This window comes from Diabrotica undecimpunctata, chromosome 7 (genome assembly GCF_040954645.1).
Source record: "Diabrotica undecimpunctata isolate CICGRU chromosome 7, icDiaUnde3, whole genome shotgun sequence".
In the NCBI taxonomy this organism is placed as follows: domain Eukaryota; kingdom Metazoa; phylum Arthropoda; class Insecta; order Coleoptera; family Chrysomelidae; genus Diabrotica; species Diabrotica undecimpunctata.
In genome coordinates this window covers 21,807,450-22,070,393 of record NC_092809.1, presented here as the reverse complement: position 1 = coordinate 22,070,393, position 262,944 = coordinate 21,807,450, and the positions used below count along the sequence as shown (strand labels likewise).

General features: G+C 34.2%; 10 protein-coding genes, 1 long non-coding RNA gene and 1 other non-coding gene across 17 annotated transcripts; 7 read left to right on the top strand and 5 right to left on the bottom strand.

Moving 5' to 3' along the window:
* Window positions 1-4,106: 4,106 nt before the first annotated feature.
* CarT (Carcinine transporter) lies at window positions 4,107-35,393 on the top strand. Its single transcript, XM_072536844.1, has 9 exons — window positions 4,107-4,170; window positions 10,160-10,324; window positions 11,507-11,737; window positions 12,638-12,896; window positions 16,251-16,604; window positions 27,098-27,376; window positions 28,614-28,795; window positions 33,787-33,965; window positions 35,142-35,393. The coding sequence occupies exons 1-9, from the start codon at window positions 4,114-4,116 to the stop codon at window positions 35,335-35,337; spliced, it is 1,902 nt and encodes a 633-aa protein (XP_072392945.1). The 5' UTR covers window positions 4,107-4,113; the 3' UTR covers window positions 35,338-35,393.
* Window positions 35,394-44,418: 9,025 nt separating this feature from the next.
* Mps1 (dual specificity protein kinase monopolar spindle 1) lies at window positions 44,419-46,390 on the bottom strand. Of its 2 annotated transcripts, none has more exons than XM_072536840.1 (3): window positions 45,939-46,390; window positions 45,452-45,901; window positions 44,419-45,236 (listed from the first exon to the last, which is right to left on the bottom strand). In XM_072536840.1, the coding sequence occupies exons 1-3, from the start codon at window positions 46,279-46,281 to the stop codon at window positions 44,425-44,427; spliced, it is 1,605 nt and encodes a 534-aa protein (XP_072392941.1). In that variant the 5' UTR covers window positions 46,282-46,390; the 3' UTR covers window positions 44,419-44,424. The 2 variants fall into 2 exon arrangements, with proteins under 2 accessions (XP_072392941.1, XP_072392942.1); XM_072536841.1 differs by having other exon boundaries at window positions 45,452-45,880.
* A 249-nt stretch (window positions 46,391-46,639) lies between these two features.
* LOC140445052 (uncharacterized) lies at window positions 46,640-48,500 on the top strand. Its single transcript, XR_011951358.1, has 3 exons — window positions 46,640-47,175; window positions 47,271-47,548; window positions 47,626-48,500. It is a non-coding gene; the product is annotated as an uncharacterized lncRNA (long non-coding RNA).
* Window positions 48,501-48,563: 63 nt separating this feature from the next.
* LOC140445050 (uncharacterized) lies at window positions 48,564-50,806 on the bottom strand. 2 transcript variants are annotated; one of them, XM_072536843.1, is made up of 4 exons: window positions 50,680-50,806; window positions 49,879-50,178; window positions 49,702-49,806; window positions 48,564-49,547 (listed from the first exon to the last, which is right to left on the bottom strand). In XM_072536843.1, the coding sequence occupies exons 1-4, from the start codon at window positions 50,725-50,727 to the stop codon at window positions 49,236-49,238; spliced, it is 765 nt and encodes a 254-aa protein (XP_072392944.1). In that variant the 5' UTR covers window positions 50,728-50,806; the 3' UTR covers window positions 48,564-49,235. The 2 variants fall into 2 exon arrangements, with proteins under 2 accessions (XP_072392944.1, XP_072392943.1); XM_072536842.1 differs by lacking the exon at window positions 50,680-50,806 and having other exon boundaries at window positions 49,879-50,484.
* Window positions 50,807-51,709: 903 nt separating this feature from the next.
* Window positions 51,710-59,937, top strand: Tgt (tRNA-guanine transglycosylase). Its single transcript, XM_072536837.1, has 6 exons — window positions 51,710-51,924; window positions 51,992-52,081; window positions 53,017-53,309; window positions 53,425-53,586; window positions 54,448-54,616; window positions 55,552-59,937. The coding sequence occupies exons 1-6, from the start codon at window positions 51,793-51,795 to the stop codon at window positions 55,894-55,896; spliced, it is 1,191 nt and encodes a 396-aa protein (XP_072392938.1). The 5' UTR covers window positions 51,710-51,792; the 3' UTR covers window positions 55,897-59,937.
* Window positions 59,938-60,092: 155 nt separating this feature from the next.
* Window positions 60,093-68,477, bottom strand: LOC140445048 (coiled-coil domain-containing protein 25). The gene is made up of 4 exons (XM_072536839.1): window positions 68,300-68,477; window positions 68,134-68,225; window positions 65,097-65,355; window positions 60,093-60,465 (listed from the first exon to the last, which is right to left on the bottom strand). The coding sequence occupies exons 1-4, from the start codon at window positions 68,370-68,372 to the stop codon at window positions 60,266-60,268; spliced, it is 624 nt and encodes a 207-aa protein (XP_072392940.1). The 5' UTR covers window positions 68,373-68,477; the 3' UTR covers window positions 60,093-60,265.
* Window positions 62,094-62,200, top strand: LOC140447077 (U6 spliceosomal RNA). The gene has a single exon (XR_011951575.1). It is a non-coding gene; the product is annotated as a U6 spliceosomal RNA (small nuclear RNA).
* Window positions 68,478-68,561: 84 nt separating the features above from the next.
* On the top strand, window positions 68,562-93,723 carry LOC140445047 (E3 ubiquitin-protein ligase rnf146-like). The gene is made up of 4 exons (XM_072536838.1): window positions 68,562-68,984; window positions 70,428-70,670; window positions 90,420-90,611; window positions 93,306-93,723. The coding sequence occupies exons 1-4, from the start codon at window positions 68,933-68,935 to the stop codon at window positions 93,518-93,520; spliced, it is 702 nt and encodes a 233-aa protein (XP_072392939.1). The 5' UTR covers window positions 68,562-68,932; the 3' UTR covers window positions 93,521-93,723.
* A 17,573-nt stretch (window positions 93,724-111,296) lies between these two features.
* On the bottom strand, window positions 111,297-153,476 carry Naa60 (N-alpha-acetyltransferase 60). Its single transcript, XM_072536836.1, has 5 exons — window positions 153,305-153,476; window positions 153,055-153,249; window positions 141,586-141,894; window positions 134,120-134,230; window positions 111,297-127,542 (listed from the first exon to the last, which is right to left on the bottom strand). The coding sequence occupies exons 1-5, from the start codon at window positions 153,319-153,321 to the stop codon at window positions 127,410-127,412; spliced, it is 765 nt and encodes a 254-aa protein (XP_072392937.1). The 5' UTR covers window positions 153,322-153,476; the 3' UTR covers window positions 111,297-127,409.
* Window positions 153,477-156,541: 3,065 nt separating this feature from the next.
* On the top strand, window positions 156,542-158,941 carry Tcs3 (Probable tRNA N6-adenosine threonylcarbamoyltransferase Tcs3). Its single transcript, XM_072538746.1, has 3 exons — window positions 156,542-156,960; window positions 157,880-158,241; window positions 158,599-158,941. Exons 1-3 carry the CDS (start codon window positions 156,624-156,626, stop codon window positions 158,905-158,907), a joined length of 1,008 nt encoding a protein of 335 aa, XP_072394847.1. The 5' UTR covers window positions 156,542-156,623; the 3' UTR covers window positions 158,908-158,941.
* Window positions 158,942-160,919: 1,978 nt separating this feature from the next.
* On the bottom strand, window positions 160,920-188,260 carry LOC140445044 (uncharacterized). 3 transcript variants are annotated; one of them, XM_072536832.1, is made up of 13 exons: window positions 188,113-188,260; window positions 187,329-187,688; window positions 185,320-186,037; window positions 183,915-184,124; window positions 176,797-177,026; window positions 175,571-175,794; window positions 175,118-175,445; window positions 174,755-175,019; window positions 172,202-172,436; window positions 170,450-170,604; window positions 169,470-169,660; window positions 167,281-167,508; window positions 160,920-161,368 (listed from the first exon to the last, which is right to left on the bottom strand). In XM_072536832.1, the coding sequence occupies exons 2-13, from the start codon at window positions 187,681-187,683 to the stop codon at window positions 161,103-161,105; spliced, it is 3,405 nt and encodes a 1,134-aa protein (XP_072392933.1). In that variant the 5' UTR covers window positions 187,684-187,688; window positions 188,113-188,260; the 3' UTR covers window positions 160,920-161,102. The 3 variants fall into 3 exon arrangements, with proteins under 3 accessions (XP_072392933.1, XP_072392935.1, XP_072392934.1); XM_072536834.1 differs by having other exon boundaries at window positions 169,470-169,651; XM_072536833.1 differs by lacking the exon at window positions 188,113-188,260 and adding an exon at window positions 187,815-188,102.
* A 1,081-nt stretch (window positions 188,261-189,341) lies between these two features.
* Window positions 189,342-238,420, top strand: LOC140445042 (UBA-like domain-containing protein 2). 2 transcript variants are annotated; one of them, XM_072536830.1, is made up of 3 exons: window positions 189,342-189,564; window positions 208,392-208,466; window positions 232,458-238,420. In XM_072536830.1, exons 1-3 carry the CDS (start codon window positions 189,454-189,456, stop codon window positions 232,632-232,634), a joined length of 363 nt encoding a protein of 120 aa, XP_072392931.1. In that variant the 5' UTR covers window positions 189,342-189,453; the 3' UTR covers window positions 232,635-238,420. The 2 variants fall into 2 exon arrangements, with proteins under 2 accessions (XP_072392931.1, XP_072392932.1); XM_072536831.1 differs by lacking the exon at window positions 189,342-189,564 and adding an exon at window positions 190,154-190,292.
* The last annotated feature ends 24,524 nt before the right edge of the window (window positions 238,421-262,944 follow it).

Below are 262,944 nucleotides of genomic sequence, written 5' to 3'. Positions count from 1 at the left end.
CGTATTTCCTGTAATTCTTCTCAATATTCTTATCTATGTTTTTTCCAGTAACCTTTGTGTTGTGGCTGTGTGGGATCTTGTTTTTGAGGCATGTGTCATTATTGGTCTTACACTGACTTTATAAATTCTTTCTCAAAAAACTTGCAACCCAATGTCTAATAAAAGTACCACATTGCTTTAAAAACTTAGCATGAGTATGAGCATGAAATATTGGGAGGCTACTTGATTTAGAATTTGGATGAACACTTAGATGGAATGCTACTTTCTAATTTTTGCAGCAGCGACCAGACATGTCTACTTGATTTTTGAAAAGCTAGGTTTTCAACTGTCTCAATCCATTTTTTGCAACTTCCTCTCCGGGGCATTAATGCTCTGAAGAAATTTGTTTGGAATTTCCGTCTTCCATTTTCCGCCTGAAATTTTCGTAGCATCCATTGTGTGAAACAGTTTGTCCGGAATTTCCTGCTAATTCTCTTTATACAAATTTCCTGCATTTTTTCGTTTTCTGAACATCCAGGAATGAATTCTTATAACTGGAATCATCAACATCAGCTATTCCATCCACCATCGGATGTAAGCCCCTTTCAAATGTGTCCGTTTCTGCATTTGTTTTTTATATCTATTCGTGACTAGATATTCTTTTGTTGTCATCAGTCCATCTGATTTAAGGTATGGAATCTGGTTCTCTTGATCGCCATTAGCCAATTCGCTTCGTCCATCGATTGTCCATCTCCCTAGGAGACCAGTTTAATTCCATTTTAACGTAACCATTTTTTGGACTACATCTCTTATTTTTGATCTTCTTAGCTGATTCTACTTCTCGTAGCTCTTGTAGTTACTTGCAGTTTATGAACAATTGAATCAGTGAGAAGAGAAAGCGGATATGTCCATAAATAGGCATTTTTGACATTTTGACAGAAATCTATTATACTTAAGTATGAAGACGCGCCGTTTTGTATAGAAACCGGACATATATATCCTCATACTAATAATGCTTTTATGTGTATTAGAAATCATGGTATTGTGGGAAAACCGGATAAGTCCTGGACATGTCAACTCTTTCTACAAAAGCTACAACGCATGTCTATTCGTCCCAATATACACTTGTCATTCGTCATTATGGAAGGTGTACAAGATGATAATCTCGAATTAAAAATTAAAAAAAGGCGAAATCCAAAGTGTTGGAAGGCTGTTATCAATAAAAAAGCAAGACAATCTGGACCACAGTATACTGATTATAAAAGTCGTACTATTCCAAGCAAAACGATTGGAGAACCATGCAGGTATGTTGTTATAACCTCAATTTTTTTTAAATATTTAATTCTTACTAGACTTATTACATTGTAGATGTAAGAAGAAATGCTTTCTTGGGATTCCTCGTAAATATAGAGAAGAGATTTTTACAAAATTTTATAAATTAGAAAACAAAAATGTTCAAGACGCTTATCTTCAGTCCCTTATTAAAATATTGACAGTTGCTCGACGGCGTCCTAGATAAAACACTGAAGATAACAGGAGAAAATCACATGAACACTCATTTTCGTACAGAGTGACAAGTACAGTAGTTTATTCTGTTTGTAAATCTGCATTTTTAAGTCTGCATGTTATAACGAAACACAGAGTAGGTCGGTTGATAGAGCTTTTAGAAAAAGGACAAGTACCTGTTGACATGAGAGGTAAACAAAAACCAGCTAATGCAAAACCTGAAGAAATAGTCATTAGTATAAAAGCCCATATTGAGTCATTTCCTGTCAAACTAGCACACTACACGGGACGCGAAGTGAAATATTTGAACGAAAAACTAAATATAAAAATAATGCATTCGTTATTTTCGGAGAAATTTCCAGTTTAATCCAGATCCAGTTAAATATGGATTTTATAAAACTGTCTTCACCGACTTCTATCAGTTACGCTCTATCACTTACTACTACCTGCAGCAAATGCGAAGAACTAGATTTAAAAATAAAGACCTAATATTTGAATGATAATGCTAAGAGGGTAGCAATAGCTGAAAAGTTGGTGCATGTCCGTCGATCAAAAAAGTTTTTTGCTAAAATGAATGAGTTAAAGGCCCTTACCAAAGTTGGTCCATCGGTAGGAGGAATATGCATTGACTATATGCAAAATCTATTTCTAACAGTAACACCTATCCAAGATACATGATCATGATCCGTCTTTTGCACATCATCTGGTGGTCGAAGCGTTTGGTCCAGTCCTAGACATACCTATTGGGTTGGGCTGTCCGATTCGAGTCTCTTCCTACAGCACGGATTAGTGCATATTTGCAAAAACCAGCAGCTATTTGCTCGTGACACAGTGGCAATTTGATCTTTTCAGATGGCTGTGGATGAATTCTACGATGTAGAAGATAGGCATTGCTTATTGCCATGTCAATCAGGTGATAAAATATCCTAACATGGGATTTCGAGTCTTCAGTCGAATGTGATACCTGCCCATTAGACCGTGCATAGGATCAACACCACCCATACGATTGTTGTATTCTTTGATGATCTGTGGACAGTTCACGTCAATGTACCGTTTTTCTTCTGTCACAACGAAATGCTTTGTTTAGTTGTTGTTGATTCAGTGCTCGTTTCAATGGCTGCTGTCCTACATAAATGGAAGCTAGACGTATATTTTTTGTATCTTTCCAAAGCACAGTACTTAGTGAAAAGCCATATGCCATCCCTATATATTCCACAGTATATCCTTTTCTTCTATGGTCAGTTGCTTATTTTCATCAACTGGTAATTTACAGTTATTAATTCGACTGGATCGAATAGTTCCCATTGAATAAATACCCCGTGCGCGAAGAGGCACTAGCGGTGGCAACGAAGTGTAAATATATGGAAGTGGATAATGTAGTTTTTGAAGTCAGAGATAGCCTGAGACAAACTTTGAGATTAGGATTTCCTGGAATACGACGTTATCACGAACTCCATTGTAAATTTCAAATCTGTAGGAGTATCCGTACGAATCGCATAGGACAAATAATTTTATTCCCCATATACTATAGTTTATTAGACATGTATTGGCGTAAATGGTGTTGCATTTTTCGTGTTCTACCTCTGATATTGGTGAATGAGGTTTATTTATTTACTAATTTTTACGATAATTGTGTTGGAATAACTGTAGCAGTTTTAACAGGACATTTTTAAAATGAAAATTCTGCAAAATTCTCAGCAGAGTACATGTGGATGGCATGACCGCACCAGTCATAATAGGAGATGATGTTGATGGAGATGGAATAGCTTATTCATCAATACTGCTAAAATTCAGTGGTAAATTAGCATTTATAAAGTTATCCCTAGAATTTGCAGCATCCATTTCCTTCAGACATTAAAATACAGCGGACTGAGTAATCTCGTCATATCTGGGTTATAAGGAGTCTTAATGACGAAAATCGGAATTTCCGACACTATCATCACTCTCAAAATCACCATCAGTGTCAGATGAATAATCATTTTTTACTGAATCTAATATTTGAAATACTTTTTCCTCAGTCATTTTAGAAAGATCATGTACGTTAGGAATACTTTCTTTTATATAGGTACTGGAGATTAATATTTACGGTTCATATTCACCTGCAAAAACAAAATAAAAAATTATTTTGCTTCAAAAAATACGTTACAAAAAAAAACGAGTGAGAAGAAGAGGCAGGCTGATCCAAGAATAGGCTGTATACAATATGGATTGTAGAGCCAATGATGTTGATAAATAATATTCTATGTTTATATCTCTAATAATACTCTATCTATATATACAATGTTTCAACTGCTTGCTCTAACCAGATCCTCATGCTAATAGTAAGGATAATCGAGATAATGATGATGATCGCCAACCATCGAAAGAAGAAGGAAATAAGCCGACAAAACGAAATAAAGAATTTATCCCATCTTATTTAATTTCTAAATTCTGAGAATTTCAGAATTATTTTTATACTTGTCCTATATTTATCGAGAAGCCAGAATCAAATATATAACAAGGACAATTATAGACACTTGATACTTTTACAGTTGATAGTAATATGTACCATTAATAATCTTATAAAGAAAATATATGAGGCTTCACGTAATTCTTCATAATCCAGTTGTGCTCGAGCGGTTGCTCAATATGGAGTACAATGAATATGAAAATGATTATTGCGACGAAAATCATGATTCCAACAAGGTAATATATTTGTAAAATCCTAAAATAATAAATCAGTTTGTAGTGAATTTATAGTTTTACATTTTTTTTATTATTTAATCAATTATATCCAATTTTAGCAAGTTTTCATCCAACTCTGGCTCTTATTTCATAATCACACACCATTTCTGGTATTATAGATCTACGTAATTAATTTACAGAAAACTGTTTCAGCTTTTCGTATTGTATTTTTAATATTTGAATACTTTTTACTAATGATTTTTCCATTTTCCTATTGCAGTTTTACCAAATTCGATTTAAAAAATTTTTATGTCATTATATTTATCTTGATATGGTATTTGTCCTTCCTCAGACGAAGACTCAGAATCTTCACAAGCTTTCTTCTTATTTATCGGATGGTTAAAGTTGATTTACCAGATTTCTTTCTTTCTCTTTCTATAGCAAATCTTTCTGCCTTTACTTTCTTTGGTGTACTAGTTAAAATACGACTTCTGTCTCTCTTTCTTCCTCTTTGAGCTTCTTTACGTTGTACAGCTTTAGAAAATAGTCGGATTTGCTCAGATGTAATCAGGATTTTAATTGGCATTGTAGTTTTTTGAGTGACATTAGACTCGTTAGAAGATGTTTGTTTTTTAAAAGATGTAGAAGGAACTTTTGAGAAATGCTTGTGCAGATGGAGGAGGCCGGTCAGTTACTAAAGCTATTAGAAATTCTACTTCGGTGAATAGCTCACTGTTGAAAAGGCAGATGCCAGTCTTTCGAATACTAGAATAATGTTCTTTTGCTTAGAGCCAAAGGGTAAGTTTACCCCACAAGATCACCTATACAGTAGATGGATATGGTTTTGCCTGGGTGACTTACAAACTTTGTTATATGACTTTTAAATGTGACAAAGACCGATACATCGAGTGGATACAGTCTGTGGCTACAATGTGGTGGAAACGTTAACATTATGACTCCCTTTTCTTGTGCTGTCATTCTAACATCTAAACCCACATGGCTTTCGTGATTATCTAGAATCAACAATATCAGTTGGTTCTTAGTGCATTTTGTGTGATTCATTAGGTATTCTAGACTTAGATAAGATAAGATAAGATAACTTGACATCCAACCTGTCATGTTAGTTAGTACAAGGATTCCTGAATGTGCACCTTTCAAGAAAAACTCGTTATATCTGATTCTAAGAAAAACAATTAGCTTATTCCTCCTTGGGTGGAATATTGACTGTACTTATTCCTGTTTTTCACAATTGAACGTACGATCTGGGGTGAGATTATACTTCTCATAGACAGTTTTTAAGCTATTTAGGAACATATTAATAACATGTTGAAATAATTAAATTTTAAAATTGATGCGACACGAGGTCCATGTTATAAGATTACACTTTAAAGAAGCATACTGATCCCTACTCGAAACAAGGACGTGAGGTGTCCTGAGACACATACCAGTCAACTGATCAGGTATTTTCATTATATTTGTAGACCACTTGGTGGCCGCTTTAGAGTACAATACATTGCTTCCTTTTCGATGTACTTCTACCAGTTCTATGGCTGTCCACTTTATTTTCTTAATTTCTTTCTCTTGTACTAGCAGTTTTTTTCTGGACTTAGTCTCCGTATGTTAAATGTAGCTACAGACCAATAAACCACTAGGTTGTGTGATGTTTCTGTGAATATATAAAATCATTCTTTTTGAAAACTGTCCGGACTGGAAATCGAAACGTTAAATAAAAATTATTGTAAAATACTTATTTCGACGTTATAAATACTTATTTCACCATAGTTGTTAATTTTCTTCTTCTTCTTCTTTTTATGTAGACATGACTCTTTCTGTTTTTCAATATGCATCCAGTAAGTTGTTCCATCGTTTACGCAGCGGCGGCTCGTGGCCTAAAAAAGTAGTGAAGATGAAGAAAGCTTGCCGGAGCCAAAAGGAGTTTTGGTACCTAATTCGCGCCCAAATCTCATAAAAAATTCGTTAAAAAAATGTTTAGAGTTTATGGCCCTAATAACTTGAAAACAGTTTTTCTTGTTCAGTTCTGCTTGCCTGGGGTATTTTAGTTCTGAACCTCGACATTTCATTGAGGGTTTTTTGGCGATTAAAACACCACGCCTGAGGTTGGTGAGTTTCGATTCAGCCGCCCACTCTAAGTCAGATGCTGATTGCAGCCGACCACTCTGGATCAGACGCAGATGTTTAAAATACTGGTTGGTCGACAATGTAAAAGAACATCCCTTTTATCTTCATTTTTCCAATGCCTAAATGGAGTTTCTAATATATTACACACCAAGTCATTAATTTAGCCACCATTTAATATAGTCTTCTGCAGGTCATCATGCAGGGTAGAGTCGATGGCAAAAAGGGAATAGGTAGAAAGAGGAAATCATGGCTGCGAAATATTTGAGACTGGACAAACATGACTGTAGACGATTTATTCCACGTTGCAAAAGACAGAGAAATTTTTAGAAATGTGGTCGCCAACCTCCGTTAATGAAAACGGCATAGGACGAAGAAGAAGAAGTCATTAATTGGATTCATGTCTCTCTAAAATTATTTTTGTCCAAACGAAATCCACGAGAACACTTTATATCCGAAATCCGAAACAAACAACAGAGAAATGTATTAATAAAGTGCACTAAACCAATAAAATTAATATTGTGACTAAACTAAACTAATAAATACTATACTATACACTATACTATATAAAAATATCTATATAATGGACTAATTTTCAAAATATTGTCGCTTAGAGAAATTTCCGAAAAATAGGAATACCAAATACACATCCAACAGTGGGTGAAGACGAATAATATATTTTTAAGCGGAACTGCACGTACCAGTTTTCTCAGCTATCACTAAGGATAGGCTGACGTCACGTTGCCATGGCAACCGTGAACGCTGATGCAGATGGATTTTGCATTTCAAAAATTATATTCACCTCTTCCTGAATCCTATTATACACGGCTAGTGACACAGGTCAGGACTTGACCGTCAAGTACGTACCGCTAATAAAGCTAGTTGTCTTTTTTAATTTTTAGATTAATTAAAAGAGAATAAATAATTGATTTCAGAAATTAGATATAATAATGTTGTTTTCATTTTTTATTTATTTGTCTCAATTTAATTATATTTTTTTTTTTTTTTGGTTGACCTCACCTTCATTTACTTCACCTGGCCGGCCGCCGCTGCGTTTACGTGGTCTTCCTACTAATCGTATTCCTATTGGGGAACCGTGTCTTGCCGTCTTTACTATTCTATTTGATGTCATTCCACTTATATGATCGTTCCATTCTACTCCTCTATTTCTTACCCAGCACTTAATGTTCTCCACCTTGCATCTATGTTGTATATCTGTACTTCTAGCTCTGTCGCATAATGTTTTACTATCAATTTTTCTATTAAGTGTTTTCATCTCTGCTGTTTCTAACATCCAACTTTCTGTGTCAGGTCGTATTTTTGCCGCATATGTCATTATTGGTCTGATCACTGTATTGTAAATTCTGCCTTTTATTTCTTTTCCGATATTTATATTTCTCCATATTGTTACATTCAGGCAGCCTGCCGCTCTGTTTACTCTATTCACTTGGTCTTCCACTTCCGTTTCGAGCTTTCCGTAGCTAGATAATGTGATCATCATCATCATTTGGCTTTACAACTCTATGTGAGTCTTGGCCGCGTTTACTATTTTCCTCCATTGTTGCCGGTCCTGAGCAGCTATTTCCCATTGCTGTATTCCCATTTTGTGTAGATCACTGGCTACTGCGTCCTTCCATCTCTTTCTTGGGCGACCAACTGACCTTCTGCCATCGGGCTTTTCCCAGAATGTGGCGTTCAGGAGTCTTTCGTCACTCGATCTTAGTACGTGGCCCGCCCATCTTATTCGGTTTGCTTTAATGTAACTTACTATGTTTTCGAGACAAAAGATGCGAAATTCTAAATGAGATAAAAACTAGAAAGATGGAATACTTGGGGCACATTGTGAGAGGTGAAAAGTACGAACTTTTAAGAAATATCATGCAGGGCAAAATTAAGGGCAAAAGAAGTGTGGGAAGAAGAAAAATATCGTGGCTTCGTAATCTACGTGAATGGTTCGGGTGTAGTTCGATTGAACTTTTTAGGCGCGCTGCTAACAAAGTCGCAGTGGCCATGATGATTTCCAATCTCCGCTAGGAGTGGCACGAGAAGAAGAAGACTATGTTTTCATCTCCATATACTGTCTGGAATTCATCATTGTGTCTTCTTCTCCATTCCCCTGTTGTCTCTTCTCTGCAAGGCCCATAGATAGTCCGCAGTATCTGTCTTTCCAGTACCAGTAATTTCCCGTAATTGTCATTTCCCGCTGGTTCAGAGTTCAGTTGAGAGTATTTTTGATTTAAGTACGGTCATTAATGAATAATATGCCCTGTTTCCTGCATTGATCCTGGCTACCACGTCCTTTTTATATTTATTTTCAGATGTTATGATCGCTCCCAGGTACTTGAATTCTTTGACGACTTCAAAGTTGTATTTATTCATTGATTGTTACGTTTTGTCTAACCCTTGGTCTTGGGTTCTTCGTAAACACCATGTACTTGGTCTTGTCCTCGTTTACCTTCAGACCAACTTCCTTGGCTCCATTTTCGAATAGGGTGAAAACTTCTTTTGCATCTCTGGTGGATTGTGCAATTGTGTCCACGTCATCCGCAAACGCCAATAGTATTTTTGATCCTTGGGCGGCAAATCCGTTTGTCAGTTGTGGTTGAGCTTTCCTTACCGCATGTTCCAGTGCAAAATTAAATAGCAGAGGGGCGAGAGGATCTCCTTGTCTAAGCCCGGTGTCAATTAGGAATTCCTCCGATGTGGTGCTGCCAATTCTGATCCGTGCGGAAGCGTTCTCTGTGCTCACCTGTGCTAATCGTACCAGCTTTCCAAGTACTCCCATTTCTACCATGGTCTCCCACAATGCTTCTCTGCTAACAGAATCGTAAGCTTGTTTAAAGTCCACGAAGATTTGAATTCCCAGTTTTTTTCCAACACCTGGCGTAGGACGAATATCTGGTCTATAGTCGACCTTACCGGTCTGAATCCGCTTTGGTAGTCGCCTATTATTTCCTCTGCGTATGAAGTTAGCCTTCTAGACACAATTATGGATATAATTTGGTACGTTGTATTGATTAACGATATTCCTCTGTAGTTCCGACATATTTGTTTGTCTCCCTTCTTGTGGATAGGTACTATATGGCTTTCATGCCAGTGTTTCGGTATTTCTTCTCTTTCCCAGACTTCTTTTATAAGATGATATATCTCAAGGTGAAGCTTTTCTCCCCCTTTTTTTAGTAGTTCCGCCTGTATGCCGTCTGGGCCAGGGGCTTTATGGTTTTTTAGGAACGAAATTGTGGACTTTACTTCAGCTAGTGTGGGCCCTGGTATTTCAGGTTCGGCTAACTGGTACTGTCTTTGTTGCCCTGTCGTTGAGGGTTTTTCTGTATTTAGGAGTTGCTCAAAATACTTTCTCCATTGGCGACTTATCTCCTCGTCGTCTGTGAGCAATTGTCCTGCATTGTCTTTTATAAATCTTGGGCTGTTGGTCGTATTGCCCTTCATTGTTTTTAGGTCCTTATAAAACTGTCTAGATAATGTGATGCTTAGATATTTAAACTCAGTCACTTGTTCCATTATCTGACCTTCCAGCTCCAATTTACATCTTAGTAAATTTGCTGTTATACCATGCATTTTGTCTTTTTTTGGGGAAATTAATATGTTCAATTTTCTGCGATTATATTAAATTGGTGCAGTATATATTGTAAATTATCTTCACTCTGAGAGAGTAATATTGCGTTGTCTGGAAAGCAGATTATTTTGTTTTTCTCCCATTTGGTACTTTTTTAGTTCATACTTTTTTCATTATTTCATCCAATCAGATTGAACAATAGAGGACTCAAGGAACCTTCCTGTCTTTTTCTAATAAACAGTTATAACACAGATGACTTTTAAATTCATCATTTTTAAATATTGATTTTCTTGTTTATAGGATGATGATAACATGGACATGGATGATCTACTGCCTCAAGTGGGGGAATTCGGAACTTACCAGAAACTCATGTTATGGTTAGTTTGTTTACCAGCTTGTTTCCCCTGTGGTTTTGGAGCATTCAATCAACTATTTATGGCAGACGTTCCTGACCATTGGTGCAAGGTAATATTGCTAAGAACTTACTTAAATTTTTACAGTAACTTACCGAGAATCAACTGCTAAAACTGAATTTTTTTCTCTTCATAATCCTAAATCATGGCCCTGTTGATATTTAAGTTTTATGTCATCTACGTGATGCTTTTGTCCTTCTTCCTGTATAAGTAATATCTTCACTTGTATTTATATCTATTTATTGTTTACTAAAACACAGTTATTGAAGGTGTAGCATTTTTTACCAAAATTTTGAGTACCCTGGTATATATTCTCAAACCTAAATAATTAAATTTTGTAGCTTGAGTATCATTCATATCTTCATTCGAAGATCGATCTTTTGATCTTTTCGATCGAAATATTCTTTATTTATTCTAATTCCTTTTATATTGATAATTTAGTTTCATAAACACATCCTCTAGGGCTTGGTTTAATAGCTTAATATTGTGTCACGTTGCCTTATTCCACTGTTTAGTGCTTCTGGGTCCGTAAATTTATGCATCTTAATTCGTGTTTTTGCTTTCTGATATATGTTGTTAATAAATTCAATGATATGTAGTCTACCTTACTATTTTTAAGTGAGAATTTTATTACCCAGTGTTTCACACTGTAAAAAGCTTTCTTAAAGTCTACAAAAGCTGCATTTACTGGGATGTTATATTCATTTGTTTTTTTTTTATTACGTTTTTCACAGTTAACGAGTGGCCACTGACGCTAAATCCCTTTCTCAATTCTACCTGTTCTCGTGTCTGGAATCTAAGTTTATTGTCAACCTGTTAGGAAGAACTTTTGTTAGGATTTTATAAGTCATATTGATTAATGTTATTGGACCATATTTTTTTAAGTCGTTTTTTATGCGCTAACAGCATTACTGCTTCGTTCCAATCTTCGGTGATCTTCTTTTCTTGTAATATTTTATTTAGCAATTGTTGGTATGTTCTCCATTTTTTAAAAATTATGTTTTTTATGTGCTTAAATGCTTTTCTTGTTTCTGCTTTATCAATTTTTGGCTGGAACTCGGAGTTTACATTCTTAATTTTAGAGTTCACTAGCATATTTACTTCTTCAGGTGGTTTTCTGTAATGTTGTAAAGTCCTTGACAATATTCTTGTATGGCCATAAGGATATCTGTCATTGTATATCAATCTCATAAAATATGTAATTTTTCGTGTGACATATAATAAGTAACCAAAGGTTCCAGGTTTACTTGAGTTTACCGAAGAAGAACAAAGAAATTTATCTATACCATTTAATAACAGGTCATTTTCAAAATGTGAACGATATGCAGTAAACTGGACCCAATTATTGGAAGATTACGAAGGCAGTTTAGAAGGAATTTTTGTGAACACATCTTGGCCAATTGAAAAATGCTTGGATGGTTGGGTTTACGATCGAAGTGAAGTTTCTTCCAGCATCGTAATTGATGTGAGTACCTTTGATTATAATTAGTGCATAGATAGAGCATAGATGATCCTACAATAAAAATTAATTTGTATTCTATGATTTAAAATTACTGTTATCATAACTAGCATATTTAACAGAAATAAAGTAAATTCATTCAAAGATAAAAATATTTATATTACCCATTAAACTTTTTACTCACTGGGAGTTACTGGTTTAATAACATTTTCCATAATCCCATCCAACTTCCACATTTTCTTTTCTATGTTCAATACATGGGCAATAGCGTTCTTCCACTTTTTAGGATGTATACAACCTATCATCATCATCATAATCCAGCCTTCATTTATCACGTTCACTGCTGGACATAGGGTCCCTTAAATTCCTCCATTCTTTACGATTGTGTGCTCTTTGTTGTCAATTTTTGATGATATGCCTGATGTCAGTCCAACGTGTAGATGGTCTTCCTGTACTACGTTTGTCTGTTCTTGGCCTCTTATACTGGTTTGTAATAGGCACTGAACACCACCAATGTTCTCTCGGGCAATATATTCCTTCATTTGAGCCCAAATTAATTAAATTATTACCTGTAGGTACGTCTTTCTAAAACTTGTGTGTAAAATACTTTCTTTAGAACCAGTCTTCGTTAATTTTTAAAATGTTTTTATGTCTCCTGAAAAATTCTGTTTTTGCGACTTACGGGATTTTCTTATTAAGTTGTCCATATATTTGACTAGACGCCGAAATGTCAAAAATTACTAAAATACTCATATATATATATATATATATATATATATATATATATATATATATATATATATATACATATATATATATATATATATAAATAAATAAATTTGATTAGTATTAAGGGACTGAAACGTAATATAGTCTTGAAGTGGTTTTTAAAGACTTTATTTTTAGTTTGATCTGGTTTGCGACAAAGACATTTATCCTACATTAGGACTGGTCGCCTTAAACATAGGAGGTCCTATTGGTGTTTATACGTTTGGGCGTCTTACTGATATAATAGGAAGAAAGATAACCTTCTTTTTGTGCTTAACCACGCTACTTCTGGGAAGCGCCTTGACAATAACAGCTCGAAACTTTTGGTGGTGGGCAGGGAGTAGAATAGTTGTTGGATTAACAATACCAGCCATGTACCAAATACCTTTTATAATATGTAAGTATATATTTAAGTTATTTTTGTTTCCTCTTTCTTTTGCTTTAGATCTTTGAAGCAAAAGTAAGTCGAAAAACTCAAAATCAGTCAGTCTGTGAACCCAAGACGTTCACCTCTGGAGAGGGCGTGTGTCCTGAAGTAAAAAAAAGGTAAACACGATAATGAAGACGGCTACTAGTTGAAAGAATTGAATTGAAAGCGGCTAACTGCGGGGTATCTCCACAAAACTGTACTTAAAATACTAATTACCTAACGTCGCCAGCCATCGCAACACCAAACTAAAATGAATTAAATATTTTATAACCTAGAGCCAAACAGCTTGAACTGATTGCTAATATAAATATTTTTAATGGGTACTTCGAGAAGGGAAGTACATCTGTGTTTATAATACGCAATTGGCTTCATAACCGAAGTACTAGGTAATACTAACACGAAATTAATTATAGGGGAAACGGAAAATACGACATAGTTAGAGGCAATTAAAACAGTCTACGAAATAGTATACATAATATAGTGGTAGAGCAATCAGCATTCTAAAGGCCATTAATTCTAAAAAAATGAAAATGCTACATGATTAGTACATCATTTTACATGATTTTAAAAGATGAACATTTTACATAAGAAATATTCTAACAAGAACTTGCAGTTGTAATTCTTGCGTTTGTATGTATACTTTAGCCGGTCAGTCTGGATATGTCAATCTGGTAGCGGTTTTTTGTTGCTTCACTAAAATTTAATTACTATTTAAATTGGAATAAGCCACAATTATAGTGTATTTTTATGTATGAGAGAGTAATAAAACAATAAATTATGTATGCAAATCCCTAAACTGTTGATACGGGTGACTCAATGAAAAACAGATATTTGTCAACAAGTTTACAGAAGTATATAGGAAAACAATTTTAAATTGAGTATGACCACCAGGTATAAAGGATGAAGCAGAATAGAATACAATAGTTTTGAGGGTTACTAATCCCTAAATAAAGTTGCCAGTGTCGGAGTGATGGAGGTTAACAGGTACTAATGAATTTGCAAGAAATGTAAGATGTTTATTTTATTGGTTATATATAACCAATAAAAGTTTAATAAGTACCTACCTATTTGCAAAATAAAGTTTAATTCTTTAGATAAAATAAAACGTTTTATTTTATCTATTTGCAAAATAAAGTTTAATTCTTTGCCTATTTGCAAAATAAAGTTTAATTCTTTAAATAAAATAAAACGTTTTATTTTATCTGAAATGAGTGCATTCCACGAAGTAAGGGTTTCAACAATCAAACATTTAATTCTTTAATTCCAGGAATCTACGACAGTAATTGACTAGATAATTACCTTCTAAACTTATTCCACAGAAAATGTGATAGTGGGGTTTTCCATTTTGTATATAGGAAGGTCCAAGTGGCGTATTCAAAATTCTTAACAGTTCACTAAAAGTAGGTACTTCAGTTGCAAGGTGCAGTTTATTGTGTATACTAGTGTTATGGAAAATTTGGAAGTGCCGTGTAAACGCCGAAAAATTGGTCCTCTAACAGTTAATGAAAAAACATTAATATTTCATTGTTTTAAATCATTTACAGACAAACGTTTATGTGAAAGTGTTGATGAGACCGTTGAGTTAGTTAGCAGTACACTTGGTGTTGGGAAATCTACGATTTACAGAGTTATTAAAGAAGAGAAATGTGGTAGTTTTCAAATGCCACGTAATACTCCAGGGAAACCAAAATTTCAAATAGAATATCATTTTAAAGAAGGACTTCGACGGAAAGTGCATGAATTCTTCTTTAGACAAGAATTTCCAACATTGGATAAAGTTCTTGTCTCAGTTCGAGATGATAAGGATTACCCAGAAATGAGTCGAAGTACGTTATGGAAACTTTTAAAAGAAATAGGCTTCCGCTGGAAAAAGAATCCCATAAAGTCTATTTTATTAGAAAGAAGCGATATTGTCATATGGAGAAGACATTTTCTAAGAACCATAAAGGAAATGAGAAACCAAAAAAGAAAAATATTTTATCTTGATGAAACATGGATCAACGAGGGTCATACACCAAATAAATTTTGGCAGGATGAAACTGTTACAAGTCAAAGGCACGCTTTTGTAAATAACTTATCTACTGGTTTAAACCCACCATCAGGAAAGGGACGCAGGCTGATAATAGTACACATTGGCAGTTCAGACGGTTTTGTTGAAGGTGGTTTATTAACTTTTGAATCAACTCGTACCGGTGACTACCATGAAGACATGAACGCTGATGTCTTTCAAGAATGGTTCGAACAAATGATAGATCTTCTTCCTAAGAACTGTGTAATAGTAATGGATAATGCAAGTTATCACTCCAGACTTATAGAAGGACTGCCCACAACCAAGTAGTTAAAAAAAGACTTGCAGAATTGGTTGAGTTTAAAAAATATTACGTATCATCCCGGATCTATAAGAAAGGAACTTTATTCGTTGTGTGCCCTTCATAAAGAAAAATTTAAAAAATACGAAATTGATGAAATTGCCAAAAATCGTGGAATGACAGTACTTAGATCCCCACCATACCATTGTGAATTAAACCCGATTGAACTGGTATGGGCACAGATAAAGAGTGAAGTTTCAAGAAAAAATACCACTTTTAAAATTCATGATGTTAAACAATTGTTTTTGGAGGCCGTAAATAATGTAAAACCTGAAAACTGGGAAAAGGCAGTAAATCACACTATTAAAGAAGAGGAAAAAATGTGGAAGCTGGACAATATTACTGATAAAATGATCGAGCCAGTTATTATAAATCTTGGTTCATCTTCTGAATCTGATTTGGATTTGTAACAAGTAGCTGTAAGTTTTATATTAATATTTTTATTCATCTATTTAACATACCTTAGACGGTTTTAAAAACTCTTTTTCTCTTTTGTAATTTTTAAAAATTAAAAAAAATGTGAATTTTTTAAAACCCTTTTTAATGTAGGCCAGTCAGTTCTAATATAGTGTGTGATAAAAGAGGTCACTTTTGTTTACATACACATAACACTTTATAACACTGAAATAATTCATTTATTTTTTACAATTATTCGAAGTAATTTTTCAATTAATCTTGAGCACGCCCATGGAGTGGTCGGAGCTACCAGTTAAAATTATGCTAATTACTCTCTCGTTCATAAAAATAAACTATAAACGTCAATAAACGTACTTTAACCTTTAATTGTGGCTTATTCCCATTTAAATAGTAATTACTTTAAAATGCCACAAGAAAATAGCTTCAGAACAATACTAAAATTTTATTTTCAGAAATCATTTCGAAAAATGAATATACTATTTACTACTTATTTTTAACCTTTATATGTGAGTTTTTTGTAAACACACTGTTTTAGCTTTGGAACTCGTGGGTCCAAATTACAGATCATTCGTAACAGTTTTGACTTGCATGTTCTACACGGTAGGCCTGATGATGCTCGCTGGTATAACATATTTGGTCCGCGACTGGGTCCTCCTATGCCAAGTTACATCAATTCCATTCGTCCTCTACTACTTCTACTGGTTTTTCTTGCCGGAAAGTCCAAGATGGTTGCTACTTAAAGGAAGATTCGAAGAAGCTTCGAAGATATTGGAAACTTTGGCAGAAGTTAATAAAAAAGATCTACCAGCTACGTTTAGACAACAGCTAAAAAGGAAAATTATGCACAAAAGAACTCAAAGTGAGGAGGAGAGACTTAAGAGGAATCCAGGTAACATAAAAGAAACTTTATAATTGTGTAATTATAGTGTATTTTATTTTATAAATAAGATGATCTTTAATATATAACATAATATGTTTTTATAATCTAATATATAACATATGTTTTTAATAACCAGAGTATAATAGACCAGCATTTCTGTTTTTGATTGTCTTGAAGAAAGCATTTGACAAAGTAAGACTCAAAGATGTAATCCATCTTCTGAATAATAGAGAAGTTCCCCTAAACATTATAAAAACTATTGAAAACATCTACCAAAACAACAAAATAAAAGTCAGAATAGATGGACAACTTACAGAACCTATACACGTAGGCAACGAAATAAGACAGGAAAATTCATTGAGTCATATGTTCGTTAATTTAATCCAGGATGAAATTATCAAAAGCGTCAACAAAGAAAGACGATACAGAATGAGAAACAAAGAAGTAAAAATACTCTGTTAGGCAGACGACGCAATATTGATAGCCCAAGATGAAGATAGTCTGCAAAGACTAGTCCACAGAGTTAACATAGGAGCAAAAAAATTTAATATGACAATATCAACTTTGAAAACTAAAGCAATATAATCGACAAAGAACCAATCAGATATAAAATAGAAATTAATGACATCAGTATTAAACAAGTAATGGAAATAAAATACCTTGAAATTGCACTGTTCAGCTATGGAGACCTGGATAAAGAAGTGAGAGATCAAGTACAAAAAGCAAATAGACTGACAGGGTTCCTTAATAATATATGGCGAAACCGACATATTAACATTGAGATGAAGTCAAGAATTTATCAAATAAAATAATGACATATATCAGAAACAAGACCCGACGCAGCTACAACACAAAGATTACTGGAAACTACAGAGATCAGAGAAGTACAGGAAATATGCTGACAGATCGAAAGAGGAGTGAAGACATTAGAAGAAAATGTAACGTACAGTGTATAAACGAATTGACACTAAACAGAAAAAAATATGGAATCACCACATAGCCAGATTGGGGGAAGCCCATATGGCAAAATAAAGATCAGGGGCGTGCGGTGTATGGAAGCAAAGGAAACATTGCTCCCCTAGGTTTCCGTAGTAATAGCGTACTAGCACAGTAACTGAGAATAATTATTTAACAAAAAATAATTTAAACCAGCACATATATCTTCTTCTTTTGGTGCTATTTCGTTTCGAATATTAGCGATCATTCTGGCTATAATTATTTTATTAACTGATGCTTAATCTGAGTAATCTGTATTTAGTGCCGTTTCTCATTATGTGTCTGAGATATTCCAACTTTCTCCTTTTAATCGTATACATCACTTTTCTTTCTTAAACGAACAATGGGATCACTCACAAGAATTAAAATAGAATAGAGAGGGCTAGGAGTGTATCCAACAATATGGCCAAACTCTTTAAAAGCCACAACCTTAATCTGGAGATAAAAGTAAGGCTCCTACGAAGTAATACCTTCTCGATATTATACTATGGAGTTGAATCCTGGACACTCACTGAAGCGATGGGGAAAAAACTTGAAGCCTTCGAGATGTGGCTATACAGAAGAATCCTAAGGATATCATGGACGGACAAGATAACCAACGAGACTGTACTACGAAGAATGGGGAAAGAAATACATATATAAGCAGCCTTTTAAGCTGCATACGAGAATTATGTAAAACGAGCAGCGAGCTCGTTCCGACCCTGCAAATATCTTTCTTCTTCTTCATGTGCCTTGTCCGTTCCGAACGTTGGCAATCAACATGGCTATTCTGACTTTGTTTACGGCAGATCTGAATAGGTCAGCAGATGACAATCCGAACCATTGCCGCAAGTTTTGGAGCCACGAGTGTCTTCCCCTCCCTGGACCCCTTCTGCTGTCTATTTTCCCTTGAACGATCAGTTGTAGTACTCTATATTTATTATGTCTCATAACGTGACCCAAGTATTCCAACTTTCTTTTCTTTATACTTATTCCTACCTCTCTCTCTTTACCTATCCGGCGTAGTACCTCTTCGTTGGTCACGTGCTCAGTCCAGGATATACGTAATATACGTCGGTAAGCCCACATTTCGAGGGCCTCTACTTTTTTCATCAATGTTGCGGTCATTGTCCTCGCCTCCATTCCATATAACAAAACCGGGAATACATAACATTTCAGAAGTCGAATTTTGAGAGGTAGGGTGAGGCTTTTAGAGGTGAAAATTTGCTTCATGCTAGTGAACGATGCTCTTGCCTTTTCTACTCTTATACGTATTTCCTTCGCTTGATCCCAATTTGAGTTAACTGTTGTTCCCAAGTAGATGTACGAATCCACGTGTTCAATTCTTTCATTGTCTAATATCAGTTGCTGTGGTGGTTGTTGGGTTTTGCTTACTAACATCCATTTGGTTTTTGTGATATTTAGTCTGAGTTCGTATTGTGCACTTGTTTTTTGTATCTTACTCATTAGGTAACTCAGTTCCTCCATGAAACTTGCTAGAATCACAGTGTCATCAGCATACCTTATGTTATTAATTATTTCTCCATTTATCTTTATGCCTTCTGTGCTTTCCTCCAGCGCTGTCTTAAATACTTCTTCTGAGTATATATTAAAGAGAATAGGAGACAAGATACAGCCCTGTCGTACCCCTTTCTTGATCTCAATTTTATTGGTCAATGTAGATCCTACTTTCACTTTAGCTGTTTGGCCCCAATAGAGACTCGCTATTGTTCGAATGTCTCTGTAGTCGACTCCGATCTTATGGAGAACTGCAATTATCTTTTCGTGCTTTACGTTATCGAATGCTTTTGCGTAGTCTATAAAGTATATGTACACGTCTTTGTTCATATCTCTGCAGCGCTGGATGAGTACCTGTAGACTAAAAAGTGCTTCTCTTGTCCCAAGAGAATTCCGAAACCCAAACTGCGAATCTCCAATGTTATCCTCGCATTTTTTGCTTATTCTGTTGTAAATAACCTTGGTGTATGCCTTCAAAATGTGGTTAATTAGACTTATCATCCGATGTTGATCACAAGACTTTGCTTTTGGTTTTTTCGGTATGGCAACAAAAGTTGACTCTAGCCAGTCTTCAGGAAACTCCCCGCTGTTATAAATATTGTTAAAGAGTCTGACGAGTGAGTCTAGAAATTGACTGTTTGTTTCGCACAGCATTTTCAATACTTCCCCGTATACGTTATCGTTGCCTGGTCTTTTGTTATTTTTAAGACCCTTTATAGCATTCTCCACTTCTGATTTTAGAATAGAAGGGCCAGTATCATCATTGCTCAGTGTATACCCACTAGGACGGTCATCATTAAACAGTTGTTCCAAATAAGTTTCCCAGATTCTAACTATTTTGTCGGGGCAAATATCTTTAGCTTTCCTATTCGTAATTCTACATTGGTAGTCGGAGTTATTTCGGGATGATCTACGTTCAGAGTTGCTTCTCCTGCCTTATATAAAAATAACCCGGGTTATACACTGAGAAGCGAAGGTTAAGTTGACCGTATTTGTCGCTTTATAACCAACTGTGGCAATTGATTGCGAAGTTTTGGCAAATTTAAATTTGGAGATATACTACATCGTTTAACAGTGGCGACTTCGTCGACTGATTTTGTGGAATCAGCTGTAGTGTGTAAATGTGTAGTATGCTTGTTATTAGAGAAACGCTTTAGTTCGTTGAATTTTGGTGAAACATGGAACATAATTAATAAAGGTACTATATATTATATTTACATAGCACGAATAGGGAAAACGATACTATTACAGCTTTCTTCGATCAATCGTTTTAATATTTTTAAATCAACTGTTCTTATCTTTTATTTTGTTTTATTTTTAATATTAAAACAATCTGACCTGAAATAACAATAAAAATTACTATTATTATTAATAAAAACAATAAAATAATTGATAAAAGAAGCTGAGGTATTACTGTTTTTTTTTAATTAAAGGTAGGTCGAAGCCTGAAATGAAAAATCTCACTACCAAAATAAAAACTTGCATCAGACATTTTAATTCGGAAAAATCTTACGAACAATACGAGTCGCTAACTGGTTGTGAATTGAAGTTTAAACTCAGTTGGTCTGTGTCGTCTTAACTGACAAGAACCACGTGTTAAAAACCGAGCAGGGAGACATGTAGCTCCTCAAGTATTAAATTTTATCCAATGTCATCGACCTAGAGTCACCATATAATTTAATTTTGGAATGATGTAAACCCATATATGGATGTCATAGCCACAAATTCATTGTTAGCTTCAACAACATAAGGCACTGAGGATGATCTGATTAGATCGAAAACGTTATGCTACTGTATAAATTTTGACGACACTTTTAAAAGTTTTAACTATATGTTTTTATATACCTAAATACAATTGTGAAGTGTTTTAACTTCTGTATGTTTTTTTAAACGATGGTATACAGCCAACTACTGGGATTTTCCCATTAATTCTCATTTAAAACAGTCCAGTGTGTTTCAAGGCACCTCAAATCGAATTCAGAATAATTTGATTTCTGCTATTTCGACAGTAGTTTCAAACAAAATAATTGATGAAATTAAACAAACACGCTGCATTGTAATTATTTTAGATGAAACAACTGATGTTACCAATTTTAGCCAGCTCTCTGCAATAGTACGATACAGAATTATACAGGAAAGATTTTTAGGTTTTATAAATGTATCAGAAGATAGAACGGCAGAAGCATTATATAAAATCGTTTGTGAATTTTTAAAATCCATTAATGGTAATGACAAGCTAATTGCCCAAAGTTATGTCGGCGCTGCGGTTATGGCTGGGTATTTGGGGGGTCTACAATTAAAAGTGCGAGAAACATGTCCTAGTGCGATATTATACACTACAAAGAATGCAAAGTTTTTTTGCAACTTTAAGTGGAATGGCTGCTTTCTTTTCTAAATCCTCTAAACGAACTCAAGCTTTAGATACAATTGTAAAACGATAAAGTTGCAGTGACGCGATGGAATTACAACGGCAGACTAGTATTAACAGTCTTAGAACATCGCGATTCTTTAATTAAATAATTATTTGAGAGTGTTTTAGAGAATGATGAAAAGTGGGATACAGAAACCATAAATAGCTCGAGAGGATTTTTGGATAGTTTAAAAAATGATTTTAATTTTAATTTTTTAATCTTGCTTTTTTCTGAAATATTTCCATTCTCAGATAATTTATTTAATGTATTACAATGCACGATAAACGATAATGGCTTCTGTATAAAAAAATTGACGAATTTAAAGATGTTATTAACAAAAAGAGAGATGACTTTGAAAAATGCTTGAATAATATGATGGCAAGAAGTTTTGAGCCTATAAGGAAACGCATACGCACTGATAATGTTGGAGATGTTATACAAATAAAATCTTTGATACATCTTTATGGACAATAATTTGATTTGATTTCATTACGTTCGGCGCTAACTGTTTTATACGAAACTGAGGACATTAACACAAAAAATGATGCCAGTGTTGTAACAAAATTATTTTGCTTACCATAGGGTAAAAATATGGGGTAGAAAATTGGGGACAGAAACTATGGGGCGAAGATAAGGCAAGCAAAACAATCGTTACTTGTGCGAACGACACTCAGTTGGTTGTTGGAGAGCTGGGGTCGTGGATAAGTTGAAATAAATGGGTCGGATTGGGGTATCTACACAATGAATGAAATAAAAAGGTTACTTACATAAATCTCCTGGACAAATGGGCAAAAAAAGACAAGAAGAAATACCTCTAGCTATTTAAAAGGGACGCCGCTTCGAGAAAACTTCCTGCTGGAGGAAAGAAAGTTTCTTCCTTCCTAAAAAGTAAACATACAAAAAGTTTAGGAGATTTTCTAAAATAAAAACAAAAATGGATCAGAGAAACAAATCAAAACGTTTATTTTTGTCTCATACAAACAGTTATCAACACATAAATGGCATAAAAAATATACTATATAAATAGTTGCCAAATACAGAATAAAAAAACTTACATGTGTCCGTTTACAAACTTCGTTTACAAAGGGGTTGGAGATACTACAAAAACTTACAAACGTTATCGCACAGAGATTAACCTTTTTTTTTTTAAACAAACAAGACAAATAAATATCGAAACAAATGAAGCTAGCTGTCATATGTTAGCATTAAATTAAAAATAACAAATAAAATGACAGCTAAGTTAAACCATAAAATTTACAATTTATTAAATATTACAAATCCTTTTAAATTTTAATGAAAGCAATTATTAATAATTATCAAAAAAAATTGTCTGTCTTTACTTTAAAATTTAAAATGTTAATTGTTACCTTGATTTCACTGTTTAGCACTTAACTTTCAAAAAAAACTTGTTAACATCTATGGGACTCTATCTGGACATATTCTCCAACAGGGACAAAGCAAACCATTTCCATACTCAGGGACGAACAATCAATAGATGTAGAATTATTTTCTGTGGAGGAAGCAAGCTGACAACGGGGACATCCTATATAATAATTTTCCAAATTTCTTCAGTGCCGGTTCACAAATCTTATGGTGATAACTATGTTCTAAACTGCCATATTGCAGAGAGTATTATCACCTTAACCGATCTTAAGACATAACACAAAAAAAAATCTTTCTACTCTGGCATCTCTTGCTTCACTCCATTGTAGCACGGCTGCTCTGCTTAGGGCTTAAATGTCGACTCCCGAATGCCTTACATTTTACAAATTTCAACGCAAAATAAATTTCCCTTTACGTCTCACAGCTAGTTTTTGCCTACAAACTTAAAACAAACAATCTACCCTTTTTTGACCTCGTTCTTAGCAACGAACCAACAAAAAAACTTCTTGATTATTTACTTTGAAATTGGTTAACTGGAAATTTTTTACCTCACAATACATACAGAGAATAGGGGAATATTAATGTAAACAAAGCCAAAAAAAATATTCTCAGTTAATACGTCTTAGAAAAACCGTATACCTGACTTGCAATATTATATTAGGGGACTCGAAACAACTTTTAAATATTCCAGTTTATTGCGTATTAACGACGAAAGACAAAAACAGCTGAATACCAAAACTTGATATTTAGAATCTCAACTTAAAATGCCATAATATATTGATCGTTTTAAAATTCATTTGCAAACAGAAAAACGAAAATATTCCACCAAATTTAAAACGCTACAGTGTCACAATATCTAAGTTTTTACAATGAAGTTATAGACGAGTTTGCGAAAAATGGTAGAAAAATTGAATTACATTATAAATAGGTGAGTTTTTATAAATTGCTTCCCTTGTTTTAAATTTCACCGCACGCCCCTGATAAAGATACATAAAATATCGGAGAGAATCACAAAGAATCAAGTAATGGATATTAAAAGATAAGAAAGAACGTATTTTTGGGGCAAAAAGAATAGGAAAAATATGCTAAAACATAAAACGAAGTCCTAATACAGTTTGGAGAGAAACCGCCAGTACTATTAGAAATACGTCTATTGAAATACTTGGAAAAAGCTCACGAAAGAAGTTTGTGAATAAAGAGATTTGGTGTAGTCACACGAAGTTGAAGTAAAAATAAAGAAGAAAATAAAATTATATATACAGTGACAATAAAATAGGTCGGATACATATCTTCAAAATTATACATTGAAAATAAAGCTATTCGTTGAAAATAAATTGTGGTTGATTGAAGAAAATAGCTTCAGAACAATAAATATTAGTATTATATAGAACAGCGGTGCTCAAAGGGTCGGTCGCGATCGACCGGTCGATCGCCAAAGTTTTTGAAGTCGATCGCGATTCACGGAGAAAATACGGGGACTGTCCTGACTCACCACACGTGCATGATCGAAATAATTATGATGCTATCTCTTCACCCGAAAGTTGCGATAATGCCGATTCGGTATATCAGCATTCACAGATAAATTATGGTACATTCGTGCAGCAAATTCCCAACTGTAAAAAAACGCATGTGTTGATATTCGCCCTCTCATTCGTCAAGAGTCAAGAGGCTATTAAATATAATTTATTGCCTTAAGCCAGTCTGTTTAAATTCAAATTGTATTGTTATCGTGTTGGTTTTTAAGTTAATATATTGTGTGTTATATGTTCTAGTTATTGTTAAGTTATTAACTGGTCGTGTTATTTTTTAGAGTTTAGTTTAAATGTTTAGTATTAAGTTTTATAGTGTGTAGTGAACTTTTAGTATCCAAAACCAAAGTATTTGTTAATAAAAAGTAAAAGTAGCTTACGGTAATCATTTTAATAAAGGTAAGAGAAACCAATATTTTAATTTATTTATGTTTCGAACAGTTTATTTATTTCTTTATTCATTTATTCACGGTTTTTGCTGTAAACATTAAAGAACCGCTTGGATTTACATGAAATTTGGCATATACATAGCTAAATTATCCTGCAGGTAAATGTTTATGTGCTTTTTCACTTCAAGTAAATTTTAAAATAATAAAATTTTCAGGAAAAGGAAAAAGACTAATAATTTGTCACATTGGCAGTGAAGAAGGGTTTGTTCCAGAAGGTCTGTGGGTGTTTGAATCAAACAAAAAGTGGAGACTACCATGAAGAGATGGACGGGACATCTTTCGAAAATTGGTTCAAAAATATACTGCCCCGATTAGAACACAACTCCATCATCGTATTGGACAACGCGTCTTATCATTCCAGAAAATTGGAAAAAATTCCAACTACTGCTTCTAAAAAAGCTGACATCCAAGCGTGGCTGAAATAAAAAAATATAGGGTTTGAGGACTCCATGTTAAAAGTGCAACTGCTGGATATCGTTAAGGAACATAAGGGACAATATAATAAATATATCATTGATGAGATGAGAAAACAAAGTAGTGTTAAGGCTGCCCCATACCATTGTGAGCTCAATCTGATTGAGCTCATCTGGGCAGAAGTGCAGATGGTGCACCATCCATGAATGGCGTTAACAATGGATTTGTTGCATTATGTCGAGCTAACGATGACTTTCCATCGTTTTTTTCATGTCACTGCATCATTCACCAGCAAGTTTTGTGTTCCAAAATTTTAAATATGGACGACATCATGAAGATGACAACAAAAATGTGAATTCAATGAGAGCGCGAAGCTTGAAACCACGTCTTTTTAGAGTGCAATTGGAAGCTAGCGACTCTGCGGAACACACTGATTTACTTCTGCATTTCAGGAGCTACTTCCCGAAATAATTTCTTTTTTAGAAGAACGAGGGGACGACACTCATCTACTTCAAAACGAAAAATGGCTTAGTGATCTGGCTTTTCTAACAGATTTCACAAATCATTTGAACCTTCTTAATATTGAACTACAAGGTAAAAATAAAACAATTATCGATATGATGAGCGCAACACATTCTTTTGTCAACAAATTGAAATTATTGATTAAGTAAATAAGCAGAAAGGATTTAAGCAACTTTCCATCGTTGAAAAAAAAGAGTAGCAGCTCATTTGAATTATGTTTATTACGAAACGGAGCTGCAAGCACTTCATAGCGAGTTTGAAAGACGCGTCGCTGATTTTAAAAAAACTGACAGACATTGTAACATTCATGTCTAATCCATTTTCTTGTCAAGACGTGGAAAAAAATAGCCACTGAAATATCCGTTACGTTCAATATCGAGATCATTTCCGTCCAAAATAAGGTACTGAAAATAATTTCGGATATACACCTTAAATCCAGAGCGACCGATACGAAATTTTGATCTTTCATATCGTCTGAGAAATATCCGTCTTTGAGACAAGTAGCTTTGCAGCTCACAGCATTCTTTAGATCAACATACTTGTGTAAGTCTACATTTTCCCAAATGAAGATAATGAAATCAAAATATTGTAATCGGCTAACTGACGAACATCTCTCTTCATTCTTGCGTTTCTCCCTCGATAATTACGTACCATCATATGAAATACATGATATGCAGTGCCATGCATCAACATCCAAATAAAATTAATATGAAAACATGACTTTAATTACAACTCTCTGCAGTTACAACTTTTCTATCAACTAGAAATATGCAATAAAGTTTTTTATTTTCAAAACTCTTTTTTTTACTATGCTTTGTTTTTAAACCAGGAGGAGTAAACTAAAGAGACTGAGTCACACCCAAGAAAGTTACTAGAAAAGTTACTAAATACATCTTCTTTTTTGGTTGATCATATCGTCCTTCCACGGTAATCCAAAAATATTATATTATACTAATACGTCGCTAAAGAGTTTACGTCGCTACGTAAAAACAACTGTTTTTTATATAAAAGCAGACTAAAAATCTAAAAATTAAAAGAATAACGCAGAAACCGATATAACTTAATTAACCTATGAAATGCCATTAGTGTCAAAATTTCATAACAGTGGAGTAAACTTGCCTGAGGTTGGACCAATTACAAACAAACATTGCGGCGCGGTAAATTTGAATTACTCCTCCTGGTTTAAAAACAGGGTATAGCAGTCGATCTCTGGACGCTTGCAGTTTATGTGGTAGATCCCATGCAGTATAAGTCTGAGCACCACTGATATAGAATAATGTAACTTAGAAATGTACTTTTAGGATGCTCCGATCTTTGCGGTACACCAAATATGAGACTAAAAACTACTTTGATCACCATTAACTGGTTTGCAAATGAAACAGTTTACGTAGGTCTAAGTTATTATAGTCCATCTCTGGGAAACAATGAATACTTGAGCTTTTTCTTCGCCGCAGCTGTGGAAATACCGAGTTATCTGGGTTGTTTGTTAATCATGGACAGATGGGGTAGAAGATGGCCCATTTGTATGTGTATGTTAATATGTGGAACTTGCTGCTTAGCAACAGTCTTCTTACCTAGCGGTGAGTATTCGTTTATTTAAATAATGATATGTGTTCAAAAGCAACTGACTGACTGACTGACGTAACTCTCTACCTCTCACTAAAGTGAGATACAAATATAAATTACTTCTTCTTCTTCATCTTCTTCTCCCATTATGAGTTCGCAGTTTTCGTCATCCTCAGCACTCTATTCTCCCAGTTACTTTCTCTGAGGTTTCTATATATTATAGCATTTCCTATGTACTTTATCCATCTTATAGCAGGTCTTCCTTCCGGCGTGTTCCAGTCCAATATTCTTTTCGATCACCTATGCTCTGGCGTTCTTTGTATATGCCAGTACCACTGTTGGGCTCTGTTTTCCAACTTTTTTGTGATTGAGCATTCTACTTGCATTCTGTGAAATATTTCCTCTGTGCTTATTCTGTCATCTCAATCTTCATTAGCCCTTTTCCTACCCCCCAACTTCTCTTCTAGCATTTATTTGTTCTCCTCCTCCGATATCATCTTTGGAGCATTGAGCAATGAGTCACTAGAAAACTTTCAGTCAATTCGAGACAAGTCCTTACTTTAATGTATGCTGTCTCATACATATCCTTCACGAGCGTACTTCTAAGGAACCCATTTCTTTCTAATACATCTCCATTGCTCTTGACTAGAAACTACGCCTTCTCAAGATCTATAAATACCAAATGTAGCTCTCTTTTCTTCTATAAACTGGCTTAAAGCAAACAAAACATCCATTGTCCTCCTTCCTGGCAAAAACCCCAACTGTTCTTCTCCTATCGATGTCTTACTCCTTAACTTTCGGTCTACAGTTCTCTCCCAAATGTCTCCTTTATATTTATACGGTAATACCGTTACTGTATTCTTCTTCCATGCTTTCCCTTCTTCCTCATATATCCTAATCATCGTTTACCACATCAAATTTCCTTTCCTAGAGCCTTACAAACCTCCACAGGTATTATATGTGTGTACACATTTCCTCGTTCTCTCACGAGTTGTGGGTACACGATTGGCCTTAAAATTAACTTTTCCAAAACAAAGTACCTGACCAACCTTATACTGGCCAAAAACATTTCAACTCATGACACGCAAATATAAGTATCTGGGCCACGGGATTAAATTAGGAAGAGACAATCAAACAACAGGGTTAAACAGGAGAATAGGACTAATGTGGGCATTATTTACGGGAGACCTATGTTCGTCAGTGGGCTCAAAACAGCTAATGATGATGATCATGTATCTTTTATTTTTTCAGATGATGTACAAACAACGTTAATTTTATATTTAATAGCCAAATCGGCAATATCTGCATCATTTTTAATTATTTATCCATTCGCTGGAGAACTGTATCCAACCCAATTAAGAGGTCTTGGTATAGGAACATCAGCCTATATTGCTGGTCTCGGACTTATTATAATTCCCTTTATAACTTATTTGGTAAGTACTACTTTATTTCAATGATTTGTTCATTTCAAACAAATTTTAAATATATAACGTATGCTGGATTTCCAGGCCAACTATCTACCAAATTGTGGGTAGAGTTATTCCTGGTGTTTACTCAACTGATAATTCAACACTCAATAACTCTTCGTAGTAAATTATTGTCATAGTCCTACTACTCTTACACTTAATTTTTACCTCTTGTTTCAATGTTCAAAACAAACACTTATCATTTAACTGCTATTATTCCAGTTATCAGAGAGTTAACCCCTAAAAATCGTACGAACAAGGTGAATTTTGCCAAGAATAATAATTTTGAGACCCCAAAAAAGATGAAAAATAGTTTACCACTTTGCGTGAGCAACCAGAAGAACGCGATGAAGACTGCAGCGGGTCCAAAAACGACCGAAGACTGTTCTCAACAAGAATGAAGACGACCCAGAGACATTCCAGTTTCAATCAGCAGAAGAAGCCGTTTTAACTAAAAAATTTATGGAAAATTCGAGAATGTTTCCAAAAGATTCGATGAAACGTCTCAAATTATTAAAGAAGTAGCTAGACAAAACGACGAAAAACTCGAAAATGTTTCTAGAAGATTCGACGAGAAATTTGAAAATGTTTCTCAAATAATGGAAGAAACTTCTAGAAAGAACACTGAGAAATTTGAAGAAGTTTCTAAAAAATTCGATAAAGTAGAAGAGAAGATTAAACAGTTAGAGAGCATAATAACCAATACAAAAGTGCTACCACCAGTTAATGCAATAGTTTTAGATCCGGTACCTTATACCGTAGACAATTTGAAGCTATTGCGACAGCCAATCATTGGACAGAACAAGAAAAAGCTGTTTCCTTGACTGCTGCTTTACGAGGTGATGCTGTGGATATCCTAAGATCAATTCCTAAGGGCCAAGAAAAATGTTACCAGACTTTGTTCACTCGACTAGACAAACGTTACGGAGATACCCATCTACAAGAAGTCTAAAAAGTACAAATAAGAAGCAGAATTCAACGAGCAAGTGAGACTTTGCAAGAATTTGAAGCAGATGTTGCTCGTATAGCGCGGTTGGCTTATCCGGAGGTACCAGACAACATTTTGGAACACATTGCTGTAGATATCTTCGTCAATGGGTTGAGAGACAATGAACTACAAAACGCTTTACGACTAGCAAGACCGAAAGTTTAAGATGAAGGGCTCGCCATTGCCTTGGAACACAAAACAGCTAGACGAGCTTCACGGAGCTATAGAGTAGGAACCTCTGAAGAGAGCGACGAAAAAAACGAAAAACGTCTGGAGGAAATCGTACGGAAAGTAGTTCGTAACACGATATCGAACAGACGCTAAACCAGATGTTGGAATGGTGGCGACGTAGGTCACATTCCCCGTAAAATGCAAGAAAATAATACAACAGTCAGAAAGCTAGAACAGATTGAGCACCGGGCTGGAAAAAGTCATTCAAATGCTGATGCTCAGTCAAGACGGCCATGCAGTGCAAATGCTAATCCCTGTCTTAAATTAAAAGAACGACTTTGCCCCGTGAGACGAACCACCGACATTAATGATCAATGGCAGCCTTAATAGCTACAAGATGCTCAAGCAGGTGATCCATGTATAAAAAGAGTATTGGATTGGATGAGTCGAAGTAAAAGACCTTCTTGGCAAGACATTAGTGCATGTAGTCCAGAAGTCAAGTGTTACTGGAGCCAATGGAATTGCCTAGTGCTGAAAGATGATCTTCTGTATGGAACCTTTGAGAACGATGATGGTACACAATCTAGACTTCAGTTGATTGTACCTAAAAGTAAAGTGTCAGAAGTATTGCGTCAGTTGCATGACGGTGCATCAGGTGGACACTTTGGTATTACGAAGACTCTACAAAAGGTTAAGAACGATTCTATTGGGTGAACTGTAAAGATGATGTAAGAAGATGGTGCTGAAAATGTGAACTGTGTGCAACCAGTAATGGCCCAGTTGGTAAAAAGAGGGCACCCAGGAAACAGTACAATGTTGGTAGTCCTATGCAAAGAGTAGCAATCGACATTGCAGGTCCACTTCCAGAGACGAATGATGGAAATAAATATATCCTGGTACCCATGGACTATTTTACGAAATGGACTGAGGCCTATGCGATATGAAATCAAGAAGCTGCTACCGTTGTAGAGGTACTTGTTAAAGAATTCTTTAGCCGATATGGTGTTCCCTTGAAGATCCACTCCGACCAAGGGAGAAACTTCGAGTCAACCCTTTTCTAAAACGTTTGTAAATTGATTGGTGTCAATAAGACCAGAACGACACCCCTGCATCCTCAATTAGATGGAATGGTCGAGAGGATGAACCGAACGATGGGTAAACACCTGTCCAAAGTTGAATCAGAACATCAAAGAGACTGGGACCAGCACATTCATTTATTTTTAATGGCCTACCGCTCGGCCGTGAATAAAACTACAGGCCAGACTCCAACCTGCCTGATGTTAGGTCATGAAGTTCGTTTGCCCTGCGACCTAGAGTTTGGCTGTAGACCTTCCGAAGAACATGTAGCAAGCGAAGATTATGTCGACCGCCTGAAATTAAGAATGAACAACCTTCATGAACTTGCCCGACAACACATCCAGTTAGCCAGTGACAGAATGAAAGCTATGAAGTAGGTGATCTTATTTGGCTTTATAATCCACAACGTTGTCGAGGATTGTCTCCTAAACTGCAAAGACAATGGGAAGGTCCGTATGAAATTAAAAAGAGAATAAATGACGTAATATACCGCATTAAGAAATTTCCGAAAGGTAAACCAAAAGTAGTTCACATAAATCTTCTTGCACCATACGCTGGCTCAAATGAAATACAAGAAGCACCAACCCTTCAACATGAGATCAAAGATGGCCGGCGACCAAGCTTTAATGAATTTATGTCAAATTACGCAGAGAGAAAGAGTGCTAGATTCGGCGTGACCACAGAAGTTTAGCAGATCTTTTTAGTATTCCGCATAACGTCTCTCTAGCCCACTATGTTGCCCAAGATCATGAGATGACTAAAGAAATCTCATACGTATTTTATAAGAAGTTCGGTCGTTTGGACGAGTTGAAAAATCGGCAGCCTAAAGTTGGAAGAGTACTGAGATTAGAATATGGTCCTCGATCTTTGCTGTATATGGTAACCAGGAAGTCGTATACAGAGAGGGCAAGCTACGAGGATATATGGCGTGCTCTAACTAATTTGAAGAAAATCGTGTGCAATTATGACATCAAGAATTTGGAATTACCCAGGATAGACCATGCACTAGAAAATCTAGATTGGAAGGTTGTCAGAGGTATGCTTGAAGTGATCTTCCGAGAAACCGGCGTACGAATTAATGTGTTGCATTAATCCGAAGAAATCGTGTCCTTTAAAGACGGTAGACTGTTATTTCTTTCTAAGGGGTTCATGCAAAGCTGGAGAGTCCTGTAGATTCCACCATACTGGGCGTAACGAAATAGCCCATTTCCGATGCGGGGTACGTGTCAAAATTCTTAGAAGGATGCATCTCGAATATACAATCGATGGCATTTTCAATGGCGCCTGCCTTCGAGGCTCTTCCAACGGGAAGTCTAGAGATGGACTACTCCAGATGATTCTAGAATAATACTTTTGGTATATATATGAACGCTGTTATGAGTTGAGTTTAGTTGTTAAAATACTATCGTACTGTAAACTTATAAATAAATATATTTACATAAATTAGAACCGCTCGTTTTATTTACAAACGGTACAGCGTCCTTCATGGACAATCCCTCTTCCTTATACCGATGTCAGTCTAAAGAGCCTAAAGAAATCACAGATATCAGCAATCCACGTAAAACAAGAATTCTACAGACTAGGAAATACATACGGCAATGCTTACAACGTATACACCGATACGTCAAACACGAAGATGGAACTGGGGCAGCAATATATTTACTATCAACCACTACCCTATTTACCAATGAGTTGTTCACCATCGTAGCAGCGCTATCATTAAGTCAAAACTTAAATATAAACATATATATAGACATATAAATTAATCTCTGACTCCCGAAGTTCAATAACGACATTAAAGCAACACTGCCACTATACTATGTTCTTCTCATTAAAAAAGAACTGAAAAAAATGAAAATCAAGATAATCAGGTTAACTTTATGTAGGTAACTTCCCATAGCGCAATCAAGGGAAACGAAGCTGCATATGGACTAGCCACAGAAGAGCACTGGTTAATCCATTCTCTGAAGAAAACAACATCTTCACATACTGGTCTAAAATCATATTTCAAACAAAAAATTAAAAAATTACTGACATATATCATTGGAATAACAGTCCCAACACGCGGAACGACGTCAAGAAACACCATCGTACTTGGAAACCGGAAATAAAAATAGATAAGAACAATTGACATTCACTCGTCTCCGTATCGGTCACACGCGACATATCCATGACTATTTACTCCAACGTAAAAAGAAAGCTATTTGCGAAATGTGTAATCGTGAACTTATGATAAAACATGTGTTACTACAGTGCTCCAAACACACGAATGAACGACGAAAACACAACATATCCGAGACTGTACAAAGTGCTCTAAAAAACAGCTATTAACAAAAACTGCTTCCTTATCTTGATGTGATTTGTTAAAAAAAACTAACCACATAGATCTTACATCTCTCTCTGTTTCCCCATTACTGAGGATCGTGATTTCTTCCAATATTCCTAACAATTTTTCTCCATTGATCTCTATCTTCAGCTGCTCTTGCATCTTGAATCATATAACAAAATTATTTGTACTGTATGAATCCTCCTGTTAGGAAACAATAGTGGTTGGTGTGGGTTTTCTTTTAAATAAAAAAGGGTTTTAAAACCTCTTTGTAAGTGGCCATTTTTATGCGTTAAGTTACTCCCTGATGATAGTCTGCTAAGACCGAAAAAGTTGTGATGTTTCCAGGAATACGTTTCAAGTAATAATAAGATCTAATAAAAGTTAAATTTTTAGGGCTCGGAAATCCTTATTCTACCACTAATAATTATGGGTATAATATCGATGATTGGTGGTATATTAGGCCTACGGCTACCAGAAACATTACATTACAGATTACCACAAACAGTCGAAGAAGGTGAAGAATTTGGAAAAGATTTTGGAATGAAAGATTGTTTGCGATGTATACCAATAAAGTAAGTATATTCATAAAGTAATGGCTCAGGTTTATTTATATTTTCTCGCTGGTAGTATTATAGTGTTCTATCAACTATGATTTTTGTGTTTTGTTTATACTTTATTTCACGTTAAGAACAGAACGTTTGGCTTAGACAGATCAGTGTTGCCAAAACTCTCAGGCAGGTGTTACTACTAGACAGCCGATATAAGTCATTCTAATCAGAGCCGTATTCAGAACTGTGTAGATGTAGTTAACTTAATTTCACTAATAAGCGGATACGTATTGTTGAATCTAGAATAATGCATTATAAATACTTATAAATACAGGTATGTAATTATTATAGGTCTGATGTACATAGTTAACTTTTATTATTGTTTAACATTACATGTTTATTAACGCTTTAGATAAGATTTAACTAAGAGATAAAAAACAAGTTCAACTTTTATTTCATTTGCGTGTAAATAATAACAACAATGACTTACATAATAATTTTTCCTTGTATATAACATGCATTCCCCTTAATTTAACCACATACTTTTCGGATTTGGCACTTTGTGTGCGCCGATTTTTACACTATGACATAATTTACTCACTGCATATTAACATCATCCTCATCTTCTCTATAATTGCTATTACTGTCATAGCTATCACTGTCAAGCGTCACATTTATTACGATATAACTTACGAAGATAATTAGTTTGTAATGACCATGATTCTAATGGCATGTTGTATTCTCACCGAAAAACAGTTAATATAGTTTAAATAACATAAAATAAAATTATCTTTTGTAAATAATGTTCATTTAATTAAAATAATTTTCTCTACTTTTCATCTCTTGTGTCCGATGGCCACTTCTGGTCAGTTGCGTTAGAAAACATTCATTTTAATTCATTTCTGTGGAAAGGAAAACACAAATACAACCCTGAATCGTGCTTGTGCTCGTCGTGGCATCGGCGCGCTTTTATCGTCCATGAGAAATACGTTTCCCTAACTGCGCAACGTTCCGTTCTTAACGTGAAACGCTCCTATAGATGTATATGTATGTGTTATATACACCATTTTTTATTAGTTACAATACTTTTTAAATGTTCGAAATAAAGACATCCAAATGATTTGTCGTTTACTTATTACTTCTTCGTTACACTTTACATTTATTATATTTTATTCACTAACGGTATTATTGATATTTTAGACCAGTACCTTCGGTTATTAACTCTTATGAAAACTTAGAGCTTGCGCAAGCTTCAAGTACCCTAGCCTCTGAAAAAACACCTCTTGAATCAACTCTACAACCCAGAAGATCTATGAAAAAGCTGTTGCGACAACAAAGTGTTATGGATACACAGAAGACAGCAGATGGAACGATGCAGATGACATATTGGTTTTAGTTTATTACATGTATAGTATAAAATTATGTATGTACCTAGATATCAGTTATATTTTTGTTAATAAAGAAAAATGGAAAATTTTAATTTTCTTCTAATTTTGTCTTATTCTAGCACTGGAGGCCAGGTGTAGCACACGGAGGATAACATGGTAGTAAAACCAACAATTACATTATTATACATCAGTAGTATGGTGCAAAAGATACTAAATATGCCTAAAACACAACGCATCACGACTGAAAAAAACCTGAAAGAAGGCTTCGCAAAGAACCCAAAATAATTTCTCATATTAATAATTTAGTGAACTATAATGCTCAGAACAAGTATAAGACAGGCCTTGTAACGATTGTTAGACAACGAAACGGAAACACTATAGCCAAATACAAATTTCCCGTAGGTTTAGAATTAGACTTTATTTATTAAAGGGTTCAAACAATAAAGAAAAATCTGGGAAGCAAATCTTATTACTATTTGCGTGGTAGGAGTAGAATATGTTTCTCTGAGAAACCTAATGCAACTAAACTTTATTGAATGTCATTATCATCCAGCCTTCTGCGTCCAAAGTTGAACATAGACCTCCCTTAATTTCTTCCAGTCTTGAGCTTCCTGCAGCCAATTCCCAACGATTCTTTCGACGTCGTCTGTCCACCTTGTAAGTGGCCTACCTCTGCTTCTTCTGTCAGCTCGTGGTCTCCACACTGTAATTTTTGGGGTCCACCGCCCGTCATTCATTCTGGTCGCATGGTCCGCCCAGTTTCAGTTTAGCCATGCTATACGCTCTACGACATCGTTAACGCCTGTCGTTCTTCTTATGTCTTCATTTCTAACTCTGTCTCTGAAAGTCAGTACACGTAGCGAGCGTTCCATTCGTCTTTGGGCTACTCTGAGTTTGGTTGCTGTAGCCTGGGTTAAGGAAAGTGTTTCGGCAACGTAGGTCATGACTGGAAGCACACATTGGTCGAACATCTTTTTCAAATAATTTGGCATGTCTGATGGAGATCCATATGCAAAAATTATTTTTATTATTATTAATAAGATAACAATATTAAGAGTTTACCTGTAGCTTGTTGCCATGTTGCCGAGAGGGGGCATTTGGGCCTGTAGGACCCATCGCCGGCTCTTCGGGCTTCTTCCTATTCCCGGAATTGGATCGGGTATTCACCATCTCTGGTTTGTCGCTGGTAGAAAGGTTAAATACCACCGCTGTTATAAATAACAGTTCCAGTGACAAATATCTGTTATAGGTAACGGTTCCAAGGAACAGTTACAAAGTAACAGAGCAAAAATGGAAAACAGATAGGTAAAAATGATCTAAGTATTCCTTGACTTACGGAAGGAATAACTTAGTAAACAAGTAAATTAAATGGTATAAAAATATAATGCAAAGAAAAATGTTTCTAAGTGTTTCTTGACTTACGGAAGAAACAACTTAGAACAGAAAATAAACAAGAGAATCAAATATATTAAAATAAATGCACAAATATTTATAAGTGTTTCTTGACTTACGGAAGAAACGACTTATAATAGAAAATAAGAAAAATCAAATATAGAAAAGATGTGAAAATATTGCTAAGTGTTTCTTGACTTACGGAAGAAACAGCTTAGCAAAAAATAGAAAAATGAAATAGACAAATATATAAGTATTTTGTTAACTTACGGAAGAAAATATCTTTCTAAGATATATATTTCTAAGGGTTCTTTTGACTTACCGGAAAAGAACGACTTAGACACACAATAAAATAACAAGTCAGATATCAGAGAAATACTTCTAAGAGCTCTTTGACTTACCGAAAAGAACTACTTAGATACAAAGTACAAAATCAAATATATAAAATAGAAAAGGCAAGATAAATATTCCTAAGTGTTCTTAACTTACGGAAGAACAGCTTAGATACAAATACAAGAAAATAAACAATCAAAAATAATCAAATAAAATAGCAAACAATCAGTACATGAACAAATATGTAATATTCTAACCTGACAAGGTCTGGATATACAATAATGCTAAAAATAAAAAGGTATACAGGAAATCAGAAATAAAACAATAACTTAGTTGGAACAATAATAGCACCGACCAGGTCTACAGTAGAAGAGGCAAGCTAGAGAGTTACCAGCTGAAGTCCGTTTGAAGAGGTTTACTCTCCGGACACTGGAACTCACTTAAAGCATGGGTGTATGTTACCTGAAGTAAAATTTAATTAAAATATTTAACATCAAATAATATTAACAACATCACGTACAATCTTTGGTAACATAATATATTTTAAAGGGTTTTTACCCAAATATTTTGGTGGCTCAGGCATGGTAACCTGTATTTTTAACCTGATGATGGAACTGTTGTTCCGAAAACGTTCGTGTTTTTAATGTAGCCCTTTTAAGGGTTTTTATAAAATATACCCATATACAAAGATTAAACTCTTTTTCGAATTTAAATGTCCAGAGCAAACTTTTCGCAAATGTGAATCCTCTTATGCAATAGGTCACTCAATCTGCAAACAAGATACAATTTTGTAAAGTGCCTAGTTTGTACAAACTTAAACCATTTGAGACCTGGGTATATAGACGAAGGTTATAAATACCTTGGAGTTCACATACCACCAACTTAAAAGTTCTCCACCAAATGAGCAGAGAATGAAAGCTCATTGAAATCATACAAAAGCAGAAAACTGCATATCTCGGACATGTAACGAGATTACAACATATACGATTTTCTTCTTCTTCTAAATGTGCCTATCTTCTAGAGATGTTAGCGACCAGATTGACCCATCTTATTCTATTCACAGCAGCTCGAAATAGATCAGGTGACGTTAGACCAGTCCACTTCTTAAGATTGGCCAGCCAGGATATACGTCTACGTCCAGGGCCTCTCTTACTCGTAATCTTGCCTTGTAGAATCAACTCTAGAAGTCGGTATTTATTATTACGCATGATGTAGACGAAGTGAGCCAATTTTCTGTTCTCTACGGTGTTAATAATTTCTTTGTCTTTTCTTAGCCTTTGGAGAATAATTATATTACTTGTGGTGTATATATGAGACCCTCAACATACGTTGGTAGCACCATATTTCAAATGCCTATAGTCGTTTTATGGCATCTTCTGTAAGGCTCCAGCTTTCTACTCTATAGAGGAGGACACTAAAGACGTAACATCTAAGAATTCTTATGCGTATATTGATACTTAAAGATAAGTTGCGGAGAATCTTCCTAAGGCTGTTGAAAGAGCTTCTGGCTTTTTCAATACGAGTTTTTATTTCATAGCTGTGATCCCAAGTATTCCTAATATTGCAGCCCAAATAGCATATTTTTTCCACTCTTTCTAACGGTGTATCGCTTATTGTAATTTGGGCGTTTATGTTGGTGTTCTTACTAATAATCATTATTTTTGTTTTATTGCAATTTATTTTTTAGCCGTATGGTCTGCATATCTAATATTGTTTATAAGTTGGTCATTTACAGCAATCCCATCTTCTGATTCGTCCAAGGCCTTCAAGATGTTTTCAGAGTATATGTTAAATAATGCCGGTAACAATATGCAACCCTGTCTAACTCATTTTTCGACTGTGAAGATCTCGGACAGTTCATTTTCTAATTACACTGTTGCTTTTTGTTGGAGATGTAAGTTTGGGATCAGTCTTATATCCTTACCATCGAGTCCTGATGTTTTTAGGATATCGATTAATTTCCCATGTGGGACTTTATCAAATGACTTCTCGAAATCAATGAAATATGCATACACACCACTCAGTTGCTCTTCTAATTTGGTGTATATGCGCGAGTGAATGATAGTAAGGAGTACTTTAAGTACATGGCTCATCAAACTAATTAATCTATCTTCTTCACATTTTCTAGCGTTGGCTTTTTTAGGTAGTGGAATAAATATTGATAGTAGCCAGTCTTTTGGTAAGTAACCAGTCTCGTAGATGTTGTTATAAATAGCTTCGTAAGAGCTGTGATTTGGAGTGCCTCTAATAGCTTTAAAATTTCACCATGCACCTCATCAGATCCTGATGATTTCCCATCTTTAATCCGCTTAATGGCCATAGCTTCTTCGTTTGTTATTTCTGGGTCGTAGGGATTGTTTATTTCAGTCGGACTTCCTGCTGCATCTTCAAATAATTATTGCATATTTTCTTTCTATCTTCGAAATTTATCTTCAATGGTAGGTAGTCAAAATCTGGCCTTCAATGTCTACAACTATGTCTGTATTGCTTTGTTTTCTGGTGTTCTTCATCATCATCAGTGGCGTTACAGCACTTTATGAGCCAAAGCCTTCTTCAGAACAATCCTCCATTCGCCCCTGTCTCTGGCAACTCTTCTCCATGCTCTAATTCCGATAGACTTCAAATCATTTTCTAGGTTGTCTTGGTACCTAAGTCTCGGTCTTTCTCTTCTTCGTTGTCTGATCGGCTCTCTTCGGTCAAAAACTTTTCTGACTATGGCATTTTCCTCTCGTCTAATTACATGACCAATCCATCTGAGGCGTGCTACCTTAATGAATTTTACAACGTCAGGTTCTCCAAATCTTCTATACAACTCTTTCTGTTCTGCACCTCTTTAATTATTTTGTGCATATGGAAATCATCATGTTTGCGTTGTGGTGTTTCAAATTCCATGCCATGCTTCTTTTATCTCCTTTAGTATAGTCTTATGAAACTTTTTGTATTCGTTGTCATTTCTACCTTTTAATTTTGTTCGATCTTCCATCATCTGCAATATTTTATCTGTCATCTATTCTTGCTTCTTTTCTCTTTTTGATTTTAGATATTCATGCGAAATTGTGGTAATAGATGTCTTCATTTCGTTCCACTGTTCCTCTATGCCTCTAGTAGTGTCTTCAACTATTTTCGCAAAATTCTTATTATGTTTTTACTTTTTTCTAGATGTCATTTTCTTTAAGTAGTCTTATATCTATCTTGAGCCTCATTTTCTTATGAATTATTTTGACTCGTATGTTGATATTTGCAACCAATAGACTATGATCTGAGAAAACATCTGCGTCTGGATATGTTTTTGTTGAGATGATAGAATTTCTACACCTTTTGTTTATGTTAATAAAATCAATTTGGTTTCTTATAATTTTCCCTGGGGTGGGATGCTTTCCATGTATAAAGCCTTCTTGGGTGTAATTTAAAAAGTGTATTCGATTTTCGACAGTTCATAATTGAGGATAAGATTGAGGACAAATATGAACCAGGAAGCAGACAGTGCTCCTATCTAAAAATATATGAAATTGGACAGCCTTAGGCTTAACGATTTGCTTAGAAAGGCCCAAAACAGAGACGAATTTGCCAAAATTGTTACCAATCTTCGATAAGAGAATGCACCTAAAGAAGGTTATATAATTCAGGATAGGTAATCTCCTTGCCTGAGACCACTTATGATTTGAAAATATCTAGAATTCTTTCCTCTAGTTGTCACTTTACTCTTGATTTCATTTAGAGTTATGTTAATAATGTTTATTAGTTTTTGAGGGATAGTTAAAAAAACTGCATAATTTCATCTTTTACTGTCTATTATAAAATAACTTATAAAAGTATATCAATGTGATACATATATGTTAATAGAGATTATTTCATCATCATATAAATTATTTTGCACAATACATAATCTGATATATCTTATCAAATAAGGGGAAATGTATTTCAATTGATTCTAGTTTAATAAGTAACTTAATATAAATAAAGTAGATGACAGTTTTAATTCTTGTTTACAATGAAAATGTCGTCAAGTAAATTTAAAGCTAGTTAATGGCTTTTTATAATTTTGATACTTTATTCAATTACTTTACATCACCACCTCTTTTAAACACAAAAATGTTGTAAAATTTTGTTGAAAAAGTTCAGCGAAAGACGATATTTTAAGATATGCATGTCAGACAGCAAAGCGACCAAATATGTAAAGGATATGATGATCAATGGCAAGAACCTTTACAACAATGAAATGTTTTCTACCAAAAACTACACCACAATTATGGTACCTATTATTGGGAATTTTAATTGGTTAACAGGTTGAATATCTTTACATTCAGATTAACCCATTAACGCCTACGGGTCCCATATGGGGACACAAAACCGCCCTCTAATTATGTGCGTGTACTAACTGACAAATTTAATTTGAACGCCACTGACTGAGAACTAATCGTTCGAAATGCTCATCGGATGCGCCTGACAAGATCAGTTGCTTGTTGTACTCGCGCGTGAGAGGTTGTGCTATTTTTTATTGGACAGATTATTTTCGACAACGAAAATATGGACATCCCGTGACGGTAAGTTAAATTATGTCGATCTTATTTATTTTATTGTATATCTAGGCGATCGATTTTATTTAAAAAACGTATTTTCGCAATACTGTTTGTTGATTTTCTAAATATATGGTTCTAGTTTTTCATAATTTCGTCGTAAACGTCACTGTCACCATATAGGACCAGTAGGCGTACTACGGACAATATGTATTAGCCTATAGTTTTATACGATAATTTTAGTTTCAGAAGAATAACTCTTCAAGAAGCGTTAGATATCGCCTACGAATCTGATAACGAAGTCACTGATATATACATACAGCCACCTGACTGTCAGGATCTGACCGATGAGGATTCAGGGGATGAAGATGAGGGTGGAACTGTTGAAAATTTGAGTAGTCGTCAACTGTTAGCTCCAGCTGAAGTTGTATTTTCAAATGGTACGAGAGTGGAGGACACATCTGAAGATTTAGCAAATGAGCAATTACCTACTGTGGTACAAAGTGACGCTAAAGCAAATTCAGGACTGACGATAGTAACTAAATCAGAGGAAAGTGAATTCATTGAGGCGGATCTTGTTTATCCTAATTTTCCCTTTCCAACACCGAATTATTCGTCATATCAAAGTTTGAGTTCAGTTCAATTATTTGAGTTGTTTTTTACAAAAGAACTTATTCAAGAGATAATAAAGGAAACAAGAAATTATTCACTTCTCAAAAATCTACCGGATCTAAATTTGTCTGTAGAAGAGATAAAAGTTTTCATCGCTATTCTAATTGTAAGTGGTTACAATGTTTTGCCAACAAAACGAAGCTATTGGGAAAACTCGAAAGACATGAAAAACGTTCTAGTTGCAGAATCTATGAGACGCGACCGATTTTTACAAATTTGCCGATGTTTGCATTTTGCTAGTAACGAAAGTATTGACTACAATGACAAAATGTATAAATTACGTCCCATAGTCGATCACTTAAAACAAAAGTTTCTAGAGCATTTTATACCGGGACAAAACCTTTCGTATGACGAGTCCATGATAAAATACTATGAAAGGCATGGATGTAAACAGTTTATACGCGGAAAACCTATAAGGTTCGGGTATAAAGTATGGTGTTTGAACACCAATAGTGGATACCTGATAAATTTCGAAATTTATCAAGGAAAAAGTATAATAAAGAAACAAGGTTATGATGCTATATTCGGAAAACCTGCTGCTCCACTTATACACATGATTAAAAATTTAGGAGCCAAAAAAGATCTCCGCTATAACTTCTTTATAGACAACTTATTCACTGGTGCTAACCTCCCTTGTACTTTGAAAGCAAATGGGTATGGAGCAGCTGGAACAATTAGGGATGACTGAATTCAAAAAGAAGTTCCTATACCGCCTAAAAAGATTATGGCCAAAGAAGTTCGAGGCACCTACACTTAACTCTTGAAACGAACGATGGTATTCTTTATGTGAGGTGGATGGACAATAATGTGGTAACAGTGGCCAGTACGTGTTTTGGGGTTACTCCAGTGAAATCTGTAGAGATTTTCAAAGAAAGATAAAAGAAACGTACCTATACCAGATCAGGATGTAATTTCCAAATACAATTAAAACACGGGAGGCACCGATCTGATGGATGCAAACGTATCTTGGTATGTAAAGTATATTGATTATAATAATATAATAACATACATTGTTTCAGTTATCGTATTGGTGTAAGATCAAAAAAGTGGTACTGGTCGATATTCACATATCTTATTGATGTATCTATACAAAATGCTTGGATTCTCTACCGCAAAAGTGGCAGAAATATCAGCCAGTTGGAGTTTAGGCGAAGTATTGCTCAGGTAATTATTAGTAATAATTTACTACATATTTACGTAGTCTTACATGTTACTGTGATTTTTAGACATATTTGGCAAATTACAAAACGACAGCTAAAGATCCAGGTCGAATGCCTAAAGCTGCTGGAAGTAACAGCCGTGTTGGAGACGATGTCAGATTTGATGGGCTAAACCATTACGTAGTAGTAGTGCCAGAAGGAAAAAGAAGAAGATGTGCCGGGTTCAATTGTATAAGCACAGGGCGTACAATGTGTATCAAGTGCGATGTTGGTTTATGTTTAGAATGTTTTATGAAATTTTACACAAACACTTAATTCAGATAATATTTTGGAACGCCTACAGGGCCCATATGGTGACAGCATGTTTTTTGTATATTTTGAAATAAAAATTTATTTTTTTTTTCAAACGTAGGTTAATTTTACACCTTTCTTTATGAAAGTTCAAAAAAAATCGTAAATTCAAAAAAAAATTTTCTCAGCGTTAATGGGTTAAGACAAAATATTCTGTATAGAATTGGAGAGCAAATAAAGAAGTTTTAAGATGCTGATGTGACTTACAATTACTAGCAATAATTAGACTAGGTATATAAGCCAATATAAATAAAGAGAACCTCCTTGCAGAAAATTTTGGTAAATGGAACATATACGAGTGTACAGGTACAATATATGTAAACTAATATTATCAGCAAAAATGGGCCACTCACTAATGGAGGTAACTTTCAAAAATCTGCAGATGCCCATGTGAAATTCTGGAGTAATGTAACCAGGGATAAAGTGTTTAATTATTTCTGAACTTGATAACATTTTTTTTTACAAAACACATTTTGTGGACCAACTATCTTTTCTTTAGTAAAAAACAAGAATGCAATGACATAATTAAGACTAAAATTAATTAAAATCACATTAAAATAAAGCTTAAATCTTAAACTGAATAGTTTTGTAGTTTTAAACTTCAAAAGATTAAAGGGTTTGAAGTTTAAAACAACAAAATAAAACTTCTTATGCAATAAATCAATTATAATTACATATTGCACAACTCTTTATCATACTCATACTCATCTAAGAGCTCATTAACAGAAGGTCGAGATTTAACATTATATTGTAGGCATTTCTTAATGGTTTGTATAATTTTTGGAGGAACCCAATTCGCTTCTGGATAATGTATTTGGTGATTGGGATTCATAATAAATGCCAACTTTGTCCACAATTGTTTTAAATGATGAAAAGGTGGTTTCTTATAAACAAGTTCATAGAGAATACATCCCAAAGACCAAACATCAGATTTATAATGTAGTTTGTATCTTGTTTTACCAGGACTTGAAGAACTATCATTACTTAATGCTTCAGGACTCATATAATTACATGAGCCTGCAGCAAGAGTCTTAAATACACTTGTCATATCACTTTGTACACTAGAAGCTATACCAAAATCTATTAATTTTAAACCTTTATCACCCCATAGAAAGTTTGAAGGTTTTAAATCTGAATGTATCACTCCATGGGAGTGAATTTGGCTAACAGCCTGTAACATTTCCATCCAATAGAACAGCAACATATAAAACGGAATGTTTGCCTTGTTACTACCCAAGTTTTTTAATACTGTTGAAAATTCTTCACCACCTTTCTCTAAAACCATATATAATTTCTTCTCAGCTTCTGAAATTTGATAATCATAGAGTCTGATAATTCTGTCACATGAATGCAATCTCTGCAATAATTGTACTTCAGTGATAAAACCCTGAGCAGTGGCTGTATCATCCAAAGAAACACATTTTATGGCTACTACAATCTTTCTTTCTATGCAAAAACATTGATAGACAACAGAGCTTCCACCTGAAAAATATTTATTTTGGTTATTTACCTTTGTATTTTAATATTCATTATAAAGATAACAAGAGCATAAACAGTTATCCACTTAGACAAATAGGAACAGTTTGTTTAAAGTAAACAACAATTGATAACTTCCACCTGTGGTTATATTTTCTAAGTAGCTTCAAATTATTGTTATAGCTTTACTAATGAATTATACAAAAATATGTAAAACATACCTTTTCCCAACAAGTTCAGTATTAGGTATTCCACATTGTTTACCCATATCCTATTAAATGTTTGATCATTTGGAACACTCCTTGGAATGGAACATATAACATTATTCACACTGTTTAAAGCTTTTTCAGGTTTATTTATTATCATTTTAGAGGCACTGGCTAATGTTGCACTACCTGAAACACTACAGTGAATTTTCGAAGGAATGCTTTTTACAGTTGGTGTAGTAAAATTGTTAAAAGTCGGAACCAACTGATTACATTTCACAATTTTGTGATCAGGTGTTTCTGGTATCATTTGCTTTTTCATTGGAGTGTGCAAAGATAAAGCACTGAAGTCTAAATCAAAGCTATCATTATCTTTAGCTGTTGAAAACACCTTTCTAGGTTGCTCAGGTTCAACATTTTCCTTGTGATGGTGGGTATTCTCCTCTATAAATAATAAATGTATTACTGGTATAATAAATTATTACTGCTTTACAAAACTCACCTGTTTCAGCTTCTTTGATATTTTGAAGTTTTTTAAAACCATCAGAAGAATCTAGTCTTTGTCCAGCATTATGGATTATATGAGGTTTCTTACTTCTGTGGAAAATATTATCAATAGTAGAAAACCCCTCACGTTTACTCTCTTCTATTCCTGAATTTAACTTATCAAGCTTTTCAGCTTCGGCAATTTCCCTCTTAATCTCATCAAAATTTAAAGGAACTAATGGAATAATTTTCTTTGGAATATTAGGTTTCTTCTTGGTAGAACTCTGTGTACTTCTTAGAAACAGATCATTCTGTACTATGTTCTTCCTTAATTCAGAAAAATCTGCTGTAGAATTCATTTTTTATAATTCATAACACATTTTTTACATATATGTTTGTTGTTTAAAATCAAAATAACGAATTCCAAGCTTTGACGTTATTGACAATGACACATTCTTACGTTCTTACCAACATAAGTAATGATCAACCAATAATATATTCTTTTTTTTTTTCACAAATTTAAATCTGATCTTTATTATAAACAATATATTATAATATTTGGAAGCACTGAATTTGAAAAATTTGCATAAATGTTGATTTCCAAAAGTATTTAAATAAATTGGCACAAATAAATAAAACTCCGCTATATATGTTTCTAATCATTCAGTGTAAACATGATTTTTAAAACATCATAAAAACGAGGAATCATAACCAATCTCATATGATCAAAGCCTGTACTTTTAATCCTGATTAAACCTTGATTAGCACAATTTTGTTAGCTGGTTAACTTTAATCAGCGCTGATATTTTCATCCCTGATTAAAACTAATCAAGAGTTAACGGTCGTTTAACTTTAACCAGCCAAGCCAAAAGTAGTATGGTGCCTGTCGTTTAAAGATAATCAAGACATTCTATTCTAACCTGACTTTTATAAACTTTTGTGTGTTTTCGTTTTGTTTTGGTTGTCATTTTTAATTTAATTTTTAGCAAAATCTACTTTTTATATCGAGAAAATGGACCTTCAAGAATTTGAGGAACTTTTTGAAGATGATAATGAAGAAATAATATATTCTTTAAATAACATCGGAACATAATATTGGAGGAGGAAGAAAAAAAATATATGGAGGAATTTGAGGTAAATGAATTTTTTTAAGGTATCGTTTTCATAAGAATGTTGTACCAAAGAATATAGACGCTTGTTGTACGGAAATTGGTACAAGAACTGGGTCCTATTTTACACCATATAAATCTTCAGTAAGTATATGTATGTATATTACCATTCTTTAATGGTAGCACATATTTTTTTTGTTTGATATGTATAGGTAATAGTAAAAATATTTTTGTTATAGGTACCATGAGCTTGTTATAACAGCAAGTTTTAATAACATTTAGATTTTATACTACTGGTTGTTTCTATATACAATCATAGTTAGGGGTGATTTATGGGGGACTACAGGAAGAATTATAAAACAGGTGACAGATGCCATTGTTCCTTTAAGACCCAGATATATAAAATTTCTCAATGTTGAGGACATAGACAAAATTAGTTTAGATTTTTATACATGTGCTAGATTTCCAAAAGTAATTGGTGCAATAGATTGTACTCACATCCCCATACAATCACCAGGTTAGTAAATAGAGTCTGTGATGTTTAGTGTGAATGTATGATTTGGATTCTAAGATATATGTATCATTTTATTTTAGGTGGCAACAATGCTGAAGTGTTTAGAAATAGAAAAGTTTTCTTTTCTCTAAATGTTCAAGCAATATATGATGCTAAAAAAATTATATTATGTATTTGGTTTGTCGCCGGCCAGGTTCTGGTCATGATAGCCATATTTTTAACAGCTCTTCCTTGAAAACAATATTTGAAAATGGAGAATTTATGAACAATATGTAATTAGGGGATAGTGGATATCCAGTCCTTAACTACCTAATGACACCATTGCAGAATCCTCAGACAGCAGCTGAAGTACTGTATAATCAATCACAAATTTCTTCAATGATTGTTATTGAATGAACAGTTGGTATTTTGAACAGGAGGTGTAGTATCTTAAGAAATACATTGTGTAAACTTAGCTTTAAGAAATATCACAGAAGTAGAAGGAATGGTTACTGCAACAGAATTAGAGATTAGCTTGGCTCCTTATGTAGAAACTTAGATCGTAGTCAGTTTTGTATTTTACAATTTAATAATAAAGTGCCAAATGCTAATTTAGAGCCTATTTGTTTTCTACTTCTAGGTCACAACAGGTTTCTCATTTTGACACCTGGAATGAGATGCAAATTACCTTTTGTTCAAAGGATAATACTAGCTTGTTCAATTTTACATAAGATTGTAGTTGTAATAGAGAACATATTAAAATACTAGGAATCAAGGATGCTGTTAATGTTGATATAGAAGAAGCTGTGGTAGTATGTCTTCAAAGAGGAGCTTTTAGTAAGATCATTAATTATTTTGAAACATTGTAGGTAATTGAATATTTTAACCCTAGCAAAAATGTATGAACAAAAAAATTGTTTTTCATGATAAAATAATTAATTTTATAGTATTTTTTATAAATTTTTTTGACACTGTTTAAATAAATGCAGATGATAAATACACATTTGTTTTATTGTGTTAACCTGTTTTATATGGTTAATAAAGTTTATGTTGGATATCTGTTGAATTGAATACTCTACTTTTGAATCCTGAACTTTATAAAGTTATGAAATATTCTATGTCCATGATCATTGTAATTATTAAATATTTTAACATTGTTTACAAATTGTTTAAATTCCTTAAATCTTTTGTAATAACTCAAGCTTTAACAAAATTTTTCTTTTTTATTACATTTTATTTATAAGTTCTTTTTTTAAAATTGATAACTTTAACTTTCTTTCTTCTAACTCCAACTGAAACAGTTGTTCTCTCCTATCATTTTCCCTTAATACCTCCTCATATTGTTCTTTTTTTATCAACAGATCATAATCCATGACATATTATGACATATGGGGCCGAAAATTGGATCATAAACAAGAAAAACAGCAGTAAGATAATAGCAACAGAGATGGAATGCCTGCGAAGATGCTGCAGAGTAACAAGAATGGATAGGAGAAGTAATGACGAAATAAAGCAAAGAACATCAATAGAAACAGACATACTAACATATATAGAACAAAAAAGACTAAAGTGGTATGGACATGTAAGAAGAGCTAGCGACAGCAGATGGATAAAAAGAATAACCGAATGGAGCCCCATAGGAAGGAGGAAAAGAGGACGACCCCGAAAATCCTGGAGGAACGAAGTAGACGACGCCATGAGTAAGAGAGGACTAAACGATGGAGAATGGAACAACAGAGAGAGATGGAAACGGTTGAGCGAGGGAAGGCAGTGAATACTGTAGAATCCCTAAATATATATATATATCATAATCCAGTAATTCTTGTTTTTTATCCCATTCCATTTGTTTTTGTTCATTTTCTTTCTTTTTATTAATTAACTCTGCTTCATAGCAACTTTTTGGTAATCCTGATAATTCTGTCTCCAACTCAGCCAGTTTGTTAAATTTATTGAGACTTTCCCCTCGTTCAGTGGATGTTGTTGTTATCCTCTTTCTTTTTTTAAAATTGGGCTTTTTAATATCCTAAAAATGTATTAAAATTGCACAAAAGAACTACAAAATTAACTAATCTAATGCTAAAACACATACCTGTGTATAAAGGTTGTGTACCTTATAGTTAGATTTTAACTCGATGCTTATAGTTTTCAATTTACTAGTTATAAAACACTGCACATACCACTTTACTTTGAGTCATTTCATCTTTGAGCCCAGATGTCTCCTGACTGTCTAGTACTTCTGATTCTGGTAGATATATTTCATCCTGAGGAGAATCTTCCTGGACCTACAAGTACATGTATTTTTAAATTCTCTCTACACAACTACATAATTTTTGATAGAATTTTGTATTACATACTTGAATATTTTCTTTGAGAAACATTGAGAAGTTTTTACCACTATCGGAATCACCTTCTGATGGTAAGCCATCGATTGAAGTTCTTAGCAAATTGTACAATTTTTCTTCATACCAATTTAATTCTGTATTTGCGGGAGGATCTCCACCAGTTTGATGTTGACTTCTTTTGATTTGTGATACAGTCTTTTTTAAGTTTCTTTTAATGTTTTCATACTTTACTTTTATGGATACTAAATCCCTGTTTACTATGTTGGTCGAGTTAAATAAATTATGAATTCTTTGCCACGACTCCTTTTTATCCTGTAAAGACAAGTGGTCAGATTTTTTATTTTCAATTACGTGGAATTCTTGAAAAATAAGTTTCATAATGCTATTAATTTCATATCCAGAAAAATTCGATGACCTTTTCTTTTCGGAACTCATTTTTTTATCAATAATATAAACTATAAAACTAAATTAAAACAAACTATATATAAGTACTAAATAATAAACTAGAATAGAATACATTGAAATACATCACAATATAACTCTTTAAATTTACAATATCAAAATTCAAACAAACGCAAGACAGATCACACTGGATAAATATATTAATTTGCCGGTAAATCATACCAGTTTACTGCCTAAAAATATGACTAGAGTTTAGAGTTAAATAATTAACAGCCACAATTTTATTATGATTGAATAAAATCAGGCATAAAATTGACTGGAAAGTACTGAAACTTATTCAATCAAGGTTTAACCGGCGATTAAAGTTAATCGGCTGATTTAGTGATTTAGAAGTAGCAGAAAGTACTGTACTGGACTTGTGGATGTGGACCTTAGAGTAAAACACATTTCTGAAAACATCTTCCCCTTCCATCTCTAACAATCTATCAATGAATCTCTCTTTCTTTTCTAGAACACCACGTGCTATTTATAACATTTGACATCAATTTCTGCCTGCGTAAAACATAAATCACAGTACACTTCCACGTAGCAGTGTCAGTCCCGTGTTAACAAATAAAACGACGATTGGCGCATCGCCTAGTGTTAGGGTGCTTAACTATATGAATACATGGTGGAAATGATGGCGGTAAATTAAAAATGCACGTAAAATTACCTAAGACTGTAAACTCTCAGTAAAGTAAAGAGAAAATCAATATAATCCTAAAATAACAAAAAAACCTTATTACATACGATGTACATAGTTTTTTCTTATACTACTTGGACTTGGGTTTTCTTGTTATGTTAAAGTTATATTTATTTTTCATTACATTAAAATGCCAGTTCGATTTCATAAAATCAAAATGCTCACTCTGCTTAAAAAAATAAGTACGCGCAGACGGAATCAGCCATATTTTAAACGGAACCAGTGCTGTTCAGTGACATTTATCTGGTGTGCATAGAAAAATTAACCCGGTTTAGTTTATTTACGGCAACTATAGACATAATATGCACTATTATATTCGTACTTTTAGTTGAAGAATAGATTAAATTCTTTCAAATGTACTAAACTATTAACCTCTAAAAATTTAAATTACAGTTCTGTCGTAGCTTGTTACCAATTTCTCAATTCGAGTCTATGTTTCCGTCTAAAATATGGCGATCTTGTGCTGACAAACTTCAAAGGCGGCATCTGAGAGTGGGCATTCCATTGACGTATAAACACAGATTCTATGTTTATACGTCCATGGGGCATTCTGATTGTTATTTTTATTCTGTGCTTTGACTTTAATGACATAAAGTGACAACGAAAAACGTGCAGTAACGAAACTAGCAGTGCCACCAAACGAAAGGGTGCCAAATAAAAACGTACGTTGTCCTTGGTTATCCTTTGTATCAATCTAGTATTTAATTTATGTGTGAACAATATATAACCCTACTTTTTGTAGCCGATTTTGTTATACTATAATAATCCCTGTTTTCTTAAATATGTCGGTAATTAAAAAACCTTTAACATTTGATGTTATATCATCTTGTAAAATAAGCAAAGCCCGCGTAGGTAAAATGATTTTACCCCATGGTCCAGTCGATACTCCTGTTTTTATGCCAGTTGGAACTCAAGTAATGCAATTGACTAACATGCTCTATATTTTATTACTAGTTATGAATATATTTTACTTATTTTTAGGGGACTTTAAAAGGCATGCTTCCAGAACAGCTCGAAAAAATGGGATTACAAATAATGTTGGCTAATACATATCATTTAGGAACAAAACCAGTATGTATCTCTATAGTGATATAGTCAATTCCATGTTAATTTGGCCTGTTTTATACGTAATTTGATCGGAATGTTTTGAATGCCGTCAGTAGATGGATGATTGTTTGTTAATTTGAATGTTTATAATCACATTGGAGGTACTAAAAGCTCTGAAGCCTAAGGACACCAAAAAGTATAACGATAAATAATAAAAACAAAGTGCTAATGATTTTAAGCTTGGAATATGTAAAAAGAGCTGTAAATTAACAAAACTGCGGAAATCTCATAAGTCCAGGGGAATAAATCCAGAACTAGTTCAGTTTGGCCAAGTAAAATTATTAAAAATGCTCCAAAAACTTTTTGAAAGATGCCTAAAGAGAGAGGATGTTCCAGAAGAATGAAGACTGTCTTATATTTCGCATGTGCACAAAAAAGATACAAAAGTTCAAACACCTACAGTTCTAGAATTTTGAAGACAACTAACTTGGTTTGGCCATGTTAAGATGATGTCAGATGACAAATGCCCCTGGAAAATATTAGAATGGATACCTGCAGAACGAAGGAAAAGAGGTCAATCAGGACAAATGGCCTGAGGAACAAATAACCATGCTGAAGTTGAAGATATAAAAATATCAGGCTTTAAAGGCTAAAAACTTTGTAGAGGATGGTGCTTAAATAGAAAATAATGGTAACTGGAGACAGAGAGACAGCAGCATTTGTAAAAAAATCCTTTACATAAAAAAATTGTTCATGTAACAGAAATCTAGGATGATTTTTTTACATTATACCTTAAGCTATACCCAAACTTTCAAAATATTAAGTAATTAAATATTAAAAAAGCTAAATATTTTATATTTTGTTTTCTACTTCTATTAATATTAACTTTAATTATATTCTACATACATTCTTGTCTCTACATGTCTTAAACATAGTAAATGAAACTTCAAACATTCTAGGGTCCTGAAATTTTAAGGAAAGCTGGAGGGCTTCACAAATTCATGAATTGGAATAGACCTCTACTGACTGACTCTGGAGGGTTTCAAATGGTATCTCTACTAAAATTAGCAGAGATTACTGAAGATGGTGTGAAATTTCAATCACTAAATAAAGAGAAAGGGGAAGTTATGTTAACTCCAGAACATTCCATAGAGATTCAAAATGCCATTGGAGCCGATATTATAATGCAGCTAGATGATGTTATTAAAACTACTTCTCCTGACAAAAGTAGAATAGAGGAATCAGTATATAGGTAATTATGTACCCTTATTTTAAGTTTAGATCAATTTAATGCAAGGCAGAGGGAGAAGTATACCATAAAATATTGCCAATTTTTTTAAAATCTCATAAGACCTGTTTATTTTTAGAACAACCAGATGGCTAGATAGGTGTTTAAATGCTCACCAAAATCCAGAAACTCAGAATATTTTTCCAATTGTGCAGGGAACATTATATGAAGATTTGAGAGTTATTAGTGCTCAGGATCTCATTAAAAGGGATACAAATGGATTTGCTATTGGTGGCTTAAGGTAAAATGTATATGTACATTCATTTTAGATAAAAGTCATAGTTTTGTAAGCCTTATGAAATTATTTCCAAGAGCAGGGACTTCCTAAGCTAATATTGTATGAAGAATAATTAGAATAGTGTTTTAACATTAAAATTTGTTTTAAGGATATTTAAAATCTTTGAAAATACATAAAACTTTGTACCAAATAGATGATTTTGTGATTGTCATAAGTTTCTCTCACAGAGAAATTCAAATTCTCCTCATTTTGTACCTGCCTCTTGGGTTTTCTTGGTTCTTGTATGTTTTCTGTTACAGAGTGTCTACTATTAACAACGATTTTTTTAAAACTGTCAATAGCATATTGTAGCCCATTTTAATTTCCTCCAGTTGGTTAAATAATTTGGCATTATTTTGTAAAAGAAATCCAGCCAGTACTGGAATGTAGGATCATTAAACCAGTTGAAAAGACTGGTGGGATTAACTTTGTTCCCAGTGTTATATATTTTTGGATTTCCAGTTCCAATATTGTCAAAACATTTCAGGGCACTGCCTCGATTTTCAAATACAGTTTCTATCAGACTAGATGAAAATTCTGTGTTTGCAATGGTTTTTCAATTCGTTTGTTTTAACGCTGTTGTTCTGAGTACACATTTCTATTCCTTGAGTAGCATAACAGTATTTGTGAATCATGATCTATATCCCTTTAAATATTAGCATTTGCTTAATAAAAGTGTAGATTTCGAAAATTGTTAACTTTAGACCTATAAAACCTCATATAAGACCTGTACATTAACATCAGTACATGTTATATTTAAATTTTAAGATATTAGTATTAATAATTATTCTATATCACTATAATATATTTTTTAATATTTTATAGCGGGGGTGAAAGCAAAGATGATTTTTGGAAAATAGTACATTTGTGTACAGATCTCCTGCCGAAAAATAAACCAAGGTACCTGATGGGCGTTGGTTTTGCTATTGACTTAGTTGTTTGTTCTGCGTTAGGAGTGGATATGTTCGATTGTGTGTTTCCTACCAGGACAGCGGTGAGTTCTTTAAACCATATTTTTAAATATACAAGGTGATCAACTTTTGTGACAAAGTCCGTTACATCTGTTATTATAGGAGATACTAAAAAGAAAGTTTTTTACAAAAACGAGAGGTACTAAAAAACGCTTTATTTCCTCGCTACAATATTACAAAGTTTTTTTGTGTTATACTAAAAATTTATAACAAAATTTCAATGAAAATCGTTTAACGACCGTTTTTAAAGTTTAAAGCCCTATATAATTGAAAAGGGGTACAAAAGTAAGTATGTGATATAACCATAGTTTTTGAAATATTTAGCCCTATATAATTGAATACTCTTAAAATCTAATACAGGATAAGTCAAAACAAATTTATTTATTTGCTCAGTATTTTTAAGTGCATATTTCTTTGTTTACTTTTTTTGTGTTGCTTTAAGATATTTGTAAATAGTAAGGTAAATAAAACTACTTAATAAATTTAATTCATGAAATAGTATTTGATGGTTATTTTGTGGCTATCTTCTTGCATCTACCAGCTTTGGATGTTGTTGTTCCTGGTAGCATTAAAATTTCGTGGAATGACTTTTCAATATCTGAAGGTTGATGGGCTTCCAGTGGCTCTACTATTTCTGAACGTTTCTGACATGCTGGGGATTGAGGAGCTAAAGTTAAATATTTTGTTTGTGTTCCCTGACGTTCATGGATCATAGGGACGTCATTAGCAAGATCATTGGTGCTTTGAGCGCTGACTCATAGTCTTCTTTATTGTCTTTCTCAAGTGAGAGAGGCACTCTTAATAAGCTTTCGCTCCATTTGACTTGTGTTAACACATAGCTATTTCCATACTAGTGCAGAAATTTGTGATATCTTTACTTTGTGCATAGAAAATATTTTAGCATTATAGAGTAATAAATTCATTCATATGATATCTAAATCGTTGTCTCATTTTTCAGAGATTTGGTTGTGCCCTAATAATGACCGGCCAGCTAAATCTAAAGAAGCAAAAATATGTCAACGATTTCAGTCCAATCGACAAGGATTGCTGGTGCAGTACCTGCAAGAATTATACAAGAGCATACCTTAATAAGGTAGTTACCGATCTACCAGTTGCATGTACACTCCTTACTGAACACAACGTCGCCTTCCAAATGAGATTAATGGAAAAGATACGAAGCAGTATTTCTGAGAATCGATTTCCGGAATTCGTACAAAAATTTATGCTGGATATACATCCCAATAAAGATTATCCCAGTTGGATTAAGGATTCCCTTAAAGCTGTGAATATTGAATTATTGTGATATTTACTTAAACTATTTTCTACTTTACATTGTAAAATTAGTCACTTTTTAAAAGAACCAGTTAACCAGTTAATATTGTGATTTTTTAAGGTTATCTTAATTTATTTGTTTATTTTTCTTATTTTATTATTATACCCAGTATGATTTAACTAAGAGTTAATTCTTTCCGTCTCAAGATACATATTAAGAGATTCATTTGATCGTTTATGACTGTGACTAAAGTTTCAGTTTTTCGGGTATAGAATGTTTTATTATTATAATTTTAGTAAAATAACAAGTAAAAAAGCAGGAGTGAACGCGAAAACCAGTTTAATCTTAATGCCCATGTTTTATTTTTTTATATATAATTGATTATTTTGTTAAAATCTACTTTGAGTATACTTTGCGTATGTAAAATAGAGACATCAACAAGTCTAGGATAAGGATAATTTCATCATCATCATTACTGGCTCGACAGTTTTTGGGTCTTGGCCTGTTCCAGGGTTCTTCCCTCTGATCCGTTTCATGCTATTTTTCTTAATTTTTTTATTTCTAAAACTATTATATAATTTTCTATTTGTTCGATGTATCTCAGCTTCGGTCTTCCTCTTGTTTTTTTTTTCAACTGCCACTTGTTTGCTTATTTTGTATGATATTTCGCATTCTTTTCACATGTCCCATCCAACGTCTGTCATATTTTAATGAATATTACGATATCTGGATCCTGGTAGATTAGTCGAGTCTTTTGGTAGTTTTACCTGGAAAGTGTTCCGGGGGTTTTGAAAATTGGTAATTTTATTTGTTATAAAATATGGTCATATTTGAAAAATGGCGCCTAATAACGTTTTTTTACAATATCTCCATTCCGACGCTTTTCGCGGGAAAAACATTTTGAAATTTTTTTAACCCAAGTTGAAATTCGGAAAGACCACATGAAAATCTATAAAATTACCAATTTTCAAAACTCCTGGAAAGGGCTATATTTTGTATAGTTCAACGTTATATCTTCTTCGCTAAATTCCATTTTCTTTTATGCCTTTGTATATTATGTGGCGCAAGGAGAATTGGATGGATGATTTACTTAACGCTATATAATAATATACAAAAGTTTTAATAATGTAATACAGGTTTTTTTAATGCTTCGATTTGGGTATATTTTCATATGTTAACATATCTTCTTGTTCTTGCAATTGATTTTCTGGTCTGTTGGCGATCACTGCAGCAAGAATCTCCTACAACTGTGGAAATCGTCAATAAATGTTTTCTCGTTTTTCTGAAAGCCATTTAAATGTTATTTAATTGTCCATATAACATCTCAACTCCTCTGTGGCACTTTTTTTCAACACTGTATTCGTACTGTACTTCTTATAATATCTAAATTCATTCAAATATATATAAGATCAACACTAGAATTTCATAGAGGATAGCTCTCCGGGACGGATTCAAACCAGCGACCAATTTTTTAACAGCCAACTGCTCTACCACTGAGCTACTGATGAATAAACCGTTTTTAATTTATCACGTTAAACGTTGATTGTAAATGTTTCTTGCATACTTCGTAAGACCCTGTTCAAATTCACTTCGCTTTATTACTTCACCAGTTGCACCAATAATATATTTTATTGGTGCTCTCCTGTATATAGCCCGTAATAACCAGTATATTTTAACTCCGGAAAGGGTTTATTTTCAATTGTTGACCATTCTCACGGTACATAAACTGCATGTGGTAAACCTTGAATCAGTAGCGCACCTAGAATTTACCTCGGGGGGGGGGTTTTGGTTGGTCACCAAATTTTTTTTATGATGTTACCTCCATTTTGAGTCCTTAAAATGTGTAAGTAACAGTGTCGAAATAGGGTCCTGGGGGGGGGTTTTAACCCCCCCCTCGGTGCGCCACTGCCTTGAATATCAACTGCGATATAACCTTGAGGTTTTTACCTGCGCCACAGCGCTGAGTATGTTCTGAGCATCAATTATATACAGGTTCTTGGTTATATTTCTAGCTGAAACCATAAATGTATGGATTTTTTATCGTGCCATGTTATAATTAACGTCTTGCAAAAAATTAAATATTGATGAATGAGCTAAAAAAGTTAAGTCTATACAAATGCAAACGGGCTCAAAAAAGGAGTTTTCCCGCTGTTGAACTTGTGGAGGCGCACATCAGTGAGGTGGAAAATCAGAAATTAAATGCATTTATAACAAAAACCCCAGAGATAGCAATAAAAGCTGCAGATAAACATTGCTCTTCCATATTCATTTAAGACACCCATTCCAAAATGCTTTTCCCCTTCACCAGTTTGTAGCGGGTGGCTTAGTACCTTTGGATAGGTGTCATACGTATTTGGACTTGGTCTGCAATCTCCATATATTGCTCGTCTTCTACGATCCAGTGCTTTACAGTCGCACAAAATGTTTCTGACTGTCTCTGTCTGTTTGTTGCATAATCAGCAGGTTAGATCTCCGTTAAATAGTTCCATCGTATTCAGAGTTCCTTTTACTAGCTCATGTTACTAATCTGCTATAATTTTGAGCTACTGCCTGTTCATTTTGCGCAGGTCTGAGTTATGAAACTCTTTCCATGACTGTGAGAATTTGTTCCCAGTATTCCCAGAACCGGTTCTGGAATACGGCCGTGTAGAGTTTGGTATCATCCGTTTTGCCTCAGACCCTGAGAAGTGAATCCTGAAGTTTCTTAAAGGTCTCTTTGCTGGTTGGTATGTATTCTCCAGATTCCAACTGGAGTGTTGATATGCTGCTCCTTGCTTCCCTTGAGAGGGCTTTCTGAAGTCTAGCAACTTCTCCAGTCCCTTCTATCTTCACGCAGTATTTTCTCCGTGAGTCTTTTTTGGTCTTCCTTAGGGTTTTATTATATTTAGTCAGAGCTTTGCAATAATTGCTTCACTCTCCTGTTCTTTTTGTAGAGTTCAATTTTTTTCTTACAACTTTCTTTCTTTTAGCCAAATCTTTATTCCATAAGGGCACGTTCCTTACTGTTTCTGGACAGCTGTCTTGTACTATCTCCTGCAATTGTTAAAACAGCCATGTCTAGCTCACTTGTATTGTTTACCTCCTCTCTTGCTCTACAGAGACTGTAAGTCAGGTCTGCTTGATAAGCTTCCCAGTCAGTTTTCCGTGAGTTCTGATGTTTATATTAAGAGCTCATAGCTCATTATTTCAAAGCAGATATGTCTGTGGTCTGAACAGCTCGCCGCCTTAGTCGTTATGTCTATAAGTGTGTTTCTATTTGAAATTACAAAGGTCCGTTTATTACTTACATTCACTAGGTTTAATTATATTTCATCATGAATTGTAATAGTAACACGTCTTTCGTTGGTTCCGGTGCTGCTCCAACTGGTATGATGAGAATTCGAGTCACTGCTAATGACCACCTACGATGCTTTACCTCTGCAATCATTCATCAGTATATATGTCTCGTGGCAGTGGTTGGTTGAGGTCATCATAAGCTCATTCCGAGTATTAACTTCTTCATTCTACCCCGTCTGTGAATCTCAACTTGACTGCCGGTAGATCCCCGAAGCAAACATTTGATAACGGATAATTCCAGCACTTCACTCGCTTACTACCATACGCCGACTGAATTCCTTATTCTCACGCATCGATGATCTTTTCCCGGTAAAATAAATCTCCCAGCCGGCGATTGTCAATGTAAATAGAAAATTGGATTTTTTGTTTATTCCAATTGAAGACTCCGAGATGCAATTCCAACTGTTTCTCTTTCGAATATTTTTAAGACTCAAATTAAAACCTTATACAAGATGGGGAAAATGCTGCATTACTGAGTTGAAGGTTTGCTCGAATCACTCGTATTTTCGCCAGCTAGCCCTTCTATTATCACTTTGAAGGTCACTCTACCCACCCCATAAAAGGCTTTAAGTTGAGTCCTCTTTAAGTCTACGAAATAAGCCTTGTCGAACGAGTAGACTAGTATTTGTCTTTTCTCCTTTTTTGAGCATGGTCAAATAAGTAATTTTCTGCCAATATGTGTTGGATTATAATAATAAAATATTTTATATAGATATATTGATTGTAGACCGATTTTAATTTAAGAAATCAAATTCACATCTGGCTGCTCAACATTATAGGCCGCCTATGTGGGCTTTTCCCAGTAAAAGTATAATTTAGCGTAATTATATTATTATATATTCAATTAATTACGGTTCTTTTTCCTAGAATTCCTCCAATAAAACATACACAGTATTTAATTTTTATATTTTTATAAAAACTTAACCAAAGATGTTACAAAATAATTTTGACACAAATGTAAAAAGTTGAAAAACAAATAAACTGTTTGAACAAAAAGAGTTTGTTTTCTTCTCAATATGATCGCCCTTATTGAACTAATACGAGTATTCACACAAAATTTATATTACATAAAATCATCGGAATCATTGCCGTCATCGTATTTGGCCATATTCTCCGCATTCATTAGAGAATTATAACTTTTAAGTTCAGCATCGTCTTTCCGTTTCTTTTCTTCGTCTTCCTCTTTTTTCTTTTGCTCCCGTAAGATCTTCTTTTTGTCTTCCCTCTCCAACCTATCTCTCTTTTCGCGTTCCCCCCTAAAATCTAAAAAGAATGTCGCTTAGACAACAATATTGTTTACCATAACTATTTATTTCAATTGAGTCAATATTTGAATGTTTCATGGTTAACAACAATGAATGGTGGAGTAAAAATGTTTCAAAACAGGAACCTTCGAAATACACAATCCCGAACAAAAAAATGAATCCTAAAAACATTAATTTTAATTTCATACTGAATTCAATATAAAGTATTAAAAACGACTGTTAAAAGAAAAACAATAAAAACTACAACTGCTACACTATAAACAATTTAATGTTTTCAATAATGTAGGATTTCATAGTTTCATTCGTGATTGTTGTCACCAAATGAGTTAGTCATGTTCATGAAATTATGTAAGAACAATACTATTGTGAGACACATGGTCCTGTCACTGTCAATCCCTATGTCACGCCATTTCAGAACGCACCATTATTACTTGACAGTAAACAAAATTTCCCGTGCGTTTGGCGTTGGCAATGATGATAAACAAATCGCAAGAACAATCCTTGGAAAATTGCGGAATCAACTTGGGAGTTTGCATTTTTCGAGCATGAACAATCATACGTCGCTTCGGAAACTCAGCACACGGGGACATACCACTATTGAAAGCAACCATCTTATAATTTCTTCCGCCAACCTCAACGATTGAAACAGGGCATAATTAAAAATTTTAAACCATTTTACTGAAAAAAAGTTGTTAGAAAAATGATAACTGATACGGAGCAAAATACCGTTTGTTCTATCAACGTACTCCAATGACAATGGTCGACAAAGCTTGTCGAAATTCGACATCTCGTTCAGATAAAACTGTGGTTTCCTTCAGAATATCAAGAGATCATTGAAGAGGAAGGCAGTTAAACGTCTGAAAAATGGAATAAGCACATGTCTGGGTCAAACAATACTTTTAAAGACTTCGTTACTTGCAATGATGAATTAGTCACAGCGGAAATGTTAACAGGAGAAGAAACATTGGAATCAGTTACGGTATTGGAAGTAAAGCGATAATTTTGACAACAAGCTACAAACTCCATCTATGAGAGTATCGACCAACTAACCATGAAACACTATAATGATTGTACAGTCATGTATAGAGCAATGTGATAAAAGATAACATGTTCTCCTCTCTATTTACCATTGAAAATCAGATTGATTTAGAAACCGAAAACTGTATAAACAAAAAAAAACACAGTTGGCTAAACCTTAATAAAGTTTCATTTTTATGTAACATGTTTGTATATTTTATTATACTAATACTATACCAAAGTAGGAACTAAATATTAGCTCCCCTTCCTCCTCTTATAAAATAAAAAGTCTATAACTTAAAGTATTTTGGGTTTCCCTTGTCTTTAACTTAACGAGTTTCTACTGTATACTTTCTGTGCTAACAGAAAGCCAATAATTAGAAACAGCAATCATTAGTGTAATTGGAAAAATCTCGAAAAAACTGAAGAATAAATAGGAGCAAGGGCTTTAGAAAATTGTGTGCTGAGAAGAATGCAGAAAACGGAATAAAAAACAGGAATTGTTCTTACAGTAGGAATCCTGGCCTGTTCAGAAAAATGGAAATGGGTGTGGGTTAAGGTGGTATGTCACAATGTTAAAATTTATATACTTTTTAAGTACAGTTATCAGTACTCGCTTCGGCGGTACATATACTAAAATTGGAACGATACAGAGAAGATTAGCATGGCCCCTGCGCAAGGATGACACGCAAAATCGTGAAGCGTTCCACATTTTTTACAAACCACTAAAGCTAATTGTTTAAAAAGAATAAACAATTAAATCTCTTGCCCACTATCACTGGGGCTCTGAAGAGGAAGTATTACTCGGAATTTACCAAGCCCTAATTAGGTCCAAACTTGATTACGGTAGCATACTCTATATGTCTGCATGCAAGTCTCTCTTAAATTCTCTTAACGTCGTTCAGAACACATCTCTTCGTATTTGTCTTGGTGCTTTTAGATCTAGCCCATCTGAAAGCATTCATGTTGAAGCCTATGAACCTCCACTGACCTATAGGAGACAAAGACTACTTCTGAATTACTTTGCAAAGGTCTCTGCCAACCCCTCAAATCCAGCTGCCAAGCTTGTTGCCAGACACACAGTAATAAAGCCAACAGAAAAACTTAGGTCTGTATACCCATTTGACCGCAAATTACACCAGTTAATTAACAACACAGATTATTCACATATGACCCCGATCTGTATCCCTCATACCCCGCCTTGGACCAGAAAGCAGCCTAGTTTTAACATTAGTCTATGTAGATACGACAAAAAGGAAACCCCCATTAGTATATTTAGACAAGAGTTCAACAAAATGATTGACATGGAAAAGTTTGATACAATCTTATACACAGACGCCAGTAAAGATGAACATGGTACAAGCTGTGCTGTTACTACAACAAACGAAACAATAGCGTCATTTCGCCTCCCTACTATCTGCAGTATACATACAGCGGAATTATATGGAATAAACAAGGCGCTAGAAGTCACACCAAAAAGCAGCAAACGTATAGCCATATGCACCGACTCTCTGTCATCGATACATTCACTAAAAACCCTAAGATCACAACACCCTATAGTCAATAAGGTACACGCTCACTGTCATCAGCTGTTAACTTCGGGCACCTCAGTCTCCATAATCTGGGTTCCTTCGCACGTAGGTGTTATTGGTAACGAGAAAGCGGACCAAGCGGCGAAAGAAGCTAATTGCCCTGATCATCCAGTCGAAAGGATACAGCTCCATCAGGACCTAAAATATCTCTTCAGGCAATCAGTCTTGGAAAATTGGCAAGATCAATGGAGTAGAAGCACATCCAAATTACATCAAATACAACCAATAATTCGACCACTGCAAATTCCCATACAAAAAAGAAGAGACAAAGCCATAATCAGACGAATAAGAATAGGACACACTCGTCTCACGCACGGTTACCTCATGAGTTCTGGAAATCCACCAGTCTGCGAACGCTGCAACAACACGCGGCTTTCCATACAGCATATCCTACTTGAATGCAGTACTTTCAGCTCCACCCGACGACGGCATAACATTAGTGGTACCCTTAGTGATATACTTAGTTCACCTGGTTCAATGAACTCTTTGATTATTTTTTTAAGAGACTCTAAATTATATAATTTAATATAAAATATTTACGAATTTTGTAAAAGTACCAAAACTGTAGCTTAATCATATATTGTAAATACCGATTTTGTTTGTTCCCGTGTCAATGACCGTAGTTGTCGAGACACGTCGAGACAGTACAGTTATCGTCACTATTTCAAAACATATCTTCAACTTATGATTATGTATGTAAACTGTTAACTTTCTATTTTAATGATATCTAGTTAAAATTTCCAAAAGCAGTAATTTTTTCATTACTGTACTTAAATGAATCCATGTCATAATTTACGTGGTAACGTGCTTAAAAATTGGTATTGTGTAATAATTTTTGAACTTCTTTTTATATAGACATGACTCTGTCTGTTTTTCAATGTGCCTCCATTAAGTTGTTGTTCCATCGTTTTCGTGGACTTCCTACTGATCGTCTTTCTATTGGGGAACCGTCTCTTGCCGTCTTTACTACTCTATTTGTTCATTCGGCTTATATGATCGTTCCATTCTACTCTTCAATTTCTTACCTAGTTCTTGATGTTCTCGACCTTGTATCTATGTCGTATATCTGTACTTCTAGCTCTGTCCCATAGTGTCTTACCATCAATTTTTCTAAGTGTTTTCATCTCTACTGTTTCTAAAATCCTTTTTGTCCTCTCTATGTCAGGTCTTATTTTTGCCGCGTATGTCATTATTGGTCTGATGACTGTTTTGTAAATTCTTCCTTTCGTTTCTTTCCCGATATTTTTATTTCTCCATATTGTTTCATTTAGGCAGCCTGCGGCTCTGTCTGTAGAAATAAATGCACGTGCCATTTAGTAGAAGACAGCAGTGATGTATTAAATGGCGACTGATGGCATTTGTCGAATTTAAGAAAAATCTGCAAAACATTGAAAACTGCTTTTGTGGTTATGCCAACTGTCTATGGGTTATGCAGTAACCATGGTAATACGAATCACGTGGTTTTGGAGTCTGTTAACTTCAAAGGTAAATGAACAACAACACAACACGATACAAAAATTAAAAAATTATATTGAATGATCCAATCCAAAAATTAGAATTTGTGAAACATCAAATAATAGTTAATTTCAACTTACATTGAAGAAGACTGCCGATTGAGCGCGAACTGTACCGATCGTATATTATATTATAAGTCACAGTACTTGGCCTCAAAATATTAGAATATGATGCATGTGCTGCCATCTACTCAAAGAATTGTTAAATGTTAGTTTATTTGAATGCTACTCATTTTAACTGTGGCGTGAACATACCCCCTTAATATTGCACTTTGGTCGCATTGGTGGTTTGTTGTCTAAATCATGCAGGTCATGATTCTGACAGAAAAGGCATTAGGCATCAAATGTCCGAAAATCTTTTCAGGTCATAATAATGACAATAACTTCTCCAATGTAACAAAAACTATACTGAAATTATAGTTTTCCTGGGGTACAACATTCCAGAGGCAAATAAATTGTATAACAATCCTGAAGTAAAAAAAAGGCCATAATCAATAATGACTTACCTGGATGCTCTTCTTTCTTTGTTTTGTTTAGCCTATTGACAATTTCATTAATTCGTTTTGGTACTCTGATTTTTCGCACTTCCTTTTCTTTATGAAATCCCACTTGGCCGACTTCCATGCCAGGTGTTTTTTTCAGATTCGCCCACATGGTATACACTACATCGACATCATTCATTTTGTTTCCATTTATACTGTTAGCTTTAACGAGTTGGGCGGCATCTTCTAGAACTGCTGAGGGTATATCATCTATTGTTTGTCCCTTAAAGGCAAGAAAATAAATTTAGAATACAGTAAAACAAATGCATTTCAAGGATATGTATTACTTACAATTGTCAATCTTCATTATTTATCCTAGTGACTGATTATAACAATAAATATCATCGGTTGTGGGCATTGACAAACTTAATGCCTATTCTTATCTATTTCCTTAATTTGTAGTGTTATTTCTTCAATGTCTTTATTCCTAGAATCGATATTTTTGATTATTTCTCACAATTTGAATTACTCCACTCTTGGCTTTAATGATTTATTTTTTTTTACTTAAACATATCGGAAATGCAGTGAGAATTGTAAGAAGTAGAATATATTTACTATACAAAGAAACTGAAGAAAAGCAAGATTAGTTAACACCTTAAAACTAGGAGATGAAAAATAGAAAATATTGGTAGTCTTACAAGAAACCACAAAACAGGAGATTTAACTGTAGCTTCCAGAAGAAATAAACCACAACACCCCTAACAATTTGTCATCAAACTGAAACATTAAAATTAAACTCATAGCATCTTAGCAATATACTGGTGTCCCAAATTGGTATGTTTAGCAAGGTATACAGAAAACAATAGGAGGTATACCCTGCAAAAAAGTAGTTAAGATGTCATGACTTCTTTTTCGTTAAATAAACGATTTCCCAATCAAATCATCAACAGCTCCACACATTAGCGAAATACAGGGTATTTCAGGGTTATATATCTTCTGTATTAAGAAAATATTTAAAAACCTTTATTGCAATTTTGATAGATATATTATTATGTAAGGGTTCAGTGGCGCAAAAACATTTTTTAGGCGGTCTTACTAAGAAGATATAATACCAACTTATGTTTTTTTATATGGGACACCCTATATATTCTAATATTTTTCGTTTACATTTTAATTCTCTTTCATCTAATATGACATCATCTAATATAATCCATCAGTCTTTAAGGTCGGTCCTAACTAGTAAAACAACATTTTTTTGCAAAAAATATTCCGATGCTTTTCTAATTTTTCGATGCCACCCTTTTAAAATGTTTTATATTTGCGTTTAGAGTAGGCTCCTCAATAGCGTTTAGAGTAGGCTTTGCAATTTTGGTCTTTAAATGCTCCAAGTATTAGTATATGTTACTTAGTGTTTTGTTTTTAAGTGCCTTTAACATGACGCCACATTATTAGGTGAAAGAGAAATAAAAATGTAAACGAAAAGTATTAAAATATATTATATAGGATGTCCCATATAACAAAACATAAGTTGGTATTATATCTCCTTAATGAGACACTCTAAAACAATTTTTGGGCGCCACTGAATCCTTCTATAATATCTCTACCAAAAGTGCCAATGAAGTTTGATTTGATTGAGCAATTGTTACTTTAACAAAAAAAGAAGTCACAACTTAATTACTTTTTTTCTATTTCCTCTTCTTTTCAGTATACCCTACAAAACATACCAATTTGGGACACCCTATACAAAAGAATTTCAGGCTATAGAAATAAATGATAGTTAATATCATACTCAAAAGTGTTTTTTTTTCTTCTGCTCTCTTGCTTCTATTTATTGATGTTGAATCATATTCTCAAATGACACTAAATATAGTAGATTAGATATTTATCTCTTATCCTCACATTTTTTAGGGTTTATCAAGAGCGGATCCAGAGAGGGGGCTATGCCCCCCCATAAATTGGTCCTGGATCCACCCTTGTTAATTATGTTATTGTTCCTGTTCTATTATTGTTCTACTGAATTTTCACTGATTTTTGACTTATCATCTTATTTGATGTTTCAACTTTATGGCTATCAAAGTTTTTTGAGCTTTTGGGAATATTATTTCATTTATTCACTCCTTGATATTCCTAATGTTTCTCCTTTACATGTATTAGGTTAGCTAAGCTAGCTCCTATTACAGCTTAGCTTGCTTATTAGGTACATAAAATTCCATTTTGACAAATATATTGTTTATATTTATTTTTAGTTACTATTAAGAAATTTCAACAATAAAAAATTATAGAAGTTTATCTCTATAATAAGATATCCAAAAATTAAAATTGTGGTAACCAAAAGTAGAGTTGCATACCAATGAAATAATCATAAACACGATTTAATTAGGAATAAAGATATAACTATTGTAATATAAATCGGAAATCAAAAATTATAAAAGTAATATAAATCAGAAATCGAATTCAGGATTCACCCCAAATCTGTTTTCTAGCTGTTGCCAAACAAACAGACAATGAATGCATCAAAATACACTGGCATGGGGATTTAAAATTTGTCTAGGCAGAAATCTCTTTGTGAAAATGATTTCCTAATACTCCATACTAAAGTAAAATGTAAAATAAAAAAGACAGTTAAGGTTTGATTTTGTTATAGCATACCACCATTCGCTGATATGCATATTTCTGCCTCTTGGCATCCTCATGCTCTAAGTAAGTAAGCTCCAACGAATATTTTAGATATTTACTTTTATTGATGGAAAATGTTTTATTTCATTGAGCTTACAGTAAGTTCACTTTGAGTTGTTAACAATTATTAAGTAACAATTTAAAAATAATAAGTCTTTAGTCAAAGTAGATATATAGAAAACAAAAACTAAAAGGCAAAATATTTTCACTCTAAATTAAGTAGTATTTATCCTCACAAAATTTAAATCAAACAAAAGAAATATATATGAAGTTTTGCATATTTTGTGGACTGTGAGTTTTTTATTACTCATGTTACTCTTCCAAGTTTATGATATAAATATTATAAATGATTGCATAAAAGGTTCATGTCCAAAGTACTACTTACAGGTGGTAACCGAAGATAAACATGGGCAGAAGATACTTTATCCACATGAAACCAAACATCTTCTGGCCAGCCCCATTTGATTAGATCTTCATCTGGATAAAATAAAATTAATTCAAAAATTAGAATGCAGTTAACAATCAATTACCGGATATTTGAATTTACTTACTTTCATTTTTGTCAATACCCATAAATAAGACTGTAGGAGGTGAAACAACATTGCTCTCAAAGTAAAATACCATTTTAAATTCCTATCATTAAATATTTTAAATTTAAACGCAACTAAAACTTAAAAATGAATGTCAGGTTTGGAGGTTAGAAATGCTTTTGACATAAAGTGGTAGAGGTGGAAGGTAATAAAACCGGTTAGTGATATATTTGAACTTTTGTGGGAAGAAGCATTTTTTTATTTTCATTCATATACAATACCTTGTAGAAAACATAAATGAAAGTAAAATGAAGAATAAATAATTTTAAATTATGAATATAAAACATTTCTGGAATATTACAACTTGAAAGTATAAATTTGGGAGCAACAGGATAGACGAAAACAAAGAAAGATAAAATACAATGCGAGTAATGCGACACAGAATCATTGTAAGAACTTAGTAAAAGAACAAACGTATTTTCTGACGAATGACATATATTTGACACCAGCCATAAAACAATTATAAAGAAAAAAGAAAACAAAACCATTTGTTTATCAAATTAGGTGTAGGTTTATTAACATATTTCCAAAAGCGCAAAATTTACAAATACTGAAGGGTTTATGTACGAATTAATTCACTGTCAGTAGTAAAGAATGGCGGAAGCTGTAGAAAATTTAGTGACTGTCCCACAATGTAAGGAAAAAGGTATGACCTATTTTCATTTTTTAACCTCAGAAAATGAATAATAGTTTTGTATAATATGTAAGATTAAGGATTTTTACATTTACTACGCATAAAATAAGACACACATTACTGACTTTCTCTCTAGTATAAAGGTATTTGTATTAAATACTTCCTTTATTTGTAGTTCCTATAGTTAGACAAAAAAAATGCTAAGTACTGCCACAGCATAATGGCTTTCGAGCATTAAACTGTGGTACTACTAGATGCAAAAATAAGTTTGCTTTTATTTTCGTATATCCATTTATTTTTATGTGTAAAAAAATTTCCTTACTCAGTATTTATTAATTATTTGACTACAAACAAAAAATATTAAACAAAAATTAATGTTTTGCACTATACTATGGCTATACCTATATCATATTTTTATGTGTAAATTCATATTTAATAGGTGAGCGGTTTACTTCTATATGCAGAGCATAACCCTAATAATTTTTTTTTTCATTTCTACCACAACAAACTTTTTTTCTTCGATTTTATATTTTTTTTTCAAGTTCAAATTAATTTTTTTTTTAATTTTTCAAGTGGGCCGGAAATTGTTATTAATAAATAACAAAAAAAAAACAATTTTTTGAATTGCTTCAAGTAAAATTTTTTTAGGCATATCTCATTGAATTAAATACTTTTTCTATCTTGGTTATTGTTTGACAAATGTTTCGAGTTATTTAAGCTGAGTAATCTGTTTCGAGTAAACCTTCAAGTACAAGGAAGAATATTTTGAGAAGGATAAATGGATTTTATCCTGCTCAAAAGATGGAACCTTTCAAATATGCATTTCAAGCAATCGATCCCTGTATATGATAATAAATGTGTACAGTTGCAACGATACAGGCATGTGGCACTTAGAAATCTTTGTTTCAATTTAAAATTATGTTTTTAGCAAGATTTTAGTAGGTAGATTCTGTTTCTAAGGATCTTTTTAGGGGTAGACCCCTAGCCTATAATATACCTACATCTTAATATTGTTCTGAACCTAGTTTCTTGTTAAAGATACATCTTGTTAAAGATACATCTTGTTAAAGATACAAGTTTTCACAGGTCATTTGTTTATAAAGAGTGAAATATGTGAAAACTGGTTTTTTCACTTACTGTTTACTAAATTTTTTTAGATTTCCTAATAATGGGCATATATTTTGGTTTTCTTTGTTCTTTTTTACTTTTAGAAGTTTCCAAACCTGTTCACTTTTGTTTATTGTTTTGTTATAAATTTTGTAGATAAAGGGGTCCCCTAAGACTTGGATTGTGACCTTTCTCACTTGGTGTAGGTAGATTTCTGGTTGCTGTAATTTGGGATCTTTCTTATTTTGCTTTTTCTCTGCTTTTGATTATCATTAAGTTTTAACATGTAACATAGTTATTGTTCTAAGGGTAAACACTTTTATTATACCAGTTGCACATTTTTTAAAGGTGATAATATGGAATGTGCAGTGTGTCTGCAAAAGTGTATTCATCCAGCTCAACTGCCATGTGGACACATTTTCTGTTTTCTATGTGTCAAAGGATTCGCAAATCAAAATAAAAGATGTGCTATGTGTAGGCAGGAAATACCAAGAGATTTTATAGAACAACCAAACCTTCTGGAACCAATTTGTACAGATAAAACAGAAGTCTGTGATGACAGTTTTCAATGGTTTTATGAAGGAAGAAATGGTAAGTTTTAATATACACTCTTTTAGGTTTTAGATATTTTGATCTGCTATTTGAACACTTTCATGTAATTAAGTAATATAGTTATTTCAGTAGGTCTATATTAAAAATAAATGGAATCATAATAAAAATAAATAAACAGGAAGTTGTCAAGAAAATTTGAAATAATGTATTTAATTTAAATTTATCGTGGCTTTCCATGGTTTGTTTTGTTTTTTTTTTTTTGGATAAACTAGTGTACTAACTTTTCTCAATTAAGCATTATAAGAGATCATTACATAATGAATTACATACATATGACATATGTGAAAAGCATTATCCATAGACATATAATACAAGATAGACTTACTGCTGCAGTATAGATTAGAGCAGTCAAAAAAATTTATTTTTTAAGTGTTAATTGGTAACTCTTAAAAAATCTCTAATTTTTGGTCTGTCAAAGCAAGTTTAGCTTTTATGATTGGCTAGGTCAAGTGGTTTTTAAGGCCAGGTCTTTTTCATTTAAACATCGATGAGTGGGAGTGTTATCATGACGCAATAATGTTTTCTCCCTTTTGGCATTTTTTAATTGATGGCATTAACGGAGAACATAAAAGTCTCTATAAACGATTCCATGAAAATTGTACTCTCCATTCAAGCACTATTATAGCACTATATTAGATGTAAATTAAATCATCCACACTCTTTCTAATGACACTAATTTCGTTAAAATCGGTTGATCCAAAGTTATAGGTATTTATCCACAAATACTTTCCCACTCTGCCCCACCCTTTATTTGAAAAAATAAAAAAAAAGTACTTGAACAACTTTGTGCGGAATTTAAGCCTCTTTCTAGTTTACTTACTTAACACTTGGTATAATTGGGCATATTTCACAAAAAACTGGTTTTCAAATTTTTCTTCACAGGTTAACCCCCCTAACGGTTAACCCAGAAACTTGAAAGTTATTTCCAGCGATTTCCCTTGGCCACTTTTACTAAGGAATTTTTTCTCCTAATGTTATAACATGAATAGTTTCTGATATATAGCCGAGAGATCGGCTTATTGGACCACCCGGTACAGCATATAAAGTCCTCACATATATTATAAACTAGCGGCTCCAACCACTAGCAGAAAATATTATTGGAGAGTATCAGACAGGCTTCCGGCGGGGAAGATCGACACTGGATCAAATATTTACAGTCAAACAGATCTTGAGTAAATCATGGGAACATGACATTGATGTTCACAACATGTGTGTAGCAATGTAGTACAATAGCATGCTATGGCAGTGAAGCATAGGTCCAGAAACATCCAAAAGCAAACTCGATACATTCGAAAGGAAAGTACTAAAGAGAATACTAGGACCTGTGAGGGAAAACGGAATCTTCAGAAGTCGATACAACAACGAGCTTTATCAATTTTATAAGGAAGCATCACTGTCAGACTTCATTAGACTACAAAGATTGCAATGGGCTGGACATGTGATAAGAATGGGAGGGGATAGGCTACCAAAAAGAGCACTGTATGCTAGAATGCAGAGGAAGAGACTGGTTAGAAAGCCAGGAAAGCACTGGGAAGACACAGTAAACAGCGACGCACAAGCTCTTTTAGGAGTCTGTGTATGGAGAAGATTAGCCACAGACAAGCAAGGGTGGAGGCAAAACATAAAGGAGGCCAAGGCTCAATTTGGACTGTAGTGCCGCAGAAGAAGAAGAAAAAAAATTGTTATATTTTATTGCCAAAATGGCTTAAAAAAAAAGTAGTTTTCTAAAAATAAAAATAGAAAGGAACTCCAAAAATAACATTAAAAATATTAAAAAAAAAAATTAACGTAATAGAGGTTCAAATATTCCACCTCTTTCTGCAGAGCAAAAACCAAATCTGTACAGAAATACTTTCATATCCCTGAGCAGTTCCGGTCTAATGCTCCCACAAAGATGAATTATTTTGTCCCTCCATTCCGCTAAATTTCGAGTTCTTTTAAAACCATGTCGATAAACACTTGCTTTCAAATATCCCAAAAGAAAAAAATCATTTGGGGATAAGTCTGGTGATCTGGGAGGCCACTTGATCGTACCACGAGAAGAAATTAATTTATTTCCAAAAATGGTTTCAAAATAATTTTGAACTACTCGTGTATTATGAGCAGGTCAGCCGTCTTGCTGAAACCAAATATCGTCAAGTTGACAGGAAGTAATTGAACTGCCGAAATAATTTGATTTTGCAACAATTCTAAATATTCATTGCCCCTTAAATTTCCATCAATAAAAAATGGACCAACGATATAATCCTCCAAGTATTTGGGAATATTGTGTATTGAAGTGTTCATTATGCCGAGACCAATATCGTACGATGGAAGGATTATGTTTCCGATGTAACGAAAATGTCGATTCATCGGTAAACAAAACGGTTTTTAAGAAATATTCATTTTCATTTTGTTTATCCATCATGAGTTTACAAAATTCCATGCGCTTGAAATTATCCTAGGCTAATAACTCTTGAGTCGTTGAAACTTTAAAACAACGGTAACTGTTTCGTTTCAAAATATTCCTGACAGTCCTGTCATTCATGTCAACATCTTCAGCAATAGTTTTGCTTGAACAAGGATCACTAAAATAAATTCAACTTTAAGCTACGGCCGGTGTAAACAAATGCACGCTGGAAACGCGTTTGTTCAGGGCCGGACTAGTAAATTAAAGCTGCAATACACAACCTTATATAGTTTGTAGATGTCTGACAGGTACAGATTATAGTACACCAATTTTTTAAATATAAAAATGATTTACAAGTTCGAGAGTTATTAACAACAAAATAAAGTATACAAAAAAAAGTTTACAAAATTACCATATTTTATCTTAACTTTCAGAATCTGATGTACTGCTGTCATCATTAAAGTTGATAATGATAGGTTCAATTTGTGCCTCAATTAAATTGTCCAACTCCCACATTTTTGGCTCCACTTTTCTTTTACATGTTTGACACAGTTTTTCCATTTTTCCATGGTTACAGCAGACATAACTTCATGGAATAAATTTTTAATGTCAGCAAATTTAAATGTTGTGTTATGCGCTGCCATAGCTGTTATGCTGTCAAGATAATTGTTGACTTGCGCTCATACAAGCTCGATTGGATTGAGCTCGCAGTGGTACGGTGGCAACCTTAAAACTATTCTATTTGTGCTTCTTACCAGTTCATCTACTATGTACTTATTACATTCGCCTTTATGTTGTTTAACGATTTCTAAAAGTTGCACCTTTAACATCGTTTCTTCAAAGGGAATGTCTTTTGAGCGAAGCCAATTTTGAATATCTGCCTTTTTTGTAGCCATAATGGAAATTTTTTCCAATTTTCTGGAATGGTAAGGGGCATTGTCCATTACAATTACAGCATTTTTTTCCAGTGTTGGTAAAATCTTTTGGAGCAAATTTTCAAATGACTTCCCATCCATCTCCTCATGGTAGTCTCCACTTTTGTTTGACTCAAAAGCCCACAGTGCATCCGGAACAAAACCATTCTCACTTCCGCTGTGACAGATTATAAATCTTTTGCCAAAGTTCGTGCAGAATTTGAAAATGGGCTGTATTATTGTTTACAAAACAACGGAACCCACTTTGAACATTTACTTAATTCACATTTTTAACAGATTTGTAGTTCAACAAAAACCTCATTTAATTTATCATTTAAGCCAAAGTTTCACAATGATTGCTTCACCCTATATAATTATTATTTATAATATTGGATAGCATTTTTTATAGTCATTTCAATGATCACAAGTAGGGATTTGCAATTTAAACTTTTTTGGTTATGGTGGGTGGAGCCTAGGGGGTTGAATAGGGGCGAGTTCTCTTTCATGTCATCTTAGTTCCCCCTTACTATCCTAGAAACGGTTTCAAACATTTTTCGATATCATCTTTTGTTCGTGAGATATAGCCCATTGTAAGTTTTAAAATTAACACACCGTATACACACAACCAACCTTATATGGAATCACTCAGTATTTCTTACTAATAATAAGAAATGTATGACAACTTTTTTTGCAGATAAGAGATAAAGGTTTTTGGTGGAAATACGATTCATAATTGATAAAATTTGATCAAGTACACATTGAAAAATTTTATTATTTGTGCCAAGTTGTAAAACCGAGACGTCAGAGTAAAGTTAGGTTTGTGTTCAAAAAAGGTAATATGCCCTACGTAGGTTTTTACAGATCTGGCTGTAAAGGTGCCGTCTATTCCGTCGTGCAGCCGAGCTGTAAAGAACTCATGACAGCGTATTATGTAATTTGTTACCTCAACCACCCTGTTCCTGTCTCGCTCTTTCTAGCGTCTCCTTTTTCTTTATAATTTGCGTAATTATGTCGACAGTAACATCGTAGGATTCTTTGTTTTGCGTCGCTTTCTGTATCAGATTGTTGGGCGTTATCGCTCCTAGCCTATTAGATTATTCCGTTCGCTTTGGAAAGTAGTGCAAGCAAAAATGCAGTGTTCTGCGTCGTCTATGACACCACAATCTATACACAAATCATTTGTTGTCTTCTTTATTCTATACGTGTACGACCTAAAGGAGCCATGGCCGGTGAGAAATTGTGTAAAAAAATAATTTAACCTTCTGAACCTACATTTAGGCCAAGTTACCACATCAGGGATTAACATTTTGCTCCATTGTGCCTTCTCCGTTTGTGCCTCCCATTCATTTTGCCATATTTGGAGCATATGTGATCTAACTTCGGATTTTATTTCCGGTAAATGACCGTTTTCTCTGTTATATAAAGTGTCTCTTTCTTTAGCTAGGAGGTGAATGGGGAGCGTACCTGTTATGACCTGTAGGGCAATCGTAGAAGTAGTCCGGTATGCGCTTGCTACCTTTAGTAGAGGCTTCCTTTGTGCCTTTGCAAGCAGTTCTTTATACTTAGCCATTCTCAAGGCTTCGTACCATACGGGAGCGCCGTATAAGAGGGTAGAATGCACAATCTGAAGGTACATTCTTCTTTTGAGGGCACTTGGACCGCCGATATTTGGCATAATTTTTATTAATGCCGCGGTTCTCTCTTCTGCTCTTTGGACTACTTTCATCAGGTGCTTTGTAAATCTTAGACCTGTGTCTAGTTGGATGCCCAGATATTTAGCACAGTACGTAGGCTCTATACTTGTACTACCTACTACAAAAGCCAGGTTTGGGCGGGCTCTAGGGCCTTTCAAGATCAGAATTTCTGTTTTTTCTGTTGCCAACTCTAGATCTTGTTTCACCATCCATCTTTTGACTTTTCTACAGCTTCTGTTGACTAACATTTCTAACTCTAAGTTATTGTTACACTGAATGAGTAGAGCTAAATCGTCTGCGTATGCAATAGCTTTGGTCTCTGCTCCATAGTCGATTTCTAGGATTTCATTATATAAAATGTTCCAAAGCATTGGTCCTAGTACGGATCCTTGCGGTACACCTGCTGATGTTTTCAGGTCTTTAGGTTTTGCCACTTGGACATACCTTTCATTGAGGTAGTCCTTAATTATATTGATCAAATAATCTGACACATTTGCTTTTTCCAGTGAGGTGATAATGTGACCCCAGTTGGCTGAGTTGAAAGCGTTTCTCACATCAAACATCACGAGGGCGGCCCATTTCTTCCTCGTCCTTTTTACAGTGTCAACTATTTCTTTTACCGCATCGATGGATGATCTAGATTTCCTGAATCCGTACTGTTTGTCAGATATACTTCCATTTATCTGTAATTCGTCTTCTAGGCGATTTTTCATAAGATTTTCATAAAATTTCCCCAGGCTGTCTAGAAGGCAGATCGGCCTGTATGAGTTGGTAATCTCGGGATCCCTGCCCGGTTTAAATATTAACGTCAGTCTTGCCTGTTTAATCATTATGGGAAACATTTGCTTCTGGAGGAGTTCATTGAAGATCCTCAGAACCATCTCAGGATTTTTCTCTATGATGATCTTTATCGCCTCAGGAGGCACACCATCAGGACCAGCTGCTTTTCCTAATTTAATACTTTTTGTCGCTATTGCTATTTCTTCAGCCGAAAAATCAACAGGTCGAACGTTGACATTATTTTGAGTGAACTGCTGTGGGGGCTTAGCAGGAAATAGGGTATTAGCTATTTCCTTCCGTTTTTTTGCACAAAGGCTGTATGGGGTCTCTGTTCTTAATGTTTTTATGGCAATTCTATAGGCTTCGCCCCATACATCATCTTCTAGTGCTGTGCATAGGTTATGCCAGCAAGAGTGCTTCGCCCGTTTAATTTCTCTACCCAATTCTTTTTTAGCTCGCTTGTAATTTTCAGTGTGTTGTGGAGTCCTATACCTTTGTGCCGTACGCCTGAGTCTAAAACATTCGGCTCTCTTGCTCTGGATCTCATCATTCCACCAGTATGGCACTGTATATGTGACGTTCTCGGTGGAGCTACTTGAAGTGTATGCATTAATAATTTTCTGTCTGAAATCTTGGAATTCGGTAGTGTCGTCTTCTTGTAGGTTACTTATCTGCCTCGTATAAGCTTCTTTATTAAAGGTTACTTTTTTCCGGCCGATCTTCGAGACCTTGATGCCAGTTTCAAAGACTATGTATCTGTGAAAAGTGTAGAGATTATCCTCCAGCACCTCCCAGCCCGCAATCTTTCTGGCATAACTTTCATTCACAAGGGTAATATCTATGTGACTTCGACTCTCTCCTCTCACAAATGTGGGTTTTCCATTGTTTAGCACTACTAGGTCATTTGCGAATATCCAATCATTCCACATCTCCCCTCTATGGTCATTTCTGGGAGACCCCCATATGATTGATTTGGCGTTCACGTCGCCAGCAAGTATAAAATCCCGATATGTTTGTGATGTCATTATGATATTCTCGACCTGTTCTTTGTAGCGCATCAGGCTGATATTCGGAGAGATATAGCAGGCAATAATAGCCAGGCTTCCTATTTTAATTAACACGTGCCCCTCTTTCTTGACAATCTTATTTATGCATACTTTCTTATTCATTATGTATATAGCGACATCTGCGTTTATATCCGCTATCCAGCCTTTGTTTTTAGTAATGTTTTTGTTGGGCTCAGGGACAACAAGTAGGTCTGCTCCAATCTCGAGGGCTTTTGCATATATCAGTTGTTGTGCCATTTTGGCCCTCCCGATGTTTACTTGGAGTAAAATCCTACCCTTGTCTTATTTTTTTTAGGTCTTAGGGACTAGGGGGCTTCCGTAACTGGGCCCGGCGATTGCTCCACCGCTCGTGGTGCTTGGACTTGATTCTTCTCAGAATTCCGAACTGTTTGAAGTGCAAGATTTTTAGAATTGGGTACACTCAAGAACAGGCCTAGAGAAAGTCGTCGTAGAGTAACTAGTGATCGACAAGACCGGTTTTTAGGTCAAATAGCTAGAAGAAATCCAACCTCTTCTCCTCCGGAGCTCCAAAGGCAACTTTTGCAGACTACAGGTATTGACATTTCAGTTGAAACAGTACGAAAGAGACTTCGTTCTCAAAATTTATTTAGCAGGAGGGAGGCAGTTGAGGGTTCCCGAGTTATCCAGACAGAACAAAATTATCGGCTGAATTGGTGTCTGGAACACCAGAACTGGACAAATGAAGATTGGCAAAATGTCCTTTTTTCAGATGAAACCAGAATTGGCCTGAGATCAGATAACCGTCGAATTCGGGTTTTAAAAGTTAGTTCCAAAATATAAAGGAGGAACTGTAATGTATTGGGGAGGTATTATGATGGGAGAAAAAACACCTTTGCGTCCCTTACGGCAAAGTTTAACGGGTCGCCGGTATGTCGATTTGGTACTAGAACCCATAGTTAGGCTGTGGCGAGGTGCAGTGGGAAATACTTTCATTTTCATGCACGGTAATGTCCCTCCACATACCAGAAGAGTTGCCACAGACTTTCTGGAAACTGAAGATGTCACTGTTCTGATCTGGCCTGCCTGCTTACCTGATATTAATCCCATTGAGCATGTGTGGAACCTCATTAAAAGAAGGATTAGAGCCCGAAGGGATAATCCAGGTAATGCGAATCAGCTGATTCAAGCCGCTCTAGAAGAATGGGCAAACTTACTTCAAGAATAAGTTGACGATTTGATTAGAAGCATTCCCCGTCGGATTGAAGCTTGTATTAGAGCTAGGGGTGGCAACACTGACTATTAAAATGAACAACAAGACTGTATCTTTCTTTAGTCAACCATTGCAATGTTTTCATTTGTTCGTGTTTTAATTGCATGATTCCATATAAGTTTGGTTGTGTGTACATGATTACATTTCTATCTATTAAATATATCTTATAATAATCAATGAATAATGAATTTAATTGTTGAGTGGATTATACAGCTAAAGTGTAATTTAATTTTTAGTTTTTCGTTTTCCTTGGTGGGCTCTATTTGAAATTCAAATAAAAAAAATTGGCAAAAATAAACACCACAGTTGTTGTTTGTTTGGGTTTATATGACACTAAATCCATTCGCTAATCAAACACCACAATAAAAAAACATAATTTTTTAAACCAATTATTTGATTACTATTTTCATTACAATCTTTATTAGTTCTCACATCATAATAACTGTCAAAATTTTTGTACAAAAATCTTTATATTAAATAATTATGCTTAGAAATGTATTCTCTATTTTAAGGTTGGTGGAAGTATGATGAGAGAGCCAACGAGGAAATAGAACAAATTTTCCAGCTAGGAATACCAAATTTTGAATTAATAATTTGCGGTGAACTGTATATAATCGATTTTGCTAACAATGTTCAACATCCGAAAAGAGACTCCACAAGAAAAAGATCTATAAAGCGGGATAAAATTACTAATACAAAAGTGGTGGGAGTAGCTGGGATAAGAACTGTCTAAAAGATATTTAAAAATCTGTATTTCTAAGTAACATACACATGAATGTGAACAAGGTAACTGTGAGTTGTGAAATATTGGCGAAGTCGTGAACAAGGACAGAATATTTTTGCACTCAGAGTTAGCCAATGACAGTTTTATTTTTTATCCTATCAATAATACCGTTTTCATGTTTCTATAAAAACAAATTCATGCATTATTGGCTGGCCAGCTTTTTATGTCCCATATGGACAGACATTTGTTCCTATCTTTTGTGTTTTGTTTAGTTTTTTTTTCTATATTCTCCTTCATGTATTTTGTAGTCTAATCACTCTTCTTTTTCCTATCATGTTGAAAGATTGTAGAACATTGTAGCTGAAGTTCTGAGTATATACTACAGTCTCATATTTAACAAGACACGTTTCTATTTCATTCCTGATTCCACTAGACTCATTCTACTGTCGATAAAACTGCAAGGTAAAAGTCATGAAGCGGCTATAAACTGATCGTATAGAGATTTGTTACCCTGAAGCCTCCTATCTTTCCTGCATCACCTCACCTAGAGGTAGAAAGTCGGCTTCTAAGAGCATTTACGACGTTGTTGCCTATACTCTGTTATACAGTCATTCCAAATTCGACGTACCGTGAATGTACCTCTATTAATCGTATTATCAATTTCATAAGACGAAATTCTAGAACATTTGTCAGAAAAGATTTGTAGAAATTTCTACGAAATTCATTTGATATTTTTGATACATTCTGTTTGAATTTTGAAATAAAACAAACTTGGTTTCGTCGATGTGCCAACTTTAAATTATTTTTATCTTTTCTCGGAAGCAGAACGTAGATACATGGCTGAGTTATTGAGTCGTATACCGGGGTTGTACCGGTCCGTTTGCCGGATGTGGTTTCCGGTGTTAGGTGTTTTTTATTAGCGCTTTAAGGTACAGAAATTACAACACCATAAAAGCATAACAACAGCGACAACAAAAATAACAGAAAGCAATAAGAGCTATATCGAGTCCAAAAAATTTTTACCACACGTAATCCGATTAAAGGACACTGACCCAAAAAAAATGAATGATGAAAATTTGGGAATAGGTAGATGAAAGTGTCTACTATTAAATAAAAAAAGGGTTACATTCCTAAGATATTTACGTTTTGCAAAAAGGATTGAGTTTTCATATATCGGGCTGTATTTTGGAAAATAATGAAATAACACACCTGTTAGAAAGGTAAAAATGAATTGGACAGCTAAAGACATGCAGAAAAGCAGCATTTAGTCTTATAAAATAATTATATTAATATATTAAAAAAATTGTTTACTTTCATTTTATTTGTTTATACATTTAAGTAAATAATATTTTAAAATTTTAATTTTACATTAACATTAATTCAAATATCATTTTTTTTTATTATTTTTTATATTATTGACTAAATAATTCAATAATTAAAGAATATTACTTTATTTGCGCGTGCAACCAGGTATGAGTTAAACAAGGGCTATATCTCAGAAACTACTAAAGCTATAAACAAATTTTTTAGACACTTTTTAAGGTAAAGTCATACGATAATAATATAATTTTTTTTTTCATTATTTTACGAAATACAGCCCAATATATGCATTAACATCCTAAAGAGACGAGATAGAATAGGGTAAAATGTAACAATAGACCCATATAACTTTAAAAGAGTGACGAGTTTTAAATATCTCGGAATGACAATCACCGCAGATAACGATATCACGGAAGAGATAAAAGAGAGAATTCAGTCAGCAAACAGATGTATATATAGCCTCCACAACACTATTAAATGGAAGAGCCTAATCAAAACTTCAAAAATCAGGATATAAAACACTGATTTGGGTGCGGTGCCCATGTATGGGTGCGAGACGTGGACGCTGACAAAAGCAATGGAAATAAAACTCCGATGTTTTGAGAGAAATCCTCAGAAGAATGTTAGTATCTTATCACAATCCGAATACTAACCAATCCCGAATGAGAACATATGCCGATATTAAACAGATGTACAGGGCTAGCGATGTAGTCCAAGAGATTAAATCCCAACGTCTAAGATGGACTGGCCATATCCACAGACTTCCAGATTACCAAATTAATCTGGGAGGAAGCCCACGACAGGGAGAAGGCCCTTAGAACTCCACGAATGGGATGTAGAGATAACATATGGAGATAACATACTTAGAGAAAGCCTTAACTACATGGAAAAGAAAATGCGAAGGCATGGGAGTACCGGTACGGAACGAATACCTATATACGTTAAGTTTTGCAGACGATCAAGTAGTGATTGCACAAGACCAAGACGACCTCAGCTACATGATGAAGAAACTACAAGAAGAATATACCAAGGCTGGCCTAGATATTAACCTCGCGAAAACAGAGTACCTATCTACAAGTGAAGAAGACATAGAAGATCTACAGATTGATGACAACGTAACAATCAAAGGAAAGGATAAATTCAAATACCTGGGGTTTATAATCACGAAAAAGGCAACAACAGAGGAAGAAATTACACAAAGATTAGGACAAACAAGAACAGCAATCCGACAACTTAACTCAGTATGGTGGGATAGACACCTAAATATGAAGACAAAAACGCAGATTTATAAAACATTAGTGCGAAGTATTATGACATATGGGGCCGAAAATTGGATCATAAACAAGAAAAACAGCAGTAAGATAATAGCAACAGAGATGGAATGCCTGCGAAGATGCTGCAGAGTAACAAGAATGGATAGGAGAAGTAATGACGAAATAAAGCAAAGAACATCAATAGAAACAGACATACTAACATATATAGAACAAAAAAAACTAAAGTGGTATGGACATGTAAGAAGAGCTAGCGACAGCAGATTGATAAAAAGAATAACCGAATTGAGCCCCATAGGAAGGAGGAAAAGAGGACGACCCCGAAAATCCTGGAGGAACGAAGTAGACGACGCCATGAGTAAGAGAGGACTAAACGATGGAGAATGGAACAACAGAGAGAGATGGAAACGGCTGAGCGAGGGAAGGCAGTGAATACTGTAGAATCCCTAAATATATATATAGATAACATATGGTCAGATTTAAGAACAATGGGGCTACCCACTGAAACAACTATCATGAACGATCGTTCGAGATGGAAGCGAGTCGTGCAGTCAGTTAAGACCCACTCCGGGTTCTAGTACTACAAGAATAAGATGCCCAATATATGAAAAGTCAACGGTTTTTGGAAAATTTTTGCAAAATGTAGGTACTTCAGGATTATAGATTTTTTTTTAAATGAACACTTTGAACTATCCCCAAATTTTCGTCCTTGATATATTTTTTTTGGGTTTTGGCAAAATTTTGTGTTCATTGACCTGGTTATAATTGAATAAGTATTACGCAAATACCAAAAAAAAACTGCATGTACATCACTCTGAACAATATAACCAACGTTAAGAAAACCAGACATCTTCCCATTGAAAAATCCTGGAGAGTGTGCATTAACTATGGGACACAAAATAACCTTGCAAATTTATCTCAGTTATTGCTTCATTATAAAACAAGAAAAACAAGAGAAGCCTTAAAAATGCAAGCGCAAAGAAGTCTAAACATAAGACATCAAGGAAGACACTTTGGCAGAAAATAACAGGGGAAAACCATGATAATTACAAAGAAGTATCAAAAGATATTAAAGGTGACGATCGTTTTAACATTTTTTTGATCCCAACAATTGATAGTTACTATACACGGACTCTTAGTGAAAATGTTTATATTGAAGCCCTATTTATAATGGGGCAAGTGCACGAGAAATCATTAGAATACAACAAACCGGCATTTTTATATTTCTTGGACCATAAAAAGGCATTTGACGGGGCCAAATTAAAGGACGCTATCCACTTATTGTACGCAAGAGAGATACCTCTAGGAATAATCAAAACGATCGAAAATATCTATCAGAACAATACAATAAAAGTAAAAGTAGAAGAAGAACTAACTGACTCAATTGAGCTGGCAATGGGAAGCATGATTATAACAGCAAATCTACTAAGATGTACAGTTTAAATATCTATGCATCACACTAACTAGCTACGGAAAGCTCGAAACAAGTGGAAGATCAAGTAAATAGACCAAACGGAACCGGATATTGCCTGAATGAAACAATATGGAGAAATAAAAATATTGGGAACGAAATAAAAGGCAGAATTTACAGAACAGTCATCAGACCAATAATGACGTACTTCACATACGCGGCAGGAACACGACCTGACACAGAGAGATCACAAAGAATGTTAGAAACAGCAGAGATGAAAACTCTTAGAACAATCGATGGTAAGACACATTCTAACGGACCTAGAAGTACAGATATACGACGGAGATGCAAGGTGGAGAACATCAAGGACTGGATAATAAATAGAAGAGTAGAATGAAACGATCATATAAGCCGCTTGACCATAAATAGTGTAGTAAAGACGACAAGAGACGGTTTTCCAATAGGAAGGCCACGAAATCGTTGGAATGACAACCTACTGGAGGCACATTGAAAAATAGTCATGTCTACACAAAAAGAAAAAGAAGACAATAAAACAATAGCCCAGTTGTGTCGGGATTATAAGTTAGACTGTGAAAGCCAAGAAAAAACCTTTGCTATCTTGACGATGTACAGAGCGTTTTTCAAATGGGCAAGTATCCTGTTTTTACTACAAATATAAATTATTATCCACTTATAATCTTACACTGTGTGCATATGACTTTACGCAAAAAGACAAGGACTTGTAAACTATAACATGCGACTCTAAAGAGAAGGTAAAAGCGTCAAATTCCAAGAATGTTGAAATTGTGTTATATCCTGACACTTGATTCAGTCAGAAAAAAATTAATTTGTCATTGATGTATACCTTTATGCGGTACTACTACTGCTGTTTATACTAATGATAAAATAAAAGCAATTACCCACAAATTCCTTGTCACCGGTATCCTCAGGTTGTCTCGTTCATGTTTTTTGTGCATACTTGTACATTCCAGTGTGTATGTAGTATTTATTGTGTGTATGTGTAAATATTAATGTTTATATTTTGAGAAAGACTTATTTTCTTTTACACATTTGTTTTCTTATTAATTGGTAATATTTTGGTTTAAAATCGGTTAAGAGATAAAATTATTTGTATAAATTTATTTTTTGTTTTAATAAAATATTAAATATACAGATGTGTAATAATTAAAAACTTTCAGTGAACATATTGTTTTAATTCCCTATAAGGAGACCAATGCACTGGTATCTGTCTATCACAGAGCTGCTTTAACCCTTAAAGGTAAGCGCGCACTTGTCTTAACACATCGATTCGATATTAGTTTCGACGAAATAGAGTTTTTAAATCTTGTATTTTCTTTTGTTTAACACGAATCATTAAAAGTATAATTACCTACAGTAGTGAAGTATGGCAAATAAAGGAAAGATACAAGAGAAAACTTGAAGCAACGGAAATGGATTTCTGGAGACGTTCAGCTGGAAAATCTAGACTAGAAAGAGTAACGAATAACAGAATAAGAGAAATTATGAAAGTAAAACATACAATAGTAGACGATATTGGTACCCAACAACTCAGATGGTAAGGTCATGTACAGAGAATGTCTGAAGAACGTCTGCCAAAACAAGTCTTAATGTGGGCCCCTCACTTTAGAAAAAAAAGAGGAAGACCCCGTCTTAGTTGGAGAGACGGCATCAATAGAGAAATGAAAGACAGAGACATAGAAGAAGACTTATGGATGAATCGAGAGGAGTGGCAACGGTATCGGAAGACGCAGGAGAACGTTTTAAACCGATCTATATATATATATATATATATATATATATATATATATATATATATATATATATATATATATATATATATATATATATATATATATTGCAAAAACCGATCTCACAAAAGAATATATATATATATATATATATATATATATATATATATATTCTTTTGTGAGATCGGTTTTTGCAATAGATCAGAGTTCTTGATATATTTCGTAACGCATTCTAAAGTATTGGTAAAATTTGTCATGATCGATTAAATCAGGAAATAAAGGAGCTAATTCACTTTCCGTGTTTCGCTTTTTCCAATTTTCATGCATCCATTTATTACTCTTCTTTTTTGGAAATTTATTTTGTTGTTCCTCTTTCTCGCACAAGAAACTGACAATAAAAATTTTTGGATCTATCTTTTATGAAATATGTAAATCTCCTGTCTAAACTGACGTGATTTTGTCGATAAATGTGGGTTACGGCATTTAATTCCGGGCTCTAGCGGACAGCGGTGCGTTCCGTTTCGAGCTGGTTCGGACAAGTGTGCGCTTACCTTAACTCGTCCGCGACGAATGTGTAACGTAAATGGTCCAACGTCGACTGACAGACTACAAAATGACAAAGTATTAAAATTGCTTAAACTGAAATAATTATTATAAATGTTTTTATAATAAGATGTAAACAAAACAATTTGTGAAAGCATAAACCAAAAAAGTAACTGATTTAAATGAATTATGTTGCAAAAAATAAAAAAAAACCTTTTTGGCAAAGCTCAAAAACTAAACCACTACACTTCGAAAAATGTTTTATTTTACATTTCTAATATAGAAAAACATTGAAACTAAGAAAGTCTATAGGAACAATTATAATTGAGGTTTCATACTTGTGTCCAGCAATTTAGTTTTTATTATCAATATTTTTATTTCTCCATCGTCATTTTTTTTAAGAGGTGACGCTCTAGGGTAGTTTTTACCCTCAGGATGGTGTTTTTTCTGAAGGTAAAAACACCTCTCTCACACCTTACTATTTTTTGAAAACGATTTCCGGAGTGGAGATCAAAACATCAAACAGCAGTTAACAATGTAATTTTAATTACAACCAATTGTGGCTTAATCCCATATTAATATAAAATTTAAAAGTTAGTATGTCTAAATTTGCAGTTTATCTAGGGTTCTATGTTGGAGATGAGCGTCCTCGTCCAAATTACTTTAGTTCTTTCTTCGAACGCCACTGTTTGACACTATTTTTTCTGCTTTCCTCCCTGATCTTTTTTATTTCCCCCCTCTTTTATGGTTCATAGTCACTCTTTATTTAACCATCAGTTGGATTGGTACAACTGCTGCTATCACTTATACAGCAATTGTTGAGGTTGTCTACTCAGGAACTGGTCCCTACTATATTTGGCATTATATGCTAAATCGGCGTTCCTCTCCTCAACCTTCTTGACAACCCTCTCTATATATTTTGTGAAATTAAATAGGGACATCGAGTTAAACCCCCCAATACCTCGCTTCTTTTTTCGGTACAATTTCTACCCTTTCTAGGTTGAACTTTATGATGTCCCTCTTTCTCTTTCCTTTTAGTTTGACCAATTCTGACTTTAATTTTTACCATTAATACTAATTTATTTTTTTAACCGATATGGATACTTTGTTCAGAGCTCTGTTTATTATTTCGAGAAAAACGCGTTTAAAAAAAGCTTATTTTTTTTTATACACAGTATCGTCTATTCCTGACCCATATAGCGACGTGCTTTCTACTAAAATATTTAGAGCATTTTTTGCTTCTATTTTCGACGAACTCTGCCATTTTTTTGGTGCATCTGCAGCCATTTTATCTGCTCTAGTAATGCAATTGTTATCTGCCGCGAGCGCATAATTATGAGAACTTGACCCTGTGCTTATTCCAATTTCTATGTGACTGTTCACTTACTCACTCACCTTACCTCACTCACTCACCTCACTCACTCAGTCACTCACCTCAATCATTCACCTCACTCACTCACTCACCTCACTCACTCCCTCACCTCACTCACTTATGTCACTCACCTAACTCACTTACATAACTCACTCACCTCACTCACTCAATCAACTCACTCACCATCAATTTTGCTCCGACCCCTTGACTGGATACTCTTGAAGTGTTTTACTATCGAGTAAAAGAATAAAAAAAAAATACCCTACCCCCTTAATAAAAACAGAAGGAAAGACCTCCTTCGAAGTCATCAAAGACTAAAAATAAAGTAGATGTTACACAACTGGGCATTCAAATAAATAACATTAGGAAAACAGAGAAGGAGGATGCAATAGTAAACCTCAAAGGGAGAGGAAAAGCACAAATTCTAAAAAACGAAGTTAAAGCTAATTCCAGTCGTGAGAGGAAGAGTCTCCAATATGGGCACAGTACAAACGAGTGTAAAGGGGAAGACAGGTCAAAGAACTGCATGGATTGTGATTTAAACCACCAAGCAATTGGCTGCAGAAATGAGGCCCACTGCAGAGCGTGCGACGAACCAGAACATCGGGTGGCCACTTTAGAAAAATAGTAAACGAAAATGGCAGGTAAAACAAGCAAAAAAAACGGGGGAGTGTTTACACTGAAATAAACAAAACCAAAAGAGAATGCTGGAAGACTTTATGCGAGGCACTAGAACAAGACATCTGGGCGGCTGCCTACAAAATAGTCGTAACAACAGTAAAGACGGAAATGCCTTATAGTGTGGATGAAAATAAAAGATGGGAGGTGACAATAAACCTATTTCCTACCAGGATAAAGTGAAACTAAAACTAAGCACGTTAGAATAGATTTCACAATGGAGAAATTAAGAGAGGCAGGAGAACTTTAAAACCCAAAAAGGCACTGGGTGCAGATAGGATACCACCGGATTTGATAAAAATATTAATCAAACATAAACCAGACGTGTTATTGCCTGTGTGTAATGATTTGCTAAACTGACAAAAATTTCCAGCTAAATTAAAATTAGCTAACCTGGTACTACTATTAAAGCTAGGAAAGTCAGCGGTTGGACACAACTTCGGGAGTTCCTCAGGAATCGGTTCGGTGTTGGGACCGATGCTGTGGAACATCATGTACAACGGGGTATTAGAATTTAAGTTTTCGGAAGGGGTGAAAACAGTCGCTTTTGCAAATGATCTAGCCGTCATGATGAAAGATAATACAAATTAGGTGATCATAGAAAAAATAAATTGGTGTTAGCGGCAGAGAAGACAGATAATTAAAAGGAATAGGGACTTTATGAAATTCAACCTGGTATTGGATGAAATTATACCGAAAAAGAGGTGAGGTATCTGGTGGTTTAACTCGATGACCGATTTAAATTCACAAAACATATAGTGTTGTTAAGAGAGCTGAGGGAAAGACCGCCGCTTTAGCAAATAATGCCAAATATAGTCTCGAGTATGCCGTAGGAGATGAAGGTGTTTAGTGAGTAAGGTCAGGTTTTGCGTACCTACCTGAAGTCCAACAGTACCCTAGAGCCGAAGAACAGGGGCTAGGGTGAGCATGAGCTTTTAAAAAAAAAGACCTCCCATTGTGAGTTAAATCCAATTTAATTAATTTGGACTCAAATGAAGGGATATGTTGCCCGAGAGAAGAGATCGTACCATTTAAAATTGGCGATGTTCAGCATCTATTACAAACTAGTATAGATTACATACATCCCACAAATTGAGAGAACGCTGCTGCTCATGTCTTGAAAATAGAAGAGAAAATGTAGAAGTTGGATGGGATAATGGAAAATATTGTTGAACCTGTAATAGTAAGGGTCGGCGTCAACGAGTCAGAAGACTCAATGTGGGGTATAAATCATACAATTAATGAACTTTGCATGTTACAATTGCGGTTATGTTGTTGTCAGACGACTTCAGAGCTTATTCGAAAATAAAAATCGACAATCACCTTTTTAATAAAGAAAATATGCCTATTTCACTTCAAACACACTTCACACCTCAAAGTTCACACTTCAAAGTTAAAGAATATTGTCCTGTGGTATTTAGAAATATCAGAGAGAGGTTTGGAATTGATGATCTTGACTACAAAGAATCACTACCAATGAGAGGTTATTCGTCAGGCAAAAGCGGAGCTAAGTTTTATCTAAGCTACGATAAATTTTTTATAATTAAAACCCTTACGTCTGAGGAAGTAGAAAGGATGCATTCATTTTTGAAACGTTATCATCCTTATATTGTAGAAAGAAGACTCAATGGATTCCTAGGATTCCGACGATGTATAAACCAAGCTGTAACTAAAAAGTATAATGTGGTAAATATAAATATTTTTATCGTTGTAATATATTTTTTATCCAAAATGGTTAAGAATGAATTTACTATGTTTGTGTTAAAATTCTAGATATGATAACGATAATTTTAAATCATAGAATACAAACTAGTTTTCATTGTTGGATTATCTATTCAACTGTTTATTAATGTTTCTAAAATACATAAAATGCTTATTTACGACTAGAATAAAATGGTGGGTCAGATACTCAAGCGGGCCAGACTTCACATTGAATGATCTAGTGGATCGATGGTTCAAACCCTTGCAAGAAAACAAAAAGGCTAACATAACAGTATAAAGTCTAAATAGTCTGGTCTAGAATATGCTAGTGTATCGGAAATACATATATATGAGCAGTACGACAAGAGATAGGGGTTTGCGGCTCGGTGTTACTCACTCCATAGATCCCTAGTGGTCAAGGGTTTACTCTCAAAAAACTAGAATATAAATAGTTATACATAAAATCGTTTTTAATAAAAATCTTCATATTTGTTACTTGGAAATTAATTATCTAAATAAATTATTTTGAAAAACGTTATTGTCTATATATTTTCATTTTTAAAAATAAATGTCTCAAATAAATTTAAATTTCGTTGTAGAAAAATCTTTTAAGATGCCTTTTTGAAAGGTCACTGATAAAAAGTAAATAATTAATAATTCAGATAAATTTCAAAAAAGTTTCAACCTATTAGGAAAATTTTAAACAGGTGGAAGTTGGTAGTGATTATAATTTGATCATTCGTTAGGTACAACAAAATAAAACATAATGGTAGTGTTAATTGTATAATGAGATAGATACAAAATTTTCATATTTTTAAAATAAATTTATTAATTGTTTACACCAATTTACAAACGATTTTTTAGGTTGGTGGCAATATGATGAACGTACTAGTAAAGATTTAGAAGCTTCGTATACGAACAATGAAAAAACTTGTGAACTTCTTATCGCCGGCTTCTTATATATAATAGATTTAGAAAATATGTTGCAAATTAGAAGAAATGATCCTTCGAGGAGACGGAGAATTAAAAGGGATTATGCTACGGTTGCCAAAAAAGGTAAAATTCAAATTAATATCTTAATGTTTTTTTACGCCTCTTAAACTGCAAATTTTCCCCGAATCTAGCCTTTTATTCGGTTTCTGATTATGCTCTTTGGTACACCCAGAACTGGTTCTGGACCGCAGAATCTTGTTGCCGATCCTATTCTGGCAAGTTCATCGGCACTTTCATTGCCGTCTGTTTGTATAAATATTGATCCGGTTATTTGCATAAGCCCTCAAATTGTTTCCATAGATCTCTGCCTGGAATACAGATGTGTGCTTTCCCAGTGGGACTGAACTGTGGTTGTTCTTATCACCACTGTATACTCCTGTTCCCGAACCATCCTCCTTTTGACACACCTGTGTACCAGTTGTGGCGACCAGACTTTGTATGTTCTCTGGGGTCATTACATACCTTTTCTTCTCTAGGTCTCTTTTCTTCTTCAATATGTATCCTCTGTTATATTCATGATGTTACAATCCCCAATCTAACTGGAACATTGCCTAGGTTTTCTTGCAGTCTATATACATCCATTTTCGCTTCTTCCTTTACTATGATAGTGCAAGAGAGGAAGGTTCAACGGGGTTTCCATTGATGCAGTTAAAGTGCTTCTCATAGCCGTTATGCTGAGGCAAGCAAGTCTTTGAACCTTGCTTAGTTTCAACATTGCACTTATATTAAAGGTTCTATTTATAACACTTACAAATTTATTAAAGTCTTTATTACTAATTTATTTTACACCAATAATTATATAATTATTCTACATTTATTATAATACGTGCGTTACATTTTAAAACGCGACGCGATGTTCAAAAACTAACTGTCTCTTTACAACAGAATTCCTGCTTTAAATATAAAAAGTTCTGGCGATGAATCGATCACCTTCCATCCATTAGAACGGGATTCTATCGAATAGACGAGAAGGTGACTCAAGGACTGGTCTTCCGGCGAATTTACTAGAAGTCGGTTGACGGCTGAAACTGGTTTTAGCGTAGGGGTCCCTTGGATATTGCCTACTAAAAAATACTTATTAGAAAAACAAGTTTACAGTTTTGAGTCATACGACACGTCATTATCTATCGTAACAGTACTTTCATTTAGATTTAATGGTCATATGCTCTCTAATTTCCTTTTTTTATGCAGGACTTTTGAGGACTCATGGATACTTCTATGTCTTTGGTTCATATTCATACTACATTCAGTGTCTGCTGCATTTTATCCCTGACTGTTGTGTTAAACTTGCCTTGTGCTAGTAGAACAAAGTCATCAGCAAAGACCAAAATTTTATGGCCTTTTCAGTAAAAGTCTCAATCAACCCATCCACAGCACAGATGTTAATACTCCTCCCTGCTGGCATCTACTGGAAAACTGTGCTGATATGGTCTCACTTAGCATTGTTAAGTATATCAAGCGACTATTAAGCATGCATTCTATCCACCTGCAGCTTAGTCTATTCCTTTTAGACGAATTGCTTTCCTGATTACTTCAAATTATTGCTGAACGCTCCTTTCACATCGAGAAAGGCTCCCAGGCATCACCTCCTTGTTTTCCAGAACGTACTCCACTTTGTGTGGAGGATGGATTAGTTGTAGAATTCGACAAGGTGGATGAATTTGTGTACTTAGGTACTCTTATTGATCATGTAAGGAAGAAACTGAAATCAACCTGAGACTGACCAAGAGCAATAGGTGTGCTGGAGCCATGAGCAGAATTAAATTAAGGCCAAAGATATATCTCGTAATACCAAAATAAGAGTATACAAAACTATAATTAGACCCACAACGCTATACGCTGCCGAACATGGACTATGAACAAAACCGTACAGAACAGATTGGAAGCATGTGAAAGAAATGTTTGGTGGAAAAGTAGTAGAGGGAGAATGGAGAAGACGAACTAAGGCACAAGTGTACCATTTGTATGCTAACCCTACAGTAACGAAAGTGGTGAAAAAATGTAGACTAGAATGGCTTGGAAAGAAAGAATCTAAGGTCTAAGATCTAGAAAGAATGTAAGGTAATAGACTAGTCAAGAATATTGCTTGGAGAGTACCTGAGAGCAAAAAAAGAGAGGAAGACCAAGAAAGAAATGGAGAGATGTAGTGATGGAAGATGTCAGAGAGATGAGAATCAGCGATTGGAAGCTGATAGCTAAGAACAGAAAACGATGGAAAATATCCATCCAGCAATGGGCCTAAAAGGCCTGTTAACGCTGTACGCATATACTCCACTCTGTGTACTAGGTGGTGAAGTGCTGTTTCTGTTGATACTCCTGATCTATACGCATATTGGTTTCGATGTACCAGTATTCCACCCATAATATGTCTGTCGATCAGTTTTTCCTAATGTCTTCAATACGATAGACTAAGAGTCATCAGCTGCATTACTCACCAACCATTTTCAACACGATTGTTATATTAAAAACATGATTACTGTTTAACTCACAATATTCATTGTGGGTATTAGTGTATAACATAGCGCGGAAACTAAATAATCGATAAAGAGGAAGATAGTAAGAGAATAATATGTGATGGAACGTTAAAATATTATCTAAATCAATTTTTAATGCTTATAATGATATATAGAGAGAGTCCTTTCAGTTAAGGCTTATAATTCATAAAAGCTGTTTACTGTGTGTAACCAGTGGATAAATTAATATTTTTCTATTCAGCTTTATTATTTATTTTACCTTGATGGTATATTCACTTTTTAGGAGTCGCTGGTCTTCACAGCATTAAGCACGTTACAAATTCCAATGAAAATCACCCAGCGCCCAGAAGTGAATCTCAAGAATTCGCTATTAATGAAACAGATGTTAACTCTGAAGAATCCGCAGAAGAACCCGAAAGTACCGAAACTGAAAGTGACACCGACCTAGAAAGCGCTGTCCAGAGATTGGGGCAACTACATATTGATAATGACGAATGATTAACTCTCGGTGTACTTACCAGTGTGGCTCTAAGGGTATTTATCCAACTTAATTTTTTGAGATTAAATTATGTTTTAAACATTATGTAAAATGCTCAAATGTCGTGTAGGATGTAGTTACTAAAACTACGAAAGGACTTTTTTATTTCATATTCTACCAATCTGTATTTAATCTATATATATATATATACCCGGTATTTAGGCGGCACACGCCCTTCCGGTAGGGATCTATGGAGGAGTATCACCAAGCCGCAAGCCCTTATCTCTTGCCGTACTGCTCCACCATAGGCCGATCAGATACCAGCATATTCTAGACTAAGCCGCAGATTCATTTAGAATTTTAAACTGCTGCGTTAGCCTTTTTGTTTTCTGTACACCGAGCTGGGGATTGAACTGACATCTCTCGCAGTGAAGCGAAGGAGAAGCCAGCCGCCCAGCCCGCTTGGCTATCCGATCTATTTAATCTATGTTGGAAATTTACGACAATTACAATCTTGCAGTAGGGATCATAACGTCCTATATCAGCCAGTCTTCTTCTTATGGTGCCCTATCCAATTAGTGGATGTTGGCAACAATTCTGGCATACTCCTCTCGGTCTTGTGTGGCTCTAAAGAGTGCATGGGCATCGAGGTTTGTCCAATCTCGTATGTTTTTAAGCCATGAGTATTTCTTTCTTCCGATGCCCCGTTTTCCTTCTATCTTCTCTTCCATAATAAGCTTTAAGAACTGGTACTTGGAATTTCGAAATATATGACCCAGGTAAGCAGCTTTTCTTCTTTTTATTATTGGCAGCAATCTCGTTCTCTGCCCATTCGATTTAATACTTCGACATTTGTTGTGTGATCTGTCCAGAGAATTTTAAGTAGTCTTCTAAATACCCACATTTCAAAGGCCTCCAATAAGTTCATCACATTGGCCTTTATGGTCCAGGTTTCTACACCATATAGCAGTATGGAGTAAATGTAACATTTTACAAAGCGATATCGAAGCGTTAAGTTAATGCTGCTGTTGCTTAGCAAGGTTCTCATATTAGTAAATGCTGTTCTGGCTTACTCAATCCTGCTACGTATCTCTATGTCTGGATCTAGATCTTCAGTTATCCAACTACCGAGATATCTGAACTTGGGACCTTTTGGATGTTCTTATTGTTTACTCTTATATTTAATTGCATATTTCGTATTCTGCTAACCACCATTACCTTCGTCTTGTCTATATTAATCTTCAAGCCCAGTCGTTCTCCTTCAGTGTTTATTCTATAGTCGTTGTAGCGCTTCTTGGCTATCAGCTATTATGATTGTATCATCAGCATAGCGAATATTACTAATAGTCTGTCCGTTGATTTTGATTCCATCTTCAGTGTCACTTAAGGCTCTATCGAAAATCGTTTCAGGGTAAAGATTAAAAAGAAGGGGTGACAGAACACAACCCTGTCGTTCACCTTTTTCGATTGAGAAATATGATGTAGATTCCAGTCCTACTCTCACAGATGCCACTTGATTCATATAAAGGTTCTTTATGATTTTAAGGTCATTCTCATCTATCGAACGTTCCTGGAGCAATCTTACTAATTCTGAATGATTAACACAATCGAACGCTTTCTGGTAATCTATAAAGCATAAGAAGACATCTTTTTGCTGATCTCTGCATTTCTGAAGTAGGACAGTTAAGCTATAAAGTGCTTCTCTTGTGCCAAATTCTTTTCTGAAACCGAATTGTGTGGGGCTAATGTCTCTTTCAAATCTGTTGTATATTCTTATGTGAATTATCTTTAAGAAGAGTTTTAGGACCTGGCTCAATAAGCTGATCATTCGGAATTGGTCGCAACTATTAGCGTTTGGCATTTTTGGGATTGGTATAAAGGTCGATTGAAGCCAATCCTGTGGTCACATTCCTGTACGAGACGTTGAAGGAGTAGGTCACTGGAAACATACCAACTTCTAAACAACGTCGGCGGGAAATTTGAGAGAGTGTATACTCTGAAAATTGCAGTACATAGATTGTCTTGGAAGTAAGCGTCAGACAAGCCGAGGTACCCAGTGGTAGGCAATAAAAGTTCGAAAGTACGGGGCTTCAGTAGAATATACTGGCCCCGGAAATTGTCCATTTATTGGCAAAATCGCAGGGCGTTTAGGCGAGAACGACGACTTATAATTCCGGTATAAGACATACAACGAGGGACCATTTAGCAGCGTGGTAACGCGCGGTGAGTAAGGCCAGTATCAAGTCAACAAAGTACACGTTAAGTAGAACAAGCCTTTTTTCGGGGGGTTTACAACCCCCTGGCTTCCGTGAGGCTGCGGGGCCTGCTTATAGTCTGTACTTTGCGTTCCAATCATAGTGAAAATGCCTGGTTCAACCAGGTCTGCCATATCCTCCCGGTCTGTGACCAGATCACAGACCGCGGCACTTTCGTCAAACCCTTACGCGCCTCTTATTCAATCCGAACCTGAACCCGAAGAACACGAAGAATCCTACAATCCCGCTGCATCTGCCCACGAATTAAAGCAACTCCAGGCTGAAATCCTTATCCTCCAAACTCGCTTCAATATGAAGCGCAGGGAAGTTGAACTACACGACCCAAATCATCCGATGCTCGCCAAACACGACTCCGAATACCCTCCTCTACCTCCTACCCACAAAAAACTCACTATCAAACACACACCAGCTCCTCAATCTCGATCACAATCACAAAAATCCACAGTCGCTCAAAATACTCACACTTCATCACCTCAAATTCCTCAAATTCCTCAAAAAACACCCACATCATCTTCTCAAATTCAACCTAGCACGTCCAACACTCAACCTCAACCCTCCACTTCAAAATCCTTCGCTAATGCCATCAAAGCTCCACAAATTTTCAAGCCTAGAACCAATCCCAACATCACAAACTCAATTAATAACCCAAAAACATTCGAATACCTTATAAAGGACATACCGCAAGATTTGTGTAATCAACGCACTTTCTTTAGAGTTCTCAACTGCATTCCTTTATTGTATCAAAAGATACACTCTCTTAAAGTCTTAAGCCACGGCATAGCCCATCTCAGAACCCTTCACTCCCTAAACGCTGAAGAAATGCAGTTAAAAATACACAAAGCAACAGGACAGACTCAAATTAAAATCTCTTCTAGAAACCACAGTTCCACAAATCAAGCTTCCAAACCTTCTAATTATTTGTTCCTCATAGTGAACGTCTCACACGATTACGACGAGGAAGAAATAAAACAAATTCTAACCGAGCAAGACATTCCTGTCTCCAGATTGTGGAGAGTCAAATCTCTGCAAACTGGAAAAGACACTCGTCTTATCAAAGTCCTGACTCCCTCTTCTGACAAGTATTCGCACGTGCTCAATTATGGCATACCAATTGATGGACTTATCCATTACACTGAGCTCCCTCACGGAGCAAATCCCGTCATTCCAACCCCGAAATACTGTAGCAAATGCTGCACTAACGGCCACTCCATCTCAGAATGCCGACATCGAACTTTCGTCTGCCCTAATTGCGGACAAAATCACAAATCTAGCGAATGTCCTTCGCAAACCAACCCTAAATGTCCTAACTGCGGCGGCGAACACCCCGCATATTCCAACAAATGCCCGAAAAGGCAGGAAAAACCATCAGACTCCCGTCAAACCCAACCTCTGACGATCGAAAGATCAACTCCACCTTTCGACCTAACCACCGATTTAAAAAATACCATTAAACTCAGTACCCTTGTCCTTCTCAATATCCTTCCCGAAAGGAGAGATCTCATCACTTCAATCACAAGCTCTGTGATTGAAAAGATATTCGGCCACACAATTGTATTGTCTGGCCACAATAACACCGTAGATATCTCCTTCCATCCTAACTTCTAAATCCGCTGTTAATGGATTTCACAATTGGTGCAGTTAATTGCCAAGGGATCTCTAAAAAGAGACCCCTAATCAAACATATCCTGCAAAATCACAACATCCAAATCCTCGCCCTAACTGACACACTTTGTCAAAACACTCCGACTTTTGCAGGATATACTACAATCTATCGAAGCCGCTGTCAGGTTTCCCGTGGGAATGGTATCCTTATCAAACACGGACTACCACACTCCCCCCACGTATTTCCACAAAACGTCCCTCCACCCAACGTGGACTTCCTGGCAATCGATCTGCATCTCCCTAACAACCAAACCCTTACGATAATCTCTTACTACAGACATCCAGCAAACCCGCTTTCTTTAGAACTTTTAGAGTATTTCTCTACTCTAAATAAAGCAATTCTCATGGGCGACCTGAACTGTAGACACACTCAATTCGGTGATCACTCTACAAATCCGGAAGGCATCAGACTAACTGATATACTTCTAGACCTTCCAATCATAAGAATCACAAATACAAACTTCACGTTTTTGAACGCAAATGGGGCATCTATAGTGGACCACATCATTGTTACAGGTAGCGTGATGCACAGGTTCGACGATAGATGTCACATAGGCGATACAATAACGTCCGACCATCTCCCGATATTAGTTAATTCTGATATCATGTCTCCTCAAATCCCACCTCCTCCCAGACAAATAAGAGATTATCGTCACGCAAACTGGCCACGATTCCAAAACTTCATAAATAACAACATTCCTGAGTTAGGCGAATTAAATTCAACCGAAAATATCGATCAGAGTGTTATCCAAATTGAAAACCTCATAATCGAGGCAATCAATCACTCAATTCCAATGAAAACCATTCTACCATTCTCACCGGCACTTCCACAATACATCATTGCCAAAATACATCAAAAAAGACGGCTTTTACGTCAATACAAAATCAACAGAGACCCCCTCGTCAAAACAGAATATAATCGCATCTCTGCTCGAATTAAGAGAGAAATATCTATCCTACAGGCTCGCCAGTGGGAAGATGCTACCTCGAAATTGGATTACAGAGATGGGAGTAAATTCTGGAATAAATTTAAAGTCCTAACAAAACAAAAACTATCTCAACCCTCTCATCTGTTGATTAATAACCAAATTATTAGTTCTCCCGAACTAAAAGCTGAGGCATTCAAAAACTCACTCAACGAAAATTTTCGCACCCCGGACAAACCAAACTTTGATCGCTTATTTAAACTTGAAACTGAATTCGCAGTAAGAAATACTCTCTTGCATCAAACTCCAAACCACCTCCCAATTATGGACCCTATTACTGACAGAGAAACGGAGAGTTATTGCCAAATAGGCAAAAATAACTCTCCCGGACCTGACAATATCAGTAGAAGGTGTCTAAAGCAACTTCCAGAGAGTATAATCCCACTTCTCACAAAAATCATTAATGCATGTCTCAAATACTACTATTTTCCTACTCCTTGGAAAATAGCAGACACAATCATGATACCTAAAAAAGGTAAACCCCTTACTAACGTGGAATCATATCGACCTATCTCCTTAATAAATTCACTAGGGAAAGTTCTTGAGCTAATCCTAAAAGAGAGGCTCAGCGACTTTCTCGACAGTCACAATATCATCCCAAAATTTCAATACGGATTCCAACCTAATAGATCCACAAAAAATGCATTAGTAGATTTCACCTCTAAAGTCACTCAGACGTTAAACAGTAACGGTATCGCCATAGCCACTTTTCTTGATGTACAGAAAGCCTTCGATCAAGTCTGGCACGACGGACTAATTCGGAGGCTTATGGACATCGGGCTACCCCTACAATTCATTAAAATCATACACTCTTACTTATCGAATAGAACAGTGAAAGTGAGAATAAGCGATAAAGTTTCCACCCCATTCACTCCCCTAGCGGGAGTACCTCAAGGCTCAGTACTCGCACCCCTGTTGTACATCACATACAACAGCTCTATCCCTATCCCAAACCTACCGCACACGCAAATGTACCTCTATGCAGACGATACAGCCCTCCTTACAACAGCGAGCAGATTTGCCCCTGAGACAACTTTTAGAAGAGCACAAACTCTTTTAAACGGTGTCGAGGAATGGTGTAATAAGTGGAGAGTCACACTAAACGCGGCGAAAACACAAACTATCGTGTTTCGCTGCCCACATTCATCATCTGGTATTATGCGCAATCGCGCCGACCAAACGCCCCTGTATTTGATGGGAGAAAGACTCGTTTTTAGCCCGACAGCTACCTACTTGGGTGTTTTATTTACTAAAACACTCAACTGGGAACCTGATCTAAAGGCAACTTTAGATAGGGTCAGAAACCGAGCCCGTCTCCTAGTCCCATTATCAGCGACGTTTGGCAAAACCAACAATAAAACTCTCACACACACTTATAAAACATTCATTCGACCCGTTATTGAGTATAAGTCTAGCTTATATTGCCTTCTTAAAGGTTATCAAAGGAACAAACTGTCTGCTGCGGAGCGTAGAATCTTGCGTAGAACGTGCAGAAAACGTTGGCACTTCCCCTCCCGTGAAATCCACCGCACAGCAAATACCACTCCCGTCATCGAGAGAATAAAATCTCTCAACAGGAACTTCACCCTCAAAACAATCAACGGCCCCATTTCCATCACACAAAATACCCTAAAAAGTTCCTGTTCCTTCCTAGGTCACATATCCACCCGAATACCTAAAATCAAATATCCTCACCCACCATCAATTCTACTGCAGACATGCGTAGACGACGAACTTCCTGATGAATATGTCGACATCCTCGAGGCCACTCCACTAGCCTACAGAACCCCATAAATATCACATCCTATTCCCTACCCCGGACAGGGGGAGATTGGTTTTTTGCGGTTTCCCAATCTCACTACTCAATGATACCTGTCCGTCCCTGAGAAAATAGCCGCAACTATTTTCTCAACTGAATCGACAATTGCTGGAACCGTCTATCGAACTCCGACGAGGCCTGGCCGTTAGCGTAAGCGACCGAAAACAGAATTTTAGTGCAATACACTAGTTCTGAAGTCGGTTGCAAACGCATAAACGGCTGCAGGAACAATGGTCACTAGAGAACACGGTTTTAGTTTCTGTCGATTCAGACTCGCACACATACACACTAAATCACATTCACACACACACACACACACAAATCAAACAGTGAAAGGGGCACTCTTTCTGCTACCGAAATATCCTCATCACCGTGACCCCCGGCCGTCTACAGCCTCCGTTACTTTATACGGAGTCTGTGGGCGGCCGGAGATAATCTAAGTGATTTGACGGAATCTGTAACATCGAAATGGCAGCGGCCGTCACTGTTTGATTTACACACACATTCACACTGAGCGAAATGCGACAAGTCAACTCTCGAAAGCCGAGGCGCCTCCACTCACGAGCACACTCGACCACAAAATTTCAGTGCAATACACTGGTTTTGGGGCCGAGTTAAGCTCGAGACTGCACAGGACCAATGGTCACTAGAGACAGGGCTTGTCGTATCTAGCTCAAAAACCAACACATTCACTGGAAAGAACATCGGTTCCAGTCAAACCCTCTCGCCCCTGGCTCGCTGGCTGCTGAAAATGACGAAAGAAGAAGATCGAAAAATCGCCGGTGATTTTTCGGGCTGTTTTAGCTGTGTGTACGCCATTATTTAAACAACAACATTCAAACTCAAGCCTGAAGAGGGTCAACCGACCCTAAACGGGCACTTCAAACATTCTCTCCCTCATAATAAAGAATCCTTACCCTATCCTCCTGAGAATGAACAATGTATGATGATGAATCCTGTGGTATTTGAGCGGACCCATAAATGTCAATAAAAAGATCTAAGAAGGCGTCTATATTCTCTTCACTCAACATTGTTAAAACCTCTATGTATATGTCGTCTGGGCCTGGTGCTTTTCCCCATTTGCTCTGTTTGATTGCCCTTACAACTTTTGACTTTAATATTTTGGGGGAGGGTTCGCTTTTATATTCACTTTCAGAGTTTCTTCTAGTGTTGTCTGAGTATAGTTGCTGTGTGTAGTTTCTCCAATGTTGAAGTAGATCCTTGGGATCAGTAATTAATTTATTGTCCTTCACAATACTGTTAAAACTGCAAGGTTTTGTATGACCTGTCACTTCTTTAACGAGTTTATGTATGTTGAAGTGGTCATGTTTTTCTTCCAATTCCTCCATTTCTGCACACCTGTCTAGAAGCCACTGTTCTTTAGCTTTGCGACACTCCTTTCGTATTTGTCGGTTAATCTGTTGATGTTTGGTTCGGTCTTTGTTTTTAAATGATCTGCGGTCATCCATCATTGATAATATTTCGTCAGTCATCCAATTCTTCTTTTTGTACTTTTGGAAAGCGATCAGAGACTTGGTGGTGGTTACGATAGCTTTTTTAATACAATTCCATTTGTCTTCTATACTGGCCGGTTGTTTAGATCTTGCCGTGGTATATCAGCCAGTAAACTACCAAATTCAATTTTACAATACAATACCAGTTTGTATTTTTTATCTAGGACATCCAAACCGGGTCCATATTTCCCATGACTCGTTCAGTGGTTAGAATTTTAATAGTGACAAAACACAATAAATGAACTATCTTGGAAAGTGCACTTCAATATGTAATGTCCCAACAGTGAATACTTAGAGTGCGTTCATTACGGAGACCATCGCATGGTATCCTCGCCTAAAGCATAGCACTGACAGTGAACGCTCGCATTTAAAATAATGCATTTATTTTACGTGGCGATGATAATATAATACTATCCTATGGTCCGATCGAGGTCAGCGCCTCCGTTATGTTTGCTGAGTTACATAAAGAGGAGTAGCCCAGCCATAATCACAACAGGTCACGCCCTTATTGCAGGGCGACTTTTTGAACACACTTTCCTATTTATATTGTAAGTCTTTTATTATAGTGGTTAATGGTAGAGTATGAAATTTAGAGTCCGTCCGTGTTAAATCTGTACATAGTATTAAAGGGTTGTTCCCTAATAAGAATCAAAATATTTTATTTATAAAGCTGCGCATGCAACTTAGCTCTAGAGCTGAAAATACCTCGATTTTTTCTCTGGTGCCAGGAATCAAACCCAGGCCTTTCACGTGATAGTTAAACGCTCTAGTTTGTACTATCAGGTCCTCAAGAAACTATTATAAATAACGTCATATAAATTAAATTAAGCTAGGTTATTCTTACTTAAAAAGTATTGTTTCTGTTTAATAAAGGTATTATTATTTTTGTAAAATATGGAAAATCATTAATAAAATGTGTTCAAAAGTATTGTACACGAAAATGTTAATATATTTTGTCAGTTAATAACTGGAGTAATTCTTTTTATAACCCTAATTTCTCTTTCCTAAAAGATGCATTAGCTTTAAAAATAATAATCGAGATAAGTACAATGCTTTATAAAGACACTTTGTTATATATTAATCCTAAATCGGAACAGTAAACACTTCGGAAAAATTAGACAGGCTTGGGTGAGGTAAGAGTTTATGTGATGTCAATGAGCAGCCCCGAATGTCCACGCTGCTATGATTAATTGAATTATATGTTACCGTTTTATAAGTAAATAAATAGTTATGTTTTGTTAGTCTGTGCTTCATTAAATACACAACATATTTGGCGATGAATCGCAGAAAGAAGCCACGTAAAAGTCGAAAAATATCGTTAATTGGGACCATTGAACAATTAGATCCTGCTAAAAGTGATGTCACGTCTTATCTACAGAGACTTGAGCAGTTGTTTTTATGTAATGTAGTGGAAGAAGACAAGGAAGTTCCATTATTGATAACTCTAATTATTAGCACCAGAACTACCAAATTTGAGGAATTAAAAAGAGTTCTGACTACCAAATTTGAGGAATTAAAAAGCGGTTAGTTATCGCTGAAAGGTATAAATTTTACAACACAAATCAAGAGCCGCATGAGGATATTAAAAGTTGTATGTCAAAACTAAAAAGTGTGGCTCAATATTGTAAATTTGGTTAATTTTTGAGTCGGACAGAGACAGACAGTATGTGGTGTACGATCAGTCAGTAGCGAACCTAGAATTTGCCTCAGGAGGGGGTTTTGGTTGGTCACCGAAATTTTTTTTTATGATGCTACCTCCATTTTGAGTCCTTAAAATGTATGAGTAACAGTGTCGGAATAGGGCCCTGGGGGGTTTAACCCCCAAAACCCCCCCCTGGGTGCGCCACTGCGATCAGTCACAATAAAACGTAAAGTCCTGGCGATTATATTTCCTTTGAAAGAGCTTTTGAGATAGCATTGTCAATAGAACTTACAGATCAAGTTAGAAGGATGGAACCGGAAAATGTAGCTACAATTGAAGAAAAGTTAGATAAAGTAATGTTCAGAAAGAAGGAAGCTACAATTAAAAATGATGGTGGTCATCAAGATGGTAGAAGTTATGTCCAATAAAAGTCTTGCTTTGGATGTGGTAGAAAACATGATTCATCAAAATGTCCAGCCAAAGCATGGCAATATTTCAGTTGTAAGAAAGTGGGACACACAAGTACTGTCTGTCGTTCGAAAGTTATATTGTTAGAAGGGGATATACAAGATGAAGTGAAGGAAGATAATTCATTATTTATGGGATTCTTGTCTTCATTAGAATCTGAAAATTCAGCTCCAGAGAAAATAGTATTAGAGGTGGAAGGTAACTCAATTTTATTTGACATTGATACTGGTGCATGTCGTACAGTAATTCATATAAAGGACTTTTTTTTTAAAAAGTTTTTATCAGCTTTAAATATTTATTGTGTTAAGTATTGTTTAAAAGTATTAACCGGTCAGTGAGTAAAAATTATGGAAGAAACTGATGTATTAGTAAATTATAAAAACAATTTTGTAAAATTACCTATTGTCATTTTAGAAAGTAATCATAATTTTCCTCCTCTGTTGGGTAGGAATTGGATAAATGTATTACATACATCGTAATTAGAGACAAAAAGTTTTTTTTCACAGAGTGAATTTGTTAGTCATCTGGAATTGGAAAACCTTGAAGTTTAATAACCGAAATAAAAAAAGAATTTAGATCTGATTTTGATGAGAATAGTAATTCATTCAATAAGCATTTTCAAATTGGTTTAAATTTAAAAGAAAATGCACAACCCATTTTTCATAGAGCCTGTGATATGCCTTTTGCCCTAAAAAATAAAGTCCAATGGGAATTAAAAAAAACTAGTGGAGTTGGGAATTTTACAAAAAGTCAGTTATAGTAATTGGACCAGTCCTGTAGTAGTAATTCCAAAAAAAGCATCTGAGGAACTAAGAATTTGTGTAGATTTAAAAAAAAAACATTAAACAAAGTCTGCATTCGTTTCTGCGTAAATTGCACCGACGGTAAAGAATGATTACATCGACGCCAAGCAGAATAAAATACACCTTTCAATGTTACTACGACCGTACCTTTTGTTGAAGGTTCAATTATGGTGTAGGGCGGTATAAGTTTGGGGCACTAACAGAGTTAGGGGTGATTGATGGTAAAGCATTAATAGCAGTTAGGTACATCAGAGATATTCTCCAAGACCATGTGGTACCTTTTGCACCATACATTGGAAAAAATATTATTTTAATGGAGGATAATTCGTGCTCACACGTTGTACGCTGTGTACCTAAGAGACTTTTTATTACAAGTGGGTATAACAACAATGAATTGGACAGCGTGTTCTCCAGACCTAAACCTGATAGAGCATGTGTGGGAAATGATAGGCAGAAAATTTAGGGTGTGGGTTCCTGTTACTCAAAACAAGAGGAAGGAAGAATTGCTTTGATTGAGGAATGGGAAAGATCGCCTCGATAGCCTTATCAGAAGTATGAGAAGACGAATGACTGCAGTTGTAAGGGCTCGTTGGAGAAACACACGCAATTAAAACGAAAAAAATCATTTATGTTCAAATTGTATAATAAAGTTGTTGTGTTTAAAATCCGTATTTTGTTTGAATCTGACATCTTTGTGATCTATTTCTTCTTAAACTGGTTCTATATTGTAGTACCATTGTAATACAAATTCAAAATATGTTCTTCACCGAAATTCGTATTATGTGATTATCTAAACTAAACAATATAATATAGACTAGAGAGAAATTACTCAGATTTTATGGTTGTTCCTTTAAATTTGCTGGTGTGAGTAGTTGTATGTCTTGTTATTTGTTTCGATTTGATAAGGTTTTGAAGGGCATAAAGACATCTGTTGCCGGTTTGTATCCTATTGTTTATTTCTTCTGATCCGTTATTGTTGTCCAAAGATACCTAAATTCTCTGACGAGCTCAAAGTTAAAGCCATCGAGGGTGATGTTCTGTTCGATTCTATCTCTGTTTCGGTTGTTGCGGCTCATATGCATGTATTTGATTTTGTTTTCATTGATATGGAACCCTATTTTCTCTGCTTTCTTCTCGAACCTGACGTCTCGTCGAAGTCTCCTTCATCTTTAATCTGGTGTTTTCGATTAGATCGATCATCATCATCATCAGTGGTGCTACAGCTCTAGTTGAGCCTTGACCTTCCCCAGTCTATTTCGCCAGTTGTTTCTGTTCATCGCCAACCGTTGCCAATTTGCCGCGCCGATTTTCCTTACGTCCTCGTCCACACCGTCCCTCCATCTCAGTCGTGGTCTGCCTCTACTCCTATTTCCCACTGGGACCGATAATAGAGTTCGTCTGGGTGGGTAATTTTCATTTGCTCTTGACACATGTCCAGCCCATCTAAGCCTACCTATTTTTATGAAGGATATTACATCTCTACCATTTACTATTTTTTTATACTGCTCGTACAATTCGAAATTATATCGCCTTCTCCAAATACCATTCTCACAGAATGCGCCCATTATTTTTCTTAGTATCTTCCTTTCGAAGACGAGCAGAAGATTTGCGTCTGTTTTGGAGATGGTCCATGTTTCTGACCCATATGTCAGCACTGGTAGGATGAGTGTTCTATATATTATTAGTTTGGTTTTCTGGCTTAAATTTCTGTTTTTTAGCTGCTTGCTTAGTCCAAAATAACATTTGTTTGCTAGCAGTACCCTCCGTTTTACTTCTTCAGATGTGTCATTATCGTTTGTTATGAGAGAACCCAAATATGTAAACTTATTTACTACCTCAAAATTATATTGGTCTATAAGTTTTCTTCGGCGTTTCTAGCTCTATCTCTGTTATGTGGAATATATGCTAACATTTTGGTTTTTTCCTCGTTTATTTTAAGGCCCATATTTTGTGCGGCTGTCATCTCTTTAAGTCCTCGTGTAGTACGTGCGATCAAATCCAGGTCGTCAGCGTAAGCCATAATCTGCGTTGATTTATTAAAGATTGTTCCCCTATTGTGTAACTCGGCATCTCTTATAGTCTTTTCTAACGCTATATTAAAGAGAAGGCACGCCAGCGCGTCTCCCTGCCTTAACCCTGCATATGTTTCAAACGCTTGTGACATATCGCCTTGTATTTGCACTCTGCAGATCACTTTACTCATAGTTGTTTTTACGAGCCTTATTAATTTATGGGGAATGTTAAGTTCATTCATGGCTTCGTATAATTTACCTCTTAGGACGCTATCATACGCTGAGTTAAAGTCCACAAAGAGAAGAAACGTGTCAATATTAAATTCATTGGTTTTTTCTAAGATTTGACGTAGCACAAAAATCTGGTCAATTGTTGACCTACCTGGCCTAAAACCGCTTTGATACTCACCAAGGATTTCTTCCACGTACGTACTTAAACGGCTGTACAGGGTGTTGGAGAATATTTTGTACATTGTATTCAGAAGAGTTATACCCCTATAATTTTTACATTCCAACAAATCTCCCTTTTTGTGCAGTGGACATATGATTCCAGTGCACCATTCCTCTGGCATTTGTTCTTCTTCCCAGACTTTGACTATTATGTTGTGAATTTGGTGCATAATGCTGTTACCTCCATGTTTGATGAGCTCTGCGGGGATACAATCCACTCCTGGGGACTTGCTATTTTTGAGTCGTGTGATTGCGTCTTTCACTTCAAATATTGAAGGAGGTTCTACGTGAGTGTTATTTCTTGGTTTTTGGGGTGACGCATCATTTTCCACTTCGGTACCAAGTAGTTCTTTGAAGTGCTCAACCCATCTGCTTTGTACTGCGTCAGCGGTACTGACTATATGTCCATTTTTGTCTCTACACATCGTCAGCCGTGGTTTAAATTCTTTTCTTGTCTTATTTAGGATATTATAGAACTTTCTAGTTTCATTTTGCCCCTTTAATGATTGAAGCTCTTGCATAATCTGATTAGATCGATGCCGTCTGCAAATACCAGCAGTAAGTTTGGCCCTTCTCGATGGAATATTTTAGTCGGTTTTTCCTGATTATGTGTTTCAGAGCTGTTAAGAGTTGTGGATATGATGTCGACATGCGCGAAGTTGGATCTTCCTATGTGGCGTTTGCAGCACCTGCACTATCAGCTTGTCTATCTCTTTAATTGAATCGTTTCAAACCAAGTTAATAATCAAAGTAACCAGTTATCCCACTGCCAATTGTATCTGTGTCAGAGAATCAATGCCAGCCGTGGGACCCTTTGATAATTAAGGCGAGAATATGTCTTTCTCAATTAAATTTGTAATTCTTAGAATTTGTTTGTCTGTGTCTCGAAACTAAGATTACCATGTTCAACGCCGTTTAATATTCCTTGTATTTGCTAATGCCATATACATAGTTATCTCATCTTACTCAATCGCCGATATTTAATAAAGGCAACTTGTATTACTTTGACGCTTAAAATTGGGAAATCAGAAGGTTAAATAAATTTCTTACGCTGGTATTTGATTATATTATTGCCAAAACCAAATTAAAAATAAACATTTGTTATAAATCACATCTTAAACCACACAGTATGGTACACAATTGTCTTATTTACCAGATAATAATATATAAATGGTACAAATGGTTTAACTTTACAACAAACTGCAAAAAAATGCAGCTTAAACAAATTGAATAACACTTTATAACAGAACAAAGCGGTAGGGTCACAGTTAAAGAAAAATTAATAAAATAAAAATAGTAACTGCTCAATTTTGTATTTATTTTTCACTAATAAGTCCAATATAATAATATATACCGACAAATAAATATCTAAATCCAACATGAAAATGTTTAGTTCCATATCTACTTATTATAATAAATTTTAACAAAAAAGCAACTACCTAGATCGTTGGGTGCCAATTGTTTAACAATAAACGTGTAACTGTAACACTTGAGATGTTAGGGCTTTGATTAGCTCTTTCTCAGCGTCATCACCATCCAGCCTTCATTTATCACGTCTGTGATTATCTGTGATAAGGACAATGTCATCTGCGAAACGGAGATAGTTAAGCTTTTTGCCGTCTATTGTTACTCCTCTGTGGTCCCAATTGACCATCTTAAGTCATATTTATTAAATATAAAGAAATTAAAAATTTAACAATGCAGACTTGAGCTCAATTACGTGATTCCATTTGAATTTAAGCGAACATTTTATTTGGCGAACCGATACATCTGTGTATTTAAAAAACTGTTCATTTTACTTTCAAACCTGTTATTTTGAAGTGATCCTACCGCTTTTTCTACTACTGGTGATGCAGTCAGCAATAGATAACAAAATATTTAGTAGTACGAGAAGAATAAATAAAGGAAGTTACTTATAAACACGCTGTACAATGATAAATGTAAATGTCTACAACGTTAAAATCACAGTTCAATTTTAAAAACAACTTGTACTGGTATATTCTGTTGAATGGACTAACGATATTATAAATAATAAAAATATATAAACTATAATAAAACTATGAAAAGTACAAAAAAAAAACTTTGGTGTGTGGTGTGGTATTGTGGTTAGTTTGTGTTTGTTCATCGGCGTATGGTACTAAGTATATTCTGTTTTGCAGGTATCAAAGGCAGGTTGTACTTACAATTGACAAAAGTATACAAACATATCGTACGATTGTGTAATAAAAAATAATTTTTTATATCGGCAACGATTCAGAAATTCAATAACGCTTAAAATGTATTAACATATTTGTATGTCAATACATTTTATACAAAAGTGCGATCATTAAAAAAATAAAAGGAGTTAAAAAAGTATTAGAGGTAAAAAAAGTGTATGTAGCAATGGCATCCATGTAGAAGTAGCTAATGACGTTAAGCAAGAGGGGGAAGCATCAAAAGGTGAAAATGGGTTGCATAAAAAATCTGGAAACGATAGGATATGCCGAGAGTATGAAGAGAATTATTAGCATTTATAAAATCTGGGGATCTTTTTGGTTGGTCAACTACAACAATCGCGGAAATTTTCAAATGTCACTCTTATACGCAAACCGTGAAAATATGGGAAGAAGGGCAAGGATGTAGACTTGCCAGGGTAATACTAAGTAACCTTGAAAAGTCAGCATCAAAGAAGTACTTGGGAATGGCCAGGAAAAACCTACGCTTGACAGTTGGTTTTTGAACTGGTCATTGTCAACTAAGCAAACACCTCCACACACTGGGGCTAGTAGACAAACCTCTATGCAGGATGTGTGAACGAAAAGACGAAACTGTAGAGCATGTCCTATGTGAATGTCCGGAGTGCAAACATAAGGGAGATGTCCCCTGGAGAATTGTCTACCTTCCTAGAAATGGCAGGATGGACAATGAGCTAAGAACGAAAACTCCCTGGGAGGATGCACAATGGGTCAATTGTGGCCTAAGTGTCGCATGCTTTATTTCTTACCCATGCCTTGATGTTCTCCACCTTGCATCTACGTCGTATATCTGTACTTCTACCTCTGTCCCGTAGTGTGTTACCATCAATTTTTTTAAGTGTTTTCATCTCTGCCTTTTCTAACATTCTTTTTCTCCTCTCTGTGTCGTGTAAATTCTGCCTTTCATTTCTTTCCCGATATTTTTATTTCTCCATATTGTTTCATTCAGGTAGCCTGCGGCTCAGTTTGCTCTATTCACTTGATCTTCCACTTCAGTTTCGAGCTTTCCGTAGCTAGATAATGTGATGCCTAGATATTTAATCACTTGTTCTATTATCTGACCTTCCAGCTCAAATTGGAAATATGTTGCTCAGGATAGAGACCGATGGACCGTTGGGAGAGGCCTATGTCCAAACATGGACGACAGAAGGCTAAGAAGAAGAACATGTTAAATTTTCTGGCGGTTATAATAAATTGGTGCAGCACTTTGTAAATTATCTTGATTTTGGGAGAGTAGTATTGCGTCGTCTGCATAGCAGATTATTTTAAGTTGTTTTTCTCCCATTTGGTATCCTTTTTAGTTCTTATATTTTTTTTATTATTTCATCCATAATCAGGTTGAACAATAGAGGACTCAGGGAATCTCCCTGTCTTATTCCATTGCCAGCTTCAATAGGGTCGGTTAGTTCTTCTTATACTTTTATTGTGTTGTTTTGGTAGATATTTTCGATCGTTTTGATTTTGCCTAGAGGTATCTCTCTTACGCACAATAAGCGGATAACGTCCTTTGATTTGACCTCTGGTGATTCTGTCCTCTCCTGGTGATTTTCTATTTTTTATTTTTTATCTGCTTTGATGTTTCATGTAATTGTTCCAGTTTACTTTTTAAAGTAATATCTAGGGCAAAAAGCTTGCAACTATACCAAGTCTATGACCACATTACCAGAGCTATGACCAAAAGACAAAAAAGACGGTGAATTTTTGAACCTTTTTGGAGAAGTTTTAGTAGCAAATCAAAATTGGAGGAGATAAAAAAGTTGGAGAACTGTTCGAAAATCTAGAAATACTCTGTAGATCAATACGTCTTATTTATTTGGCGGTAATAACAGATTAAAGATTGGCTAAAGATTCCTTGTCAAAAGGTATTGTTATACTTTTTAAGGGAGAAGTCACACTGCAACTGATAATATGTATTTTCTTCTTTAGGTACCGTCTCCTCTAAGGAGGTTGCTAATCATCACAGCTATTTTCACTTTTGAGATTGCAGCTCTGAACATGTCGACGGAACTGCAATTATACCACTATCTCAGATTGTTGAGCCAGGAGATGCGTCTTCTTCCAATACTTCGTTTTCCCTTCCTTAATTTTTTGTAGCAACATATTTATCCCCTCTTATAACATGGCCGAGATATTGTAACTTTTATCTTAATCGTATTCATGATTTCCATTTCCTTTGTCATCTTTCTGAGGACCTCAACATTTGTTATTCGGTCTACCCAACTTATTTTTAATATTCTTCGGTAGGTCCACATCTCGAATGCTTCAAGTCGATCGCTCACCTCTTTCTTTAAGGTCCAGGCCTCCACCACATACAGCAACACCGAAAACACATATGAACGTAATATTCCTATTTTGAGTTGCAAACTAAGGTCTCTTCTGCATAATACTTTTGTCGTCTTATTAAATCTTGCTCAACTTGTCCAATTCTTATTTTTATTTCTTCTGTATACTCGTTATTTTCATTAATAATTGTACCAAGATATCTGTATTTTTTTACTTTTTCTATTGAAACCCCTCCTGTTTTGGAAATTGTCATAAATTTTGTTTTATTAGCATTAAGCGTTAGTCCGCTTTCCTCACTAGTATTTACTAGCTTACTAAACCTTAATCCTTCCAGAAAGTTTAATATATTTAAATGATTTACGCTAGATAAATCCTCTGCTATCTTATGCGTACATAATCTGCATTAATAACATCTGCTATACTAATTTTTTTAAAGTGTTCTTCACATTTGCTAACTTCAATGTTTTCAGATTCTCGTTCACCGACAATAGCCCGGTAGTATTTCTGATAAAAATAGTAAGTTTAAACTAATGCAATCTTTAAATCTTCTATGGTCATAGCTCCTAGAAGTATCTTTGATTGTTTCATTCCTTCTAAATAAGTCTTCCTGATATCTGGATCTTTTATGATCTACTTTTTTTCGGTTTCTTTCAGCATTAAATTACTACTAAGGTTTCCGGTGTCATAAAAGGTTCATCCAACTCTTTTGGAGTTGGGTGAATTAATTTAGACAATTTTGTTTTCCTTCTTCCCGGTATGTTCTGAAATTCATAGGGGGATAACTAAATTTTTCTTACTTAGTTCATTTAAGTTGCCTAGGAGTTCCTAAACCTCTTGAGAGCTGATTATATGTGTTTGAAGTGCTTTGAAGACTGCTTGTCCGCGATATTTTTTGTATGGGTTTAACTGAGCACAACATTGACATTTTGCTCAGGCTTCCTGAGTTTTAAATTCTAGACTTGTAACCTCCTTTCCTAGTTCTTTCCTGTTAGATAAGTTGATATATTAAATTATATTTGTGTTTTCAAAAAAATATCTATTAGGCTTTCAAAAACAACTAAAAATATCTACTGTTTTCATTGATTTATCAGCAGCATGTGGAGACAAGGGGTAGTAATCTAAAATTCCATGCAGAAAGATTACTGATATCATTAATGTTATGCTATTCAACAGATTTTTCCAAGTCATCATTGGCGATAAGACTAGTATCCAAATGAAACTTAACAATGGCCTCCCGCAAGGATCGGTGCTGCCCCCTTCTCTTTAGCCTTTATATAGCTGACTATAGCAGGCATTACGAGCCTTAAAAATTGGAAACTACTGAACAAACATTGTCCAACCTGGTTACCCTCGGATGATATTTCCACCACTGGAGATTACAACCCAACGCCGTCAAGACGGAAGTATCATGCCGTTCATTTAAACAGTTGACGAGGCAACTACCAATTAAAAATCCACTTTGAATACAGACTCCTCAAGCACACTAAACACCCAAAAAATATAGGTGTGACACTCGATAGAATGCTAAACTTTAAAGAATATCTTACAAAGGCGTCTGCAAAACTTAGAACACCAAATAACACTCTGCAAAAGTTTTGCGTTACCACATGGAGTTCCTCAGCGTCTACACTTATATAGACAGCACTAGGACTCGTGTATCCCGTTGCGGAGTACTCTGCAATCAATATTGACGCCCAACTAAATCAGGATTTATCGACCATTGGCGAGAAGATTGGGAAAAGAATGCACCGCCTGACACCCAGAATATGCCATGTATTACAAGCACGCCAGATGGTTTCGACAAACCAAGACGAATCTGAGCCACACTTAATAGAATAAGAACGAACTGTAGCAGGTGCTTAGACTCTCTTTTTAGGTGAAAAAAAATATCCTCTCCAAACTGAGATTACGGTTCTGAAAGACAAACGGTTAGACATCTAGTGGAGGAATGCCCGATGAGATCCTACAATGGCAATCCGTCCGATTTCTTAGTTGCGACCAAAGAGTCTATTGAATACATTTGTCAACTATATATATATATATATATATATATATATATATATATATATATATATATATATATATATATATATGTATATATATATATATATATATATATATATATATATATATATATATATTTAGGGATTCTACAGTATTCACTGCCTTCCCTCGCTCAACCGTTTCCATCTCTCTCTGTTGTTCCATTCTCCATCGTTTAGTCCTCTCTTACTCATGGCGTCGTCTACTTCGTTCCTCCAGGATTTTCGGGGTGGTCCTCTTTTCCTCCTTCCTATGGGGCTCCATTCGGTTATTCTCTTTATCCATCTGCTGTCGCTAGTTCTTCTTACATGTCCATACCACTTTAGTCTTTTTTGTTCTATATATGTTAGTATGTCTGTTTCTATTGATGTTCTTTGCTTTATTTCGTCATTACTTCTCCTATCCATTCTTGTTACTCTGCAGCATCTTCGCAGGCATTCCATCTCTGTTGCTACTATCTTACTGCTGTTTTTCTTGTTTATGATCCAATTTTCAGCCCCATATGTCATAATACTTCGCACTAATGTTTTATAAATCTGCGTTTTTGTCTTCATATTTAGGTGTCTATCCCACCATACTGAGTTAAGTTGTCGGATTGCTGTTCTTGTTTGTCCTAATCTTTGTGTAATTTCTTCCTCTGTTGTTGCCTTTTTCGTGATTATAAACCCCAGGTATTTGAATTTATCCTTTCCTTTGATTGTTACGTTGTCATCAATCTGTAGATCTTCTATGTCTTCTTCACTTGTAGATAGGTACTCTGTTTTCGCGAGGTTAATATCTAGGCCAGCCTTGGTGTATTCTTCTTGTAGTTTCTTCATCATGTAGCTGAGGTCGTCTTGGTCTTGTGCAATCACTACTTGATCGTCTGCAAAACTTAATGTAAGTATATAGGTATTCGTTCCGTACCGGTACTCCCATGCCTTCGCATTTTCTTTTCCATGTAGTCAAGGCTTTCTCTAAGTATATTTTGAATAGGGTTGGAGATGTGGAACAACCCTGCAGGAGCCCTTTTGTTGTGGTGAAGTCTCCTATGATTCTTGTTCCCATTTTAATAGACACTTTATTTTCTTTATACAGAACTTTTGTAGCTTCTATAAGTTTCGTCTGTATTTCTAATTTGTACATTGCCTCCCATAGTTCTGACCTTGGTACAGAGTCATACGCCTTTCCCAGGTCCACAAATGCCAAGTGTATATCTCTATTTTTTGCTTTTTTCTTTTCCAACAGTTGTTCCAGTGTGTATATGTGGTCTATGCATGATCTTCCTGCCTGATCCTCTCCGATTTTGCCTTTTATCGCTTGCTCTATCTTTTCTCGCAGTATCTTCCCATATAATCTTCCTATTGATGATATTACGCTTATTCCTCTGTAGTTTTCGCATCGTTTTCTATCTCCTTTCTTAAATATAGATGTTATATATGCCGCCGGTCATTCCTTTGGGAGCTGTTCTCCATTTGTCTCTCCATTTGTCAACTAAATGTTTGTAAAAATGAATTATTGATATTTACACAAAACGTAACTGTGATATAGCTATACGCTAAATAAATAAAATAAATTTATGGAATAAACAGTGAAATTATTTGCGATTATAAATCTGAATTTAAGATAGTAACAGATATGGGAATATTAATATAAAAGAAACAGCGAGAATATTGTAATAAGAGGGTAGTAGAGTAGATGTGCTATTTTGATGTTGCACATGTTTTTCCAACATGCACTTATGTCTTTTGCAGATTTTTCCCCCACAATAAAAAAACTATGACAATATTGTTTGTCTAAATCGCTGCGAATATCTTATTTAATATTACGTTAAAGGCCATTAAATAGAACTAAAATGTGATAGATACTACGACCTATCATTTGAAATTAGTAGTTCTTCAATATTTTGACTTTTTATTTGTTAACAAGTCTATTTTATGACCATAAAACAACTAAAATCTAATTATAAAAGGAAACTTTGCGTCGTATAGGTAATCTGATTGAATTGTCTATCAACTTACATAAAATTCAAACTAATAAATCTCAACAAAATTAACTGCTCATGTGAAAAGGAATAGGACGAATGTGCCCAGAAGTATTTTCACGAAATCTTTACGGACTACTAGTCCGCCTACTCTTTAGTTTATTGTTATCTTAACAAGATGTTACATGTTATTTTTGGAACTGAAAATCTTCATTTTATCATTTGATTGAGTATTTAGAACATTTACATGGATTTTCAACTGATGCCTCGACCTTAAGATCAAGCATTACACCTTTCAACATATAAAAAGTCTAAGGCCCACTTTATATAACAGGTTTAAAGTCTTGTTTTTTTTTTCTTTAAGGCCAAATTTAAATTAAAAATTGAATTCATAATAATACTTTTTACACGTTTTAAATTAGATTTAAAGTATCTACAATGATCCTTATTTTAGCTGTATTTTTTTTTAGGTTTTATTGACTTGTAAATTTCTTGTATTAATGAATGTCACGAGAGTTTTGAGTAAAATTTTATCAATGTTAATTTAATAATAAACCGATATAACAGAGGTTCGAAGAATCCGACAGAAAATTAAGCCCACATCAACTTGAACCAGCGGAATACTAGCAATGTACACATCTGCGGATATACTATAATTCGACGATATTTTACGTGTATTTTTTCAAATTCTATACCTATGCATTTATTTCCTACGTAAATTATATACCACGTTTCATCATTATTATTTATTCACAAAATTCGATATGGTTCTTCCGTAGAATAAAAGAAATTTGTATACTCATTTTTCAAGACTGAAAAAACTTTTCATTCAAGAGTTATCGCACATACATACGGACATACCACGACACGATTTCAAGAAATACCTGTCTGGTTCTTAATAATTGCCCTAAGATCTAATTATCATGATATTCGTTACTTTAAATTCGAATTCTATGGTAACGCTTGACAAAAGTCTCTAATAATTTTGGCTGCAGTAGCTTAAAAAGTTATAAAGAAATAATGTGAACCATTTTCATGATCAAGGCATTTCTAGGAAAATAGCTGAATGTGAATAAGGAATACTACTTTTAAAACTGTAAAAAACTGAAAAACCAAAAGTACTGAATAAAGCAACGCAACAGATAGAATATTAATATTCTAACTCTACAATTCTAAGTTACGGTAAGATCAATAATGTTTTAATAGATAATATATGGTAGCTAATTATAATTTATTCTCTTTCAGCCCTGAAGAAGCCAAATTAATTCTCTTTGGCGAAAACGTTCGGCGAAACAATTGATACACATTAGAGTCTTTCTTGCAGATTTCCCCAATATTTAAGAGTTTACTATTTAACTAATCTGCAAAGATTAAATTTCTTTTCTATCCTTGTCACATGAACAGTAATCTGTATAATTTCAAATGCAATTACTGCATTTTAAAGCACTCCAGGTCAAAATATGTATTAAACATCGGCAAAAGAAAATCTCTTTATTACTATCAACTAAATATTTCATGTTTTGTCGATTTTATACTTGAGAATAACTAAAATCATCGATAAACATAGGTACTATAAAGAACATATTTTTAAACTAAATATTTCTGTTACATAGCAAAGATAAAATTCAAGAGTTCCAACTTAAACGAAAAACATAAGGAAATATGAATAATAAGCATTTTCTTTTTTGATCATACAATCTCTCGAACGAGTAATTTCCTACACTACACGGAGATCTAATCGATACGGTTCATTGATGAGTCAAAAAGTGTACATTTAACCTGACTAGAGGTCCTAGGACAAATAACCAAATTCAGCACATTTATCGCTGAAGTCTTCACACTGATGGCCAGCACCGGTGGTGTCGACTAAATAATAAATGTACAGGGTGAAATATAAATTACCAAATTACCAGAGCGAAAACATAAATATCTACAGATGGCCAGGCGGCCATATTAACGCACTTACCAAATCAAAACTAGTAAAAAACTGTAGGTACTTACTTAATAAACTCGTATCAGATAATAAAGTGTCTTAAGTGGGGAAACATAAAGTAGTCCGAGGAAATTAATTAACAGAGTCGCTGGCAATACACAACATTGACTGGAGGTTTCGTCTTGACTAATGATCTTAGAGGACGAGAGTTGAAAAAGATTGTGAGTGGATACTGTCAACTGAAGAAACTTGGGGTAGGTTTAATGATTGTAAAGAAAATGTGAAACAAATGAAGGAAGTGCCATACGTATCCTATGTGAATGTAAAATGCTTAGTGACATAGGTCAAGTATACTGAGGCAAATTAAGTATAAGAAATCTTTAAACTACCAATGCCAAGGTTACTGGTTTTTATCAAGAGCAGGAACTTTTTAATGGAAACACAGTTTAATAGTATCTGTAGAGACTTTGGTAGATACAAGTAGGGTTCTAACCTAACCAATAACCTTAAAAGAGAAGACAAAATTCAAAAATATTAAGTTACAGTTTTCTGCCCCTTTCATTTCTCTAAGAACAAGATTAGACCTCATGTAGAAATGCATTAGTGTTATTAATCTGCTGACGGAATGGTATTGATGATGATTAAGAGGAAAATATAAAAGAAAATATTTCAATCAAATTGATTCTTAAAGAATCAAAATTATATGTCGTTATGGGGAATTAGAACATACTATTAATATATTTAAATAAATTAAAATTTCAAACGAAGATAAATGGGAAGGGGATGTAAGTATAATAAAGCTTAGTTAAAGCAAGCAGCAAATTATCGCAAAACGAATGGAAGGGGACGAAAATTTGAAAAGCATATTAATTAAGTAGAGTCCGCACACCAAGGAAACGTGTGTAATTGTTTGGATTGGAAACTGAGCACATTTTTTCTTGTTTCCGCAACCCCATCCAGTGGAATGGCAAAGATACGCGATGAGTAATTAGACTGTTCAAGTTAATGCGTGTATGCACGAAATATAATCAAATATGGATGGAATTTTCGTCACACGATTACACACTGTTGTGTTTGCTGTGAAACAGAAACCAAAAATCGACCGTAAAGTGTACAAAAAATGGTGTTTTGCAATGGTAAACTGTAAGTGTATTGTTCGAATCAAAGGTTATTCCTTTTAACATCGTCCAATAGATTCCACCAAGCTTGGGTTCGCAGTTCAACAAATTAGCCATCGAAGAGAAGTCTTCTAACTTCTTCATAACAACTATTATTAGGACAAGTGTACTACAAACTGATAAATTTGACATTAGAACAAGACAACTACTATAGGGTAACATTCCCTAATGCTTGATGTACGCTGATGTGGTGTTATTAAGAATTACTGAAAGAGAATGAAAACACAAACTGTAATAATGGAGACAACCTCTTAAAGAAACGGTTAAAAGCTTAATTGCACAAAAAGAGAGAATATAGAAAGTTCGTTTAAATATACGGTTACAGGGAGCAACATGGAAATAGATGAAGAGGTAAACAGAAGAGCGGGTTGGATCAAATGGAAGGAGGCAAGCGGTGTGTTGTGTGATGGGAAGAATTTTGGCCAGTTAAAAAGAAAGAATAAGGAATTCATGTTGCAAAAATAAAAATTCTTGGATGCATGAGTGGCATAAAAAAAATTATAAAAATCATAATCGATTTATTAGAAGTCTACGTGTGACACAAATTGATACCAAAATGAAGAATCGTTGAGTTGCAAGCTCCTGGCAGGAATAGACGAGGAAGAACAAAAAAAAAAGATCTAGTGGGAGACACTTAAGCAAGACGTGTTTGTGAAAGGACTTCATATTGGTGTGACCCAATCATCGAGCAAAAAGACAAAAGAGGGAATCTAATCGTTATAAAAAGGAGACCAAAATTCATAAAAGTGGCCTCTTAATATGACGTACATATCCGGAAATGCAAGGGCGCCAAATTTGAATTTTAAGACACTTTACAATAATCATACAGTGGTATAGGGGTTCTAATTTATCTAATGGAATTATTACAATGTTTGAAAATTTTAATATAATGATTGTTTTAATTAGGAAAATATTTCATGTTTTTTTATAAGGTCATAAAACAGTAGCTATAAAATATTTTTCAGAATGTGTCTTAGACGAGAAAGTTTTAATTAAATAATAACGATAATAGTCTAAAATGTGACACAATTGTTAAAAAAACTTCAATATAAATAAGCTTTCATGTGACAGTTGGGACAAACAATAACATAACCCAACTAAATATGATTTCTCAAACAAGGAAAGAGACTCTCTTAATGTGGCCTCTCAAAATTGAACTTCTCGTCTAACAATATTTTTGCCCCCACTACCTTTACATTCCCTCTTCTGCCTTTTTATTCAATGGACCCAATATACATAGAACATGCATTTCGGAAAGCCGACCCTGTATAAGGACAAAAGCAAAGAGGAAATGAATTACTAAGAAGAAAGAAACTGTATCTCCTTCGAATGATGAATTTTTGCACGGATGTGAGTCCATTTCTAAATAGGTAAAAAAAGAAAAGACTTACAATTATTCTAATTCTACCTTGGAGACCGGTTTCCAACTCTATAATTTCCAGCTCATCGTCAGGTCCCCGCTAAGTTTACTTAACCACTAAAAAACATGGCAGTTGTTGTAGCTTATAAATTATGCCAATATTAGGTTAATATTAAGTGTGTTTGCATGTTATGAATGTATTTCCAGTATACTTACATAACGATACAAGGAATGTGATCTGTGGTAAGCATACTATATGCTTGATTATGCCAAGACAGTGTTAAAAGAAAAGATACTTTTCCACAAAACGATGATGGAAATATTTCTTAAGATGTTCAAAATGACAAATGAAAATTGTATGTTATGTGATACGAATGTTGTGATGGTTTTTTTATATATAAATGTATGTATATGTCGTCCAAGGCAGAATTATGATGTCCTTTCTTTTACTTTTTTACCTATATCGGATCTCCTTCGAGTGAAAAAATAAAAAGTCTCATTTTGTAAAAACAGTACCACAAAAACAATATATAATGTTAGTTAACTGTAAACATATACTGGGTAAAGTAATATGACAAATAACAGAAAATAAATGAATAACAAAACGGATAATAAAAGAACCAAGGACAATAAATATTCTGTGGATATTTCCGTACTGTTGTCGGTTCATTGTTGCAATAACAAAATTGTAATAAACATGTACTATTAAGATTCAAGTTAGTGGTAGGTACATTAAACGTATGACCAAACTAGGGTGGTGAAATAACATTAAAGAATAAAAGAAAATACACAATACATTCAAAATTATATACACTGCGAATCAGAGAAAACAGGTCACACACAGAATTTAAAAAATTTAAATTTTTTTTGTTTATTTCTTCAGTTTCTTTTAATTTGTTTTGTGTTAATTAAGTTAAATGGATTATCATGTGTGCTGAGAAGCCTGTAAAGAGAATAAACAAATTTGCAAAATCTATTAAACCATAAAATTCTCAGAACTTATTACTTACGAATCAACGAAACTTCGATGAAATTATTGTTTTGAGAATTTTATGAACTTTTGTAGTGTTCTAAAGGGTTTTTAAAGATATCTTAGCGTTATACTGAAGTATATTTTTTAGTAACGATGGACAAATTTCAAAAATATGTTCAGATTGTTACATTGATGGAAAACGGAGCAAGTCAAATGGATGTGACAAGACACTTGAATGTTGGTCGTTTAACTGTGCAGAGAATTAACCAACGATTTCTTCAGACCGGATCCTATTAACGGTGACCTGGTACGGGAGCAAAAAGTTAGAGAAGATCGCGTTCTCACGCAAACTGCTAGAATGCTCCAAAACCATCTTCAAAAAGCTCAAGGACCAAAAATCATCCTTTCTACTGTTCGACGAAAGTTAAGAGAATAAAGTTTGACAACTTACAATGCAGCAACGGAGCCGTTACATACTGATGCTCACAAAAGACGCATATTGTTTACGGATGAGCGTAAAATATCAATTTATGGCAAAGAAGGCTGGAGAACGTTATGTTGCCTGCACTCGGTCACACCGGGTTGCTTTTAGTGGTGGCTCAGTAATATTTTGAGCAGGGATTTTTTTGAGGCATACACGGATATCGTCCTAATTGAGCACAAATATACATAACGGAGATCCTACATCATGTGATGCCATATGCTGGATTTATTGGCAATGGTTTTCTCCTTATGCAAGATAAGTCGAGACTACACACGGTAAGGATTGTAACAGTATCTTGAAGGGTAGGTATTCTAAAAATGGACTGGCCTGTTCAAAGCCCAGACCTTAATCCCATTAGGCTTATATGGAGCCTGCTCAAAACGTGTGTAAGATGTAGCATACCTGCTAGAACAACATGTAAAGAGCTTCGAATGGCTCTAATTGAGGAATGGACCACTTTTCTCCAAAGGGACCTCTAAAACGTGATCAATTCTATGCCAAATCGAATGAGGAGTGTCACACAGAATCGTAGTGGTAACACACATTATTAAAAAAATACTTGCCTTTTCTTGACTCTATAATTCAATTCTTGTTTTAACTGTAACGATACATAGAAATTTCCAATACATTTATTAGTTTCCGAAATATTTCCTTGTTTTCCATTTGTTACTCAAGATATTGTCGGGTTACGTGTTACATGAGTAACTGACTCAATAGCTAATAGATTTTATTTGATAAAAATAAAAAAATAATAAAAAGAAACAATATTTCTTAAATTTTGTAGGTGACCCGTTTTCTCTTACGCGCGGCGTACTAATTTTTACTTTAAAACTTTTTCAGCAACTCTAGAGGGATCTACTTAGCCAACATAAGCTATTTCTGACGTTTTAATTATAATGTTACACGCGGCGTTGAACGAAGTCGGTAAATTGACAAGAAATGTAATAAATTACATTGTGTAAAAGTGAAATTTTTGGAATGTTTTTCTAAAAATCAAATAGTTAGATAATTAGTAAGTTAGAATGGAAATATCCATAGATACATCGAATAATTAACAATATTTATAGATACAATTCCCAAGTTTTCAATTGGAACTCCTAAAATTTATCTTAAAAGACAATCCGTAGTACGCTTCAAATTGACTATGTAGTATAATACTGATATTTTTTCGCATAATATCGTATGTACTTATTCTGAAAAATAACTTAAGTATCTAAAATTAAATAACGAAAATATAATACTAACTTTATATAAATATCTCATACAAAAACTGTGTAACAAATAATTTGTTTATTGGTTACTGTATTTATAGGTATATACAAAATGTGTCGAAAATATAGTGCGGCAATACAAATAAATATTGTTAAAAAATTGTATATTTAAATAAAATATTTAAAAGTGTTCAAATATTTTATTTAAAAATAATTTAACGGGATTAGCTAAGAATGTGATGTAATGAAACCAACAATATCATTAAAATTAATCACGTTCAATAAAAAATATAAATTAAATAATTAAAATATCACGATTTTTAACTACATTTAAGATATGCGCGAACTTGACCGAACCGGCCGGCAACAGAATGCACCACGATGATCGGCAATTTAATATCTTTCAAATTAATCAGCGCGAACTTCACGGAAACGTAACATATCGAAACACACGAAGCGCGCAGAAAACTCGGAATGAAATATTTTCGCGCGTAGTGTGTAGCGGCGCGTTGCCCGGTGACTTAGCGATACCACAATCGAACGAGCCGGAAAATAAAATTGACTAATCAAAATTAATAATATTCGTTAAGAATTGAGAATGCAAAAAGAAAAAGAGCTCTTAACTGCAATAAAAACAGTCAAAATACTTCGGTCACATCATAAGGAACGGCAAAGATATGTTTTGCTGCAAATAATTTTACGAAAAGTAGAAAGAAAACGAGGCCCAGGAAGGCCAAGGATATACTGGCTGAAAAACCTACGTACGCGGTTCAACACAACAACTACAAATATTTTTAGAGTAGCAGTGTGCAGAGTACAGATTGACATGATGGTCGCCAACATCCGAAACGGAGAGGCACTACAAGAAGTGTGTACAAGGAATTGACGATTTTGGTGACAAAAACTATTTCAACCGAGAAAAGAAAAATAACTTTTGGAAGGAAATATCACAGCATATGAGACAACCATGTACGTACAGTTGCATAGTAATATACTAGGTATATTATTAGTTTTAAGTAATTTGTTTTTAAAATCAGGAAAAAATAGCAAATTCACTTTCCATGTTTCGCTTTTTACAAATTTCATACACCCATTTATTACGCTTCCTTTTTGTACATTTATTTGGTTGTTCTTCTTCCTCGCACAACAAACTAACAATAATAGTTTTTGGATCAATGTTAGATAAAATATGTAAATCCGCTGACTGAGTAAATGCCGGTACATGCGCGTTACGGCATTTAATTCCGGGCTATAGCGGTGCGGTCAGTTACCGGCCGGTGCCGTCAAGTGCGCTCGCACCTTTATGTTGTAACACTAGGTATAATTTTCAGTATATAAATTATATAAAGTGAAGGTTAGGATGTAAAGATTTTGAACGACTTTTTGTCCATAAGTACACTTTGTATGAACACACAAAAGTTATCTACTATATTTAATAGGAATAACCCACAATTTTAACTAAAAAACGTTATATTTGACATTCAGATTTCCACTTCCATATTTTGAGAGTAATTTCCGAGATGGATTTACAAACGTCAAATTTTACATGTTTTCAAATTTTGCGAGTCAAATTAGAGTTTAAAATAGATTCCATTATAATGAGGCAACAAACTATGTTAAGTTAAGAGTACAAGGCGTAAGAATGACAAAGAAGCATAGTGTGGCACGGACAACTGGTAGGTAATAAGAAAAGCATATATGCGTTTCGGAGGCAAGGTTTCTAAAATAAGGACACAAAAATTTTTATGCCGTAAGTGGTTTCCACACTATATATTTTCCAAATTTCACCCTGTATTATTAATAATAGACCCTACACGCATTATACAATATAGTAAGTTGAGATCAGGTTCTTAAGGAGCTTTTAAAATTATAAAAATATACAGGGTTTCATTAAAAATAAAAATTATGGACTATGCTAGACTTGCACGAATCACCCTGTATATTTAAATTTAGTTTTCAAAAGCGCACATCTATATTTAAAAACTGACGGCTCTCAGCGTTTTCACGTACTCAGAGAAATATTGATAAATAATTTAAGATACGCCGATGACACAGTCATAATTGTAGAGAGTTCGGAATGCTTGCAGCGTTTACTTAACAAAAGATCAGCCGAAGGAGATGTATTGGGCTAAGAAACAAACACCAAAAAACTAAAATATTGGTGGTAAATAGGAATCCAAATCAACCAGTGCATGTAAATGTATAAGGAAAAGAAATAACTAGAGTTTCCAAGTGCGTGTACCTGATTCGATGAAAATCTTAACCCTGTTATATAACTTAATAAATTGCTAGATATGATCCAGCTAGAAAACGCTCCTTGATAAACCCATTGGAAGAAGAGGAAGACCCAGAACAAGGTTGGCGATGGATAGGGCGACTGACGACAAAGTCTTGAGGAGGATAGAACCCACGCAGGGTTTTAAAGCCAGAATGAAGATGAATTGCTACATATAACCCACACTTTTGTATGGGGTTGAGGCGTGGACACCAAAAATTAGCACACTGAATAGACTAGAGGCATTTGAAATGTGGTAGAGAAATATACGAGCAATATAGCGAACCACCTCTAGCACAACATACTAAACTGCAGAGATTACGATGGGCAGGGCATGTGGTCCGCATGCATGAGAATAGAATCCCCAGAAAATTATTAAATGCAAGAATGCAGGGAAAAAGACCTGTTGGAAGACCTAAAAAGAGATGGGAAGATGAAGTCGATGAGGATGCCAGGAACTGCCTGGGAACGCGTTCATGGAAAAGAACAGCGGTAAATAGAGATGGTTGGAGAAGCCTGTTGAAGGAGGCCAAGGCCCGATTTGGGCTGTAGCGCCATTGGATGGATGGATTTGAAATGTGGGCCTATCGACGATTGTTACAAATGCCTTGGACGACTCACACCACGAACTTGGAAGTTTTACGTCGAACGTGATCTTACGTTGCACAACAAACTGTTTGCAAATGAGTCAAATACAAACGAAAAGACCTATACATAGATGTTTATGGAAGGTCACCTCATATGCTTCATTTCAAACGTAATTAAGCAAGGTTTGTAATCTGGTTGATAGAGGTCAAATCATACAAACAGTTAGCAATATAATAGCAACTGTATAAAAACTGTTTGGTAGATTAATAAAACACGCGGCTATTATTTGTATGGGTCTGGGATCGAAACTCGATTACCCAATCTAGTAGTTTTTTTACTTTTTTATCCATTTTTAATTATAAAAAATCAGTTATATTCAGTGATATATAATATTAATGCTAATATTAACACATAATATTTCAGTTAAAACAAAACTAAAAAAATGTTTGATACTTCCAAAAACTTTTATATAAACACCAAAAAAAAAAAAACTGATTATCAGCGCTTCTATAGACCGGGATGCAAACCTTGCTGTTTACATTATTTATGACTCGAAGGACCAATTTTTGTTAAGGAATAACGTTTTATAAGCGTTACGATTGACCATACACGATTTTTAAGCGATCACGCCTTAACTATGCAATTGTTGTTTCTCCAAAGAATCGGAAAGGAGAAAAAATCGTGAGCACAATCAAACAAAGAAAGCTTGAATATCTAGGCCACATATTGAGACACGATAAGTACCGTCTACTGCAATTGATTGTCCAGGGGAAAATAGACAGTAAGCGAGGGCCAGGCAGGAGAAGACACTCGTGGCTCCAAAATCTGCGGAAGTGGTTCGGGCTCACATCGGTCGAACTATTCAGAAGCGTCGCAAACAAGATCAGAATTGCCATGTTGATAGCCAACGTTCGCAACGGACAGGGCACTTGAAGGAGAAGAAGAAGAATAGTCTAACAAGCTATATAAGTGACTCATTAATATTCAGCTCAGCGTGGTGCTATTGTTAGAGGTGTGAAAAAAATTACCAAACACACTAAAAATTATATATCTCAGAACAATCTCACATTTACTCTTTCAACCAACAGAGTAATATTCTAAGGTAGCCTTACCTTGATATTTATCTTACGCTTGTTTGACCAACTTACATATGGGAAAAAGATATTCCTTCATTGGATCTATAATGAAGGAAAAAGAAGGTAAAGTTTGTATCAATAATATTAAAAAGTGAAATGAAAATTAAAAAAGTGGTTTAAATTTGGAAAAGAGGACGAATACGAATATGTGGCTTAAAACGTAATAGGAACATCTACCAAAAATGACTATAAGATATGGAGGTGTCATAGACCGAAGAAAGTGGAAAAAAATTCAAGCAATGGGCCTTTAAAGCCTGTTAGAGCTGCATTTATACTGTAGACACACATAAATACAAGGCATTTGTAGAAAAATATAAAATTCTTCTTTTTATTCGTATCAATCTCTGTGTTAAGTTCTTCTAAAGCTGTAAAAGTTATATGTAAAATTAAATATGTATAAATAATAAATCAATTTCTGCTATCAAAATATAACAATTTAAAGGTTTTTTCATTTTGATATAATTACAATAACACATGATTCAATTATTCAAAATTGAAGACAAAAACCTTAAAGTACGTAAAACATACAATAAATTATTTGATAATTATATTCTTTATAAAATTAAAAATAATTTTCGACACATTCCGCATTTCAGAGACTAGTTTTCTAATTTGTTTAATGATTTTCGTGGTCATTACTTTTCGGCTCCCTCCATACCCAATGCAGCGCCCTGTTAATTTGGAACACCATCCATGGGAAGAGACCTACGCCGTTTATCACTTTGCTACACATGAACTGTACATAGTCGGTAAGCTTTATTAAGGAAAATGCCATTTAAGCTTAAAATAGAAACATACTTTTAGAGATTAAAATTCACTTGTTTTGACGATCAACTAATAAACAGGATAAAACGAAAACAAATGTTTCCTAGCTTTGTTCAGTTGGACCAAATTTTCTATCTCCAGTATTTTGAAAAAACAACGTTTCGTATTTAATGCTGAACTAATATATTACGGACCTTTTCTTTTTTAAAGAAAATATGGAAGCAAAGGGCTTTTAGCATTTTAAACACCGGCTTATGGCACTACTTTCAATTAAATAATTGAATTTAGATATTTGTGCAATTACATCAGTATTCAGTTTACTATTCTAGAGCTGTGAGGCAATGAATTAACGAATAGTTTCCAAATTTGGTCGTTTGGAATAGTATGGAACTAGCATGTGTAGAAATTACCAGTAGATAATCAAAAAATACTTGTGGTCTCACATACCTGTGATAGGAAATAACGAAATATATACGGAAATGCAAGAGCAACTATAAACCTTCGTTTGCATATCTTAGAAGATAAAAATTGGCGCAGAGGGGTCCGACAGGGAAATACTTTGTCGCCAAAGCTATTTATAATATGAGAGATATTGCAAATTTTGCCAGCGTGCTTCAATTTGTAGTTCCATTCAAAAAACAACGGAGCTTGGAGAGTTCTCCCCTCCACTTTTCTGTGGTGAGGCTCCACAATAAACAATGAAAATACGATTTTACGAATAAAATGCTAACTTGGTATTACGAACACTTATATTCGAGTTTTAAATGCAGTTCTTGTAGATTTTTATCTGTGGTAGCTTGGAAATAAAACAATAATTAACTTACATTAACAAAACCAACAACCAACCAACAAAACAAAAAATCAACTAAAAAAATTATTTTAAATAATTAAATTAAAATTAAAGGCATTTTTTTAAAAATCTCTAACCAATTAAATGATAGATCAAACCACCATTTCGCGCCAAAGAAAATCCGAATCTATCAACCAAAGCAAGGCTCATTGCATTCAGCTGACCTGGCTGTACCCGACTACAGAGTTGAACAATTTTTTCTTGCAATTCTGCTAAATTGGTGGCTCGTTCGAATTGATGCCCATATCATTTTAATTTTAGCATTCCCCAGAAATAAAAATCCAAAGGTGTTAAATCTGGTGATCTAGGGGGCCATTTTATTGTTCCTTGTGTAGAAATTAATCGTCCAGGGAATATTTGTTCCAAATAATTTGTAACTTCGATTGCATTATGTGCTGGGCAACCATCCTCTTGAAACCAGATATCATCGGAGTAGACCGCAAGGTTTCGAACTGCTGGAATAATCTAATTGCGTAATAAATCTAGATACTAACGTCCATTCAGATTTCCCGTATTAAAAAATGGACCAATTATACAGGGTGACAATGACAATTGGACGATTTTAAACTAAATGGTACACAAGAAATTTGCAAGAAAATACTATTTTATTAACATTAAACTGAAGCTTATATTATGCCATTTACGATCTAATTAAGTATGGAAAATAATGTCATTAAGATGATGACCATCACGTTTGATGCAGTTTTCGATATTCTTTAGGAAATCCTCCATTACACGCTCTAACATCGCTCGATCGATAGTCAGGATTTCTTGTCGAATTGCGTTCTTCAACTCTATTAAATTACGAGGATTGCTAGCATATACACGACTTTAAATACCCCCATAGAAAAAAGTCACAAATTGACAGGTCTGGAGACCTTGGAGGCCACGGCAAATCTCCAAAACGTGAAATGAGTTGTCCTGGGAACAGGTTGCGGAGAATATTCATTGAAGCATGGGCAGTATGTGCCATGGCACCATCCTGCTGAAACCACACATTCCTTGGGTTTTTTCCACCATCCCCTTTTCTGCGTAGTTCTGGAACTAAAAAATTTTGGATCATGTCAACGCAGCGAACAGAATTAACGGTGACGGTATGGCCAGCCCATCGAGCAAAAAGACAAAAGAGGGAATGTAAAGGTAGTGGGGGCAAAAATATTGTTAGACAGGAAGTGCCATCTTGAGAGGCCAAATTAAACAAGGAAAGAGAGTCTTTCCTTGTTTAAGAAATCAAATTTAGTTGGGTTATGTTATTATTTGTCCCAACTGTCACATGAAATCTTATTTATATTGAAGTTTTTTAACAATTGTTTCACATTTTAGACTGTTATCGTTAATATTTAATTAAAATTTTCTCGTCTAAGACACATTTTGAAAACTATTTTATAGCTACTGTTAATAAGTGTCGGAAAATTTAAATTTGGCGCATTCGCATTTCCGGATATGTCCGCCATCAGAGGCCACTTTTTTGGTCGCCTTTTCATAACGATTAGATTCCCTCTTTTGTCTTTTTGCTCGATGGGCCAGCCTCTTCGAAAAAACATGGCCCAATAATGCCAGTCGGACCAATGGCACACCACACTGTGACTTTTTGAGAATGTAAAGGACGCTCCAAAAGAAATTGCATTCTCTTAGCAAAATCCTCACGTTGTTCAACATAATTCGTAGGGGGTGAAATTTTAGGTCCTTATGCAACATTTTTCTAATTCCCGATTAATGTTTAGCTGAATTGCATGTTTTCGGACGGACCGTGTAGAGCTTCTGACGACGGCATCTCTCACTCGCTGTATGTTTACAGGAGTTCTTACTGTTCTATTCAGACCTTGTTGCTTTTTTTTCATGACACTGCCTGTTGTTCTACAATTCTTTATCCATCTTAAGATTGTGTTGTGAGATGGAACCGCTCCACGCCTACCAATATTAGAGTGAGTGCGAAAAATCCGCTGCGTAGTGATCACTGATTCTTGATTTCGGATAAACGTATCGTATGCAAACGTGCGATGTTCTATCGTCCACTGCTCCATGTTTACTGAAATGGCACACTACTACAGAGGTAGTAACGCCGCGCTTGTCCCACTCTCATCCCCTCAAGCTTCGTACTATGCGTTCTAAAAACATCTAGCTCCCGATTGTCACCCTGTATTATCGTTATAAAGTCCAGTACACACATTTAATTTCTTTGGGTATTGTGTTTTCACAGCAATACTTAAATGTTTATTTTCCCTAGACCAATAGCGGACGACAGATGGATTATGACGTTTATGGATTGTGAATGAAGATTCATCGGAAAACAAAACATTTTTTGAAAAGTTATTGTGCTCATTCGATTTCTCCATCATAGTTTCACAAAATTCCATACGTTTAAAATGATCGCCTGGAAAAAGTTCTTGGGTGGTTTGCACTTTATAGCAATTGTATCCATTTAGTTTTAAAATATTCCTTACAGTTCTCTCCTTTAGGCCAACTTCGTCCGCAATTTGTCTACTCGAACAAGGCGTTTCTTCAGCAGTTAAACAAACTTGCATTTCGCGAGCTTCACGTTCAACAGAGATTTGTTTCGATCGTGGCTGATCCGTTGGACGATATTTCATACAGGTATTTATGCAACCGAAATTTTTAAAGTTTTTACTAATTGATCGTACTGTTTTCTCTGTTGGAATTGGGCGATTTTCAAAAGCAGCAATAATTAACCGTATTATTCTGCACAGAGAAGCACCGCATATTATTTTGAGGAGAAATCCTGCACTCGTAGAGGGGGTACACCGTTTATACTATCTGTCTGTATACTAAAGTGCGTTATTTATTTAGCTCAAGCTGTTGTCACATATCAAGTTCTCAATTCAGTGTTCTGTGTTAATTAATCAAGTAATGATATAATCGTTTAAAAAATAACAGTTACAATTAATTCATGTAAGTTTTGTTGGGGAAATATTAATTTTCAATCTACAATGATCTGTAGTGGATTTAAATATTATGTTACACTCGTGTATCCGACTAATATTTTAGAACGAATGATGTAACAGAAATTTTGCAACCTGTTTAAAAGTTAGACTCGCTACTCCAACATGCGGGGATTGTGTCTCACTCGTATTCAAACAATTAAGTGTTATCTTTGTTCCACATACTAAATAACGTATACGGTAGTTGAAAAATTGCTATATCGGTATAGAGTTGCTTTGATTCTTATGTCAAAATCTACTATATTAACCCTTCGCGGTACGGGTGCGTGTCTGTGAGACAAGCCAATCATATTTTTACAATTTGCAAATAGACCCGTTAGTTCTAACGCGCGGGCGCTTTAGTAGCTGCATGAATTACAGCTTAGTAGCATATGCGCCAGGCCGCAGTTTGATTCTAAGTCTCTGAGAGTTTGTGCAGTGCATTTTTGTCCACGAGACACTACCCGAGCTTTGCAGATACAAAATCGAGAAGCGGTACGTTAACTCAAACTATAACTGTAACTTCTGTTGAGACAAATTTTTATTATTTTAGGTAGTAAATCGTTTTAAAAATGGATCCTTATTTAGCAGAAATAGCTAGACTATACAAGTTGTATGATGAAGTAGAAGCCGAGGATGATTTAGAAGAGAAAGGCTTTTCTGACGAAGAAGACATCTATGAAACATTACACCATGAAAGTGACACAGAAGAAGAGCTAGATTTTGAAGATACTAAAGAAATTTCGGCTAGCACTAGCATCTGTAGAGGTAGTAATAGGCATCTTTATTATACAGCAAAAGATGGTATTACAAAATGGAATAAACATGTGCCAAACCAGCAAGTGCGAACTCGAAGTCACAATATAATGTCACATTTGCCTGGTCCCATAGAAAGTGCGAAAAACGCTAGAACGTACTACAGAAACTTTTCAATCTTTTTTTGACGATCAGATGATCAACATAATTGTCGAAAATACCAATATTTATATCTCTACACTTGTAACTCGTTACAAAGACTATTATGATGTGAAATTGACGAACGTAACAGAAATGAAAGCTGTCTTTGGATTGCTGCTTTTAGCCGGAGTTTTAAAAGGAGGTAGATTATATCTGAAGGAGTTTTGGTCAACTGACGGAACGGGAGTGGAAATATTTCCGGCTGTGATGTCTTACAGAAGAATGAAATTTTTACTTAATTCACTACGTTTCGATAATATCAACACTCGCAACGAAAGAAAAAAGATTGATAACTTAGCACCGATTCGAGAACTATGGGAAACGTTTGTTGGCAATTGTAGGAATAATTACAGCTTAGGAGAGTATGTCACGGTAGATGAGATGCTCTATGCAGTTAGGGGAAGATGTTCGTTTCGCGTTTATATCCCAAACACACCTGCAAAGTATGGGATTAAGGTATTTGCAATGGTAGACTCAAGAACATTTTATATGTCAACTTTAGAAATATACCCAGGAAAGCAGCCAGAGGGACCTTTCGCAATTAGTAATAAAACTGAAGCCTTGGTACTCAGGCTTTGCGCTTCAATATTAGGATCAGGTCGCAATTTAACATTTGATAATTGGTTTACCACCATACCTCTTGTTAATAAACTTCTAGAAGACCATAACATAACTGTAGTTGCTACCATCAGAAAAAAACAGAAAAGAAATTCCACTGGAATTTTTAAACGGTAAATTACGACCAGTGAATTCTTCAATGTTTGGTTTTGGGAAAAATATAACCTTAGTATCACATATTCTAAAAAAAGGCAAAGTGGTTCTTGCTGTCTCCTCCCTACATACAGATGATGGAATTGATTCCGAAACTGGTGAAAAAAATAAACCTAAAATTATCACATTTTACAATATCACAAAATGTGGTGTAGATTGTGCTGATCAAAAATCAGCTGCCTACAATGTTAGCAGGAACACCAGAAGATGGCCGATGGTAATATATAATATAATAAACATTGCCGGCATCAATGGACATTGATGTTGGTCAAGATGTTGGTCTTGATTTAGTTAAACAAAGCATTAATTCTCGAGCGAAAAACATTAAAAGCACTTAAAACGAGAACCGCGTTTAACGAGTTCAGAAGTGGACATACGGCAATCAACTGATGGTATACAACATGGAAGATGCTACTACTGTCGAAATCGGAAAATAAGATATTGTTGCAAAAAATGTAGAAAATGGCTTTGCCTGGAACATGTACAGCCCATGTGTCAAGATTGTGTTACACAAAATTTTGAAGTTTGCTTGTATCAGTTCCAAATAAAGAATTGTTGTTTGTTTAATTGTTTAAATTGATAAAATATGTTTTATGTTATAAAAGAAGGTAGACAATAAAAATTGTTTTTTTTTCATTTTTTGTAAAATATTTAAATACATAATGTGTGTCTCTTAGACACCACCCGACCTTTGGTGTAAAACAAATTCACCCGTGCCGCGAAGAGTTAAATGGGGAAAATTTAAGAAAATTGTTTCGGAACTATCTTCTGTAAGGACTTACTAATATTCACTGACTAAGAATTAAATATTTTATATTCCAGATATTGGAAAGATATAGTATACAAATGAAAGAGATAGATCGTTACTTCAGAAGACTGAATATCTTTAAACAGGCAGAATCTTGAAACACCCGCAAATAACAAAATCGGAAAACGTAAATGGTTTAAATATATTATATTCAACTCAATAATATACAATTTAATAAGTAATAAAGTTATGTTGACTAGAAATGTATAGCATAAAGGGTTTTTGAAAAAGGATATTATATCGTCCAAGGTGGATGGCCTCCATTTATATATAAAACATACATAAATCCATCTTTACATTTTCCTTTGATAGAATAGTAATATGGTAGAAATCTATGTAACCTAAATCTGAAAACAAAAAAATAATTTAAATATAATAAACTTATAGAGTATTGAACGGATTATAGTGTATTTTTATGTATGAGAGAGTAATAAAACAATAAATTATGTATGCAAATCCCTAAACTGTTGATACGGGTGACTCAATGAAAAACAGATATTTGTCAACAAGTTTACAGAAGTATATAGGAAAACAATTTTAAATTGAGTATGACCACCAGGTATAAAGGTTGGAGCAGAATAGAATACAATAGTTGTGAGGCTTACTAATCCCTAAATAAGGTTGCCAGTGTCGGAGTGATGGAGGTTAACAGGTACTAATGAATTTGCAAGAAATGTAAGATGTTTATTTTATTGGTTATATATAACCAATAAAAGTTTAATAAGTACCTACCTATTTGCAAAATAAAGTTTAATTCTTTAGATAAAATAAAACGTTTTATTTTATCTATTTGCAAAATAAAGTTTAATTCTTTGCCTATTTGCAAAATAAAGTTTAATTCTTTAGATAAAATAAAACGTTTTATTTTATCTGAAATGAGTGCATTCCACGAAGTAAGAGTTTCAACAATCAAACATTTAATTCTTTAATTCCAGGAATCTACGACAGTAATTGACTAGATAATTACCTTCTAAACTTATTCCACAGAAAATGTGATAGTGGGTTTTTCCATTTTGTATATAGGAAGGTCCAAGTGGCGTATTCAAAATTCTTAACAGTTCACTAAAAGTAGGTACTTCAGTTGCAAGGTGCAGTTTATTGTGTATACTAGTGTTATGGAAAATTTGGAAGTGCCGTGTAAACGCCGAAAAATTGGTCCTCTAACAGTTAATGAAAAAACATTAATATTTAATTGTTTTAAATCATTTACAGACAAACGTTTATGTGAAAGTGTTGATGAGACCGTTGAGTTAGTTATCAGTACACTTGGTATTGGGAAATCTACGATTTACAGAGTTATTAAAGAAGAGAAATGTGGTAGTTTTCAAATGCCACGTAATGCTCCAGGGAAACCAAAATTTCAAATAGAATATCATTTTAAAGAAGGACTTCGACGGAAAGTGCATGAATTCTTCTTTAGACAAGAATTTCCAACATTGGATAAAGTTCTTGTCTCAGTTCGAGATGATAAGGATTACCCAGAAATGAGTCAAAGTACGTTATGGAAACTTTTAAAAGAAATAGGCTTCCGCTGGAAAAAGAATCCCAGAAAGTCTATTTTATTAGAAAGAAGCGATATTGTCATATGGAGAAGACATTTTCTAAGAACCATAAAGGAAATGAGAAACCAAAAAAGAAAAATATTTTATCTTGATGAAACATGGATCAACGAGGGTCATACACCAAATAAATTTTGGCAGGTTGAAACTGTTACAAGTCAAAGGCACGATTTTGTAAATAACTTATCTACTGGTTTAAACCCACCATCAGGAAAGGGACGCAGGCTGATAATAGTACACATTGGCAGTTCAGACGGTTTTGTTGAAGGTGGTTTATTAACTTTTGAATCAACTCGTACCGGTGACTACCATGAAGACATGAACGCTGATGTCTTTCAAGAATGGTTCGAACAAATTATAGATCTTCTTCCTAAGAACTGTGTAATAGTAATGGATAATGCAAGTTATCACTCCAGACTTATAGAAGGACTGCCCACAACCAAGTGGTTAAAAAAAGACTTGCAGAATTGGCTGAGTTCAAAACATATTACGTACCATCCCGGATCTATAAGAAAGGAACTTTATTCGTTGTGTGCCCTTCATAAAGAAAAATTTAAAAAATACGAAATTGATGAAATTGCCAAAAATCGTGGAATGACAGTACTTAGATCCCCACCATATCATTGTGAATTAAACCCGATTGAACTGGTATGGGCACAGATAAAGAGTGAAGTTTCAAGAAAAAATACCACTTTTAAAATTCATGATGTTAAACAGTTGTTTTTGGAGGCCGTAAATAATGTAAAACCTGAAAACTGGGAAAAGGCAGTAAATCACACTATTAAAGAAGAGGAAAAAATGTGGAAGCTGGACAATATTACTGATAAAATGATCGAGCCAGTTATTATAAATCTTGGTTCTGAAAGTTCATCTTCTGAATCTGATTTGGATTTGTAACAAGTAGCTGTAAGTTTTATATTAATATTTTTATTCAGCTATTTAACATACCTTAGACGGTTTTAAAAACTCTTTTTCTCTTTTGTAATTTTTAAAAATTAAAAAAAATGTGAATTTTTTAAAACCCTTTTTAATGTAGGCCAGTCAGTTCTAATATAGTGTGTGATAAAAGAGGTCACTTTTGTTTACATACACATAACACTTTATAACACTGAAATAATTCATTTATTTTTTACAATTATTCAAAGTAATTTTTCAATTAATCTTGAGCACGCCCATGGAGTGGTGGGAGCTACCAGTTAAAATTATGCTAATTACTCTCTCGTTCATAAAAATAAACTATAGTCTCATAAGATTATGTAATTATCTTCATGGTCATTATATTCAAACAATTACACTGCGCATCTTTGAAGTAGGTAATTAGAATTACTCAAAATAAAACAAAATATAAGCAATAATTTTTCATAATTATATTTAATAAATAAAACTTGGACTAAAAATTATGAAATTTTAAAAATAGAATTCAACAGTGTATCATGTATCATAAACATAAACATTGAAAAAAATTGTCTTGCCAAGATTCTTTAAATTGGAATTTATAAAAAAAAGTAAAAATATCGCAGATTTCATTAGTGACCCTTCCAGTAAATATCTGATAGGACATATCTGCATTTTAATACTTTTTTTTTCCTTCTTTTATGAGGGGGGTGGTCCAAATGTTCGATACCTCGGTCCTAGAAGGTGGACAGAACCGCCTTCCAGCCTCGGTTATGCAGGACTCCTCCAGCGTGGCCACGATGATATCCGAGGCCGTGCGCTAGGGTTGTTCGGACACCATCGCCGTCAATGCCAGATACCTACCTGCTAAAAAAACACCCTCCTCAGCGGTGAATAACCGGCCGGATCGCCCTGATTGGGACGCAACATCGGCACGATATTCACCCGATCTTTCATTCACGCACAATTCTCACACATTCTAGCACTTTCCCACTACGACGGAATTATTCTCTCCCTCTATTCGTCCCTGTTCATGTTCAATCTCACCCGTTCTCATTCTGCCTTATCTTCTTTCTTGGTCCTGGGCACCCTGCCTAACTTCGGGTCGCCTTTCTTCTTGTACCTTTCTTTCCAATGTTCTCCTCACATATCTCTGAACTGCTCTCCACCGATCTGACGACCTAAACATCTCCTCCACCAGTTCAGTGACTGATTGCACCCTACTTCCTAGCTCTCTCTCTCAAGCAGGCTCCTCTCACCTATCCATCTATCGCATACCAATAGAGTGTGCGAGACAGTATCCGATATTTCACAATACAGGCATTTGTCATTTTCTGCCTTTCCAAATCTGTAAAGGTATGCCCTAAAGCAACCATGTCCTGTGAGCATCTGCGTCAGGAAATAATCCAAACGCCGGTGCCCGCGATCCATCCATCTTCTCAGATTAGGAATCAACGACTTCGTCCACTGCGCCACCCTTCTCATCTCATTCCATTCCTCTTGCCACACCATTATGGACCTTTCCCTTTCTTCTTTTTTTAAACGTTCTGTTGCTATGTCTTCATTTCTTCTCTCGTATATTCTTCCTCTTTCCTTCACTAGCATGTGCATCGGAATACACCCTGTGATAACTCCTAACGCCTCGGCAGAGACTGTTCTGTATGCACACGCCACCCTCAATAGACTCTTCCTATCTGCTAGGGTGAGCTGCTTTCTGTACGCCTTTGTTAAAACTGCAGAACTCCAGACAGGCGCAGCGTAGAGGATGATCGATTGCACAACAGAATGAAGGGCCCTCCTCCTCTCAGTTTTTGGGCCCTCCGATGTTGGGCGTTTTAATACTGTATGTACTATTCTAGTGATGCTCAGACCCAGTGATCATATAAAAGGCTGATCTAAAGCTCTTCTTTAGATCAGATAAAGGATGATATCTATGTATCCAACGAGCGACATAGAGTTATATAACTAGCGGCAGGATGCAAGGTAGAAGATACTATATATAAGATAGGGGATACGAGGTACGATGGCAAACAGAAGTGACATCCAAGTCTACAATTAATAAAAAAAAATCGAAATTAGCGGGACAGTTACAAGACATGATCTGAATAAACGACTTACCGCCAAGTTGACCTGCTTAACTCGAAGGCTGGTACACAAATAAGCTGAAAGCTTAAAAAATCTCTAGAGACTCATGTGAGATTAGTCCTTATTATATTTTAGGATTGAGAACCGACTCGGGTGAAAGGAACTTCCTAGATTTTCGGAGTTTTATTATATCTGTTCTTAGAAGTGAAGGGTTAGTAAATAGATAAAACACACAAGTTATTATATATATATTTAGGGATTCTACAGTATTCACTGCCTTCCCTCGCTCAACCGTTTCCCTCTCTCTCTGTTGTTCCATTCTCCATCGTTTAGTCCTCTCTTACTCATGGCGTCGTCTACTTCGTTCCTCCAGGATTTTCGGGGTCGTCCTCTTTTCCTCCTTCCTATGGGGCTCCATTCGGTTATTTTCTTTATCCATCTGCTGTCGCTAGTTCTTCTTACATGTCCATACCACTTTAGTCTTTTTTGTTCTATATATGTTAGTATGTCTGTTTCTATTGATGTTCTTTGCTTTATTTCTTCATTACTTCTCCTATCCATTCTTGTTACTCTGCAGCATCTTCGCAGGCATTCCATCTCTGTTGCTACTATCTTACTGCTGGTTTTCTTGTTTATGATCCAATTTTCAGCCCCATATGTCATAATACTTCGCACTAATGTTTTATAAATCTGCGTTTTTGTCTTCATATTTAGGTGTCTATCCCACCATACTGAGTTAAGTTGTCGGATTGCTGTTCTTGTTTGTCCTAATCTTTGTGTAATTTGTTCCTCTGTTGTTGCCTTTTTCGTGATTATAAACCCCAGGTATTTGAATTTATCCTTTCCTTTGATTGTTACGTTGTCATCAATCTGTAGATCTTCTATGTCTTCTTCACTTGTAGATAGGTACTCTGTTTTCGCGAGGTTAATATCTAGGCCAGCCTTGGTATATTCTTCTTGTAGTTTCTTCATCATGTTTTATTCATCACAAGTTATTAACTTGTTTCTGAGAAGGGAAAGGATCATAAAAGAACCACGAAATTTACGCTAAGAGAGTTGGTTGGTGGGTCTCTTTTTTCTCTATGGTGTCTTCGTGCCTTGTCTGCAGTGCGTGCATATACTTGCCCTCGATATGCCAATTAGAAAGCGTAGTATAACTCTTCTAAGGATTTGTTAGTCTTGGGCGTAGCTAAAAGAAATTTGTGAGGGCAAAAAATTTTAAGCATTTTCGGGACGATTAAACATGCTTCACAGCCTTCTCCACGTTGTAGAACTAGTTGTACTAGGTTTGCATCGGATCTTAAAAATAAGGAAACGTGTGGGAACTATAATGAGAAAAAGTAGAGGAAAGTCTAAAAAATAACGGTATCACAGCAGATAAGACATACATATGATATGACTAAGTAATCTTATTACCAAAGATATACGGCAGTGTAAGTACTAGCTATCAAATACGATAAACAACAGGTAGGGGTAAAATTACAATCTTTACAAAATGACAAAGGTATATGCTTAATACATATATTGGTATATGTTGGTATCTACATATGTATATATTTTTATATATGTAATAAAGATATATTATACCTAATATCGTTAGGCAAAGCGGGACACGTAAGTCAATCATGGCAAGATGTTCCGTCCACAAGATGGGGAAAGACAGATAAACGTTTACCCAAAAAGATCGGTTGTAATACAATATATTTTGATTAGCTTTGAAAACTAAAATCAAAGTCAGAAGATTGCATTGATTAACGCAAGGTAGGGTGGGTAGATGTTTAGTTTAACAGTAGATGCATGGATGATACTGTTTAACAGTAAACGAGAAAGTGACTTCGTTTTGGTATTATAACGAAAAAGGCAAATAGGGTTGAACAATATCGTTCTAAGAAGTCAAGTATAGTACAAGTATTCGCGATCGGTGTCGTTACTATAAAGGTGGACTAAAGTTCGATTCAGTTAAGTACAAATGTAGCTAAAATTTTAGATAATTGTACTTATCAAAACTTATAACAAACGATAGGTATGCCAACGTTTGTGGTTACACCAACCGAGACCTAGGACCAGGTGTACTTATGGTACATATTTTTTATACGTGCACATGAGATATTTATTTCGGTATTGACAGGACCATTCTCTTAGGCACCAAAATTTACGCTAAGAGAGTTGGTTGGTGGGTCTCTTTTTTCTCTATGGTGTCTTCGTGCCTTGTCTGCAGTGCGTGCATATACTTGGATTATATTTATTTTCATTTTAAATGAGAGTTGAGAGACAGCACCAATTCTCGATCAGAGTAGGGAACAAAGTTACAAACAGCTTTTTGAGAATTCTTATCAACTATAATGCCAACTCCCTGCCTGTGATTGGAGTTGTCGTTACCGGAATAATACATTGTTTCATTTCTGGTGTTACATTTTCCTGATTCAGGCCATTGTATATCGTTAAGCACCAATATGTTAATCTTCATTCTGCACATTTCCAAAACAGTATTATCTAGTTTGCCAGATCGGTATAAACTTCTTACGTTCCATGTTCCAATTTTAAAGGCTATAGAGTTATTCTTATTTGTTTGACAGGGATGTACCTTGATGACGACCAGAGAGACCCTGTCATCTAAATCTCATTGTCCTCTTCTGCCGGATCTTGAATTCCGGCTCCATGATCATTAAGTAAATTATCGACTAGTGGGTCCATGATGATTTTTACATGTTTTGCTAACATCCTTTCATCCACATTGCGTATCACGGAGGTCAAATAAAGTTTCATCGTGACAAAGAATCTTATTATTCCTTTATTTTGCGCAAATAATTTTGCCTCCGTATGACAATTTGTGTAGATTTCATAATTACCATTCTCTTCTCCAATTTTTGTAACTACAGCATATTCTACTAAACTAGGTCTTACAAGTAAGACATCTACAGTAATAAGTAGGTAGCGAGTAAGTAATCACAACAAAAATAAAACTAAAAATAACTCAGGTATTTATAAAGTAACGAAATATTTATAAATGGAATATTTTTCAACCGTATTCATGCTATTACTATTCACCTATTTATGAACTATGGTAAATGAAGTCAACTGATGTTCTTAAGAAACATGCTAGAATAGTGCAGATCAAACAAGTACATTGATAGATAGAAGTGTGGAATATGAAATTTACTTACTTTTTCTGTTCGTAAAACATAATGGCAGCCGAATTCGTTGTCAATACGTGTAGAAAAACCGCTTTGACTCTTCGCCTTTCCGGAGTTACGAGTTGTTTCAGTAAAGAGTCAAGTAGCAATGAGGCTATACCATTCCTTCGGTATTCTTTGAGTACTCCTAGCGACAGAATGTACGCTATTTCGGAATCGGACAGAGATTTTGCCAAAATTCCCTTGTCTTCGTCATTTAAATTTTCGTACGCTTTGATTTTTGCAACGATCAAACCGATTATTTGATGGTTGTAGACGGCAGCCAACGAGTAAAATTTACTATAACAGAAAAATACATATAATTACATTCTAAATAGGGTAAATAAGGAAATACTGAGGAACGATAAAAAACGCTGTACTAACAACCAACTTTAAGTAATTAAGGAATCGCCTAAAAAACGAAAATAAAAATATCTAAATTGAAATCAATGCCTTTTTTGTAAGTGTAACATTACAAATATAATTCCTATCTCGAAATGTTGAGATATATACATAGATAAATAATCTGAATAATTTTCGAATTATCATCGTTACGGTATTCTAACAATAGAAATCAATAAAAATATAAATATTTCCCTTGTCTTATTGATAAAATCGTCTTACAATTATGTTGTAATATCACAATCATTTTAAATTGTTTTCGTTTGAAAACATTTATTAGTGTTTTGTGGTAAAATTCTATTATTACAAGGGTTATAATAATAATGCGAACTAGCTAGATTATTATAAACAATTAAAAATTATTTATGGAAGGATGACGCGTTTCTCGTAGACGCATCGAGTTACGTACGAAAATGTTTTAATACAAAGAATAGGTCAAGACCAAAAGCTGATTTCAACAGTAAAATATAGAAAACATATTTTCGTCATATAATGAGAAACGATAAATACCACATTCTATAAGTTATCGTGCAGATGTAAGACATAAAGAGGGCTCTAGTTAGAGGACAGTCGCCGATCACCTACTCATGACGTAGTCTGCCGTCTCAAAGGCTTATACTAAAACAATTTCTAATTGAAGGTGATTACTTGGCAACATCGCACTTAACGAAGCCCTTAACGATAACTTTTCAACGAAATCATACTCCACTTATTAATTTTGCAGAGGCGTACCAAAAAAATTTAATTATTTATTTAAACACTTAAGTAATTATGTAAAAATTAATTCTAAGACCGATATAATTATTAAATTATCATGTGTCTTGTGACAGGTGTCTTATAGATGTCTAACAAATTAAAGTAAAATTTTATTCTTATTAGAGAGTACCTAATACAGAACTTCAAAAAACAGAAAACTTATTTTTTTCATTAGACTAAACAATTTAAAATTTTAACATACGATCTCGTCATTACACATAATTTTCTATTTATAGAATTGCTGTGTGCTGTAAACATTATATTTGTTTTTTTTAACTTAATTTGAAAGTTTCCTTGTGTTTATTTGTTTATATAAATATAAAAATATATTATGAAGTTCATATAAATTAAAATGAAGTAATCTAAACTATTATCATCTGAATGCGTATATATAGTAGTGTATTTGTTTATTACAGTAAATTCTCGAAATATGAAATGAAGATGGCACTAACTACTAAAGAGTTAATAGATTTGTTAGAAGAAAACTTAGATAGTAAAAATGCTGACTCACTTGTGGTTTATTTGCCGCCGAGATTAGATTAGAAAGTTTCTGATGTAGAAGACATTGATGAGATCAGAGAGAAGACATCACTCTTTTTTGATAAAAAAAGTAATTGAGAGCATTCTATATTTTACAAATATTTATGCATCGCAGAATAACCGTCACGATTTTGAAATGAATAACATAGATTTAAAAAAAAAATATTAGCATATATACGAGGCGTGTTTTTTAAGTAAGTACCGTTTTGGAATTAAAAAAAGACGTGCAAAGATATGGCAATAATTTTATTTTTACATGAAAGCCTGTACCTTAATCTACTTTTCTACATAATTTCCGTGAATATTGAGGCACTTGTCATAACGTGGCACCAGTTTTCGAATACCCTCCTGATAAAATTCTGCCGCCTGACTTGTTAACCACTGCATCACAAATGTTTTGACTTAGTTATCGTCTTGAAGACGCTGACCGCCCAGGTGTTTCTTCAAGTGCTGGAACAAATGGTAGTTGCGGGGCGCCAGATCAGGGCTGTATGGAGGATGATCTAGAGTTTCCCATTTAAATGATTTGATGAGATCTTTGGTCTGATTAGCCACATGTGGACGGGCATTGTCATGCAGCAAAACGATACCCTTACTCAACTTGCCACGTCTTTTGTTCTGGATTGCACGACGCAGATTTTTCAATGTCTCACAATAAGACGCTGCATTGATTGTCTCATTACGAGGCAGAAACTCCACTAGCAATACTCCTTTTCTGTCCCAAAACAGTGTGCACATGATTTTCCGGGCAGAAATTGTTTGCTGAAACTTCACTCTTTTGGGTGATGATGAATGTCGCCATTCCATGAATTGTTGTTTCGATTCTGGTGTGACGTAGGCCACCCACGTTTCGTCACCAGTAACAATTTGGTCTAAAAAATCTTCACCTTCACTGTGGTATCGCTCAAGGAAAGTCAATGCACTGCCTAAACGTTGGGTTTTGTGCAAATCCGTCAACATTTTTGGAACCCAACGTGAACACAATTTCCGGTAATTCAAGTTCTCGGTAACAATGCGATACAAAACACTACGAGAATACTGAGGAAAGCAGTCGGACAATGATGAAATTGTAAAGCGTCTGTTTTCTCTCACCTTTTCGTCCACTTTCTGCACCAAATTTTCATTAACGACCGAAGGACGCCCACTCCGTTCTTCATCATGCACATTTGTGCGACCATCTTTAAATGCTCTCACCCATTCCTTGAAGTTCAACGAAAATACCGGTAACTTGACTTGGTTTTCCGGCTGGAACTTTTGAATTTGAGATGCGCCCTAAAGTGAAGTATAAGATGTTTTGTAAACGTTAACTTTGTTATAAAACAGCTCTGTGCCAGTGTGTTTTTTTTTAAATCTTTTGTTTTTATTTCTACACTTTACTGTTAATATGTTTTTTTACGAACAATGTGACGGGTTTTTCTAGTGCTTCGCAGTAGTTTTTATCCATTTTTTTTTTCACCTATAAAGTAATCTTTTTCTTATGGTTATACGTGAATTCGACTACATATGAACATTTAAGCTAACATTACAACTTTAATATTGTTACCACGGATACTAAGAGAATGGTGTGTTTGTTTTACACCTTAACTTTCTTCACTCACCATTCATTGAACTGATGAAGCTTGTAAATTAAATAAGCGAAACGTCTTCAAATATAGGAATGGAACTGTGATTTCCTTTTATTATTTCTCCTTTGACCGATATCCTCGTGACCAAAAGATTTAATTTTTTTGAACTTACTTATTGTATATATATATAGACCAGCAAAATATTGATAAGTTTACCGATGTTTCAAACTATTCAACGAACTTGTCTCACTATACACTCGTGAATCGCACCAATTTATATTGTTACGGGGGCAAATCTTTATAAGACTATATTACTTTTTAACTAATTTACATGGGCGAAGCATACAATAAAAATGACCCCGGTAAGAATTTACTGCTGACATTTTACATGGTTGCCGCTACCGTTTAGTTCAATTTGTAGATTAGTTACCTTTAATTGAAAATTGTCCGACTATTCGCTTCGTGCGTGACCATGGTAGGGGTACCTTGAAACGATGCCAGCGTGCGTAGCGGCGAAATATGACAAAATTGGACACTATCTTTTTACGCATAAATTTTATCAAAAATGTGTGCAAATACACGTTGCGTATTTAGTTGTGCTAATAATAGCAAAAATAGTAAGTGTAGTTTTTATAGGTTCCCAAAGATTACATATAAATTAGAGAAAAGAAAAAGATGGATCCGTGCTATTAATATGAAAAAGGAAATATCACGTAACCTCATTTTTATGCAATTGAAATATTTAAATAATTTACCTTAAATGATATTTTATAAGGCTTCAAGCTAACTGCAGAGTGCCTGTAGCTTTTATATCATAACTTTTACTATTACTGTTTTTAATTATATGCTCTTTCACGTGAAAAACTTGATTTGCCAGTACTAGATTTTTAACTTTTCTTTTCCGTTTGGGCTTAAAAAGATATATTATGATAAATTTTGAGAAACCCAGTTTTTAATACTACATTTATTTTGTACATAAACTGAAAAAATATAATTAAAAAGTTAATTATTAATAATTGTCAATTTCGCCTGTATTTAACAATGTCAAACATATGTCATTAATGTCATATGTTTAACCTGAAAATTGGTAGGTCCAAAACTGTCAGATGAAGGCGGTACGTGTCGCGTCAGTCACGCACGGAGCGAATAGCATCGATACCAGGAGACCGGTAGCTACAGTCGACGATCATGTCGGGTCGGCGACGTGTAACGACAGATAGGGACGATTGATTCATTGTACTGAGTCCTTGTGGAATCGGCACACAACAGGAGTTGAGCTTCAACAATCCTTGAAAAATGTACGAGGTGTCATCATCACTCAGTGGACAGTTAGAAGACTTAAGGCTGCCACTTTGACTCCCAGATGAACTAACATAAAGCCCAAATTGAGCGCACTTCAGAAATAAGCTCGGCTTCAGTTTGCACTAGAACACGTCAACTGGGATCTTGGTCAATGGAGCAGAGTGTTATTCTCTTATGAGAGTCGAATCAGGGCCGCCGCTACCATGTGTGCCAAGTGTGCATCGCACACAGGCGGCCAACAATAGGGGCGGCCAAAAGCAGTCCACGGATGATAATACTTTTTTTAAAACGAAAATAAATTCAATAATTAAATAGTAATGATTCAGATAATTCTGTGAACTCTAATATTACAAACAATAATAATTATTCAGTACGTGATAATACTTAAATGCGTTTCATTTATCATGTATACTTCTTTTTTTCATCCTAATCTAAAAAAATGTCAGAAAATATTATTTATTGTATGAACTGCCGCCCTTTTGCAGGTACAGTCATAAAGCAGTTTCGGGAATACTTTTTAATTCAAAGCGGCTGGCGGCTTTCGGACTTCAGTTATTTGAGATTTCACACGTAGATACTTTACAAGAATTTAGGCAAGTGGTTGTAACATTTCTGTTATAATATTGTTCCTATGGTTATGTTTATAGATGAGTTATTATGTCTTATGTTCAGTCTTAGTTGAGAATTCGATGAATTTAGACACTTAAAACTAAAAACTAAAAACCTGAAAGTCATTTTTAGAAAATGACTTTCAGGTTTTTAATATAGAAAAATAACTGAGAAATAAAAATAGCAAAAACTGAGCAGAAAAAAAAACTTGGCGGTGCACTGGAATCGTTTTTGATGAAAAACATACATGAAAATATAGAAGACTATAAATTTAGGACCTTAAACTTCAAGCGAAGTCCAAACCATAGAAAAAAGTACCAAACAATTGAATATTCCTGCGGATAGAGACGGATGATTTGATGACAATAATAGCGATAGTGCGAGCGCTGATGCTGAAACGCCTGAACCTGAAACCACCAACCAAGACAGAACAATTAATGTTCCAGTTAATCTAGATTGCAGTGTAGAAAGCTCCAGCATATACTTGGTTTCAGATGATCCCGGAAAATGGCCTGCAAATATGAATCCAAGTGAAGTTCAATTTGTTGTTGAAAATTTTCCTCAGCAAATTACAAAAATTAACTTCCCCAGTGATACAAATAATAGGAAATTTTCAGAAACTTATTATTATCGCACATTACCTAATCAAGACCAAATTCATCGCCCGTGGTTACTTTACTCATTATCACTAGATAGTGTTTTTTGTGCACCTTGTAAACTGTTTTGTTGTGATGAAAGCAGCCGACAATTACTTAGTGGAATTAATGGGGTAAGTGACTGGCAACATTTAGCTATTATTTTAAAAAGACATGAATCCGGTGCAGCTCATATAAAATATTCTCAAAAACTGTTTAAACTATCTACAACATTAAAAAAAGGATTAACAGTTGACTCTGCTCATCAAAAATTATATGAAGTGGAGAAAAAACATTGGGGCGCACGTAGAACAAATAACAATTGTAGTAAAATGTGTTTCTGCTTTCTGCAATGTTATCTATAGAACATGAAGTGTGTTCGACATTGGACATTAAAGATATTGTCAAAAAGTTTTCCGAGACGAAAGCCCGAATAGTGCGTTTTTAGTTTTTTTATGTGTTTATGTTTCTATTCACGGTTTATTTTAATTAAATGGACGGATTAGGATATTAGGATATACATATTCTGGAGGTTGGATCATGGTTATTAAATTAGGATAATGGACGTTTAAATTAGGATATTATAATGGGATATTAGGATATACATTAGGATATTAGGATATACATTAGGATAATATATGGACGTTGGATCATGGAGATTAGTCTAAATGTTAAAAGTAAGTATTTATCTATTTACAAATTATTATTGTTATATTATGCATCTTCTGCACATTTCTTTAAATAATAGTATGTATGTCTAAAGTGTTGGAAGGGGGGCGGCAAATATTAAGTTGGCCCTGAGTCGAATGTACTTGTATAACAATAACAGAAGACTATCGGAGGTCCGGAGAACCGGATCGGATTTGTCTAGTGCTGCAGTGCCGAAACAGTGAGCTATGGAGGTGGTTCGTGTATGTTTTGGGGTTTTATATCTTTGGAAGGAAAAACAGAGCTTGCGTTCGTCCCCGGTGGTAGTCCATGTTGTTCCTTACGTCGGCTACATAGGTGACGGCTTCATGTCAATGCATGATAACGTTCGATGTCACACAGCGCGGTTACGAAAGATTACCTGACCAACACCAATATAACAACAATGGACTGACCTCCATTGAGTCCGGATATGAATACCATCGAGCACCTATGAGATAAACTTAAACGCAGGGTTCGGGTACGTAATCAAGTACCAACGACAGTGGCGGAGCTAAAAACTGAATTAGATAAAGAGTGGGAAGTGATTCCTCGAGAATCAGTCAGAAACTTAATAAAAACTACTCAGAGGAGGAAATACTCAGTATTAATTTTGATTTTTTATGTTAATTTACTTTAATATTCATTTTCTTTAATGGCTTTGGATTATTGATCCATTCAGCCACTTAATATTTCATTACATAGTGACTTTCATTCATAACGTGTTTTCTCACATACAATATTAAGTTATGTTTGTTATGTTTTTTACTTACTAACTTTATAAATATTAGTGTCATTGCAATAAAAATTACTTCTGTTTACAATATTTTACTTTTAATTTTACATATATGTCGATAAACACTGGCCAAACACCGTAGTCGAAAAATATAACTTATTTTACGTTTGAGTCGATTTTTTTGCTCGCAAGTGTATTAGCAATAGTCATTTTTGTAAAACAATTTCCTGTTTCATCAAAGAATTTACAAAACAGACCTCGTATATGATTAAATAAGACTTGTCCTCGATTAACATACTCCAAAAGCAAAAATGCGTTAAATCCTTTTAAGGCATTAACTAAACCACACATTTTATCAACAAACGTTACAAAATGTTTTAAATATATGACAAAATTGGCTATAAAACGGCCTAGACCTGATATTGAAGGTACCAGTTACAGTTTCATTCAGATACACATCTGTGCAAATTCTTGCTGAAGGCCACTGGTACTGGTGTATTTTGAATATATATTTTTAACTATCCACTACAATCATAAGTAACATCATTCCTAACTATTCTAACTATTTTTGTTTTTTTTTCAAAAAAATTTAATTTGGTATTTATTGTGCTGTTATTTTAGAATAAAACCAGCCTCGGGATTAGTTCAAATGCTTGTTTCATTTGATAGTAAATTTAATTATAAAAACTAAATAATGTTTCAAAATCATAATTATATTTATATGAAATTATTTTAAAACGAGAATTATTATAAAAATTTAACAGAAGATTCAATGTTGTTAATAATCGGATGACATTTATGACTTTTATTAAATTTTGACAATACTTACGAATCGAATCTTTTAGTGACAGATATTCTTTTAATTGTTTGCTTCTCATTTAATATCTATATTTTGATAGTTATTTTTCATGCAGCTTTTAATTTATACCGGCTTAGAGTAAATATATAATGACTAGAAACGAATTGATCGAGAGTTGTAAATCGATGTCAAGAACCGCTATTCTATGACGCTACCCGTGAAGATGCCATCTTGTGGAGCTAGTTCTGTGACGCTCGCCTCAGCATTTTACTACAAAGAAAAAAAGTAATACAACGCCAGTATAGAAGCCTCGCTTCAAAAAGGAAAGATCACCAATGGTGAAGTGGCAATTGAAGAATGAAATGAAGCACATATTTGACTATACTAACTAGAGAAAGAAAAATGGTATTTTAAAATAAAAAACGAACAGCTAATAAACTGTGTAGACAAAAAAAAAGGAGAAAACGCATAAAAATAAACAATTAATAGACATGGAAATAAACTTAAGAGAAAAAACACAGTACATAGGTTCCTGTGTAGGGAACCTATTTACCTATGTTTTAAACATAGCAAATTGACATCAGAATATATCAGTTAAAACAAGTTTCGGCTTGTGGGTATGAAATCTACCTTTTTCGAACAAAAGTCTATTAGGTACAAGAGCAAGAACTCCTTGAATTAGATGTTTGAGAAAAATCATGTTCAGTACATAAAAAGCCATCTACAAATAGGGGGAAGATTCTACTTCATTATTAAAATATATGTCACACAAAAATTGATTACAGCACGTTTGTATATAAATCAGCTGGACATAATATTAAAACAAATGGAGATGATACAAAATACTGCACAGAGAATTATTATCGATACTTTCTGGGAATATTAATAGCGGATAGCCTGTGAGCTTTAAAATTCCTTGTCGATAAAGCCATAACTGTCAGTGACAAATATGGACTGAAATTGAATATGAAGAAGACGAAATATAATAAGTAAGTTGAAGAACCATCACATGATTCTATGGAAAAATAATCAGATACTACAATGAATGTGAAAGTTTACATATCTGGGATGTACATTGAACGAAGAATGAGATCACTCTCAGGAAATAAAATGCCAAATCAAAGTAGCTAGACTTGTATTTGCAAATTTACCATGTAGCAAAGATCTATGGTTACAACTCAAATGACGGTTAATTTCATGTTAATTTGCTCCATTCTATTATACACAGTCAAGGCATGGACTATTTCGGAATCCATGGAGAAAAGAATACAGAGATTTGAGATGTGAATATACAGATGAATTCTGAAAATTCCGCAAGAGGTACCAATGAAGAAGTACTCAGAAGAATGAATTGCCAATCTGACTTGCTGATAACAATAAAATATTGAAAACTACAATATTTTGCACACATTATATACATGTGTGTTCCGATATCTTCTTCAGGGCTTTCGAGGTCTTTCAGAAGGCTGAGACATCCATACCCCAACGATTTTAAATGATTACTGACTGACTGACTGGGCTAATAACACTCTCTGTTAAATGTGATGTGGGAGGGGCAACCTTTTGCGTGGAAATAGTTCAGAATCCAGCAGTTTACACGAGTAATTGATTTTTATGATATAAATCTTTGAAAACCTTTTATTAGTCATCTGCCTGGAACTGAGTTGACAATGATAACATGTAATTTATATGCTCAGTTTTATTTTATTGTAAGTTTTAGCTGTTTCAATGTCATTCCATATTGCTTTGGAACAACTGTTTAATTATTAATTATATGATACAAAACATTCAAGAAACAATTTTTAAAAGTAATTTGAAAATGTATATTTGTGCAAAATATTAATGCATTGTATAATAATTCTATAATGTATAAATTACTGGAAAACATTATGTAGAAGACATGATGTCTCATAGACATGGTATATTTTATCAGTAGTTAAATTTTGTTTAAATTGTTTTTGATTGGCAAATATTGTTATTGCATTACACAACTTTCTCCAGATAATTCAGTAAGTTGACATAACTTAACTACTATTAAACAATGCTCTAGACATTGTCATTGGGACAGTCCAAGTAAATATTTACATCAAATGCCAAATATTTACTGACCAGTATATATAACAAAAAGCACTAAGTTCTCTATCTTAATGCTTATCATAAGTACTTCTTGTAGTTAGAGCCACTTTAAGAATAGGCTGTCCTGTATATACTTGTAGTGCCTATCATCAAGTATAGATATGTGAGACCTGTAGTTTGATATTGATTCCAAAATACAAGTAGAGAGGTTGCATTAGAAAAATTATACGATGTGGTTTGTCATTTCTTTAAGGTTTGTTATTTCGTTCAAAAGTATTACCAATGTCTATGTCAACGCTACGAAAAATATCAGAACTTAGACAGGCATTAACATTAAACAAGAGTGGCACAGAATAGAGAACATTTTAATGTAGTGATTGCAAACCTCCAGCAATTCAGTGTATCCGAAGAAGACCAATGTCTAATTGGTAATATTTTTTGGTTTTCTGTCTGTAGTTTTAATTGATTATACATCAATTGCACCTAAGGCACATAGTCTCACATATCATACCTACCTAAGCTATGGTCTGATCTTTTAATTCTAGTCTGAGACCTAAGTGTCTTAGGACTTTTTAAAATTCTATTGTATCAATCTTTGTATACAAACTTTTGGCTCTTGAAAATCAGTCTGGGTTATTCCAGAAGTCTAAGTTAGCAGAATATCACCGAATATCATTAAACAACACAATAATTATGTTTATTATAATTTTTTATTTATTGTTTATAATGGCTTTAATGCTTTTTAGATTATTATATGGACACTCTTATGCCCAAAGATGTCATATTAAACTAAAAAACCAACTTAACTATGACTCTAAAACATAAATTTTTATTTTTTTCTCACCCACTTTGTTAGCATTATCCTATTTGTAAGAATTGTAATAAATCTATAGATGCTTTAATACAGTATGTAAAACAATATAAACTCTCAAAGAACAATATGGAATGTCTTAGGATGAATGGCAAATTAATATACTAGAAGAATCCTAATAAATATTGAGTGCCAAATTAGAGTAATATTTTTATAAAGTAGTAAAAATATTTATCTACTATTTAAAAAATGGTAAAAGGATATAGGATAAAGGAGCTTATATATAATTTTTAACTTTTAATTTTTTGAATTTTAAAAAATTACATTTTTGTATTAAAGTTTAAAATGTTACTTGTATGTACAATTTTTGCTGAAACCCTTTATTTCCCAGATTCCCATTGTTTGTATTAATCACAATCATGAATCACCAAAATTAAATGAATTTAATCAATATGCACTTGGAAGTTTAAAATAATTATAGTAATAAAATACTTGATGTTGTTCATAATTGAATTAACCTAAATTGCAATTAAAGAACTCACCCACTAGTAGAAGTAATCTGTTCATACCAATAAAAAGGGTACTCAATGGGAAACCATTCTTGACACAGGGCTCTCACCTCATCCAAATCTTCAGGGCACAAAAATCGTAGCTGTACATCAGCCAAAGAATATAAGGAAATAATTCTTTCACTCTTGCTAGAAGATCCCTCAGAACATTTCCCATTGGATTGGTACCTTTCAAGATAATATAGTATTTATATTTATACATTTTAATAGGTTATGTACTTACCAATTTATATCTGCCATTGTGATACTAGTTAATAAACGTATCGAACCAAATGAAAATTTTCTTTCATTATTAAACAGAAAAATTTGGATGATTGATAATATTTTGTCATAATAACTATTTTGAAGTTGAATAGTAATATCTGTGATAGAGTAGTGGCTTTTGTAATTTATGACATCTGTCAAGTGTCTATTCTATTGTATTGAGAGCACACACATTATCCATATCAGTACCGGGCTTTCCCTACCATTAACTCTCTACCAGGCCAATTTTATTTTCAATAACAAAATCACAGCTTCATAGGTTTTGACATAAAAGAGTCAATTATGATATTTATTTTGACTGAAAGTTTTTTTTAGCCAACTGAGGAAAAAAATATATTGCCCGCCTCCAGGCGGGCTTGCCGGGAAAATGTTCTTAGTTTATTTTATTATAAACTTAATAAGCAAATACAATAAACATAAATAAGTAAGTGAAAATGGAAAATTAATTGCTTTTGTGAAAAGCAAGAAAACAATTATTTATTGAAGAAAAACATAGATTAACTTGACATTTACAACAAAAAACTTTAGTTTCTGATTTGCAGCCAGCTAGCTTGCATGTTTTTTAGCCATTCTATCAAGAAAAGTTGGCCAGTGTGAAGTGTTCCAGTCAACGCGAATATCATCTGCTGGTAGATATGTTTTTCTTTCACCAGTTTGTGATGGTTGCAGTACGTTTATAGATGGTCCACCTACTGGTTTCTTCTTAGGATTTGCCTGATATTTGCAGTCTACATCACCCACTGAACCACCGAAAATTTGGAATGTTCTGAATTACAGTCTTCCCATGAATTTTACGGTGGGGAAGGTATGAATTTACTAAAGTCATATCGATAAAGTGATAAAAAAGGCGAAGTGAAGCCCTTTTTGTTTTTATTCGGATGCGATATCGACCAAGTAAGCCGTCTAATAAATCTACTCCGCTCATGTGGCAATTGTACTCTAAAAATAAAATAGAATATAGAACAATGTAATAATCAATGTGGACATAAAATACCTTTAATAATATTCGGACAATCAAGCTCCAAATATTTCTTCTTCTTTCTGTCATATCTAGCAATCTTTCTTGGTGACTCTTTTGGAAGTATAGATGGGAATGGCCGAACCCCAACAAAAGACGATAATCATACATTTTTGGTATCCTTCCAATGTATTGTGGTTATGTCAACACCATATGCAGTACCAACGTATTCACTGGATTTTCCTCTTTTTAAATCAATAGCTCGTTTATCTTTGTCAGTAGGTAACTTACAATTAGGAATTCTATCATGACGAATAGTCCCAAGTGCATATATCCCATGGCTCGTTAGATGGACAAGTAGTGGTAATGACGTATAGAAATTATCAAAGTAAATTATATGATTCATAAAATGAGGAACAGTTTTTGCTAACCGAACAACAACATTGGACGTTGCTCCCAAATCTGGTTCCCCTGGAAGGACAATGTTATCACCAGCACCAGTATAAACTTCGAAGCGGTATGCAAATCCATAGGAGTCACAGAGAACAAAAAGTTTCATTCCCCACTTGTGGGGTTTATTTGGCATATAGGCGAAGTTGTGAACGCACCTTCGTTGCACACATTTGCTCATCTACACACAAACGGGGCTGTTTTGCTACTGAATCAAAACGATCATTGACGTGATCAATGATTGGTCGAACTTTGTAAAGTGGACCATACCCCGGTTCACATTTTTTCTTCAGCAAAGAAAGGTCGTTGAAACTTTGATGCTTACGAATTGCGAAAATTTTTTTAGATGTCATTGTACTTCTAAGTTTGGCTTCAAAAGCGTGTTCTCCCCAGTATTGCTCCATAGTTGGATAACGGTACAAAGACATGTAAATAAGAATACCCACATATTGTCTAATTTCTAAAGAAGTTACTTTGAATAAAGAGTTTATATCTAGAAATCATGCGTTCATATTTGTGCTTGTAGCTATATGTTCATAGAAATCATCTTTAAAAAAATAATTGAAGCACTGATTTTGAAACACCACCTGATTTTTATGTAGTTGTAAGTTTTTCTGTCTCCAAACTATCTTTTTAAATTCATCAGACTTGAAATCAATATTTACTGCTTGTCCAATAAACCCGACATTGTTCGGTAGCATTTGGGGACACTCAGGCTCATTCTCGGGTAATGGTGACTTTGCTCTTTTCATAGGCTTTCGTTCCAGATAAATAGCACTGCACTCTGTACTTCCTGCTGAAGTGGATGGTTGAACATCTCCGGATTCCGTCGCTGCTGCTATTGATGGTTGAACATCTTCAGATTCCGTCACTGTTGCTAATAAAATACCTAGTGTTGAGGCTAACAATGTATTTTTTGATGTTGCTGGTTAGGTGAAGATGCTGGAGTCGATGTCATTGTAGAGAAACATCCAGTTACATTCAAATCTAACTCTGTAGATTTCGTAAGAAACTCGGCCGATGATAGTCTCTGCATATCTGATAGACATTCGTTAATTACATTTTCCTTATCTTTTATAAGTTCATCTTCACTTGATTGAACATCGTCATCAGTTTCAACCAAGTAATCGGAGTCGTCCACAAACTCTCCGCAGACTTCGTCATCGTATTCGGATTCTTCGTCCGTCGTAATAGAATCCATCATTTCTCTAATTTCCTCTTCAGTCATTCGAGAGTAGTTAATTTTGGACTTACGCCACATATTATTGGTTCTTTTAGAAGACATTTTAGATAACTGAAACAAAAAATAATACTCAAAATCCCAAAAAATCGATGTAACATAATAAACGTGTCTGATTTGTAAGAGAACCGAGAAATTCATGTAGACAGGTAACACCGCCTTGAGGCGGTCAATGTTCAAACGCATTTTACGTCTTTGATATAAATTTATACCGCAAATTATGTAACCTACACTAAAATATATATATTCATACAATAGAAGTTAATCCGTCTGGAGGCGGTCTTGCCTGCTAGAGGGTTAATAATAATTCTACTTTTTTTTTTTCATTATTTTGAATACTTTTAAATTTTATAATTTATCCCTTTATTATTCGTCTAATAAACCTTGTAAAAGAATACGAGCAGTACATGCTTTTACAAGAAGGATCATATTATAGGAGATTTTTAAACTTTTTATTTTTCATTTAATTTCTTCATGTTTATATTTCTATAAATTCGACAAAAAAGCTATTACGGTTCTGTTCAGAAGATGTGATGTGTGTTGAATAAACTTCAAAATTTAGTTTGTTTTTTGTAAGGTTATGTCCAAGCGATTTAAATTTGAATTTGAATAATATTTTTAGAGAATATCATGGTTGTAGCATTGGGTTTCGAAGGAAGTGCAAATAAATTAGGTATAGGGATAATTAAGGATGGAAAAGTACTTTCAAATTGTAGAAGAACCTATATTACACCTCCGGGTGAAGGTTTTTTACCGAAGGAGACAGCACAACACCACAAGGAAAACGTTTTAGTTGTATTAAAAGAAGCTTTACAGGAATCACAATTAAAGCCTGAAGATATAGATGTCATTTGTTATACAAAAGGTCCTGGAATGGGCGCTCCCTTAGCCACTGTCGCTGTTGTTGCACGGACTGTAGCTCAATTATGGAACAAGCCACTTCTTGGAGTAAACCACTGTATAGGACGTATCCTTTAAAGAGTCGATAATCATGCAAAATATGGCTTTTTTGAATCTTAAAATGTGTTTGAATATTTTTCTGGTTCTTACATGCTAGCCTCTCATTTAGCGGAATTTATAAAAGTAATTATACCATTCAAAAAGTCAGAAAAGGAAATCTAGTATAAGAATCAATCCATACATATTGTAAAGCCAAAGAACATCTTTCAGTGTTTCCTAATAGTAGTAAATATTCAAATATTGTAGATAATATATAAGCACATATTTTTAACAGAACTGATAAATAATAATTTATACAGTAATACAAACCTTAACCTATTTCCATACTTACTGATGAAATTGTACCATTTGCACTTTGAAAATGAAAAAGAATCAGTATTTTATTATAAAAGAGTTGAATATAAATATCAGGGACAATTTTCACATTTGGTCCCATTGAAGATAGCTACAATTGAGATGTCAATTAAAGTTCATAGAACGATATGTTGGCGCTTGACTGTGTTGCCATGTTTTTTTAATAAATCGGGAAAGAGCATGTGATACTATTTCTAACTCAAATTAAAAACTGAAAACTAAAGGAATATTTTTCTGAATTTTTTTGTGATAAAAATGGTAAGTAAACTCCAGGAGTGAAATGAATTTTAAGGAAATGTAATAGTCAATAATCCTCCAACTGTCTAGTCACTGGTGTACATTCGTTAGGTGAGGTGCTAGCATCCCAAAGTTTATTTTTGTAGAAGTATATCTAACTGTATCTGCTGCACAATTCACACTACTCACACATAACTAAAAAGTGTCCCAGTGGCCTTGCAGTTGCAAAAGCCATGAGTACCAGTAGACAACTGTGAAGTGTTGCAAGATTGATCTGTTGCACATTCATTGCTTGGTAGTTCTAATCATATTTTTTTTTCTTAATTGATTGTTAGACATCGAGATGGGTAGACTAATAACAGGAGCCAGCAATCCCACTGTTCTCTATGTAAGTGGTGGTAATACTCAAATTATTGCTTATGCAAGGAAAAGGTATAGAATTTTTGGAGAAACTATTGACATAGCTGTTGGTAACTGCTTAGATCGATTTGCAAGAGTATTGAAAATTTCTAATGATCCTAGTCCAGGCTATAATATCGAACAAATGGCTAAAAAGGGATCTAAATATGTACTATTGCCATATTGTGTCAAAGGTATGGATGTTAGTTTTTCAGGAATTCTGTCTTTTATGGAATCAAAGACAAAAAGTTTACTGAGTGAAGGATACACACCTGAGGATCTCTGTTTCTCTTTACAGGTTGGTAAATGTTTTTTAATATGGCATTATATAACTTTGTTGCATAAAACAAAAAAAAAAAACGTTTTTTCTACACAAATCATTCAACTTTAACATTTGTGTGGAATTATAGGCTAATAAAATAGCTATTTACTAAATTTAATTCAACGAAAAACTGTAACGGCACAGATTTTTCAGTTTTAAAAACATATTGCAGATAAAAATTGCTGTGAGCTTAATCTGAGGAGTAGAATAAACAATACACTAATTCAAAACCCAATTACTTGCTGGCAGATCCTTTCTTTTTGCCACATGATTGTCACTGTGCTACAATTTCAATTTTATTATGTACAAACAAAATAAAATATGTTTTTTTAGGAAACAATATTTGCCATGTTAGTCGAAACAACAGAACGAGCACTAGCTCACTGCAACTCCCAAGAAGTTCTTATTGTAGGAGGTGTAGGATGCAATCTTAGGCTTCAAGAAATGATGGGTGTAATGTGCAAAGAAAGAGGGGCTGAACTGTTTGCTACCGATGAACGGTTTTGTATAGACAATGGAATAATGATCGCCCATGCAGGTGCGGAAATGTTCGGAGCTGGAGTCAGAATGAAATGGGAAGATTCCTTTATAACACAGAGATATAGGACTGATGAAGTGGAAACTGTTTGGAGAAATGATTGATTGTAATAATATTATGTAAAGTATTTAAAAATTTATATTGTTTGTTTTCTTTCTTTTTATAAAAGTACAGTTAAAAATTTAACTGAGATTAAGTATTCAATATTTCCTTATTCCTTAAGAAGAGAAGATATTGTGAACGACAAAATCGTACGATTGCAAACAAATCATTTGCTGGTAAATTTCGAAAATGGCTTATAGCTAGAAGTTTTTAAGAGATTTTTTTGACATTTACAAAGAATAGAGTGTATTCGGAAAATAAAATTGACATCATATGATAAAACCGCTAGAAAAAAAGTTTAGAGAATTTCAACATAGCCTGTAAAAGTTTCAGACAAAAACTTCTACAGGCTATGGTGGAATTTTAAATGCCGTTTCATCTTGTTCAACTAACGGAACTTACACTCACAGGCGTAGAGAGTGTAGTCAGAATCCAAAACTACTTTTCAAGACCCTTCCATTGTAAAAATGAACTAAGACAGGGAGATGGACTGTCATGTCTCTTATTTCACCTTGCACTAGAAAAAGTAATTCGAGAGTGCCATATTAATACGAATGGCAACATCTTTAATAAATCTGTACAAGTGGTCAGACATGCAGATGACATAAACATTATTGCTAGGTCCACAGAATCTCTGATCGAAGCATTTCAATCACTAGGGCGTTTGCACTGAGAATGGGATTAAAACTCACAGAAAACCAAGTATATGTATTTTACTAGATCAGGCAACCAGTTACCTAGACTATTAATTGATGATCTGGAACTGGAAGGTGTGGACACATTCGTCTACCTGGGCTCGCTGCTGACCAAAGACAACAATGTCAGCGAAGGAATTAAAAGAAGAATGGTGCTTGCCAATAAGTGCTATTATGGCTTGAGGAAACAGACGGCCCCAAAACTACCCAGAAAAATTAAAGTTACCACATATAAAACACTAATAAGGCCAGTGTTAACATACGGGTCAGAAACGTGGTCACTTACACAGAACGACCAAGAATTGCTTAAACGTTTTGAGAGAAAAATTCTAAGGAAAATATATGGAGGAGTCCAAGAACAGGGTTTGTGGCGTAGGCGCTACAACTTTGAGTTATACAGAAGTTTTGGGGAACCTGACGTTGTAAAATGTATTAAATTAGCACGCCTTCGATGGATAGGACATGTAATTAGGCGAGATAAAGATGCAACTATCAGAAAAATTTTCGACCGAAGAGGACTAGTGGGAAGACGAGCCAGAGGAAGACCAAAAATTAGGTATCAAGATAACATAGAGGATGATCTAAAATCCATCGGAGTTAAAGCATGGAGAAGAGTTGCTAGAGACAGGGGCGAATGGAAGATTGTTTTGAAGATGGCTTTGGCTCATAACTAGCTGTAATACCACTGATGATGATGAAATTTCAAGAAGTGAAAGCGGATACTAATTAAGAGTTGGTAAAAAAGTGATGTTACAAAAGGAAATTAAAATTTTCTGGATATAATCCCAATTTTTCTAATAAATGTATGTGACAGTATGTATGTCTTTTCAGCAACAATTTTTCCACCACCTCCGTTTCTTGTATTTTTTTCGTTTATACAAAGAGCCAGAGCCGCTAAAAGTATATCGTTATCTGACATGTTTCTGATTTGAAAATAAAACTCATACTGCAAAATCGGTACGTGTGTGTTCCCATCCGATTTTCAACATTATTGTACTGCAATTGCGTTCGACAAAATCGTACTACGCCGTTGGAACGTGAGTGGCAGGCTTTAAATGTTTATGCAAATTTCTATTAATTTTCTTAATTACTTTAGCCCATATCTCTTTTTTTTTTCTGTTCTTCTTTAGGTACCTTCTCCTCTAAGGAGGTTGGTAATCATCACAGCTATTTTCACTTTTGAGATTGCAGCTCTGAGCAAGTCGACGGAACTGCAATTATACCACTTTCTCAGATTGTTGAGCCAGGAGATGCGTCTTCTTCCAATACTTCGTCTTCCCTGCATTCTGTTAGTAACGAATAAAAAGACAAAAGTAATCGTTGTTTAAGACATATATTTTATGAATTTAATTTTTTTTCTCTCATACAGATAGCTAAGTAATACAAAAAATGTAAGTAATTTGAATCAAACAGTCGGCAACACTAAATCCTACTCGAATATATACAAAAGATAACTATTAATGCTTAAAAGTACAGACGATAGATATTATATATCAGTCGCTTCAATTAACTTTTGACCTCTTCTTTGCAATGGCATCTTCCACAGCCTTTAATTGTTTCAATAGTTCTTCTCTTCTTGAAGTTACTTTCTTCGACTTGGGATCACCGGGAGGTGGAGAACTTGCCGGTCGTTTTTTGGCTTGAGACGATTCTGCACTTCTTGGATTCTCCGGCTTTTTGGGCCCAACCGGATTCTTCAAATTCAGTTTTATTTGTTTCTTCTCCAAAGCGCTTCCTTTCAAAGCATCCATAGCTTTCACCAAATCAACTGTTGAAAAATATACAAATTATTCAGAATAAATAATATTATATCGATATTAACAATGTATTAAAACATGTATTACAAAAGATACTCCAAAAAGTCGATATACTACAAACCATATTTACAGACTTTAATGTATATTTTAAATGTTCGAAGTAATATATTCGAAAACATCACATAGACAGCAAAGAAGTTTTTAACATAATTTACAAGTTGTGGCCATTTAACAAATGAAGGAAGAAGACCAAAGAACACAGTGGAGGCGCAAGATTATAATTTTATGTGGGCAAGATACATTTTGCGAGGCTCTCTGCTCGCGCATAAAGATAGATTTTTTAAAAGTCTACTTACAACTAACCTAAAAATTTAATTTAAATATTACAGGAATAGATATTTTCTACTTTTTACACTGTTGAATTGTTTAATTACGTGCTCGCAATCTAGCTCCAAGCTTATCAGCCTCGATAGACAAAATTGCCACCGCAGAAAGTCTTTCTTGTGACATCGTACTCCTAAAATATTTCTTAATGAGTTTTAATTTTGAGAAGCTCCTTTCAGTGGAGGCTGTACCAAATTGTATTGTTAATAATATTCTAATGACGATGTAAATGTTTGGGTACATTTCTTTTAACTTAGTATCTGTATTGTATTGAAGCAAGTGTTTCATATCTATTATAAATTTAGTTAAATTAGGGATCATTATTTGTATTCCAGCTATGGAATTCTTTCTTCTAATATTGTTCTGAAGCTATTTTCTTGTGGCATTTTAAATTAATTACTATTTAAATGGGAATAAGCCACAATTAAAGGTTAAAATACGTTTATTGACGTTTCAATTTCCACTTCGGAAATCGTTCTCAAAATACCTATTTTGAGAACGATTTCCGAAGTGGAAATTGAAACGTCAATAAACGTCTTTCTTCTAGTTCGCCTAGTATGGCAATACTTAAATACTCTCCTGTTGTTTCACTTACATCAAGAAATCGAATAAAGTGTTCTTCTATTGTGCCCGTTGATGTATTACAAAATTTTAAGATCACAGACATTTGTTCTACTTTACTACAGTCTCTAGTGCAGTCAAGCAAAAAAGAATAATATTTTGCCTCTTTTAATTTGCGAATCACTTCACCAGTTACCGTTTTTGACATCAATGTGGTCAATTCATTTTGTATATCGTGACTTAAATATGTTCTCGTAAAGTAGGATCGAATTTTGATAAACTCGCTTTCATCGTTCTTGGCGTGTGCCTGAAATAAGCTACTACGGAATTTTTAATATTCGTATCTCTCTGATACACAGATGTGTAATTCAATTGTGCGAGTCACGTTCGTCATGGTAAAGTGCGATGAGAAGGGAATGAAGAGACTACTCACGTCTCCCAGTATTGTAGCAATAACACCGATGCGTTTGGCCGATACGGTGTCGGTGATAAGTTCGGCTTTTTTACGAATACAGCTGGCAGTGACGTGTTTTTTTTAACATGTTACCCTGATCTGTGCAGGTTTGAAGTAGCTGATGAAATAGTTTTTATAAGTAAACAGTTTTTAATTAATTAATAGTTTGAGCTCTTACTGTGTGGAATTCCATTACATAAAATAATACTCTCGACACCTTAAAAATTCCAGTTTATTATAAATTAACTCTCTCTCTTCCGATACCCATTGCGATAATGACTTGTGGCATTGTTCTTGAATGAGCTGGCTAATAGGTTTATAATTGTAGCAATTACCATTGATATTTTATGTTGTTTTAGTCGATTTTAGTCAGTCATTGTTGGAATTTGTTCCGAACAGTTTTACTTATTATTTTTTGTTGTGAATAACTAATTGTTCTATTTAATAAAAAAAATGCCGGGAAAAACGATAACAGGAGAAATGCAACAATGTGTAGTTCATTTATTGGAGTATTTTAAAAAAGAAAAAGATAACAACGGACCTTTGCTTTCGTTATCATCGGTACATGAACGAGTAGCGGACGCTTTGAAAATCAGTCTTCGCACAGTGACAAGAATAAAGAGTGAATACAAGACAGGGGCAGCTCTTACTACACCAGGAGAGTCACGTAATGTACAAAAAAAAAAGACTAATGATGTCAGCGGTACTATAAAAGGAGAGATTAGAAATGTACTGTATGGCATGAAACAAAAGGAGAGCACGTTACAATTAAAGTTTTAAATACACAATTAAGAAACAAGCATCTCTATGACGGTTCTGATACAAGTTTGTGGCGTCTTATGAAAAATTGTGGGTTTTCATACAAACTAGAAAATAGTAGACGAGTGCTATGTGAGAAACCATGTATTGAAACCATTATATGAGAAATTTTTTTGGAGAAAGTCCAAGCCCACTTCAGTTCGTTTTTTTAGATGAAACATGGATATTCCTAAAAGGGGCATATAAACGTACTTGGCAAAATGACTGTGTGAAAAGCATCAGAAAAGGACACGAAAATACAGGTAAACGCTTTGTTGTTTTACATGCCGGAAGTAGGCAAGGATTTGTTAAAGATGCTGGATTACTGTTTTCTACGAAATCGAAGAGTGCAGACTATCATGATTCTATGGATAGTCTTTTAAAAAGTGGGTCTCCGAAAAGCTGATACCAATGTTGGAGGAACCATCTCTAATTATTATGGATAATGCCTCATACAATAGCTCTTTAATAGAAAAGTTACCGAATGCCAGTTGGAAAAAATCGGACTTACAAGAATGGTTACGAGCGAAAAAAATAATTTTTGACGACGATTCGGGCAAGACAGAGCTATTGAGTCTTTGTCGCCAGAATAAACCACAAAATACCAGGTACGTTATAGACGAGCTACTCCAAGAACATGGGCATCAGGTTTTGAGATTGCCTCCATATCACTGTCAATATAATCCGATTGAGTTGATCTGGGACATTTCTAAACAATACTATGATCGTCATATTGGAGAACATGGACGTGGAGATGAAACAGTGAAAAACGTTTGGGGCGATGCATTAGCTGAGGCAACACCTGCAGTGTGGGCAAGTTGTGTTAACCATACTGAAAAATTAATTCAGGACGACTGGGCAAAAATGGCCACATATGATGAAAATGAAAGTAGGATTACCATCGATTTGGCAGAAGATTCCAATGATGAAGACAGTTCCAGTGAAGACGCTGACTGATTAGCTAATTAATCAAGGTCAGTACGTTGTAACAGTTCAGAATTCGCTACAGTGCTTAAAACTTAAAAAATCTGTATCATTTTTTAATTAAAGTGGGTTAAATAATTAACACTTTTTGGTATATTTCAAAATCCTTTTAAAATGTACTTTTCGTTATATCCTGTCCTATTGTACTGCAAGCTAGAAAAATACTTCTTCGCAATTTATACGTATATTCCGTTATTAGAAATTTAATGAAAAATAATTTATAATTTTCTTTTATAACTATTATTTCGTTTGACATGCTACATTTTGCTCCGCCACTGGAGGAGGTAAACGAATCGAGCTTAGACAAGGAAAGACAGATGAAACAACTTATTGCAAGTGTTTTTACACGCACACGCCAAGAACGATGAAAACGATTATATCAATTTAAATAAATCAATGAAGTTCCCACTATTCCTAAAGTCACCGTCTGTCTTTATAGCTTCTCCGTGACCTCTGAATGCGAGATTATGAGAGTGACTTTCTTTGTCTATTGTTTTTTCGTGTTTTATGCCTCTCTCTAATGTTATCCATTGGAACATATATACCATATGTTCTTTGGTATTCTCATGTCTTTGTAAAATACTGCTTAAATGTTTCCAGTCACAGCATCCTCCCTGTACCATCTGAGTTTGTGAATTGTCAAAAAGTCTGCATGGAAAACAGAATACTTCATGTTGAGAATTAGAATAAACTAACCAGCAACGATGTTGAATTTCACCATTATTCAATTTTCTAGAGAAATGAAAACTAGTGCCTACTGTCGTCGTCTTTGAGATAATGTTCATCATCAATATTTAATTGTTGTGAGGGGCCGTTCTGAACATCTAATATGGACATCGACCACATACCTGCATTAAAATTAGCAAATACTTGTATAATTCCGTCACTCGGATCGCTGCTAGTTGGTGGATAACAAATTTTAATTTTTTTTCGTGATCTAGAATATTGCTCTCGGGAAACACAGGAATTTCATCGTCGGAATCTAATTCCTTAGATATTGATTTTGTATCAATTTCAGACTGTCGTTCGGTTTCAGTATTTAGTGGTTCTCCATCAGTACTTCCCAAATTAATAGGAATCTCAATCGAATGATTTTTAGAAGTCGACGCTATCGATTCAGATGGTTCTGTACTACCAGATGCAGTTGGATTAAGAAACTTCATCATACCATCGCCTGGTTTGATATTGCTCTTTCAGCTTTTCTTTTTAGTTTTGCTGATCCGGATTTCCATTTTCTCCCAGCATCTCTCTCTCTTAGAGGAGCTCAGCGTTGACGTGCATTGCAGCGAGGATTTCTCGCGAGCGATAGCGACGCAAGCAATTTTTTCGGCGCGTTCATGGCTTGTTGTTACCACTTTTGTTTGTGGATAGGCATGTTGGTCCGTCGGCTCGTGTGTGAAAATTTTGAAAGGTTGGGAGTGTGGGCGCGCTCTGGATATTAAGTATGCTTGTTACCATTTTTTGTTTTGGTTACTTACTCGTTAGTACCTATTAGGTATAAGTAATACATAAATCTCCATGGCGCGAGGCTGTGGCCCACGCCCTACGCCGCCTCTGAAAGAATAACATGCTCAACAAACAGCACAATTATTGTATATTGCAGTACTTGACAAGACATAATCGTTAATGTCTTGTACATATCTACAAACAAATTGCGGATATAGGCACATTTATTAGCACTTATATGTAGGATCAACTGCTGATTGATATAAAGAATTTTAACTTTTTCATTGCGGCTAATATCTACAACAATGTTGTTTATATTACGACAGTTTTCCTGTAAAGTAGTCCAGAGAAATAATGTAAAAAAAGTAACCTGTTGGGGACTTTAACCCGACAACTTTTTTGAGTTATATGGATCTCTATAACCAAAACCTCTATGTTTTATGGAGTGGTTTCGGTGCACTTTTACAATTATTAACAATTTAAGGCCAAAAACGCACCATTTTAAGAACTTCTTCTACCAGTAAAAAGTAATAGACTGCAAACCCATGGGACATTAAAAAAACATATCTTTGATGCGGTGCAGATTTTACACCCTTTCAAAGCAAGTGTCACATGACCCCCTTTGCTATTTAAAAAATTGAGGGCGTGGCTGCACCTGAAGGTGAAAATGAAATACCGAAACTGTGATATCGTCAATTATGAAAAGTTATATCATTCAGATAAATGAGTTGATGGGGAGGGATGAGATCCTCTCACTGTATAAAAATCCATGGGATATAATATCACAACGTCTTTCTCCTTCATTGTTTAAAGTAAATCCTTTGACCTTTAACGAACTGGAGGAAGATGTAGTAGATTCTATCTGAAACGGGAGTGCAGCATCACCTGAACTGTTGATACAAAGCTGTACAATAACAACTATGGTACAGTTAGAGCAAATGGAGACTTGATTGAACCCACCACAAGATACGCGATCAAACTGTCGCAAACATTAGTGTTTCGCTGTCAGAACATGCGATAATGACAGAAGGCAGAGATAAGTAGAGGAAAAGAGGAAAGAAAAATTCATAAAGTCCTGATACCACGATACGTGTAAGAGGTTGATTAATGGCTAAAAAGAATATTCAACAGTTAATTGACAAACATGAACTTTATTTAAACATTGCCCCAAAGCATAACTATGTTTAAAAATGGAAGAGACTTTATGCGATCTCACCTTTCTTTGTTTCCTAGTCCCCCACGTCAATTATTTTTAAGTAGAACTAGATAAGTTAAAAAAAATAAGTTATTTCTTACCAGGGCCTCTAGATGGTGGACTATTATCTCTGCTGCTGGAACTACTGGAGTCAGATGAATCAGAATCGCTAGAACTACCCGATGAACTTCCAGAAGATGATCTCGAGGCCCTGCGACCTCTTACTCTCGCCAACGCAGCGGCAACTGCTAATTTGCTTCTGCTTCTGCTAAACTGCTCATCTCTTGATGGAGCCGGCGGATTAGCAGCTGCACTCAGTCTCATCATACCTTAAAAATAACGAGGTGTAAAATGATAAAAAGTAACAAGAGAACAATACTGATTATTTATTAAAGATAATAATAGAAAACTAATTTTTTATTCTCATTTTATACGATATCTCCTCAAAGAGAGTACACTGTTCACTAGTAATGCAGTAACTAATGAACAGTGTACAAGTGAAGTGATCTGGGGACTAAAAGAGGCTTGGTGTACTGTGTGGTTAATTTTAACCACACAGTGGTTTAAAGTGGTTAATTTTAACTCCATATTAATGCTTGGTTAGTGACATTTAACGGCGTCGTCGTGTATTTATTTTCCATCTGACAAATACTTGGCTTGTTGATTTATATTTTCTGTTTTTGTGACCATGTCCTCTCGCACCCTAAGAGTTAATTATACTCCTAGATCACTGAGTCACCATCCTGGGTAAAGAAACATTATGTTTATCCAAAAAATTGGAGGAAATGGCTAGAATTATTCTGCTAATTCAGGAATTTCATTTGACATATAGGTTTCTTCTTCAATATTAGCCTCCTAAAATGTTTAAATTATCGCACCATCTTTTTTTTTGATCTGCCAATACTTCTTCGTCCATTTGGTGACTTATCTGTTTCTTATTCGTACTATCCTATCCTCTGCCATTCTACTGTGTTTGTTCCACTCCTGTTTCCGTTTTGTCACCTATCCATTTATTCTTCTATATTGCATGTTCCTATGTTTTCGCTTCTCTCCCTATCCAACAGACTTTTCCCTGATATTCGTCAAGACTATTTTCATCTCTGTTGTTTCTAGCAGTCGTCTCGTTTTAGATGTGTCCGGTCTTGTCTCCGTCGTGTATGTTAATATAGGTCTAATTGCTGCTTTATAGATTCTTGTTTTTGTGTCTTGTCTTAGGTGTTTGTTCTTCCAGATTGTGTCATTAAGAGATCCTGCCGCTTTACTTGCTTTTAAGCTTTGTTGTAAACATCTCCGTAACTAGTTATATGTATTCCCAGATATCTAAACCTTGCTTCCTACTTTATTTTTCCATCAATTTGGAAAAATTTTCCGACCAATTTTACATCGTAGTTGGTATTTAGATTTGGTTTTTTCTGCGGATGTTATCATATTATTGTATTTCTTGGCTGTTGTGTTGAAGATATGTGTTAATTTTTGAAACTCGTCTTCTGTCTCTGCGATTAATGCGGCGTCGTCTGCATAACATAATACTTGGATTTCTTTGTTCCTCATTCTGTAACCATGACCTTTACGTACTGCTTGTATTATTTCGTCCATTATTATATTAAAGAGAAGTGGGCTTAACGAGTCACCCTGTCTGACTCCGCTTTGTACTGGTATACACTGTGTTAGTTTTCCATTGATCTTAGCCTGGATTCGATTATGTAAGTAGATGTTTTCGATGGTTTGTACGATATTGATTGGTATGTTTCTTTTATACAGTTGGTGTAAGATGTCTTCGACTTAGATGCGATCGAAAGCCTTTGTCAGATCTATAAAACGTAGACATGCTGGTTTATTGTACTCGATGGTCTTTTCTGAGATTTGTCTTAGTACAAATACGGTTTCTACGTAGAATCTTCCGGATCTGAATCCTTGTTGTTCATCTGATTAAGTTGTTAGTTTATAATATAATTTAAAAGACATAATTTAAAACCTCTTCTACATATTAAAAACTGACGGCTACCAAATTATAAAGAACCGTCTACTTTTTTTAATGACTCTCGTCATTAACACTGAATGGGGGCTATTTTTAAAGGGTGCGGTTTTCAAATGGTTATTACTTGCCACATGTTATTAAAAATAATTTTACAAAATGGCACCTGACCGCCATTTTTAATGGTTACGCCAATAAAACATCATAAAAACAATGTAAAGGTACCTTAGTTTAGTAATCTAAGAAATTATTAATATGTTTGAGGGTGCAAAAAATAGATGAGGGTCGGACTTTAGATATAAAATATACATTTACCTGGTGAAGGTGCTCTTCTCTTTGGTGCTGGAGGGTTCATTAAAGCAGCTCTTTCATTGGCCGCTTTTCTCTCTGACATTATAACTGAAGGTGAAACGGGCCTTCCCTTGTGCGATCTTGATCTACGTCGTCGAGTCGTTCTTGATCGTGACGCATAGGAACTTCTGCTCGAATCCGAGGAACTAGAAGAACTGTAATTTATATGTTATGCATAAGAATATATACTACTGGGTTTATAAACATTCTGAAGAGAAAGAAATTAGATAGAAGAAATACAAAAAGCAGAGGGAAGATGAAAATACATGTATTGCTGGAGTAAGCCATGAATTAAGAAAAACAACCAATAGGGCACAAGAGACGTTGGAGATGACCACTGCAAATTCTTCTTTATTTTTGAACATTTATTACTTTTTGGAGGTCTATTTTGTCCATTATTTGATATTATGTAGCCAGATCATTTGTCGTCTACAAAGATCTATCATATCTATATTGCCATCTTCTCCAACTACTTTAAAACATTTCTTGGAGACCGGATGTTATTAATAACTTTTCTGTTAACTTTTACTCCTTTTTGTGTCCCTCCGAGAGCCGTGAGACCTTGTCGTTGTGCAGAGCTCTTCTTGCTCAAATTTGTTCGCTAATCTTCAACAAATGTTTTTTATTAGACAACATCCAGGTATCACTAGACTTCTTCCATACTATAAAATAATACATTGAGCCTTTAGTACTTTCAAATTCTAAGAAAACCCCACTGTCAGAAACTTTGTATTAAAATAATAATAATAAAGAACCATATTTGTATACGGCACTCCTCCAAACATCAGAGATTAGTGGTTAACTTCATACAAAACAATGTTCAACCATTAAGAATAGCCTTATAATATAATTTAGTTCAATTTAATAGACTGAACATGCACCCTTTACTTATGAGAATAAAATTTACTACTTACCTAGTCAAATTTAAATTTGTTTTTACGAACCTGCTAGATGAATAAGACGATCCAGTACTATACGACCTCTTACGGCCTGGTGCTTCTTTTCTTCTGCCTTGATCCTTGGATCTCATCCAAGGATCTGACCATTCATCGCCTCTTCCTGACGATGGACGCTCGCTTTCAACCCTTTGAACGATCACCTTAAAAGATCGGTTTATTTTTAATGCATGCAAGTAACAATACATAAAATTGATAACATAACCTCACATAATGTAATACAACTTCACAAAATTATAGACACTAGAGTTCATACAGTATAGTCACATTCCCGAAATAATAGACAGTTGGTTTTACTTGATTATATTGGTACTATCTTTTCAAGATACTTAAAATACAAAAGCTTTTTAATTTATGCTTACGAGAAAAGTTACTATCTATATATATATATATATATATATATATATATATATATATATATATATATATATATATATATATATATATATATATATATATATATATATATGTATATATATAACGAGTTTATTACAGCTGCCGCCGTTTCTCGCAACCTAGCTTCCAACGCTTGCGAGCGTTCCAGTCATCTACTTGTAGACCCCTATCTTCCATTGCACCTTTTACTTCTTGTCTCCACGATCTTCTTGGTCTTCCCTTTTTCCTGCGGTTGGTGGGGATCCACCGTAACATTCTCTTTGGCCATTGTTGATCATTCATCCTTTCTACATGGCCATACCATTTCAGCCTTTTGCATTCTATAGTTTCCAGGACGTCAATGTCTATGCCCATACGCTCTCTGATTTCAGTATTCCTTACTCTATCTCTTCTAGTGAGTTGGCAACATCTTCTCCAATAATTCATTTCCATTGCTTTTATTTTGGATGCGTCATTTTTATTTATTACCCAAAGCTCTGAACCATATGTAGCAATGCTTTCTATGATACTTTTGTATATCCTAATTTTTGTGTTTCAGGTGATGTGGTTATTCCAAAGTATACTATTCAGTTGACGTATTGCTGAATTTCCTTGACCAATTCTAGTAGCTATTTCTTTTGTATTCCGACCATTGTTTGTAATGTTTACACCGAGATATTTATAGCTATCAGTATTTTGAATTTGTTTGCTTCTTAGTTCTAAGTGCTTTCCTTCACCTCCCACTACTACGTACTCTGTTTTTGATGGATTAATTGATAAGCCCCACTTAGTATATTCTTCATCTATTTTTCGTAACATGTAGTGCATATCATCTTGATCTTCTGCAAGTATTACTTGGTCATCAGCAAAATGCAAGCTGTACAGTGTATCCAAAACCCCCTTCAAATAAATCTTAAAGAGTGTAGGGGCAATGCAGCAGCCTTGGCGAAGTCCTTTGGTCACTTTTATCTTTCTTGTCACTTTTTGTCCAATCTTTATTACACTCGTCATATCATCGTACAACTCCCTTACAGCATTAATGTAAATCGGTGGAATATTCTTGTCTTCTAGCCCCTGCCATAGCTTGGCTAATGGGACACTGTCATACGCTTTTTGAAGATCAATAAATACCATGTGTGTCTCCATATTATGTTCCAAACGCTTTTCTATTGTTTGTTTTAGGCAGAACACATTGTCTATACAAGAACGACCAGTACGAAAGCCACTCTGATCTTCAGCGTCTTCCCAGCAATCTTCAATTGCTTGAAAAGTTACTTTTCATTAAATATACTTCAAAAAAATAATAACAACGCGATCGGATAAAAAACTAGACTTGTACCAAACGAATAACTTAACATTACTTACTTCCCGCTTTGGCTTGTTGCTTCTTTTACCGGTACTGCTGCTGGAATGTGGAGGCGCTTCCTCCTCATTGTACTTATTGCTATAATAATCAGGCATACGATGCGGTGGAAGTTCACGATAAGGTCGAACTCTCTCTCGAGGTGGCGGCATATAATCTTGTTCGTAAACAACTTGTCTTCGACCATAATACTCTTCTGGAGGTGGTCTTGCCGGATACTCAACATGGCGCACATACCTACAAACAATTTTATTAAAATTAATATTTTCTTTATTTGGTTCTACGTCAAATATGATCATATCCTTTTGGGACAGAATTCGCATCATTAAACAAATAGAACATTATTCTAACAAAAGTGATAAAGAACACATAATCTGATGATTGTTCATAAATTCACAATGTTCTGATTATTTTGTAGACATTTTGCACTTTGAGACGCGTTGGCCACGAAAAAGTCGTAAGGTGCTATCTAGAGTCTATATAGAGACTGAATGAGTTGTATAACAGTGTTTTGGAATACAAGAAAAACGCACCAGTTTCAGATTTCGGATAATCAAAAATTTGCCTGTCTTGACATTCTTAAGTAATTTACAGCTTGATATTATGGACTTCTTAGAATGATGGAATGTACACCATTAAAGGATCTTTTAAACTACAAATGAGAAGGAAGACTACTAACGGAATAACATGTGGCCCAACGAAGGTTACTCAGTTAAAAAATATGGTAAGACAAAATTATTCAATCCAGGTGTCAGGATTTCCTAACAGACCCAAAAATTAATGTCAGCCACCTGCTAATATCACCTATTGGATGAAAGGATTCTTGAAGATAGTTTACTAGAGTTTCAGTCGAAAGCAAGCAATGAATCGACCACCATGACGAAATGACTGTGGAGGTCTTTAAATAATAACAGAAAAAACATTCAAGATTAACAGAAAAACTGCCGTTACCTCTTGGAAAAACGATGATAGAAACTAGTTAACCAAAAGATGTATCATTTAGATATGACATGACGAAAAAGAAACATCTGCCTCATAATGTATGACTTTAAACAACAACTTATCCAGAATTTTTGATAATAGACATATCGAGATATTTTTTTTACAAAAATGTTGAGAAAAGATGAATCTATCTCACAATATTAATAAGATGTAGCGTTGTTTCTAATACATTCCACATGATGTTGCAAAATAAGATGCAATGACAACTTTATTTTTACATTTTACATTTACATTTCTCAGAAAACATTAGTATAGTAATTCTTTAGAAATAGATCTATAATATGAAAAAAAATTATCAAAATTCAATCAATGGTTCAGAAGAAAAACAGCTTTAAACTTATGGAACATTTAACACCCTATCTATTATTGTAGTTTCTAAGATATAGCCGGTGGCCAGCGTTGAGGGTAAAAGAGACACCCTTTATTAGACAGAGTATAATGAAAGCTATTATAATACTCATCATAAGAAAGTTGTTTAAAGTTTAATATTAATCAATAGCAGTAATTTATACAAAACCATATTGATATTGAAGAAAATTCAGGTCCCGAAATCCTACAAGAAGAAATAACGGCAGCAGTCAGATAAATGAAGGATGGAAAGGCACTGGGACTTGATGAAATTCCTGCAGAACAGCTGAAGCTATTAGATGCAGAACAAATAAAAATAATAACTGAAATATTTATTGAAATATACAAGGCAGGAAAAATACCAGTAGAGTGGCTCAAATCGGAGTTCGTACCATGGCCCAAAAAACCAGGTGCAACAGATTGTGAAGACTATAGGACCATAAACCTAATGAGCCATCTGCTGAAGCTGTTTTTAAAAGTCATCCACAAAAGAATTTACCGAAAATACGAGGAACAAATTGCGCCCAATCAGTTTGGATTTGTGAACGCGCCGTTCGTATGAGGGAAGCTTTATTTAGAGTGCAGGTATTGTTTCAGAAATATAGAGATGTCAGCTGTGATGTTTTTGCATGTCTGATTGACTACAAGAAGGCTTTCGATAGTCAGGCATGAACACATGATGGAAGTGTTGAAGAGGACAGGGATTGACGGAAGAGACCTAAAAATAATAGCTAACGTGTATTGGAATCAATCAGCGGTGCTCCGAATAGATGGAGAATATACAGATCATCATAATCTTAGGTCTGCTAACCTGAGAACATGGTATAGCAAGACCTTAACACAGCTATTCCATATAACAACCAACAAAGTTATCATAGCCAGAATGATCGCCAACGTTCGGAACGGACAGGCACCCTAAGAAGAGACTTTTAAATTTAAATTATTCCTTAAATATTGGCAATAACTGACGACATGGTTGTAAAATGCAAATAAATAAATATCTACAACATATTCTTACAACAGCAGTTTTCGTGATTTACTTAATATAAATGTGTAAATATAAAGTGATTATTATGTATCTATTGAAATATGACTTTAAAATTATTATACCGCATTTGCAAGTAAATTCATTTTAACTACTGCCTTAGTATGAAAAATTAATACGGCTAAAATTAGTTTATTCTATAAAAAAAAAATTAACAAACCTTGGTTCTGGTGAAGCAACCCTTCCATAATAACCATTTTCTTTATCAAATTCTTCTTGAGCTAAACTCAAATTCATTTTCTTTTCTTCAAAATCTATATCCTGCTCCTTCCTCTTAACTGATTTTCGGAGCATTTCTTTGGCTGTGCGAAGTCCCCTCTCCCACGCTGATTCTACGACTGGCGGTTCTACTTTACCATACACCCTCTCGTCACGAAATTCGCCTGGTACAACCGGCCTGATCATTTCGAACATTGTATAGTTTCCTAAAGAATAAATTCAATTAAACTTATTTGATAAAAAATTTAAACAGAAAATATTCTTCTACAAAGAAAATAATTCCAGTACTCAAATCCAGCATTACCTTTATCTGTAACGCCAGGATGCAAAAATCTACAACTTGCTCCCCATGTACATTGTCCCCTTGAAAAGAATCTACAAACTGGCCTTGGTTCCGTTTCCTCCGGTCTGACATCGTCTTCATCTGTAACTTCACCTTCTTCTAGTTCTTCTCTTTGTTTCTCTTCCTTCTTTTCTTTTTCCTTCTCATCAGTCTTTTCAGTTTCATCATTTTTGGAACGTTCTTCGGTTTCATCTTTGTCCTTAATAATTTCTACTTCACACTCGCCATCTTCGGCTTCAAAGTCCAGTTGCTCCTCACCTTCTTCTGGTCTGGTTTGTTTTTCTGATGCCTATAGAAAATGACATTCTCAATGTTTTGTATAATAAAAATTGATAAAGATGTGATACATTAGTTTGAGCTTGTAACAAATATATGTTTTAATCTAGTAAATATCACGGAAAATATATCAAATACCTTTTTAGGTTCCGGGGATGCTGACAATGCTTGTTCTTCATTATATTCTGTACTGTTGACTTTTTTTTCAGATTTGGAACTTCGGGCATCGTCATTGTCAGAATGTCCGCCGATTGAATCTTCTAAATCAGACACATCAGAAAGGTCATCATGGGAAATATTAATTTCATGTTTGGGAGGGTTCTCTTTTGAACGACCTTTTTCATTTTCAGACTCAATGTCACCTAATAGAAATATATAAATTTATATATAAGCAACTTTATTTATACATGTTGGAGTTTCGCAACTTTTATGGAATTATTAAATGGGGATATAGGAATTCTATCTAACTCGTACCCTCAACCCCATCTGACGCGTATTGGACGAATAAATATGCAGAATAAAAAGAAATCACCACTCGCTTTAATAATTAAGCGACATTGGCGCCAACAAAGTATCAGAGAACACAAGAAAAAGAGTGATAGAACATGTACATGAACAAAATGTATTGTCTCTATAAAAATAATAGTTGCACTGATAACGACGAACCCCCAGTTAAGAATTTATATTACCGCCTTATTTTCAATACTGAATTCAATTTGAAATTCCACTATCCTCATTCAGACACTTGTAATAAAGGCGATCATTTGGTAAACTCAATTTCATCATCAGCTGGAGACAAAAAAGAACGAGTAACTTCATCAACGGTAAGCAAAAAGATAGCAGTAAAGATTACAAGCAGTAAAGATAAAGATGTGAAAAAAAGCAAAACTGGAAAAAATAAAATAATAGCTGTATGCTTCAATCTTTTAAAAACAATGATTTCATGAGAAACTGCTAAGGCTTCTTGTGATACAGTGTGTGATACAACATTAATAACGAAGTTAAAAGGCCTTGAATATCTGGTTAGAAGATATGAAAGAGGATACCTGTTGATTGAAATGTGTTATAGCAAAAAGTGTTTATTCTGAAAACTTTTACTAAGGACTGAGGGTTGCTGTCTATATTATGGAACAGATACAACTTTTAAAACAACATCTATCTGAGATGAGACAGCTGAAACAGTTTTCCAATTATGTTTAAGAAAATTATTGAGAATGGAGAATATGAATTGAAGATAGTTTTGGAAGAAAATGTAGCTAAACATATTAAAATTAATGTTTTACCATGCCCAAAATTCTTGTGTTATAAAAAATTTATGTTTTTTTCATGATGGTTATTCAGAGAACGATTTTTTCGGTACATACCATCAGATATTTCTTCAGGCTGAGTATCAGTCTTAGAGATGTGTTTGTTTTTTCTACTAGACGAATCCACACTGCTGTCGCTAGAATCCGAAGAAGCCCGCTTTCTCCGCGTCCTATTTCTTCTCGATCCTCTAGACGAAGCTGATTTTCTGGACTGTCTACTAGATTTTGAACTACTGTCACTTTTGACGGACGCGTTGTCGTTATTTGGATGTTTTTTTCTTACATACCTGAAATTTTACATTAAAAGATTCAAACTGAACAATTAAATATCAAAAAAGAAAGGTAATGTAAATAGAAACAGAAGTGAGGATATATAATTTTTACATGGAAGGATGGATATATCATCGACGTTCTGGCACAACTCATTAAGCCCATTTTATACAATTCTTAGGTAAATACACCAACATCTTTTGCCTAATCAAAAATCACTAAATGTACTTAGTGACTTTTGCTGAAATTGACTGTTTAGTATTAGTGGCGCCAATTGGACTTAATTGATGTATTGGTTTGACAGTTTGAGGTTACATTTCGATTTAGTTGCACATTACGCTGAGTTACTTGATTATAAATGTGTCCTGCAAGTTATAATATCGGAATAATATAATTTTCTTCAATATAAATGCCATTAAATACAAATCATAATGGAGGAAGGCAGAGGTAAACGCCTGATGGAACTGGCCAGAGATTTGAATAAGAAACCAAGTTATAGTTCAGTCAGTAGTGCTGATAAACAATAATACTAGTAATAGTACTAATAATGAGCCCTGGAATGTTTCATGTGAAATCGTAAAAGTAAACTTAAGCCGTTATTACTTTATGTGAACATTTTAGTTTCATTATAGACTTCGCTTTCAGAGTACAGAACAGGCTCATGTTGACTTCTAGGAGTTATATATTATACAAGTTATGAAAAATTGCCAGAAAATGAGACTTTGGCAGATCAAGTAAGAACTATCTACAAAAGCAGTTATTTATGACGACGAAAGTGAATTAGAACCATTTGAAACTAGTGACGACCAAGATCAAGAGTTCAATCCCAACGATGACGATTCTGATATCAGTTCTTCTGAGAAATACGAGGAAGGTGTCTGTGAATTAGATTTAAAGGAAGATAACTAAAAAAAGAAGATGTTGAAGAAACTCACTATACTACTAAAAAAGCGAAGGCAACCAGCCAAAACTCCTTTGGGGTTTTCTCAAAGAAAACATTTGTAGGCATCAGTTTGAAAGGGCCACAAACCTAGTCTAATTAAGGACAAAAATACTTCATTTCTCTGCAGGCATTACACCAGCCCTACTCCAAAATATGAGGTGAAATCTGTATGACGGATTTGGTTACTGTATAGCACAAGGAGGTGGAATATTTGAGCCCTTAATTCATTAATCTGCTTTCCTAATTTTTATTTTTTGTTAGGTACATTTTACAAAGTTTGTAGGTTCTTAATTAGGTAGTATTTATGTTTAAGTTTGGAAGAATTTTATTGTTTTTTTTTATTTAAAAGTACAAACGATTCTTATTCTGATTTTTTTTTCTTCTTTCTTATCTTATTGTTATAAGCTTTGTCAATAAAATTTGTACAATTTTCAGTGACAATAAAGCATATTACTTATTTACTTACTTATTTATTTGTATTGCTATTAAGGCTAAAAAATAACCAAAAAATTAGTTTTAGAGCATTGTAATAAATATACTCTAGAGATGGGATTGCAATAAATCTTAATTCCTATGATCAAAAAACAATGTCGTTATCTGTATACTGGAGGTGACAAACGAGGTAGACATATCACAGCCAATAAACTTTCAGATTAGGATAAACAAATCATTGTAAATCATATTGAAAGTTTCCCATTAACCGACTCATTTTACTGTAAAATAGCATCTCAGAGAAAATATTTGGATGCGACACTCTCCACAGCTAAAATGTACTCGCTACACAAAGAAATGTGTCAACAAAACAGTTACTCACTTAAAAGTATGACTACCTACAAAAGAACATTTGGCAACAATTTCTTTAAACCACACAAGGATCAGTGCTCCCTTTGTATGCAATATCAAGCTGCACCTGGTGAAGAAAAAGCTAAGCTTGAACTAAAATACCATGAACTTAAACAGCGTGAAGCTGCTGCAAATACCGCAAAACAGGTAAAAACAAAGAAAGTTGACAGGTTCATTGCTTACAGTGACATTCGATCTCCATAGCGTACTCCAAATACCAAGCAGTGACATATCACCAATGTATTAATAGTAGGAAATTGTGCGGTTACAATCTGACAATTTATGAAGGTGCTCCATCGAATAATACATACTGTTACGCTTGGACTGAAATAAATGGAGGCAAGAGGTAGCTTAGAAATTGCATCATGCTTATTCCGGTATCTAAATTCTTTGCCTAATTACATTACGGGGGTCTGGTTGTTTTCCGACATCTGCGGTGGGCAAAATCAGAATGAAAATATAATGCGGATGCTACATTCTTTTGTTCATTAAGGAAGCAGTGACATTACTACTCTAGAACACAAATTTCTTGAGTCTGGACACTCCACGATGGAGTGTGACAGTACTATGCATAGAGCGATTGAAACACAAAAAAATATGTGGCTGTTTATACAATGTGTGATTAGTTAAACATTTTCAAGTGGCTCAATTAAAAAGAGGAAAAAAAATGATAGGTATGTCATTGAGGAACTAAAATTTAGTGAACTCTGATTTCAAAAGACTTTTGCTAGCTGTTTTAAGAAATAGAACCGTTATCTACCAATTTCTCAACAGAAATATATTGACTAAAGAAGTTGTGTGTTAACAATGTCATTCTCTCAGAATTTCATCATTGGTATTTGTCATTACCAACATCACAATCTGCTGACAATTGGAACCCTGATCCAAGCATAAAGAGTGAGAGCGATTTGGATTCAGAATAATAATTTTTTTGTTTTATTAATTTTGGCGTTGACAATCATGTTTTAGAATTACACGTTAAGAGAAGAGTTACTGATTAATTTACATTTTTGTTGTTTTTAGATCTTGATCTGCATATGTATCTGCATCCAAACCCATTTGGATAAAGACAGACAATATTTTTAATATTGTAAATATCACTATCCAAAACATCATCATCAGCTATATAAAAAGGGCTTTAAAGTGGTTATAATTTACCAAACGAAATTATGACAGCAAAATTCAGTTAAAACTGTGTTTTTCTCACAACTACTAATTTAGACTTAATGATATTTGTCAGAATGTCGACGATATTGTCACATATATAGTTACATACATGCCAATGGGGTTGAAGTTTTGACTAACATGTTTTAAAAGGGCACATTTTAGCAACATTGATTAAATAAGTGGTTGCAAAGTGGTAAAAGTAGTGGACGGTGCAAGTCTATCTGAATAGCAGATAGCACTGTAACTTAACAACAAATAATCTCCCGCAGATACGCCATTGAATCTATACCGATCTTCCGATTGGAGAAGTCCCTTTACTCTGTATGATTGTATAAAGAGTGATCAACTTTTGTGACAAAGTCTGTTATATCTGTTATAGGAGATACCAAAAAAAGTTCTACAACTTTCTACAATGAAAATAACAATTTGTTTATTTACTTTATTTTTGTGTGTGTTGTTTTAAGATATTTGTAAATAGTGAAGTAAATAAAAATAATGAATTTAATTCACCAAAATACTACTTTTTCTATTTAAAAAATCTTCAAAACTATTAAGTATAGACATTGGAAATACTCAGGACAAATGAAACTACATTGACTTAAGTTTATGATGGTGATAAATACAGGGTGACATATTTAAAAATGCAGAGCGAATACTTAATTTGTATTTTGGCTTACCCTGTATTGGATTTAAAAATTATTAGCAAAATAAACCACATTTATGAAATTTTACAATCATTTAAAAACCATGACTACAACCGGTCGTTGCTTTCGTACACCTTTTTAACTATACAGAATGTTGGAAGTTGTTATGATTTTCATTTAAATTCACTTAGAACTTTTTAAATAACACAAGACGATTTTGTATTCTTGTACCGAAGAAGGGAATAGGATTTTAAATTTAAAATAAAATACTGGGTGTTTCATTAAGAAAACATCATTGATGCAACAGTGTTATGGGGGACCCTGTATATTTGTAACTAATTATAAAATGTAAAGCTTACAGCTACCTCCTATTTTTGTAAATAACGTTTTTGGAATCCCCTATAATAATACATATAATGGACTTAATCACAAAAGTTGACCAACCTATATATGGGCGATTCCTGGTTAAATGTAACTTTTACGTCCCTCTAGGCAAATAACTCATATTTCTTAATTCTATGGTTTAAAGTTTTACAAAAATAAACTTTCTAACATTATTTATCTAAATAAGTGATAAAGTATATGAATAGTTTAGTAAATAGTGCACAAAAATATTTTTAATCTCTTAATATTTCAAGACCGTCCCTGTCCCGATCGTCCATTTTTGACTTTGTACTGTTGAAAAACTAACAACATGTACCCGGAACAATCAATTATTTATTTTTTTTAATCTTCATTAGTACTTAATATGTCCATAACTTTATTATAATTTTAATTTTAAAAGAAAGTTAAATATTTTCTATAATATCTTGTCCCGAAGTTCTAATTCAAGACAGTCACACAGATATATTTTACACACTACGACTGCATATTTTCCACCAATCTGAAAGTTACTATCACGTGATATACGTCGGATCTAGACCGCATTCGATAAGACGTGTCTCGAAGTGAGTTTGTTTAGGGTTTTTTTACTGCAACGTTTTAATTACATTGATAACTTAGCGTGGTTTTTCTAGTATCAAGACCGTCCACATATCTTCATAAAATACTAAGTTATAAAAATAGGTTTTTGCGTTTTTACAAATTATAGTTATTGCTTCTTGGTTAAAATATAACATCAACCCATTGGCCACGCATTTTAAGGTTATGATGCATACATTTTGTAAAATTTTCCAGACCGTCGCATAGTGTCACGATATTTCTTTGTGACGGTCTTGAATAATAAGTGTATTAACAACTTGTTTTGTTTTAGTAGATATAAATATTATTTCCAAATAATGCATGAAAAGCTAACAATTCTTAAGGCAAAATTAAAAGAAGACAGAGAGAGGGCATACGAAAAAAACTTACAGAAAAAAGAAATGCATGCGTACTGAAAAAACACAAATAAGGGTATAATACACGACAATAATTTAGCACCACCTGAGAAACTGGTGAAATCGTTAACACAGACCTCAAAAGCATGTCCGAATATTAATATTTTGCAACAAGTTGTGGTTCAACCTCAAATGAAATTAGTTCCTAATTGTGCTGGTTCTACCTGTAATGATACTTTAAATGAGCAAAGTCATTCTACTCTTAAGATACCAAATACAATTAAAACTATATTAAAGACTAATACAGGGTGTATGGATGCTAAATTAAAAAGTCATTTTAAGGATTCAAAATCAAAAACACCTGATAAACAAAAAGGAAACAGTGACTAATCGGGTGACAAAAGATGTAACATCCAAACGTTCTTTCAAGGGTAAGTCTGCAATTAGCAAAACAAAATTTAAAATAAATTAGAAAACAGGCCGCAGAAAGAAAGAGAAAACAAAGACAGAAAATTAAAGAAGATCCTGAACGATTGGCAAAGGAAAGAGAAAAGGAGCGACTTTGTCTATGGGGGCTATATTGTCCAAAGACGGGCTATGGGAAAAATTAAATCAATTGGGGTAATGAAACCTAGAGAAGCCAAAGAAAAAAAGTACCAAAGAAAAAAGTGGAGGGAAGCGAAAGATCGTGAAAAAAAGAAACGAAGCAAGGAGGTACAGAGGCACAGAAATTTTTAGCCGAAAATACACCACCAAGTTCGCCTATTTCTGCCGAAGAAATACCAAGACCACTTGAAATCAGTAAAAGAGCTAAAGGACGCAAAAAGGTGAAACTAAATAGATCTAAGATGTCCAGAGAACTGAAAAAGATTAAAATGGAAAACCTACGATTAAAACGATTGGCTGAGAAGTGGAAGAAGAAATTTAACAGAATTAATAAAAAACCACCTGTTGGTAGTCCTTCCCCAACAAAGCTTGCGGAAGAATACCTGAAACAAAATGTAACTACAATAAAAAGTTATTTTTTTTATTAGAATAGCATTTAGTTTTTAATTTTTTATTTGAAATGTACAATTTTTTTACATTTTTCAATAATATGTTTACCAGTTGGTATCTCATAATAAACAATAAAGATAATAATATAAGTACATTTTTTATTTATGTCATTTGTTCAATACTAAGATAAACTGAATTCATAAACTCCTCATTATTTCCTGACAATCGTGGAATCGTGCTGACTGTCGCACTAATTTCAAAACCGTCACATTAATTTCAAGACCGTCACATATCTTTTATGGTGTTTATATAATAGTCACAAGTAAATCTAAGTTTTAAAAAGTCCAAACTATTACAAGAGTGTATACCCTCTCAAAAGAAATTGTTTATTGACACAATATCATGTATTAGGAAGTAATAAACCTAAAAAAATTGGAAGAAAAGATGAAATTTTTGCTTTTTACATTTTAATACGTGCAAATTGGTAAAAATTTAATCCACATCTTGGAATTTCCTTACAAATAATAAATAAGTACAACAAAAATAGATATATTTAGCCCCAAGAAATCCAAAACCTATGTAAATATATTATTAAATGTGTATTGTTGTAATGTGACGGTCTTGAAAGTAGAAGAGTACTTAAGGCATTCATTCTTAGATATTTTTAATAATTTATAAAGTTGTGCGCGCCCAATTCAAAACTAGTGTCTATATGATATGTAGAAACAAAAAAATGCTTTTTAAGATGTATAAATAAATATAATTTTTATTTTTATTTTACTTCTAATTTACCACTTTACTGAGGAATGGCCCATATATATATTAAACAAATTACATCAATATTATATTCTTGTTTAAATTTGGGGTATTCAAATAAGTATTTGGTCTAAATGAATACATAATAACTGTTGAACAGAATACTTTTCTACTGCTGTGCCACTGTTTAGTGTGCAGTAAATGAGAAATATAATTTTTCAAATGAATATTCATGCTAACCTATCTGGGGATCCTTGAGAACTGCTTGACGCACTTGAAGATCTAGAACGTTTTGAAAGTTGACGAAGAGGACCGTCATCTTTTGGCGGAATATTGCGATCTTGAAGCTTATTGCTACCCCTTTCTGGAGAATCAGGGGAACTGCTTCTCACAGAGCTTTGTGGTGAAGGGCTTCTTGGTTGTCTTGGACTTCCATGACTTCTTGGGCTTCTAATTAAAACAAAAATTAAAGTGGGATTGTGAATTGTATGTATGTAAGCGAGAGCCAATTTAACATTCATAAATTAGAACAAAGAAATCAGATAATAAAATTGTATCTTTTATTTTTAACAAGTATAATATGCCAGCATATGCCCATTATCAAAGACCAAATTTTAATATCAACCAACTTATTTTTCTCCTGAAATCATTAACATTATTATCATCAAGAACATGCAGAACCTATAACATTTAATATTTTTAGCCCATTTTGTATTATATTATCATATCACACTGTATATTAGTTTTAAGGTTTAGATTTGTGAAATTCTTTTGTACCATTTAATAATCTGTACAGGCACCGATAGCTTGTATTCAAAAAAACTTTCTACACATAAGCTAAATTCATAAAGTCATCAAAGAATCATAACAATGAAACAATCATTAGTAATTTCCAAATTATCAATTTGAGTCATTCGAAAAATTCCAACAACAAACGCAAGTTGAAAAATAACCTTTCCCATCGACCATATAGCTACTCAGGTAATTTTACCAATGAAACTAGAGTTGAAGGTTGCGAAGTGTAAATAGATTTTACAGTGAGTCATTACTTTGATAAAAATTCCAGTTATTCTAAAAATGGCCCAGAAACATTTAAATTTCAGTCTGTAGACGAGACAATGATAAGAAATTTTAGAAAATGTTTCCCAAGATTTCAAGGAATCTTATAAGATGATTAAAGGACAGTCCAGTAAAATTAACGAAACTTCCACAATAACTAAAGTTCTCTAGAAAGACTGAGAGATAATCTTTTATGTAGAACTTTTAAAAATCATTATAATAAAGATACTAAGAAGCTACAGATAAAGGTAAAATATCTACAATATTGCATCAGTTATATAAATGTGCATCAGGTGTGGACACTTTGGCATTACAAAAGTATTTACCAATATTTCACTTTGGTGTTTAGAATTAACCACTACAAAACAAACCCAGCAAATGTCTTTTAATTATTTAAAAATAGACTTGAAGCTCTTTAGCTTTTCTAACCAACATTTTAGTCAGTGTAAGTAAATTCAGATATTTATACAATTAAAAATACAGTATATATAATATGAAATCACATTTGATAACATTAATGTACTAAATTTTCAGTACTACAAAATTGAAAATCTAACAAAAGTATATACATTAATAAAAACTATACCTGACTTTCACTTCCCCATTTACACAATGGTCAGACTTGTGTCCATGAGATTCTTGAGAAGAGCTACGAGAGGAGCTCTGAGGTGAAGGGGATCTAGGATGTTTTGGTGAAGGGGATCTGCGATGGTTTGGTGAAGGGGATCTGCGATGGTTTGGTGAAGGGGATCTGCGATGGTTTGGTGAAGGGGATCTGCGATGGTTTGGTGAAGGGGATCTGGGATGGTTTGGTGAAGGGGATCTGGGATGGTTTGGTGAAGGGGATCTGGGATGGTTTGGTGAAGGGGATCTGGGATGGTTTGGTGAAGGGGATCTAGGATGGTTTGGTGAAGGGGATCTAGGATGATTTGGTGAAGGAGATCTAGGATGATTTGGTGAAGGAGATCTAGGATGGTTTGGTGAAGGTGATCGGGGATGGTTTATTGGAGGTGATCTAGGATGATTTGGTCGAGATGAAATAGGATGGTGTGGTGAAGGTGATCTAGGAGGGTTTGATGAAGGTGACTTAGGTTGACTGGTTGAAGGTGATCTAGCTTGATTTGGTGATGGTGATCTAGGGTGGTTTAACATATCTGGAGGTGGACTTGGAGATTTGGGATAGTCATTGGGAGGGGAAGAAGGTGGTGATCTCGGCCCTCCTGAAACAGGTCTCTCTGGTTCAGGTGATTTTGGTCCTTCATCTTCAGATGAAGAGGAGGAAGATGAACTTGGTGACCTTGAACCTACAAAACAAAATTTAAACATTACATTGGAATAAACACTAACTTGATTAACTATTATCAGATTTGAAGAAGGCTCAAAATTGGAATATAGCACAGACAAGTAGCAGGCTGAGTATGACCCAAAACAATTAAATCTTTAGGGAAAAAACTTTATTGATCATGGCACAAAACATAGGATTGTACATATTAAATGAAAAGAAGACACATCCTTAACTTGCTGACTTAATGTGAAATGATTAATAATATGTGAAGACATATATCATAAACTTCTAAACGAATAGCATAGGGACTGTTTAGAGGAATAATTCCTTGCTTAAAAAAAAGAACTAGAAGAAGAAGAAAAAGAAAACAATGCATCCACTGCACTATCTCAAAACACATATATTATAATGTTACCAACCAAAACAATTTTACAAATTTTATATAAGTACATAAAATTATTATCTCAGTAATTGTAAATGAACATTTTTCAAAAAGTCAGTAATGCAGTGTTTGACTAACTTTATAAACATACAAGAAAAAACTCTCAATCTTTGGTGTTTATGAGATAACTACTGGAGTATGTGCCATTTTAATTACCTAGAATGTTGTTTAGCCTTTAAACAAGTAATTGCCAACCTTCATTAGAAGATGGCACAATAAGAAGAAGAAGGTTGTTTACATACCTGATCCAAAAGAGTAAACATATGAATTAAAATTCTGTAAGTGCCCATATATTTGCAAAACAACTCGTAGGAGTTAAAAAAAATATTAGTACTTGTAAGTAGCACAAAATGATTAAGTTTACAAGCCAGTGATTGCACCAACATGTTGTATAAGTATACAAGCTGGAGGACACAAAGACTTCCCAACATAAAATTGAACCTAGTGAAATGATGCACCTAAGACAAAAATAATTACTATTTAACTGGGAATAAGCCACAATTAAAGGTTAAAGTATGTTTATTGACGTTTCAATTTCCACTTCGGAAATCCTTCTCAAAATACAAACATTAGTTTGTATTTTGAGAACGATTTCCGAAGTGGAAATTGAAACGTCAATAAACATACTTTAACCTTTAATTGTGGCTTATTCCCATTTAAATAGTAATTACTTTAAAATGCCACAAGAAAATAGCTTCAGAACAATATTAAGACAAAAATTAAATAAAAAATAGCAGTTTACAAAGACTTCCTTCCTTAACAATCACAAAAAGTGTAACAAACTGATCAGTGTTTGTCTCATCATAATCAATGGAAATAATAGTGAATAATACTTAAATATTAAATTCAAGTTTAAAAAATATCTTACCTTGTTTTTCTTTAGATCTTATTTTAGGTGATCTTGGATTGGAAGATTGGCTTCCTGGAGCACCTGATACCTCATTTGGAGACATACTCCTACTAGAATGAGAATCGGGTGATCTACTTTTATTAGATCTAGATTGAACTATCTCTGCTCCTGGAGAAGGTGGTCTACTTCTACTCCCAGCAGAACTTTGTGAAGAAGCTGAATGAGCTCTGCTACCAGCACTGGATGACCTTGATGATGATCTGGATTTGTAAGATTCTCTACCAGCCGATTTTTTGCTAGCACGACTGATTCTTCCTTGATCATCTTCGCTTCCACTTCCAGAGGAAGCCTCCCGAGAATCTTCGGAATCCATGGGGACTGAGAACATAAAAAAGGTTATATTAACAATAAGAAATCTCCAAATGATTAACCGATCTCACTGGGAGAGTTGTAAACACTTCGGGTAAACCTAATTCTTTGAGACCGTTGTTACTGCTGTCTTACCTTCGGATAGTAGTCAAATCCTTCATTACCATAAAGGCACTGTTGGGATATAACATTTTGCTTCTTCAATAAATACATTTTTATTCCAAACTACTAACTTATTTGACTTAAACCCGGACTTTTACTTCGAGACTCACAACACAAACTACTAGAAGTCTTTCCCGATATTATACTTAATACGAACTATTGAAATATTAACCATGTACTCGCATCATCTAACTGTAATTACAAATTAACACAATCTTTGGGAGAAAAGAATCTGTTATTAGACTTTTTCCTTCACGGACTTAACTCTTACCTTATTTACTTAGCAATACTCCAGATGGATATAGTTTTCTCTTGTTTGGTATTTATCAAAAAATAAAACCACTCATATGAAGTTCACACAAATGGAAGGTTACAGAAAAAAGACATGGCGTTGTCGTTGTCGCAACTAAAGCCACGTTGTCAGTTTAGTCATCTACAATATTGGAAATGTCAATTCTTGAAATTTCAAAAAATATGTTGTAACCATAGAATTTACAAAACACATTCTATTTCTCATTATTTTTAGAAGTTAATGCAATGATAATAGTTTTCACGTAATAATTAACAAGCCATAAAAAAACTTGATTTTAAAATGATTTTCTGTAATGTTTTAGAATAATTCATATGCTTGACAACACCGATTTATTCCCTGTATGGGCGATGTTGTCATGTGCATCTCCTAGAATAGTTTTATTTTTTTTAAATATACTTTTTTACTTCAATAATATGAACTTAATGTGTGGCTACAACTATAAACAATATTATACATTTTATTTTTTAGATGGCAAAGGTAACATTGATCACATTTCATTTTTACTGCTATCAGCTATTATTTTATATTGTGCAATTAAAAAATCATTTTTAAATATCCAATAACTGGTTGCATACCTTACTCATTGGAAGGAAGGGACATGACATAATACATACTTCCTTTTTAAATATAATTGTTTCACTACTGTAATTTGTAATAAACGTATGTACAATATGTACTCACCAATAATAGTTTATAATAATATTTGCAACTCTGTGCATAAAACTCACACATTAATCAGCACCGGAACATTATAAGTCAGATTAGAAATACAGAAATGTAGTTATCATAAGCCGAAAAATGTAAAGAGGTATATAAATATTATTATAAATCTGGAAGTAAAATTCAGAATTATAAAATATATAGTCGCCTCAGCATATTTCCTTTTTAATGTTTTTATCACACAAAAATGTGTATATTAATAATTATATACGAAAAAGCAGTACCATAAACATATTTACTGTTTATAATCTATTTTAAAGATACTAAAATAGAGATATTACTTATTTCCCACAGCCCCATAATAAACACTCAATGAATTCAGAATTATAGTGCTTTTAATTTCATAATATTTATTTGAAGATTATCTGGAAATACTATAAATATGACAACATTCTACACAGTCATTTGCGCGAGTTCGCATATGCTTGACGTCATTCATAAATACTTGTTGCCTTGAGAAAGAGTGAGACAAAAGTAGTCCAAGAAAAAGAAAGACTGACGTAGTGCCGTAGTGAAGTGGAGTGCTTGTACATTTCAAAACGAGTGTAGTCTATTCCGGTCTTTACAAGATTTTTTAAAATGGATGCCCCTTTAAGAGAACAAGTAATGATAAATCAATTTGTTGTAGCAGCAGGTTGTGCACACGATCAAGCTAAACAGATATTACAATCAGCGCATTGGCAATTTGAGGTAAATATCTAGATATTGTAAACAAACAGTATTGTATGAGAATTAAAATGGCGGATGTTATGTGTTTAATAACACCCTCTCCCCTTGCGTCGTCCTTCCGTCTGTGCTCCCTGCCCGTGGCCGTTTATTGACTGTTTTGCTTTTCAAGGTCATGCTGTGTTGGAATATAAACATTGGATTATTTTGTATTTTTATTTTGGGTTTTAGATATAGATATAGGTACTCTAGCGCCAGGAAAATATATCTCTGCGCTTCTAAATTTATAGTTGAGTAGGTTGACATATTTCTCAAGCATTTTGTCTGAATATTTTGAAGATTAAAGGCTTATCTCTATACTTAACTACATATTTTCTATTGTACATCTATAGGTGCATGAACTTACTGATGATGTAACAAATAGCCTTATTTTAGGAATATCAGGTGAAAATAACATACGTCTTTACCGGCATATAAATATAGTAAAAATCGATTATCGTCGGCTTAGCATGAAAACCACATATCTACAAAAACAAGATTTTACAAGAGACAAAAAAATCTCGTTAATTTACATTTATAGTATTTTAACTTTTTATAGTGCTTAAGCTCGATAAATAATTGTTTATCGAGCTTTAAGTTTATACCAAAGAATATAAGCGTCTATATTCTTTGCTATTACACAAGAATATTTTAAATTACCTATGATTAGTGGCACTTACGAGCTTCTCATTTTTGTCGACAGTATGTTCCAGGTAAAATAATTAAATACTAAACATAATAATACATATTAAAAAGATACTTAAAAGAAATTAATTTGACTTCTAAAATACAAAAATAACTTATTTGTTGTTCTTCTTTTAACCTAATATCTAATATCCCTTGGCAAGACTGTTTTCAGTTCCTGTAAATGTTGATACTTTGTTTGCGCTATTGGAAGTGGCTTCGAATAATGTTGTTGTATAGTATCCGTCTCAGAAGGCTTTTTTAAAATTCACCGTGGTAGTTCTCTGTATTCCTCATTAAAATCTAACTTTACCTGAGTTTCACTATCTGGAGTATATTTGATACATTTTATATCAGTAACCAAGGGGTCTCCTACTTTAGACCCTGACCTTATGATGGCAGGTAATTTAAACTGCTAAATTAAAAAAAAATCTAACGTTTCAAGGTAGTAGGGTATAGGATTTGTTCAAGCTCTTTTGCAAGCTTCGGTATATGCACAAGGTGAATAAATATCCCTATTTTTTAATGCACATTCAATTTTGGCGTTCATGGAGTCAACTTCCATTTGGGTATGGCCTTTAGTCAGGTACTTTCGATAAATTATTCTTGTTTTTACAGAAACTAACATTAAAGTATTAGCCATAACACAATTCCGATTTTGATATGTGCATCCATCCGAGTACAGAATTATTCTTCATCAACTACTTTTGTCCACTTTGTTTATAATAAAATTATGAAGGATTGTGGCAAATTCGTCTGCCGTAACACCACTTTGTGTTTCGTCCCAAAGAAAATTATAGCCGTCTGAAAATTTCAGGTCATAAATAAAAAAATTGTACTTTTAACTTGGTTTTATAATATAGCGCAGAAGCCTGCAAGGCAGGACATAACAATACAACCTGAAGATCCATTGTCAATACCATCGAATTTTCAGATTTTTCTGTTTTATCCGTCTGTTTTTCTTGACAGGCTGTATCCTTATCTTTTAAATGTTTGGTGTAAACTTCCTCTGAGATATTTCCAACTTTAAAAGAGCAGCATGTGTCACACTGGTCTTTTTTCAGAGAGAATAATGAAAGATTTTCTTCTTCAAACATAACTGAAAAACTGCAAATGGAAGCAACAGATCAAATGTTATTTGATTCACAGTACTTTTTGTATTCCCTGTGTAATGCAGCTTTAGATTGCCATAAAGGTTCTAAATACAATTTAGTAGAAAATTTTCGGCAATAATGCGATTTTGGTTTGGGTAAACTTTTTAAAAACTCTTCAACTGATTCTCTTGTTGTGGAATTGTTTTCTTTCTTTCTAGATTCAGTTATATTATTTGTAGCTGTTGTTTGAATCTTTTTCCAATTAGTTACGGTCCACTCGCCCATGGAAGTAGTGTTTATAAACATCTTGCATACTTGCAGTCATTCCGAATGTGTAGAAGTGTTAAGAAAATATTGCAGGCTATCCTTGCCACGAAATGAGATTTCAGGTTCACCTGTTCTTCTTTTCATCTGAGTGACTTCCACCATAGTCTGTACAAACACTTTTCTTTGGTCCCACGACAAACTCCAGAAATGTTTGAAAATTTCTCTTCTTGAAATTTCATTAAACTTTCTACATTTTAGTTTAGCGGTTTCTTTTCTTGATTTTCTGCAATTGCATGGAGGTTTCAATTTTCTTTCGGGCTTTTTTATTTTATAAAATTTACCTTGCTATCTACAGGAGTGAACGCTCAAATTAATGTAGATATTATTTTACTACCAAAATATAAATGCCAACAAACACTTGGTAACAAATGAGCGCTTCCGAGGTTTTCATTCGCAGGAATTCTATTTGAATTACTTACATGGTTTTCATTTTGTGCACTAGATGGCTCTGTATTCAAAAACGACTGTATTTCATATTATAAGATCATCATATACGTGTTTTTCAGTGATTTGGTGAAAAAAAAATTGAATTCAGTAAAAATGCAGATACGTGGTTTTCATGCTAAGCCGATGTTTATGTTATGCATAAGTTGTATTTGTTGCTTTTCCATATTAAGAAGCAATAATCCCCATATTTTTGTAGGTATAAATAGAAATGTTATTTTGCTAAAAGTGGTATTTTCCTCTATTAGTCATGATTATTGGAATTTTGTTGGCATCCAATAGCATACCTGATCTGTTTACAGTTGAGTTACTGAACTATAAAATTAAATCATCACCATAAGCAGATAATAATTAATGCTATTTTCATTAATAATTTTACTATTGGCTAAATGATATTTTGAGGATTACTTATGTTATTAAAAATAAGTTCCATTTAAATATTTATAATTATTTCTCCAATATCAACAATTTGTTTTGTGGAGTATGTTTTTTATTTATGTATGTATTCACCTATTTTAAAAAGTATTTATAATATAATCAAGGTGAACAGATAAAGATAAAAACTAAATATACAAAATGTATTGTTACAATACCTCCTATCTGCTGTAACCAAGTTTTGTAGGAGAGACGAAAATCCTTATTTTTAGTAGGGTCACCTCCTGTTTTCATATGATATTTTTTTGACTTGTTTTGTAATAAATTTATGTAAAAATATATGTAAGTCCTGAAAAAATCCACTGAAAGTTTTGAAATTAGTTTATTGAATTGTAGTTACAATATATGATACAAAAGTTGATGCCCATAGATCGGCATCAACTTCTGTGAACCAATAACATGTACAGTCACGGTTGACAACATTATAAAGAGTGAAGATATGAGAGCTTAATTTGGTTTTGAAATCAATGGCAGTTTCATTCAAATGCAGAGCTGTTTTTTACAGCTTGTAAATCCATTAATATCATAATCAACTCATTTCATTTAGCCATTTTTTGTTACGTTCCCTATCATCTTGTCTTATATTTTCTTTCATTGCAACATGTTTTTGCAAAGCTTCATCCAAATTTCAATTTACATATTCAATATATAAATTACACTGATCTTTTTTAGGCTGTTATAAGCTCAAGTTATTCATTTTAAAATATTTCTCTTCCATTCACTTTGATCTGCATTCTTCTTTCTTTTTCTTCCCTTATCCATATTTCCATAATCAGGAACTCCAGTCATATCATCATCCTCTGCATTGGATATCTGATCATTATCATTTTCAGGCATTGTCAACTGAAGATCTGTAGTTTCGTCAATGTTTTCTTCTGCATTTTGAATTAGGATTTCGTCATTAGGTTCAATGCTATCTGCGACTTCTAGTTGGACAACAGCTTCAAAATCATCTGAATCTTCTGTTCAGAAATTAAAACTTGTACTTGGTTCTTCATAAATAACCACAGGCATTTGTTCAATTGAAGATTCATCAAAACACCTGAGTCTATTCCTTTTTTTCTTTTTTTTTTTTACTTTATTTTCTATCGGGATAGATCCAAGATGGCGGAAAGTAAAAATGTCACGTCACCTCTCTCTGTAGTAAAAGAGGTAGATTTTGAAGAGAATACATTTAAATGTTGTCAAACTAAGCCTAATAAAACACTCGTTTGTATAGTATGTGGAAATAGTTATCACATCTCATGTGCTGTGAAAAACAAAGTGAAATTCTTCAAGATAGGGGATTCACGTGTAATTTGTTGCCAAAATAGTGATAGACAACCCATCGCATCATTTAGTGCCATAGCGATAGAAAATCAGTGGTTAAAAAGGCTGTTAGCTGAAAAAGATGATAAGTGCAATTTATTATTAAATAACAATAATCTATTAAAATCAAAAAATGAACATTTGCTAGAAAAATTAAATTTATTGAAATCAGAAATAACCAGAACCAGAATCTCACAAAAACCCAACAGAACTGTTAATGAGGGTTTAATAAAAACTCAAGGTAATGAAGGTAAGACGGCCAGTGTCCAGTTAACACGAATTCTAAATACAAAACAAATAATGAAACTGACTTAAATAAAAATTTTAATGATAAAAACACCAAACACGTTGAAAGGAATTCCAATATACAGGGCATTTCAAAAATTACTACAAATGAATCAATTCTTTCTGAGTTACAGAGCTTCAAGTATTTTCAAAGTCGGTTTTTAGTTCATTTGAATAAAATATATATATAATATATAACAAGCGAGTTTTTTACAGCTGGCGCCGCTTCTCGCATCCTAATTTCCAGCGTTTTCTGTCGAAGCAATCTTCAGTTGTTAAATCTCTGGCGGTCATTGCATCGTCGACATCGTCTCTCCAGGATCGTCTTGGTCTACCTCGTTTTCTTCTAGTTGGCGGAGTCCATTCTTCTATTTTTTTTTGGCCATCTATTTTCAGGCATTCTCTGAAGGTGTCCATACCAGTTAAGTCTTTTGGCTTCGATTGTGTCTATTATGTCTAGATCGATTTCCATTTCTCTCCGAATATCTTCGTTTCTCACCCTATCAAGTCTAGTGAGCTGGCAACATCGTCTCCAGTAGTTCATTTCCATGGCCTTAATTTTTGATTTGTTTCTTTGGTTTATTTCCCAGAGTTGGGCGCCGTACAGCCCAATACTTTCTATTATTGTTTTATAGATTCTTTTATTTTCTTTTGTTATTTTTTTATTCCATAATAGTCCGTGTAGCTGTCCGGTGGCTGATCTTGCTTGGCCAATCCTGGAGTGTATTTCTTCGCTACTTCCTGCTTTTGATGTTATTTGGACTCCCAAGTATTTGAAATTGTCTGTTGGTTTTATAGTTCCCATTTCGATTTGTAGGCTTTCTGGTTTTTCTCCTGCAACTAAGTACTCAGTTTTTTGTATATTAATTGTGAGGCCCCATTTGGTATACTCATCTTCCAGTTTTCTAAGCATGTAGCCTACATCACTCTCGTCTTCAGCTAGAATGGCTTGGTCGTCAGCGAAGTGTATCGTGTACAATCTATCATCTCCTATTGGGATGCCCATAATGCAGCACTTTCTTCTCCACACTGAGAGTGCCTCATTTAGATATATTTTGAAGAGTGTAGGTGCTATGCAGCAGCCTTGCTTTAGGCCCTTACTAATAGGAATTTCTCTAGTTAATCTATTTCCAGTTTTAATGTTTGCCGTCATATTTTTGTAGAGCTGTTGTACTGCTTGTATATTTTTTTGCTTATTCCTTGTTTTTCCATTGCTACCCAAAGCATTGAAAGTGGTACACTATCGTATGCCTTTGTCAGATCTATAAAGACTATATGAGTTGAAAGGTTGTGGGAATAGTATATATAAGAATAATATATATTTCAATAATATACAAGGTGTTAGGCATTACACCAGGGATAGGTGCGTTAGGTGTTAAACAAGGTACTTATAAGTAAAGTATAAGTAAGTTTATAGCAAACTTTAGGGGATTGTTTTACATAAAAAATAATTGTTTGCTATTTAAACATATGTCCGCAAATGCTTTATTTTCTGAGATACCGGGCATTGCAATTTTTCTTGCAAACTGACAATTTATTTATTGCTCTGAAACTAGTTGAGCTATGCGAATTAAATTTGGTGGCTTTTAAAAGGTTTCTGTGGGTTTCCTGGTTTGACTTTATGTTGAATAGTTTTTAGGTTGCTGTATGCTGTGTTTAAATAATTGCAGCGCTTCTTGTGATCGGTCCTTTCCGCATTTAAGTAGGAGGGGTCATATTAGGGGTAAATTTTGTTAGTCGTATACGAGGTTTGTCAAAGCATTTGTTCAAGAGTAAAGTATCATATTTTTGACAATAACGAAAATTAGTATAAAGAAAAGTTGTTTAGAATTAAAAATAGCTCTCAAAGAGTCTACATTATTAAACAACTCTAAATAAAGTCATATAAAAATCTACTGTTATCAAAACAATCTTAATTTCTATTATACACAGATACCTTTTAAATTGCTAAATAATCAGTTTGTAACATTGTCGTGATGCTTTTAACTAAATATTAAACTAATTTACTCCTTAATCTCCTTTAATCCTTAATTTACTCTAATTACTCTACTTTATTGTAATGTGTCTATATATCTTTTATCTTTGTTCATACATCTAACCATTGTATTACAAGATTCTCCCTCATAAGACATTCATAAACATACACAGTTACACTACGAACTGCTTCTGTAATTATTCTCTCTAAATGTATATATTTGGCTCTGAGTAATCCTACAAGAAATAACCGAGTGAGTTTAATCTGGCCGAACTTCTGCTTCACAGTTACCATCGTTAGTTATACTAGACCCGAGATAGACAAAACTGTCCACTATCTGGTATTCCTGTAACATGTTAGTCAGTTGAATCGTGTGGAATCTGTTGACCCCCATTATTTTTGTCTTAGCTTTATTGATTTTCAGACCAACTTTATTGCTTTCGTACTCAACTCTTCAAAAATATAAGGAAAACGGAATCCAGGCCGTAGAAGAATGTTATGGTTGCCTAATTTGAGAGAGTGGTTTGGCTGTACCACTAATGAACTCTTTAGGTCAGCTGTAAACAAGGTCAGGATAGCCTTGATGATTTCCAATCTCCGATAGGAGTGGCACAAGAAGACTCAGCTCTTCGCAGGAAATTAAATATTTCTTTCTCATTTGCTGCTTAAAGTGTAGTGTCATCAGCAATCTTAGATTGGAGATTTTCCTACCAGCCACTGTTACTCCATCGGCCCATCCATCTAAAGTCTTCCTCATGACATGTTCACTATAAATGTTGAATTAAGTCAGGTGATAACTCACGTCCTTGTCTAACACCTCCATATCTACTTCCTGTTATAACAGCACCTTAAACCGAACCTTCACTCAACTCCGCACATAAACACAACATATTTTACACACACTTATTCTTACATACGTATATCTTTTACTCTACATACACTTTACCAACCACTAATATCACCAATAGTTCACAAACCAATAAAAATACAAACACCAAAACAAGAAATAAACCAACATCACACAACTAATAACTACACAAAATACCCACCTACATCAAACACAAAATAGTGAGCACTCCGCATACTCCTAGAGTCGCAATTCAAATCACAAGGACCGTGGAAGATTGGTTTTCTGTGGTTTCCCAATCTCATTACACAACGATACTTGATACTAGATGAGGACACAGCCTCTACATATTGCATCGGAAAAACAAAAGGCCTATAATTTGAAAAGGACTGTTTGATCCAATGGAACTTGTACTTAGTAGCGGGCTTGGCATCTAAAACGGCAGGAAATCCTTCTGACATTTACTGCCTTGCAGCCACCTCATAAGTCCTAGGAGAGCATAAACCCCGTTCCTTGATGAGGCCAAAAAGCCTAAACAAGGTAAAAAGGTACAGATCGATCGAACGTAAAAGTGAATTTGTTTCACTCTAAAAGAACGTGCCAGATTTGGCTAGAAAAAAATTTATACGTCTTAACATAAATATTTATCTTCTAAGTTTCCTTGTAGAGATGCAAACACTCCTGAGCACGGCGCAGAAATTTGGTTTACAATAGAAACTTTCTGCTTTTACGTGAATTTTGACTTCGACTTCGCGCAACTCCATGGTCAGGAGTGTTTACACTGTCTCTACATCACAATAGAATTGAAATCATCTATCATTATCTCTTGCTCTTAAGGTATGCATTTTTCTGTATGGATATTTGCTTTTTAGAATCTTTATAATTTTGTTAAAATCTTTCTTTATACTCCAGTTGTCAGATACTAAAATGTCACTGAACCTCTAAAAATCATACGAACAAGCTGAATTTTGCCGAGAATATTAATTTTGGGACCCCAACAAAAATACAAAAAAGTTTACCAGTTTTACCCCCGTTCTTCCCCTAAAACCCCCTGGCAGGGGTGTAAAAACGCAAAAAATCGATTTACACAGAATCTGTAAACCGTAGAAAAAAATGCTTTAAATAAAAAATGTAGCTGAGATAATTTTGAACAAAAATGTTTATAAGCATTTTTTGTGTAGAATGAACAGTTCTCTTAGAAACAATGCTTAACGCTAACGTCGATTTTGCATGTCACTTACACGCGCGAAATCAATGTTCAATAAAATTTGTATCAGCTCGACGGTAAAAATTCGATATCTGTTGATTCAAGTGAGCTATCGACAAAAATCAAGATGCGTTTTAAAGGTAAAGAGTTTAGCTTTTTTATGCATTTTTTGTATTTTGCCGCAAATAAACTCAGAATTTATACATGTTTTAAATAAATAAAGGGGGCGCAATTTTTGCCATTATTTATGATTATCACGAGATCAATACATTATATCCCTTTCATTTAACAACAAATGTGAGGCATTTGAAATATGCTTAAAAAACGTTGGATTTCAACTTTTACACAAAAAACGATCTAAAACATTTAAAACTTTCTTTTTAAGTACACTAGTACGTTTTACAAAAGAACAAAACTACTGCAATAATCTACACCCAAAAAAGTATTCTTAAATGCATTTTCCGTGACTTGTGATCGTTTGTAATGTAAAACATTAAATTCTGCGTTTTTAATTCATATTTCACATGTCTCATATTTGTTACCATAACTCAAAATTGAAATTTCATGTCATACGTTTTAAAGATTGATCTCTAAAAATAAAAAGTTTACTACAACTGCCCAATGAAAGTGACCACTTTTATTGATCTCACGGGAATCGTAAAAAATGATAAAAATCGCGCCACGTTAATTTATTAAACATCTTTATAAAAACTGAGATTATTCTCGGCAAAATACAAAAACTGCATACGAAAGCTGCACTCTTTGCCTTTAAAACGCATCTTGATTTTTGTTGATAGGACATTTGGATCAAAAGATATCGAATTTTTACCGTCCAGCTGATACAATTTTTATTGAACATTGACAGGCAAAATCGACAGTTGCTTCAAGCGTTGTTTCAAAGAGAACGGTTCATTCTACACAAAAAAATGCTTATAAACGCTTTTGTTGATAATTATCTCAGCTACATTTTTTATTTGAAACATTTTTTTAGGTGGCTTTTAGGGGGAAGCCCGGGGGTAAAAGTGGTCAAGTTTTTTGTATCCTTTTTGGGGTTCCTAAATTAATATTCTCGGCAAAATGCAGCTTGTTCGTATGATTTTTAGGGATCAACTTTCTGACTACTGGACTATTAGAGCTGTAGCAATATAAGTATTTTAATTGTTTATGTTGTCAATTCATCTTCTATGCTCATTCACTATTTTTGTTGAGAGTAAGCCACAATTTGCCTATAAAATTAAGTTTATTTTACGTTTCAATTTCCACTTCGGAAACCATTCTCAAAATACAAAACATATTGAAAACGATTTCCGAAATGGAAATCGAAAAGTCAAATAAACTTAATTTTAAAGTAAAATTGTGGCTTATTTCCAACAAAAATAGTAAATTACATTAACCCTTAACCACTGACATGCGGTATGCCATACCGAGCCGAAAATATATTTTGTTGTAAAACCTGTTTTATAAAAGATTCTTAGAACACCATCTGTGTACCTTCAAGTGGGGTTTAATTGTACCTGCTCTCAATAGTACACGTTTAGTCTTTGAGCTACGTTGACATAAAGTTTTCTTGCGGTATCAAGTACCGCATGTCAGTATTTACGTTTCTATAGTTAAAAGCAGTGTAGTGTATTCTTTTGCTGTTAGTATGGCAGCAAGTTCATCCAGTTGTTCTAAATTTAGCCGCAAAACTATAAAGCTTTCAGATGATGATTTTGAGGCTGTTTTATCTCAATGGGCTGACGAAGTACCTAGTGATTTAGAATATTTTAGTGATAGTGATGTTGAGGATGCAAGCGAAGAAGTATGTATTGAAAGTACACACGACACCGGAAGTGAAAAGTCGGAAAGTTCTGAAGACGAATATCATTTAAATGATAATGGTAAGTCATATTTTTATGGCAAAAATCGCTTTAAGTGGTCTACTACAGCACCCTCGAAAAATGTAAGAACTCCGTTACACAACCTTGTAACAAAAGTACCAGCTGTGCGGTCCAGAGATGTAAGAAACGAAACTTCATCATTTTATTTTAATTTTCTTATTTCTGAGGATATAATACAAGAAATACGTAAATGGACAAATAATAAATTACGTGCAATTCGTGAAAACTATAAAAGAATGAATAGACCAGAACTAAATGAAATTGATGAAATAGAACTAAAAGCCTTTTTGGGATTGCTTTTATACTCATCAGCTTTCAAATCCAATGACGAAGATATAAATTTTATATTTGCTACAGATGGCACTGGTAGAGATATATTCAGATGTGTTATGTCAAAAGAAAGATTTGCAATATTTCTAAAATGTTTACGTTTTGATAACCCTCTGGATAGAGAAGAAAGAAAAAAGATAGATCCAACAGCAGCCATTAGTAACATATTTAATATATTCATATCAAATTGTCAAAAACTGTATTCCGTAGGCATATGTGTTTGTATTGATGAAATGTTGGTCGGCTTTAGGGGAAGGTGTAGGTTTAAAATGTATATGCCTAATAAGCCTGTGAAATATGGCATTAAAATAATGTGCCTGACTGATGCACGAACAAGTTACTTATACAATGCCTATATATATGGAGGCAAGGACACTGACGGAACTGGGTTATCTGAGGAAGAAAAGAAGATGAATAAACCAACTCAATCTGTTCTTCGGCTTGCTAAACCTATTTATGGAACTAACCGTAATATCACAGCTGATAATTGGTTTAGTTCTATAGAATTAGTAAAGCAGTTAGATGTAAAGAAGTTAACGTATGTGGGAACCCTCAAGAAAAATAAACGGGAAATCCCTCCGGAATTCCAGCCACACCGATGTAGGCAAGTAAATTCAACTACTTACGGATTTACGAAAAGTTTATCCCTAATTTTCCATGTGCCAAAAAAATCGAGGGCTGTTTTACTTATTTCTTCGATGCACCATTCAATAGGCACGGATCAGATTACTGGAAAACCAGAAATTATAGCTCATTATAATCGTACGAAAGGAGGTGTCGATACTTTAGATGCCAAGTGTGCCAAATATTCTGTAAAACGTCGTTCTCGCCGATGGCCACTTACTATTTTTTACCGCATCATTGATATAGCTGCTGTTAATTCGCATGTTGTGTACCAATCACTACAAGAAGATAATATGGAAAGGCTAAACTACACAAAGGAGTTGCCGAAACAATTAGTTTTACTTCATCTACAAAGAAGACTCGAAAATCCCAGAATCCCGAGAGAATTATTATGTGGTATTGAACGAATACTAGGACAAAAACGCCAAAAAGAAGCAGATTTTGAAGAAAGGCTTGAGAAAAAGAAGACGTGTTACTTATGCCTAAGTGCATTAAAGCGAAAGACTTTTTATGTGTGCTTTTCTTGTGGAAAACCAGTGTGCTTACAGTGTACAAAGAAAAATTGCGGACCTTGCGCGCAAAATGACTAGTTATTTTATTGTAATTTTTGGTTATTGTCAGAATTTTGTATTTTAGTTTCTCATTAAATTTAAATCATTAGTCTGTTTCTTTTAACATTATTTTACCATTTGTTAGTCACAAGTAATCAATTTTTCTTGTAATTTAGTTTATAAACGATTTTGTAGTAACGTCCACCATTTTTTTAAATATTATGCATGCATTCATAATATTCTTGAAAAAGTAAAGTTTATTTTACTTGTAGCAGTATATTATGCTACAGCAATGTGAAGAATCATTCCGTAGTTGATTTAAAAAACAAATACAGTGATATAAGATAAATTCATAATAAAAACAAAGGAGAATAGGCAACGGTATGACATACCGCATGTCAGAGTCTACGTGCTGAAACATCTACGTCAGTAGTTAAGGGTTAAGATTCCACAAGAAAATAGCCTCAAAACAATATTCTATGGTCGTCTTTTGACTTTTTCATCTACTTTTTTGTATACCAACACCATGTGTTTCACTTCGTCCATTACACATTTCATTTATTTTAACATTTCCATTCTTGTACAGGTTAATACATTATGTCTGTCAGTGGCATATATTGGTATAAATTAAGAAAACAACAGTTACATTGTTTATTGTTATTATTTTTATGCCTGTTATTAGTACAAGTTGACCTTGAGTTCTAATACAGACTACCGAAACCAGACAAATATTATTTACTAAAATTAACACAACTAAAAACAAATTCCAACATTTTCTTAAGTAAGTAATTTACATATAACGAGGATTGGGTTGAATATTTGGTGGCTTCAGGAAGAAAACAATTTTTGTAACAATTGACATTAATTACCCAGTATAATCTCTTTTGCGCTTGACAAAATGATACTATTTACCACACATACATATATAGAAACGGAACTACCAAGGTCTGTAGATAGTTTAACCCATTAATACTTGTCGTATTTGATTGACTTCGAGATTTTTCATTATAGTATTATTTGTTATATCACGACAACTTGTTCTTACCCTGTACCAACTGTCTGCTTAATTGAGTCTCTTGCGCATAAAATTATAGAATATAATAACTATTTCAAAATGAAACAAGGCTTCTAACGAGGTTAATGTTAGATGCTGACATGTTTAGTAACTAGATAATATGACTGAGTACCGCGTAGTTCTGAGATTTAATTCATATACCTTTATATTTCACTGGGAGGCATTATAGTGCCGATTTATAAAAGTGAAAATCGAAAGGAGTGCAAAAGTGAAACAATAATAACCCTTTTAAATATTAAGTACAAAGTTTTGCCGAATATATTACACATAAGACTAAAATCGTATGCTGAAGAATATTAAGACAATACCAGACCGGGCAGATCGACCGTTAATTTCACACATACAGTAGAACACATAATTAAAAAAGCAAAAGGGCACAATCTAGAAGGGCACGTAAAATTCATGGATTTTCAATGTGCATTTGATACTATTAATCTGACGAAAATGATGGAAGAATTAGAGCTTCCGGGATCCCAGGACATTTATTCAATATACAGTGGAACTTGGTTATAGCGTCATTGAAGGGTCCAGTAAAAAAATGACGTTATATCAGAATGACGTTATAAAAGAGGTAGAAAAAAATGAAGTTTTAACGAGGCAAAATTTTATTACAGCATTATTTATTATTACAGCTGCATTTAGGGTAAAAAAATTAAAAAATAAAACATATCATGTATATGAAAGTTACATTTTTTATGAAAAAGTTTCTAATGCTGAAAAAAGTCAGCTATTTTAAAGCATGTTTAAAATTTCCTTAAATTATTCCTCTTAGAAAATTACTTTTACGTAATCTATGGTATATACTTTGCTAGAAGCTTTAAAAATAACCCATAAGCAACAAGCGATTTGTCATGCCTTTTCTCAACAACGAAATAGCACGCCATATGTTCCTTGCTCTTATTCTCTTTCATTTGTTAAATAGAAACCCTTCCTCTTAACAAAGAAGTTAGTTTCTATTGTCGAACAACCCAGCCTACTTTCTAAGAAAAGCGGAGATGTTGGTTTTCTATGAAATAATCTTTCCTGTCGACAGAAAGTAGAAAATATAGAAATAAGACCACACCAGACTTGTCAATTAAATGCCATTTTCGCGTGGCACTCTTCGGCCAATACTCCTACTCTTTTTTTATCCCTAGCTTGTCTATATATCGAGAATCGAGTTCATTTCCTTTGTGGTTCCTGTTGCATGCGGTTGTTTTCATCAAACGGCGGTAAGTGTATTTTCAATTCACCATTATCCATCTATCTTCATACAGTGCTTCATACATTAAATATTTTTTCTTTTGTCAAACATACGTCTTCCAATTCGATGACACTGTGTCAATTCTGTTTGCCGTCTTTCTTCCTCCATCCATTCAGTTCAGTCTATTCTATTCCAGTTTATTTTAGTGTGAGGATTGACCGATGTGTTACCTGTACCTACATTAATTTGATGATTGATGTGCTGATTGATGCCACTGTAATTCGTTACTTTACTTAAATCATCTACGCCGTCTTAGACGTACCAATACACCTGTCGCGGGTGTCAAGTGCCTTAATTCATTTATGACTCAAGTTCAGTCCTCCTCCTAAGTGCCTTCTCTGTTGAGATTGGCGATCAATATGGCAAATTTCTCTCTATTCTGGGCTTGGTTTCAAGTTCAGTGCCTTTACCTTATTTATGGTTTGTTTATTTTGAATCTAACCGAACGAACTAGTAATCGTATAAATCTACGGTATATATACCTACAATGATGAACATATTTGTTTTATATGTAGGTTATATTTATGATAGATTTTATAGACATATTTGAGGTGATCACAATGAAACATTTTAGTAACTTCATGTTTACCTATTCTCAAGGCGTAAAAATCACTTATTTGTTTTATTTCAAGTTATATCAAATATTGACGTAGATACAACTTTAATATTCCTTGCCTTTTTCTTATTCTTGAGAATATTAAATTACTCATAATTTTTTTCAAAAAGATATTTATTTTTGTATTTAATAATAAATTGTGCAATAACTTATCTCGTGCCATTTAACTGTTCAGTAAAATTGTTATAGCACATTTACTTTAATTATACCTCAATATAACCTTGTTGATGAACTATTTGCCTTTTATTTTATTTTTGAAGTTATACTTCTATACGCGCGCTCCACGTTGGAAATTTGTATGAGAGTGAATATGTGAAATCATTACCTATGTAAGATAATGAGTAAGAGAGAGACAGAAGATATATTTTCTCTCTCTTCCTCTCTCGAATATAAAAATGTTCCTTTTGTATATATATTTAATATTATATATGTATATATATATATATATATATATATACATATATATGTATATACATATAATATTATATATATAATAAAATATTTATTAATATTATTATTTATGTGATATGTTTTGTATTATTTATTAAATGTTCATAATTATATTAGTGTTTTGTATTTAAAAATATTAATCTCAATAAATCACTGTATGACCTAGAACTGTCAATTTTGAAATACATTTGTATCATGTCCTCGGTAGTATAGTAGTCAGTATCCCTGCCTGTCACGCGGGAGACCGGGGTTCGATTCCCAGTGGGGGAGGACTTTTTATTAATATTATTACATGGTAAATTAAACATATGCGTATGTAGAAAAGTTATGTATATTATTATCATTTTTAAATACTCATGAATATTGCATTTTAATTTGTATTGTATTATTATATTGAATTATGTTGCACTGTATTGTAGTGTATTTTTTTATGTATATTATTGTCATTTTTAAATACTTAGGAGTATTGCATTTTAATTTGTATTGTATTATTATATTGAATTATGTTGCAGTGTATTGTATTGTTTTTTTATATTAATAACAAAATAAACAATGAATTTTACTGCAGAGTATGTGTAAAAAAATTTTTGCATTCAACTCCTTTCATACATATATGCAAATAAAAATATACATTTTCATCAAAATATTGATTCTATCATTCATTTACTATACTCCTATTACAGGTCCAATGTTGTTTATTAATTGTTAGTAAGTTGTTATTAATTCTGTTTCTCTTTCTGCTATGTCTTACCTATAGCATTACATATGTAATGATTGTGCAGATTGACTCCCAAATAAATTTGTAACTGCGAATGCGTGTATAGAAGTGTAACTTCTACCGGCAGTCCCACTGAACTGCCACACCCGTTTTTTTATGTATTTCCCTGTTCCTTTAAAAATAGGGTGGTGCCCAAATATTTCCCTTCTCTTTATCTTCTAACTTTTCTTCTTTATCTTCAGTACTACACTAACTAATTCTTTGTATTTGAGCTGCAATAAGAGCCCCGACCAAGAGACCTCTACCAGATTGAAGCCCGAGCCTAGTACCGTTCCCTGGGTAACCTCTACTTTGTCATTAAAGAGGGTAAAATTTTCTTCTGCACAACCCTTTCCGAAAAATAAAGTTTTTCTGTAGTGTCCTTAATAATCTGAGCTGCTTCTTTGGTAGTTGCGGATGCCTCCCTAAACTGGTAACACCTGGATATGGTCTCAGCAGCTCTCATTACTTCTTGGATTGTAGGACAATCAACGACGTCTTCTTCTTCTTCAAGATTTTCATCAACATTAATTTCCACATTTTGCACTTGTTCCACAATTTCTTTATCACTTAAAAACTTAAAATGTTTCTACCTCATCGTCCACTGAAATGTAGGAGTCAAGATCAGTTCCAAACTCTCTCTGGTTTACATTAAATTTTTGTATCCACTATGACAAAGGCATTTCGTCATTCTCGTCAACATCCTGAACATTGGGAGAAACTACAGTCAATTTAGCTTGACGAAAATACTTACAAATTGTCACTGATGTAACCGCACTCCACGCATTGTCTAACAACTGAACTGCGTCAAGGATGCACGGATATCAAGGATAATGTTCACGGGTTCCCCATTGTCCATACAAAAAATCATCCTTTTCAAAAGCTGTTTCCGATAATGGCACTTTAAACTTCTTATGACTCCTTGTTCCATAGGCTGCAAGACACTCGTGCAGTTGGCTGGTAAGAAAACCAGGTTGATATTGGTCAAATTAAGCTTGGGATGGGCTGCATAGTTATCAACTAAGAGAAGAATTTTTCTTTTTCTTTTGAAGAGAGTTCCCTGTCCCACTTTCTCAATTCTTCTTCAAAAATAGAAGAAGTCATCCACGCTTTTTTGTTGGCTGTGTAGTTTACAGGCAGTATTTTTATGTTTTTGAAACATCGAGGATGTAAACTTTTCTCAATAACCAAAAGCTTTCTTTTCTCTTTACCTGTCATGTTTGCACAAACAAAAGCCGTGACTCTTTGTTTTGAAAGCTCTCCACCGACACATTTTTGATTTTTGAAATTTAAAGTTTTGTCTGGCGTTAATTTGTAAAAGACACCAGTTTTATCGCCATTGAAGATATCTTCATCCTTGCATGGTAGCCTTGGTTGTGGCCATGTGGTTTGTAACCAATCACCTGCCACGTTCTCGTCCACACATTTTGTCTCTCCAACAATTTTCGCGAAGGAAATTGAGTGCCGGGCTTTAAACCTATCTAGCCAGCCGTTAGGGCATGTGAAATCTTCACCAAACAGTTTTCCGAACTCTGTAGCTTTCTCCTTTAAAAGTGGCCCGGACACAGGAATATCAGAACTGCGACACTGCTTGAACCATTTGAGTAAAGTTGAATCTACATTACCACGAATGCACTTCCTAATCTTTTTAACATTTTCTCCACTCTTCATCAGTGGCTTTTATAAATTTTCTCCTTGTTTTTAGGATTGAGCCGACAGTCGAATTAACAAGTCCAAATTGCCGACATACATCAGTAATTTTTCGACCACTTTCAAATACTCTTATAACACGCACTTTATCTTTAATAGGCAAATCCTTCCTTTTAGTACTACAACTTGCCAAATTAAAAAATAAAAAGTTAATTACTAAATTAAAATCTAAAAACAAAACGAGCCGAACACAATTTAACGGTAGCGAAAATTTCTTAAACTGACTGTTCTGAAACAGAAAATTTGACTGTTAGGATGGCACTGATAAATGAGAAATCATAGAACTGTCAAGATCACATAACTGTACACAGAAGGGATAATCGGGCGTTCTCACATTCTTGGAAGGAACAATGCTGCAAAGGCGGAAACGCATTGCACTTTATTCTTCATAAAATAAAAAACAATAACTTACTGTAAAATTTTATAACGCTATAGACGAGGCCTACTTTATTGTTAGCCGATAAAACCAGGTGTTTAATAATGTTATCGAATAGTTTTTGGCCGGACCTATTAAAAATTGACGTTACAACCAAGATGACGTAACTACCGAGGCCGTAATATCCAAATTCCACGTATTCACATTTTGAGTCTAAAGAACACGACACCAAAGATAAAGTTCAACGAAGCAAGTTTCAAGGAGATTATAATAAACAAAGGAGACTCCATAACCCCGACCGAGTGGAAGTAGAGAAGTAGGGATGAATTCAGGCTGAGCCGAGCTTTTGAAAAGCTTGAGGTCGGCTCGAAATTTCGAACTTCGGCTTGAACTTCGATCTACAGATTGAGCTCGTGGCTCGGCTCTAATAATTCGAGCGTAGCCGAGCCGAGCTCGAAAACATAATGAATGTAAAATGTAACATTCATATTAATTTTTTTTACTTAGACTTTTTTTACAAAACATTGGTGAACGTAATTTTCAAGATATTATTGAAGTAGTATTAATTATATAACCAATATTTTTTCCTTTCAGACGGCATTAAGTATATTTTTTCAAGATGCTGCTCTACCTACCTGCCCTCCAGGAGCTTCAACACATTTTGGACAAGTAAGTATTTTAGTTCGATATTTTTATTTATTTATGTGCATTATGTTTGCATTTAAGAAGTGCGAAGACAATACAATTTCAGTGGTTTTAAATTTAAAAAACACCAATTAAACGTAAAATGAACCACATACCCAAGATATTTCTGATAATCGTTTACATCAAAATGCATAAAAAATTTATGTATACAAACGGTTTCGAAAGTCTTTCAACTTTACCCAATTTCCATTGATGTGGGTTGTCATTGTCCTTCTTTAAGTTCTTTGGTTTTTATTCCTTCCATCCATGTTTTCTTCAGTCTTCCTCTCTTTTTTCTTTCGTAGTCACCACGCTACTACTTGTTTCGTTTCGGGAGTCTATTGTCTTCCACTCGTTGTTCAAAAATGTGAGGTTATGTATAAAAAAATGTGGGGCTGAAACATAATTATGTGCAGTTAGGATTTAATAGTCGATTGGTTTTTTTCCATTGAAGTCTGTTGTAAATAGGTCGTACTGCAGCCAGAAGGCTCATTGTACATCTTCCATTTCTTCATGGTACCCATTCCAGGATTCTGGAACCCTGTACAACTTGTAAAGGTCTAGTGGATGGTATCATATGTTTTTGGAGTCACTTAGTAGTCTCCAAATAAATGTGCGCCGCCTGCGATCTAATGCGTGGCTGTCGTGCAAGATATGGTTGACCGTTTCAGATTCTGTGCAGCTTTAGTCTCTCTTGACTGGAGCATATCCAGTAAGGATATGCATCTTTTTGCTTCTTGGCACTTCTTCGGCCGACTATGTACTGAAGTATTTTGTAGCTGATGCTTTTCTCGCAAGTGCATCAGCTCTTTCATTACCGTGTGTTCCTTGGTGACCTGGAACTCATATAAGTATAACAATGTTATGTTCCGTCAGTCTGTTGAGTTCCTCTAAGCATTCACACACTAGCCTAGAGTTCACGTTAGAACTTTTGAGAGCCTCTATGGCTGCTTGGCGATCTATGCATATATTGATGCGTTTCAGTTAAAAAGCTCTTATGTTAATTTCTCGTGCATACTGCAAGATTGCAAACATCTCTGCCAGAAATACAGTGGTCGATTGGGTATCAAATCGGATCTATTGACAAATGTATTGACACGGGATTGCGCTTGCTTCATGGACAATACTAAAGCTTTCGACAACGTCAAACATGAAAAACTATTACACATTTTACAGTAACTTATCATGATATACCAATAATCTCTAACTGTCCTTAATCGATCATCCAGTTCTAGGGTGGGTATTCGTTCAAATTCTTTCAAATTTTTAAAATTTTCCAAATTCCGGTCGGATGACCTGACTGTCAGTTTCAGCTTACAAGCGAAGAAATAACATCTCCAGAAGATGCCAACCCCTAGTGTTGGCGAAATGTCGAGAACTAATCTCAGAAGACAACGGCCTAACAGCCCGAACAAACAGTTTAACAAGTTAGACTAAAAGAATGATAGTGCATGTCAATTTAACGTTTTTTCTTTATATTATATATGTTAATATAATAATGAATTGAAGTTCGTTATTTAACTTCTAATTCACGTTTTCTTGAGTTTGTTGATTTTGTTTGATTTGTCGTTTAAATGTCGTGATTTGTACAGTTATTTAAATGATTTTATCTTATAATTTGTATACAATAAATACAAAATGAATACTATGACTGTTCCCTACAGCAGTTTTGGTTTAATTATTATCATATCGTAGTACTCACGACGCAAAATAGTCGATAAAATTATATTTTTATCGAGTATTTCGAAATAAATGATCACTTTGTTGAGCGTATTTCGTATTTAAACATCCTTATATACAAGGTAGGTGCCATAATTTCTCTGTCTGCTATAAAAAGATTTTTTCATTATTTTTGGTTGGTTCAATACATCTATTACAAGAACCGTTACAATATTTCTGTAATCTTGGAAATTGTATTTCATGCGCACCTGAGTTTCTTTAAATAAAATTTAGTGGTGATCATGTTTTTTAGCCTATTCTGCATTTTTAGCCTTGTTCAGGAACAGTTTCTTTCTAGGTGTTCTTGCTCGTAATCCATTTTCACACAACTTTCGTCTGATAGTGCGGTCGGATATTTGTAAGCCAGTTGATTTGACAATGTCATTAATGTCTTATAAGGATCTGCGACAATCTTCTAAAGACATGTGCCATATTCTGTGCTCATCATATTGATTCAATTTCGGTTTTCTGCCTGTTCTTTTTGCTGATTATGTCGTTGAAGTGTTAAGTTAAGGTTTAGAAACCTCGATTACTCCTGCTTTCGATACTGTTCTCCGACAATTAAAAAATATCACCTTAAACTACCTAAAAACCTAAACTAAACACTGTAAGTTGCATGAAACTGTACTAAGTACTTCCAGTTGGACGATTCAATCACGCCACTTGTCGTTAACTGACCAGCAAAATTCTGTGCGCTACAATGTTGCCATTCGCAAATACCGAATTTTCGGCGTTCCGCTTGAATCCGTTTCCTTATTTTATTAAATAATTATATAAGTATATATGGAGTGACAAATACATAAAATATCGAGCAGAAATATAAAACAATAGATAATACAAATGTATGTATTGATAAATTATTTAAATCACGATCATAAGAGGAGTGTTGCTGGAAAAACAATAATTTTTGTAGTTTCCAGAATTTTGGCCACTAGAATAAATTCAACTTGTAAACAAATGCACGCAGGAAACACGCGTTTGTTCAGGGTCGGACTAGTAAATTATGATGATTTCATCCATGATCAAATTGAAGAGCATGGTGGTCAATGAATCCTCTTGTCTTATTCCGCTGCCTATTTCTATAGGTTCTGTAAGTTGTCCATCTCTTCTGACTTCCATTTTGTTGTTTTGGTAGATGTTTTCAATAGTTTTTATAATATTTAGGGGAACTTCTCTATTTTGCACAAGATGGATTATCAGACACAGAAATGCTGGTCTATTATACTCTACTGATTTCTAAGTAATTTGCTTTATAACGAATATTGCATCTGTACACGATTTTCCACTACGAAAACCCTGTTGTTCATCTGCTAAACTTATCCTCTGATTTATTAGCACTTGTAAAATTTTAGTTGTAGGTTTTAGCGTAGTATTTAACAAGTTGGTACCTCTGTAGTTTTCTGGCTGTTTTATCTCCTTTTTTGAATAGTAGAATTAGTTCGCTCGTTCGCCATTCTTCCCATACTTTAATATGTTTTATAATTTTATTAATTAATGTTGTTAATTGTTCTGTTATTGCTGCTCCACAATATTTCAGTAATTCGTTTGGTATCCCATTTTCACTTGCTGCTTTTGTGTTCTTCAGGTTTTCAAGTATTTTCCGAACTTCCTGTACCTTCATATTAAGTTCTTCATTTGTGGTAATTTCTGGTGTTTTCTATGTGTTTTGGTTCTATTAGTTCCTTTACCTCCGTTCTTTGACCTCTTATGAAGCGCCATTCTTCCTTTTGCAGACCGTAAAATTCATGTTCCATTTTTTTCGAAAAGCGTTCCCAGCGATCATTTTTTATTTTTCATGTGTTTCGTTTCTAACTGTCTTGTAATTATGGTATGCCTCTTGTGTTTTGGTTGACATTTATTTCAGGTAAGCTTTTTTCTTTTCATTACATTTTTCCTTCACTTCTGTACAAAACCATGGAGTTCTTCGTCTTGGGAACAATTTATTTTTATTTATATTTCTAGAAGAACTTCCTTGGCCGAGGCTAAGATTTAGACTTAATTTTTGCCCAGCGTTCTTCGACTGGCACTTTCTGTGATGGATCATCATATGTGTTTCTGATTTTTTCGTTTATTCTTATTTGGAATAGGTATCTTGTGGAGTCATCCTGTAAGCTTTCGACTTTTATCTTTGTGGTGTATTCTGGTGTTTTTTTATCACATATATGTGTTTTCATTCGGATTTTGCACAATACTAATTTATGATCGCCTCCTATTTCTGCTGATGTTAGTTGCTAATGATCGCGAAAATGTTATAGTCACCTGTAGATTTGAAGTACTTTTTTTTTGAATTGTGTTAACGGTTCACCGAATTATTTTCTGCTTAAATATTACAACAGTTTATAGCTTAAATTTTATAATAAGGGAAGTGATACTCCAACAACTTAAAAATACTAAACAAATTCCGTAGTAATGTTTTACCTTTTACAGGTATGTTTAAATTCCTACTCGTGTAGATATTGTACGACTGATTAGATTACAATGGGGTTTTAAATTCATTATAAATTTAAATGTCGTTATCGGACAAGTGAAAAATAACGATGTTTGTAAACCAGCTGTAGTTGTATCGTTTTTGATTATTGATTATCAATTTAAGTAAATTAAAAACAAGTAATTATATCTTCCAGCAAAAATATAATGGAATTCTTAAATTACTATTACGTAAATGACATTACAATGACTATAATGGAAGAATTTTTTTGTACCGTTTATACGCAGGAACTGTATGGTACTGTAAGATGTGTCGGTTGTACCTATTTAAAAATAAAAAACTAAAAATTTATTTTTGTTTAACACAAAAATACCAATTTTGTACATAAGATTAAATTATCATTTGTTCTAATAGCTTATAGTTTTTTTAAACAGTATTTTATAGTATTTATACAAAACCATGTTTGTGAAGCTTGGTACTAGTGTTGCCCAAAATCGGTCTTGGTCTTGCAGTCTTGGTCTTGTTCTTGCGTTTTTGCAAGACCAAGACCAAGACCAAGACCGCCTAATTTTAGCAAGACCAAGACCAAGACCAAGACTGACCGTGCAAGATTTACGCAAGAACAAGACTAAGCCTGCGAGACTCTTGCGTCTTGCAGTTAGGACGCAGTTAGACCAAAAAAAATATGTAATAAAAATTTAAAAAACTGGACTTATGCGCATTACGAACAATACCATAAACATACATCAAAATCATCAATCAAAATATTCATTAAAAACAACACATTTGACACGTGCTCAGAGATCATATGTAAAAATAAAATATTTTGTACATTCTTTTCCAGCAGACGACTTCTTCGCTCTGAAATTAATTGTCCAGATTTATAGCCGCCCTCTAATCATAAAATAATCTTGCATTGATACGTCGACAGTAATACCGTATCGAAATTTTTTTTAAATATCTTACCCCCACCCACCCACTTAATAATTCAATTTTTTTCCCATTATAATTTAGTTAGGAGGAATCTAAATAAACAAATCTTATCGGCCTAAGACTAAACATTGTTTATGCTGAGTGTGCGATGAGATCATTCGGTTAAACCAAATTTGCTGAAAGAGCGCGATAATATTCAAAAGTTTATTAATAACAGATAATGTAGCTTACCGTGTAAACAAAATACCGAAATATTTAGAATAACGAAGTAACGATATATAATTCTCGGTTTGTTATTAGATACTTAGGGTATTGAATAGTAACGGACATTTTTATAGTAGTAAGTACTTTTTCGACATCACTAAACTTCATTTGACAAGTTTACAATTTGACATGGGGGACAAAGATTCAAATAGTTTTAAAATAGTCTGTGTAGTGAGCGTTGGAATTATAGATATAAAAGACCTAAAAGCAAATTTGATGAGTTTTTCGAAATAATTTATGCATCCCAAATTGCTTTGTTTGAATTGTACCTACATAGAAAGGTTAAAATGAAAATGTAAAACAGAAACACTTCAGGTTTAACGAAGCATCTAATATCTTTCCACAAAAAAGAATTACAAATATTTCTTCCTGAAAAACCAAAATTCTGGTTCCTAAAAAAATATTCCTACTACTTTATTTTGGTAAATTAATGTATTTATTAAGTAGATATCTCCTTAATTTAAAATAACTTTTGATTCCCATTGCTTTCTTACCTATTCTTTATTTTTTCAAGTTAGTTTTTTATATAAAGATTGTTAATAACATTTATGTTGCTTTATTAAGTGGATTATAGTTTGTTATCTTATCACCTAAAGAATATGTGCCCTTGATACCTGTATTTGGATTTTTGCCACGTACCAATCTTTTTTAAGATTTCCATTTCATATATGGTGGAGGTCCATCAATACCTTTCTAGACAGAAAATGTTCTTTAAAATACAGTCAAGTTTATGTCATTAATTTGATTTTTTTGTGTTTTAACCATGTTTGATTGACTTTCATGGGGCATGATAGATAGCTGTGTTAGTTAGAGCATAGGCACGGATCGCTTAGATCGTGGCTTCAAACTCCCCTAGTAACGTTTAATAAATAGCAATAGGCTAATGGGTAACTGCAAGACTTGCAAGACTCTTGCTGCAAGACCAAGACCAAGACCAAGACCGGGAGTGCAATACCAAGACCAAGACCAAGACCAGGTGTATTGGCGCAAGACCAAGACCAAGACTGTCTAAGTCTCGTCTTGTTCTTGCATTTGGGCAACACTACTTGGTACATGTGTATCCATAAGACTACCACTTCACCGGATATAATTAATAAAATAATTTTGAAGACACTCTTCGACTTTTTTCATTAACCCTTAACTACCATGGCCAAAAATAGTAACATTTGTACCATGGCAGGGTCAAATTTGACCCCCCATTGTTTTTTGTATCAAAAAATATTCTTTTTTTAACTTATTTCTGTTTCCAGCTACTTTTACATTTATATAAAAATAAACGAATTTGGTTAATTAGATATAACTTTATTTAAAAAAAACTTTTGTATTCAGTCAAATTAACATAGCTATGCACTTTCTCGAATTATAAGAAAAATAATAACAATGTGCAGTTTTTTTATAACCAATGGTGAAATCTAGGTATCATAGCTCCTACCTAATATAAAAAAAATCGATTTAGATTTCGTATCTCAAAAATGACAAGCATGATTTTACTTTAATTTTCAACACAGCTTATGCATAACGTCTGTATGCGGGAATGATTTTTGCAAATAAAATCTCGACATTTATCGCACGATGAGCTTTCTTTCTTTTGGTTTTTGGAATATGGACATATTTTACACCTTCCCCTCTTTTTTCGTCGTTGTGGCTCTGGATTTGCGGCAGGCATTGGTTAATGAAGTTCGGAAACTTTAAAAATGGCACTACGAATTTCTCTCGGTAAACAAGTTTGCTGTCTCTACGAGTTAAATGGGCCTTAATAAGTTCTTGACCTAAAGTGGTTAGAAACAATCTTCTTTCCATTATTTGATTTTGCTGAACTCCATTGAAAATTACGTTAGCATTTAATCCTGCAATGTCCAAAATGGGAAACCATATTACTTGAGGCCATCTACGAATTCTTCTGCCAGTTTTATAGCATGCACATTTCTTATCCAATGAATCCACCCCACCTTTTGTCTCGTTGTAAAAATTTATAATCTCTGGCTTTCCATTAACCATTGTATTGGAATGATGCATAGTTGACACTAACAACACTGCACGATTTTTCTTAGGAACAAAAGATACAAGGCTCTCGCTTCCTGTAAAACCAAATAAGGCAGAATTAGGTGGCCTGTTTTTTTGGGGTTAAAATTCAGCAGGAACCTCTCTTTTATTTCGTTTTAGAGTTCCAACATATGAAATTTTATAGCTTCTCAGCTCTTTTATGAGCTCAATGGACGAAAACCAATTATCTGCTGTTATGTTTCTATTTGTATCAGAAATTGGTGGAATAAGTGTCAAACATCTAGAGTGGGGATGGATAACTTTTTTGGATTTGCTCTGCGTGTATCTTTTCCAGTATATATAAAACCATTTAGCAAATAATGTGTCTTAGAGTCTACTAAACACTGCATTTTCAGACCGTAGGCTTATTTTTGAGATACATCCTGAATTGGCACCTTCCTCTAAATGCAATAAGCATTTCATCTATTGTGAGATATTCACCACAGCTATAATTGGACTGACAATTAATTATAAACATATTAAAAATATTGGATATAGCTGCCAGTTTATCTTCGTGCGCAATACGTTCTTGTCTAGTAGCTGGGTCGTCAAAACAAAGGCTTCCAAGCAAAAAATAAAATCGGTTTAGTGACATGGTTGCTCGAAATATATCACGGCCAGTACCATTCGTAGCAAATAAAGACCTTATACCCCAGCTAAATATAATAAGCCTAAGAAGGCTTTTAATTCAATTATGTCAAGATGATTGGTATATTGACACGATAAATTGTGTAAATTATATTTAGAAGCCATATTAGTTATTCGTTCATTGGTTTTCTCAAGAATTTCTTGCAATAGGTATATCGTGGCTAATAATACATTCCCAAGCATCAACTGGTTTCTCTGGCATACTAGCTCGAGCTTTTCCAATAACACCAGGTAAATGACTAATTAAATTATGCTTACGTGTACGAGAAAAGGTGGGAGAAGTTTTAGACCAATTGTACCTATTTTTGCCATAAAACACATCTCTTGAGTCAGCTATATCACTTTCTTCACCCGAATATTCACTACCAGTTTCGGAATTATTAATTTGCCAATTTTTTTCGTCATCATCGTCCCATTCCTCTTCACTGTCTGTTTCGTGATCACTGTGTTCACTAGCCTGGTCTAAAAACTCACTGTCACTATCTAGTCCATTGTCCATAATTTTTTGTCCCTCCTCTTCAAGTTCTTTCTGTGTCAGAGGACGTTTATTGCGACTACACCCCGCCATTTCAAATTACTCGTTAATTGCACTAGAAACACTTATACCATAAGCGGGTCAAAATTGACCCTATGCGTGCCTAACTCTGCAGTAGTAACAGATAAACTAACGGAATTTTCGTAGATCGATAAATCACCTACCGGTCGAAGATTAGCAGAAAGCGCGCAATGCTCAATCTATGTTTCGGTAGCGAAACTTGGCATTCAAAACGCGGGGGGTCAATTTTGACCCCGCCATGGTACTTAAGGGTTAAACATAGTCTTCTCCTGGGTTGAGAAGTAATTCAAATAGTTCTCTAACAATCTAATAGCTTCTTTTACAAAACGATTTGTCTTTAGCATCAAATTACACCTCGATTTCCATAAGCTCGTCATTTCATAATTTTTTTCCTGGGCATTCTTACAAGAGCGGTAATGACTCAACTAACAAGGGTCTGGCGTGATCGTCACAATACTATGACAAACAAGAAGAGTCTCGCTTCAACTATTTCATCTTTTACTACGCATGCGAGACTCGGAAGGTCAAATAATGAACGATAGACATAGACGCTTTTGAAATGTAGACATGGAGATGACTACTTACAATTCCATGGACGGCTCGCCACACGAATGAATGTCTCGGTTCTAGATACACTTGAACCCAATCAACGTCTTCCTACTACAGGTGACTACAGAATTTTAAACTTCTTTGGTCATATCCATCGAAGCGATCACAAAGTGCAGGGGTAGATCTCTACATTTATGGGCAGACATTACAAAAAAGCTTCTTAACAACAAAACATACTGTGTTTTGCAGGATAATATTTTAGCTTCTAGTGACATCAATTTATCACAATTTAGTATATCTATTTCAGCGATTTATGAAAAACTGTCTAACTTAGATATCCACAAGGGATATATATCTAAGGTAGACAGTTTTTCATAAATCAAGGGAAATTTTTAATCTTACATCAAAGAGTGGGATATTTCCAGCCTGTTGGAAAAAAGCTTTATTACTCTCCAGTTAACACTTATAGACCCATTAGTATACTTAGTTGTATTCCAAAACTATTAGATAGCCTGTTTGTGACTATTAAGGTTCTAGCTTAAAATTTTATTTTACAGACCAACAATTTGGATTTATTCGTCACCTGTCAACTGAGCTTAATCTATTGACTTTCACCGATTTTATTTTGGAATGAATGTTAGGGAAATAAGTCTTCTATTCACAATCCGTAATTGGTTTTTATTATAATTGACAAATTAAAGATTGGGCTACCCGTTTCGCTGTTTACAAACTTTTACAGCATCTTCAGGCCCTCTAGAAACGACACATCAGGTGTAAGATATTAACATCCTACAGTAGAGAACAGGGAGTTCCTGTTCTGAGGAACACAACTATCACTCGACTTGATTATCTCATTTATTATTGGATGTTTTAAAACTACTTTCTCTAAACTTTGTATTAGGATACTAGACAAATCATTCTCTGATGTCTCACATAATGTTTCTGGTCATACTGCACAGTAAAATTTTGAATCAACAGAACTGTGAGCTTTTAGAGTCATCATCATCATCAATTAGCCTATATTTGTCCACTGCTGAATGTAGGCCTCCCGTAAAATTTTCCACCTATTTCTATCTTGTGCTTCTTGCATCCAGTTTGTGGTGATGCGCTTGATATCATCCGTCCATCTAGTCGGTGGTCGTCCTCTGCTTCGATATGCCTCTTGCCTTGGTCGCCATTCCCGAATCTTTCTGGTCCATCTATCATCCATTAATCTGGTAAACATGTCCGGCCCAAGCCCATTTAGTCATGGCTATTTTTTCTACTGCATCTGTGACTCTTGTTCTTCTTCTTATTTCTAGGTTTGGTACTTTATCTCTGATGGTAATACCTAATATTGATCTTTCCATAGCGCGTTGTGTAACTCTTATTTTATCTATTGTTCTTTTTGTCAGAGTCAGTGTTTCTGCACCATATGTAAGAACCCGTAAAACTCACTGATTAAAAACCTTTCTTTTTAAACAAACTGGGATAATAGACTTGAAAATGTTATTCAATCTACCAAAGGCAGCCCATGTGAGACCTATCCTTCTTTGTATTTCAGTTGTCTGATTATCTCGGCCTAAGCGAATCTCATGCCCTAGATATTTGTAAGCTTTAACTTGGTCGATGCTATGGCTATCGAGCTTTCAGAGTGTATACATTTAATGTCTATTTGTAAAACAACACAGAGACTTCAGATTTAGGTAGATTTATGACATTTTCCACATCAAAACATATAATGGCACAGTGTGAGTTCTGTTTTTTTTTGTCATTTTCACGTTCTTGGCGCATTATCAATTTCTTTGTAATGTGGGAATGATATGTCTGTTCCTCTTTTGCATGCACCCTCTTCTCTTTTTTGGCCAATCTATAGTCTTCGCAAACGTCACACCTATCCGTTTTCGGTTGCAAGAAATAAATTATATGCTCAAAATTAAAAATGTGTCTATACAACGACAGCGTTTGTGGAGGTATATTATTTGCATTGCACATTTCAATGTACAAATCATACATTTTTTTAACGTTAAGAGTTGGGTCTAGATATCTTCTTTTTGAATCTTTCCTACAATAATGTGCCTCTACATATGGAAAAGATTGCATGTTGTGTTATTACTTCCTTTTCTTTGCTTGAAATGCGATCTTTGCTCCATTTCCCTCTTTTATCAGAGTGTGATGTACCTGAATCACCCTTCTGTAAATGCAAAGTATATATCGGCTTTTGGCTTAGGCAAAGCGTATTTAAGAAAAATGGCTTGCATACTCTCAATTTTTTATTTTCTTTCTGGAAGTAATACTCAAATGAAAAAGATTTGTAGTTTGTTTCAGTACTGCGTTTTCTCTTAACTAAAATTCCATTTGTCATGTTTTATATAAATGCAAACTTTCCATTTTGGTCTAATGAGTAATACCTGTTTTTTGTCTCCAATCTTTCTTCGTGGTTAAATTTTTCATTATAACGAAAACAACTTTGGTTGCTATATGTCCGTGTATTAATCACTTTAGCACACCAACCTATACTTATACCTTTATCATCGATGTAGTTTTTTTCTTGTTGATAATTCTCCCTCCGTTGTGTTTTTTTCCACATCTGGGCATTCCGCTTTCGTTTTCCGGTCCTATTTACCGGCTTCATTGGAGTTTTTCCGGTTCTAATTCGGAACTTAAAGTGGAACTGTAGTCTGCTAAGCAACAACTGGCATTATTCCTACAAAATAAGTTTGTATAATAGTTATACATACTATTTAATTTGTCTTACGTTTTTAAGGCAACGACTTGATTGTTTGGACCAAGAATATTATGAATGTTACTGACTCTTTCCATTGGACTTGCTGCATTTCCATCTAAAGCTTTATAGTTTAGAGGACTCTCCAGTTTCGAAATTTAGCCCATTTATTGTCTCGAAATTATTTGTCAGTCAATACAGTAAGAAATCTACTTCAATAATATATTTTATGTTTTATTTGTTATAACAGTTCGCATAAACGTGTACCTGCCATCCCATAAAGGACATATTAACCCTTAACTGGTCCGGCGTCGTCTGACAGACAATTCCATATTTTTAATTATATTTTCTTGGAAATTGGCACCGCCCACAGGCAAGTCCTTCTATCTAATCCTTAAACTATTGGAGCTTGCCAAGTAGGTGTATTTGCGACAAGTTTCTCTCAGTTCCTAAAAAATTATCGCAATAATTAGGTCGAGAGTAGTTCCTCAGATGACGCCGGACTGTTGGTGTGACTCTTTTGTGTGTCGTGCATTTTTAGAAATTATGGCCGAGCCATCAAAACGAGTGCGTTTCACGAGCCATCAAAACGAAGACCATAACATTGAATCTGAACACGATACATGTTCGGAATTTTCTGATTCTGACGAGCCTGCAGATTGTGATAAATTAGCAGTAAGTGATAGTGACAAAACCTATGTTTATGGTAAAAATCGACACAGGTGGTGTACGTCAGAAATTATCCCCTCATCTAGAACACGTAAACACAACATTGTCATAAATGTGCCAATTCTAAAAACAAAGGCAAAAATATGCTCGGCGAGGCTGCGATACCCTTGTCTGTTTGGAATATGTTGTTTAGTGATAACACATTGAGCAGAATACAAACACAAAATTACGATCAATGCGTGAGAGATATTCTGCTAGTCCTATCCACCATCTTAGAGAAATATATGTTATTGAGTTAAGAGCATTTTTGGGACTCCTTGTTTACACTGCCATTTTCAACTCCAGTCACGAAAATATAGACCGTTTATTTGCAACAGATGGAACTGGAAGAGATATCTTCAAAACAGTCATGAGCAAAAAAATATTTGCTGTTCTTTTACTTGTTATCCGATTCGACAATCCTGAAGACAGGGAGGAACGCAAAAAAGATGATCCAACTGCAGCTATTTCATTTACATTCAATACTTTCATAGAAAATTGTCAAAGTGTATACGAACTTGGTCAATCTGCCACAATTGATGAAATGCTTGTAAGTTTTCGAGGTAAATGCCGGTTTAAAATGTACATGCCTAACAAACCAGCTAAATACGGACTCAAAATACACTTGCGTGTATTTTGAGACGCACATACGTGCGTCTTACGGATGCACGTAATGGTTATTGGTATAATGCTTATATCTATAGCGGAAAAGACTCGATGGATTTGGTATCAGTGACAAGTACAAAAAATTCCTAAAGCCTACACAAGCTGCGTTGCGCTTAGCCGAACCGCTCTTTGGTAGCAGCCGAATTAATACAGCTGATAATTTGTACTCTTCTATTCAATTAGTGGACATTTTACGAACGAAAAACTTGACTTATGTGTGCACACTGAAACAGACCTGAAGGGTCAACAATTTATGGATTTAGGGAAGAATGTACCTTAATTTCTCATGTAGAAAAAGTGGGAAAGGCTACAGTACTTATATTTTCAATGCATAGTAGACGTTATAGTGATCCCTCTACTGAAAAAGCAGAAATTATTTCTTATTATAATGAGAATAAGGGAGGTGTAGATTCCCTAGATGAGAAATGCTCCAAAAGTACCTCAAGCCACCGAACCCGAAGATGGCCCTTAACAATTTTTTTCCGCATATTGGACATTTATATAGCAAATTCATATATTCTACATCAGTGTTACAAAAACAATCCAGTAATAAAAGAAAAAAGTATTTTTGCTTTGGAGTTGGTTATGCAGTTAGTGCAAGATCACATGAAAAGACGAATGACAATGACGAACATTCCACGTCAATTACGTCTTACAATTAACCAGATAATTGGAGTTCAGGAAGAACAAGAGGACAATCAGACGGATGTTCTTATTTTAGAAAAACGCAAGATTTGTAGTTTGTTTGGGATGTACAAAACCACTATGTAAAAATTGCATATAAAATTGGTAAAGTTTGACTGATGCTGAAAACAAACATTTTTGATCGATTTTTATTTTACATAGTTTTTTTTTTAATAAGGTTATAATTTTTTCCGAAATGTAAAGTAAAATGTCTAATAGGTTACACTTTCTTTCCGCTGTTATTTTCTGGTAGATATTTAGAACCGGAGCTACAATAATCCGCCCAAGACTAATTTTCGGACACAGAGGACATTGCAAAACAAAAAAATGATAATTTTAACTGATAAAACTGACATTTAACTTGCACCAATACTCCTACTGCAGTGTAGGACATGGAAATCATGGAATGGAACCATAACCATATGGTTTTGGTCAGTAGCGCACCTAGAATTTGCCTCTGGGGGGGGGTTTTGGTTGGTCACCAAAATTTTTTTTATGATGTTACCTCCATTTTGAGTCCTTAAAATGTGTAAGTAACAGTGTCGGAATAGGGTCCTGGGGGGGGGTTTTAACCCCCAAAACCCCCCCCTCGGTGCGCCAGTGGGCAGAACTTTTAACACCATTCTATATTCAAAGAACAATAGATTTCTGTTTTGAAAAAAACTAGTTTTGTACAAACTGTCGCTTGAAACCCTATGGTTCTCAGGCCTCGTATTATTAAAAGCGATATTTTTAAAGTCTTTGATAAATTTATTTCATATCTCGTGATGTTTAATAGCTAATGGGACATCCCTTATACCGTAACGTAGAACGACGGATCTCAAGAGTTAATTAATTAACCTTTTAATGCTTTTATAAATGATCGAAAATAGAGAAAAATTTTCAAATAAAAAAACCAATCGTTCTTCATTCATCGTCGATAAGACAAATAAATGGCAGTTTGAATGGCTCACGCAAACAAGACGGAAAACTTGGATAAGCACTTGAGAAGAATAATTAAGCGAAATAAATTGAAGAATGATCATTATTCTCAAGATATAATTAGTGACCGTAACACAATAGTAATAAGGAAAACAAGTAAGATATTTATAAACATTTTTCTCAAACACATAGATTATAATATAAGTTTGTAAACATTTTGAATCATTCGTTTTAATTACTGCTTGGCAAGATGAATCAAAGTTTACAAGTTAAAATGATTGAATCAAAAGCCATTATATTAGATACGATAATATTGTTGATAAACCAATCTATTAAAAGTCTTTCAATTAATCGAAAAGTCCAAATACTTTGATAATAAAATATAATATTAAATGTTTATAAACTTAAGGAAAATGGAGTTAACCGTTAACTGGCGTCGTAGTTTACTCTGCCGTTAACTGCGTCCTGGGGCTACCGGACGCATTCTACTAAATTGGAAGAATTTAACAATATCTAAAGAAAAATCTTTGTAATTTGAGGAAAGTGTTTATTTAACATATAAATAGTAAGAAAACACATACTGTGTTTTCGTAGATGAACATAGAGTCATTAATATGGTTTTGAAACTATTTTATTGTGACATTTTTTGATTAATTACTGTATTGCAGATGTTCCAATTTGTATCCTATTACAATAAGAAGTGATTCATAAAAAAATTCCGATACAAAATAACGTATCTATTCCGACTATATAACCAGGAATGAATATATCTAATAATCTAATACATACAAGTAATTATTTATCAGAAATGAAATGAAACCGTAGTAAAAATAACGCTAATTAAAATCAATGATACCAATAATACTTTTTTTTAATTCTGAATAACTATATTGTCGTAATAAAAGTATCCTTGATGCACCATACAAGGTTTATATAGTATATCAAGAGAAGATAACTCTCGAACCAAACAGGAACTGCAACTTTTAGAAATTATGAACCTATAACTAAATTTCAATAAGCGATGCAGGACGTGTAAACAACGAAAAAATTGTATTTTAATTGTTAAATATGTTCAAAATTTATCTACTCAGTCCGATAGTAACAGTATACTATTAAGATCACTATCAATTTTTCTCTTTTCTTGATTATTAGTTTTTATTGCATAGTGTATCAATTATTGTAATCACTGAAAACATAGTTAGTGAAAAAATAATCATATTAATTAAATTAATGAATAATTTAAACGATTATACAAGTAACGATTGTTCAAGAATATTCAAAAACTAAACGAAATAACCATCTCTACTTTGCTGGAAAAATTGCTACTCGACGTCGTCGGCAACTAATACTGGCTCGGACCAGATTTACTATTTTGATGTTGAAGTGTTGTATTTTGAATGGATTTGTTAGTAATATTTTTGTCGTTTTGATGGTCAGGCCCGACCAGAGGGGGGGCAGGGGGGGGGGCAAAATCCCCGGGGCCCGGCCGTTAGCAAATTTAAAAAAAAAACCTTTTATTAAAATATTTTACAACAGATTGAATTTGCTTGCGGTTTTAATTATGAAATTATTATAAGAAATATTATGCATTTGGAAAAGGCAATATGCTAGAAATTATTTCTTTGCATAAGTTACAATTAATAAAAATATATCGGGAATACATTGCGCGTGGGAGCCCCTGATCGGAAGCTCGCTCTATCGGCCACTGCCAGACGATTCGCAGAAGCGCTGAACTTGGCGCGAAGTCTGTTTGTTTACGAGTTTACGAATATGCTCTTCGCATATTCTGTTGCCTACCAGTGTCCGTTGCTCAGGCCGAGAGATCATTTAGTGTTTTGAGCCGAATTAAGAATTGTTTAAGATCTACTATGGGCCAACAACGATTATCTGATTTGGGACTGTTAAGCATAGAGTCGAAACTTGCAAAAACTCTTGATTTCGACCACGTGATCCAAAACTTTGCGGATATGAAAGCAAGAAAAGTTATGTTGTAACTAACAGTTCTATTGTAAATAATTAAAAACAAAGTTTAATTGTTAAAACTGTTTTAATTTTCTTCCTTCCTGTGTCAATAGCATGAGTGTTCACTATTACATATCCCAGTTTATGAGTTATCAGATTTTTGGGAATTTTCGTTCAACTGGGTTTGGGGGGGGGGCAGGTTTCATCCCCGGGGCCCGACCTGGCTCTGGGCGGCCCTACTGATGGTTAAGTGACAATTTATGTTTATGCTGTTAATATTGAACTAGTAATAATTATTTGCTGTGCTTTTTAAAACTAATTAGTTAAGTATTTATTTTTATCTGTATAACGACTTTAAAGTGCATAGTGAAATACAAATGATCACTGTTGTTGAAAACAAAAATGTCATTGCTGATGAATTAGTTGAAAATACATGGAGTATTTCTCGAAAACGAACGGAAACGAAGGATTTTTTCTTCTTCTTTTTATATAGACATGACTCAGTCTGTTTTTCAATGTACCTCCAGTAAGTTTTCATTCTCTCGTTTTCGTGGTCTTTATACTGATCTTCTTCCTATTGGGGAACGGTCTCTTGCCGTCTTGACTACTCTATTTGTTGTCATTCGGTTTATATGATCGTTCGGTTTATGTGTCTTTTCCACATTGGACCTGCGCTTTGCTCAATGTCATCTTTCCATCTCATTTGCGGTCGACCTCTTGACCTTTTTGCGGTATATGGTCTCCAGCGGCCAATTTCTTTATTCCATCTTCCATCCTGATATCTTTCGTTATGCCCAGCCCATTTCCATTTTAATTTCAATGCATGTTCGACAGCGTCTGTTGTTTCGGTTTTGCATCTTATCCACTCGTTCCTCTTTTTATCTTTCAACGATATTCCGAACATCTATCTTTCCATAGCTCTTTGAGTTTTCTTTATTCTATCTAAGTTGCTCTTGGTACGCGTCCACGTCTGGGCACCATATGTCAGAACAGGTAGGACGCATGCATTAAATACCTTCGTTCTTAATTTTAAAGGTATTTTTTGGTTTTTGATAGTATATGAGAGTTTTCCGAGTGCAGCCCACCCCATTCTTATTCTTCTGGTTATTTCTTTAGTCTGGTTACTTTTGTCTGCTCTGATAGCTTGTCCTAAGTAAATATATTCTTGGACGTGTTCTATGTTTGTTCCACCTATGGTAATTACTGATTTGTCTTCTGTATTAGTCATTATTTTAGTTTTCTTTAGATTCATTTTTAGTCCTTTCTCAAGAGATGTTTTTTCTAGGTCTGAAATCATTATTCGTAGTTGTTCCATAGTTGTTTCTATCAGGAGTACGTAATCGGCGAATCTTTGATGATTTAAATATTTCCCGTTTATACAAATCCCTTTATTGTCCCAGTCTATAGATTTAAAAATGTTTTCCAACGCCAGAGTAAATAGTTTGGGTGAGATTGTATCCCCTTGTCTGACACCTCTACAAATTCTAATTAATGGAGTTTGCAAATCTCTGTCTAGCTGAATTCTCATAGTGGCGTTTTGATATATATTGTGGATTAACATTCTTATACTACCCCTAAAATCAAGGGTTGCCAGCTCCACTATCTTCGCCGTACCGGAAGTATTCTTCGTCGCCTTGGATGCCTTGACACTGGACAAGGGACCCTTAGCAGGTGCTAGCTTCTCGGGTCAAGAAGCTCCTGGAATCTGCGGGGGACAGGGATTGATTCACTTTCCCTGATAGGACTATCCAATAGAATCCAAGGGACTCCAAAGGAGTTCCTACCCGCTACCCGCTGTTCTAACCATGTATTTTGTCTTTTTTGGTGAAATTAACATGTTAAATTTTCTGGCGCTTATATTAAATTGGTGCAGTATACGTTGTAAATCGTCTTCACTTTGAGAGAGTAGTATTGCGTCGTCTGCATAGTAGATTATTTAAAGTTGTTTTTCTCCCATTTGGTATCCTTTTTTAGTTTTTACTTTTTTTATTATTTCATCCATAATGAGGTTGAACAATAGAGGACTCAGGGAATTTCCCTGTCTTATCCCATTGCCAGCTTCAATAGGGTCAGTGAGTTCTTCTACTTTTACTTTTATTGTGTTGTTTTGGTACGAAAACGAAGTGAAAGAAATAATTTGAAATGTATTTAAATATGAAACAATAGAAAATCCCAATAAACAATTTCTTTCAATGAAATCGTAGGCTTCCACGGCCAGAGTCAGAATTATAGTTTTCTTTTAGAGGCAATTTCTACAAACAAATATCTGGAACACCAATGGGTTCTCCCCTTTCCCCTGTCATTGCTGACATTTTCATGGAAGCCTTTGAGTCTTTAGCCCTAGAATCTTACCCCTTAAAACCAAAAGTCTGGTTCCGCTACGTTGATGATACATTTATCATCTGGCCCCATGGTCAACATACCCTTTCTCCCTTCCTAGATCATCTTAACTCACAACATCCGAGTATAAAATTCACAATGGAAGTAGAAAATAATCGGTCCCTTCCCTTTCTCGATGTGTTAGTCACCTCCAAGCCCAATGGCCGATTGGGTCACTCTGTTTATAGAAAAAAGACTCACACGAATCGTTACCTACATGCTTCATCACACCACCATCCTGCCCAAAAGAATTCTGTGATCAACTCTCTCATCCATCGGGCCATTTCGATTTCTGAACCTGACAACCTTAGAGAAGAACTTGGCCATCTGCAAAAAACCCTTGTCGCCAACGGTTACTCCAAGTCCACAATTCAAAATATTACACACCGACATCTACATCCCCCTTTACACCCTAGGACGACAGATTCAGAATCTTCGGGTAATACTCCTGTGGCTTTTCTTCCTTATATTCGAAGTGTCACTGATAGGATTGGCAAAATTCTTCGCAAAGAAGGTATCAGGACTACTTTTCGACCACCCAAGAAAATCTCACAATATCTACCCTCTCCTAAGGACCCATTACCACCCCTATCTTCCTGTGGTGTCTATTTTATTCCTTGTTCATGTGGACAAGTGTATATTGGCGAAACTGGTCGTTCCGTCAAAACTCGGATTCAAGAGCATCAAAGATGCATTCGATCAGGTCTTTTCTCCCATTCTGCAGTTGCAGAACACTGCCAAGAAACCGGTCATTCCATATTGTTCGAAAAAACCCATATTATTTCTAAGAGCCCCTTCTTTTATTCGAGAAAAATCCGCGAATCTCTAGAGATCCGAAAAAATCCACATAATATCAATCGAGAGGAAGGATACTACTTGTCTCCCATCTGGAATCTCAGTCTAGAGCCGCCGTCCGGTCCCGCTACCACGATGCAGCCACATGATTGGCCAGCGCGCGCTTCTTGACGTTCGCGCCACGGAGTGTGCCGATACGTCCCGACACGACAGGTCACCGCGACTATAAATAGAGCGGTAGCGGAGTAATCGTCGGATTCACTCCCCGCCTCTCGACGCGTTAGTGTTCTGAGCTGTTGGACGTGAATCCCTGTCCTGGCATTTGGTTTTCACCTCTGGCTGCGTTAAGTAGTTGAGTTACTGTGACCAAAAGCCCATCTTGGTAGTTAGTATTCGCCTCTGGTTGCGTTGAGTAACTGAGTTACCGTTGCTAACTACCCATCTTCCTGTGTTTTGTTTTCATTTTTTTTCTCCTGAAGAAGCTACATACAATTGTAGCGAAACGTCGAGATGAACCCACTTTTGGGTCACTCACAAATGACACGGTCCAAACCCGGAAAACTATAATTTCTTTCAATTATGGTCTCATATCTTGTTTTGTAGCATCATCTAAAAGCACGGACATTTTTGTCTTTGTACAACGGACAATATTGTTTTGTAGTAAAAACACAACAAAACTAATTCCACTATAAGTCAAATGCATGAAAATTTTAAAAATAAAAAGTTTTAGTTGTTTTAGTTTTAGTAGAAGTTCGTAGTCACAAAAGATCAAAAATAATTATTCTATTTTTTAGCCCTTAAATCTTCTATAACATGTAGTACACATTATAGTACACAGGTCTACAGTAAATATCGGTCGTTGTTGCATACATTGAGGGACAATATTCGTGCAAAATGTCTAGGAAAATTGAAAAATGGTTTTCGATTAGTATACGTGAATACTCTTGTCAATCTGTATGGATTTGGAGTGTCCACTGATACAAAGTTTTAGCTTTTTAAGGCCAAAATTTTAAATTATTTTCACAAGAGCACATAATTTACAGTTGATGGTTGTAACACACGTTTTTGAAGAGAAGAGAATTTTAATTGAAAAATAAAAATAAATGATTATACTCTGCTGGACAGAAACAACCGAACAATTTTCCAAATGCAAAACATGAACGTATTTCATTCAGAAAACTCAGTTTAATTCTAAAACTTTTATAACAAGAACAATAACAATGATATCTACCAGCAGCGTTCTGTTGTAATTAGTGCTAAAAATTAATTAATTTAATAACTCTCTGGAATAACCATTTTCCAATAAAATTTCTCTTAATTTGGTGAGGTCATAATTTACAAACTCATATGATAGTTTACATATTCTTTTCTTTAGACCTAAGACTGGTTTACCTATCTTATCTTAATTAAATTGTTTAAGAAAAATACAAAAATTAAGATTGCCACCAGGAATAATAAAACCTTAAATAATTTGTACACCAAAACAAGACTCCACTGCAAAGCTTAATGTTATTTACTCCACGTGTGGTAAATCTTACGTCGGTCACACCTCGCGTAACTTATCTCTTAGATTAACTTCTCATAAAAGTGCATGTGGTCAATGAGGATCATGTTTTCATTTTTCAAGAAGTAGAAATTTTGGAAAAGGAAATTAATTTATGTAAAAGAGAATTTAAAGAAATGGTTTGGATAAAAAATCAGTATTAATAAGATATCTATAATTTAACCATAATTTATAATAACATTTTGTCTTATTAATTAGAAGAATTTTAATAAAGAAGCAACAAAAGATAAGTAAAAAACAAATTCTAAATAATAGTTGGTTGCATTATCTTTCCGTATTTGATTTTTAATTCATTATTCTACTAATTTTACCTAGAGATTTTTTATGTATTTTTATCATTTTGGTATTTTTCTTCTCATGACGCCGTCTCCTTAATGAATTTCATATTAGAACCAGATATGCAACATAACTTTTTACGTATGGAAAAGAAGGTTTAGGTACTATTTCATTCAGTGGAGCTGACTGTAAGGTTGAAAAGATTCAACCGTTCTAATTTACAGCAACATTCTACAAGTAAAATCTAGCGAGAGATCAAAATTAAGACAATTTTGAAGATAAATTGCTAAATGAAGACATAACCGAACTTTTTGAAGTTAAAGATGTTTGAGCTAACCTTATATAATATTTAAGTGTTATGGAAAAACCTGAGAAGAATCATTAAACATGTATTATTTTTTTATTCGTTATTAAATTTTTCTTTACATAATTTAATTTATTCCTGCCACCACAAATTGTATAATCAAAAGAGATATTAAAACATTATTATGATTTCTTTGACAATTAATTAAATATTGGTGTGTTCCTAAATAAATTTTACATATATCTTACAGATAAGTAACCGCAACATAACTTTACGTGAAAAGACCGATACATTTTATTTTGTAAATAAATGTCTTTCAGATAACTATCTATCAGATATGACAATATTTATCTGGAGGTGAAAAGACCGGCCCTTTCATGAAAGAAGTTTATTAGTTTAAAAATTTAATTTTTAATTCTTTTGAAAATTTTGTTGATCCTAAAAAATTGGCTGCAAATTTGGTGATCGGTAAAAAATATAATACAAAACTTGTGCTTTCCCAATAAATAAATTGCCAAAGTAGAATTACGCAGGTTTTATACGTAGGCCGATTTTATAAGACGCCTTGACGCAAAAAGTTCAGCGACTCTCCAAAAGTGACTTATTTGTTATGAAAGTTGTACAACAGATTAAAATATTATTGTGTTGTCGTCCTAGCCTTAAATAGGAGGAAAACAGAATAAATTAAGGCTAGTGATTGTAGTAAGTAATCACTGACATTTTGAAATTATATGTATTATATATATTATATATATATATATATATATATATATATATATATATATATATATATATATATATATATATATATATATATATATATATACAGTAGACTCAATCTATAACGAGAACTGAAATGACAGACTAATTACCTCGTTATAAGGCGATCTCGTTATATCAGACAATCATAATACTGTGCATACATATGAATCTGTAGTTTTCTAAACCATTAACTTCCTATAGTGAAGCCATTCGGAGCAATATAAGATGCTAATAAATATTGTTTGAATGGCGTTTTTGAAAAAAAGTTATTTACTTTTATTGTCAATGAAATATATTAAAACATACAAGAGTTGTTTACTTTTATTATCAATGATATACGTTAAAACAAAAAAGCTGTACTTATATTTTTTTCCAACTACATAATGTATAAATCATATTTTCAAGGATAACATAAATTATTGCTTCTGCAATTTTAAGAACTCTGTTATTTTTAACTGCTTTAAATGGTCCAGTATCATTCTATCATATATTTTCTAAAGATGGGAAACAGTTGTATTTATTCATTGTAAAGAAGTTTATTGCGGGCTGCAGTTAAGTTTATTGAGGGGCTGTTTGAAAAGGTATTTATTTATAGCCACGACCGGACTAAAAACGTAAAAAACACGTTTTTGGATCTTATTTTCTCTCGTTATAACCAAATTTGCCTCGCTATAGACGGTTATAGTTCAATAGAAATTTCACGGGACATCTAATGTATCTCGTTATAAGCGAAACCTGGTAATAACCGTGTTCGTTATAGAGGGAGTATACTGTATATATATATATATATATATATATATATATATATATATAATATATACTATACTATACTATACTATACTATAATTGAACAAAAACAAGAAAACAACATAAATTTGTCAGCTAAATCTTTTATTTCTGTGCCAAATAATTTAATTGTAAAGTTTTTTATCTTTTAAGATGCGTGTCACCAAAAATTAGCTCGCGTGTCAGCATTGACACGCGTGTCATAGGTTCGCCATCACTGCCCTAGTGCACATGCTTAATTTGACTACCAAGTTTGACGGAAAAATAATTTACTTTTTGTTAATGGTTTTGTTATAAAAATAATATTCGTTATGATTCGTTTCAGGTGATAACTCCATGTAATACTCCAGCTACTCCGCCAAATTTCCCTGACACATTACTGGCGTTTTCCAAACTGTCGGCAGGCAACGGCAACAGTCCGTCCACGAATTCGGCAGGAGGCGCTCCTCTTCCACCACAGTCTCGCCGTTCCCCGCAGCCCATTTTTCACCAGCAGCGATAAAATAGTGCCAGTTGGCTTTTGTGCCCCCATTAAATCACATTTACGCTCAGTGTAAAAAACTTTGTATGTAAATTGGAGACTATGATAAATGCTAGTGAAATTTGTTGAGATATATATTTTGGTTAAGTATTTTGTTGAGAGAACACTGTTTTGATTTTTTCTTGTGGTAAAACAGAACAAGCAGAATTTTTTGTTGAAACGGTAGAACCGTCAGGATAGGTTGAGATTTCAAAATAATTGATTGATAAACGGATGGTCAATAAAGTTTGTCTTGTACAGTTTCTTGTCTTTCCAATGATATTCTCTAAATTCTATGTTAAATACAAGAATTGTTAAAAACTATATTTTTTGTGACGTACTTAAAAGAACAAATCACAGTGGTTCGAAATCTATTCGATTACTTAAATTTTGATATTTTTATGCTGTACGACTTCATTCGATTATTATTGCCAAATCATTAATCAAACCGCGAATTGGTTGTATCAGATCGGAGAATCCCTGATTGCACTATGTTTAAACTTATAATCGACGAGATAATACAAAACTCAGATTAAGCTTATAATATTGGACTTAATATGAGTAAGATAAACGATTAAACGCGTTATAAATTTTAATTGTGTACATTGTGAAAATTAGAGCAATTGAAATGGAGTTCTTGAGAAGAAGCTGAAAAGTAAGAAGACGGGATCGTACCAGGAATGAGGATATAAAAAGAAAAATGGCAGTAGAATAATACATCCTAAGCTACATTAAAGAAAAACGTTTAATTTGGTATGGACATGTGAGAAGAGCAGATCATACAAGACCGATATCGAAGATTTCGAATTGGAGCCCAAAAGAAAAGAGAAAAAGAGGCAGATCCAGAAGATCATGGAGAGATGAGGTGGACGTTGCCATGGAAAGACGAGACCTTAGAAATGGAGAATGGTAGGATAGAAAGGGCTGAAGATGTTGGGTGAAAGAAGGATGGCGGCGACAGCCGTAGCAATCCTTATCAAATAGCAAACATACAGAATGGCGGTCGTAACTCATCTACTAAGATAAGATAGCTCACCGACAGCGCAATTTTTAATTTCTAACAATTATATCAGCCCGCATCGTCCTCGGATGGCTCGTAAAGCCGTTGGCCCCGGCTACGTAAGTGGACGTTATCATGTAGGGGTGCTTGTGTGACTATAAGCGTGAATACAATAGTCAATAATGAAACATGGCACAAGTTCAAGAGAATGAATGATTTATGGCATGAAAACTATGTTAGAAGAGATGATCAATGTTGGTGTGTTAGCCAATCCATACATTAATAGGCGAATGATGTCTGTGGATTCAGAGATGTAAAGCACGACGTGGTTTAACTAACTTCATTTAACTCAAAAACTCAATTACAATTACTACTTGCATCAATAATTATTATCGCTTTGAAGTATTCGCACTGATGCGTAGAATTGCCAATACTAATCCCAGAACCTGCCCCTACTAGCTCAGAAAATTTTCTGATCACGTTAACGTCGACTGTTTTTCTAGCGCTTCTATTAATCAACCTTCATCTTCTTTCGAAAAAATGCTTAACGAAGGAATTAAATGCATTGGCAATGAATCAATAAAATACCTATCAAAGTATTAAAGATGTCACAAAGATTATACTTATTTTATGAAGAATTAAGTCTGATTTAAAATCACAAAATCAAAATACAAATGATTTCACTTTAGAACACGAGATCCTTTTTAAAGGCCAGATAATTATCATCCCAACTCAACTCCAACAATTGGTCCTATCAGAACTACATTGCACTTACATTGGCCTTACAAAGATGAAGCAACTTGCAAGAAAATATTGTTATTGGAAAAACATAAAGATACTGAATTATGGCAAAGTCCTGTCAACCTTGCGCTGAAACGAATTCTCCTTAAACAGCTGGCGGAGGGACGGTCGGAATTCTCGAAAGTCACCTCTTTATCGGAGTTGGCCCCGGCGAAGCTTCTGGGATTCTCTAACGCATCGGGCCGCAACAAAGGATATTAAACTCACAAAAATATTATAGTTTAAAATAATGACCAATTCAGGATCCAGAAAAGAAATTTATCAGTATAACCGTTGACGAATGGTAGATATAAATCGCATTATAAGGTTTTTTATAACATGAACTATAAACACCAAAGAACTTATTCAAGAACTTATAACCAGAAATAGCAGACAAGTAAATCAAAAGGAATATCTAATGAAGTGCAGATTAATGCAGTGCCCAGTTGCACTTTGTTCCAAGTCTATTAGTTTTTTTCCAAAAAGTACGATGTTTGTTTAGATCAGCAATTATTTTCTTCTCTGCATAAATCTGCCATTTTTTCAGTTGCGCTTCATGAAGTTGTAGAAGATCTTCAGTATAAGTATCAGAATTAAACAGAAATTCATTCTTAACAGATTCGGAACAGTGACAATGCTCCCACAGGAATTCAAGTTCTTGGCGCAATTTTTCAATAAATACCTTAATATTGGCTCGCTTTAACAATTCGTATTTTTGCATTTCCAGCCTTAAAGATTCCAGAGTTGATAGAGAACACCCTGTGTATTTTTTACGAAGTTCTTCCCTTTCCATAAAATCACTGTCTAGTAGAGTCCACAACTCTTCAACTCTGTTTCTTAATTGGCTTATTTCCTCTTTTGTATATGTTAAAGTTTTTGTCATCTTGTCATGAAACGTGTCAACGTGTCATGTCAAGATGACAAAAGATGACAAACGTTTCGTTTTTTTTATAACAGACGTGACCAAGCTTCATTCTGCTGATAGTAGTTATCGTACTCATTGTGCGCCAAGGTTTTCTCCTTAATTTGGTTTCAAGTCTGGTGTAACGTGTTGGATTTGTAAAGCTCTTGCCATAAATAGGACCATTTCTTCAAAATTCACTGTTTTGCAATGGTTATTTGTTCATCTGTGGTTGATCTATAACATTTGTTAAAAACTTTAACTTTACTTTACTTAATCAGTAGAACCCATTTGTACCTTTCGGTGTTGGGCCGTTTACAATACAATTCATTAAATTACAATATTTGACAGTCTTCTGAGGTGTCCTAGCTCTTAACGAACTTTCTCCATTCCTTCCTATTGGATGCCATCTGTGTTGCTTCCTGCCAAGTCTTACCCTTACTCTGCAGTATCTGCGAGATGTTACTGTTCCATTCTTTAATGGGTCTTCCTCTTCTGTTCTTCCCTATTGGTTTGGCGTCCCACACTCTTTTTACTTGTCTATTATTGTCCATCCGGGTTAGATGTCCGAACCATGCCAATTTTTTCTCTTTGATTGACTCGAGTATCGGTTTGATTTTGAGTCTTTCTCTTATTTCTTCATTTCTGATTCTATCAGTTCTTTTTACTCCTATCGTTCTTCTGAGGTATTTCATCTCTGCTGCCTGAATTCTGCTCTGATGTCTTTTGTTTAATATCCAATTTTCTGCTCCATATGTCACTGTAGGTCTATATATTGTTTTGTATATTGTCATCTTGGTCTTTGTTGATATTTCTTTGTTATTAAGGAATCCTCTATTTAGTGCTTGAAATAGTTTTCCTGTGTTTTCCATTCTGTTGTTAAGATCATCCTTGATGTCTCCTTTGTTGTTGATTACTGTTAAAAACTTTAAAATTATCCAAAATGGATTTATAAATTTTCAGAACGTTTTCACTGTATCGGACCATGTACATAATGACTTCTAAAAACATGCCAAAACGAGTTTATTTGAAAAAAGTATACATCGAGTCATGCATTACATGAATTGTACTATTACAAATACGATCCTCCCCGCAATTGATTCTACGAATTCTGCATTGAATAAATTGAAGGCAATTAAAAAAAAGTTTATTTCTGAGAAAAAAGTTAAATCTCTTTACTATCAAAATTACGGAGTTAGTCTATTTAATAGCAAAATTAATCAATGTACTGACATTATAGTCGAAATATGTTTACATAGCAAAATGAAGACACAACAGATGAATCAATAGCCTAATCATTAGCTATATCAACGATTGATGCAACGAAGGAAATACATTCATTATACAAGCGTCAATAAAAAATTGAAAATTTCGCCAAAGGAAGCACTGGAATACAAAGTAAACGCTTAACTTGCATGATACGAAACAGGAATAATTACAGCCCAACAAAATAAAAAAAAAATGGTGCTTGAGAAGTAACGGATTTTTGATGCTCTGATTTAAAAAAATGTCTTCTTTTTCATAGTAGTTTTTTCTTTGGAATCGATTTTATAATTCTAACTTCGCTCGAAAATACAAAATGTACACAAAGGCACCTGGAAATCAAGAGATAAGAGATGGAATTTAAATATGATAGATACCTTTTTCCATTTTTATTGAAATAAACAATATTATAACAAAACCTTCTCTCCGCTACTTACATGCTTCTTGGTAAAAGTCACATGGACAGCTAAACGATACGATCACGTTCATGACTAATTTCATTTTTATTTATTAGAGGCACGTTCTTTGCAGCTTGTGTCTTTCTTTTAAATTCAAAAATTGAAAGGCTTGCCCATTTTTCGATTTTTGTAATCAACGTGCGATGTTCATTAAAGCAAATGTCATTTACTGTACTACAAAATTCAAAGTTTTCCACTTTCTGGAATTTTAAAATGATGTATAACCTAATTAAAAAACAATCTAATGAATAATTCTTAAAATTAGACACAAGTGTAATTACATTATTCTACTAGATTATAATATAGTGCATACTTGTATTCTCCATTTAATGTTTACTAAAGCTAAAACACAAGTCAAATCGGCAATAAAAACACTTTTAAAATGTGAAGAAGTAAGATCATCTCTATTAAGTGTTTGAGCACGAACACACACAACGTGCACCTCGCTTTACCTCTGTTTTATTGCATGCGGAGATGCATGCTTCTTGCCTCTAGAGGCACGAGGACAGTTGCATAAAAAGAATTATCGTTTAAAATCGCCGTTATTTGAACAATTTAATAATTAAGTCATTATATTATTATGTAAGAGCAACACATGCAAATTTATTGACCATTCTGCTAATTTATGCTGTAGTTTTATTTACCCATAATAAAAATTTGTGATGATATTCCGATCGAAATAACGTCTTTTAAAATGTACTAACAATTTTAAAAAATAAAGACCTTTAGTAAATAACAGGCTTGTTTGGTTAACAGATACTGTATAGACTGATAAATTATTCAAATGTTCCAATCAGGTGTATGTTTATAAATCTTGCATGTATTAAAAAACTCACAAACGAATGTGTTCTTTATTGGTTGCCAGCACGAAATAGTTACTTCTAAATATAGAAACCTGTTTCTCAACTATGTTGTTATTTTATTTGATTTTCTATCATAGAAATGTGAAGCTAAAGGGTGTTGTAATTATAGTCCTAATGTTTGTTTAGAGTTTAGGAAACTGTACATAAATTATTATAGTTAAATGTGTGTTTCTACTTTTTTTTTATTTCAAATTCTCGTCTAAATCGTAATAATTTTATTTTTACAAATGAATAACTAATTTGAGAAACCCCATATGTCAAAAAATGAACATTTTGAAAAGTTGAAAAAACTGTTTAAAAATTTAAAAATTCATAAAAGTATATCCAATATGAAGTATGGGTACTTCCTGTAAAGTTTTTAACCAAAACAAAAAAATCTTCTGATTGTGTGGGAGAAAAAGAATAAAATGTCGGTGGACATGTGGGGTTTCTAGAATAAACACAACATTTTTTTGGAAAAATTGTTTATTAGTTTAAAACAAGATAGAATACATAAAAAATAATCCGCTCAATCTTAATTAACATCGTCTTCATCGCTACCAACAGTTAGCCATTCAAATATTTGCAGATAAAAACTTTGGGACTTTTGCATTAGGGTATGCAACTACTTCGGGAAAGGATGTGGCAACAGTAGATGTTTCTAACCTAAATTCATGCTTTATTAGGCCATCAATTAAGTGGCGAGCAGTCGCAACACCTTAGTTCTTGCTCTAACACCTCTTCCGTAAGATGGTTAATGATTCTAAGTCTTTGATCAATGTGTTCTCTTCATCCAGTACGTATAGGAAATTTTTTTTGTGTTTGAACTGACAACGAAACATAATCTTTTACTAGAAAAAGCGGGTTATTTTTTATTTTTCCTTCACCTTAGCAAAATCCCTGTCACATTCTTCTTCTTTGTGTGCCGTGCTTGTATTCAAGCGTTGGCTATCGTCATATTGACAAGCTGATGAAATGATTCTCGGTCGGCAGCTAGATGAAACAGTTCCTCGACCGTTCGACCTGTCCATTGTCTAATGTTACGCAGCCAGGACAGGGCTGATTTTGATGATGTTGATCAATGCTCGCTCTTTGTGCACGGTCTCTAGCACGCGTTCGTTAGATATGTGTGCTGTCCACGGGATTCTGAGCATGCGACGGTAACACCATAACTCAAACGCTTCTAATTTGTTACATGGCATGTAGAAATGTCACACTTTGAAATCGTCCGAGGACTGTACGGGCTAAGCACATTCTAAGAACTGTATGGTACTTATTCTGACCACCACATCCATTAGAAAAAAATATGGAAATGTTTAATGTTTGGTGGAATATCTCTGTGTAAGAAATATAAAATCCTTAATAAAGAAGCAAACCTGTTTTTAGTTCTTGGATATTAAAAATACTTAATGCTAGTTGATGAAGGTAAAATGAAGAGGGAGGGCAAGATTTTGCATGTAGTCGACGCAAATTGCTCCCACCGTGGTATCTGTTTGGCATAACTCTTAAATCGACTTCATCTTGCTATAACATTTTTTGGCTCTGGTGAACAATTTTCTCCGCCACAGCTACACGTTTAGCAACGTCGTTTAGGACCTTGGACTTAATTTTGTTGGAAAGTTCATCACAGGTGCAGCAGGTGTCGACCTGTGGTCTACCAAAAGACAAGCTAAAATGCTCCTTGAATATCTTGCGGTAAAAGCTGTACTTCACAGATGATTCGGGATTTTTGTAAGAAATAGTTCATGCATTTTCTTAATGTCCAATGTTTCACTAACGTAGTGAAATTCACGGCTACTATATTGTAAATTTTTTACTGGAAATAAACGAATATATTTCTCCACTTCTGGCCACCCCTCCAGGTTTGGAATTCCCTGGCGTATTTTTACCTCTTCTATCGTTAGGTGATTTTCCCAACGACAATAAGTTAGCCAAGCGCCGAACACGGTCTACAGTGGTCCCATGAATACCAACAAAATTAGTTTTAGAGACACTATTGGTGGTTACACACATAAAGTGGTTTTAAATTATCGTGATCTACTCATAAGTCGTTTCCTTGCAATTTTTGAACACTCAATTAAAGTCTGCATATATGAATCTTGTTCATTTTTCGTCTCTAGACTATAAAATTCATCACAATTCTCTTGCCAATCACCTTCGGGAATTTCAAGACAACAGCGTGACCTACAAATAAAAGTAAAAAGCTTACATAAGTTATATTTTGATCGACAAAAACCCTTTTTTGTCGATCAAATCGACAAAAACGATTTACTTCGGTGTCTCTGTAATTCAGATATCTTTGTCCTTCACTTGCGCACTTTTAATTACTTTATTTTTATAAATAACTTGTTTCAGTTTATTTTTGCGGTTTTTAGGAATAACTTTCACAGAACGATCCTCCTTGGACGACAACATTGTAAAAACTAAACAAACATATTCATCAACACATGTCACTTGTCACGTAGGCGTTAGAAGTCGTTTATTCGAGAAACACCACATGTCCAGGACTTTAAAACGACACAGACCAACTCGTTTTAACTGACAAGAACCACGTGTTCAAGTCGAGCAAAGAAACATGTTGCTCTTTAAGTATTAAATTTTTTATCCAATGTCATCGACCTAGAGTCACCTTAGAATTTAAATTTAGAACAATGTAAAACCATATATTGATGTCACAGCTACAATTTTAGTGTTAGCTTCAATTACAAAGAAGGCACTGAAGATGATTTGATCTAGATAGAAAACGTCACGTTATGCTACTGTATAAATTTTGACGACACTTTTTTAAAAGTTTTAATATGTTTTATACCTAAATACAAATGTGAAGTGTTTTACTTCTGTATCAGTTTTTTAAACGATGGTATACAGCCAACTACTGGGATTTTTCCATTAATTTTTACATTACAAACTCTTATTTCGGTTTGTTCACTCAAATCTTGAAAATAATCAATTGTCATTATACTTCTTGAAATGTTATAGTTGACAGGTAGAAGAATAACGTCCAAAAACACGGCGGCTTCGCGTTGCAATAAGAAAAAGAATGAACGACGACAGTCAGGAAGAAATGAAATATTCAACGCTAAACCATAGATGCGCTTGCCTCGGCGTCTTGCTTAATTCTGCTCTCTTCATAGAGATAAATCCCGCTTACCTAGAGGTGGTGCGAGGCGATGGTCTCGGAATATTTCTAACGTGGAGTGCATAGTAACAAATTAGATTATTCTTAATCTTTAAAGCTGCCATCTTTAAGCTTTTGTATAAAATTGAGTATGCATGCAGTTCTTGAGAAATGCAATTTATATTAGATAGGGTCTCAAGAAGTTGATCCTTTAAAAGCACTTTTATCGAGCGCTCTGGGATAATTAATGACAAGTGTTTCTCAGGCTTGATAAACCTATGGATATAGTCAATTTTAACGTGGGAATTCAAAGATATGAAATTAGCTTTTAAATAAGGTAATAATATATTAAAAATAATAAAAGCAGATATATAAAATATCTACTAAATTTTTTTCCAAATACAAACCAATTATGGAAAAATTTTCTCCACTCTAAGGCTGATTTAAATAGCTTTTTTGAGGTAATAAAAAACGTTATCCACGTATCTTTTGTTTGATGGTGATGGTGAACAAGAATAAATCATTAGGTGATAAATCGGGTGAATAGGGACAATGATACATCAATTGAACGTTTATCCGATTAGCGGATAGATTTGGCAATCTTCAAACCCCTAGTTGCCAGATTGAAACAGATGTTTGTAATTAATCTTGAAAGAGACAAATATATACTCGTTATTGTTTTATATAAATTAAAAATTTCAGAAATTATAAATTGTACTTTTTAAAAGCTTTATCTCTTTATATTTGAAGCATACAATATATGCATTATAAAAACATCCCAGGGCTGCAAAACCGAAATATTTTGTTCCATGGTTGATATTTGTAGCTATATTCGGCTTGTACTTTCGTTAAAGTCAACCAAGAAATTAAAAATTTAGTGTAATGTCTGAAAGTCTGTGTGTTCAAAACCAAACACAACAGCACACGAGAAAGATGAAAGAACTACATCTATAAAATACCCCGTGAATGCAACAATTTCTATATGGGAGAAACCGCAAGACCACTAAGTGTCAGGATAAACGAGCATGAATCATACATCAAAAACATAGATGAGACACATCACAGATATGCAAACATGCCTGTTATATCGAACACAGAGTACAATGGAAACATGCGTCAATAATGATGAAAGAAACACACATGAAAAAGAGAAAAGTCAAAGCTTTGATCCTACTTAATGAAGAAAAATGTGTAGCAAACCCATCAGCAGAATGTAGCAAGCTTTGGTCGCCAATACTCAAAGAAGTTAAAACCATACTAACAATAGTTGATTAAAGGCCGTCGCAGATATATCGTTTAGAATTATACACAAACATATGCAATACACAAACATATAATCTACGTAAACACACATTTCACAAACAAATAAGACAAGAAAACACACAAAACAGTCAGAATTTGATATTCCGAAGGTAAAATTATCACCCTTAGATTTTTTTCAACCAAAAGCAGGCTATTACCTACACGATCGAGACTAAGTAAGTCAACCATCAATTTTGACAAACAACATATAAAAAAAACCTCTTTTTTGAAAATGATTTCCGTAGTGGAAATCGAAACGCCAAACGTTAGTTAAAAATGTAATTATTCATTACAAGCCCATATAAACGTATTATCCAAACGGATTAAAAATTTCAGTGGAACCATCATAAATAAACCTTAGAGTACATTTTGAATTTATTAAATTTTTAATTGGAACCCACTCAGTTGGCTGGTATCTATTTAAATATATACCATTGTACATTAGAAGTTATTTACTTCATTGTAGTTTTTTTTTCATTATATTATGTTTTCCATAATAATGCCATTTAATAAAAACTACCTGAAGACTAATCAAGAGACGATTTCCTAACTATAACTAAATAGTACAAAAATTTATTAAACTATTAGATAATGCAAGTTAATAAACCACTATCGTACTTCCGACGGCGTATATTGTACGTGAGATAATATTTTAAGTGTCAGCGTTGCCAACCTTACTGATTCGATCATATGAAAACCAGCCTATACGAAACCGAAACATTTCATGTACAAATATAACTGTTTATGCCTGAAGCAGCAAATTGTACTACTTCTAGAACATACAGTAACGAATATTATTAGATGCTTTTATATACCTAGAGCGGTTTTAAGAAATTTTCTGTTGCTCAGTAATCATATATCTTAAAATTTTACTACACTATTACCAGATCCCGTTATTATTCGTAAATTCATACAAATTTTATGTAGAATCTAAAACGATACACTATACAGTATACTGATATACTCTAAATTTTAAAAGACTAATTTTCTATATAATGTAGGTGCATAATACTTTTTGGACTTTGTACATAATACTTTGGACACCTGGTATCTTGGCATCTTATAGTAAAATTCAAACCTGTAGCGTTTGTATTTATTACAAATAAATTATATATCTAAGTTCTAGTCTTTCTGGAACAATTCCACGTTGACTGTCTTTTGACAATATTAAGCGCAATCGAGTGTTATCAACCAATAATGATACACAAGCCGTAACAATATATCAAATTTATAAAATATGTTATATTAAGTCAAAACCTTTTTCACTTCATTCTTAAATTAAACCATTTTAAAATTGTATGAATCTTAAAGTTAACAATACAAGTGCATTTTAAAAATTTTGAACCACATGTATGAATTTCAGAATATTTGAAAAATATAGTTTTTTGAAAACTTCATCAAATGTTGTTTTTTTTAATAAAACCTGCACCATCTGGTTAAACAATAACCATTAAAGAGTATTGGATTTATTGAAGAAGAAAGAAAGTTAAAGAAAAGAAGAAGAAGATTGATTGAAAAATGGAAGATATGCATTTTGTTCTAAAACTCTCTGTGTCATCAAGTTTTTTAAAGTATATCTATCTATCTATACAGCCCTTGATGTCCAACTTTGGGCATAGGCCGTCTCTTCCTTCTTCCACGTCTCTCTATTGTAGTCAGTTTGTATCCACTTCGGGCCACTTTCAAGTATATATTAAGTATAAATTATAAATTACGTAGAACGAGAATTTTATAAATAAACCATATAAATGAAATTAACTTTTGGCAAGGACAATCGATAGTAGTTTTAAACGCAAAACAAATTCTAAGTAAATATTGAGTATACAACATTAATGATCAAATCTTCGTTGGAGTGACAACAAACCAAATACCCGCCTAATAAAACATGATATTATAACATAATAACGCAAGTTTAAAAAGAGAATATCACAAGAATACAAATGAATCACCAGCTTTCATAACAAATAATAAATTAAGCAAATATATTAAGAACAAGATCCAAAAGAAAAAGCACTTACACCGTGGTGTACACAAAATTACATGTGGTGACTGCCTAAAAACTTACATCGGTCAATTTGATAGAACCTTTAACAAACGTATAGCAGAACACAAAAAGCCGTTTTGAATAATAAAAACAGATTCTATGTATGAGCTTCACCTTCTAGTGCATAATCATTCTTTTAATGACCAATTTCAAATTCTCTATTTTCAAAGTAAAGGCCTTAAGCTGTCTTTATTAGAATCTATGGAAATTAATACATTAAAAAATGTAGATATAATTCTGGATGAGCAACTTGAGACAAACAGCTCTCCCCTTCTCAACTTATTCAGGTAAAGACCATAAAGTGTAGACTCATAGCAAACAGCTGTAGTGAAAATAAATTTTAATACATTTTGTGGAGGTGTAAAAAACAAAAGTTTTCAGTGTTTTATTCTTAGATAAAACGAATTTAAATTAAGTAACGGCCAAATCCATTACAAATGGATCAATAAAAGCCTACCTAAGTAGGTGTTAACAAGTGAAAAACCAATTTAATATTCGCTATCGAAAGCGACTAATAATCTTGAAATAACTAATATGCATAACATAAAGAAATAAAGATAATTATGATGATATTCCCTGGATACTTTAACAGAAAATCTGAAAGTCAGTATTAAAAATGCAACAGAAAACATTGTCCTAAACAAAATATATTACATACAATAAACCAAAGAACAAACGAGGTTTTAAAAAAAGTATATTGTCAAAAAGCAGAATGCTATTGAGATTAAACACGCAATAGAAGAAAATAAAAGTCTGAAAGTTTTACGCAGAAAAATGCAAATAGGGAGGAAAGACGTACAAAAGATAAAAATTCAGGATTAAATATATTTTTTGTGTATTTTAGTCTTAGTTTAGAAGTTTTAGCCACTTATTACATACACATATTAGTATTAATTCATTCAGGATTGTACAGAGAGGAACTTTTCACGCTCAAGGGTTCATCAAAGCGACTTCATTATAACACACAAGACATAAACCACGATTAGATAGGTGGGCAACAAATAGGTACACATACAAAGGAAATATCCATTTAAACCATCAAATTTTCCATTCACACCTTTAATTAAATTTTTTGTAGAAATACCAAAATCAAATTAAAATTTTTTTCTATTATCTTCACTAAATAGTACATTTAAGTTTAATGGCGTCTTTAAACCTTCTTTCTTCTTAGGGTGCCTGTCCGTTCCGAACGTTGGCGATCATTCTGGCTATGATGACTTTGTTGGTTGCTATACGAAATAGATGTGTTGAGGTTTTTCTATACCATGCTCTCAGTTTAGCAAGCCAGGATATTCTTCTTCGTCCTGGAGCCTTTTTTCCTTTAATTTTACCTTGCAAAATGCATTGGAGTAGCTTATATCTGCCTCGATTTCTTATTATATGTTCCAAGTACTGCAGCTTACGGCCCTTCACGAAATTGGCCAAATCCGCGGTTGTGTTCATCCTCCGCAGTACTTCTTCATTGGTGAATTTGTCTGTCCACGGTATCTTCAGGATCCTTCTGTGTAACCATAGCTCAAAACCTGCCTTTAATAATTCTTGAAGCAGCCACGTACTTGTATTGCCATGTAAGGGACAGTTAAAGAATATGTAATTTAGAATATTTAGATCAGCTATACTAGTTCCAGACTTACATCTGTCTGTTCGGAGAACTCCGATTTTATGTAGATGCTTCGGAAACCATCCATGATTTCCTTTTAATCTTTATAGGATGGTTGACATTGTATTTCTACTTAGTGCAAAAACTTTGTAAAATTGGTCCGCATCCACTGTTGGTTCCATCTAATCTCTGTCCGTTCCGTCTATCTCACTTAAATTTTTAATATGCTGTTTTACATTTGCAAGGAGATTACATGTGTTAAATTCTTCATTCAATATATGTGGGTGCTTCAGTAGATTTTTTGCTATTGAATCCGCAATATTATTATATAAGGAGGAAATATTGCCAATAACAGAAAATCGAGTTATTCTACAAACAAACTGTATTTGCTAGACGGGCATCATCATCATCATGCAATCTCTTCTGTCCACTGCTGGACATAGGTCTCTCCCATTTTTCGCCACTCTTCACGGTTCTGTGCTTCTTGCTGCCATTTCTTGGATATTCATCTAATGTCGTCCATCCAGCGTGTTGGTGGTCGTCCTTTGCTGCGTTTGTCTTCTCGTGGGCGCCAGTCAATTAGTTTTCTGGTCCATCTTGTGTCTTTCACGGGCAGGCAACAGAGATTACGTATGAGAAACTTTTAAAACAAGGGTCAGAAGAGATTCCGGCCATAACAGAAGATGAGATTATATCAGCTTTGAAAGGGATAAAAAATAACAAGGCATCAGGTAAGGATGGCATCGTAATAGAGGTAATAAAAGTAGGAGATTAAGAACTTCAAGCTTGTAGTAAAAACTGAGAATATTATGAGAATAAGGAGTGACGTGATTAGAACAGAATGTAATGTACAGGGTATAAATAAGTCGACACTAAATAGAAAAAAAAAAGAATGGAACAATCACGTCAGTAGAATGGCGAACACAAGTGTCGTTAAAAGCTCTCTTCAATCTTGACCCCCCGGAGGGAGTGTAGTGGCCATCGTGATGTCATGTATTGTCAGTCTCTAAAGATCTCTCTCTCTCTGGTCATTTCTTTTAACTCGTGCATAAATCTTTTGCATATTCCTGTAATTTGATCGATCCACCTTATTAATGATCTTTCTCGTGATCTTTGGTCTTCTACCTTTCCTTTGATAATAGGTCTTTCCATGTTTTCTGTGCCTGCCTTCATAATATGTCCAAAGTATTTTAATTGTTGAAGATGTACTATGCTGGAAAGCTGTTTGCTGACCTTTAGCTCATTTACAATTGAATTATTTGTCCTGTGGTCGGTCCACAGAATTCATAACATTCTTCTCCAACAAAACATTTCAGTGGCGTCTATATTTCTTCTTTTCGCTTATCGTAGTGTCCAATATTCACATCCGTATGTCAATATTGGGAATATTAAGCAGTTGATCAACCTCATTTTTAGAATTCGTGAAATTTAAGAGTCCTCTTTCATTGTTATTTATCAGCCTTACATCTTCGTTTTATTTCTTTGTTGAGGTCTCTCAAACTAGTTTTTTCCCTTTCACTATGTACACCACTTTGACAAAGATTTCTTTTGTTCTCAATTATTTTAAGAGTTTCATATGTTATCCAGTGTTTCTGTTTCACAGGATTATTTACCTTTGGGCGATCAATTGGTGTTGTTATAAAATGTTTAATACTCTCCTATATTTTTTGTGATATACCATTACCAATAGAGGGCATACATTTTTGCTCTTCTTGTAGAAGGTCGCCCTTCTTTCTTAGTTCTATCCTCTTTGTCTCTCTCAGTTTGTTGGACGCCTTAAGTGTGAGCTTTACTTAAGTTACGAGGAGAGTATGATCTAATCCACATATCGCCCCTGAGTATTATCTGACTGTTTGGATTGATAATCTCCAGCGAATATTAGTGAGGATGTTGTCAATTTGATTTCTAGACCTATCTCCAGGACTTTTTCAGGTATGAAGTCAGCGTACTCGATATAACTCTATAAACTCGATTAAGCGATCTCCTCTTTCGTTTGTATGACCTACGCCGAATTTTCCCAGTACATTTTTTAGCTCATCATTCTGTGTAATGTTGCTGACTTTTGCATTAAAGTCAACGCATAAAAAAGTTAGCTCTTTAGTTGGAATGTTGACAATTGTTGTTTCCAATTTTTCGTAGAATTCTTCGACTTTTATGTCGTCTGCTGTGCTGATTGGTGCATAAACTTGTATTATATTGAGTTTATGTGATTCGCCTTCCAGTTTTCCGCCCACAGCTTCAGAACACCTGTATAGTTCTGTGAAGTAAATATAATTGCCGTTATGTGTTCTAAAATGGCTTTCTCCTAACCAATGTGTTTCAGCTAGTTCAGACGTTTCAATGTTATACCTTGCCAGCTCTATTTCAATAATTGACAGATTACCTGTGATTGTGTTTAGCCTTTGTACGTTCCATGTACCGACATTAATTAACTTTCTGAGTTTTAATTTTTGTGGACCAGTAGCTGAATTTCCACACGATGCCTGATCACTAACATTCGCGTATCCAGTGGACAATTTCGCACTCCTTGACCCGGGTACAAGGTAGCGCCAGTCGTCAACCGGACTGCAAGACAACATCCAAGGCATTTTCTTGGAAATAATAATGCAATGGATTCCATTACAACCATTCTGCTAATACAGCTCCGCTTGTGAAAATCCAATAATAAGCCGGACCAGGATAATTTCTTATGTGCCTTATCTTGATACTGCCGGTCGATGCTGCCCTTCGTCAGGAATATTTAACAACCTCCCGGTCAAAGTGTGGGGAGGGATCGGATATATGGGGATTAGATGGAGTACAGGATTGGGACTTATTTTCTCCTAGGTTAGAGATTAAGAGAGAAACAGTAGCTGGCGGAGGGGTTGGTTGCTAAGCCCTGAAGTAGTCTGTCCTTTACTGAAAACTGTAAAAGAGTACTACCTGCTACCCCTTAGTCTGAATCGATAAAATAACAAGGGATAAATAACAAGTGGTTGAAGAAGTATCAATCGACCGCGTAATAGGTAGACTAACCATCTTTCATAGAGGCAACAACCAGCCAATGAATAAGCAGAATTGCTTATAAAGAGGAAGAAGAGAAATTGATAAAAGGTGATGAAAAGCTCTTAAGGGTGAATGCACTCTTTTTTTTATAAAAAAAAGACAGAAAAGACAGATCAGAAAGAAACTGATTTTTTATTTATATATTAGTGCTACAAAAATGGCTGGCTTCTACAGGAGAATCGCCCTATCTTTTAATAATTTGTCCTAGCACCAGGTCTACTGGTCCTAGATTTCCTAGGACCAAGTCTACCCCTAGGACCAGTAAAATAACAAGACCATGGACATTGGGTTCAGGAAAATAAAAAATAATTCTATGCAGTGACGAGGCCTTGATTTGTTTATAGGTTTATGAGGATGAAGAGGAGTTCGTTGAGGAAATGATGAATTGCGTGAAAGTCATTTTTGCCTAGTACGTCAGACAGGACTTAACCGAGAATTTTATACGGGAACAGGTCTCTGTTAGTATATTATTGAAATATAAAATTTAATAACTCAATAATAGTTTCCCTTTGTTTTAAAAATTTAATATTTTGTTTTATTTTCTCATTAGTATCCGTAATATTTTATTCTCTTGCTAACTTATTTTTGGCTCGCATGTTTGATACTACAAAAAAATGTAACTAACGCTGGCGCTTTTATAATTGCTTTCGGAATGTGTAAATTACATGAAATATTCTAGTAATAAAACGCATTGTGGAAATTCCATAAATTTTGTAGCTTTTCCCGATTAAATTCTTTTATATAAAACATATTCATTTGAATGCAGGTCGTGATGAATTTTAATTTCTCTTAAATTTTAGTTTAATAGAATGTTCTCACTATTTTTTTAATTTTGAAATATTTGATTAAAAATTTCTTTTGATTAAATTTCCGCACCAAAATACCGTACCACTGATAATTTTAAAAAATATTCGGAAATAATGAATTTTTTATTATACTCAGGGTATTATATTTTAACAATTAATATAATAATTAATATAACTGGTAGATACAATCTCAGTCAATGATATTTCCAAAGCAAAGTTTTATGATTGACCTCACTAACAGAACTACCAACTTATCTAATTCACAAGGTTGTCTCAGATATTTGGAAAAATTAGAAAACAATATGTCTAGAAAAAATTTCTACAGTCTTTGTTAGGATATTTATAAAATGAACGCTAGATATAACTTCGCCTGTATACCTGCTAGGTGAATTGAGTAGTTTGGCTGTTATGTTGCCCATCTCAAGCCCGGATAAAGGAGGAGGGGGAGGATTAACAACCTCGTAAAGAGACCAAGGCTCAGCTGCCTCCGGCTAATAGCACCATAGATCTCCAGGTAGGAAGTTGAGGCAATGTACCAGTAATCTACCGCTTATAAAAAACTAATACTACTAATAGACTCTATTAATATAAAGTCTTTAGTAGTATACTACTAAAGACCCAAAGTTACTAATAAGTCTAAAGAAGTCTCGGAACAAGGTACGGAATAAACAATAAGTGAAATTTGCAACGAAAACGGATAATGCAATTAGGAACATGGAATATACAGGGAATCAGTAGGTGATTATATTCATGTACAACGGAGTACCGAAAGAACGATGGATTTATAACTGACTGGGAAACGATTGATAAAACCTTATCAAAATTCACTTCAACTGGATGCGAAAGAAGTTATTGGTGCTCATGCCTCATCAGACTATCTACCGAATAATGCAAAAGCCCTATTTTTTACAAAGTTAAACAACGTAATCGGTGAAATCTGCAACACACATGAAATATTGCTATTAGGAGATTTAAATAGCAGAACTGGACGAAAAATGAATAGTAAAACGTTAGGTTTTCAAGACAACCTTAACAACATCATATACTGACAGATGGACAAGAATATGAAAGAATAGAAGACCCAAAGTATAATTTAGATAGTCTTCTGCAAGATACTGTGCGCTTTCGGTACCAGAAAAGACTAGATGAAAATCTTAAAAGAATCTAAATCAATCATTCTAGGAAATTTTTACTAATATAATCAAAAGTATTCATGAAGCAACAAAAGAAGCACTGGATAAAAATATAAACAAAAAAGCAAGAATTAATGGTGGACAGACAACACCGAATAACTAATCGAAGAAAAAATACATTGTACTTGAAATGGCTCAACTCAAAATAAAAAAAAAAGACAGATGGAAATAAATCGAAAAGAAGAATGATGTTAGACAAACAGTTACAGCGGAGAAAAAAAATTGTGGGATAAAAATGTCAGGAAAGGAAAAGGAAATCAAAACCTATATAGGGGGACGCAGAAACAGAAGCGTAGACATTTATAAAGTCACCACAATAGAAAGAAAAGAGAAAATTCATGTACTCTCAGACAAAAAGTTGAGATTAATCCATTTTTTATATAAACTCGAAATAGTAGCACTACAAGAAACGAAACAAAAAACTCAATGGAAATAAATGACTATTTATTTTTTAATAGCGGAGAAGAAAATAGAATCTTAGGCACAGCCTTTGGGGCACACCAACTGAAGAGAAAAACATAGAAATAAAGGAAGACTTCTATAATCGAATAGATACAGTATTCGAAAATATTCCCAAATATGTTGTGAAAATAATGCTAGGTGATGCTAATGCAAAAATAAGAAAAGGAGAAAGATACGTACCAACCATACGTGCCAACCAAAATAATCACTTCCTAACAGATTTCGCAAAAGAAAGAAATATGAACATAGAGACGATCAGATGGAAACACAGTAAATCAAAACGATTATGTGCTCGTCGAAAAGGACAAGGAAAAATGTATAAAAAACATAAAAACGTACAGAGGAACAGATTCAGACCCAGATCAGTATAGTCGGAATACAAATAAAGCAGTTTATACCAGTTCTTGAAAATCAACGAAAAAAAAAAAGTACAAATCAACTAAATGTATTAAACTACTGTCAGAAAAAGAACAAAGTAAATACAAAAGAATAGTCACTAAAGAATTCGATACTATTGCAGAAAATGAAAACATTGAACAAACATAGTGTTACGATAAATATATGATTCATATTTAACTGTCAACATCTTTTTCTAACAAGTATTTTTTAGCAGGTAATACATAAACGGGTTCCCTCTTATACCTGCGATTGAAATTCTTCAGAAAAGGGTCAAATAAATTCGTTGGTGACTGAAGATCAAAGAAGCTTCGAGACAATTTAAGGGTCAACACAGGTCAACATCCATGTGCTTCGAGAGATTCCAGGCTAACGGCTTTTTGATATATATAGCGGAATTTTAATTGTTGAAGGCAGTCTGAAAATAATATCGCGGCGAGTTTTCGAATTGTAACGCGGAAATAAATATTGTAAATAAATAATATAAATTAAAGTAGTTGTGATAAGTGTAAGAATATTGTATATATAAATTAAATAAAGACTTTAATACACTAACTGTTAGAATATTTTAATAATAAATAAAGTTAATAAATTAGACTAATAAACTCAGTACAATAGGATAGATGCAAATAAAAGTATGTATGACCAAAGCAGCGCAAGCCAATAATAGAAATATAAAAGATAAAAATAAAAAATGGTTCAGTGAGGAATGTAAAATAGAACTAGATGATCGAAATAAATTAAGATTCAAAATGCTGAAAGAAAAAACAGCAGAGATAGAGAGAAAATACAACGAACAAAGGACACGAACTAAAACAATCATAATGTCGAAGAAAATATAATAAAGGTAAATTGTCTTTAGTTTAAAGAAAATCTGTAGACTACAAAAGCAAAAATGAAAGAAATTTAGTAAGTGTCAAGGAAATACTGAACAGATTGAAAGAATACTTCTCAGAGCTTATAAATGAAATACTCACAACAGAATGTCACCTTGGGGGAACAATTAAGGGTCTAACCACCTTCTGTTATCCCCGGGTGCTCTGTAGAGGGCTTCGGAGTAAACGTCGAGAGCTAATCTACTTAAGTCCATTTTCGGGTTATGGACTTGGGAAATATTTATCTTCGGTGTCTTGCCTTGAAAAAGGCTAGATATTTCTTACTTGACAATTTCTTCGTCGAAATAAAAACACCAAGTTAAGTTGAAACAATTCTCAGCCACAGAGTATGGAAAATAAATGCAGGAAGCAGAGCTCCGAGAGCACCAAGCTCTCGGAGAGCCCGTGAGGGACTGACCTGGCTGACCTGAAAATCGCCAATATTTATATGTGCTGTTCGAGCGATAAATAGGGATTTCCAGGTCAAGAGCCAATGGGAAAATTCGAGGCGGGGCGATGAGGGGATTATGAAGAAGAAGAAGAACTGAAGAAAAATAGATCAAAAACGGACAAAAGAAAGACTGCCTATTGAAAAAGAAATAATAGAGAAACTAAAGAAAAATAAAAAATAAGAGCTTAGGAAAAAATAAAGTTATAGCTGAAATGTTCAAATATGGGGGACCGGTACTAATTAGGCATTTGAAAAAGTTGCTGAACGAAATATGGAAACAAGAACACATACCGAAATAACAGACCGAAGCCACACTGTACCGATTTAAAAAAAGACGACAAACGTTATGCCATAATAACAGGAGAATAGTGGTACTATTCCCTATATGTGGTGGTATATAAAATACTTGCAATACATTCAGAACATAAAACATTTGAAAACCAAGTACAATGATATCCTGCACCAACACGGCAACGCAGAGAATTCTCTATGGAACCGGCACTGCACCGTCTCGTACAGAGGGTGCAGTAAATTCTGGAAAACCAAGAGGTGGTACAGGGTGAATTTCTCGATATAGAGGAAGCATTAAACAACACTTTCTACGAAGCTATTACAAGGACGATTCGTCGAAAAGAAATAGACAAAACGAGATGCAGGTAGAATTTATGCTGAGGAGCCGTGAAATATACCTAACTTTGCTAAATAATACAGTGTCAGCGCAGATATCCAGAGAAATCTGGTCATGGATAAGCAAATAGCTAATTTAGTAACAACAAATCTTATGTCCTGGGCTATGCGCGTTACCTGGATGTATTAGCCTACGGCAATTTTATGGTATAGTCAGTGATATAATGTAGTTACAGAATGGATTTCAAATATAAGGAGCATAAGCCTCCAGAAGACAAAAATCATGAAATTTAGCAGAACAAGAAATTAACAGGAATTAGATCCTATAAGCTTCAGTGGTACAAATATAAACTTGTTGGTATGATAATGTACCTTGGAGTAATACTAGACTTAGGGGCTACTTGGAACAGCAAATAGAACGAGTAACCAAGAGAGCGGTGACAACGTTAATGGTAGCCAGATGCCTCATGACAAATGTGGTGTTTAAAACAAGACATGTTATATTAAATTTATAATATATTGGTAAATTCAAAAATTACATAGGCATTAGTAGTATGGTGGCCAAAGAACAAAAAGTGCCATAAGGTGTATAGACTTGCTCGCTTTCACATTACAGGGGCTCTAAAAGGCACATCGATAGCAGCTATGGAGATCCTATGAAACCTCTTTTCACTGCACATCATTATAAGTGGGAGGAAAGAATGGGATATTATAGACTGAGCAACGATATGTTTAGATTAGGACATACTAACATCATAAATGAAATCAGAAATACAGAATATATAATGATTTCTGACCACGTATGCGCATACCAACACAAATAAGCACGTTTTCAATGTAATATTATAAATGCATATTAATATTATTGGTGTCTTGGTTCAATAACAAGGCTATCCTGGCTAGGCAACCTAAGTAAATGGTTTTTTTTAATTAACGGTTTTTAGTAATTTGTCACTGTTCACGGTAATAAGGTATAAATTGAAATTTAATAATTAAGGCAAAAGTTTGAAACTGAAAATTGAAAGTTTGCTACAAAGTTTACGGGACTGAATTAAAAAATTAATATATATATTAGCCTTATATATGGATGGATTTTAGCGGAAGAAAATTATTTCAAACTTTCAGTATTTTGAGATTATAGTAATTTCAATGATTGATCTTATTCCTAAATTAATGTTACCACAAAGGAACAATATCATCAACTAAAACTTATATAAAAAATATTAATATAAAAGGGATATTATTTAAAAAAAAAAATAACCAGAAAAAAATAGTTATTACAGATATGGCTAGAGCAATAACGGAGGTGTTACATTGATAAACATTTTTTTGCAATATGTAATACATATCAGTATCGGCTCGTGAGTTTTACAATACTGAATGCTATAACTGTAAAAACCGCCTTACAGGAACTCTCCCTTTTACCGCATGCTTGCATTGACAACTGATGTAGACTAGCTTTTGTAATTACTTTTGTTATTATTAGAATTATTATTATTAAAACAACTTTATAAAAACAGAGTTAAATATAAAATTAACGTCAGTATACAGTTAAAATTTTTAAAATTCAACAAAAAATGCAAGCATACCACCGCTATTTTTTTTATTTATTTCAAAAATACAAAATCTACAAATATAACAACTTTTTTAAAACGAGAGTCTTTTCATTATTGTACTTATAATTTGTCGGAATATTAATTGCACAATATAACAATTAACAAGGAATCGTTTAAAATACTTAATTTCATTTTTTCATTCTTCCGCATTTTCAGAAACACATTTTAAAAATTTACGCTGCACCTGCTCTATAAGTTGGATATTGTACATCATAAAAAGGTGACCAAATGACAGAGGCATAATCCAGTTTACAGCGTACAAAAGTGTAATAAAGTAATTTAATTACCTTAATATTAGTGAGATTTCGACTATTTCTAATTATGAATCCATAAGATTTAAGTGCTTCTTTCACCTTTAAATTTACATGTTCAACAAAGGTGAGTTTATAATCAAATGTAACTCCAAGGTCTTTAATTTTATTTAAATGTTCAAGTTCATTGCCATTGATAATATAAGGATGGTATAAATTAGACTGTTTCCTAGAATAACTAACTACTTTGCACTTACTGGCATTAAGATTCAAATGATTTGCATTACACCATTCATGTACACGATTCAGTTCACTCTGCAAAAAATGGCAATCATTAAGGTCACTTATCAATGAATAAATCTTTAAATCATCGGCATAACATAAACATGGTGCAGAAATTGATTCACACAGATCGTTAATAAATAACAAGAACAATAATGGACCTAGATTAGAACCTTGTGGAACCCCTGAAGAAGCTAGGTACTTTTCCGATTTGTAACCATTATAAGCAACAAACTGCGTTCTATTTGACAGGTAAGACCTCATAAAAGTCACGGCATCCTCAGAAAGACCAAAGAGACACAATTTAGAAAGTAATACGCCGTGGTGAATTCTGTCGAACGCCTTCGTAAAGTCAGTATATATGACGTCAACTTGACTTCTATTATCTAGGGCCGCTGAGATATATTGTGTGACCATTAATAAGTTTGTTACAGTGGACCGGTTGGAGACAAAACCATGTTGATATTGAGACAGCTGATTACGAGTGCGTGATACGATTATACAAAACTATTTCAAAGACTTTCGATAGATTGCAAATAATGGAAATTGGTCTGTAGCTTTCTACCTGACCCTTTTCACCAGTTTTGAATATTGGGCACACTTTTGACTCCTTCCAGAGACTCGGATATTCCTTGTTAAGAAGACATAAATTAAAAATTTTTAATAGTGGCACAGTTAAGGCACCTATGCAATCCTTAACCAAAAAGGATGGAATATTATCAGGTCCACACGTCATTTTGTCTTTCAATTTCTTACTATACTCTGTTTTTTAACCAGGAGGAGTAAACTAAAAAGACAGATTCACACCCAAGAAAGTTACTAGAAAAGTCACCAAATACATCTTCTTTCTTTGTTGATTATCTCGGCCTTGCGGTAATCCAGTAATCAGTATCGGACATCTTCACACGTTGATTCTAACATAACTTTGATTGTTTATGTTTGAATAATAATTTTTCGAATTAACTTCCAATATATATTATTTAGTATTTCTAATTACAATAAAAAAATGTTGGACTGTTATGAAGAAGTTGAATAATTTTTAGAGTTTATTTATCACATTGTAGAAGAAAATCGTCCGGAACGTATACGAAAGCGATATATTCGTGATAAAATGATATCTAAAATTAAATGGAATTTTACAATAATATTACTGTTCCAGTCTGCTTATATTCTAATAAAATTAGAATATAAATTAAAATTTACAAGCTAAAGTAAGTTTAGTACTAGTACTTTAGTAAGTCTTGATTTTAACAATAACTATTCTGCAAAACTAACCTGTTGCCTGTTTTATTTTTGCTACCGTGGCTGTTATTTTTATTCCAGAATTATCAATTTTGATTTGTTTATACATTATTACACATGATTTAAGTGGAGAGGAATAATTACCACTAGTACTTGGCATCGAATCCATATTTTTATCGCTTAACACTAATATATCGCTAAATAGTTCTAAAAAGAACTGTTTTTTATATAAATACAAACGAAATATCTAAAAATGTAAGGAATAATGCAGAAAACACAAAAAATTGTCGATATAAATTTTGAATTTTAAAATTTCACAAATGTCGTTAGTGTCAAAATGTCATAATTTAGTGGAGTAAACTTGCCTGCGGTTGGACCAATTACAAACAAGCATTACGGCGCGGAAAATTTGAATTACTCCGCGGCGCGGAAAATCATGGATTTTCATCCCATCAGCTAGAAAACTCGATAAGTAGTCTTAATAATATTAATCATTTAAAAACCGATAAACAAATTAACTCATTAACTTCTAATGAGCCAGAAAAAAGCAGACCTGTATATTTATATGATAAAACTGATTTAGGGCCATTTCACATTTTTATTGAAAACAATGATAGAAATTTTACAGGCAAATTAAATGCAGTTAAAATAGGTGAAATATTATTTACTGTACACCCAGAAATTGATAATTATATTAAAAAAATTGATTCAATTGGACGCAATCGGATTAGGATAACATTTAAAAACTATGCTAGTGCAAATACCTTAATTACTTCTAAATTGCTTATTCAAAAAAATCTAATTGCATATATTCCGAAATTTCAATTATTTAAATTAGGTGTAGTTAGGGATATAGAATCAGATATATCGGAAGAATATCTCAAAGATAAAATAAAAGAATTTGATCACCATTGTAAATTCTCGGTGGATTATGTAAAAAGAATAAAGAGAAAAATAGTAACAGATGATAAAGTAGTTTTTAAACCTACAAAATCGGTCATTGTTTCATTCAAATGTCAAAGTATACCAAAATATATCGTAATTAATCATGTTTTACATAATGTAGAAAAATACCAACAAAAAGTAATTATTTGCTACAACTGTTATAGGTATGGACACATGAGTAAGCAGTGTAAAAGCAATCCTAGATGTCTTAAATGTCATGAGTCTCACCCTTCCGATTCTTGTTCTTTATCATCCTTTAATAAAAAATGTCTCTCCTGTGAAGGTGAACACTTCACTAATGAATGGGAGATATGTCCAGAATTCGACCGTCAAAAAAAAATAAAACATTACATGTCTGAAAACAGCTTGTCTTTCAAAGAAACGCTTAAATTATTTCCTAAAGTAACCTATGCATCGATAACAGCTAATAATTCCTCAATAAATTCACATCAAATTCCAATTATGGACGCTCCATCCTTTTCATATTCCTCTACTCAATTGTCCACACCCCCCTCAACCCCCAATCAGCTCACCCTCCCTACAGTTTCAAACAGATATACAATAATAAAACCTCCAAAATCCAAACGACCCCTTCCTTCCTCGCAAGACCCAATAGAAATAGAACATCAAAAAATAATAAAGTTAAACCCCATGTCCACCAGACCTGGCGGCATTTTCAATTCATCTTCTTATCAATCTACATTTAATACAGAACAAGGATCCAAAATACATGAATCTCCTAAAGAATTAACAGAACTAATATCAAATATAGTTATAAGTATTATTTCTAATATGAATCACAAAAATTTTGAAATCCCAGAAAAATCAGTTTTAATAAATTTAATTCAAACAGTTTTAAGTTCTCTCTCATATAATAATGAATAGTTTGGTAATTTGTCAATGGAATTGTAGATCGGCTAACTCTAATAGAGAAAATCTTCTCCACCTACTAGAAGACCAGAAAGTTGATATCGCATTATTATCAGAAACTAGATTTAAACCAGAAAAATATATTAACTTCCACGGATATAATATTGTCAGAGACGACCGCTTTTCAGCAACTGTCGGTGGTGGCTCGGCAATTTTAATAAACTCAAATCTGTATTATGAGGAAGTCACCATGAAAGTCGAATTATTAAACGTCAATAAAGTAGCCATTAAAATTAAGTTTAAATCATTTACTGTCACATTTGTATCGATGTATGTTCCCCCAGGAGAAAAGTTATCGTTACAACAGTGGAACAATTTCATAACATCTATAGAAAGACCGTTCATAATAGGAGGCGACTTCAATGCTCATCACATTGCCTGGGGCTTGGACAATCATACAGATATAAAAGGCAAAATCTTAATGGACTGTATAGATGATAATAATTTGATATACAAAAATGATGGCTCTCCTACTTTCTTTAGGAACTTTTCGAAATCAGCAATAGATCTGACCATTTGTACTCCTGACTTAAGTCATCTGATCACTTGGAAAACACTTCAAGACCTATTCGGTTCAGACCATGCACCTATAAGGGTCGAATTAGAGGATCAACCAACTCACATATATAACCCGTATTCACAAAAGTGGAATTTAAAGAAAGCCGACTGGAAATTATATGAACAATTTTCGGAAGATATCTTCTCTCAATCTGAAGATATAAATTCATATGAAAAATTTTTGCACACTATAAATACAACTGCATCCTACTGCATCCCCAAATTTAAAATAAAAAAACCAACTTCCAGAGGAAAATACTGGTGGGATTTAGAATGTGAGGAAGCAGTCAGAAGAAGACGGGAAAGTTTTTGTATATTCAAAGATCATCCAAACCAAGAAAACCTACTTAAGTATAAAAAAGATGATGCCCACGTGAAGAAGATTACTAAACAAGCTAAAAGAAATAGCTGGAGAGATTATGTCAGGTCCTTAAATAGGTCGGTCCCTATTAAAGATGTATGGTCAAAAGTTAATAGACTAAAAAATAGAAAAACTAAGAACAAAGTTCCTATAACACTATCGGAAGCTTCATGGATAGAAGATTTCCACCAAAAAATCACTCCACTGTCTGCAGAATTAGTAATTCCTGACCTACAAGTGAATGCGCAATACGACTATCCAGAACAAATCCGCTTCTTAATCAAACCATTTTCTGGCACTGAACTTTACTTTTCGTTAAAGAAAAATTCAAATTCAGCACCAGGTGCTGATGAAATCCATTACTCGATGCTATCAAATCTTTCAAAAATTGGTAAGACTGTGCTTCTGAATATATACAATGAAATTTGGTCACGCCGCATAAAGATTCCTGACGATTGGCACGTTTATACTATTCTCCCGATCTTAAAACCCGGAAAATCGTTAAATAATTGTGATTCTTACCGTCCAATAGGACTGGCTTCATGTATACTTAAAACATATGAGAGATTAATTAAAAACCGTTTGGAATTTTGGGTAGAAAAGAACGACCTATTACCAAAAACTCAGTTTGGTTTTAGAAAAGGTAAATCCACACAAGAAAGCCTGAGTCACTTATTGATAGACATTTATGGTGCTTTTACTTATAAGAAAGCAGTTAGTGCTTTGTTTTTAGATATAAAAGGGGCTTATGACAATGTTAATCTCCACATTCTATATGCGAAAATGTTGGAAATAGGAATACCTGAAACTGTAACATGGAATATCATTAATTTGTATGTTAATCGATCAGTACACGTTAGATTAAATGGAGATAAGTCTAACACACGGTACACATCTTTGGGACTACCACAAGGTAGCATCTTGAGTCCTCTATTATATATTCTGTATACTGCTGATTTAGAAAATAAACTTCCTCAACATATAAAAATCTTACAGTATGCTGATGATGTTGCAATTTATGTAGAAAATAAGTCAATAGATAAATGTAATGAGCACCTTAAATCAGGATTGAATATTATAGAAAAATGGGCGACGGATAAGAATTTAACAATCTCGGAGAGTAAATCAACCATTGTTACTTTTACAAGAAAACGATATTCTCCTCCAAACCACCTACAATTTGATAATTATAAAATTCATTATAAAACTTCAATAAAATTTCTTGGCGTATTCTTAGACTCAAAATTAAATTGGAAAGAACACACAAATTATATATTGCGAAGAACGGAAAACGCAATGAATATCATCAAGACTGTAAGTGTCAGTAATTGGGGAGCTGACCCAAACATCTCAATATTACTGTACAGAAATTTAATGAGATCGATCCTAGATTACGGATCTATATTTTATGGCTCAGCATCAAACGCTGTACTCCAAAAAATCGAAAGTATAAAAAATAAAGCACTTAGGTTAAGCACTGGTTATCTTCGTAGTACTCCCATATTAGTCATGGAATGTGAGCTTAATGAACCTCCACTTTCATTACGCAGAGAATTCTTAGGTGAGAAATTTATAGTTAAAGTGGCAGTTAACAATAAACTGTTGTTGAGTAAAATTGTACAACTAACCACTACATACCTAACTCATCATTACTGGGAAAAAAAGAAGCAGCTTTTAGTTGTGGAAAGTTTTCTCAACGTTTCTAGTTACATTGACGACATACACCAAATGGAACAAACCCCATCTCGAAAATTAAACTATGAAGATTATTTATCTCCATTTAACTGCCATTTAAGTAATATTCTTGCCACAGATTTTCTTACTAAAATAGATCACCTTCAGTATGTACAACATCATTGGGGGAGTTATCAAAAATTATATACAGATGGTTCAAAAATGGACGGCAAAGTTGGATATGCTATATTCTACCCCCAAAAAAGTATAAAGATAAACAACAGATTACCTGACAAAATGACAACTTTTACAGCTGAACTCGTAGCAGTCAAAGAAGCCTTCCAAATATGTATGAATCAAAAAGAACTAAACTATGTTATATTTACAGACTGCCAAAGCATTGTACATAAACTGAAATATAATTTACATAATTTTGAAGAAAATTATATCATCAGTGACATCATAGCTCTGAATAGTGAAGCTTTTAAATCGGGCAAAAATATCATATTGTGCTGGATAAAAGCACACATTGGTATAAAAAACAACGAAATAGTAGATGATCTGGCTAAAAAAGCAACAATGAAAGAATCCACTCTTCAAACCTATCAACTTCCTATGGGTGATTTAATATCTGTAATCAGATCTCTTAAACGCACAAAATGGCAGGGACACTACAACAATTCAGACAAAGGCAAATTTTATAAAAGAATCCAACCCACAATTTCCGTCAAGACATGGTTTAAACAAGTTTCCAACAGAGGCTTCATCAAAACTATTTGTAGAATAAGAAGCAATCACTGTATGACTCCAGTATACAAAAGCAAAATAGGACTGACAAATAATAATGAATGTATATGTGGGGAGCTAGCTGATCTACAACATATGCTATTAGAATGTCCTTTACATTTTATTGAAATATCAAATTTTTTTACCAAGCTAGTTCAACTTAATGTTCAATTACCTTCTAATCTAACACATCTTTTGGAGTCAAAGAATCTAGATGTATATAAAATTTTATATGGTCATATTAATTGTTTAAAATTAAAGCTCTGACAAAAAAAAAACAATAAAAAAAAATAATAAAGAATAAAAAAAATGGAGAACAAAATAAAAAAAAAATAAAATAAAAAAAAGTTACTAAGAAGATCTAAACCTCCGAGGTGTCGAATCGGGTTTATGTCTTAGCGTAGTAATAAAAAAAAAATAAAACAAAATAAAAAAAAAAATTAAAAAAAAAGTAAACAAAAAAAAAAGAAAAATAAAAAAAAAA

Bases quoted from the DNA above. Each gene is read 5' to 3' on its own strand.
- CarT (XM_072536844.1), top strand. From the start codon at position 4,114: ATGGAGTACAATGAATATGAAAATGATTATTGCGACGAAAATCATGAT. The intron at 4,171-10,159 runs GTAATATATTTG...TCTTGTTTATAG, and splicing joins AAAATCATGATTCCAACAAG to GATGATGATAACATGGACAT. The intron at 10,325-11,506 runs GTAATATTGCTA...AAGTAACCAAAG, and splicing joins TTCCTGACCATTGGTGCAAG to GTTCCAGGTTTACTTGAGTT.
- Mps1 (XM_072536840.1), bottom strand. From the start codon at position 46,281: ATGAATTCTACAGCAGATTTTTCTGAATTAAGGAAGAACATAGTACAG. The intron at 45,902-45,938 runs GTGAGTTTTGTA...TTATTATACCAG, and splicing joins TATCAAAGAAGCTGAAACAG to TAATACATTTATTATTTATA. The intron at 45,237-45,451 runs GTATGTTTTACA...AATATTTTTCAG, and splicing joins ACTGAACTTGTTGGGAAAAG to GTGGAAGCTCTGTTGTCTAT.
- LOC140445050 (XM_072536842.1), bottom strand. From the start codon at position 50,301: ATGAGTTCCGAAAAGAAAAGGTCATCGAATTTTTCTGGATATGAAATT. The intron at 49,807-49,878 runs GTATGTAATACA...ATGTACTTGTAG, and splicing joins TTCTCAAAGAAAATATTCAA to GTCCAGGAAGATTCTCCTCA. The intron at 49,548-49,701 runs GTATGTGCAGTG...ATACATTTTTAG, and splicing joins AAATGACTCAAAGTAAAGTG to GATATTAAAAAGCCCAATTT.
- Tgt (XM_072536837.1), top strand. From the start codon at position 51,793: ATGTCGGTAATTAAAAAACCTTTAACATTTGATGTTATATCATCTTGT. The intron at 51,925-51,991 runs GTAATGCAATTG...ACTTATTTTTAG, and splicing joins TTATGCCAGTTGGAACTCAA to GGGACTTTAAAAGGCATGCT. The intron at 53,587-54,447 runs GTAAAATGTATA...AATATTTTATAG, and splicing joins TTTGCTATTGGTGGCTTAAG to CGGGGGTGAAAGCAAAGATG.
- LOC140445048 (XM_072536839.1), bottom strand. From the start codon at position 68,372: ATGGTATTTTACTTTGAGAGCAATGTTGTTTCACCTCCTACAGTCTTA. The intron at 65,356-68,133 runs GTAAGTAGTACT...CTTGCCTTTAAG, and splicing joins TTTATCTTCGGTTACCACCT to GGACAAACAATAGATGATAT. The intron at 60,466-65,096 runs GTAAGTCATTAT...CATTCTTTTTAG, and splicing joins AAAGAAAGAAGAGCATCCAG to ATTTTAGGGGGGAACGCGAA.
- LOC140445047 (XM_072536838.1), top strand. From the start codon at position 68,933: ATGGCGGAAGCTGTAGAAAATTTAGTGACTGTCCCACAATGTAAGGAA. The intron at 70,671-90,419 runs GTAAGTTTTAAT...ACGATTTTTTAG, and splicing joins GTTTTATGAAGGAAGAAATG to GTTGGTGGCAATATGATGAA. The intron at 90,612-93,305 runs GTAAAATTCAAA...TTCACTTTTTAG, and splicing joins TGCTACGGTTGCCAAAAAAG to GAGTCGCTGGTCTTCACAGC.
- Naa60 (XM_072536836.1), bottom strand. The intron at 141,895-153,054 runs GTGAGTTCTTTA...TTTCTGTTATAG, and splicing joins CAGATTACTTCTACTAGTGG to TAAATTTTACTCGTTGGCTG. The intron at 127,543-134,119 runs ATATCCTTTTTC...AATAAAGCTTAC, and splicing joins CATCCACCTTGGACGATATA to CGACTATGTACAGTTCATGT.
- Tcs3 (XM_072538746.1), top strand. From the start codon at position 156,624: ATGGTTGTAGCATTGGGTTTCGAAGGAAGTGCAAATAAATTAGGTATA. The intron at 156,961-157,879 runs GTATCCTTTAAA...ATTGATTGTTAG, and splicing joins AGTAAACCACTGTATAGGAC to ACATCGAGATGGGTAGACTA. The intron at 158,242-158,598 runs GTTGGTAAATGT...ATGTTTTTTTAG, and splicing joins ATCTCTGTTTCTCTTTACAG to GAAACAATATTTGCCATGTT.
- LOC140445044 (XM_072536832.1), bottom strand. From the start codon at position 187,683: ATGGATTCCGAAGATTCTCGGGAGGCTTCCTCTGGAAGTGGAAGCGAA. The intron at 175,020-175,117 runs GTAATGCTGGAT...TTTATTCTTTAG, and splicing joins TCCTGGCGTTACAGATAAAG to GAAACTATACAATGTTCGAA. The intron at 169,661-170,449 runs GTTCGTAAAAAC...TATAAATTACAG, and splicing joins TCGTCTTATTCATCTAGCAG to TTCTTCTAGTTCCTCGGATT.
- LOC140445042 (XM_072536830.1), top strand. From the start codon at position 189,454: ATGGATGCCCCTTTAAGAGAACAAGTAATGATAAATCAATTTGTTGTA. The intron at 189,565-208,391 runs GTAAATATCTAG...TTTTCCTTTCAG, and splicing joins CAGCGCATTGGCAATTTGAG to ACGGCATTAAGTATATTTTT. The intron at 208,467-232,457 runs GTAAGTATTTTA...GATTCGTTTCAG, and splicing joins CTTCAACACATTTTGGACAA to GTGATAACTCCATGTAATAC.